The following is a 288,358-nucleotide window of genomic DNA, read 5'->3' as shown; positions in this document are numbered from 1 at the left end:
AGACCACTCACTAAATGGTCACTGTGCAATATTTGAGTCTATTAAAGGTTCTATAACATAATAAACAAAGGGCAGTTGTGTGATGCCCTGGATAAAGCTGCTGCTTAGGACACCTGTGCCCATCCTGGAGGGCAGGTTTGAGAGCCAGTTACTAATGGTTTCCATTCAGCTTCCTGCATTGTGCTTTGGAAGCAGTAGATGAGTGTCTAGGACTTGGGTTTTGGTTGTCCATATGTGAGACCTGGATGGAATTCCTGTCTCTTCACTATAGCCTGGTTCAACCCTGGCTACTGCAGGCATTAGAGGAGTGAACCAGCAGATGGTCAATCTCTGTCCTTGTCACTCTAACTTTCAAATAAATTTAAAAAATCTTTTTAAAGATATCTCAGTGGCTTAGATGAAGCTAAATACTTCACAAAAGGGTGTTATTGGGCCCGGCACGGTAGCGCAAGTGGTTAAAGGTCCCCGCCTTGCACGCCCGGGATCCCATATGGGCGCCGGTTCTAATGGTTCTAATCCCGGCAGCCCTGCTTCCCTTCCAGCTCCCTGCCTGTGGCCCAGGAAGGCAGTCGAGGACGGCCCAAAGCTTTGGGACCCTGCACCCGCTTGGGAGACCCGGAAGAGGCTCCTGGCTTCGGATTGGCATAGTATTGGCCGTTGTGCTCACTTGGGGAGTGAATCATCGGACGGAAGATCTTCCTCTCTGTCTCTCCTCTCTGTATATCCACCTTTCCAATAAAAAAATAATAAAAATAAATCTTTAAAAAAACAAGGGTGTTATCACCCAAAGAACCAGCAAAGAAGAGAATGCTAGGTTAAGGTTAAAAAACACAACTCTCAGAGTCTCTGAGTTAATGATGGATTTTCAATTATACCTGCAGCCTCTAGGCTGAATGCATTGTTTAAAATGTGTTTATTTATGGGCCTGGCATGATGGCCCAGTGGCTAAATTCTCTCCTTGCAAGCAGCAGGATACCATATGGGCGCTTCTCATCAGCTCCCTGCTTGTGACCTGGCAAAGTGCTAGAGGATGGCAGTTTCGAGACCCTGCAACCCATGTAAGAGAACTGGAAGAAGCTCCTGACTTCAGATTGGAACCAACAGTGAACCAACAGACAGAAGATCGTTCTCTCTGTTACTCCTTCTATATGTAAACCTGTGCTTTCATTAACAATAAATACATCTTAAAAAAATAAAATGTATGTATTTATTTCATAGTGAGACATACAGAGAAAGTAGATAGATACAGAGCTATTCACCATGGGTTCCTTCCCCAAATGCCTGAAAGATCTGAGGCTGGGGCAAGCCAATGCCAGAAGCCATGAACTTAACCCAGGCATCCTACGTGGGTGGCAGAGAGCCATCTACCTTGCCTGCTGCCTCTCAAGGAGTACATTAGCAGGAAGCTGGAATCAGAAGTGGAGCTGGGATCAGAACTCAGCTATTTCAGTTTTGGATGTGGGTATCATAAGACCACACACTCACTCCTGGATGCCTTTTAAATTTGCACTGTAGTCCACCTCACTTGTTTCAGATGCCCTCTTGGTCTACTCTTTAAGGGGTAAGGAGAGGAGCAGGATGGCAGTTGCTAGAGTCTATTAGCGATGTTGTCCTTCCTTAACCTTGACCCTTTCAATCTTAAGTCCAACTTCTTCCACACCAAGTCAGTTGAATTCATGTCAAAGTGAATTCTGGGAGTCTGTTGTCTTAGACCTGGATATACTTCAGAGCCATGGTGAAAGAAATAATAGTGAGCACCAAATCATTAGCACTATTACGAGGCAAGGGAAGATTATCTTGTTGATTTTAGATGGCAAAATCTAAATACAAATCAGCCAGGACACCTGTTTGATGGGGCCAGGCTTTAAAATGGGGGCTGGAAATTAAAATGGATGCTTTATAACTAAAGCATGGGCTCTATCCCAAGGCTGTCAGGAGGCTTGAAGAGATTAAGATGAATTTTATCCTCCAAAGCTGTGACACTATCACCAAGGAGTAGTTACTTCTCACAGATTGGGATTTGGTTAAAGGAGAGGAGAGCCCTACTCAAAAATGGAGGCTGTTGGTGCTTTTTCACTGTAACTGGGCCCATTCCCTTGAAGAAGATGAACAACAGGATACTTAGCCTGGGCCCTGGTAACTTCCCAGTGCCACCTGGCCACCTGACCACCTGGCCACCTGGTGTAGAGTCATTACACAGGGCCCTATGCTTGGGAAGGCTCTGTGAACTGATCAAGATTTCACTGTCATGGTCTTGAAATCCTTCATAATTTTCTCTCATGGGTCAGTGTTGAGCCTAGCGGTTGAGACACTACTTGTGTTGGCAGCATCCCTGTTAGAGTGCCCAGATTCCAGTGTCAGCTCTGCTCCCAGATGCATTTCCGATGCTTCCTTCCTGCCAGTGCCTGCACACTCTGTGAGGCAGCAGGTGGGGGTTGAGTAGTTGAGTTGCTGCCATCCATCAGATGGCATTTGACTTGGTCCAGCCTCAGCTGGATGCAGACATTTGCGAAGTTTCCCTGCGGATGGGAAATCTCTCTCCATCGCTCTTGTCTCTGTCTCCCTACCTCTGAAGTAGATATGCTTTTAGAAAAAATAAAGTTGTCCTTGTGTTTTGTAAGTGAAGTCTGTGGGACAATGGAGAACGTGACATCACACAATATGTACACCCAGCATTCCTTACTGTTGTAATAGTATAGGCAGTACTCCATGAACACAGAATTCCAGTGGCAGGTCAATGAAACTCAGAGCAAGAAAAAATGTCAAGCACATAAGACTGAGTAAATGGGGGCACAAGCAGGTCGTGTTTCCTGTTTGAACCACTCTTCAAAGCAGAGAGAAGACAATGGGTATCTAAGTAAAGATCAAGGAAATTTCATATACGCTTTCTTACTCATGTTCCTTCCTGTATTGGCCTACCACTCACAAAAAGCTGAAGACGGTGACATAGAAGGAAAAGGGAAAGCAGAACAATGTCTACTCCTTTTTCTTGCAGTCTGTCCCTACTCAACAGCAAAGGAAGGGTTGAGATTGCCAGTACAAGGTGCTTATGTCATGGAGTGAAACAAAAACAAGTGGATTCATTTTGTTCAATGTTTCCATGCCTCTGGTAAGACTGAAACATCTATGACTTAGGAAACATGAACTGTGACGTTTTGGTGATTCTACAAATGTTTAAATGCACTTACATTTCAAATTGACATCGCATAATCTAATGATATGGGGGAGAATTCATACTAATAATTTAAAGAATTAATTTTTATTTAGCACCGATATTTTACAGCAAATCAAAACATCACAACAAGTCTAAGGACAGAAAAAGGAAAAAAAGATTAATAGTTTAGGATCCTTTCATTACACTTTATTCCTAGATTTGAACAAGCATGCTTATGCTTTTGTACTGGACCCCACAAATGATGTAGTCAGCCCTTCTCCTTCCCTTAGCTTCCTTTGGGAAATGGGGCAGAGTGGGGAGCACCAGAGTTCATTCATGGCGATGAAAAGTTGAAATTCCTTCTTCCTGTGACCGAACAGAGTAGACTTCCGCAGACAGGGAGTGTTCTCCAGCGTCGCGTGATGGGGCAGCTGACACTCCTGAATGAATATGAGGAAACCCAAGGCAAATCCAGGTTCACCACATACACTCAGGGACGTCAGGTCCACCCCTCAACCGGAAGTGTCCTCTCTTGATCGGTATCTTCGGACTTGATGGAAGAGCAAGAAGACCCGCTCCCTCATGTGTCGCTTGTGAGCTCAGGCAAAGAAACTACCCCAGGCACACATATATGTGTGTATTATGGTCTTTGCATACATCTATGCGTGTTTACTGCACAAACATGTCTGCATGTCACTGTGCTTAGGAACCCAGTAGAATGTGAAGGACATGGTCTTTGATGGATCTTAGGACGGGACTGGCTGGTGGACACAGGACACCTTCAATGTCCAAAGGGAGTAGGAAATGCGCTTCAGTCTGGTGTCCTTGGGAACCTGCTGCTCAGAGTACAGCAACTGGGCATAGCAAGAGATACTGATGGAAGATACAAGCCTGTATTTATAGGACCGGATTCTCTTTGTAAACCACTTTCCTCTCTTTTCATATTAGCAAATATTTGTTGACTTCAGTAAGGAACAGAAAGAATGCCCTTCAAAGAGAGTAACATGAGTGACTCTAATGCCTCCTCGGAAGTGAACAATCTCCCCTCTTCCTATACTGCTCAGAAAAGCATGGGGCAACTCCCTTACCTGGGGCTCTATAAGTGACATGGACTATGAGTATCAGGCACACCAACCTGGCTAGGTTTTGCTTCACACCAGCAGGTGCAAAAGGATGGAGTCCCCACCCAATCTTGCCTTCTTTAGCTAGTGTCAGACTGTGCGCCTGCCTCTCACCTCGCCTTTCCGTGTCCGTTCTATTGCCTTTTCGTTATGCTAGGTCTGGGGCTGGATTAGGACAGTGGCATTCTGATTCTTCCAAGCAGTCTCTCTAAATCTCCCTTTTCCAGCTGAAAGAGATTCCCTATTAATTGGGTGACCCAGGCATTCCCCTAGGAAAGAAATGCCACTTACTCACTCCTTTGGCATCATATGGCCTCCCAAGGTGGTCTTCTCTACCACCAGCCCACTCCAAGGAACTCTTGCCTTTTGCCTTCCTGGTATTTCCAGGTTCACTGTTCAGCATTCAAATGGTACCCCCGCATCTCTATTTAAAGCCCATGGTGGGTATATGCCTCCCCCTCCCCCTTCCTAAGAGACTGGTTTTCCACCTCCCAGGAGTGGCTGCTCTTCAGAGTAGAGGTGACTCAGCTTCCTAGAAGATCATTTGCAGGGAAAAAAAAATACAGTACTACAGCTGCGAGGGTTGCCTGCCTCCTAGATGTAAGACAAAAAATCCTGTAACACGGAATTCCCATTGACAAGGTTTGGCCAATACGAGGCGCTGATTTTTTCCTATTAAATAGAAAGCTCAGGGTACAAGGTGCAGGGATAAGGGTTGTTTTTCAGCCCCCCGGAGGATCTGAACTCTGGCCTCCAAGGTCAAATGGTTGCTGTTCAAAATCCCCCTCCTCGCTGTCTCCACCTGTCTTTCCCAAGCTGCTTCCCAACAGAGAATGACTCTGTGCTACACACAATAAAGCCCTGGTGGATTTATCCAGATTAGAAACCCCCTTGAAGTCCCTGTCAAAACTAATCTTCTCAGCAGAGACACTTGTTGATAACCACACCACTCTGTGCAGTAGCTGGGAAGCCCAGGGCGGACGGGAGAGCTCGCCTCCGACCTCCCCACCTCCCCTTCTGCATACAGCACCAGGCACCATCCAATCCCTGACCTCACAGAACGTCCACACACAGCTCTCTCTCTCTCTCTGCAAGCCCCTGCTTCTATTCAGCTCCTCCACCCTGGGTTCAGCCCATCTTAGCACCACCTCCCTCCTTAGTACCATCAAGCTGGGAGGCCAACTTAGCAGCCTACCAGGCTCAGAGAAAAACCCTGGCTGGGCTCTGGCCTCTCCCTCCTTCTCGGCTGCACTCCACACCCCCAGTCGGTGATTGAACCATTTGCCCTGTAGCTTTTCTTGTCTTCCTGCTGCAAAGTTTGCCAGGTGCCTCTTCAAGCAGTTTTCCTCCACACCACTGGTCCTAAGAAATCATGCATAAAGATTTCCCTCTACAGGTGGTTGGGAGCCGTAGCAGTTTTTGCTCTTGCAATGGAAACATTTTATTTCTTTCTTTAAAATTATATTTACCCACGAATACCGTCTTAAACAAAAAATTATTTTGCACATACCACTAGAGACTTAGAATCCTCCAGGCAGTGCCAAAGAGAAGGTTACAGTCTGTATTCAAGCAGTGTTACCACTGCCATCATCACTTCCATACCCCTTCTTTATCTCCTCTCCACGCTCCCCCCCCACCACCACTTTGTACTGAGTTCCTGAAGCCTTTTTGGAACTCAATTTCATGTGCAAAACAATGACAGAAATGAAGACACGTAGAGAACAAGAATCAATCCCAAACCAGGCAAAGTGGAGAAAGTAATTGCCCACTGCAGAATCCCCCTGCATCCTCCCACCCCCGCACCACAAAAATCCTGGGAGGTAGAGCCAACACAGCACCTCCTTCCCAGTGCAACAACACAGGATTGTCTTTCAACTTGCATGCCTCCTGCAAAAACCACACACGTGAGACCCCCAAATAGCCTGCCCAAGAAGTATAGGCAATTTGTACAAATGTAATTTTTCAATGAAAAAGACAGTAATCATGGCTAGTCACACAGATCCACTCCTGCAAACATCCACCAACGGACACCATAAACTTTGCAACAGCCAGACACAGACAGTGCATGGTATAACCTACCTTAGCGAGCTCCTTCACTTTTTGTGCAAATGTTTTCCCCTCCGCCTGCTTTACATAGATTTCTAGGGAAATTTGGAAGGACTGGTGAGGGGGTGGGAGAGGTAAAGGAACGAGGGTAATATAAATAAGGAAGCATTTTCAATGCACCACGCAAAGAGCTCGGGATTTCACGTTGTGTGTCTGCACTCTTCCCGGAGCAAAGCAAAACAGTTCGTGTTCAGTGCCAGACTTGGAGGGAGAGAGACGGAGAAGGAGGGGGAGAGTGAGAGCAGAGAGAGGGAGGGGAAAAAGAGGAGAGGGATGCTGAAGGAGGGAGGGAGATGAGAGCAAGAGAGATAGAGAATAGAAGGGTGGTGAGGGAAGACAGAGAGAGAGGGAGAGAGAGAGGGAGAGAGAGAGAGAGAGAGGGAGAGGAGGGGGAGAAGGGGGAGAGGCAGAGGGAAGGAGGAGAGAGAAGAAGCAGTCCCCACCCCCCTCCCACGCCCCCACCTCCACACATTCAGGCACCTCCTGAGTAACTGATCAGAGCAAAGAACTCATCACCCACATTCAAAAGCCCCGTTTGGGAACCAAGTCCTGATACACACACTCCCAGGTCTATTTATAGGCAGAGCCCAATGATATGCATTGCATTCTGAACGTAAATGTGTGTGTGTGCGTGCAAATTACATACGGTTCCTTTGACAGGTGTGATTTTTTTTTGCACTGCAGTGCGTCTGATTGTATCTGTTTGAATTTTCTCCCCCCTCTTTTTTTTTTTTGCCTGGGGAGAATATGCATCAATTTTGAAGGTGTTCCGGGGAAAAATGGTGGGGGTCTCAGGGCTTACAAAAAGCCTGGCTTTTCTTCCCCTTGCAAATGTGGGATATTTGCAGAGTTGGGGCTGTTTGAAAAGGCTCCAGCTCTGGCTCCGTGTAGCACGCCCAGTTCCAGCAATGTGTGCTATTGACCTGCATTGACGTCAGTGCGTCATTAGGTCTCCCTTAGAAACACTGACTTTCAAAAATAGTATCAAATTAATTCAGTTGGAGCCTGGTGAAGAAAGGCTACTAGCTGGAATCAGCCATAAAACTCCAGAATTTTCAGCCCTAGATCTCTTCTTTTTCTAGGATCCAAACAGAAATCAGATTGTATAGAAAATGTCATTGATGGGATTTTTTCCCTTAAGGAAAGGGACCAAATTAGATTGCAAAACCCAGACCTGCCTCCCATTCCCCCACCCCTTTCCCTTCTTTTTTTCTGATCTAAAAATAACTCCTGCTTGAGCTGACTGCGGTATCTTTTGTGTTGCAGCTCTGTTTTTAGCAGTGTGCTCCCAGTGAACGGAGGAACACAAGCACAGATATTGATCTATTGATATCTGCAAAAGTAGGAATTAATTTTAACAAAACAGATTGCCTTTTTGTGGTGGTGGGTGATTTTTAAAAGGAGGTGTTCTGTGGGGGGAAATTCATGCCATTCACATTTTCCAGTTTCATTTTTCCAATTCATGTTTTTAAAGACATAATTCCCACCCCATGGGTCTCACGTGGCCTCTGACCAGCACATGCAACCCCCATTCATACAAACACAAAGCAATGGTACATTCACACTTAGCGGAGACAGTACATTCATAAGAAAGGACTCGGGGATGTTCTTCCATGCATGGCTGCTTGCAGAAAAAGGCACAACAGCCCACCCAAACACGGTGCCATTTCATTGGAGGGGCTTAACTATGCAATCAGGTCATTAAATTGCATTAATAAAATCTGCACTGATTAAAAATCTGTTTTTTTTTTTAAAACAAGGAGGGCCAATTGTTCTCTTTATGGAGCTAACAATGCAGATTTTATTGATCTGTTTTACAACCAGACATTTAAACAAATATTTATGAATCACATTTGTGACTGCTGAGTCCCTCCATCATAGAAGCAAAGTGAGAGAACTCTGCAGCTTCCAAAGAATTTTTATGGGGGGGGGGGAGGCGGATAGGGAAGGGAATTTTAGGTTTTTATGTTTTCAGAAGAAGTAATTTACGATAATTTTGAAGTCTTCATTTCCCAAATTTCTGGCTTCTCGGTGCTCTCTGCCTGACTCATCCTCCTCAAACAGTGCACTGTGTCTCTGGACGATAAAGAATTGAGTTTGTCTTGCCTATTCAGTCTTCGGACTTTGTTGAGACTGCTAATGAGGGACTAATTGGGGCCACTTGTGCATGGGGTCCTCACAGAGGTCATCTGAGTGGCAACAGATGTGGGGGGCCTTGGGTGGAGGAGGAGAGGCCAAAATATGTTTACATCATATGAATTAAAGGTAGATTTGAACTTTTTTTTCAATACACACATGATGTCAGGTCTTCAATTGGCTACCACCAATTTTTGCTTACCACTATTTTCTTTTTCTTCAAGATTTATTTTATTTATTTAAAGATAGAGTTATAAGGATGGTGGCAGGCTAATCCTCAGCTCTGTGGCACTGCCATTCAATATGGGTACTAGTCTTTGTCCTGGCTGCTCCATATCATATCCAGCTATCTGCTTACAGCCTAGGAAAGCAATGAAGGATGGCCTGAGTCCCTGGGCCCCTTCACCCATGTGGGGAGACCCAGAAGACATTCTTGGCTCCTGGCTTCAGATTGGCTCAGCTCTAACTATTTGCAGCCATCTGGGGAGTGAACTAGTGGATGGAAAACCTTTCTCTTTATCTCTCCTTCTCTCTATAAAATCTGCCTTTCAAATAAAGTACATAAATCTGAAGAAAAGCAGAGTTACACAGGGAGAAAGAATAGAAGAGAGAGAGAGAGAGAGAGTTATCTTTCATCCTTGGGCTTGCTCCCCAAGTGGCCGTAATGGCTTGGGCAGAAGCCAGGAATTTCTTCTGGGTCTCCCAGGTACTGGGCCATCTTCCACTGCTTTCTCAGGTACCTTTGCAGGCAGCTGAAATGAAAGTGGAGCAGCCAAGACTTGAACTGGCACCCATATGGGATGCCAGCACTACAGGTAGTGGCTTAATCTACTGTGCCACAGCTCCAGCTGCTACCACTGTTGAAGAACAAGGTGCTCCTCCTCCTCTTCCTTCCTTCCTCTCTCTCTCTCATTCTTTTTTTCTACAAAGATCTTCTCGTCAGCTTATCAGTTTCCTGAAGTGTTGGAAGAGAGAAAGGGGTAAATTCTTGTGGACCTCAACATTTCTGAGAAGGCCAGAATATGTATAATTGTACCATGTCAGGTTAGTAGACCAAAGAAGTCGAGGTTACAGAACATTGTGGCCCAGCTCTTACCCATTTGCGCCTCGCTCAACCCTCCAAGGCAGTATGAACCACTTGTTCAGAAGGCTGCAGGGCTAGCTTCTCTGGACCAGCCTTCAACTGATGACAGACCAAACTTACATTTCTACTTTTCTTTTCAGCCTTTCTTCTCTGGAACTTTAAGAGCAAGGCAATTGCCAGGGGGTTATGTGGCTACCCTACAGCACCAGCAGCAGGAAGAGGGGAGAGGCTATGGGGAAACCCAGTATTCCCTTCCCTGTGCCGCAACCACAGACTTAGGAAAAGATACCAATCAGCGGATGCTTCCAGTAAGTACCTGTAAGCACCTGTAAGTCACTAACCCAGCTTGCAAGGGCTTCCACACACCCTTTACCACAAATGCATTCATTCACGGATAGTTACTGTCATCATGCACCTGCACACAACCACATTCATTCATATTTTAGCCACAACAGCAGCTACATTCATCTGCAAAAAAAAAAAAAAAAAATTTTGGTTTTTATTTGAAAGCCAAATTTACAGAGAGGAGAGACAGAAGTCTTGCTTATACCAGTTCACTCCCCAAATGGACACAATGGATAGAGTAGGGCAGGTCTGAATCCAGGAGCCTGGAACTGCCTCCATATCTCCCATGTGGGTATAAGGGCCGAGGGACTTAGGTCACCTTTTGCTTCTTTCCCAAACATACCAGAGGGAGTTGGATCAGAAGCAGAGCAGCTGGGACTTGAGCTGGTACCCACATGGGATCCTGGCACCACAGGCGGAGACCTAACCTACTACACCATGGCACCAGCACTGGATAAGGCTGCATTTTACTCTTTCCCTTACACATAGATTCCCTTGCATGTACACACGCACGCACACACCCCTCCTTTGTCACACTTCCTTCCCATCTGGGTTTCAGCATTGAAATTGCAAAAGTTTGATGGTCAAATTCCTAGGCTGTATAAAAACCATTGACCTGGGGCAGGGGTGGGGTCAGTGTTGTGACAAAGCAGATAAAATTGTTGCCTGCAGTGCTGTCATCCCAAATTAGTACTGGTTTGAGTTCTAGTTGCTCTGCTTCCCATCCTGCTTCTTGCTAATGTGCCTGGGAAAACAGCGTAAGATGACCAAAGTGTGTGGGCCGCTGCCACCCCCATAGCAGAACTGGGCTCAGCTCTGACCGCTGTGATCATCTGGGGAGCCAATCAGCAAATGAAAGATCTCTCTCTCTCTCTCTTTTTCTGTCTTTCCCCCACCTGTGCAACTCTGTCTTTTGCATAAATAAATAAATACATACATACTAAAAGAAAAAAAAAAGACACCACTTACCTTGTCCATCATTAGATCGTGGAAAAAATAATCATGGCTTGGGTGAGGGAGAGCAGGTTGCTTTTCCTCATTTAGTAGCCCTCTAAATAAGGAAGGCAAAGGGAAGGGCTTGCTGTGTGGCTGAAGACTACACAATACCCTGATTGGCTTGTTCTGAGTGTGCCCTTTGTGGGCAGGTGGGAGTTGCTGTGAGGAATGCTTGGCATTCTAGGGACTTGGGAATTCCTGTTTGTCTGTCCTGGTACTGAGCGTAAGCTGGAGATTCTCCACTTGTCCTTCCAAGTCCACTCTGCTGCCTCTTCATTCTGTTTGATGCCCACAGAGCTGACCTCTAGGAACCGCATTCACAGATGCTCTTGTTCTCTGAGTCAGCTAACAGGGAGTCCTGGAAGGGAAGTCCAAGACAAGAGAACACACAGAGGGAATTTGTTCCACCATCTCCCTTGTAGGCCCACTACAGATTGTTTTCCTACTAAAACTACAGGTTCTATCAGGTGGCTTTTTGGAGCATCCAGTTATAGGCTTCTCCATGGTGTGTGTGTGTGTGTGTGTGTGTACACATCTGGACTAATGAGTCTCATATTCCTAATATGACAGGAGCCCTCTCACCTCTTTGGCGGCTATTAGCTACTAGATTTCTTCAATCAAAATGCTCTCTGGGCCCCGGGTAATAGTCTAGTGGCTAAATCCTTGCCTTTTACACACTGAGATGCCACATGGGCTCTGATTCATGTCCTGATTGCTCCACTTCCTTTCCAGTTCCCTGTTTGTGGTCTGGGAGAGCAGTCGAGAACAGCCCAAAGCCTTGGGACATGCAACCATATGGAAGACCCAGAAGAAGCTCCTGGCTTCTGGCTTCGGATCGTCTCAGCCTCGGCTCTGGCTGTTGCGGCCACTTGGGGAGTGAACCAGCAGCAGGAAAATGTTTCGGTCTTTCTTTCCAATGAAAATAAGTAAATCTTCAAGAAAAGAATGCTGGGTAAGTAAAGTCATGTTGCGCACATGAAACAGTGAGCCGTGCTTTTCAGGAAGAGACATGAAATTAAAGAGTAGATGCTGCTGCAGACACTACAGAGGGGTTGGGAAAGCTCCGGAAGTGGGCCAGCAGTTTTATGATTATGAGCAAGTGACTTTCTCTGAAACTCTGTTTCCCCCCCGTAACAGCCCACCACTTCTAGAATTGTTCTGAAGACTGTGAAATCTTGACCTTAAAACAGTCCCACCCAGGGCCTGATACTAACCCACAGTAAATGCTAGCTGTCAGAGTCTTAACATGCATTTTACCATTGATCACCTCTAAGGCATCCAGAACTCCAAAGCATTTGGACTGTGGCCAACCATTATATACTTCTTTTCTAGCATCCCCTGAAGACACAGCGTTTAGCTTAGTGGTTCAGTTTCCTGTGTGCTGTCTTGGAATACCTGGATAGATAGCTGGCTCCCACTGTGGACTCCAGCTTACTGCTAAGGAGGCCCCTGGGAGGCAGTGGTGAAACTGAATAATCTGGTCTGTGCCACCTACTTGGGAGATCTGGATTGAATGACCAACTTCTGGCTTTGGTCTGGCCCAGACTGGTCATTTGGGGAGTTCACCAATGGATGAGAGATCTCTCTATCTCTCTTCCTTTCTCTCTTTCCATTGATCTCTCCAATAAATAAGAGTTATGTTTTCTTTAAGTGTGGGTCAGAAGTCTGAATGAATGAGATGAGATCCAAAATTGGAGGAGCAGTGATCTGGTAGATCGTCTAGACATCAATGGGAAATCTGGGTCAACTTTCGAGGTGACAGAATAAAGACCATTTCCTGATGTCTTCCATGGCAGTCTTTGTTCCCCTTTATTTGAATTTTTTCTTTCCTCCGTTTCAGTTAATTATGGTCTACTGCAGTGTAAAAACATTACATGGAAAATTCCACAAACAAAGAATTCCCAAATTTTAACTTACAAACTATCCTGAGTATCATGATGAAATCTTACTCTGTTCCACTCAGGATGTGAATCACCTCTTTGTCCAGTGTATCCATGCGGTATAGACCATCCACCCATCAGTCACTTAGTGGCTGTCTTCATTACTAGATCAACTATCACAGAACCACAGCATTTAGGCTCGATCGCAGGTTTACATCATTCACTTCACTTCATCTCATTATGTGGGCCTTGTTATTGTATCACCCATCACAAGATGCAGGGTGACTACATAAGATTTTGAGTGAGGGCCCAGTACAGTGGCCTACTGGCTAAATTCTTGCCTTGCATGCCCAGAGATCCCATGTGAATACTGGCTCATGTTCCAGCCATTTCCCCATCCAGCCCACTGCTGGTGGCCTGGGAAAGCAGTAGAGAAGATCCAAAGCCTTGGGACCTTGCAACCACGTGGGAATTCCAGGGGAAGCTCCTTGCTCTGGCTTTGGATCAGCTCAGCTCTGGTCATTGTGGCCACTTGGGGAGTGAATCAGCAGACAGAGGATCTTCTCTCCATCTCTCCTTCACTCTGACTTTCCAATAATAGAAGATTTTGAGTGAAATCAAATATGCCTAATTACAGTATATTGCTATAATTGTTCTATTTCATTTTGATGTTAGTCTACTTGCTTAATTTATGAATTAAACCTTATTATAGGTATTTACTTATAGGAAAGAATATTATACATACGGCTGCATACTGTCTATGGCTTCAGGCATAGATGACCTCGGATCCTGGGACACATTCCCAACATGAGGGGGAGATACAGTAGATACATGGATGAAAAACATTTCAGCTGGAGATCTCCCTGCAGAATCTGAAACTCACCCAACAAGCATTGGAACAGACTTAAGTATAAGAAGTTAGGAGTTGAGGAGGAGTGTTCCCACGTATAAAACAAAACTCATACCCTCCAAAAACTTACAGTTTTGGTAACAGGATTAATTCATGGGGCTGGTGCTGTGGCATAATGAATTAAGCTTCTTCCTGCAGTGCCAGCCTCCCACATGGATATTGTTTTGAATTCTGGCTACTCCACTTCTAAGCTAGCTCCTTGCTAATGACCTCAAAAAACAGCAGAGGTCAGATCTGGAAGAAGCTCTCGGCTCCTGGCTTCAGCCTAGCCCAGTCACAGCCATTGCACTCATTCGGGAGTGAACCAGTGGATGGAATATCTCTGTCTCCCCATCTCTCTCTCTCTCTAATTCTTCCTTTCAAATAAAAATAATTTTTTTAAAAAAAGGATTCATTCACTCATTCACTCAATAAATTGAGCACCTACTATGTGTAAGAAATAACTGATTCTATCTCAATGAGCAAGATATAAGTTCTGCTCTTAAACAAATATAAAATGGGTCAGACAGTGGTAGTGGCTCCAAATACAAAGCAAGCAGGTGAAGAGTGACTGGTGGGAGGGCCTCTCCTAGACAAGCTGGTCAGGAGAAGTTGCCAGAGAAGAGAATGGGCTGGAGCAGGAAACTGTGTCAGTTTCCAGAGAAGTGCACATCAGTGAGTTGTCAACCAGAGCAAAATTTCTGAGGCAGAACTGTGCTTGGAACATTCTAGAAACTATAAAAAATCAGGGAGTGGCCAAGAGCTGAATGAACAACACAGGAAGGTGGACATCTGAGAGGCAAGTATATGGGACTGGAGAACTGAGACCTTGATTATCCCATGAAGAACTGGCTAGCATCAATGAGATGCAACGCCACTGCAGGGTTGTTTAAAGATTTACTTCTTTATTTATGTTTTATTTGTATTTGTAAAGCAGAGTGACACAGACAGAAGGGAGAAACAGAATGAGATATTCTGTTCACTGGTTCACTCTCCAAATGCCCTCAACAAGCCAGGGTAAGTAAATCAAGGCCAAAGCCAATAGTCGGTAGCCCATCCAGATCTCCCCTAGGGGCAGCAAGGCAGCACTAGAGCCATCTTCTGCTGTTTGGCAGGTGCGTTAGCAGGAAGCTGGATCAGAAACTCAAAGGAGGGAGGACTCCAACGGGCACTCTGACCCAGGGTACAGGCACCCCAAGCTGTGGTTTAAGCCACTGCAACATATCGTCTGCCCTCATTGTACGGTTTTGAGAACACTGGAGTGATGTGTATGTTTTAAAAGGCTGACTCTTGCCATCCTGAGCACTGCCTGCACAGGTCAAAGGGGAAGCAATGGCAGTGGTCAGGAGCCTGTCACAACCATCCAGACACGGAGGATGGCGCAGGCTACCAGTGATGGAGGCAGGAAAAGTGGCTGCATTACTGGTACATCCTTAGGAGATGATGTATTTGCATATCCATAATACAGTGTAGATGGTGAGGTGCCAAGATAGAGTAACGCTGTTGTGGGAACTCAGATGAAAATTACATCTGGCTGGGGGAGGAGCTGGCACTGGAGCTGTGTTTTCAAGGATGAGTGGGCAGAAATGGTGAGGGAGGAGAGGACATTCCAGAGAACACGGCAAGCAGGCAAGGCAAGACACAGGAGGGGGAATCGGACAGCACCTCCAGGGCTCGGGAGTGACCCTGTGGACAAACTCTGGGCCTTGGAAGCTGAGCCGGGAGACCACTCTGATTGGGGGTCTGGGCTGCCACATAGAGCACCTCATAGAGCTGAGGTAACAGAGCCACTGCAGGTTTCTGAGGAGAGCTTTATGGGATCAGAGCCGAGATTCAAAAATGCACCCAGGGGCTGGTGCCCTGGTGTAGCCAGTGAAGCCACTGCCTGCCCACCAGCATCCTTTATGGACACTGGTTCAAGTCCAAGCTGCTCTATTCTGATCCAGCTCTCTACTTAAGGTCTGGAGAAAACAGCAGAGGGTGTCGTAAATCCTTGGGCCCCTGTATGCATGTGGGAGACCTGTAGAGGCTCCTGGCTTTGGATTGGCTCATTTCCAGCCTTTGCAGAGGGAACCAGCAGATGGAAGATCTGTCTCTCCTCCTTTCATGATCTCTGCCTTTTCAGTAACCATAGATAAATCTTGGGGGTAGGGGGGAAACACCAACTGAGGTGGGGTTCTGGACAAACCTGGAAGCCTCTACTTCCAGCTTCAGTAGACCCCTTCCTCAAACCTACCTTTGCCTTCCCTGAACCTCTCAGTCCTCTGTTGCGGCATTTGGGCAGTTTTCAGTACTCCCAGATCTGCTCCACTCTCCCCTGGCCCCGCGCCCTCTAAGGCCCCGAGCCTTCTGTCAGAGCCCTTGTCCGCTTCTCTCACGTTGGCTGCTAACCTCACATGCTCACCAGCCCTTCTTGAAGCAGCGTTTCAGGAACACACGCCTCCTGTTATTGCTATGAGAAGGCAATTCCTCTCCATCCAGGACCTTACCTGGCACTCTCTTGTCTTCTCCATGGCGACTGGCAATCAGTAGCTGTTCCATTACACTGACTACCCCCATACCTAATACAGATGAGTGGCCAGAGCCAAGTGGCTTCCTGGAAAGCTCAGGGTAGCAAGGCAGTTGTCCAAACACGCTGACATCCAGACAACCAGCCAAAGGGGCCGCTCCTCTCCTTGCCCGGGGATCCCACAAATAAACACACGTTTGCAAACTCTAAGGTTTAGCCAAGAACTGCACTGGGGGAATCAGCTTTGTCTGGGGTGGCAAACCACACTGTAGGAAACAACCCAAAGACATGCCTGTCCCTAAGGAGAAAGCGAGAGAGGTCTGGCTGGGAGAGGGCTGGAGCGTGGACTTCACCCCTGAGCTTGGCTCAGGGTGTCCCTGCTTCCTCAACCCCAGGCTCTGTCCCACACCATCTAGGGTTTTCCATGGAGGTTGTCCCTTATTTTGGGGGCTGCTCATCTTCCATGCTGGTCCCAAGCAGCACCGCCAGTTGAGCAGCCATTGGCAACAGCAGCCAGTGGAGACTCAGGCACCCCCAGGGGAGCAAGGCTGTAAGGAACTCTGCCGACTACCGGACACCTGGCAGGCAAATGGGTCACATCAGGACACAGAGCCCAGGCACAGGTAATGGGTCTGTTGCCGTGGACACTAAATTTGGTGCGTGGCCTGTCCTTGGCCTTTCTCATTGCCTCTCTGCAAACGCTTCTGCCATTGCCCAGACGGTCCTCGGTGCTCTGGCAGAGTGGGCAAAGCCACCGACCCAGGAAGGATGGATGAAGTTGCTGGGTCCTTGTTCACGTGTTGAGCTCTGTGTTGTGGACAACTGCCAACAATACAGAGCATGTGGCAAGGTCGGCCCAGGCCAGCGAGCCGGGTCATTGGAGGGCATCACAGACTGATGTGTTGTTGTGGAGGAAGGGGGGGTTCTCCAGCTCACACATTGAAACCTCTCCTTCCGCTGCCCTCCCCAAGGTTATGTTTACCTGTGCAACCCCCTTGGGCAAGTTCCCATACTCTGCTTGGACGAGGGGGGAGGCGAACAAAGATCTCCTTCCTCTAACTCTCACTCCCTTCTCGTCCCGCTCCCCAAATCCATCACGGGGCTCACTCAGCACACTTCACCCCCACCCCGCCAGGCCCATCCCTTGGGCGTGGGGTGGGGGGGCGTCCCACAGCCATGGCCGAAGGCCCGGCTGCAGAAGGCCGCCTCGCCCGCAGCCTCCTCCTCCTCAGGCCCGGCCGCCCCCGCGTGGAAGCCGCCGGTCGGCGGGGGCGGGCGGTCACGCGGGCGGCACGCGGCCCTGCGCCGCGGGCACGTGAGGAGGCGGCGCGGCGCCCAGGATCCCCTCTCGCGGCTGCTGACGTAGCAAGCCCGCGCCGCCCCGGCCCCGCGCCGCCGCCCCCGCGCCGCTCTCTGTGGAGAGGGAGGGAGCCCGCGGCGCGGGGGCGGGGAGCTGCGGGGCGCCCCCCGCCCCCCGTCCCTGGAAAGGCTCTGCGGGCTGCTCGGGAGGGGCTGTGGAGAGCTCGCGGGAGCGGGGGAGGGGTGCCCTTGGGCGGCGAGGCCCGGCCTCCCCGCCCCCATCGCCGCCCCCGCGCCCGCGCGCGCGTGTTCTCCCGGCGCCGCTGCTGTCCTGGCCGCTCGGCTGCGCGGGCCCCGCTCGTGACTCTGCTTCGTGCCGGCAGAATTCTGCAGCGTTCTCTGGGGGCGGGGATGCGGCCTTGGCGCCTGGCCTCGCCCTTAGAGCCTGTGCATCCTGGGGCCTGCCGGGCCACGCGCGCCCCCTCCACCGTGCTCTCCCTCTGCCCATGCCTGGTGTCCCCAAGGGCTGGTCAGGACTCGGTCGTGTACCTCCAGAAGCCTTAGAAACGTCTTTTCTGGGTCTCCTTGTCTCCCACATGGGTGCTGGCGGTACAGTGGCATGGGGGTGGGTGGGTGTGTGATGAGGCGACAGTGGACTGTGCAAAGGGCCCCTTCGAGGCACAGCACCCTGGAATAGAGCAGTGAAAAAACAAACAGGACCTGTCGGGGTACACAGAACCAAAGCCGCAGGCTATTTCCACCCCCTTCGTGTTGGGCACCCAGCACAGGGCCTCCGCTGGGGTAAATACTGTGGTTTGGCTCCTCACAGCACCCTGGGGACACACTAACTGTCCCTGGTACCTGGGCAGCAAGACCTGGCCTGGGGTGCGGGGCTGCTGACGCAGGGCCCAGGATAAGGCAGTGTATTTGTGATGAGCATATTAACAAAACTTGTTTGAAATGTTGTTTGTACAACCCATCTCTTTTCAAACGCGAGGTGTATGGAGTATTAGCTGATAGAATGTGATGTTAACCTGTGTGTGAGGTAAATGAAGCAATAATTAATATAATGCAAAATTAACATGCATGTAACTTCTCCGCTTTGGGGTAAGTTACAGTAGATCGTGACAATCAGGACTGGTTTGTGACATAGGGTTTGGCTGTGACCCATTTAGGAGTGTGTATAGGCCATGTTCACACCCCAGAGTCTGTGAGGAGATACCAGAGAGGGGGTGAAGCCCAAACACTCAGCAACAAGTGCTGGGGAGACTGAGCCCAGGAAAGGAGTGTGAAAGCGGATCCAATGGGACAATTGCTCTCAACCAGCTGCTAGAAGACTGGCTCGTGTATTCCAGAGCTGGAGCCAAAGAGAACCCAGCACCTTGGTAATGCCACACACTCTGGCCCCACCTCAGCAACAGCCACTTCTCTCTCCCCCTCTCTCCCTCCCTCTCTCTCTCCCCCCTCCCCCTCTTTCCCTCTCTCCCCCCTCTCTCCCCCTCTCCCCCTCTCCCTCCTTCTCTCCCCCTCCCTCTTTCTCTTTCCCTCTCTCCCTCCCTCTCCCTCCCCTACTCCATCTCCCAGTGATGGAGTCAGGGCGTCCTGAGACTGCAGGACGTACAAAGCCTTTGGGTAGAGCTTTGATTAAATCCTAAGAGATTTAGGATTTAATGTGTGTGAGTAAGAGTTTAATTGAAGTGAAGTTACCAAGTAGAATTTAAGCCAGTTTGTTGTGTGTGAAAGCATTGAGAGCCTTGACCGCGTAGTCTCTTAATTGTACTTGAAGGCCATAGAGCCCCTCGTAATAGTATTGGACATGCAGAGGAAGGGTGAGAAATGGTAGGAAAAGCAAGAGATGCTGTAGTCAAAAGTCAGGTTCTGTGCCTTCCCTGATGGTCACCTGCTGCCTCCCCTACGCCTTCCTGAGGTGGAGTTGAGATGTAGCCCTGGGGCCCTGCGTGGGCTGACATCTTTCCCAGCTGGAGAGCACATGAGCTGAGCTTGTAACTCCAGGGTCCTGCCATGTAGGTGAGCCTGGAGCTTGGCCCCAGAGGCAGTTAACTTCATTTTGCTTAATCCTTCCTTGTTGCATCCGCTGGGTGTTTCAATCTGGTGAGCTGTGGGTAGAAACCGGGGCATCCTTCAGAAACCCCCCACTGTCCGTGCTTGGACTTCGGGTTAGTAAACATAGCTGGGTCACACAGTTGAGCAACCACTTGGGTTTTGACTTCAGTTAATTTTATTATCCCTTCTGTTGTCACTTTGAAGACAAGGATTTGCCTGCCTTGGGCCTTGGGAGAGGACTGCCCTGTTGGGAGAGGAAAGGACAGAGTGAAGCTGGAAGATTCTGTGGGTATGCATTCATGCCTGTGTGTGCAGGCCTGCTGTGTTCTAGGCCTGTGCAAAGTGCTATGGGAACATAGTTCAAGTACGGTAGGGGCTGAGGGGGCAGACACAGTAAGTGCTTGTATTACAGTGTATGAGTAGATGACATGGCGGAGCATGACAGCATGAAGGCAGAAGCTGCTAATATCACCACAGAGAATGCAGCAGGCAGCCTGGCTGGCTGTAGTAACAACTGAGTCCAGCGTCTCCGGGACTCAACAGCAGCAAAGAGTTTATCTTTCTCTCACTGGTGTCCACCAGAGATCTGTGATTTTGCTTCATATCATCTTTTTAAAACATTTACGTACTATTATTGGAGTTACAGAGAAAGAGAGACCAAGAGAGAGCTTCTCTCTGCTGACTGATTGAATCCCCAAATGGTTGCCATGGACAGATCTGTGCTTGTCCAAATCTAGTAGCCAGGAGTTTCTTTCAAGTCTCCCGTGAAGGTGCAGGGGCCCAAGGACTTGAGTCAAACTCCACTGCCTTCCCAGGTGATTAGCAGGGAGCTGGATAGGAAGTAGAGCTGCTGGGACTTAAACCAGTGTGCATGCAGGGTGCTGGCACTACAGGAGGAGGCTTGGTGTACTCCACCATGGTGCCAGCCCCTGTTTTATGGTCTCTTAATCGGGAACCAAGGTGAATGAAGGTACAGTCCCTGCCAAGCAGATCTCAAACAGAAACCAGAGATGGTGGTTGACCCATATGATGGCTTCCTCTCCAAAGCCACGCATGGCAGAGAAATGAATATCTGCTTCCTCACAGCTTCCCAGGAGAGGTGATGCTTAGGCTGATGGCAAAAATGAGTTAGACCTAGAGCAGGTGGGCAGCCCAGACTGCCCATGGAGGATGTTCTGCAAGGAAACCTTGCTCTCCATGGTCTCGGAAGCATGGGACCAGCTGGTGCATCCAGGATGAGCCAGTTGTCTCCTGCTGAAGTCTCCCCCAAATCCACATGGTGTCAGGAAGTGTCTTTTATCCATCCTTTCCTGCATGCTTAGCTCCTTTTTGAAGGGCTCACTCTGTTTCAAAGGTCATCACCGGGAAGGAGGCGGCCGATTGGTTACTGTACATCTTCCCCAAAAAGATGGACTCAAGTGACCCCAAAAGACCCTAGTCCTTTATGAATTGGAATATGGTGAGCAAAAAACTGCTTTTTTATTTAAATATTTTTTATTTGAAAAACAGAGCTATAGAGAGAAGAGACAGAATTAGAGAGAGGTGTTTCATTCACTCATTCATTTCCCTAGCAGCCACAATGGCTGGAGCTGAGCCAATCCAAAGCCAGGAGCCAGGAACATCCTCCAGGTTTCCCAGTTGAGCACAGGATCCCAAGGACCTGAGCCATCCTCTGCTGCTTTACCAGGCCGTAAACAGAGAGCTAGATTGGAAGTGATGGAGCAGCTGGGACTTGAGATGGTGCCTGTGTGGGAGGCTGGTGCCACAGGCAGAAGTTCAGCCTATTATGCCAAGGTACAGGCCCTAAGAGGTGCTTTTAATTTATTTTTAAAGATTTATTTATTTTCATTGCAAAGTAAGATATGTATAAAGAGGAGGAGAGACAGAGAGGAAGATCTTCCATCTGATGATTCACTCCCCAAGTGACTGCAACAGCCAGAGCTGTGCTGATCTGAAGCCAGGAGCCAGGAGGTCTTCTGGGTCTCCCATATCAGTGCAGGGTCCAAAGGCTTTGAGCCATCCTTGACAGCTTTTCCAGGCCACAAGCAGGGAGCTGGATGGGAAGCGGGGCTGCTAGGATTAGAACCAGTGCCCACATGGGATCCTGGCATGTGCAAGGCGAGGACTTAAGCCGTTAGGCCACCACGTTGGGCCCAGCTGCTGCTTTTTAAAAAGTGCTTTTTTTTTCCTTTATTATTTTTATTTGAAAGCAGGTTTTACAGGGAGACAAGGAAGGATAGAGACAAGTCTTCCATTCTCTGGTTCGCTCCCCAAATAGCTGCAATGCCAGAGTTGAGCTGATCCAAAACTGGTAGCCAGGAACTTCTTCTAGGTCTCTCATAGGAGTGCAGGGTCCCAAGGCTTTGGGTCATCCTCCATTGCTTTCCCAGGCCACAAGCAGGGCGCTGGAAAGGAAGTAGCACAGCCTGGACAGAAACCCAATCCCATATGGGATGCTGGCACCACAGGGCATAGGGTGGAGAATTAGCATGCTATGTTGTGCCACCATGCTGGCTTCAAAAGAACCACTTTTAAAGATTTAAGAAAATTCCACAGCTTGTTATGATTTGTTAATCCTTGAAGTCTCAGAGACCAACCAGTGGTGGTTGTGGACAGCCCCGTGGGGCAAAGAGCTGCTTGAGTGACCCCTGCAGATGTTCCATCTTCTGAGAGTTCAGCCTTCCTTCATGCACTAGTTTTTCTTTTTCTTTTTTTTTAAAGATTTATTTTGTTTTCATTGGAAAGTGAGATATACCAAGAGAAAGAGAGACAGAGAGGCAAATCATCCATCCATTGATTCATTCCCCAGGTGGCTGCAATGGCCAGAGTTGAGCTGACCTGAAGCCTGGAGCCTAGAATCTCTTCTGGGTCTCCCATGCGGGTGCAGGATCCCAAGGCTTTGGGTCATCCTCCACTGCTTTCCCAGGCCACAAGCAGGGAACTCGAAGGGAAGTGGGTCTGCTGGGTTTAGAACTGGCACTCATCTGGGATGTGGTGTGTGCAAGGCAACGACTTAAACCACTAGGCTACCATGCCAGACCCTCTGCACTAGTGTAAGGAAGTATCTTCAGATGGTTCCTGGTGGCTGATGGGGTCTCAGAAACAAATGTTCTCTGTTTGGGTGTCCCAGGTTGAGAAAGGCTTCAGCCCCATGCTCATCTTCACTTTCTGTCTTGCTTTAGGTGTTATCTTTTGGACAAGGTGCTCCAGTGTCAGACTCCCTCTATTCGTGTTGTTGCCTACTGGACTACTTACTAGTCAAAGCCTCTGTAGTTGCTTGGTTTTTGCCTTTGTGGTTTGGTAGGGCCTGGTGTGGATTTTCTACCCCTGGTCTGCTGTGTAAAAATAACTATCCCAAGATTGATTTGCTAATGGGTGAGTTAGTTGGAAGACTACCATTCTGAGAGAGTCAGGAGTCTTTCCATTGCATGAGTCTCAGAATACAACCTACTTGGCTTAAGTTGTTTTTTAGTTCACACAACTGAAAACTCCTTAGGACAGACTGACCTTCAGGTGCAGTTTTGTGGATGTGATTTAAAGTAGACACTTTTTCTGTCTTTCTGCTTGGCCATTTCCATTCTCAGGCTCTTCTTGCATCTTGGATGGTGCCCAACTTCCCAACTCTTCTGGACTCAAGTTCGGCAAAAGGAGTGTCTGCCTCTCTGGAAATATCTGGCAAAACTGTCTCTGAGCATGGATGAGTCTCTAGAACCAGATATGGTCAGGGGACTGTGGTGCTCCCCATGGTAGGTCTGAGCCCCTGTCCCAAAGTACTTGCCTGGGAGGTGGAGAGGAGATAATTCCCAGAGGGATTCTAGGGGTGCCTGGAAGAGGGAAGGCGAATGGAAGCTGGGGGAACCAAGCCAGCAGGGGCTCCACTCCCTGACAATCATCTACATTAGGCAGCGCTCGCTATAATAATGCAGCAGCAGAATGACTCATACTAAGACTCAAGGGTTTAGAATAACAAGCAGGAATCATTTTTCACTCAGAGCTTTGTGAAATTGGCTGGGGTATTTCTGCTTCAAGCTGCAGATTCGGTAAGCTTAGTCCCAGTATGTGGGCTGGATCAGGAATGGCCCATTATTTTTTGTCCTTGGGGGCACAAACACCCTTTGGTGAGGGTCCAGAGTGCATGGGAGGGGGCAGAAGCACACCAGACCTCCCAGGTCCTGGGCTTGGAACTGTACAGAATTAGCTCCACCACGTTCCTCTGGCCAAACTGAGTCACAGGGTCAGGTCCAACGTCATGGGCGCTAACAAATACACTAAGACAATTCAGTGTACCATAATGTCAGAAAAGGTGAGGTCAGCAAAAGTAGGATTAGGATTTTTCCCAACTCCACGTGCCTGGGGCTTTGTGTATGCTTGTCTTGTGTTCCACCTGGACACACATAGAGCTTACATGCCAAGTGCATTCACCCTCTATGACCCTCCCTGGTTTCAACCTTTGGGCTTCTTCAAGATTCTTCTGCTCCAACTCTCTGTGATGCACTCCTCCTGTCTTGAAAGCTGCCAGAGCTGATCCAGGAGCTGCAGCAGGTGGGGGTGTTGTAATAGGTGAATGCCTGTTTGGGGTATTGTGGACAACATTCTCACTGTGCAGCAGGGTTGACTAAAACAAGATTTCTTCTAGGACTCCTTACCACTCTGAGATGTTTTGATTCTTGGTAGCCTATGCCTGCCTCCAACCACATGTAGTTTATTATAGGATGCAGGGTTTGGCTAGTGAGCCACTGGGGTCTTTGTTTCATTGACCTTCGTTTGGGATCCATGTCATGGTATGAGATCAGTGGAGGTTTTTGTATGCATGGAGAAGAATGCTTTTTGGTGTACTTCCTGAAGAACAGGAGTTGCACCAACTCAAATTTTATAGCTGCCTTCCCCCTCCCCCCAAAGATGCTTGCCTTTGTCTTATCAGGTGGATAGGGCATCCCTCTTTTTTTTTTTCAATTTTTCTTAAATGGATCTCCAAAGAAAGGAAGGAAGTTTTCCTTTGTGTCTGACTTGATTCTCCATGGCGACAGCTAAAGTCGTGATGCATATGGTGCCGTTTCTCTAAAAGATTGGTGTTGTGGAAACCTGCTCTGTCCCCAGAAGAGGGGAACCACGTTTTTATTGGAAAGGCAGATTTACAGAGATGAGAGTAAATCTGCTGGTTCACTTCCTATGTGACTGCAAAGACTGAAGGTGGGCTGATCCAAAGCCAGGAACCATGAGTCCTCTGGGTCTCCCACACAGATACAGGGTCCCAAAGGCTTTGGGACAACCTCTACTCTTTCCCAGACCACAAGCAGGGAGTTGGATGGAAGGTGGAGCAGCTGGGACACAGACTGGCACCCATGTGCGATGCTATTGCATGCAAGGCAAGGATTTAGCTGCTGAGCCATTGTACCAGGTCAGCCACATGAATTATTGCAGGAACATTAACCAGAGTGGTACCCGGCGCACAAGCATGTGCTCAGTCCATGTTGGTCGTTACTATCCTTGCTTTGAGATGACAGCCTTAGCTACTGTCCCCAGATCATGCAGACTCTAGAGAGGAAGATGGCACTGATCATATGGGGATTGTCTGAGATGACAAGGGGTAGGGGAGGTTATAGGAACAAACACAGAGAAACTCATAAGCACGTATATTGAAGATGCAAGCTTCCTAAAAATTGTTTTATTGGGCCTGATAACCTAGTGGCTAAATCCTTGCTTTGCATCTGTTGGGATCTCATGTGGGCATTGCTTAGTCCCGCTGCTCCAGTTCCCTTCCAGCTCACTGCTTGTGGCCTGGGAAAGCAGTCAAGGGTGGCCCAAAGCCTGGTGACCCCATATCCATATAGGAGATCTGAAGGAAGCTCCTGGTTCCTGGCTTTGGATTGGATCATTTCTGGCCTTTGCAGCCACTTGAGGAGTGAACCAGTGGGTGGAAGATGTTTCTCTCTATATCCTTCTCTCTACAAATCTGCCTTTCCAATAAATAAATAAATAATATATATGTATAATTTATATATATATATAAATATATATATAATTTGTGTTTGTGTATTTCAAAAGCTGAGGAGTGGTAATGAGCTCCTAGGCGTCTTCCACAGCGTCAGGTATTTATCCCTAGTGGGCTTCCACTTAGAATTAGATGAACAGAATTTGCAAATGGGTAAACCATGGGCTGAATCTCATCCTATTCATTTAGACTGTAATGTATTTAAAAAAACTTTCAATGAGTTGCCAACACATAGAGACTTCTGCTTAACCATCTAGATTTTGGGTTTTATTTTTAATTTAAGAGATTGAAAAACGAAGGGAGACAGAGCTGTGCCGTCTGCTGGTTCCCTTCTCAAATGCCCACAACAGCCAGAGCTACGTCAGACTCAAATGAAGCACTTCAGTAAGCGATGTGGGTGTCCCAGGCAGTGTCTTAACCATGTCAAGTCCCCAGTCCTAGATATTTGTCCATTTTATTATTTTATTTATGTTTTGCAGCCCTGTATATTGGGAAGTGCTATCGAGCTGGGGCTGCTCTGTTGAGATAAAACTCGGGGTGCACCCACGCACGGATCTCTTTTATGCTGTCTTGCCACCTCTTGGGTCTTTTGTGGGACTCGCCTGGCTCCTCTGTGTGCTCAGCACCTGTCATACAAGATTTAAGTAGGGGTGGGAGGCTCTAGCAGATGAGATCACCTCTAGGATGACTTCATTCAAGGTTAAGTCCCTCTTTATGCTGATATATGGTGTATGTGTGTTCTGGGACACAGGTCTGACCTCAGCATAGAACCACACGTTAAACAGGACCTGCAGAACTACCCCCTTTCTAAACCCAGTGATTCATGTCAGGAATGCTATGAAAGCATGCTGGATTTCACATGGTTAATCCCCCCACACCCATATAGTATATGTGATCAAATGGACATAGCATACATCTTATCATGGAAGTGTACTGTTCAGTGGTATCAACTACATTGACATGATTGTGCAGCCGTCATCACCATCTATTTCCAGAGCATTTCCATCCCAACCCAACTTCATACCCATTACCTGCTCTTCACTTCTCCCCACCTCAGCCCATTAAGCTCGAGTCCACTTTCTTTCTGTGACTTTGTCTGTCCTAGGAGACACCTGTAAGAGGGATAAGGCACTGTCTGTCCTCGCATGTCTGGCTTATTTCATTGGCATAATATTCATAAGGTTCATTCATGTTGTTGCATGTATCAGAATGCCGTTGCTTGGGCCCAGTGCACTGGCTCGGTGGCTAAATCCTCACCTTGCAAGCAATGGCATACCATATGGCTGTCAGTTTGTGTCCCAGCTGCTCCACTTTCCATCCAACTCCCTGCTTGTGGCCTGGGAAAACAGTGAGGATGGCCCAAAGCCTTGGAACCCTGTATCCGTGTGGGAGAACCAGAGGAAGCTTCTGGTTCCTGGCATTGAATCAGTTCAGTTATAGTTGTTTCGGCCACCTGGGGAGTGGATCAGCAGATAAAAGATCTTTGCCTCTCTTTCTTTCTGTGAATCTGCCTTTCCAATAATAGATAAATAAATCTTTTTTTAAAAAATGTCATTCATTTTCTGGCCAGATAGTATTGCAGTGTATGTGCATTTTGTCCAGCGTAATTTGTCCATTCATCTGTTGAGCTGTTTCTACTTGCCGACTGTTAGATGTAATGTTGCTGTGAACACAGGTGTGCAAGTGTCTATTAGAGTCCTGCTGTCAGTTCTTTTCGTGTATAGATTCTTGTTGCTATATTTTAATTTTAATCCAAATGAAGCAGTAGAACCCCTGCTTGCTTTTCTTAATTCTCTACAGATCAGGCTGGAGCACTTGGGACTTCCATTTCAGACACAGAAACTGGGCGGCAATCAGGGAAGGAAACCAGGGCTGGGCAGCAGCTCCTAGGCACAGGACATCTCACTCTGGGCTGTGATTTTCCCTAGGAGGAGAGCTGGGTCCATGGCTGTACCTTTGAGACACAGCACTGAATGTATAGCTGTCAGTATCTCTTGAAAGGATGAATGGATGTTTGTTGCCCTTGATATTTTAATGGAGCCTTTGGAACCTTTTAAGCAAACTCCTGGTATGTATAATTCTAACTCCTCCTGCTTTTCCAAATCTACTTTCTTGGCCATTAGATGCATCCAGCTGTCTGACTTGGGCAGGCAAGCCAGTCCTGATGTGCCTCAGAACTCTAGCCTTGGCTCGGCTGGGAGAGATTAGTCACTCTCCCAAGTGCTTCTGTCTGCACGTCTTTCCCCCCATGCAGTGTGTGGTTTAATCTTCACCCCAACAGTTGTAAGAGAAACCCTGGAGGGGTGCCTTCGGCATGGGAAGGGGTAGGATCATTCAAATGCTTTAAGTCAGATTTTGTCCAGCAATCCCAGTGTGCTGTTGAGTTGTAGCTCTCTCATCCTTCATGGCTCTGGGGGAAAGGGGTCAGGAGCCTTAGCCCAAATACCCTTTTGTTTAAAGCTTGAGGCAAGTGTAATTGTGATGAGGTGGTGACAGAGCTGCTCAGGATGCCTCAGTGTCTGGTCTAGAAAACTGGGAGCTCTAGAATTCCCTGCTCCCTTCTCTCAACCAGAACTTCCAGTTGGCTGGAGCTCTCATGGCATGTAAGGAGTGTGGCTGACATCCTTGGGGTCCTTTGTGCGCTCAACAGTCACAGCTGACTTCAGTGACACTGTGTGTGTCTCTCACGGTGAGAGTCTGTGCAAGGAAGGAGGCAAGTGGTGCTGGAAAACACACCCTAGGCATCCCTGTCGTGCTGTCCCCAGAGCAGTGTGCCTTATGGTTCAGCTTCACTAGGGAGGTTGCCCTGTCTGGTGTCAAAGCAGGCATTGAAGCAAAAGGTGTGAGAGTGGTGGGGTGGAGTGGAAGTGAGCTTGTGGGGCTTGAGCAGAAATAGAGAACTGAATTTTCATGTCTACTCTAGCCAGATCCAGAGGCAAACAGCCACTCCCTTTCTGTGAATGAGGGCAGGGCAGAGATGAGTGAGGGGAGAAGGGGGAGCAGAAGCAGTAGAGGGATGTGGCCACCCACAGGCAGCAGAGGGTTAACCCCTCCAGCGCCCAAGGACGTCAGAGTGAGTGTCCTTGGCTGTGGCTCAGATCTCTTGTTATTTTTCCTGGTGTCTTTGCTATTTATTGTGTTTGGATTTTGGGATTTGGCTTTTTTCCTTTTGTCATGGTTAAATATTTCAGAGGGGATTAAAGACAAAGTCACCCCAGTGAAAGGGTAGGAAATCAAGCAGGCCTAAAGGTGGGGTTCTGGCTTGAGGGCTCCCTGGTTCATTGGAAGGTCAGGACAGCCATCCTCCTGGAACCCTCAAACACTGGAGCTTCCTGCTTTGCACACTTGGCGGCTAAGGAGACAGCTGTGGTGAACAGGGACCATCTCTCAGACTCACCACCCTCCTGAACAGCAAGAGGAAGGTGTATGGGACTGGGCACCAAGGAGTTCCCCCAGTCCCTGAAGCCCTCTCTCTCTCTCCTCTGGTGTCCCAGTGGGGAAAGGGAATGAAGGAGAAGGTCTTGGAAGTGAGGGAAAGGAGAGGAAGCTGCCGCTGAGGAAGAGGGAGATGAGAGGAAGAGCAAGAGCTGTGTGAGTGACATAGAGCTTCTCAGCTGTTGAGAGGTATGTTTGGAAGAAAACATGGACAGAGTAGGCACCTTCTGCCTAGGATCATAAGGGCCAGAATTTTCTGCGACTTGGCTATCTCCATCTCAGAGTTGGCCGGTCTGAAGGAAAAGACACTGAATACCAGGCCAAGTGAGGGAAAGCTGGATGTGACGCTAAGGAGCTAGGCAGACCTTGGAGACAGAACCACAGAATCTCAAAGGTGCTAGAGATACAAGGGGCTGTGCAGTGGAGGAGCCTTTCTTGAGAGCAGGAACAAGAACAAGAAACAAGGGTTGGCCCATGGCTCTGAGATGTCTGAGATGCAAGCAGCCTTGCCTAACTAGGGAAGCAACTGGGGAATGTCTCATGTCTACTTCCTGGGTGAACTTGTAACTTGAAAGTCCTGGGAAGCAGCAGGAATTTCATGGGAGGAGTCAGACACAGTAGCTCTTACACCTCTTCTATTCTTGCAGACCACGGGACGTGAAAGTGGTAGCTCTGGTTAAAGATCAGGGCTGGATCTTTTGGATCTACACTACAGTCTTCCTGTCAAGGATTTTACTGTGGAACGAGATTGTGTCGACAGTGTTGGAGAAGATAATTTCCCACATACATGATCGGCATGACTTGAAATTGAGGAAGGAATTTTGAGAAGAAAAAACATTAGAAGAAGTCAAGATGCTATCAATTAGGTAACACAGTGGGGTTCCAGATTTGGGGCAAAGGGCTTCTCTTTCTCCTCCAGGCCCTTTCTGTACCTATTCAACCTTCTGCCCTGTGTCCTGGAGGCTGATTTTCACATATCCACCGATGGACTCTCAGGCCCTCTAGCTTCTGTGGGGTGCAGGGTCAACTAAGAAGAGCCACTGGCCTGAAACTGGAAGGCGTTATTTGCTTTCTGCCCACCTCCCAGCTGATTGCTTAGCCCTTTTCTAAAGACCACACTCTAGCCTGGTGATGTTCTGCTTCAGCTTCTGATTTCTGCTCCTCCTCTGGCCCCTTCAGGCTTTGGGGTGATAACAGGATCCTCATTGTTCTAGTTCCATCATTTGCTGGTCTCCCTTAGCCCTGCCCACACTATTTAACTAGTCCCTTTATGAAACTCTTCCCAAATAACCCTAGCTGAGAATACCATGTGCTTCCTGCTGGACCATGACCAACAGAATAATCTAATAAATGATGTAAAGTTGAAACTGTAACATGAGGTGAATGTGAGTGCAAAGTCATCACCAAGACTTGGTTGGACGCATAAGACATGGGTTCTGTTGTGATAAGAGTTCCCTCCATCCATATAAATTGGCCTTACTGAATGTGCCAAGGAGTAGAGCTCAGTATATCCGCTGATTTAAAAATATATATTTATTGGGCCTGGTGCGGTAGGTAGTCTAGTGGCTAAAGTCCTTGCCTTACATGTGCCGGGATTCTATATGGGTGCCAGTTTGTGGCAGGCTCGCTTCCCATCCAGCTCCCTGTCTGTGGCCTGGAAAAGCAGTGGAGGACGGCCCTAAGCCTTGGGACCCTGCTTGGGAGACCCGGCAGAAGCTCCTGCCTAGCTTTGAATTGGCTCAGCTCCGACCATTGTGGCCACTTGGGGAGTCAGCAGATGGTGTGAGTCAGCAGATGGAGGATCTTTCCCTCTGTCTCTCCTCCTCTCTATATATCTGACTTTCCAGTACAAATAAATAAATATATTTAAAAAAATGTATTGAGTAGACTATGTAGTGCATTTGGGCCTAGGGAGTCAGCAGTGGAGAAAACAAACACCAGAGCTGGTGGTGTTTTTCATCTGGTGACTGAGAACAATGTTAAGCACACAGTGCCAAGGAGAGGAATAGACTTAGAAACCCCAAGTTTTTGCTGTGATAACCACACGTTTTGCTAAGAGATCTAATGAGAGGTTAACACATGGAGGAAGGAGTGTCCAGGAATACTGAGCAACACTTGAGCTAGCCAGGCAGAGGACAAGGACAGCAAGCAAAGGGCATTCCAAGACAAGCAGGTTGGCAGGGCCTCACAGCCACCTGAGAATCTAGGAGAGTTCTCTGTAAGCTTAGGTTTTGTGTATGTGCGTGTTTGATTATTTTTTTTAATTGAAAGGCAGAGTTACAGAGAGAGGACATATATAGAGATCTTCCACCTATTGGTTCATTCCCCAAACAGCCACAAAATTACATAGTGGGGCTTGTCTGAAACCAGGAGCCAGGAACTTCTTCCGGGTCTCCCACATAGCTGCACGGTCCAATCACTTAGGCCATCTTCCACTGCTTTCCCAGGCTGTATCAGGGAGCTGGACTGGAAGTAAAGCAGCCAGGAATCCCAAATGGGATTCTGGTGCCATAGGTAGAAGTCCCAAGCTACATGACTGTGCTGACTCCAAACTTTGATGCTAAATGTGATGGGAAGGCATTACTCAGTTTTGAATAGGGGAATAGCATGGCTTAATGTCATCAAGAGTGGCAGTACTTACCAGAGGAATCCTGGCAGGGGTGAAAGGAGAAACAGCTGCTATGGCTAAGGCAGGACCTGGCTCTAGATGGGCTCAGAGGGTGCTATGGTTTAAATACGGTTTGTCCCTCCTCCAAAACCATGCAGAAATTCAATCCCCAAGGTGGATGTGAATGGTATTAAGGTAGAAAAGGCAGTGTTTAAGAACAGGACCCCCGGAAGGTGGCTAAGTTTACATAAGGGTATTAAGGTGAAGCCCTCATGAGTCTTAGTAACTTGTTTTGGTTTGGTTTGGTTTGGTTTTTAAGGCAGATTTACAGAGGGAAGGAGATAAAGAGATAAAGATCTTCCATTCACTGGTTTACTCCCCAAATGATGTCAATAGCCTGAGCTGAGCTGATCCACAGCCAGGAGCCAGGAGCTGGTTCTGGCTATGGCACATGGGTGCAGTATCACAAGGCTTTGAGCCATCCTCTACTACTTTCCCAGGTCATAAGCAAGGAGTTGGATGAGAAGTGGAGTAGCCTGGATGTGATTTGGCACACATATGAGATGCCAGCTCTTTCAGGTAGAGAGTTAGCCAGTTGAGCCATCATGCTGCCCCCAAGTCCTGGTGACTTTGAAGAAGAGGAACAGAGACCAGCCCCACAGACATGGTCTTCTGCTCTCTCTGACTTTCCATGGGATGTTCTGCTCTGCCTGCAAGAAGGACACTAGCAGATAAAACCATAATGCTGTGCACCTCTGGAATTGTAAGCTGAAATGAGCAGCTTTTTTTTTTTTTTTTTTTTACAAAGTAGCCTGTCTCAGTATTTTGTTATAGTAGTAAAAGGTAGTAAAAAGGAGTAAAAAGCTGTCTAATACAGCTTCTTTTCTTGTCCAGGAAACCCTGAATCTGGCTTCGAAGATGCCAGAGGCACAACCTTTAAGTATGCAGTTCTGTCATTAGCAACAAATTACATTTTTAGTCTGGTATGCCTTTCCAGAAAGAGAGATGCTGGAAAGCAAAGCTTGCAGATAACAAAAATAAGATAGTTAGGTGTTACTAGCTTCTTACTGGAGATTTTTTTTTAAAGTGACCTAACAACAACAACAACAAAAAGGCGGCCTAATACAGTCTGGTGTGGTAGTCTAGTGGCTAAAATCCTTACCTTGCATTGCTTTGGGATCCCACAGGGGCACTGTCTGCTCCACTCCTCATCCAACTCCGTGCCTGTGGCCTGGGAAAGCAATCAAGGACGGCCCAAAGCCTTGGGACTTTGTACCTGCGTGGGGGACCTAGAAGAAACTCCTGGCTCCTGGCTTCAGATAAGCTCAGCCCCAGCTGTTGCGGCCACCTGGGGAGTATGAATCAGTGGATGGAAGATCTCTCTGTTGCTCCTTTCTGTACCTCTGCTTTTCCAATAATGAATAAATAAGTAAATCTTTTAAAAAGTGGCCTAGCAGGCACAGGAAGTACTGCTCTATGATGCTGCTGATGATGTCATACAAAGTGTCACAAAGAATAGTGATTTATTGTCTGGTAGTTTTGGAAATTGAAAGTTCAGGGTCAAGGTTGTCAGGGTTGTTTCCTGGAGGCAAGATTTCTTGAAAGCCTTTCCCCTTCGTGTGGTTGTGGCTGTCTTTTCCACAGTACTTTGCACTATCTTTCCTCTGTGCATGTTTTGTGTCCTAATTCCCCCTATTAGCGCCCAGTCTAATGACTCCACTTTAGCGTGGTTCCTTCTGAAAAGAATAAGGTCACATTCTGAGTGAGGTCCTTGGAGTTAGGACTCCAGCATGCTGCTTTTAGGGGGCACTGTCTCACTCATAACAGATAGCTCTTGAAATCTAAATAGAACGCAAGTGCTGACTCAGCCACAGGTACATTGCTGAATGTGATTTTAGCTCCGAAGCAACATTTGGTCATACATGAAAAAAACATGTATTAGAGGTCCGTGGATAATCTGACAATACATTGATCTCTTTGGTATAATAACAGTTTAATGTAACATTAAAACTAAGCTCAGGATATGCAAAAGTGCAGTGATGGTTGAGTAAGGGTGATCAGCTATACTTGAGGCCTAGGAAAGGCTTCCTGGAGGAGATAACACAAACCGAGTCTCCAAGTATGACTCCAAGGGGTGGCCCAGCTAAAGAAGCAGGATGATGCTCCCCACATGTGAAGTCCATGGAGTGAATGAATGTGTCTGACTCAAATGGGTCAAGGTGGAGCTTTGGAGCCGTGAGGGAAGACAAGGTTAGAGAAGCCATACGTGTGTGTGTGTGTGTATGTGTGTGTGTGTGTATGTTTAGAACTCCTATCTGGTTTACAAATGGGGATGATCCCCTATTTGTCTTCTGTGTGGAGGCTGGAACCTAGGAATTGTTATGGAGATGGTGAGTGGGCAGACAAAGAGGAGAGAATACTTAGGGGACTGGACCAGAGCAGGGAGAGAAACCATGACACAGCATTAGTGGTCAGACCAAAATCAGTTAGTGCTGACTTAGTTGTGAGGGGGACACAATATAGGGGTACTTAGAATGATTCTAAGATATGATATCTGGTTTGAGTGTCTGAGTGGACCATGGAATCATTCATAGGAGGAGGACTTACGGAGAAAGAGTGGAGGATGGGAAAAGGTTAGTCTGTTTTGGACGTGTTGAGATTGATGTGTCTGTAGGACATTCAGGTGAAAATACATTTCAAAAGCTATTGGACATAGAACAGGAAGTCTTTGAATAAGTAGACAGCAAAAAAAAGAGTAAAAGTAGAAAGTCATTGTTCTTACTTTAGAAAGCAAGTGAAAGGTCTGGGTTACAAATATATGCCTGGGAGTTGTCAGTAGCTCAAGTCTGAACTTGGGTGAGGTTAACTAGGGTGAAAATGAGAGTGGAAAAAAAATGTAAGGCTCAGGGATAAAGCTTTAAGATGGACAAGGACCTCTGAAAGAGAAAAGAGAAAGACCAACACAGGATTGGAAAGTAAGTCTCAGTGACTGTGTTATCCTGATAGTCAGGGGGAGGGAGAGAGCTGTCAGACTCTTTGGCTTTGACCGTAAGATATTGTTATACTTCTGTGATAGCGATTGCAGCAGAGGAAGAGCAACCCAGGCTCCATTTCATGGAGAGAGGAGAAAGTAGAGGTGACCAGTGTGGACGAGTCTCTCAGGAAGTTTCCCTAAGTGACCTTAGCTAATGAGGGACAAGGTGTTGGAGTATTTTTTTTTAAAGATATGTTCATTTTTATTGGAAAGTCAGACACAGAGAGGAGGAGAGACAGAGAGGAAGATCTTGTATCTGCTGATTCGTTCCCCAAGTGGCTGCAATGGCTGGAGTTGAGCATATCTGAAGCCAGGAGCCCGGAGCCTCTTCCAAGTCTGCCATGTGGGTGCAGAGTCCCAAGGCTTTGGGCTGTCCTTGACTGCTTTTCCCAGGCCACAAGTAGGGAGCTGGAGAGAAAGTGGGGTGCCGGGACACAAACCAGTGTCCATGTGGGATGCCGGTGCTCAAGGTGAGGACTTTAGTCACTAGACTACTGCACCAGGCCCTGGAATAGTTGTCTTTAATAAAAAAAGTGTTAATGCCATTTCTATAATCAAAGGCCAAAGTAAAAAGAGGAAGGGATTCTAGATACAGTGAAAAAGAAAAGATTTGTTGAGATGGAAAGTGATGGACTTGAAGGTAAAGATGGGGACCCAGCGCAATAGCTCAGCGGTTAAATCCTCACCCTGCAGCTGCTGGGATCCCAAATGAGTACTGATGTGTGTGAGAAAGCCGAACAAGATGTCCCAAGGCCTTGAAACCTTGCATCTGCCTGGGAGACCTGCAAGAAGCTCCTAGCTCCTGGATTCAGATTTGTTCAGCTCTGGCTGTTGTGGTCACTTGAGGGGTGAATCAGCAGATGGAAGATCCTTTTTTTCTGTATATCCCTATAAATCTGTTTTTCCAATAAAAACAGATGAATATTTTTTTAAGTCAAGATGGATAGGTTATACTTGTAAGAAATAGTGGAGATGGTGTTGGTGGTGGCTTTAGGGACCTCAGGTGCATGGGCATTAAGTTGAAAAATTCTAAATAATGTTGTGTATTTTTCTCTCTAAAATGGAAGATGTGAATTTCTCTCTTGGAAGTGAGATGAGAGGTGGTTAGGGAGTAGGTGAAAAATTGGTGGGAGTAAGGAAAACTTTGAAGGGGGATGGAATAGCCGGAGTTCACTTGCAGATGGCCAGATCCATTAAAGTTACTTTATACAGAAAGTGATTTAAACAGTGAACCAGATGCCCCTAAAATCATTGGCAGGGTGGAAGGCTGAACTCTAAACTGAGATTCCAGGAACAAATCCAGAGTAACACCTCCCTGACCTACAGCCATCCCCACCTGTACCAATCAAGGAGTGTGGATGCTGCTGTTGTATTTTTCAAAGCTTTAGCTGTGACACAGGAACCTGGAGGCTGTGACTGCAACTTGTGAATACCCAAGGACCCAAATTCAACCCTCATCTAAAATTTCTCCCTGGTGAAACCGAAGTTGCAACCTAAACTAGCTGCAAAGGAGCCTGGAAAGTTTTTGGTTGCTTTTCAATCCCTGCGAAGGAAAGTGCATCTTTATTCCTTTATGTAAATTCTAATAAAATAGCAATAACATGAGCAACATGCTCCTACCTATTATCCCTTCATAGAAGCAACCTCTGCGCAGACATCCAAGGACCCATCCATGCCTCCACCCACCCATTCACCTACAGCGGACGTTGGAGACTGGATTGAGATGGTGAAGCAGACCAGTTCTGAGACAGCAGCTACAACTGAAAGCAAATCTGACTGACTGCTCCTCAATATTAGCCATCATTCTCCAAATCCAAGATAGACCTGCACACACCATACAATTAAGTTCAAAGAGAGTATGATGGGCATCACACATGGTTTGCGGGCAAACTGGCTGTCAGAAAAGGAAGGAAAAGTCCTGATTTGCATTGTTTGCCAATTTCAATGCTATGACTACTTCTGGCATCTCTGATTTTAAGCCACCACAGTGATTTCATTGAAGTTGTTAAGTAATGTTAAAAAAAATCCTCGTGACTATAATTCTCAGGAGTTCATGATAACAAGGTAACAGTCTTAGGAGTGGATAGGAGCTGTTTTCTGCAGAGCACTGGGCCGGTTGGGGGTTCCCCAAGGTGACATTGATCTCTGTGATTATCCATACTATGTGTGAGGAGGAGCCTTCACTGGGAGTTGATTTTTCCTACCATGATGGTACTTAATCCGTAGGAATCCAGTGTATCTACTACAAAGCATGGTTATTCCAAGAGCATGTTCAGGTCTCAGATTAAATATCCCCAGGGTAGACACCAGTCTCTGGCCCACAGTGCAATGGTTTAGGCTCTGACTTCTACTTCCGGGCTTCCCTCAGCTCCTACTCAACCCATGACTAGAGACTCACATGCGCTCAGAGTCAGCCATGAGCCCTGAGAAGTCTGCTATTTCCCTGTTCTCAGTGTAGTCATTCCATTAAGAGACCACAATTCCCTTGGGGGAAAGTTGGAAGGAAGATTTATAATATAAACTTGCAATGTCATATGCTACAGAGTACATTGTTTTCATTCGAATTAGATCTGAGAATTAGTGAACACTTATGATCCTCTGATGTCCTCAGACCATTAGGGCTCTGGAGCATATTTATTTCAACAGATGAAGTAATCTGTGCAAGAGATGTCCTATATTTTTTTAGTCTGTGGAATTCAGGGTCAGTTAACCACCACCCCAGACTCTGTTGGTGTCTATTCCGACTACCACTCTGATCTTCAACATCTCAACATCTCATTTGTTTGTGGTCTCTAGGTGTCTCTATAGAGCCAATGCTGGGTTCTCTCCATAGCTGGTAAAACCTAGAATCAAATTTCAACTGTAGTATCTTCCACCATCTCCCCCCTGCATATAGCATGTGATGTAACTTTGAAAGATGCTGTCATTCTCATCTTCAAAAGGATGTTTCTTTGTCTTGATAAAGGGAGAGTCCTCTGGTCTCTCTCAAGGGATATAATTAAAGCATGGTAAGCCAGGGACATATGATCAGATCACTTTAATGTACCCAGCTCCTTAAGCCCTTGAGTTTCTTACATTCTACCCAGGAGTGTTTCGAATCTCAATTACATTTGACTACTACTGAGTCCAGACTTTAGTTTCCCAACTGAATGAACAATGCAACTTTCATTAAATTCTTGAGCTTCAGTTTCAGAATATCTGGTGAGCACACCCACAGTGAAAAATTCAGCCCAGCTGAGAGCTTTGGGGGAGGTGCCAGTGTTCAGTTGCTGTTTGGGATACCACATGCCATGTGGAGTTCCTTGACTTGAGTCCTGGCCCTGTTTCTGTGAGTGTACGTGCAGGAGGCAGCAGGTGATGGCTCAAGAACTTGAGGCCATGCCACCCATAGGAGAAGAATGTGTTGAGTTCTGGACTCCCGGTTCTGGCCTGTCCCATTTCTGGCTGTTGTGAGTGTTTGAAGAGTGAACCAGCAAATGGAAGACCTCCCCCTTCCCCAGTCTGGACTCTGTGCCTTTCAAATAAATTAAATAATAAATAAAATTGTGTTCTGTTCCTACACCAGCATGGTTAGGCCTTTTCCTTCCCTCCCCGCTATTTTCCCTTCCTCTCCCTGCCCATTCTCTAGGTGTTCTCTGAAATATAAATTCGCACATTTTGGTATGTGAATATCTTCTGGGCATAAATTTATAATTGACTCCTTGGGCAAATGCAGAATGTCTTTGGCTATGGATCTGGACATCATATGAGGTGATGGAGCCAAGAACAGTCATGGCAAGTCTCTCAGACTAACAGGATCGGCTCTGTCAGTCAGGGTGGGAGGTCTGGTGAGAGAGGTTGATGGGATAGTGGAGGATCAAAGGGTTCTGATACAATGGAGTTCTGAATATCATTGTGCTAATTTTCTGGATGCTGATATTTCCTAATCACTGCCCTAACTTCCCTTTTAAGAATATTTATTAAACACACAAAGAGAGGGAGAGAGAATGAAAGAGAGAGAGTGTGTGTTTGTATACACAGGTCCACAGTCTAAATGGCCACAGCAGCCAGAGCTGGGCTGGATCAAGGTCAGAAGGCAGGAATTTCTTTCAAGTCTCTCACATGAGTGCAGGGCCCCAAGCACTTGGACCGTCTTCCACTGCTTTTTCAGGTACATCACCAGGAAGCTGGATTGGAAGGAGAGCAGCAGGGGCCATGCATATGGAATGTTTCGTTGCAGAGGACAGCTTGACCTAATATACCACAATGCCAGCCCCGCTGTAACTTTCACATCAGAAATGTGATCAGGCTGTGCATTGAATCTGTCTTGTAAGTCAGGAACTTATTGGTGAAGATATCTGATTTTGCTATGTAAGCTTTAGGCCTTTAAATTAAAGCAATGCCCTCAATTGGGCAACCATAAGATGATCTCTTAGAACAGTTAAAGGGAAGTCCCACCCTGTTTTTCTGAGTGTGTTTTGAGTCATGAAATTATAACCTTGTGCTTGTTACTACATTACTTTAAACTCTCCTGGGTGTTTGGAAGAACCAAGCTACCTCATTGTACTCACAATTCTTATGATTATTAAGCTCTTGTTGGGCTAAAGCCACCCCTCTAAGAAAGTGCTTTATTCTATTTGACCATCAGAGTGGATGAGAAAAGCTGAGATGGGAAATCAGGCGGTAAAGGGAACAGAGTTGAGAGAACATGATTTCCTGTAGGCTGAGAAGGTAGCCTCATGGGTTGGAAGGTGCTAGAAGTTGGCAGTTGATGTCAGGAGCAAGTTTTCATAGGGCGCTGGTTGTCTTCTGATAGGAAGAGTTGCACTGAATGTGTGTCCTGATGGGTGGTCCAAGGATAGGCAAGAAACTCCATGGACTAAGAGCTCAGATGGAGTGCATGGCTGGCTGATGCCTGGAGCCCGAGAACTCAGAGGCAGAATGATGCTGGAGAATGGGAAGGCGCAGGTCCACCCTCTCCTCTGGCTGTCTGGAGTGCAGCATACAGGAGGCTTCAGTTGGACATGGGGTGGCCTGAGAATTGAATGTTGGACATCTACGAAGATGTGAGCAGGGCAGCTGGCAGGTGGTCCAGTCCTCTGCATGAGATGACATGACTGTAGGATGACACCAGATGACACCCCTATGGGAGCACAGGGTGGTAACATCAGTGGTGGCCTGGTTCTATGAGAAAGCATGCCGGCAGAGATTCCTGGAAGGAGCAGAAGCCAACCAGTCCCATAATTTTTCTAATCTCCACTAGGACAAAAGATGACCTGTGCTAGTGAGCTTTGCAAGCAAGTAAGGGATCAAACAAGAGCACTCAGCACAATGCCAAGCATGTGGCCAGCACCGAATAAATGTCTGCTCTGATTGTCATTAACATAAAGGAGCCAAAGGAAGGGAAGATGAGCAGAGAGGTGGCAGATAAATGGCAATGCGAAACCCTGGCCCTGGTGTTTTCCATTGCACAGCTGAGATTTTCCTTCTCTCATATCAAGGAGTGATTTACATATAATGTCTCCATCACTCATTGAAAAGGTACAGTTCAAAGTCTTGAATATATTCACCATCGCTACAATCAATAAAAGAGCATTATTGTTACTAAAGCAACAACAACACCCACAAAAAACAAATATCCTCTACTTTTCAGTCATCACCCTGGCCCTAGGAGGCCGCTAACCTGCCTTCCATTTATTTGTCTCTTTTGGACACTCCTAAAAATGGAGTAGAAAGACAGTACACAAAGTGTTTCTTAAATTGTTTAAATTTTTTTTAATTGAAATCACACTTCAACACGAAGAAATGAAGACCTAATGGTGAATTTTGAGGCACCAGCAACTAATTCTGTGTGTGGTGGGGAGGGGAGGAGAAGGAGTTAAAGACTCAAATCTTCCTTCATCTGTGCATAGCGTGTGTATGCTTGTTTTATCCTCACAACGTGCCCGGAAGAGGAATTTCCAAAGCTGACCAACTACAGAGTCCAGAAGGCCCATGAGTAACTGTAGTGGCTGAGGCCCTGCTGACTATTGCACAAAGGCAAGATGGGGGTGGGGGCTCTCTGCCCTTGGAACCCCTATGAGAGGGTAGACCAGTTGATTGTGGGGAGGCATGGGAGGAGACTGCACAGTGTTGGCCTGGCGTTGACAGGTGCAGTCCACAGCTGATGACTGTAGGTAAAGCAGCCACACCGACAGGGGGACAGAGACACCTGTGTGGGCCCGTGCCCGGTCCCACCTGTTTCTCAGAGTCTGGACACTCAGAACAGCTCCCAGGATGATGTCGGTTGGTTCACGCATGCCAGCTCCCATGCACCATTGAATCACCAGTCATGGTCCCTCCCTTTCCAATTCTCTTTCAAGCCTCTCAAATCTGACACCTCCTTAATGCCTGCTAATTTCCCTTGTGGCCCAAGTGAGTTTCAGAATCAAGGTCCATCCTAGCATGGGAGCTCCCCCAGGGTTTCGCAACGTGGTTTTGTTTACCATGAATGCATTTCATTCCTGAAGCTGATCTTGTGAGATCTCAGTGATGCTTGAACTGAAAACGGCCCCTTCAGAGGGTGGTGGTAACGGAAGTCATTGATGGTGGGACTTGAAATGGGCTTGAAGACTCGGGGCCTCAGAGCATGAGAAAACCCTCGTGGGCAGCTTGATGGTCAGATGAAGGCATGATGCTGTAGGATGGCTGATCTAGTGCCTGGCTCATTCCCATGCTAGCTCTCACTACTTCACTCTACTGCCTGGGGCATTTGTCTGCTTCTGTCACCAGATAAGTTTCCCAGTGCCCAGCAGGGTGCCTGGCACATAGAAGTCCTGGGAACACAAAAGAAGAAGAGATGAATAGATGGATGGTTCTCTCAGGTGGTTACCCTAAGACCCTGAGTAGTCACACCATATGTGTCCATCTGTTTACTCACTTCTGTACTTATCAAGCAGCTATAATGCACAAGACACCCTGCCCTTACTTCCTTATAATGGCTTTATTTTTAGTCCTAATCAATCTCCTTATTGTGCACAGCAGTAGCTGAGATACTGTGAGTGGTGGGGAGCACGTCCTCTCTCCTGCACTTTAGCCCTGCGAAGGTGGACTGGGCCGACCCAGGACTGAATCCTGCCTCTGACACTCACGATCTGGAGCATCTTGGACCATTTCCTTTTCTGAGTAAGAGTTCCCCCACGTGTCAAGTGCTTTTAATCACATTTAGCTTGCAGTGTGGTCCTGAGTCACCTCCATGAATGCTGCTGAATGACTGAGAACATCAGCATGAATGAGTGAGGGAGTGAGTTAATGAGAGGATTGTTGCCTAGCTCAGGTGGGACAGAGCCTGGCTCCTCTCACCCGGCCAGGCACCTGCCTACTGGCTGAAATTTGAGGCCAGCTAAGAAGCATGTAAAAATACAAGCTGTGTTCAACTAGAGGAAAGATGGTGCCAATTGAGGGGAGTCAGGCCAGAGAGCCAGTGGGGGGTGGTGTTGGGGGGGGGGAAGGTGGCTGAGGTTTGCAGCTCTGCCTACAGCAGGGGTCCTTAAGCAGAGGACATCTGGGACGGACCAACTGCTCTCTGCACTGCTCAATGTCCCACTGCCCTGGGGCCTCCCCTCCCCCACAGGGATGTGGGCAGTGTGGTGTTGGCATGGTGACCAGTCAGCTTGTCTCCCCTCCTCTGCATTCTGAGGTGACAAAGCAGCCCTGGGGAGTAGAATGGGGGCCCTGCCAGCTCCACTGGCTCAAGAACAGCAGCGGGCGGCGAGGGGAGAGCCCTGTCCAGGAACTGAGGGGCCTGGTGCTGAAACACAGTGAGGAAACAATGGAGCTGTTGCCCTGGCAACCAAGCGAGGCCTCTCCCTGGGCCTCAAGGCTGAGTCTGGGAAGGAGGTGTCCTGGGAAAGGGAGGGGTGCAGTGGGGGGTTGGGGGAGCTGGGATGTTATTACAGGCCGCACCCCCAGCCTGGCCAGAGGGTGGCAAAGGACCTTCCCAAGCACCATCAGTGTCGTTGGGGAGAGGAAAGTCAGGAGTGGGGTGGCTGGCCCTTCACTGCAATATCTGAACATCTGTCCTTCTTAATGCCAAGTCCCCTCACCTGGGTCTCTTGAGGGCAGCTTAGGGACAGGAGCTGAGGACACAAGAGCTGTAACCTTGGCCTGTGCTGGAAGCTTTGCGATGTGAGTGAAAGCTGTAGGCACAGGTTGGGTGTATAGAGTGGGTAGGGGTGCCAGTTGGAGCTGCTGTGCTCTCTGAGGCAGGAAAAAGACCCTTGTCCTGAGAGGGCAGGAGGAGGAAAGTGAGGTTGGTGAGGGAGTCAGCCTCAGGAACAACTCCACCCTTGGCCTTGGCCCCTGCCTCCATCATTGACTGCGTAGCCCTGGGAAACTCATCTCACCTCTGAGAGCCTAGAGCCAGGAAAAATGCCAGCCATTGCATGGTGTGTGTGGAGGCAAGGATGTACCCCTAGAAACATGATGGGGTCACAGGCAACTGTGGCATCACCCTAGAGACATCTCTCTGGCTCTGCACAAACTGAGTTACCCCAGTGACACCCCCACACAACTCCATCCCTACTCCGAGGTGCCCCCAGGAGCATGGCCTGGGAAAGTCCTGGGCAGCACACCTCTAGCATGATGATGGCTGCTGCCTGAGAGGGGGGTTCTTTGTTTGGATTTTCTCATCTTCCTTTTTGTGCTTAGGGTTGCTTTTGCCATAAGAAAATGTTAAGAGGGGATGACACACCCTTGGAAAAAGACCTGACGGTTCAGAGGCCTGGGAGGGTAAGGGTGGGGGTGGGGGGGTGGGAGGGGGGTAGCTACTGCAGCATCAAGAGTGTCCCTGACCTTGTGCCTGTTGCACCTGCTAGAATAGAGCAGGAGCAGGTGACAGGGGGACAGCCTGTCTTAGCTGGCAGCCACCAGAGCTGTGCACCTCCATACCTTGCTGCCAACCTCCCCCCCTTCGCTAGTCAGCACCCAACATCACGATCCAGCAGCCTGCGTGGGCGTTGAGGGGATAAAGGCGGGAGACAGGATCACAGCCAGACTCCTGTCCTTCCAGAACAAACGGCTCCCTCTTGCGGCTGCAAGGTCTCATGGCTAGACTTTCCCATCCTTATGTCCTTGACTGCTGCTCAGAGCTAGCAGGCTGGGTCTCCAGGATTTGGAACTGGTCTGGGTTGGCCTTCCTGTGCTCAGAGGAAAGGTCACGGTTGGCTTAGCCCCCTGTGTCTGGAAAAGCAAAGCTCTCTCCTGAGCAAGAACCTTGTTGAGGCTGAAGTGCATCCATCCAAGCAGGTGCACTCCACACCCAGGGCACGGCTGACATGGGAGGCACGGCTGGCACAGGGATCACACCCACAGAGATAAAGAAGTCGTTCTTGTCCTGTTTCTGGAGAATCTGCCAAGTGGCAGCACTGGGCTGGGCTCACTGTGGCAGGTGTGGGCAGAAACAGAAAACCAAATCTGTGCCGCTTTCTGACACATGTCCCATGTTGGATTGCCAGCTTGAGTCCTGGCTCCACTGTTTCTGATCCAGCTCCCTGTTGTGTGTCTTAGGAAGCATCATGTGACAGACCAAGTCCTTGGGCCTCTGCCACCTGTGGGAGACACCCAGATGGAGATCCTGGTTCCTGGTTTCAGGCTGAATCAGCCCTAACTGTTGTGCACGTGAGAGGAGTGAGTCAATGGAAGGAGAATCTGTCTGCTTTTCAAATAAAGAAATGACCAGAGTGAATATGGGATTGGGGCCTGAGTTGTAGGGCAGGTTAAGCTACTGGTTAGGATGACCATATCCCACCAAAGTGCCACTTGGAGTCCTCTCACTGCTTCCCTTCTGATCCAGCTCCTTGCTGGAAAAGCATAAGGGGGTCCAAATCCTTGGGCCCCTGCCACCCATGTGGGAGACCCAGATGGAGTTCTGGGCTCCTGGCTTCAGCCTGGCATACATCCAGGGATGCCGCCACTTAGTGAATAACTGTGTGGGGACCAGATTGCAAACCTCTCTCTGTAACTCTGCCTTTCAAATAAGTGAAGGAAGTTAGGCTCTGAGCTTCTCTTCCAGTGGCTCCCGGGCCCTCCAGGACAGGCACTGTCAGAGGGCAGCAGGGCTCACAGACGTAGTCTTGGTTTCCACCTGCAGCACTGCAGGATTGTCCTCAGGGAAAACTTTAAAACTGTGAAAGAACCTCAAGCTTTTCTCTTCCTAACCACATGTCATGTTTGTCCCCAGAGTGACCCAGCTTGATCACGCACCTTAGTCACCAGTGTTGGATCCAAATGACTATTAGCTGTTTCCAAAAATTCCATCCTCTTTAACAAAGCAAAGATTTGTCACCCTCAGGGGTATTCAAATGAGTGTGACAGCATCCCTGCAGGAACTCCTGATTCTGCCATCAGAAGTCAGAGTGGCCCAAGTGTATAGAGCATTTTATTTATTTATTTATTTATTTTAAGGTAAACTTAGGATGAAAGAGAGAGAGCTTCCATTTGCTGGTTCACTCTCAAATGGCCAGAATACCTGGAGCTGGTCCAAGCTGAAGCCAGGAGCCAGAAACTCCATACGGGTCTCCAGCATGGGTGGCAGGGGCCCAGGTACTGGGGCCACCCTCTGCTGCTTTCCCAGACTCGTAAACATGGAGCTGGATTTGTAAGCACCAGTTTAACTTGCTGCACCACAATGCCAGTACCAAGGTGATTACTTCATTGGGTTTGGTGGCTCAAGCAAAAGTCAGCCACAATCCATTAGAACTGTGAGTTGTAAACATCACAGATGAAGTAACAACTACCCGGATATGAGAGAAGGGATCCAAAGAACATGTAGAGAAAGTCAGAGAATGGAGAGGCTGTGGTGTCCAAGGGCACAGTATACAAGAGAGGCCTTACTGATTTCTGCTCTGGGACCTCTATGAAGACTAACATGGAACACAGGAGACAAAAGCAGAGGAAGTGGTGGCCCCAAAGTTCACCCAAAGTGGCTGTAAGTTCATCCAAAGTGCCATATCTTGCCAGAGCTGTGGAGTGTCCAGAAAGCACAACATTCTGTTTGCCTGGTCCATGGACTCCAATGCTTGGAAGAAGGCTGGGTAAATAATATGATCTGAGCTCATAGTGTGCCTCTGTGGTGCCAGACAGCATGGGCAAGGTGGAAATCTTTGCCCTGGGTACTGGGGCTAATGGTCTGGTAACATAAGCAATCTCTTTAAAAAGTACTTGCTCAACTGAACTTGAATGACCCACTACAGCCTACCATTGGCATGCTCCCAGGAAGAGAATGAGATGGATGTGGAACTTACATTGCCCCAAATAAGGTGTTCAGCCAAGCCCAGCCTAGAGAACCCCAAACTAAACTACACAGGCAGATGTGACCTCCGCCAAAACCCATGACCCCCACTCAAGCCCAGCCTTGGTCAGCCTGCTCCCATGTCAACCCAAAGAAAGATAAGAGATAATAAGAAATGGATAGTATTTGAAGTCACTGAATATTGGGGTGGTTTGTTACACTGTAAGAGCTGCGACATAGCCTGTTTATCAGGCGTTTTCAGTACATTTTGTTTATCTGGATATCTGAAAGGTCAGACACTATCAAAGAAGTTCACTTATCATTTGGTTAATATTATATCACATCTGCTGTCTGTCAGGGTCTAGGTGCTTCTAAGAAGCTAAAGCTAGATGGTGGAGGAAAGGACGGCCACTCCCCATCACTGGGGCTTTCCCCAAACAGGACTTCACCAATTGGGCAGTCAGGATGGGATCCTCACTCCTCAGGAGGACCAGTCTCACTTTTGTGGACAAACTACTTCTTTTAGAAGCAGTGTAAGCCCAGGCAGCAACCTCTCCCTCCTGAACGTTAAGAAATGCGGCTGATGTCACCAGCTATGGAGAAAATACTCCTTCCATCATGATTCCACCCAAGAAAGCGTCATTGAGTACCAGGCTAGGCACCAGGGACCCAAAGATGGCTGGGATCCAGTCATGATCTCTGGAGACACTGGGAGCTGAAGGGGGACAGAGTAGATACTTGTTAGCACGTTACCATAGCAACATCCCAGGCACTGCAGCCAGCCTGAAAACAAGGCATTGTGGGAGCCCATAGGGAAGAAGGCTGCCTCCACATGGAGCAGGTGACTGGAGAGCCGAGGCCTGAGTCTTTATGGAGAAGACAAATGAGAAGATGTTTTCTTTCTCGTTCCCCTGACTCCTGGGCTTTGTGATTTCAATCAGCCCTGCAGGTGCAGGATGTCAGAATCTTCCTTCAGACCCCAGTCTTCTCTCGGGTCAGCTCTATGGGTGAGGGGAGGAGAGTGTGGGCTTGAACAGGGTGACCACAGCACCTCAGTCAGTCTTTCCAAAATACCATCAACTCCAACATCCATGTTTATTTTGGAAATCTTTTTTTTTTTTTTTCCTTGTTAGCAAATGGCTCTATCTCCTTCCCACTTGGGTGGCCAGAATTAGGAGGCTTATTCTGGGAGTTTTCCCCTCACTGCACAGTTAATGGGATCTCCAGTCCTCCTCCTTTTCCTCTTCTTCCCCCTTCTTCTTTCTCTTCTTCTTCTGTTTCCCTCTCCTTCTGCTTCAGATTCATTTGTTTTTATTGAAAAGGCAGATTAGATTTTACAGAGAGAAGGAGAGACAGAAAGATCTTCTATCTGCTCATTCACCCCTCAAGTGGCCATAACAACTGGAGCTGAGCCAATCCGAAGCCAGAAGCCAAGAGCTTCTTTTGGGTCTCCCACATGGGAGCAGGGTCCCAAGGCTTTGGGCCGTCCTTGACTGCTTTTCCAGACCACAGGCAGGGAGCTGGATGGGAAGCGAGTTCCCTAGGGGATGCCAGCACTTGCAAGGTGAGTACTTAGTCACTGAGCAATCCTGCTGGGCCCAGTCTCCAATTTTCTCGCCCTTCCTCCCTCCAACTCTCCTTCCTTGCCCCTCTCCCGCCCTCCTTCCTTTCTTCCTTTGTTCTTTCTTTTACTGTGGTTTTGTGTATGTGTTTCTGTGTGTGTGATAACACCTACCACCGTTATTGTTAACAGAGATTCCATTCAGGGGCATTTGTTGCCTTTACATGGTTGTGGAGCCATTATCATTCCACATCTTGAGAACTTTCCCGTCATTCCATGCTGAAGCTCTCATTCACACAGGTGGGAAACATCTGGGTCACAGGCCCTTTTAGTGCTGTGGAATCATTTGATTTGTTCCCTCCACGGCAGCCACAGGCAGGATTTGAAGCTTAAGAAGTGGGGATGGCGCAGTGGCTCAATTGGCTCATCCTCTGCCTGCAGTACCAGCACCCCATGTGGGTACTGGTTTGTGTGCCAGCTGCTCCACTTCCCATCCAGCTCTCTGCTTATGACCTAGGAAAGCAGTGCAGGATGAGCCAAGTCCTTGGGACTCTATCCATGTGGGCCCTGAAGAGTGTCCTTTCTCCTGGCTTTGGATGAACTCAGCTCCGGCTGTGAATCAGCAGATGGAAGATTTTTATTTTTGTCTCTCCTTCTCTCTATAAATCTGCTTTTCCAATAAAAAATAAATCTTACAAAAGAAAAATAAAAGGAAAGAAAGAAAAGAAAGAGCGAGAGAAAGAAATAAAGAAGAAAGAAAGAAAGAAAGAAAGAAAGAAAGAAAGAAAGAAAGAAAGAAAGAAAGAAAGAAAGAAAGGAAACGAAAAGAAAAAGAAAAGAAAAGAAAAGAAAGGAAAAAAGAAATTCAAGAAGCCCAGGCTAGTTTTTCAGCTGATGATTTTGTATGGTCCATGAACAAGGATGTAAGTGCTCAAATGGACCTTGGCAGTACATAGGTTCCTCCCTTGTCCGTCTTCCCCCAGCACCTGGTAAACTCTGTCCTTCTTGTCTGTGGAATTTGTGGTACCTGTCCCTTGGTTACTGGATTATTTCATTTAGAACAGTCCTTAAGGTTCATGTATGTGTTAGAATTTCATTCTTTTTGGACGTTGCATAGTATTTCATTATAGGTGTGTATCATACATTTTGTTTTCCATTCATCTCTGTAGTGTTTGCCTTCGGGCTGTTGTGCATATGAGGGTGTGAACATGAATATGTGAATACCTAACCAAGTCCCAGCTTTCAACCTTTTGGGAAACTTAATTCTGATAGCGGAGTTGCTGCATCAAATGGTCACTCCACACTTGAATCCTTCAGACCCTGCCACGCTGTTTGCTGTAGTGGCTGCCCCAGGTCACATCTTGATTTCTCCACCTTCTCACCAACATTTATTGTTTTTAAAGACTTATATTCATTTTTATTGAAAAGTCAGATATACAAAGAAAAGGAGAGACAGAGAAGATCTTCTGTCTGTTGATTCACACCCCAAGTGACTGCAATGACCTGAGCTGAGCCAATCTAAAGCCAGGAACCAGGAGCTTCTTCTGGGTCTCCCATATGTGTGCAGGGCCCCAAGGCTTTGGGCCATCCTTCACTGCTTTCCCAGGCCACAAGCAGGGAGCTGGATTGGAAGCAGGGTGGCTGGGATTAGAACAAGTGCCCATATGGGATGCTGGCATGTGCAAGGCGAGGACTTTAGCCACTAGGCCACCGCACAGGGCCCCATTTATTGTTTTTGTTATCATTTTCTAGTAGCCATGCTAATGGGTTTGAAGTGGTGTCTCACTGTGGTTTTGCTTTGCAGATCTCTGGTTAATTGATATTGAACACTTTTTTTCGCTTGCTCATTGGGTCATTGTCTATTTTGTCTAGGGCATGTCTATTCAAAGTCTTCATCCATTTCTGAATTGGATTGCAGTTGTTATTCTGACTAAGTGTTAATTCTGGATATTAATCCCTTATCATTTAAGTGATTTGGAGATATTTACTCTCATTTTGTTGGCTTCCTTCCTTTTTAAAAATACTACTAATGGTGTCCTTTGATCAACAGAATTAAAATTTTTTTTATTGAAATCTGATTTGTCTATTCTTTTGCTACTTGTGTCTTGATTTTTTGTTTTTAATTTTTGTATTTAAAAAATTATTTGAGAGGCAGGGGGAGACAGACTGCAGAGAGATCTTTGCTCTCCTGGTTACTTCCTAACTGCTCACAAGAGCCAGGGCTGCGTCAGGCTGAAGCCAGGGGTCTGAAACTAAGTCATGTGTGGTAGGGACACAGCTCCTTGAGCCGTCACCTGCTACAAGGGCATGTGTTGTAGAAAGCTAAATAAGGAATGGAGTGAAGAATTGAACCCAGGCACTCTAAAATGGAATGCAGATGTCCCAAGTGGTGGGTTACTATTATTTTTTTAAGACTTACCTATTTTTTGAAAGTCAGAGAAACAGAGAGAGAGGGAGAAACAGAGAAAGAGAAATCTATCCACTGGTTCAGGCTCCAAATGGCTGCAATGGCCATGGCAAAGCGTGGCAGAAGCCAGGAGGAGCCAGAAACTACGTCAGAGTGTCTCATGGGTGCAGGGGCCCAAACAGTTGGGCTATCTTCTGCTGCTTTCCTAGGCACGTTAGCAGGAAGCTGGATCAGAAGCAGAGCACTCGGGACTCAAATGTATGGGAGCTGGCGCTGCAGATGGCAGCTTTGCATGATATGCCACAATGCCAACTCCTCCCCCACCCCGACAAATATTGCCTTAACCACCAGGCCAGGCATCTACCCTCAGTGCTTTCTGATGAAACTCTGCTGTTTTGTCATTTTCAACTCACCTGTCTAGTCTTATCCCAGAAGCTCATCTCCAAACCCTGACATTTTTTCTCAATGAGTCACACTCACTTAAAATTTGGTCATTTAATACCTATGGTCATTTTTTTTTTCTTTTCAAGATTTATTTTATTGTGCTTGAAAGCCAGAATTTAGAGAAAGAGGGGGAGTGAGAGAGAGAGAGAGAGATCTTCCATCTGCTCATCCACACCCCCAAATGACTGCCAATGGCCAGAGCTGAGCTGATCTAAGGCTGGGATGTAGAGCTTCTTCTGGGTCCCCCAAGTTGGGGTACCAAGGCTTTAGGCCATTCTCTGTAGCTTTTCTAGGCTATTAACAGGGACCTGGATATGAAGTGGAACAGCTGGAACATAAATTGGTGCCCATATGGGATGCTGGCACTGCAGGTGGAGGATTAACTTGGTATGCCAATGTGTTGGTCCCAGCCTCCAGTCATTCTTCAAACACCAATTAAGAAACATTTGCCATGTCTGTGAGGCAGATACAGTTGTGAATAATATGGGACCCCAGCTCTCAAGAAATTACTATTCTGGAGTTAGAGAGCTTGCCAAGAAACAGGCAAATGTCATTGGGAGAACAGCTGTGATACACTTCTGGTGTGTTTTCCCACTCAATAACCTGCTATTTCCCTCTTCATTCCCGCTGCAGCTTTCCTGGCGCTTGAGTTTGGGCCAGGAAGCTCTGGGAAAGAAAGGAAATCCTTCCCAGAACCAAGACAGCAAGAAAGCAAGAAAGATGCAACAGAGGGAAGCTCCCTGCAGACAGGAAGAGGAAGAGGAGGGATAAAGAGATCAACTGGTCCAGGCAAGGGTGTTGGCAAAATGCACAGATGTCTGTGACATCAACATCTGGGGTGCTGGTTCGAGTTCTAGTGCTCTACTTCCAATCCCAGGTTAATGTGCCTGGGAAAGCAGCAGAGCATGGCCCAAGTCTTTGGCCTTTGCACTCCCCTGGAGTGAGATCAGGGAGATCAGGAAGAAGCTAGTGGCTCTTGGCATTGACCTGGTTCAGCCCTGGCTGCTGGGTCACCTGGGAAGTGAACCAATGGATCGAAGATCTCTCCTTCTCTCTTTTTCAAAGAAATACAAAGAAATCTTCAAAAAAGAACAAAGTCTAATGAAGAGATTGTTTATGGGACCTAAAGGTGCTTTTCCTGTTGCAGAACTGAGTTGAAATGAATGACTTTTGTTATCCGCTGCAGAGACAACAAGGATATTTTGTTACCAGTCACAGACAAGACTGGGCCAGGGAGGGTTCTTTGGGATTGCTGACACTTGGGCTGACCCCCAAAGGGTGGAGAGAAGTAAGTGAGCCACAGGCAAGGTGAAGTGTTAATACAAAGAAATGTGGTCCAGTTTGTATTGTTCCAAGAAGCAGGAAAGCTGTTCCAGGGGGTTAGGGGAACCAAACAGGTTGATGGAGAGAGCTTACCGGCAATGCAGGTGGTTATTGCCCATCACCTCACAATCTAGGATTCCCCCAGACATTTCACGATAAAGCTCAGATTCCTCAGTTCGAAGCCTAAGTGCTTTCTTTCCTGATTTGTCTGGCCTCGTCTTCGACCGCTGTACCCATCCTCGGACCTACCAGCAGTGCTCCCCAGCACAACTCCCGTTGTGCACCACTCGATCTCCACTGGTCCCAGGCATTGGCCTGGTTCCCTCTTCTCCACTTGCCTTTCCTGTCCTCTATGGCAAGCTCCTGTCAGCTCCTCCAAGAAGCTTGTCCTGAGAGTCCCAGGCTGAGAGCTCCACCCCTCCTCTGCAGTTCCATTTTGCCTCCTGCCAGCCCCCTCCCCACTGCTGTCGGTCCTTGTTCATCCTTGTCTTCATGGGACTCTCCATTGCTTGGAGGGCAGCAATGGGGTCTTAGCCATTTGTGTACTGCTGTGTTTACCTGGTAGATGCTCGTGTCTACACTGATGTCTTACAAACATATTGCGCTTACTGGTTCTCTATCAAGCCTTAGATCTGCACTCCAATATGTGCCCTAGATCTGTGTCATTAGCTGCAGGGCTACATCAGAAGAACTCAGCACCACTTCATACTGTCTGCAACAGACAACTGTATGCATCCCTTCCTAACTTCACTTGCAGTGCTCAGTGATGCACACTGCTCCCCTAAAACTGGCCACTGGGATTATTTATACCACAGGAACTGGCAAAGGCTGCCCATGATGGCTCCTCCCATGTTTGATACCCAGTTGTCAAACATACACCGAGACACTGCTACATGGAGGGCTACAGGATTTGTTCGGACCCAGCGTGTAAACCCAGTGTGCAAGCCCATCTACAGAGCTCCTGACTCAGTAGGGCCTGAGAATGTGCATTTATGAAAAGCTCCCAATGAGGCTATTGGTCTGGGCGTCTATGGGCACCTCACAAACACACCCAACACTAAGGTCACCTCTTTCCCTTAAATCCACTACTGTTTTGTCTAATTTTTATTTTCTATTATTTTATTTTAAAGGCCAAGAGATAGCAAAGACAGACAGATCTTCCACCTGATGGTTCACTCCCCAAATGCCTGCAAGAGCCAGAGATGGGCCAAGCTGGAAGTCAAGAACCAGACACTCCACCTGGGTCTCTCACCAGGGTGGCAGAGCTTCTCTCTTGTGTCTGAGTCATCATGTGTATGTTGCCTCCAGGGAGTGCACTAGCAGAAAGCTGGATCAGAAGTGGAGGAGCTGGGACTTGAACTATGCACGCCAATGTGGGATGCATGCGGTTTAAGCTGCTGTCCTAGATGCCCAACCCTGTCCTGTGTTTTCTGTTGTGGTGAAAGCAAGTACCATCCATCTACTTCCTGAACCAGAAGCCTGGGATGCAGCTTGAAGCCTGCTTTGGCCTCTGTGGTTAAGGTGAACACCAGATCCTGGCAAGGGTCTGATCAGCCTGCCTTGAACCTTTGATCTTTGGCCTGTCCCTGGGACCTGTTACTTCATACCTCAGCTTTTCTTATCTTGCACTAGCCTCCTGGGCAGGCACCGTGCTTTCCTGCTTGATCACCACTATCTATTCTTCACATCCCTATCAATTGAATCCTAGTATTTCTGGCCTGGAAGATCCCAGTGGTTTCCCATCCAACGTCTCCAGGAGAGCATCTCTTCAACTCCTACCCTCTTTCCCTCTGTCACTCAACTGCTTTAGACCCCTCTTCCTTTTTCTTATCCCAGGCTCTAGTGCTTCCTTTCTCAGGGCTCCTTCCACTCTGCCTTGTCGTCATGAGGCTGTTGACCCTGCAGGCCCTGAGTGTCTCTGTCCCTACCTTTCTCGCCCATTTAATGCAAGCTCATGGGAGAGGAACTGAGTATGTTTGCTTAGTTTCAAAAATATCCCTTCCTCTGTGCTCATCATTGTGCCTTGCATACAAGAGTTGACTTGGCTCTGATTATCCCAGAAGATTCTAAAAATTTAGGTAGAAGACAATTACTCAGGAAAAATCTGAAGAAACACCATATTAGGGGGAAGGTAGTAAGGAGGGAAGTGAACAAAGCCAATGAAGGAGATTCTGGCAGGCTAGTTGCCTTGGGGGTAGCTGGAGCCCAAGTCCTGTGGAGGGCAAGAAGGATGCATAGGGTACCCCTGTGGGTGACACAATCTACCAGGCCACTGCCCTCCGGCACACCCTCCATCGATGGCTGAGAGCTGCTGTTCCTGTGTTTATTTTCCAGTGCTGCGCACCTGCTCAAAATCTGTAGCCAGAAAGAAGCCCTCAGGTCAAGACTCCATCTGTACAGCTTGCAGCCTTGGCATGTGGAAGTGATGCCAAACGCCATGGGCAGGCACAGTGCTCACTGCTTGATAAGTGGGCACAAGGGAAAGGGCATCATGGGCACACTTACAGGTACTGCTTCCTGAAGGAAACTATGTGGCCTGGCACACCTCCAAGTGCCCTCATACCCGAAGGCACCAGGACCTGCTCCAGTCACATCTGGGGATAACTTGAGCCCTAAACCCCGGCTCCCATCTAGCCTAGAGGAGCACCTCCAATGGGAGGTGAGGAGAGTTCTGTTTCAGGGCCCCAGGCTTTGGCCTTCTGATGAGCGTTCTGTCACCATGAGTTCCACTTCAGGCCGTGAGGTGAGCACCTAGAAGTGGCAGTGCAACCCAGAGACCAGGTGGGCGCTACCCCAGGGCACTTTCTGAGCATGGAGTCTCTCCTGTCTGCACGGTCCAGGACAGAAGACAGTGGAGACTCTTAAAGGGGCTGAACTTTTTTTTTTATTTAAGATTTGTTTATTTATTCATTTTTATATTGGAACGTCAGATATATGGAGAGGAGGAGACACAGAGAAAAAGATCTTCCATCCACTGATTCATTCCCCAAGTGACCGCAACAGCTGGAGCTGAGCTGATCTGAAGCCAGGAGCCAGGAGCTTCTTCCGGGTCTTTCATGCAGGTGCAGGGTCCCAAGGATTTGGGCCGCCCTCGACTTCTTTCCCAGGCCACTAGCAGGGAGCTGGATGGGAAGCAGGGCCGCCAGGACAGGAAACAGTGCCATATAGGATCCTGGCACGTTCAAGGTGAGAACTTTAGCTGCTGGGCTAACGTGCCAGGCCCTAAGATTTATTTTTATTGGAAAGTCAGATTTACAGAAATGGAGAGACCGAGATCTTCCATCTGCTGGTTCACTACCCGAGTAGTTACAATGGCCAGAGTTGACCCGATCTGAAGTCAAGGGCCAGCAGCTTCTTCTGGATCTCTTAGGTGGGTGCAGGGTCCCAAGGCATTCCTTTCTCAGGCCACAGGCAGGGAGCTGGATGGGAAGTGGGGTGGCTGGGATTAGAACTGGCCCCCAAATGGTATCCTGGCCACTGCAAGGCAAGCTACTGCGCTGGGCCCAGGGACTGATTTTTAAATTGTGTTTGAGTTGTATTTCTTTCTTTCTTTCCTTTTTATTTTTTTTAAGTTCTATTTCATTTTAATGCATTTAAGCATGGAAGACAAGAGGCAGGTGTGGTTGGTGGTTACATACTGGACAGTGTAGGTGGGGGGCTCCTCCGTCTGCCTCTCTTTTTGCCGCCTCCCCGTCTGCACCCAGGTGCTGTGAGCCGCCCAAAGCCTACTGCCACGACTGCCACGGTGGCTGTGGGTCCTCCTGCTACGCTGTGTGTGGTGCTCAGCTCCTCAGCCTGTGTCCAGCTGCCACCTGCAGGATTTGCAAAGCAATGGGCAGAGGTATTGCTCTGTTTCCTGGAAGTGGAGTGGTGGCAGCTGGGCCTTCATTAGCCACCCTCCTTCTGGAAGCTGCTCCCCCTGCACCTGGCAGCAGAGAGTCCCTTGTGAGAAGGGCTCCAGACACATCCTCCAGATTCTTGGGGAAGAATTAGGCGAGAATTCCCTAGCTCTCAGCAGTCACTTTCGTAAGTAAGCACTTGGTAAAGGTCTTCACGGATCTTCACTTCAGCAGGGACTTGGGCCCATGGTAGTTACTTTTAAATGTCAATGTCACTGGGATATGAGGCGCTCGAGTATCCGGGGTAACATTATCTCTGGGTGTGTCTGGAGTGTGTCTGGACCTTTGCATGATGACTAAGCAAAGCAGGTGGCTTTTTTTTTTTTTTAAATCATGTCTAGTCTCTTATAGCACAAATTTCCCCTGAGCCTCATGAGTGTTCATTGCATGCATGGATTTCAACTGTTCTTGCACCAGAATATGTTTCCTGTCCATTCCAGTTTCCACCAATTTTCTCAATTCCCTCGTGTGTGAGCATGCATGTGTATGTAGCTATGTCTGTGTATCTCCTATTAGCTCTGGTTCTCTGAAGATCCCTTATACAGGGTTTGATTTCAACCATGAGCTGCCTCCCTAAAGCAGCTCGATAGTTTCAGAGGAGTGAGACTTTTTGGGGTAGACATCTGCAGAGATTTGGGGGGTGGCAGGCATGGCTTAACTCTGGAGGTGAACTCCGGACAGGAGAGTGCTGTTAAGCCAGAGCACCTGACACCAGTGCGTCTTCTTGTGCTTCAGCCTCCATGACATGTGTCATTCATGTCCATCAGTAGCAATGCTTCTCTCACACACATACGTGGGAGTGGGGTCGATGCAGAGAAAGAGAACCTTTTCCATGTGCTACAATAGCTGGGGCTAGGCCAGGCCAAAGCCAGGAGTCTGGAACTCCATGCACGTTTCCCAGATGAGTGGCAGAAGCTCAAGCATGTCTTCTGATGCCTTCCTAGGTACATTGGCAAGGATTTGGATTTGAAATGGAGCAGCCAGGACCTGTACCAGCACTCTGAGATGCTGGCATCGCAGGCAGTGGCCTAACAGGTGGCATCATAGCACCGACTCGTTTTTTTCTTTTTTCTTTTAGAGTATAATACCTTATTGTAAGTCACGTTGGGCAGATGAAAGACATAATTTGACTTATGCTTCAACAGTGTTTTTCTTTAGGTTTTGTTTGGACCTGTATAATCGGATATCAAAGAGAAGAATAGTGATCCAAAGGACGAGAACTCGGGGGCAGTTTTGGGTCTGACAGTCCACACCCAACAAACAAGAGAATTCATTTCTAATGATGTATAAACCAATTTGAAAATTTTAAATATTTAAAAGAAAAAGCTATGTCCATAAAACAAGGGGAACTGAAACAGGAGCAGGTAGGCATGATGAAAAAGAATCAGACAGAAATCCCACACAGGAAAAATGCTACTGAAATAAAAAATCTCAATAGAGGTATTAAACAGTGGAGTAGACACAGCTGAAGAGGGAGTTAGTGACCTGAATGGTGGAATGAATAAATTCACAAAAGTAAAAAGGATAAAGAAATTTCCCCACGTATTTCAATTAAGTGCCTTTTTAAGGCAAGTTCCCTTACTGTGAGGCCAGGAACCATTGTCCTAAGCATGTCAACTTTTGAACTGTGGTTCAAAAATGATACGAAACTCTTCACAGAAAAGGTAGTTTTTTAGAATGGGGAAAGATTTAGTAGCAGAGATAAAGGCCTCTGTTAATTAGAAGAAATAAGATGTACAGGTTACCTAGTGTGGTCCCTGTTCCATGACTCACGTAGGTTGGGGCTGTGGGTGGTCTAGAGCTGGGGCTGAGGCCAAGCAATACCTCAGCACACTGGAAGTGACTTCCCCACACATCTGCTGAAATTCCCCATGATCTAGTCTTCCTTGTTCCTTTCAGTAGCTCCTATTCCCAGTCTAGTTTCCCTGATGTTGTAACGGCTTCTCTATTGTTGGATCTGTTCACCACCAATACAATAAAAAGTTCAGTAACTTTTTTAAATCAAAGAACTTCTTGTAACAGCAAGAGAAAGAGAAATAGAGTTAAGCATCTGACTGGAGACTAGATACCTAATCAGTCCATGTATGTGCCGTAAGAGCACCCAGTGAACAATGTCTCAGAAAGCCAGTAAAATAAAGCAAGCTTAAAAAACAAATGTGGTGTAAGAGTGGAAGGATGTGGCATTCCAGGTGATGAAACAACAGCAGGATCATAGCATAGGAATGTGGAAGATTGACACGTTTGATTTCTGGAAGTACAGTCTGGTGAAAGGCTGCTCTTTTCACTCAAGACAAGGTCCAAGCTCCATAGCTCTACTAATATCATCTTTCATGATCTGGACCCAGTCTCATTTTTCAACCACCTGCTCACCCACCCTTTTCCTCCCATCATATTGAAATATCTGCACTGGTCAATAAAAGTGCCTGAAACCAGGCATTTAATACTCGTTTGTTAAATGAATGGCAGAAGAAAACCACGAGGAAGCAGACAGGGAGCTATGGAAGACTTTACCTAAGGTGTTCAAATCAAGGTATGTGTGCCTAGAAAAAAAATAACATTGTCCCAGAATATTGGACAGTGGATCCACTAGAGAATTTGTTTTGTGGATCTCTGAGATTCAGGCTTCTTCTGGAGTGGACTCAGATCTCAAGTCCATCACTTCCTGGCTGTGGTCTTGCCTCTATCTATGTTCCTTAACCCGGCCAGCTTCCCCTTTTCCCAGTCATAAAATCAGGATAACAGTACTTACACTACTGGACTGGCGTGTTTAAACAAGTTTTATCTTATGTAAAACTCTATCGGAATAATCTTTTAACGTAATGATAGCTCAATACATTTCAGATGCTTCTTTGAGACACAGTCTCTTGCCTGGCTGAGTGAGTTGAAGCTACTGGGGTTTCTAGAGATGTATAAGAGTGTTTTCTCGAGTATCAATAGAAAGAGGGCCAGAAGGGAGCAGAAATCAGAGAGGAAGAAAGAGGACCCATCTGTCAGGGCACGGACTAAGGAAAAGCTTTGGAAATCAAGACAGCAATGCCAGCCTATAACAGTAGTGCTAGGTGGTTTGCTTTTGCTTAGAATTAACTTTTAAAAAAATAAATGTGTGAGTATAATGCTGTTAAACAGTTAAATGTGCATCTGTTGCACAAAGTAAATTCAAAACAATCAATACTAACTTTCTAAACAAAATAACTAACTCAAGAATTCCTTAAATTACCTAGTTTCAACAACATGGTGTCAAGAACTACATGTTACTAGTATTTTATCATTTTTAGTTCTCATAGTAATTCTCTGGCAAGAGCAGCAGCTCCTGTCATTGCCAGGTATATTTTCAATGAGAAATTATTTTAAAGTTAAATGATCCGCTTAAGGCCTTACTAAGAAACAGAACCAAGATTGTTGGACCCATTCTGGGGTTCTCAGAAGCAGGGACAGCCCCACCAGAGAGAGATGCAGCAAGGGCAGGGGGACAGGCTGCTATGAGGCCAAGCTCTTGGGGTGGTGCTGCCATAGTTCTCCAGTCTGCGTGGGGATCATGACACTGCTGCCCCTTACACTGGAGAGATGGGTTGCAAGTTCCACTCCCAGCAAGCTGGCACCTGTGTCTTAGCCTAGCCTAAGTCATTCCTTTAATGCAACTAGTAAATAAACTCAGAACTCTGAGATGACAGCAACAGGGCAGGATGGAGCAGACATGGACTAGGCTTGCTGATTCCTATCTGCCTGCCTATGCCCAGCCCGGGGTCTCTTGTCACTGGTACTGGAGGAGGTATACACATGTGGTCAACAAGCTATGGAATATAGCTTTGCATGCTGATTTAAAGTGTCATCTGCAACAAGGCTGGGGACCACACTATGGAAGCTCTTCCCAGTCATTTCAAAGAAAAGCCAAGGTCTTCCCCACTCCTCTCAGAGAAGCAGATTCACACTTAGTGCCTTTGCCCACACTTTGTATGAAAGCTGACTCGAAGCTCCTTCATTCAGTGTTGGCTGACCTTTCCTGATTTCAAATGGTCCAGAGTAGCAAAACGGCTGCTGGATTATTGACACAAGAGACATGGAGATCCACGTGCACACAAAAGCCTCTATGCAAATGTTTATTGCAGCTTCATTTATAATCGCTGAAAGCTGGAAACACCATGCCCTCCAGCATGCGAGCAAATGATGAACTGCCACTGCTCAGCACTAAAAGAAAATGGATGGAGTCATACAATACCACACAGGTGTGTCCAAAGTGCTTTACACTCAACGCATGAAGCCAGACTCAAAATGCTGTATGGTACATAATATCATTTATTGACCCCATGGAAAAGAACACTAAAGGGATGGGAAAACAGATCAGTGTTTGTCAAGGGTTATCAGTGGGGAGGTCTGCCCACAAAGGGGCCACATAAAGGGGTCTTTTGGGGATGAAAGTTTGGCATCCTGGTTGTGGTGGTGCAAAACTCTATATAAGTGCCACAACAGAGGATTTCATTGTATATCTTTGTTTGTTTGTTTTAGAAAACTCAACTAGCAACTTCAGGGAGTTTTCAGGAAAAACTTGAAAGCCCCAATGGAGGAAGGATGGGGCATCAATGTACTCAGTACTTCAGATAGTAATTCATGAACATCCCCTGAGTAAATAAAGGTTCACTTTATTCAGTAACAAATGTGCTGACTGTTCTCAAAATACACCTGATACAACGCTTGGGGATTAGCTGGCCTCTAATCGCACAGAGGACAGCGAGTTCACAGGTAGCTCACTGGCTTACCTGCTTCCTGGAAGTGACACAGGCTGTGCCAGCACCAAATGCTCCAATTCAGCGAGCCAGTATTTGAGGTGATTGGCATCTGATTATGTTCCTGGAAGGTCTAAAGAAATGCTCTCTTCAGTGGAATCTGGCCACTCGGTACTGGCATGATGCCCTTCTATGAAGCTTTCCTGGATGAACTCGGGCATCAGGGCTCATCTGAGGGTACACGACTCTGGGGCTTATTCTTCCTTTTCTGAGAAGTTCAATCAGATCCCAGACACTGAACAGCTACTGACTTTTCTGGTCATATGCATCATGCCAGTAAGTTCACCAACCCCCAGTCTTGGTGATGGGTGGATTCTTCCCGCACTTCTCCGTGGCGGAAAGAAAGGCAGATCAAGACAGCATGAACCATATAATACACATACCTTCATAAATAAAGCTGTGCTTTGAGTTTAGATATTAAAAAAAAAAAGTAGCATGAACCTTGGGAAGATCAGATGGAGAACAGTCCAAATTAGCCTGCTTCTAGAGAGAAACCAAACACAGAGTGCCTATTTTGCTCATAAACAACTTTTATTTCTGTTCTCAGTATGTGCCCTTGAAAATCCCAGAACACTGGAGTTTCTGATCCTCCTAGGACCAAAGGTGAAAGCATGGATGGAGACGCCCAGCCTTGTCTCTTTGCCCTCTGCTGAGGAGCCATGACTGGAGGTCTGAGAGAGAGGGAGCTGACCCGCACACTTCCTTCCCCGATGGGTAACATGGCGAACAATTAGTAAGACAGACTGTCTGTAGAGGGCCTCAAATATACATATTCTATAATCTATATATAAACCTGTTATATAGGAATTCCACTTATTGGTTTCCTTGTGACTTATAATTGAAGTACATATGATGGAGATGTTGAATACGGCTCATTTCCCCTTCTCGGCCCCCCTCCCTCCCCAACATAAATAACATCACAAAGGTCATGTGATCCTAAGAGTTGTTTTGTTGTTGTTGTAAATATTTTGCTTTGAAAATCATTTCCCTCTTCCTCCCCTGCAAACTCCTTCTGAGTTTGGAACAGAGAGAGCAGCACGGAGCGGACGAGACGAAGGCAGCATGAGATCTGCTAGGGACAGGTGTGGAGCGCTGCTTCTCACCGACTGGCACAAGGTGGGCTTTTACTGACAGCAGAGGCTACACTGCAAGCAGAGGATGTGCAATGTGGCTCTGTCCCCAAAGAGGAGGCTGGCTGGCCCACTAAGACAAGCCCTAAAGGCATCGAGGTTTTGAGACAGAGCACAGCTCCCAATGTGTTTTGGCTCAGTATTTACATAATATCTTTAAGCTGCATTTTGTTTTTCTTAAAAAAAAAAAAAGAAGAAGAAGAAATGTGTGTTTCTTGAGGATACCCCTTCTGAGGCTGGCTGGGGGAAAGAGGAACTTATCAAAAACAAACTGATTCTCACATATGTCAAAGTCCTGTTGTAAGTCTAACGTGGTTATTTTTACACACATCATTAAGAGTAGATACTGACAATGACTTTCCTGCTTTTAAGAGCATGGATCAAGATGGAGAGAGAGAGAGAGGAGGGGTGTCCTACGGAGAGCGCCGGCCCTTCTTCAGCATCAAGTGACACTGGATGGTCTGGATGCGGTTCTTGGCGGGGACAAACTCAGGCTGCAGCTTCAGTGTGGATTCATACCACACCAGGGCTTTCTCAAACTCCTCCTGTGTGGGGGGCAAAGGGACAAAGGTGAGAGCCATGGCACCGTCAGACTAAACACATCCAGTGACCTCTCCCTTCTCCACAAGCACCTCTGGCCAGTGCCACCCTTGTGGCACTTTCTCAAGTTTTTGTGGAAGAACTCTGGAGGTGTGGGAGCAAACAGCAGCTGGCTCTAGCCCTGGGGTAGAACCAGACAAAGTCCCGGAACAACAGTGAAGTACTACATCACTGAGTCCTTGACTTGTACCTGGGGACCCGTGACATGTGTTCATTGAATCCTCACTGAAATCTCTAGAACCAGGCCTGGAGAATGCTAACTGTGTCTACCTAAGTTTTCTACATCAGCTGGAAAGAAGTGAAGTAAGAATAGGTCTCTCCAACAGACTCGTACATTTTGAAGAGTTGAGTCTAACATTCCAAAGGGCCAGCTGGTTTGGAAATGACCACTACCATCCTGAGGGCATTCATCTTTGGGTTGGAATAATAGTTTCAGAGAAGAGTCAATCAACAGGTGAAATGATTCTCTCTAGCCAAACAAGGGGGAGAATGCCTCACTCATAACAGCAAATCTCACATTTGCTGGGGACAAAAATGCATTCTTCAATTTTAAGAAGCAGGGAGGTAACTCTGCACACTCAGCAATCCCTACCTGGACCAATTCCACTTCCTGCCTCTCAAGCAAAGATGACACAGAAAGCTTACAGTGCAGGGATGCTCTGTTACCTCTTACTAAGGGCATCTTGAGACCTGCCCTGTATGTGATACCACATTTTAGATGAAAGTGGATGACATGAGTCTCACATTAAATCCTATTATGACACTAGGGTGGTGGGACCCTGGGATTTTAAGCTCTGAGATCACTCCTTGGTTTGGACCAGAAGGAGGGATCTGGATGATGGTTCTTGCATTCCCTTATTTTAAATGGTGTCCCACCAAACTGGTGGAACTTCGTAACTCCTGAAGTATTTGGTGAGTACTTAACTATGCACCGAACACTGGGAGATGCTGGGAATAGAAGAATCAAGAGATTCTTGTCCTTTAAGGAACCTGCATCCTACAAAACCAGGTGAAAATGTGGCCAGAGAAACAAGTATAGCATTCTTGAGGGCAGAGGTGTGGAGAAGTGGCTCAGATGCAAGTGGGGGAACCAAGTGTGTTTACACTCGCATGGAGTGTTAGGTGAAGCTTTCTGCAAAAGCTGGTGTCTCCAGAAAATTATAGACAAATCTGATTCTACTGTTAAACAGCTGCAAATAACTTTGACACATTTCATGTACTTTGAGGAAATTTTCAAACTCCTTATCCTTATCTCTGATGGCGCTAGTGATTTTAAACATGAAACCGATACACCGGGGCAGGTGTCTGGTGCGGCATGAAGGATGCTATTGCAACGCTGACATCCTTGTTGGAAGGCCCAGCTGTGAGTAGCATTTCTGCTCCCACTTGCAGCTTCCTGCAGATGTGTACCCTGGAGGGCAACAGGTGTAGCTCAACTGATGGAGTTTTTGTCAACATACAGAAGACTTGAATTGAGTTCCCGGCTCCTGATTTCAGCCCAGTTTAACTCTGCCGATTGCTAGTATTTGAGGAGTGAAATTGGATGTGAGCTGTCTAACAAGTAAACTGAAGAAAAAAAAAAAAACCAACCACAAAACCTCCCACAGAGTCGCACTCAATGGTGTGCGTATGTGGCTAGTGTGCTCTGTCCACAGCCCGGGCTCACCATCGCCACGTAGACGTTGCCCAGTGTGAAGTGGTTCACAGCGAAGTGTGGCGCGATTTCCACTGCCATGGTGGCTACGATGACGGCATCGTTCCAGAGCTTGGCATTGTGCAAGATGTTGGCCAGGCTGATGAGGGGCACATCCTGGCAGAAGGAAAAATGGTGAGAAGAAAATGGTGGGTTGTGAGTTTTCATTCTTCTGTGACCATAAAAAAGGGAGTTGATAGATGCTGAAAAACGAGTAATATAACTCACATGCTAGGCTGATGTTTGCTAATGGTCTATGAAATATAAGCAGTTTGCACCAAAATACAGATCAATTTGGTTTTTTTTTTATAATTTTATTTTTTATAATGATTATATGGTTGGTCAGGGTGGGAAGAATCAAGGTTTAAACAAGGAAAGCTTAGAACCAGACAGGAAACGGTCAGCGTGGATTCACATATACCTTACTAGGTGGGACACAAAGATTAGTTACTCCTCACTAAGGTATTGAAGATTTTTCTGCACACCCTAAAACTGTTCTGCACCTCAACTGTTGACATATGACTTGTTAGATTTATAAGCCAGTTTAGACTATCCTAAAATCTGCCATGTTCAGCAAAATTATGCTTCAACACTATAAACTCCTAAATACTAAAATGAAAATAGACACGAGACAGCTGAACAGTATCCTATAGCCATTTTAAGGTGTATAGCAGCCGGTTCTGTATATAAACTAAAATTGAAATGTCAATGAAGTAGTCACAGGATGTGGTTAAGAACTTGCATTTTTTAAAACATAGTGGTTACTCAATACCATGTCAATTAATTCGATAATATTGTAAATTGTTGTTGATGTTATGTTGGGGCTTTTAATTGATTGGGATGATATTTTGCCAGCTCTACCTTCAGACCAGAGAAGGTCTCCCCAAGAAACTGTTGAATTTATCTGGACAATAAGATGCTGGACTCTATGCTTGGTATATGTTTGCAAAGAAAGAATCTTGACTGAATTTGAACTGTAATACTGCAACGAGGTGGAGGAATCCTCCATGGGGGGAGGGCACGGGGAGGGGTTGGGGGAATCCCAGAGCCTATGAAACTGTGTCACATAATGCAATGCAATTAATAATAATTTTTTAAATGACAAAAAAAAAAAAAGAATCAAGGTTTAACCTGGAGAGTGCATGTTCCGGGAGTGGCAGTGACCCAGTAGGGAAATAGTGGGCTCCTCCCTCTTGGGTTATCACTCCCACTGGTGAGCATGAAAACCAGGACTGGGGCAGTGGTGGCTAGACAGAACAGCACCTACCAACATGTGTGTGGGCTGGACGGGGGGCTGGTTGGGTTGAACTAGGCTTCAATGCCCATTGACATGTATGAGAGCTGAATGGGATGTGGGACAGACTGGACCAGTCTGCCGTACATACTGGCAAGCATGGGGAACTGGGATGGGGATGGGCCTGGTGGGAGTTACTGTGGGTCGCTCCAACTAGGCTGCAGCTCCCACTGGTTTGTGTAAGGACCAAGTGTGTGCTGGGCAGAATCAGGCTGGACTTCAAAACCCATTGGTTCATGTGGAAGACAGGTCTAGAAAGAGAAATGACCCAGCAATTGCAACCACCAGCTGATTGGGGCGACAGACTGTGCTGGACCCTGTACTGGCAAGCACACACAAGAATCAGGTCTGGGATCACCTCAGAAGAAGTTTCTTTGGGGATCCCTCCAACTGAACTGCTAATATCAGAACCCCAACCATGAGAAGTGCAGGTTCTACAGTCTGACCATGGAGTGCAAGTGTCAAAGCTGAGCCTCCTCAGGCTCAGACAGAACAGTGGACAGCATATTCCGGTGCACATGGAGGATATGGCAGTCCACCAGAACCTGCAGAGGACACCTGGTACCACAACAGAGGATGGAGGACAGAACAAATCAACCACCCTAGCCAAGAGTTGGCAGAGAAAATCTGGGCAAAATGAGACTCTTAAGGTGGACTATGTCAACCAGTGGATTCTGCAGTGATTTCATCATGCTTGGAATGGTGAGACTGGCAGCAATTAATAACTGTTGAATTATCAAAACCACCTGAGCAGGACCCTTGTAGCCTGCCCCACATTGGGGACCCTGGGATGGGTGGGAGGCTGGGTGGGGCTTCTCTCTTTATTTCTCCCCTTACCCCAAATACAGGAAAAAAAAATAATAATAAAAATGTAGAAACAATGGTCTTACCCACTTTCCTATAGCCTTTGACCCTTGTGCCCTAACCAACTATGTAAAGATTATCAAAATAAAATAATTACAAAAACCAAGGTTTAGGGAAAATTGGGTGAACTCATTGTTTCCAATTTTGTTATTTCTTTGTGTTTTTTTCTGGGGGAAGGGGACACACAAAGGGGGAAGCTACACACGACTTTCCAAATGCCCCAGTACCCAGGGAGGAGGAACCGCCACCTCATATCAAGCCAGAGTCTCAATGTGTACATATGCAGAGGGTTCTGCCCAAGTGGTCTGAATAGTCCTGAAATGCCATCAGTTTCACTGATCCAAGGATGATGTCGCTCCCCAGTGTCCACTGGCCGACACAGTAAGCCTCAATTCGCTGAGATCTTTTGCTGTCATCGTTTGAATGCAGTAGTTGTTCAGTTTGTTCTGTTCTTCTTCTGCTATTGCTCCAAATGAGCTGCCAAAATTCTCCTTTTACAACAGGGTCTGTGTCCACTGCCCCACCTTTCTCACTAATTAGGACATGTTCTTGAAGGTGAGCCCAAGGACCTAGCCAGGCATCCCAAACCTCTCTGGATACCCCATTCCTGGGGTTTTCACAAGCTCAGCACCCACCTCTCAGGCAGGCCCCAGGACCCAGGTCAGGTGACTCAAGCCCTGCTGGCTTCCCTATCCCCTGGGCTCACGAACCCAGCACGTGCCTCACAGGCTGGCCCCAAGACCCAGGCTAGGCAACCCAAGTCCCTCCGGATTCCTCACCTCCAGGGCTCACGAACTCAGCACCCACCTAGTAGGTGGGCCCCACAACCCAGGCCAGGTGTGCCGAGCCTCACTGGCTCCCCCACCCTTGGGGCTCATGAACCCGACACCTACTTCACAGGTAGGCCCCAGGCTCCAGGCCCAAGCCCCAACAGATCCCCTGTCCCTAGGGCTCACAAACCTGGCTCCTACCAATGCAGGTGAGCCCCAGGACCTGAGCCAAGCTTTCTAAGCTCTGTAAAATACCCGGTCCTTGGGACTCATGGATCTGGCCCCCACTGACCTCACCACAATCTTTTTGCTTGGCCTGGCTTAAACTACCCTGCCCCTTGTTCCAGCTTCTGCTGGTGGGTGCTGCAGCCTATCTCAGCCCAGCCTGATTACTGTCCTGGCCCAAATGTGAACTGGCTGATATTGTGGCCTGATCTGGCCCCTCCTGCCCCCTGTCCAGGTTCTCAGATTTGCCAGTGGGTGTTATGAACTGGTCCAGACTGGTCTGCCCCATACTTTCCCCACATGTATGTGGTGGGTACTGTGACCTGGCATGGTCTGGTCTGGTCTGGGCTGTTCCTTGCCTTGCTTCTTGCGTTCTCCTGTAGAGACTGTACCAATGAAGGAGTTTCCTAAGTTCTTCTATCGAGTCTCCTCCCAGTGGCAGTTCTCATGCACACCAGTGAGTCCTTGGCCCAGGTTGACTTTGTCTACCTACTGTCCTGGCAAGAACAGTGGCTTTGTTCAACCACCCCTCACCCATTCTGATTCTTGCTGTTGGGTGTTGCAGCCCAGCGATACCTGGTCTGTGCCCAGACACAGCTCTTGAGTGGTTCAGTGGGAGTGAAGACCTAGCCCAGCCTGTTCGACAGCTAATATGGTTTTCATGAGTACCAGTGTGGGCTGGAGTCTAGCCTAAATCTGTCGCTCCCCAGACCCAGTGCACACCTGTGCTGGTGGAGGCTGCAGCCATGTCCAGCCCAGCTTGCTGTCCCCAATCCTGCTCTTGTCCTTACCAATGGGAACCGCAACCCAGCTGGGGCATCCCATAAACTCCCCAGCCAGGCCTGCCCCCACCCATAATTCTTAGGTGAACCAGCAGAGACTGCAGTTCTATAGGGTGAGCCCACACTTCCCCCACAGATTCTGCTATCAGAACCACTTCTCTCAATCTTGCTCTCCTCTCCACATCAATTTGGTGTCAGCTCCCTACTTACATACACATGTCATGGACTTATCTATGGAAGTCCCTCAGCTGTAATTCCTAGTCTGGATATAAAATCACGGTCATCACTTACTGCCACCTGTGAAATCCTATCATTGCCCTATAAATCAAGACCCCTCAAATTGCAAGGGTGCTTTGCCTGGCAGCCCAAAGGACTTCGCCTAGCGCCTTTGGCATCCATGCCACCTGGGCCCATCCAAGGGGAGCAATGCAGCCTGGCTACAGGCACCTGTGCGGGTCAAAAACCTTCCAGGATGGGGTGGTCCTGGAAGCCCCCTGAGTATCCCTTCCTCGAGGGAGCCAATGTGCTCAGCTGTGATTACCTGCGCCAGTCCCAATTAGTTCTTTCAATGCCAAAGTCTTGCCATAAAACAAATACCAAGCCAAAACAAAAAAAGTCGGTTGGCTAAAAGCTCCATGTCTAACTGCAGCTTACTAATAGAATGACTGTAGAGTTGGCTCCAATCCACAGCTCACATGTTGAGCTGTGCTGTGATTGTGCCAAAGTATTTTCTGCAAAGATACAGGACCACCTATAGCAGGGGCTGGAAAACTCTGGCCCACAGGTGACATACATCTTGCTTCTGTCAAGTTTCATCAGAAGACAGCCATCCTCATACCTTTATGTACTTCTACACACTACAGTGATAGAATCAAGTCATTGCCACAGAGGCTTGGCCTGCAGAACCCAAACATTTTACTGCCTGGTCCAATACAAAGTCACTGACCCCTGAGTAGAGGCATGGCCCTTCCCTCACTGTAATCAGCATAGGTGATGGACTGAGCAACAAGAAGACCATGGCAAGTATTTACTCTGTATGCGCTACCTGGGCGACTGCTGCCTACAATCCATCACACAGTATTTGGTTTGACAGCACACACACACACAGGAAGCATCCCTCCCCAACAACAACAAAAAAAAAAAGACACAATTGTCCATGTCTTTACTAGATATCCAGTGTATATCCTTAGTTGAGGTCATGGTAGTGCTGTAATTTGCCCAAGGTTACATAGCCAGTTAGAGACACAACTGAGTTTAGGACTCAGTAATGCCTACCATACAGCCCGTATCTCCTCTACTATTCCATATGACATTCTCAGCCATCTTAAGTGTAACAGGATTTTGCGAAGGCAAGACTGATGCTACACAGGTTAGTTCAAAGTTCTTTGTGTGTGTGTGTGTGTGTGTAAATAAGTTGGATAAAAACCAGTAACTGGCCAACTTGTGTGAAGGAGTGACCACTTGCTTCTGTCTCTATGGAAAGCAAGTTGCATAGGTCTCCTGGCCCCTGGAAATAAGCTCAATCCGAAATGAGACATGCTGGTGGTCTGCTGAGGGGCTCTGAATGCTACAGAAGGGGTAGTGAAGGATGCCAGGTTTTATGCAGATTTTGAAGACCTGTTGCCATGTTCCAACTTGCTGAGGAGGCATTTATGGGGCTACATCACAGGCTTGCTGCTGTACAAGCTGAGTCTTAGGCATCCCTGCTCCTGCCTTTCTTTGCCTCACTTCTTTACTGGCTGACCGGGAGGAAGCCTTGTTGCAAACTCCAGACTACATCATGGGGAATGGAAAGGCCCAAGCAACACAGCTTCCCACCTGCAGGGTCCAGCTCACCTTCATCTGGTGTGGCGCATAGTGGAGGGCCTGGCGCAGGCAGTCGATGGCCTTCTTCCCTTGGCCTTTCACTCGCCAGTAGAGGGCGGCCATGCTGGAGAGCACCCAGGAAGTCTGGTTCTGCAAAGAAACAGACAGCTGAAGCTGCTGCCTCTTCCCAAACATACAAATGCACTTACATTTAGCTATGTGTACTATGTTCCACCCTTTCACCATGCCCCCTCCACCAGGGACACGCATCCTAGTCTACAGGTCCTCTGGCATTCAGAAATGGTGCCAGGCATTCAGCTTTCTGGATCTTAGGGTTTTTGCTCAACACTGTGCTTCAGAGCTGCATCTGTGCTGTATATAGTTCCAGCTCTTTCCATTTCCTTGCTGGACAATTCCACGTCTGCTGAGTGAATCTGCTATAGGATTCTGGGTTTTTTACTGAGGGCTGTTTCTGGTTTTGATGTACCCTGGTGCACATAAACATGCAGTTTCTTTGGAGAGATACTTAGAATGCTGCATCACAGGATATGCAAATACTCAAAGGGAAAAAAACCCCACAAACCCACAAGCAAGAGAATGCCAAATTGTTTCCCAGAGGTGGTGTGCTTATCTGCAGTCTCACTGACATTGTTCCAAATCCTTTCCACTGTTGGTGTTAGCAGTGGGACAAAACGGGATCCTCCGGTGGTCTTGTGTTTCGTGGTGATTAGTGAACTTGAGAGTTGCTTCTTGTGTTAGTTCATCACAGACATATTCTGGTTTTGATGGCTAGTCCTTAATTCATGCAGGATGAACTATTTGAAAATAACCAGGCTATTGCCCCAGGACAGTTTCCTGAATAGCTCCCCTTTCATTCCAGTGTTACTTAATTTTTTTTTTTTTTTGCTTATTTTCATTTATTGATTTAAAGATTTATCTTTATTGCAAAGTCATATATATATATATATATATATATAGAGAGAGAGAGAGAGAGAGAGAGAGAGAGAGAGAGAAAGTGCGCAAGAGAGGAGAGACAGAGATCTTCCATCTGATGAGTCACTCCCCAAGTGGCCGCAATGGCTGAAGTTGCGCTGATCCAAAGCCAGGAGCTTCTTTTAGGTCTCCCATACTGATGCAGGATCCCAAGGCTTTGGGCCATTTTCAACTGCTTTCCCAGGCCACAAGCAGGGAGCTAGATGGGAAGTGGGGCTGCTGGGATTAGAACCAGTGCCCATATGGGATCCCAGTGCGTTCAAGGCGAGAACTTAAGCTGCTGAGCTACTGTGCCATGGCCTGTTTATTATTATTTTAAAGGCAGAGTTTGCGAGAGAGAAGGAGACACACAAAGAGAGATCTTCCATCCACTGGCTTGCTCCCCAAATGATGCAATGGCTGAAGTTGGGCTGGTCTGAAGCCAGGTGCCAGAAGCTTCTTCCGGATCTCCCACAAGAGTTTAGGGGCTCAAGGATTTGGGCCATTGCTGGGGTCCATGCAGTAGGTGTGGATGGCACGAAGGTGTGAAGAGAACAGCTCCCTGCTTGGCAGGGCCCGGGGAGCTTCCAGCTGTTTGGCAGGGCCCGGTGGATTTCTCTCAGACCACCTTGATGCTGTCTCACCCCCTGTTTGCATGGACACTCAAGCTCCCCACTAAGGATTCTGTAATCTATTGAGGCATTGTTGTTTGCCCCTGTGAGATGGCTTTGGCAACCAACGTGAGCTTGAGAGTAAATGTTATTGATAATGTCTTGGTGAGTGGGCCTTTAACTGCACACAGGAGTATAATTAACCCCATGCCATTTCTGGACACCTGATCGTGTGCCTACCCATTGCCCTGAAATCGGGCCCAGACATATAGCATGCCTTCTGCAAAATGGCTTAATAAGAATTTTACAAACTAATGGAAGTGATGGGAGTATGAGTGGAAACTGCTATGGCAAAAATATAGTTACTGTGACCCTAAAGGTTCGCCTGTCCTTGCAACTCTTTAAAGCATAGAAAATGTAGCTGTTTTAGCTGCTTTCATAATTTTTTAACTAGAGGAAATATAGGGTGATTTTATTAACATCATAGATCCATACTTTTGATTATTGTTTGTTTGTTTATGAGGTTGTAGAGCCTGCAGTTGTAGGGGGATTTAATGTTTGAAACTTTTTGTCTTAGATCCTTATGTTTTTTTCTCTTTTGATATATTTCTCCCATTAAGTGGTAGATAAGTTGTGAAAATAAAATGTAGTAGGAATGTTTTACTGATTAGTAGGTTACCATGTGTGCTTTGGTCTTGAAATTCTGGCTGTCACCTAACAGCCACTTCTGAAGAATGAATATCGGCTTGCTTTAAAGAAACTGGTTATAGTAACTTACAGAATTATCTGACCATGAAGTAAAAATTGTACATCTGTGCATGCTGTCTTAGTTCTAAAGTTAAAGATAAAAAAATCAAACGTTTGCGCAGAGGCTTGTGATGCGTCTAAGTAAATAAAAAGGACAGCTTCTCCTTGAGCTCCATGTGACAGTGTCTGTGTCTTTATCGCAGACTCCACGCACCCTTCTCGAGCTCCGAACTCAGCTGGAGCTGGACCCGGGCGGCCATCCTCTGCTGCCTGCTAAAGCCATTAGCAGGAAGGTGGATTGGAAGCAGAGCCACCTTGAGCCAACAATATAATTAAAATTTTTTTCATAAGATTAAGGCAATTCTCACAACTTTATGATTCTTTTTAAGAACAGGAGTTTTTTTTTTTTCCCCTGTATGCATCCGTATGAATTTAAAGATCTGCTTTTCAGGGCTGGTCGTGTGGCACCGTACAGTAAACTTCCACTGTGGTAGTTTGAGTTCTGGGTGCTCTACTTCTGATCCAGCTCCCTGCTTACAGCCTGAAAGGGCAGTGGAAGATGGTCCAAGTCCTTGGGTCCCTGCACCCATGTGGGAGAGCTGGAAGAAGCTTCTGGCTACTGGCTTCCACTGGATTAGTTCTAGCCACTGTGGCCATTTGTTGGATGGAAGATCTCTGTTTCTCCTCTCTGTAACTCTGCCTTTCAAACAACAAAAAAATAAACCTTAAAAAATAATTCTGCAGGCCCAGCGCAATAGCCTAGCAGCTAAAGTCCTCACCTTGAATGCACCAGGATCCCATATGGGCACCGGTTCTAATCCCAGCATGCCATCCACCTCCCTGCTTATGGCCCAGAAAAGTAGTCGAGGAGAGCCCAAAGCCATTTTGACCCTGTACCTGCATGGGAGACCCAGAGGGGGCTCCTGGCTCCTGGCTTCAGATTGGCTCAGCTCTGGGTGTTGTGGCTGCTTGGGGAGTGAATCAACTCCCCAATGGACAGAAGATCTTCCTCTCTGTCTCTCCTCCTCTCTGTATATCTGACTTTGCAATAAAAATAAATAAATCTTTAAAAAAATCTGCTTTCCAAGTGCCATAACTTTTTTTTTTTGGCATTTTCGTTATACTAACATTGATTTTATAGATCAAATCATGGAAAACTGACATGTTTATGATGTGTATCTAATTATCCATGAGCATCATATATCTGTTAACTCAGATGTATTTAAAATGCCTTCCAACAATGGTTTTTCCCTTCCTGCGGACAGTTCTTACCAATTTCGTAATGTTAGCAACTTCACAGTTTTGTAACATTTATAAAATCTGCTTCTGGGAATGGATGTTCGGCCTAAAAGTCTTATATCCCAATTCTGGGTATGGGGTTCAATTCCCGGCTATGTCTCCTGACTCTAACTTCCTGTCGATGCAGACGCCAATGGAGGCGCCGTGACTATGCAGGTAACTGGGTTCCTGATATGTGTGTGGGACTCGTGGATCATCCTGGCTCTGGTCCTGCCTCAGCCACAGCAGGCAAGGGAGCGGGGACCAGCAGGCGGGTGCTCCTGTTTTCTCCAAAACGAAGAAACTATATATATAACTATTTAACTATATATATATATGTATATATATATATGCACACACATATAAAGAATATATATATACACACACACAAAGAATATATACACACATATAAATACACACACGCATACATATATATGTATGTATATAGAGATTTTTTGTTTGTTTTTTGTTTGTTTTTGGTGGCTGCAGAGAAATGCACCTTGCTTTTTTTATGAACTTTACAGGAAACCACCTTGATTTGAAAAAAAAAAAGATCGCTTCTAAAAGTGTTTTTGGATTCTTTTAATATTAATTCTTTCAAATTTAAAATTTAATATTTTATTCCTCTGAATAAAGTAGTTTCCTAATGATTATACCATTTGTTTCCTTTTACTGATGTACCAGCCTTAGTAGGATTTTCAATACAAGGTTGAAAATAAGTGGCAACGGTCTATCCTGTTTCTAAATTTTTTTCCATAAATTCTTCCCTTGTATCTTCTGTTTCTAAGTTGATTGGACCTCTTTTCTAAGCATCCTCCCTAGCCTAGCCCACTGTTCCTGTTTTTTTTTTAAATGATTTTTATTATTTTTATTGGAAATTCAGATTTACAGAGAGGAGAGTCAAAGATCTTCCATCCCGGGTTCACTCCCCAAGCGGCCGCAACAGTCAGAGCAAACCCAGTCTGAAGCCAGCAGCCAGGGGCCTCGTCTAGATTTCCCACACAGGTACAGGGTTCCAAGGCTTTAGCCCATCCTTGACTGCTTTCCCAGGCCACAAGCAGGAAGCTGGATGGGAATTGGAGGAGTAGTCAGGATTAGAACCGGCACTCATTTGGGATACCAGTGCATGCAAGGCAAAGACGTTAGCCAATAGGCTACCACGCCGGGCCCTTGTTCCTACTTTCAAAGAGGAATTTTAATATTTCTTCCATTAAGAATCACAATTGAAGTAGATGTTGGTTCTGTCAAAATTCAACTTGGCCAAGGTTTTTTTTAAAGAAAGGATTCAGGAGAATCAAGATGGCGGAATAGGGTAAGGCCATGTTTAAACAGACAGAGAAATATTAGCCAGTGTGAAGCAGAGAGGGCACATTCCAGGAAATAGGAGAGGACAGAACAACAGCAGAGGGGTACCAGGAGAATTCAGACACAGGAAAGCAGCAAAAACAACGGTGTGGTGTTGCAGTGACTGATACCCCAGCGGCATTCAGTAGACCTGTGGGTGACAGAGCTTAGAAACCTGCCCCAAGGAGAAGACTCTGATAACCAGAAGCACAATGACCAAGAGCAAATGAAGAGACAGAGGCACAATGAATATTACTGAAGACTCCCTGCAAAGGAGCAAAAGCCTTTGCCAACCTCAGAGTTGACTGAGGAAGACATTGAGAGAATAGGGGATACAGAATTGTAAATACTTGTCATAAAACTTATCAACAACGAGAAGCATGTAAAGCAGGCATTCAAGGAATTTAAGGAATGTGTCACACTGGAAACAAATCAAATGAAAGCTGATATATCAGAAATGAAGAATGCAGTGGAGCAAATTACAAGTACAGTGAAGAGGCTCCAAAACAGAATGAAGCAAGCAGAAGAAAAAATCTCAGAATTAGAAGATATTTCCTGTCACCATGGGGAAACAAACAAAAAGCTGCAAGCAGAGCTGGATTAGGCCAAAAAAAAAGTATTCAGGAATTGAAAAACACCATTAAAGGCCAAATATAAGAGGTATGGGAGTTCCTGGGTTTACAAATGTATTTAATGAAATAATAAGGCAAAATTTCCCTAATCTAGAGAAAGAATTGAGCAACAAGATCCAGGAGGGGCACAGAACTCCCAACAGGCTTGATCAAAAGCGATCTTCACCAGGACACATGATCATCAAGCTCTCTTCAATCGAACATAAGGAAAAGATCCTTAATGTGCACATGAAAAATCAATTGACATATAAAGGAATGCCAATTAAACTCCCAGGAGATCTCTCACAGGAAACTACAGGCAAGAAGAGAATGGAGTGACATAGTCCGGACTCTAAAAGGAAAAAAAAAACTGTCGGCCTAGGATAACATGTCAAGCAAAGCTTTCCTTTGTCTTTGAAAATGAAATAAAATTCCTCCACAGTCAAGAAAAGATAACAGAATATGCCTCTTCCAAACCTGCCCTGCAAATAATACTCAAAGATGCCCTCTTGACAAAGAAAAGGAATAGCACCCACCAAAACCAAAGGCAAATGCAAAGAACATCCCAGTAAAAACAAAAACAAAACAAAAAAACAGAAGACTAAATCAATGAGAAACCCACATAAAATGGCAGGACCCATTCATATAACCCTGAATGTGAAGGGCTTAAACTTATCAAATATCATGGATTAGCAGACCGAATTAAAAAACAAAACCCATCTCTTTGTTGCCTACAGGAGACACATTTCACGAACAAAGATCAGCATGGATTTTGATTTTTTTTGTTAGTTTCCTCTCTTCAAAACACTTTCTTATGATTAAATTCTTCAGTCACTCATAGGTCACAGAGTAGCATCATTTTCTTCAAGAAGGTTCTCAATTAAAAAAAAAGGTTCTTGATTCTCTTTCATTTCTTCAGCAACATATTAGTCATTTAGTCGCATGTTGTTTAACTTCATGGTGTTGTTAATTTCTTTTTTCCTTCCTGTTGTTGATTTTGTTTTGTGGTTTTTCATTTAAGGGGATGTATAGTAACTATGCAATGGAGACTGTCATATCCAGATGTGAGGATACAGTGCAGTATGCATCTCTACTTCAGACGAAGATGCACTCCCAATGAAACTGTTTACTATATCTTAACAATAGGATGCTGGACTCTGTCATTGTCCATGCCCGCAATGAGGGACATATGACTTAGTATGGGGAACTGTACCATAGCAATGAGATAGGGGAACTCAGTGAGGGGGAGGGATTTGGGGAGAGGATAAGGTAAGTCCCAGGGCCTATGATACCGTATCATATAAATATAATAATAAAATGAAGTAAAATTTAAAAAAAAAGAAACAAAGGATTCAGGCTTGTAAAACATTTTGCTTATGAGGTGAGACCTACTACTATATCCATGAGTCATATTAACTATAATTTTAACATTACATATGAACATCATATACAAAATCTTTCCTTTTCATAATGTGTAGTTTTATTTTCAAGATGAAATTCGTCTCAAAGAATGTAATGGAAGGTTATTCCTTTATCATCTACAAGTCTGTTTATACTCAGTGAAGAGCTTCTCAAGTGTTTGGTGGGGTTCACCTGCAAAATCAATAAATCTTGTAGAATTCTCTTAAAAATGCATTTGAAAGCAGAGAAAGACACACACACACACACACACACACACACACACACACACACACACACACACACACACACACACAAAGGAAGAACAAGCCTATCTACTCCTAAAATGATCCCAATAGGCATGGTTGGGCTGGGGCCAGTACTGGAAACTTAACTCGGGCCCCCCACGTGTCAGGAACTCAGTGATCTGAAGCACACGGCTGCTTGCCAGGGTCCACACCAGCAGGAGGCTGCACTGAGGCATCAGAGCCAAGAAACAAACCCTGCACTTGACACAGAATGTGGGCATCCTAAGTGCCAGGCTAAATTCCTGCTGCCTTGTATTTTTGTGAGGAGAATAAAAAACAAAACATAAAACAAACAAACAAAAACACATCCTGCTGTTTTAATTTATTTGGGAGTTAAAAGACAAGCTCAGACAAATCCTATTTTCCCAGAAATTTATTTTCAAAAGCATAAAGTTGCAGTTTTATCTGTTCCTTATCTCCCTAACCTGCCGACTATAGTTATCTCTTCTCCCATGACATCGGTTATTGGTGTTTCTTTCTCTTGATTAATTTTGCCAGAAGTGTATTTTATTGGTTCTTTCAAAGAAACAGTTTTTGCCTTATCAATCTTCTCCATCACCTCTGCGTTTTGTATTTCATTAATATGTACATATAGTTCCCTCAGAACTCAGAAATACAAAAAGGAAAAAACAGAACTAAGGTAAGATACAAATTCATAATTATAGTTCAGCATCTCGGTATGCCTCTCAATGACTCACGGAAGCAGACAGATCACAAAGCCAGAGAAGATGTGATCAACCAAGTTAACAGACAGTTTAGCAACAACTACCAAGCAAAATGAGATGCTATTCCTGTCGAGTATTTACAAAACACTGCTCAGGAATGACCTCATTCAAGGCTATAAGATATATCGGAGTAAGTATAAAAGAATTCAAATATTACAGACATGTTCATCTACTGCAATAGAATTAAATTAAGTATCAATTAAAAATGCCTCGTAAGCTAGTTGGAAATCAACCACTATATTTCTAAATAACTCATATATCCAAGATCGATTAGAAGAAAAATTGTAAATCACTTCAAATAAAAGTGAAAATACAATAAATTAAACCTCTGAGTACTAAAAGTCTACACCAGACAAGCAGCGTTCAGGTGAACAATATAGGTTTTCCTATTAAGAAACTAGAAGAAAAGCAAAATAAATCTTAAGTCGGCAGAAGACAAGAAATTATAAATAGAAGAGCTCAATGAAAGAAAAAAACCAGAAAAATAGAAAAATCAATAGCAAGATTTCGTAACTGGCTCTTTTACACCAAAAAATTGATAAACCTCCAGTTAATCTGATTAGGAAAAAGAGACAGAAGAGAGAACAAACTACCAATATCAGATTAAGAGAGGGTACATTACTACAGATCCTACAGATATTAAAGAATATTGTGAAGAACTTTATACTAATAAACTCAAGAATTAAATTCAAACAAACTCCGGGCCCAGTGCTGTAGCCTTGCAGCTAAAGTCCTCGCTTGACATGCTGGGATCCCAGCTCTTTTAGTTGTCTCCCTTAGGCTTCAGCCCCCTTAATTTCCACTTTCCCTTAGGCTTTCAGTTTTCAGTTTTGCTTTTGAACTTAGTTCCACGCCCAAGTCTGTTCCCTGACAGCCCTAGCTACCAATCCTTTGTGGCCACGTATGCTTGGCCCCCACCTACTGCTGTAACCACCAATCCCTGCGACCCTGTTCTCCCAGTAACAGCCCCTAGACTATAAAACTAGGCTGCCTTCCTTCCTCCCTCGCTCTCCCAGCCTTTGGCTCCTGGGACTCTTGCCACTTGTGACTCTTGGCTCTCCCAGCTCTCCTCCCTTCCGGGTCTCGCTGCTGCTTGTCCGCACAGCCATCTCCCTCCGTGCAAATTAAGGTTCTGGGTCCTCGGCTGTAGCCTCTCGCTCTGTCTCCCTTGGAGCCCCCCTTCTGTTACTCCGGCAGGAAACCTCTCTCTGCTCGGTCAGTCCCACGGCCATGTTCCTCTGCCCGCTGCCTCTCACCTCCCCGTCGCCACTGCGACTGGTGTTTGGTTCCGTGACGTTATTTCTTAACGTCGTCGATGCTTCGGGCATGACTTTTGTGGTAACATATAGCTGCTTAAAACATTTCAACTTCGACGTAACTTTCATGTTTACATCCGTTGCACCTGTCCAGTTTCTTGAATGCTTTTAAATCCCTTCTTCATTGCCTTTTTTCTGATTTCTTGTAGTTGTGGCTGTCCCTTCCTTATTTCATTGTTTTAGCCTTTTGGGAGTTCTATATTATTTTAATGCTACTCTTAAATTTTTACTCGAAGTATTTAACTTAATAGTCTAAACGAGATAGTTAACTCACTTGTCTTAAATATACGAAAGGGGCTCTGATTACCTAAACTCTGATGACCCCATTTTCAGACACATATTATTTGGTTGTTTGGTCATTTTGCTAGAAATACCATAACCTGTGATTTTCCAGACAATGCTTGGTCGGGTTTTACATACCTATTTACCATTTAGTTAGTGAATCTTATATCTGCATCATTCTTCTGTGGCAACAATGCAGAGATACAGAGAATTCCTCTAGGATAGAGTTTTCAGCAGTAAAGCTTTTCTAGTTTTTAAAAATTCATCTTTAAGTGACTTTATTCTCCTCCTCATTTTGGACTATACAATATTAGCAGGTCTAGTATCCTTTCTAGATTGTCCCCTTAGGGCCAGGCTCGTGGTTAAGCCACTGTTAAGCCACTGCTGCTGATCCTCTTTGTAAGGCTTTGGCTGCAGTTCTGCAATCCCTCCCTCCCCTTCTAGCAGGTTTCCCGTTAGGTTTTGGGAACATATGCCGGGGGAGTCTGGAACAGGGAGCGGGGGCTTGTCTCCTGTGTGCACACTGCTCCTATCAGCGCCGCTCCGGCAGCAGCACTCAGCGCGGCTGTGGCCTCAGACCCGGCCTCACCGCGGCTCCTCAGCAGCCACACCGAGTCCCTTCTTCACAAGAGCTCCAGCTTCCCAGAACTTAAGAATCCTGAAAACTACAGTTGTGTGTCCTCTTCCTCATCCCTCGGGTGACAGCACCCCCCCCCCCCGCAGCCGTTACCTCGGTTTTACCTCCGCGTCCCTTTCCTCTTGCAGCCCTCCACAGCAATCTAATCCATTCTCTAAATTCGATTTGCCCTTCTGAAGTGTCTCGTGTCATTTCTGATTTCCTGACAGTACCCTGATTGAAACAGATGCTCAGAAGACAGCTTTGTCGTCACTGGCTTGCAGCTTTGCTGTACTGCAGAGAAGTCAGTGAGTGCGCCCCCGCGTGTTTTAACAGCAGCTTTAACATCCATCACTCTTGCTTCAATAGCCGTGCCCTCACCTATGTTCATCTGAAGCAAACCCTAGGCTGCACACACTTTCACCAGGAACTGCCTCAGTGTGCAATTCTGAAAGATAGAAACTCATGCCGAATGCCTTAGTGCAATGCCTACAATGCCTAAAACGCTGAGAATTATTTTTTGACATCAGATGTTTGGTTGGGACTCCTGTTTTCCTCAACTGTTTCATGACAGTTTTGCTTTTTCCAAATGGAATCATAACTTATAAAAACCCCAGAAACTGCAAAGAGTTGATATATAGGTACCTTCTCTTCTCTAAAAATTCACTTTTTTTTTCTACACAAACTAATTTTTTAAAAAAAAATAATTTATTTTTATTGAAAAGGCAGATATATATAGAGAGAGGAGGAGAGACAGAGAGGAAGATTTTCTGTCCACTGAATCATTCCCCAAGTGGCTGCAACGGCTGGAGCTGAGCCAGTCTGAAGCTAGGAGTCAGGAGCCTCTTCCAGGGCTCCCAAGTGGGTGCAGGGCCCCCAAGGCTTTGGGCCGTCCTCCACTGCTTTCCCAGGCTACAAGCAGGGAGTTGGATGGGAAGCGGGGCTCCCAGGATTAGAACTGGCACCTATATGGGATCCTGGTGCGTTCAAGGTAAGGACTTTGGTGCCTAGGCTATTGCGCTGGGCCCCACAAACTAATTTTTATAGAAGAAATAGGTTGTTTCTCTTACAGGGTTCCGCAGAGCGTACCCTCCTGGTGCTGTTTGACATGCTACCTTGCTCCCTAGCCTGCCCTGACCCTGGTACTCACAGACCTGATTCCGAGGTGACTTTTTGGAGGAAGAGTTGGGTGAAGACTACTCCGCAGGCAGTCATGGGAACTTCAGCCATACTTACTCAGTGCCTGGTGCCTCCGCATGTGACGTCAGCAGGGATGAAGACTGCCTTAACTCAAGGAGGCCGCAAGAACCTCACAGCCTTACATGACCCAGAACATTCCTACAAACACCTCCTCAGTTCAGTGTGACATGGTACGTCACTTTGGTTCCATTTACATTTTCCTGATATTTATTTATATGAAAGTCAGACTTAGAGATCTTCCATATATTAGTTCATTTCCCAGACGGACCAGACTAAAGCGAGGATTCAGGAGCCAGGAGCTTCTTCCAAGACTCCCAAGCAGGTGGCAGAGGCCCAAACACGTGGGTCCCCCTCTGCTGCTTTCTCGGGCCATTAGCAGGGAGCTGCACAGGAGCCAGGAGCAGCCAGGACTTGAACTGGTCCCCATATGGGATGCTGGAGTTATAGGAGGCAGCATCCCTGCCTTCATCATGTTGGTCCTCTGTGTATCATCTTGAAGAAATACCTATTCAAGTCTTGAACACATCACCGTACTTATTTAAGTGGGAAGGAGGGGCCCAGTGTAGTAGCTTAGTGGCTAAAATCCTTGCCTTGCAGGCGCTGGAATCTCATGTGGGCACCGGTTCATATCAGTTGCTCCACTTTCCTTCCAGCTCCCTCCTTGTGGCCTGGGAAAGCAGTAGAGGACAGCCCCAAAGCTTTGGAACCCTGCACCTGCTTCGGGGATGTGGAAGAAGCTGCTGCCTTAGGATCAGCTCAGAGCTTGTAGCCGTACTAATTACTTGTTTTAGCTAAAATGAGAAAATCTACTTGGACTGGACAAAGGTTTATTTCTTCTTTTAGGTATGTCAATTATGTATTTTAAAGCTGTTATTAACTAAATACATATATCTGAATAAGCGTATCTACCTTGTGCATTAAATCTGCATTAGCTTCCTGCAGTTATGGTGACAAATGAACAGAAACCTGGCGATTAGAAGCAACACAGATGTGTTCTTTCTTTCACAGTTCTTGAGGGAAGCAATCTACAGTCAGTATCGTTACGTCAACACCCAGTGTGTCAGCAGGGTGGGGATGCAGAGCAGACCCTCTCTTACCTTGTCCGGTTTCTGGTGGCTGCTTGCATCCCTTGGCTAGTGGCTGCATCCCTGTAGTCTCTGTGGTCACACTGCTCTCTCCTAGGCTTGTCCCCTCTCCCTCTTTACAAGGCTGCGCAGCACAGCACTTTAGGAGCCCTCCTCTCCCGGGATTATCCCGGGATAATCCCTGTCTCTGGGTCCTGACCCTCTCTGGGTTCACATGCTCCAGGGGCGGGACGCATTCAGCTGCCCATGGGGCTTCTTATCACGCAACGCACCATTTTAACCAGTAATTGTTTCTAACTCTATGGCTTATGAATTCTGATAAGTGAGGTTATATGAAATTTGTTTTGTCCACAGGATATGTTATCTTCCATCTTTGTACATTCATCCTTTTTATATTCTAACATTTAAAGTGCTTTTCTTCTAAGCAGCAGCTTGCTTTTAAAAGAAACTAACCCACACTTAATTTTTTAAATTATTCAGCCCTTCTGCAATTAACTACTGCTTTCCTTGGGTTGGTATTTACTGTTTGTGCTCTATATGTGACTTTACCATTCTTGTCTTCCCTCAGATTAATCAAATGCTTTATGATATTCTATTTTCCTTCCATTAAGTTAGACTTCAAAATGATTTTTAGTTGTAAGCCTGGAGCTTAAAACATGCAATCTTACTTATTAAAATCCAATGTAAATGAGTACTTTTGCTGCTTGGCAGATACCAATTAAACCCTGGGACTTTTAAATTCCCTTTTTACTTTCCTTTTATCATTGATGTCACTGTTACCATAAATTTCAGAAATATTTAAAACCGAAACTCCTCAGGGTGCTATCATTATTATTTAATAAAGCAGCAGCTCATTTATATAGCTTTCCCAGTGTTCTTCATGCCCCCTTACATGTCCGGTTCTAACCGGGATCATTTTCCTGAAGAATGACCTTTAGTTCTGTATGGGCCCACTGGCGCCAAATTCTTCCAGTGTTCGCTTGTTGAATTGTCTTTCCTTCTCTTCAGCTTTTGAAGGCTATGTTTACTGCTACAGGTTTCCCCTTCTGATATTTAACATATGTGGCTCTCCTGACCTCTGGTTTCCACCGGAAAGCGATTTCGCTGCTGTTTCTCTGTCACTACTAGCACATGGAGGACGCTTCCTCTCTGCTTAGTCGGACAGTTGGGGTATATGGAAATGGTACGGCTCCAGTTGTCACAAGCTCTGTGAGGCCCGGATCCTTTGGCTGTCCCCCTTGAGCCCTGAGCCATCAAGTAGGAAGGTCCAGCCATGCTGCTGGAGATTAGCACATGAAGCGAGCATCTGCGGCCCAGCTAGTGCAGCTCACTGGCTCAGGCAGCGGGCTGCTGCACAGTGCAGTCTTGGGTGACCAGCCCCAGGCGAGGCTCCGCATGAGTAAAGTCCAGGAAAGACTGCAGAATCTTGGAACAAAGAATGGTTTTAAGCTGGTGAATTCTGTGGTTTGTTAGCCAGCCAGATAGAACAGGAAAAATACTTGATATTAGAACAAAGTACTGCCATGCCAGAAACTTAAAGCTGGTGGGACTGTTTTTGAGACTGAGTTCTGAGTGTCTGCTGAAGGACCAGCAATGAGCTGTGCATGCCGAGGTGCTGGAACAACAGCTGCTGAGTGGAGAGGGAAGGCGGGGACCTGCTGCAGGAGCAACTGTGAGGCTGTAATCTGGAAGATGGAAAAAACCCCTTCCATAGTTGTGGGTCTGGCTAAGATTTCTGATAAGAATGCAGAAAGCTTCTAAAAAAGCATCTCTGAGGAGCTGGGGGCGGGGTACGGAGGGAGAGAAGAGCAAGAACTAAATGAGCGTTTGAGAAGAATTTAGGGGAGAAAGTTTGCAGTGTGAGAGTTGCCGCGCTGGAATCTTCCTCGGTTCCGACTGCTCTAGTCAGCACAAGGGTTCATGGGCAAGGGAAACAGAAAAGAGAAACTCAGGGCGCTACCAGTAAAATATGGGCTTTGGGGCTCCAGACAAAACCAAGGTCAGGACAGGACTGACTGTCACTACCGCCTTGCGAAAGATCCTGTCGGTCCCTACCAGGCCCCCTCAGTCAGTCAATCAGAAAGCACGTAAGAACGTCAAGGGCATTGTCTGTAACTCACTCCCAGGAAGACACGGATCATGTGGGGAGAATCTGTGAGTATGGCTTCTGTCTGATGCAATTTTTCTGTTTTTTTCTTCTTTTTTTTCTTTTAAGGAATTGTTGCACGGAAAGGGTCACAGGATCAGAAAGCAGGCTGAGAAAACTATTCAGGGAAAAACACAGGACATTTCTCACAGAAAAGGATAACTCAGGAAAAAAGTCAAGAGCTGAGAGAGGAACCGGCCTTCATCAATGAGTATTTGGTCCCATCTGCGTTGGGGAGGGAGTGGTTGAGGGCAGATGCGCGGGACTGGTGACCTAAGAACACGGATTTCAGAACTGCCCTAACGGGGCTGAAGGTGTGGCTTAGCACGATGAGCCTCTGGATGCTCGTGAGCTTTTACATTCTCCACGGTTTCAACATGATGTGCCCGGGTATAATTCTCCTGGTATTTGTCCTGCTTGGAATTCACTAAGCTTCTATTTCCTTAAATAGGTATTGAGAAACTCTTGCTCATTTCTTCTGTTACTTCTATCCCATTCTTTCCCTACTTCGGAGATTCAGATTACACACACACACACACACACACACACACACACACACACACACACACACACACACACACCACACACACGTGGGAATTTTGCCAGCATGCTTCATATGCTCTTACCCGCTTTTCCCCATTTTTCTTCTCTGGGGCTCTCTGCTTTCCCACTCACCGTGTCTTAGCTATGCTGGGTTCAACACGGCATGAAGCCCTTTTGATGGATTTTTGTGAAAAGTGTCTTTCCATTTGTTTTCCCCACCCTTTCCTCTACTTCCGTGACCACACTTCCTGTGCTTGTTTTAAGGTCCTCGTCTGCTAACCACGTGTCTGGATCATCCACGCATCTGCTCCTCCATCTGTGTTGTGCCTGGCTGTCCATCACGTGACCCTGCTTCTCTACACCGTGCTCGGTCCTTGGGAGCTGAGGCTCCAGAGGCCGGGACAGTCATCGTGGGCACACCTGGTGAGATGCATGCCTGGGTTCTGCTGCTGTGCATTCTATGGAGATCCAATGTGACTCGGCATCATGCCTGCCTCTCAGGGAATTCTCACTTGGGAATTCTAAGAACCTGCAGGGCGTCTTCTCACACTGAGAGGACTTTCTCTTAGAGTTTCCAACCCATTTCTGGCACCCACACATGCAGCATCAAGCTGAAAACTCTGGGCCTGGTGCCATGGCTTAGCAGCTAAAGTCCTCACCTTGAATGCACTGCCAGGATCCCATATAGGCGCAGGGTCTAATCCTGGCAGCCCCACTTCCCATCCAGCTCCCTGCTTGTGGCCTGGGAAAGCAGTCGAGGACGACCCAAAGCCTTGGGGACCCTGCACCCGCGTGGGGGACCTGGAGGAAGTTCCTGGCTCCTGGCTCTGGATCAGCGCAGCACCAGTTATTGCGCTCGCTTGGGGAGTGACTCATCGGACAGAAGATCATCTTCTCTATCTCTTCTCCTCTCTATAGATATGACTTTGTAATAAAAATAAATAAATCTTAAAAAAAAAAAAAGATGAGAACTCTGAGGACAGGGTCAGCCAGATGCTGAAGGCTGACTATCTCCCAGCATCCTTCTGTGGCTTCAGAATGTGTGAGAGCTACTTCACTCCATCTTGTTAAAGTTTTCAGCTGCATTCCCCAGACTGCTGTGTGGCTTGAGCTATGATTAAATGTTCCTTGGAAAGAAGAACTAGCCACGTGTTTGTTTGCTTTCCAACCTGTTCATCCCACCTTGAGTAGCTGCTTCAAGCTTCCCTGGTGTTTCCTCTGCCCAGCAGTGGCCTTCTCCCCGGCTGTGCCCCATCCCCAGGTGCAGGCCCAGAATCACTCAGCACTCCCAGTGTGGGAAACAGGGTAGTGAGCAAAGATTGCCAACTTGCCTTGGGAAAGTTCTTCTGTCACTAGTCACTAGTAACTTAGTTCCTTCATATTTTGTTGCTTCCGTAGCTCCCTGACATCTTTAAAAAACCGAATTTTTAACAAGTTTATCTGACACTATAAAAAGTTATGGCAATGCACTGACTTTCCTGGCCTATTATATCCTGACTGAAATACTAATTCCATATCAGTATTAATCTTTAATCAGTTATTTCACTAAATTCTCTTATTCTTTGATTCTTTTAGGATTTCCAGAATACAATCAGTAGGCAGTTTTGTTTTCTTGGGCCTGGCACAGTAACCTAGTGGCTAAAGTCCTTGCCTTGAACGCGCAGGGATCTTAGATGGGCACCAGTTCTAATGCTGGCAGCCCCACTTCCCATCCAGCTCCCTGTTTGGGGCTTGGGAAAGCAGTCAAAGACAGCCCAAGGCCTTGGGACCCTGCACCCATGAGGGAGACCTGGAAGAGGCTCTGGGCTCCTGGCTTCGCATTGGTGCAGCTCTGGCCATTGAGGCCGCTTGGGGATTGAATCAACAGATAGACGATCTTTCTCTGTCTCTCCTCCTCTCTGTATATCTGACTTTCCAATAAAAGCATTTACACAAAAACCCTTTGTTTTCTTTATATCAATACCTCTAAGTTCACTTTAAATAGTAACAGATATAATAGACAGTCTTGTCTTTTTTTTGGCCTTTGGTGGGAAAGCATCTAGAAAATATGTAGCACGGTCTTCTACTGAGATGAGAAAATCTATAGTTTTAATATGAAAAATTGTGCCGAACATATCCCATGGTTACTTCAGCATATGTGTCATTCTGACTGCCCGTTAGTCACGCTGCTGCACACGGCTCATTTGCAGGTTGAGAATCCTCCACTCGGCAGATCTGAAATCTCCAAAGTCGGAAAGGTCCGAGTGCTGACACAATACGTTCAGTAGAAAATTCCATTCCTGACTCGGCACGGTTGGTCACGGCCAGAACACTGAACACACTGCGTGCGATTACGCGCAGGATCATGATTTCAAAGTGAATACCAAATAGAAATGGATTCTGTGTTTAGATTTGGGCTCTGTAAGTTAGCACCTTTTATGTATGCAGACGTTCCAATACCTCAGAAAATCTTAAGTCTGAAACACTTATGGTTTCAAGAATTTGAGATAAGGGATATGCAAGCTGTATTTCTGATTTCTACATCCCGTTTTTATATTCTTTGCTAATCTGCTACTTTTTTTTATAGGATCTTTCTTTTTTTTAAAAAGATTTATTTTTATTATTTTTTTTATTGGAAAGGCGGATATACAGAGAGGAGAGACAGAGAGGAAGATCTTCCGTCCGATGATGCACTCCCCAAGTGAGCGCAATGGCCGATGCTATGCCAATCTGGAGCCAGGAGACTCTTCTGGGTCTCCCACGCAGGTGCAGGGTCCCAAAGCCTTGGGCCGTCCTCGACAGCTTTCCCGGGCCACAGGCAGGGAGCTGGAAGGGAAGTGGGGCTGCTGGGATAGAACCGGCGCCATATGGAATCCTGGGCATGCAAGGCAAGAACCTTAACCACTGCGCCACTGCGCCAGGCCGAGGATCTTTATTTATCAAAGCAATTGTTCGGTATGATTTTTAGATTCACAATGCAAAGTTCAGCTTCAACTACAATCAGTTCATGAGAACATTGTTCTGTGATGTGTTCCTCAGTGATGGGTTTGTGTCTTTATTACTTGGGACTGTTAGGTTCTCCGGACAAATTCCTTCAGGTAATGGACTTTTGCTGATGTGTTCTGAATTTGCTGTCCCGGCCTGGCTTTGGCAGAAGGAACGCATCCTGGTTCTGTGCTTGGAACAACCCCCTTCCTGGCTGCTGCAGGCTGTATTCACGCCGCGGCTTATTTACAAGTGGAGACTGCTGGTGGTTTTAACACGTGTGGTGCTCAGACGAGGAAGGAAGCTGTTATCTCACACTAATGCTGGAAATTCTCCTGAGCGCTATATCACCTCTCAAATATTATAACGAAGAAATCCTTAACCATAAAGCAAATGAATTAACAAAAAACCCTCTTTACACGTAAGTGTCATACAAAATAGATCAGTTTTAGAGATTTTCAACTCTATTTCTTGTAGGTTTCTTGAAAATGCAGTTTTGTTCATATTTTGCTTTATGGCTTCAACAGGAAGGATTTCAAAGTGAAGAAAAACATCACAGAAAACAAAAAGTCGAAAAGAACACCAATCAAGCGATGCCAAAGGGACTGAAACTTTTCAGTCGTCAAGTACCGTGTGACTGGTAGAAGAGGACAGAGTGGCTTAGGGACAAATAATTTGGGAAAGAGTCAGGAGGACAGCAAGAGTTTTCAGCTTCTCCATAGGCTGACTTACCTTTTCCAAAACTTTGGCTATTCGAGTGCCAATTTGTTCAAGTGACTGCTGTGGATATTGGTCTTTGCCAAGATTCTGCAGTACCTGGGACAAGGAGAAACGCAGTGGGTCAGAGGAAGGCCAGGTAAGACCTGCCAACACTGAGCTGAGCCTGTATCACAGGAGCACCCTGTTTCTGTGGGAGACTTGCTGCGCGCTGCCTGGCCAGGCTGGCTGTGGAAGATACATGCAGAGCTGTCCCTCAGCCCTTCCGTCTTCAGAGAGGCAGATGTGCAGAAAGTCCCATTCAACACAGCCATATTAGCAAAGAGAGTGAAGGAGAAAAGCTATTGGTAATTCTGTTGCCTGTATGTGCCCACTGTTCACACCTTATACATGCCTTTCAGATTTTTTTCCATGTAAGCATTCAAAAATTTCTCATAAAATAAAGTATCACATGGTACACTGTTATCTATGATTTTACATAATACATCCTGAATAATTCCTCATGCCAATGAAACTATTTGTATCACATCCTTCCCTACTGGTGTCATTGTACGCTATTTCACATCTATACCAAAACTTATTTAACCACTCCTTCTCAGGTGGCCATTTGTGACACATTTTTCCATGTCTTCTCTGAGAAATCTTGTTTGCTAGGGATGTGTGAGTTCTGCCCTCTTCCCCTTTAGAACATGAACAGCAGGATTAAATGTCCACACATCTTTCTCAAGAGCCTCTATGTGAGGGCAGGCAGGAGGCCGCTCAGTCAGAGTTAGCATTTCATAGCAGAAGCAAAACAAAACAAAATGACAAAAGTTAAGTTTAGTCCCAGGGCTTCAAATAAATTTGGCTTGACCTAAAGATACTCAGATAACAGTTAAATGAAAAAAGGCAAATAGAATAAGGCCTGGTCACTTGTACTTTGTGCTCCCAGCTGCATCCTAACAGGCTGGGAGCACAACAGGGGAGCCAGCGGAGCACTCACCTCTGTTAACTGACTCTCCCCCGTGTAGTGCAGGCTGGCTCGGTTCGAGACCCCATGCAGGTGATCCAGGGTGTGCATACTTGTGGGTAGGTTGCCATTACAAATGGGCTCCATTGCTGGCTGTTGTATCGGGGTGGCAAAGTCTATGTGTTCTGTGATGCTGAAATGGAGATAACCACATTATATGTAGAACATCTGAGTGGGTTGGGAAGAGACAGAGCCATTAGCAACCAGCTGACTGAACTCTGATACGCCATCCCTTTAGGGGCAAGTTTCCAGAGCAGGTAATTTTTCATCCAGGACTACTGCCACTGAGTCCTTTTTTTTTTTTTTTCTACTTTATGCATTGAAGCATCCTTCATCCTACAGAAATATTACTGAAAACTTAGAGGGTAAGTGAACAGAGACAGTTGGGCACCGTGTCAATATATAAAATGTGAGCATTCGGGATGGGTGCTTGGTGTAATGGTTGATTCACTGCATATTATTACTAAATATCAGAGTGCCTGGGTTCAAGTCCCAGCTCTGCTCCTGATTCCAGCTTCCTGTTAACATGCTCCCTGAGAGGCATCAGTGACAGCTCAAGTGCATTCCACAGGGGACTGAGATTTCCAGGCTCCTGGCTTTGACCTGACCAAGCCTCCACTGTTGGAGGTCTTTGGGCAATGAGCTAGCTGATGAGAGCCAACTGTTTGTCTTTTTGCCATTAAAAAAAATGCATTTCCTTTCATGTGAGTATTTCTCATCATGCACATGCTAAATGTTATATAGAGTACGATATGTACTCATTTTCACATTTTACTTGCTGCTATTTAGTAAGCTATGTATTATGCAAATGCTCATTGATTCACTCTCTTCACTTATTTACTCAGAGCCCATCACATGTCACATAACTAAAATAATCAACAGAGCTTACAGTCCCTGCTGTTAATGGTGTTCATTGTCTTGTGAGTGATATGCTTATTATAGATGAGGTAAGTTACAACAGATGGAAACCTGTTGACAATACACCACAGCTGGGTATATTTTTCTTCTCTACTTTGGAGAAGGGTGGTTAGTAAAGGCTTCCTTACGGAAGGTAAGATATAAGTTGAGGGTTTGGTGTTTGGCACAGCAGTAAAGATGCCACTTGGGGCACTGGTACTCCACCATGCAGCTTTGGTCCTGATTCCACTGGCAAGCAGCAAGTTATGGTTCAAGTAGTGGGGTCCCTGGCACCCACGTGGGAGAACTAAATCGAGGTTCCTGGCTCTGACTTAGCCACTGTTACTTGCAGGCATTTCGGAGGTGAACCAGCAGATGAGCTGTATGTCTCTTTTCTTGGCTTCTCAAGTTGGAAGAGGAGAAAAAGGAGAGGGGGGTGGCATTGTGGCACTGCAGAGTAAGGCATCACTTGTGATGTTGACATCCCACATTGGAGCACTGGCTTAAATCTCTTGCTCTCCATTTCTGATCCAGTTCATTACTATTGTGGCTGGGAAAGCAGTGGATGACGGTCCAACTGCGTGACCCCTGTCACTCATTTGGGAGACTAGGATGGAATTCTTGCTTCGTGGCCTTCATCTGGCCCTGCTCTGGCTAACTGTGGCTATCTGAGGAGTGAACCAGTGATGGAAGATCCTTCCCCGTCTCTCCTCTGAAATAATAATAATAAAAAAAAAAGGAGGTGGGGAGTGACTTAAGTTAACACCAAAAGAATGAGACAAACAACAGCCCAGGTAAACTGGCATGGTGTGTGAAAACCCCAACAGGAGAGAAGCTGAGCTGAAGATGCAAATACAGGCAGGGAACAGAGGATGAAGGACTCTGGGGGCCCCTGGAATAGCAATGCTAAGTCTCTGCGTGTGAGCAATGACTTGACTTATAACAATGAAGAGAGAGGAGACTGAAGACAGGCCAGAAGCGAGTCCAGCCGGGAGGTCCTCGGTGAACTTGGCTAGAGAGCGTGTTGTTCTAGCGCGAGGAGGCAGCAAGGGAGATGGAGAACAGTACAGGGAGCAGAAGCAGTGAGGACTGGACAAGGGAGTGGGATTCAAAGGATCTTGTCAGAGTTATGTACCAAGAACAATAAACTGACAAACACAACAAGTCATTTTCTGGATGGTGTATGGGCAGGAACACTTTGTATTTACTTTGCCAAGGCAGAGGTGCCTGAGAGAGATGTAGCTTACAGATCAGATGGATAGCTGGGTAAATGTGGGGAGGGCTTTGAAGAAAGCTCTGGTCTTAAGGTTCAAATCTGGGAGCTGTCAAGGCACTGAGGGCAACTGAGGTCCTGGAAGTACATCAGGCTGACTAGGAGTGACTGCAAAAAAGAGAAGGTGCAAGTGATAAATCCTGAAGAACTTAGCACTGAGAAGAGGATGAGTACCCAGGGAGGGAAATAGTACAGGAGCGAGTCTGCCCAGGTTGTATCTTGGCAGGTGTTTAGAAATCTCACTTTGCTGTTAAGACTTCCTGATAAGTTTGTGCTGTGAGGGACCACACATTTTGTGTTTTTTTAAACAGGGAAATCCAGTCTTTAACTCAAACTGAGCAAGTTAGGCATATCTCTGTGGTGAAGGCGATGGAACGGGGATACATCCCTCAGTCCCCACAGTGGGTGAGTCCACCCCGTGGGCTGTGGCCAGTAAGGGTCATAGTTTGAACCACTGATTCCAGGAAAGATAATTCCTATACACTGCTGACCAAGAGCTGGCATTCCTGAACTTAGCTGAGACCCAGTGGGCACACTGCTACTGATAGGCCATGAAGAAAGGAGAGGTTTTAATATACTCACTCGATGTTTTTTGAAGAAACTGCGAGCCAGGTACTCACGATGGCAGTGAGCTCCACCCAGCGGAGTTTGAGACATTCATCTGGGCTGGGCCATCCCAGACTCTGGTAGTCCCGTTTTTTCCCTAGAAGGAGAGTATGTCATGAATCTGCATCGTCACCAAGGAACAGAACCCACAGTGTCTTGGGCCCTGCTTTCTGCTTCACCCAGATTGTTGCGTTTGGTGATGCCGGTCTTTTTTCTAGTCTTCAGAGTGCTCATCCTCTAGAGGTCTAACTGACTTCTCACTTAGGGCAACAGGAATAAAAGACCATCTTACGGTATAGCCTTATTCTCAAAGGTAGAAGGTGAAGCAAAAATAAGTGAGTCCTTCAATGGGTTTGAGACCGATCAACATGAAATAAGGGTTAAGATACTCTTCAAAGTTAACATTCTTACCAATCTGAACTTTTACCCTTCTATATTTTGAGGTTATAAGGACGGCTCTTAGTAGAGACATTTCTGGCATTACTGACTTCCTGGGTTGTGTAGTTCTTTGTCATAGGCACCTGCTCTGCATCCTGAGGATATGTACAGCATCCCTGGCATCCACCCACTAGATGTCAGTAGTATCTTTCCCTGGCTGAACAAGGCCCCCCCCCCCCCCGACAAAATCACCCTACACAGAAAACAACTGCTGGGAAATAACAAAGACAGTGAAAAATTACCATTTATTTTATGAGCACTCATTGCGTGTTCACGTTCTGTGTTGCTTTACATTCACAGCCTTACAAGGTAGGTTTCAATTCTCATTTCTTAGATGAGAAAACAGGCTCAAAGAGATGAAATGACTTGCCCAAGATTACCTGGCTAGCAGGTGGCAGAGCTGGGATCCAGTTCCAGGTCTGTTTGGCTCTACTGTGCGTGCTCCCCATCACCACCCTATTTAGTTACATGGGGCTTCAGACTCTGCTTTCTGAGCTCCTTCTCAGGTACTACCTTTTGGGTCCAGGTCCTCTACACAGACCAAGTCCTCAAGAAAAGAACTAAATCTTGTCTGGGAAAGGATCTTGTGAAGGAATCACAACGGAATGGACAGAAAGAGAATGTTAACTCCGTATAGCACTTTTTATTCTGTAGGACTTTGCTAACAACAGAAAACTGTCTGAGGTACAGGCAGAGGTTTAAATTTAGATTTCAATAAAAAAAGAGAAAAATAGTTTGGAAGAGTTTCATATTAACTGTTTAAATTAATAAATATAAACCATAAGTTTCACAATAAAGCTTTTATGTTTGAGAAATTTGTTTGAAAAAAAATATTTATTGAGCACCTATTGTAAGGGGCTAGAAACCATAAGACACTAGGGATACAGACAGGAATAATCAGACGGCCTGCTCTTGAGCTCACAGTCTAGTGAGGAAGGTAAACATAACAAATCATTATCATACAACAGGGTAGGTGGTAGACTGGAGGCACAGAACAATTGCACAGAGGTAAGAGCAATTATTTTCTGCTTGAAGATATCAAGGATGACATGGCACTTGAGTTAGAAAGTTTTAGGATGAATGGTATTTTAGCACCGCAGAGGTGACATAGGGCATTCCAGACAGGGCAGCAGCATATGCAAAGGCACAAAGTTAAAACAAAAGCATGGTTGTTCAGAGAATGGTGCTCAGAGAGGCTGGGTTGTAAAGGGTCTTGTACTCCACACTAGGAAGTTTGGACTTTATCTTGCAGGCAATGGGAAACTTCGAGCCCACATCTCTCCATCTTGTTCACAAGGATATCAAAAGAGGCTCTGTTAAATGCCTTGCTGAAATCCAGTTACATAATGTCTATGGCACTTCCCTGGTCTTCCAGTCTAGTAGCCCTAACCAAAAAAGGAAATGAAATTAGTTAACCATTATCAGTACTTAGTAAATCTACAGTGGTTCTTAATGATCTCTACTTTTCCCCCAACAGACTCACAATTATCTGTTTAATAATTTGCTTTAGCAGTTTATAAGGATTTATCATGAAACTTATTAGTTGGTAATGAACAGAATTCATATTTATTTGAAAATCAAAATACTGGATCTTAAGTATTTTGCATCTCTTCCATGCCTTAGAACTTTTCACTGTAATGACTGTGAGAGGTTCATGATCTCATCTGAAAAAATATTCAAAATACTACTTTGGACCAACAACTTGAAACCATTTGAATTTGCTCAAGTATTCATATAATCTCAACAACAATGAATTTTAATTTTTGCTTTATAATTTTTAGATTTTTTTGCTCAAAAAGGGAATTTGGATTATTAAATAGAAAAGTCATACAGAAGAAAAAAAACACCCGTAACTCCATCAGCAACAACAGATAGCCATTCATGACATTTTTGTCCATTTCCTTCCAGACTTGCTTCTATGTGCTTACTTATTCTGCCATTTTCATCAATTCTAGAATGTCATCAACTGTAAGGTCCACATTATTTTATACAATTTAAGACAGAAAGAAAAAAAACTGGCAGTTACTCTGTAAGATACTATCAAATGTAACATGTATCTCAATTCCAGAGATACTGAAACAGAAAAAAAACTCAGTTGATGAAACAGAGTGTAATTACTACTTGTACTTAACAAAATTTTATTTTTCTAAGTATACTATTTTATACTCTGTCTTAGAAAGGTCTTCTCTCCTTGACAGCATCTAAATATTTAACTTTTCTTGCTTTGGAACTTTCATTTCCATGTAAGCTTGCACATTCTTTTCATTGATACGACCCAAGACAAACCTAACACAGGAAGTGTCACTTTCCTTGTGTAACTTGCTCACATATGCTAGCTTCCTTAAATAGAGCTAATTTAAGCTTTTACCCTCAGCGTGATGACATGTTCTTCTTGGTATCCTCAATATTTTTCACAACTAACAGTTCATTCTGAGATTTAGTCAAGCCAAGCTGAACCCATTCTTTTATATTTTATTATTTGTCCTCTACTTAAAGTAGAGCTCTGGTAAGTAAACAAGCTTCATTTTAATGCAGTTACCGTCAATTTGCAGTTTAATTCAAAATACCTTCATATTAAGTATTTTTTTAAAACATTCCTTGACTATCTTCTAAAGTCAGCTGAATGCACAGTAGCAACTCCTAGCCTGGATCCCAGAGACAGACTTTAGGGAACCATGAATGCCCCAAATATAAATGCTAAACTTTGACGTACATGATTTTTTTTTTTCTGGGCAACAGTTCCAAAGCATTTATTTAGAACTTAAAGAGAGATCTGAAACATAAAAAATATTACTAGATAGTTAATAACCACAGAGTCCTACATGTCAAAGGCACTTAAATCACTTTATATGCATAAAGCCAAATAATCTTCTCGACTACCTTGAAGAATATATATGACTCTTACCACCTTTCCACATGTAAGAAAACTAGGGCACAACGAGATAAATAGCAGAACTCATGCTTGAACTCAGGGAGACTGTCTCAAATCCACACTTTTACGTGTGCTATTGGGCTGCCAGGTAAGAATCCAGGATCTATTTAAGCTTAAGGTGGTAAGAATATAAGCCATGTGGACAGCAGTAAAAACTCACTCATGTCAAACTTTACTTTCTGTAATACCAATGAATGCTTTCTTGTTCATTTTTCCAGTTAATCTGCTCATCTGAACAATTTCAAGTAATGAGGACATACTTGAGAAATAAGACATGACAGTCTACAAGAAGCAAGCAGCAGATCAGACATTCAGATTTACCTTGTGGCCCAGGGGACGCCACCTTGGGGCCAGTGATCTCCAGGTTTGCTTGGTGTCTATGTCCATTTTCTGCCTGATTTGATTCTGTCTTTTTCCCAGGAGTTTTCTTATGATCTCCTTTGGGTTTCTTTACTCGTTTGACCTGGAACGTGATCTGAGAAGCACAAACAGGTCAAGGACAAATGGAGCCACTTAGTAAATCTGCCAAGGTCTGTGGACTTCAGGGCTTTAGGAGTGACATGGTCCCCTGGCCAGGGGGAAGTTCTTTCCAGTTTAATTCTTAGTGATCTAAATAAAAAATGGTTGGCAAAATGAGCAAAATAATCTAGGCTAGAAGAAGGTATAGAGGAAATTGAAAAGACAGATGTCTGAACTAGGTAGATGCCAGTCTGCAGGCTTTGAGTATGGCTTAACACCTGTCCCATTTTCCTTTGCTTCTAAGAGCTAGCAATGGGTAAGCAACATGAAATGTTTCCTGCAGCACAATTCCTATGTGTACAGTTTGGAGTTGAGCAGTGCCACATTCCCAGCAGAAAGTTCACACTTTGCAAACTAGAACCTCCTAAAACCCGCACTGTTATTTCATGATGATTGAGCTGGCAAGCTCTTACCCATTCTGTTGCTTCATCGTCTTCACTTCTGCAGTCTCCATAGCAAGAGCTTCTTGCCACTCCATCCTGCGGGCCTTTCTTCAGCACACGTATCCCCTGCAAGTCTAGACGCCGCCCCTTCATCTCCAGTGCTCCCCCAAGGCCTTCTAGAGGCCAAGCCTGTTGAAATTCATCCACCAAAGCCAGTATTTCTTCTGACATCTTTGTTTCATCTGAATTCTCCAACTCATCAGAACCATTGCTCTCCTCAACCACTGTACCTGAAATTCAACGGCATGCATGTTACTAAGATGCAGTACTCAAATACTTAAGACACTCCAACAGGGCCTTTAGGGAAAGTTTCAGCACTGTTTAGACACAGTTTAAACTCCATCTTTGTGAAAAGTACCACTCAGCATCTTCAAAATTGATAAAAACCTATCTTTGTCACCTGGCAATGCCCTGACAGTCAAGTTACATACTATCTCTCCCCCACAAGAAGACCCACTTAAAAGCTAAAATGAAGAGCTAGCCTTGTGGCACACTGGATTAGGCCACTGCTAGCAATGCCAGCACCCTGTAACTACTGCTGCTCTGTGTCTTGGATACTCAGCTTCCTGCTAATGTGCCAGAGAGTGCAGTGGAAGATGGTTCAAACACTTGGGTCCGTGGAACCCTTATGGAAGTCCAGGACTGAAACAGGCATTTGGGGAGTAAACTGGTGGATTGAAGATCTCTCCCTCTCTGCGGCTCTGCCTTTACTAAAAAGAATCTAAAAACTTGAGTCAGCAGGGCCACTCCCTGGTGATCTCTGTACTTCGCATTCCGACTTCCATTACAGGAGGAGAGTCTGGCTGTCTGGCTAAAAGTACTACTGAAAATGCCTCAAGAGTTATTCTTTCTTGAAAAATCTATGCTTCTTCCATTTCTTAACATAGGCCAGTAAGTCTTTTCAAGTAAAAGATAATTTTTAGGCTTTCTGAACAGTGATGTCTACTACCTTTACTAGGATTCTTATAATTTTTTTCATTGCGTTCTAAAACAAGGATATGGGTTTGCCAAAACAGAGTCAGAACCTTTCCATTTCTATCCTGCCTGCTACCGCATTCCTAATGCCCAGCACTGCCCTGACACACAGCCGTAGAGTGAAGACTGCACCTGGAACACCGTGGCTTGTGCGGTTCTTGAGAATCTGCTCTCCTTGCCTTTGCCCCGTCTTGCTGGCAACATAAGACTTTCTAAACTCTAAGGCTGACCTCATCACAGGTTAACATGTTACCAACTCAGCAAAACAAGCACCACCAAACTCAGGCACCACGTCTGCAGCGTTTTATTTGATTTTAAAGCTTTCAGTAGATAATCCCAGAAAAGCAGCTGGACAGGGTTGACACTGAGACCTCAAACAGCAACTAAAATCAAACTGCCTGATGTCTCTCTAAGTTTGCCTCGTCTTACTTTGGATTTCTTCTTCTTTCTTCTTGCATAGCTACTGTGGGATTCCTTGCACCCAGACCTGAGACAAGGAAGGGCTTTCAATGCTTAAAAGTGCCTTTTGGTCAAAAGGAGACCACAGGTAACTGTTTCCCCAGAGTAAAGCCACAGCTGCACAAGGATGCTGTGTTCAGTAAGCATAGCCAATCGGATTGTCAGCAAGGAAAGAGTTCAACAAACCAAGTTTCAAAGGTTACAGCTGCCCTGTTCCCTATACCTAATGATGATACACACACACACACACACACACACACACACACACACACACACACACACACCACGTCACTGCTGAAACATCCTTAATGGGAAATACTGTCATTAATGGAAGCCAAAATTCAAAGGAAGAGAGACTAGAGAACTGTCACAGGTCTTGGTAGCTGGTGGCCATCAGGCCTTCCCAAAGGCTGCTGGGTATGGGGTGAACACAACTCCCCAAAGACCACTGCTTAGTATCTATATGTATGTATATGTACACACACACACACATAGGTATATACATATATACACACACATACGTGTGTGTGTGTATTCTTGTATTTTCTTCTCAAAGGTGAGAAATGGACAGGTCACAAAGTACCTGAATTGGAAAAAACAATCCAATCTTCATTTATGTAGTGTATTTCATGCATAAGCTGTACAGAAAGCTGCATTGTGCAAGCACAAAGGATATGAGTAAGACTGATTTATACTCACATTTAAAGACAAAGCTATGCACATTAAATTAGATATCAAATGTTTTTTTCTAGAAAAAAAAATGTTTGAATGTAACTACAAAATACTGCTTAGAGGCAGGCGGAAGACATGAGGCCAGAGAACAGGGGAGTCACTTCTGTGGTAACATTTTAAACTAAGTATATACACACATACACATAGGGTAAAGGAGTCGTATGTGAGAGTACTTCCAACTTCAAGTTAATGAGAACACAGAATGGGCACTGGGCATGCTAGCCCAGGAGACACCTAAGGATGGGCACTGGGCATGCTAGCCCAGGAGACACCTAAGGAAGTTGGGAGACATTGAGAATGCCTCTCAGGATGACATTGTTAAGTGGAAGAATAACAAGAAGTTCCTATGCATTAGGAAAGTTAAAGGCTTGGAAGAGTGAATCAGTAAATCAGAGGCAGAGGACAGAAGACACAGAGACTAACTAGAAAGGTATTTACCAGGGGTCGGTTGTGTGGCATAGTGAGTTAAGCCACAGCCTGGGTGCTTGTTCAAGTTCTAGCTATTGCACCCGCAATCCAGCTCCGTGCTTATGTGCCTGAGAAGACAACAGAAGACGACCAAGGGCTTGGACCTTGTCGCACATGTGGGAGACCTGGATGGAGCCCCAGGCCCCTGGCTTCAACCTGGCCAGTCATCACTGGTCACTGTGACCATCCGGAGAGTAAGCCACCAGATGCGAGACCTCTACCTTCCTCCTTGTATTCTCTTAATCAAATAAATAAGTAAATAAACCTTCAAAAAATTTAAAAGATTATAAAACCAGAAAGATAGTTTACAATCTATGGAGTTATATAAGGTAAGTTAAAAAAAAATTGATGGAAAAGTTGAATTAAAAATTTGTACTATTTTTCAAGACTTTTTGATATATCCTCACTTAACATCAGCTGTCAGGGTGAAGACAAAGGGAATCTGAGAAAAGGAAGAGAACAAAGATACATGACAAAGTTGTAATGGAGAAAAATCAGTAACAGGGTAGGCTCAAAGATGATGTTAAGATTTTAAAGTCTCGGGCTCAGCACGGTAGCCTAGTGGCTGAAGTCCTCGCCCTGCATGTACCAGGATCCCATATGGATGCTGCTTTATGTCTTGGCTGCTCCACTTTCCTTGCAGCTTCCTGTTTGTGGCCTGGGAAAGCAGTGGAGGACTGCCCAAGGCCATGAGACCCTGCACCTGTGTGGGAGACCCAGAAGAGGCTCCTGGCTCCTGGCTTTGGATCAGCTCAGTTCTGGCCATTGTGGCCACTTAGGGAGTGAGCCAGTGGAAGGAAGATCTTTCTGTCTGACTCTTCTTCCCTCTGTAAATCTGACTTCCCAATAAAAGTAAATACATCTCAAAAAAAAAAAAAAAAAAACTGGAATGGAGGCCAGTGCTGATCTCAGATGCTGTCCTGTGCAGAGCACACTGTCCTGCGTGACCATGCTATGCAGCTGGAATACAGGTTTCTGGCTTGGTGAGTGATCAGGATTGTAAAGAATCTCACCAAGTTCTAAATTACAGAGTAAGAAGACTAAGTAAATGTTAAGCTTGCTGCATGTGGGACAGATGGCATGATGCAAATTGAAAATAGACTGGGACTTCTATTTTTTTAAAATCTCTTTTACCATGCATTATTTTCACAGTGGAAAAAAAAAAAGAATGAGTATTGTGAAGGTGAAGAGAATGTGAGAACCCACCATAAAGCTGATGAGCATTCACATCTGTCACAGGGACAAAGCCTAGTGGCACTGAGCAAAGTTACAGCTGAGGCTGACCCACGACAACAGACCCTGTCAGGAACAGCAGTGGCTAGCAGGTGTGCTGAGAGGTGGAGATGAGCATGTACATAGTACTAACGAACAAAGAGCATCTCAGCATAACTCAAATTATCTATCTATCTATCTATCTATCTATCTATCTATCTATCTATCTATCTATATCTGAAAGGCAGATTATTCAGAGACAGGAGAGACAGAGGTGGTTTTCTGTGTGCTGGTTCACTTGCAAATGGTCACAACAGCTGGAGCTGAGCCAATCGAAAGCCAGGAGCCAGCTCCTTCTCTGGGTCTCCTACGTAGGTGTAGGGTCCCAAGGCTTTGGGCTATCTTTCACTGCTTTTCCAAGTCATTAGCAGATAGGTGGGCTGCAAGAGATAAGCTGGGACATAAACCAGTGCCTATACATGGGACGTTAGTGCCACAGGGCAGAGGATTACATGTGGTGTCACCATGCCACCCCCCTCAGCATAATTTTCCAATGTTCTAAACACATTTGGAGGTTCATATATAAGTCTGGGGACCTCAGTTTAACAGATTTCCAAATGCACATTCATTGGTGACAGAACTCAGAACCGTGTTTAAAAAAAAAAAAAACCTGAGCAAACCAAAAGTAATGCAATGGTAGGAAAATAGATGATATACTGCACCAAAAATTAGGTCTGAAAAATATTTCATGAGAAACATCTGTGAAAATTTCCAGAGAGTACTTTAGGGATGGTTAAAGACTAGAGGCCATTTATAAGATGTTGCAAGCCGCATCTGTATGCACTGGCCACATGCCGTACCTAAAATGGCGCCGGCTGAAGAAGCCACACCTTCGTGCGTGGTGGAGAGTCACGTAGCTTTCGCAGTACTGCGCAGGCGCCTAGCGCATGCGCAGTGAGCTGCGGCATGGCCGGCACGTGAACACTGGGGACTGACGAATCTGGTCGCCCAGGACCCTGCGTGATCATGACGCCGACCTATCATCGGCGGAGGCGGGGCCGGTCAGCACATAAGAGCAGACAGCCTGCCGGGGTCGGAGCCCCCTCTTCCTCCTCATCTTGCTGTGCACAATAAATTTTACCGCAGAAGACTTCACTCGCGTCTGCGTCTTATTGCTGGGCGGTAAGACACGTGGGCGCGACAACTGGTGCCCGAAACCCGGGACTTGGAGGGGGCCTCCCGTTTTGAACGGGTGGAAGTCAGAACTGCGGCCAAAAAACAGGTAAGGAGCTCTGAGAGGGAGAACTTTCGGGTGACTAGGAGCATAAATCGGAGGTATATGAGCCACCGCTTCTGGTTATAGACATGGGCACACAGATCTCTCTGGTGAAATTTTTGCAGATGGTTTATGCCCTCCGTAAGGGAGCAGTCAGAGAGAGTGACAAAGCCCTTCAGTCTGCCCAGGATAGTCTCTCAGAAACAGAACGGGAGAGGAGAACCGGTTTGAAGCAAAAAATAAAGGTGAAACTGAAAGCAGGATCTTCCTCATCAAGTTCGGAGACGTCCGACGCGGAGGAAGGGTACAAGCGGGATAGGCGCTTAGTACGCAAACAACCCGCAGGAATCAGAGGAGGATCAGAAAAGGAGAAGAAAGAGAATGGCGGTGCTACTGCGCCGGCCACGCTCGGCCCATGGCCTCAGGGCTCTGGAGCCATTTCACTAATGGCTCCTCCTGCTGTGAAGCCATCTGCCCCGCCCATGAGTTGTGGTGCCGGCTCCTCCTTCATCGATCCAGCCACACTCCGGGAACTTCAAAATATGTTCCCCGTCTTACAAGAAGAAAGGGAAAGAGTTTACAGACAGGTAGATGCATCATTAGTGCGAGAATTGGCCATGTCTGTAAAGCAATATGGTCTTCATGCCAATTACACTTTGTCCCTGTTAGAACATATGGGGGGAATGAATATGACTCCCTCTGATTGGCAATTTGTGGTGAAGGCTGTTCTCCCTAATATGGGATCATATCTAAATTGGAAGGGCCTATGGCAGGAGCTTTTGGCTGAGACCGCCCGTGCAAATCAACAGCGCGGCGGTGAAGCTTTGTCATGGACTTATAATATGCTTTCCGGACAAGGCCAATACTCTGATGATCAAAATAGCTATCCATGGCCAGTGTATACCCAGATCTCTACTGCAGCTATAAAGGCATGGAAGGCCCTTTCACTTAAAGGGCAAGAGAAACTGGGCATTACACAGGTTAAGCAGGAGCCAGATGAGCCCTTTGGTGATTTTGTGGCACGTGTAATGCAAAAAATGAGTGTCAAATTAGTGACTGGCATCCCTTATAATCCACAAGGTCAGGGGATAATCGAACGTGCTCATCGCTCTATTAAGGAATTGTTACAAAAACAAAAAACCACCTGGGAATCGCTTGGCCTCGCCAGTCAGAGCCCTCGGGCCACTCTAGCCCTGGCTCTCTTCACCATCAATTTCTTACAGCTGGATGAGCAAGGCCTCAGTGCTGCAGATTGTCATTCCCTCAACACGGCGCAAGAGCAATCTTGGGTCAAGTGGAAGGATGTTCTGGAGTCCAAATGGAAGGGCCCAGACCCAGTTATTAGGCAGGCTCGAGGAGCCATTTGTGTGTTTCCACAGGACGCCCCAGTTCCGGTTTGGGTTCCAGCTCGATTGACTCATTCCTGTCCATCACCGCCTTCTGACGTTTCTGCAACCGCTGGAGTGCTTACACCAGGATCTGACTTGGGGAAGATTCATGCAACCCTGCAATCAGAAACTCCTCCTACAATCCCACAGGACAATGGTGCCCCGCCCAGTGCAAACACGGCTGATGGTGCAACTAATGGTCTGTATGGAGCTTGTGAAGACCGTGATTGCTGAGCCACGATGAGGAGTTTTGAGTGTTTTTCCATGACCCTTACTGGTCGCCCACTCAGCCCGAGTGTTTCCTCGATTTTTCTTCTTTGGATTTGCCTTTTCTCCCTCATGATGATATTAAGGAGAATGTGAGTAATTTTTTATTCCCCCTACAGGACACGCTTTGTATTCAAGCATTTCCTGAGAATTTTAGTGTCAAGATTTATGTGTTACTTCTATTCCTTTTCAAAATGTTTCAACGGCTGCTAATCTTTCTTGCCAGCTTTCTTCTTATCTTTTAGGAAATTGGACGAGAGAATTTGATATTCCACAGTCTGAGTTGTGAATTGCCATTGTCCAGATTAATTCTACATGGGTGGATCCTGTTGTTGCTGAAACCCTGGCCACTTGGATTTGGAACATCACTTCCCATATTAAGGAATGGGTGGGAGTGGTTGTGCTGATTCTGCTCTTGTGTGCAGGCTGTGCCTTATGCCTTTTTTGCCTGTGTCGTCTGAGACGCCGCGCTCAGCGAGATCGTGTGGCAATACATCAAGCCCTACTAGCCATGTAGTATGGTAACTCCCCCATGGTATGGTTGAGCATGCTTCAACAGGCTTAGTTAAGAGCATGGACATCATGGCTCCTGCACCTCAGGTCATTATGGCATTGCACTGAGTTCGAGCATGATGCACCCGACTAGCCCTTGCACCTCGCAGGACTTGTCCATTGCACGCAAGAGGGTAGTCACTCTTATAACTGCCTTGTCGAGACATTGCTCTTTACAACCACCGTGGTTGTAGCCCATGACGGGTAAGATAGACCCAGACAATTATCGGTCTAAGACAGGGACTACGTCAAGCTACGCAGCCTCCCTATGATGGATCATGCGCCTTGAGTCTACAACCTAAGACAGGCCCATACCAGCTTATTTTTTCTATTGTATAAGAAGGGGAGAGATGTTGCAAGCCGCATCTGTATGCACTGGCCACATGCCGTACCCAAAATGGCGCCGGCTGAAGAAGCCACACCTTCGTGCGTGGTGGAGAGTCACGTAGCTTTCGCAGTACTGCGCAGGCGCCTAGCGCATGCGCAGTGAGCTGCGGCATGGCCGGCACGTGAACACTGGGGACTGACGAATCTGGTCGCCCAGGACCCTGCGTGATCATGACGCCGACCTATCATCGGCGGAGGCGGGGCCGGTCAGCACATAAGAGCAGACAGCCTGCCGGGGTCGGAGCCCCCTCTTCCTCCTCATCTTGCTGTGCACAATAAATTTTACCGCAGAAGACTTCACTCGCGTCTGTGTCTTATTGCTGGGCAGTAAGACACGTGGGTGCGACAATAAGACTTATCCAGGAAATGAAGGCACTGAGTTGAAAGGAAGCCAAGATGTGACATGGAGTGGACAGGAACAACAGAAAAGGCAATGTGGTACTAAGGAGAAAAAAGACTCAACTTGCTAGTTTCCTAAGGCAAATTTTAAAATTTATCCAGGGAGGAACCAGACATGGTGGCCTAGTGGCTAAAGTTCTCACCTTGAACGTGCTGGCATCCCATATGGGCGCCGGCTCTAATCCTGGCAGCTCTACTTCCCATCAAGCTCCCTGCTTGTGGCCTGGGAAAGCAGTCGAGGGTGGCCTAAAGCCTTGTGACCCTGCACACATGTGGGAGACTTAGCGGAAGTTCCTGGCTCCTGGCTTCAGATCGGTGCAGCACTGGCCATTGCAGTCACTTGGGGAGTCAATCATTGGACAGAAAATCTGCTCTGTCTCTCCTCCTCTCTGTATATACAGCTTAGTAATAAACATGAATAAATCTTAAAAAAAATGTATCCAGGGAGATGATGAGGGAGGTCGCAATGCTGAGAATGGAGGCACAGTCAGTCACTGACTTGCTGGGGCCCCACGACGGGGGAGACCCCAGAAAGCTGCGTTTGGGGTTCCAAGAAGAGTTCTAGAGAGCAGAGCGTGGAAAGATGGGCACTAGCTTCCAAACACAGTACTGACCGTACACAGAGCTAAAGATCATGCATTCAGATCACACATTCCTGGCAAAGAAAAGGCCATTTTTCGAACTCTGAAAGTCTCCCAGAATTGTTTCTGAAGACAAACACGGTTCACAGTGTACCTTTAATAATGATGCCACAGAGGGGAGACAGCCTTACAACATTTACTCACAAAACAGAGAATCAGACAAACTGGGTTCCAAATTAGGACTCTGCAGTAATTAGAAAGCATGAAAGGCTGTGACAGCTGCTCTACAGGAGGTGTACAGGCAAGAACAGGCTAACACAGCCTGAGTGTCACCCCATGGACTCCAAGAAAAAAGCACTCCTGGAGTTAAGACACGGGCAAAGAAAAGTTAGAAACTGACAGCTAAGCTTGCAGAGCCATCATCATACTAGGAAACTCAGAGACAGTGTGTAGGCTGTTGGAGACATCTGGGAATCGTTTCGTTCCAGTCGGAACTACTACACCCTCTCCTGGGTGTGGGCTAGAATGGAACCACATGGGGAACGCTCACCTACAGAAACTTACACACTGTGCTATAAATCGGTCTCGCAATGAAGTGTTCATAAAAAGGGAGACAAAGAGCAAGATTTTGGCTTGTGTTTTATGCTGAACTGCCCCAGGATTTGTTAGTCACAAGGATCCTGGTAACTAGGGAGAAGTATTGTTTTGGAACAGGGGCTGTTTCTACAACTGGACTAACACATGCCTTAATGTTACTGTGCTTTGCCTCTGTTGGTTCTGAGCACACCAATTAAGCTCCCGAGGTTCATCTAGCCGTATGAAGAGGCTAATGCTAAGAAGACATTATGTTACCAGGAACCAGTGAACAAATGGACAAACTGGATGTCCAGTTTAACACAATTAATCTCCCTGGAGGAGGTAAACATGAATTTGTTTCCTTAAAGTTCAATCATTTGTGATGGAATGCATGAAACTAACTTTCTAAACCTACAGAGGTCAAGGTCACTAATTCCCCTTTGAGGTCTAGCTGGTCTTCTATAACTATCATACACAATAGCCTCAGAAGGAAAAGTAAGGTTTAAAGTTGCTAAATACATTAATGTAGTTTATGCAAAGGCAAATGTCACAGCTTATTAAGAAATATTTATTGTACAAAGGATAATGAGATTAGGCAAGATATGGGCTATTTGAGGCTTACATGGCCAAGACACCAACCATATATACAATTAAAGATGTATGAACTGTGCCTTGACAACAAGTGGGAACAAGACAGCAGCTGGATTACCAAAGTGCTCGGAGACCTTTGTGAACACCTGACAGAGGCAGGGCCTTCGACATGTTCTAAACTTTTGACTTGGACATGTTCAGGAGTTGCCCATGTAAAACCAGGAGTATCCAAGGGCCATGCTCAGTGAGAAGTCTGTCCTCTGGCTACATACAGTCCTAGCAGACAGTACAGGGAGAGGGACTGGGGGACTAGATGGCGTTATGACTCACACTAAGACATTTGCAATCCTTTTATAGAGTCACAGAAAAATTTAAATCTAGGCAACTTCCCTGAGCAGATTTTAGAAACAACTCTTGGAACACCTGAGGAGTCGCGTGGCAGTGACTGCGTCTACATTTTAAATTCTATATTGATTACATGTGCTCCCTCTCCAAACACAGGCTACTGCAAGAGTGCAGGTGGAAATGAAGGAACTCTGAACCCAGGCAGTGACAGTGGAAACAGATGGAGAGAAGACTGATTCAACAGGTAATAAGGCGGATTGGACAGAGGGTTGTCCATGTGAACTGTGCCATCAGACCAGAAACACAGGGATTAGAAACAGTTGAGAAAGTGGGATGAAAATGACAAGTTGGATTGGGAATATGTTGAATATGTTAACAAAGATGGAAACGATATCTAGAGTTGCAGAGAAATGTCTTAGTAACAAATATGGGTCTGGAATCATGGGAATACCCAAAGGTATATGAATCATCAAGAGATAATACATGGATAGAAGAGTTGGGAAAAAGATTAAAGTGAGGATCCTGGGTAACAAACAAATAAAGGGCAAAGTAAACAAATAAAAAGTGAAGAAAATGGGCACACAATAGTTTTAGGAGAGGGCAACTCTCTGCCCACTATTCTAAATGTTCTCTTTCTACTGGGTTGGTGTAAATACAACTTACCTTTCCCTTGCCATGACATGTTCAGTAAGGTAACATTTCAGAAGACAGACAGAAATAAACTGAATCTGTTTTGGCAAAAAGCGACACTGAAGTGGAGTAAAACAGAAGCATGGAGAGCACTTCGGCGTGTGGCGTGTGCTCTGCCACGTCAGCTGAAGACGACCCTCAGGACCCCGCAGACATCACGAAAAGAAGAAAACACTGAGCAGAGGAGAGAAGAAACGCAAACTCCCGAGAGCAGAGAGAACAGGCCAGTTAAAGTGTGAGGGTTCATTTCCCTCCCCATGCGGAAGTACGGCCCGGGTTGCATGAACTTACTTTCCAGTCGAAGGGCCTCCGAGTGCCTCCCTGAATTTGCAGCAGAGAGCGTGGGGTCCTCTGTTGCTCTGTCAGAGGGCTCCTCCTCAGCAGCAGCCAGTGACCGTGAGCTGTCAAAGTATTTCTGTTTGTTGTGACTGTTGTCCAGGGTTTTTTCATGACAATGACCTCAATGACAAGAGACAGAGAGCATATCAGAAACATCTCTTTTGTGTAGTTCCATTGTGCAAGGTCTTAACAGTGTTAAGAATGGCTAAAAGGTGACAATGCTAGGTTTTCTCTAGCAGGATACATAAAAATCAGTGAGCTGGAGCACTCAAAGACAGATCATTATTGTGATTCAGTATTTTGCACTTTAGTTCAAATAAAAATTAACTTCAAAAAAAGACTTATCTATTTTTTATTGGAAAAGCAGATCAGATCAGATTTTGAGAGAGAGAGAGAAAGAGAGAGAAGGGAAGAGACCTTCTATAAGCTGGTTCAAGCCCCTAATTGACATAATGGCTGGAAGTGAGCTGATCTGAAGCTGGGAGTCAGGAGTTTCTTCCAGGTCTCCCACTCAGGTGCAGGATCTCTAGGCTTTAAGTCATCCTCTACTGCTTTCCAGGCCCAAAGCAGGAAGCTAGATGGGAAGTGGAGCAGCCAGGACAGGAAATGGGATCCCAGCATTTGCAACCTGAGGATTTAGCCAATGGAGCCGTCACACTGGGCCTGAATTAAGGCTTCTTTTAATGGGAGTGAAGAGGACATAATAACAGAGACCAAGCCCCCAATATCACGTTCCAGTCACAATGGCGATAAAACTTTTCCTTGAAGTTAAAATATCATCAAAAAGTTTTCCTTCCATTTGTCTTTCAAAGCTGAGAAATGACACTAATATCTCAGTAAGTCCGAGATAAACGAATTATGGTGGAGTATACTATTCTTACAGCAAAGCTTCAAATGAGACATACCAAAAGGTTAGAGAATTATAAAATATTAAAATCAAGGTGATTAAAGGGGGGAGATGTCAGCGAGTTCAGCTTTAAGACTGCAACATAATAAAGGCACCTGTTTTGTTTTGGAAAACAAGTTCTAATCATGTGAATAAAAATACACCTAAGCATAAAACAGCATAGCTTGAAATTTTTTTTACCATGTACATGAGGGAAAAAAGTTTTCATTCTATTAGGGATAATGTACTCATATGGACAGAAATTCCCATTCTTTAGTTCCACCTAACGGTCGCTCTCTGGGTAAAGGTAAATGTTCTAAGCCTAACACGCTGGCTATAGCAGTGATCTGGCTGTAACACCCATCCCTTTGAGGACCAATGAAAAACGGCAGCTCATTTGGTCAGCTGAAGAGCTTCATTTTTTACTGTCATTCAAGATGCATATTCAGCTGAAGGCCGCAACTTTCATATTAGAGGACTTTGGTTTGGAACATATAAGTACTACCCTCCTTTACTCAGCATCCATTATGTTCTAATGTTTATTTTTTAGAGAATGTTTTCTCTAAGAGATAGATGTGCCCAACTGAGCTACATTAATGGAAGTATAAGTTTCTTTCTGGATCCAATGTTTGCTTTTTGGATTGCCCAGCTTATGGAAGTACTTCTCATGTCATTTCGCTTCCTGGACCAAAAAAGTGTAATAAACTCAGAATCTCTTTCAGTTTCAGTGAATTAGGGTAAGGAGGTTACCTGCTAAGGGAGATACTTTCCATTTTCTAGCTCTGAGGTGTTATTTATTTGAAGCTGTGACAGAAACTGGGACTTTTATTTCAGGGGAGTTTTAACAGTCAAAAAACTTACAAGCAAGTTGGGAAAACAGCAAATACAAGACAAGCAACAACACTGGAGTAGCAGACTGTCACACATGAACTTTAGCTTTGAGGGGGTAGAACTCGCAGGATTTACAAGAGAAGGAACTACAGGGAAGGAAGGCAGTGTTTGAGGGCTTTGTACTTTTGTCTCCCACATGACCTTTACAAACCTCTTGTTAAGTATTAGTAAACTTCATTTTACAGATTAGGAAACTTACTCTCAATGAAATTAAGTCACTTTCCTAGAACCAAGCAGTAAATAAGTCAACAGCATAGCTGGGATTGAAATCGGTTTACCTTACTACAAAGTTTCTAGGCTTTCCACTCGTCAGCGTCGCCTCTCCGGCAGGAAAGGCAGCGGAGGCAGCACTCTAGGTACAAAGAATGTGCGGGGCAAAATTAACAGGAACTGGAATTCTCACTTACATGTGAAAGGCAGGGAGAAGTGTAATTTGATAAAGACAGAGGGTGGTGAGTGTGTGAGTGAGTGAGTATGTGTGTGTGTGTGTGTGTGCAGGGAGGGCTAACGGGAAAGAAGTCATGAGCGACAGCAGCTGCTCCTGTCCTTTAGGTTCTCCTGACAGGACAGAGGCTGCTTGCTGATCCGCCTCCAATTCCGTTTGTCATCTGCTACGTAAAGTAGAGGGAAACTAAGTAAACAGCACTAAAGCAGAGCAATGATGATAAACTACGTGGCACATCCAACTGACCACTAGTTATTAGGAAGACCACTTCTCAGAGGAAACTTTTAATTGTGGTATATGTAAGCATAACTTAACAGTGGAGGGCACTGGTGATGACAATCATTACTTGATGATACTGATGGAAATGTTTTCCCTGGATAATAGATTGTGTAAAACTTAACATTACAAAAGCAAAGGACAAACCTTTAACATTGGAATCCAGTGAAATTCATTTTAAAGATTTTATTTTATTTTATTTATTGGAAAGGCAAATTTACAGAGAGGAGGAGACACAGAAAAATCTTCCATCTGCTGGCTCACTTCCTAAGTGGCTGCAATGGTCAGAGCTGAGCCGATCCGAAGCCAGAAGCCAGACGCCAGGAGCCCGAAGCCTCCTCTGGGTCTCCCAAGTGGGTGCAGGGTCCCAAGGCTTTGAGTCATCCTCCACTACTTTCCCGGGCCATAATCAGGGAGCTGGATGAGAAGCGGAGCATCCAGGACACAAACTGGGATCCCAGCACAGGCAAGGTGAGGATATACCTACTGAGCTACCACACCACACCCCAGTTAAATTCTATCTTCTATTTTTTTTCTCGTAACTTCTGTATTTGTTGTCCTCTCATAATTTCTCCACTATAAAAATAATTAATCTTTTTAAGTGTCTGCTCTACCTATAAAAATATCTGTGGATAATTTATCAAATATGATGTATGTAAGACGCTAAGGCTAAAATTAGCCTTCCTACATGATCTCATACCCAGATACCCCCTAAGAATAAGACTTGCGCATTCTAAGAATATCTTGCCCTCCAACTCAGCAAACTGAGGCCAGCATCAACAAGAATCAAGGAAGAGAATGAGAGGAATAAAAGGAAGGACAAGGCTATGGAAGGGGATTTCTCAAAAGCAGCACTAAAATGAAAAAATTAAAACAAAACATTTTAGGGTTAGGACTGATAATATTGACTTTTACAGTTAAAAATAAGCTGTTTTGTTAGAGTTTTGGTGTGACTGGCAAAAGTAGCTAAGGGAAGTTAAACTGCTTCCAATTGCCTAAAGGGAAAATAAAAAACTTTAAGAAGAACTTAAGTTTCCATTCTTTAGTCTACAATACAGGGCTGTGCCAGCTCAAAGAGAACCATGACAGTTGCCTACATGGAGAAATATTACTTCATTTCCCAGCACAGAAGATGTTCTTGTTAAAGAAACAAGAAAATATTAGAGAAGGAAAAAAATGGTAGGGCACTTGGAAAGTAGCAAGTCATCGTCCATACATACAATTATTTTTTTTCTGATGGCTTAGACTAACCTTGAGAGGTAGGACTTTTTTTTTTTTTTTCTTAAAGGAGTACATGATTTAAATGAAATGCTTTAGATAACAAGGTCCCAGGCGAAAATGGAAACGCTTTTTCTGGGCGGAGTGCTCTGTACTTGCAGAACATTCAGCAACTAATTCAAATCCTATTAGTTTAGCTTTTCTTAGAAGCAGAGATGAACAGGCAATACCAAGTACGTATAAAACTTGAAGCATAATTCTGCTTCTGGAACTGCCATGACAATTCAATACCCCCTTTTATGCTTAGAGGGCCTCCTGCACAAATTGAATTATTAATATTAATTAACTTGCACTAAAGGGTGTACAAGGATGGGAAACAACTAAATTTTTAATATACTTTGTCAGAGTATGTCCCCTAAGGAATAAAGGTACAATTCATATCCTGTGGCTAGTTTTTCAGAAAAAAACTAAGTTTTCCGAAACCTTTATCACTACCAAGGTTAGGAAAATGTTGTATCTTCTCATATTATTTCCGTCTACAATCGTCCTCAGAAAGTATTGTTCACTTCTTAACTAGAGCTACTACTTATTTTAAAAAGATTTGTTTCTTTGAAATGCAGAGTTACAGAGAAGGAGGAAGAAAAGGAGAAATTTTCTATCTGCCAGCTCACCCCCAAGATGGCCACAACAGCAGGGGCAGGGGCCAGGCTGAACCAGGGGCTTTATGGTCTCTGACATGGGTTCCGAGGCTGAAACATGTGGGCCATTTTCTGTTGCTTTCCTAGGTGCATTAGCAGGGAGCTGGATTGCAAGGGGAAGAGTGGGACTTGAACTGCTGCCAATTTGGGGTGCCAGCACTGCAGGCCATGGTTTAACCCATTTGACCACGATGCTGGCCTCACCGCCTACTTCTTTTTTTTTTTTTTTTTAAGATTTATTTTTATTATTTTTTTATTGGAAAGGCGGATATACAGAGAGGAAGATCTCCCGTCCGATGATTCACTCCCCAAGTGAGCACAACGGGCCGATACTATGCTGATCCAAAGCCAGGAGCCTCTTCCGGGTGCAGGGTCCCAAAGCTTTGGGCCGTCCTCGACTGCTTTCCCAGGCCACAGACAGGGAGCTGGAAGGGAAGTGGAACTGCCGGGATTAGAACCGGTGCCCAAATGGGATCCCGAGGCGTGCAAGGCAAGGACCTTAACCACTGCGCTACCACGCCGGGCCCCTCACCGCCTACTTCTTAAAAAGAACTCCTGTCTTTGGAACTTCTAAGTTAGTCAAAAAAATTTCCTGGTTTACTATCTTATGTTTCCAAAGGATTTTTTAAAGGTTTATTTTTTATTTTTATTGGAAAGTCACATATAGAGAGAAGAGAGAGAGAGAGAGAGAGAGGAAGCTCTTCTGTCTATTGATTCACTCCCCAAGCAGCCACAATGGTCGGAGCTATGCCAATCTGAAGCCAGCAGCCAGGAGCCTCTTACGGGTCTCCCACTCAGGTGCGGGTTCCCAAGCTTTGGGTCGTTCTTGACTGCTTTCCCAGGCCACAAGCAGGGAGCTGGACGGAAAGCGGGGCTGCTGGTGCATGCAAGGTGAGGACATCAGCCACTAGGTTACCACGCTGGGCCTGGTTCCTTAGGATTTTAACACAGAAATGCCAGAGGAATAGTGGGACATCAAAACCTCATTGAGAGCTAAGTACTTAGAGGCATCTCAAGAAGACCATGTGGTTCTTGTAGCAATACAGGGCAGATGGCTCAGACCAATGCCAGCCTACTTGAGTTCAAAGCGTCTCTACTATACTCAAGCTATGTAAACCAGAGTTGTCAAGTCTCTTTCTAGAAAAGTTCATATGCAAACTGAGCTTAATAATAATATCCACCTTTTTCACTTTTTGTGAATTAAACAGCTGCTCTGCGGTCTAGCACCTTGTAATATGTCATTATATCAGAGCTATTCTTTGTGAAATTTTGCAATGGAATTAGATGATAACAAGGCATTCAAGGTATTTTTTTAAAAAGGCCAAATCAGAAGCTCTAGTATGAGTAATTAGTTATTTAACGTTATTAGACTTTGTCTAATTTAAATTTTTATTTTTTGTGTGTGCGTGAGTGTAGGGAATGCTGGAGGCAAGACAAGATTTCATTTCTATTAGTCTTGTAAAAGAAAATGGCAAGTGATTCAGATTAAACTGCACAACATATCTAAGCCCTAAAGTATCATACTTTTAGAAGCCAGCCTTACATCTTCAGATGTTCGAAGGACATCTTAGCATGTACTCATTCCGAATGATATGAACGCAGACTGCAAAACCAGGTTAGGTTAAACCAACATCTATTTTTTGGATGCTAAGAAACTCCATCTAGGTTTCTGGTCTTGCTCCAGTTCTCTTCCATATCTCTCCTTCTAACATGCTTTTAAAGTTTTTTTAAAAATATACATTTATAAGAATAATGCTTCTATATTATCCTTTACTACTAGAACTTCAAAGAAATAAATAATAGATGAACTATTTTGTAATGGTAGCTAGAATTTGAACTTGGTTGCAAAGCTGCAGACATTAAAAAAATTGTGAGTAGTGGGCTATTAAGTTCTTCCAGCATCCCTGCTCTAATGAGCTTATACTACACCACAGTCTCCTTTCTCCTGAGCTAAGTGACTTCATGGAAGCCCTGCAATACATTTAATTAAATATAAGGGTATCTGCATGGAGGACACAGACTTTATCATACTCTGAACAGACACAACTGACTTTTTATGTTATATATCTTCCTCCCTATTTACCTGGTTGCACTTAAAATTATGCAGCTATGGGCCCGGCGTGATGGCGCAAGTGGTTAAAGGTCCTCGCCTTGCACGCCCGGGATCCCATATGGGCGCCGGTTCTAATCCCGGCAGACCTGCTTCCCTTCCAGCTCCCTGCCTGTGGCCTGGGAAAGCAGTCGAGGATGGCCCAAGGCTTTGGGAACCTGCACCCGCATGGGAGACCCGGAAGAGGCTCCTGGCTTCGGATCGGCATAGTATCGACCCGTTGTGCTCACTTGGGGAGTGAATCATCGGACAAAGATCTTCCTCTCTGTCTCTCCTCTCTCTGTATATCTGCCTTTCCAATGAAAAAATAATAAAAAAAAATAAATCTTTAAAATTATGCAGCTATAAGCCTGATTTTTGCTAAATAATAAATAGGTAACTTTGAAGCATGCAAGTGTTTGTTTTTATACATACTTTAAGCTACATCATAGTATCATTTCATGGAATTTATTTCCTTAGTGAAATATGAAATGTTTAGAAAAGGATGTAAAATAAATCACATTTTTTAAAAAAGCGCAGCTTTCAATTGTTTGTCACTAATATACAAAACGACTTCAAGATGTCACTTCCAGCACTCTACTACAGGTGGCTCGTGGGGTCTCAGTGTCACAAAAGAAAGGAGTACCTGAGGCAGAGACAAACCTTACTGGGAGCAGACACTGTCACAATTTCCACCTGCAGAGGCTGAGATAGAGGCCAGGAGACTTTAACCCACAAGAAAGTGTATGGATTCAAATTTAGCCTCAGCTGAAGCCTTAGCAAGTGAACTTGGGCAAATCAAGTTTCAAGTTTGCCCAGATTTGTGTGTCAGGCTCTTTTTCTGAAAAGGAAAGATAAACTACTGTCCTGCTACAAGGGGATTTGTGGGAAACACCATTAACACAAGCACAGCTAAAACAAGCATACAGAACTGGGGCGCTATTGCATAGTTGTGTAACCATTCCCCTGACAGAAAAAGAGGAGGGGCTCGCTCTCTTCGTCCTGTGCATCCCTTGTTACTCTGACACTTCCCAGTACCTGCTTGCTCTCTGGCTTCCCAAGGACAGACTAAGCACAGGTATCCCGAGCGTGACCCCTGTATGTCTGTATTCCTCACCCTCTGTTCACTGCTTGCGTGGGACAGCAAAGATAGCAAAGCAAGATGCTTTGTATTTCTAATGTGTTTACTTTCGAGAGTTCTAGAAGAGGTGAGACCTAGCAGTAATGAAATGTGGGCAGAGCAGCCAGGGAAAGGTGAATGTCTGCACCTTTATAAGTGTGTCCAGGTTATCTGCTGCATGTCTCTTAGGATAACTTACATTGTGGGGAAGCTGAGACATAGGTTTTCAGCTTAACGGGTGGACTTCAGGGTAATGACCATTTATCTTGGGGTTTTGATTGACTGGATTGCTATATGGACTTGTGATTTGCTATTTCTAGTGGGACTTGTTATCACCAAGCTTGGTTAATAAAGACTGCTTAATGAACCTTAGACTTGTTTGGCGAGATCTTGCTCGCCCCCCACAACAAAAAAGGCTTACACTGCCTTGAGGATGGCAAATTCTGAATGACATATTTAGGCTTGTTCTTATAAAAACTAACTAAATAAAGATGAATCCAGAGCTGAGTTCGTTTAACAGCTGTGGAATGTGATTTAAATTTTTCCTGCAACGCCAAGATCATGCCTATACAAATTTTGGAGGTTAAGGGAAAGCAACAGTTTCCTGAGATTTTCCTAAAAAGCACAGTAGCTTAGTAAGAATGTCATAGTAACCATAAACAATGAAAGGTATAGAAAAACAAACCAGGGCCCGGCGTGATGGCGCAGTGGTTAAGGTCCTCGCCTTGCACGCCCGGGATCCCATATGGGCACCGGTTCTAATCCTGGCAGCCTCGCTCCCCATCCAGCTCCCTGCCTGTGGCCCAGGAAAGCAGTCGAGGACGGCCCAAAGCTTTGGGACCCTGCACCCGCATGGGAGACCCGGAAGAGGCTCCTGGCTTTGGATTGGCTCAGCTCCAGCTGTTGCGGCCGCCTGGGGAGTGAATCATCAGAGGAAGATCTTCCTCTCTGTCTCTCCTCTCTCTGTATATCTGCCTTTCCAATAAAAATAAAATAAATCTTTAAAAAAAAAAAAAAGAAAGAAAAACAAACCAATATACACATGTACACATCCTTTGAAATGTACATGGTAATTACCTTTGCTCACAAGTATTTCATACCTCACCAAGGTTCTATTCCACAAGACCAGAGAACTAAGGAAATATCATCTAAGGCCTCAGTTTGTAAAAGGGTTTAAATTCTTAGTGATCCATGCATTACAAAAATATTCCACAGTTTGGGGAATGTGTCTCAACTGTCTCACAGCACACACCAAGAATCTTCTGAGGTGCAAATCAGTTAAAAACAACAACCACAAAAATAACAACAAACCCAGTCTGAAACAAGCACTTTCTACCAATGCAGAATATACCATGTCTGTGTGTGTTACATCCTAAATTAGATTATTTCTCAGTGGGAAGAATAACAAATGATTGCTTTATGAGATGGGAAAGCTGAAGATACATAACTGACATATCTCAAATAACATCTAGAATAATGATGAAAGACAGAAGATTCAAAACGGAAGATAGCATCCAATGAACCCCTCCAACTTGTTATACATAGAATGTATATGTCAATCCCTTAGCTCCTATCAGGAGGCTGAAGGACAACAGCACGTTGCTACAACTGTTACCGCATTAAAAAATATCTTGTCAGGGCCCGGCGCGGTGGCGCAAGTGGTTAAGTCCTCGCCTTGCACGCCCGGGATCCCATATGGGCGCCGGTTCTAATCCCGGCAGCCCCGCTTCCCTTCCAGCTCCCTGCCTGTGGCCTGGGAAAGCAGTTGAGGACGGCCCAAAGCTTTGGGACCCTGCACCCGCGTGGGAGACCCGGAGGAGGCTCCTGGCTTCGGATCGGCATAGTATCGGCCCGTTGCGGCTCACTTGGGGAGTGAATCATCGGACGGAAGATCTTCCTCTCTGTCTCTCCTCTCTGTATATCCGCCTTTCCAATAAAAAAAAAAAAAAAATATCTTGTCAGGGATTAAGGGTTGTTGACAAAGAGATGGATGCCATACCGCTTCCCCTATGTATTGGTTTTCTGGTGTGCAGAGTCATGAATTCAGGAAGTGACATGATACTTCTGATGCAGAAAGCACCTACACACAAACACATCTAAACACAACTTCCTAATTGTCTCAGTAGATGAGTGGCCATGAAATAAGATCAACAATGCCCTCCAGTGGGGGTCCCACTCTACATACAGAGCAGAAAGGAAGCAGAACTATGATGGAAACTTAATATGGTGCTTCAGAAATACAACTGACTTACTTCCACTCAAAAGCTTGAGTAATCCTAACACTGGCACACACCATTCCTACACCTCAGGAGTAAAGCTTTGTAATTCAGAAAGAGAAATTTATAATGTATTTGCATGCTAATGAACTTAGGTATTGCATAACCAAATGGAAGTTCTAGTGCCACCGCACCCTGAATGCAGGGAAAGGGGCGCTGTTCAAAGTGCTGGCTTAGTTGTTCCCCTTGGTCTCAGTACTCTAGGACTATCAGAGCCAAGGCTGCAGTGATCCAGTTCCAATGCCTTGATGAAACAGTCAAACCACCTGCTCCGTGTGTATCACACACCGAGCCTGAAGACGCCCTCCCGGTAAGAGGCCTATGTCTTCAATTACCCATTAATTTTTTTCCCTGTTATTTCAAACATGATTACTTTCTATATTTGTAACCTATTATTGTGTTTTCTGATAGCATCATTTCCCATTTCTTTTAAATTTATTTATTCTTAGTGACAGACTGAAATAATGAGTTATATTTTAGAAACTAAGCTAAGTGCTCTAACAGTAATTCAATTAGATGTAGAGTTCTCTTTTAACAGTTCCATTATTCTAGAACTTATTCATGCTGTTTTAATGTAGTTGTCTCCCATTCTGAAAACGCTTTTGATGCTTTTGATGAAATGAGGTTAACAACGATTTTCAAGACAGTGAAATCCAGAGCCATGTAATTCACATTCTGAAACTCTCTCCAGCCTTTCCCCTCTCAAATCTCTAGTAACCTCAGCTCCTGTTCATGTGCAACTGACACTTCTCTTATCTTGCGGAGAAGCAATGAGAATCCCCTTCATCAAGCCTTACCACCTATATGCTCTTACCTGTATACCGTCCCTGCTCCTAACAGCCCCACTTGCGTGTCTTAAGATCCCATCCTTCTTGTCTATTCAAGAACTTTGCTTCTAGAATGAACTATTTCTGGCATCATTCATTTTTCCCTTTATTGGACCATTCCCATACAAAAATGCTACAACAAAAACATACTCAATTCCCTTTCAACTACATCCTACTTTTCTGCTCCTCACTTTAACAAAAATCCATCAAAGAATTGCTTGTCAGGGTCACTACTGCGGTATAGCTAGTAATACCAGGCATGCAAAGGTGCGACACCACATGGGCCTTGGTTCACAACTATGAACAATGGAAGATGGCCCAAGTGTTTGGACTCTGCCAGTCATGTGGGAGACTCGAAGCAGGCATCTAGCTCCTGGATTCAGCCTGGCCCAGAGCTGGCCTGTGTGCTATCTGGGAGGTGAGCCAGTCTGTCTCCCTCAGTCTCTCTGTAAGTCTTTCAAAGTAGGTGTGTGTGCACACATGCATGTACACATGCATAGCACAGCAAACTAAGTCGCCACCCAGGGGATGGCTTCCCATATGGACGCTGGTTCCTGTCCCAGCTGTTCCACTTCTAATCCAACTCTGCTTCTGGTCTGGGAAAGCAGCAGAGGATGGCCCAAGTCCCTTGGGCCCCCTTACCCATTTACGAGACAACAGAAGAATCTGCTGGCTACTGATCGGCTCTGTTCTGGTTATCTGGGGAGTGAATAAGCAAGAGGAAGATTTCCCTTTCTTTCCTTTTCTCTCTGTAAATTTGCCTTTTCAAAAAATAATAATAAAACAAGTAATTTAAAAAAAATCTTTAAAGAGGACCCAGTGCGGTAGCCTAGTGACTAAAGTCCTCACCATGTATGAGTTAGCATTTTAGCGGTTCCGCTTCCCATCCGGACCCCTGCTTGTAGCCTGGGAAAGTAGTTGAAGACGGCCCAAAGTCTTGGGACCCTGCACCCGTGTGGGAGACCCAGAAGAGGCTCTGGGCTCCTGGCTTTGGATTGGCTCAGTTCCAGCTGTTGCGACCACTTAAGGTGTGAATCAGCGGATGGAGGATCTTTCCTCTCTGTCTCTCCTCTATGTATATCTGGCATTGCAATAAAAATAAATCTAAAAACAAAAAACGTTTAAAGAGCTGTTTATCCTTTCTTTTCCCTTACTTCCCTTAAAACCAATCGCACACAACCTTTTATGAATCCCATGTCATGAAATTGAAGGCTTTTTTTTTCTGTGCTTATCCAATTCTAGCTCTCCAGATATAACACAATAATAATGGCACACTTGATCCCACTCTGAAACACTTTTTTAACCTGGTTTATAAAAAATACTTAAGTTGACCTACTACCTTCCAGGCTACTCTTTATGACATTCCTTTAAATGTCAGCTAGAATGTCGCAGGAATTATTTGTGGACCAATTTTCCATTTTATATTAAGGTAATAGCCTCTGAATTTTTTACTTTAAGAAAGGCATTCTTGGGGGCTGACAGGGTGGCACAACACGCTTATCTTCTGCTCTGTAGCACTGGCATCCCATTGAGTGCCAGTTCATACCCCCACTGCTCCAGCTGCAATCCAGCTCTCTGTTTATGGCCTGGGAAAACAGCAGAGGATCACCCAAGTCCTTGGGACCTTGCATCCACATAGGAGACCCGGAAGAAGCTCCAGGCTCCTGGTTTTGGATCAGATCAGATCAGTTCTGCCCTTTGTAGCAATTCTAAGGAGTGAACCAACAGATGGAAGACCTTCTCTCTCTAAAATCTGCCTTTCAAATAAAAACAACTTTAAAAAAAAACTCTTTTGTAGGCCTGGTGGCGTGGTCTAGTAGCTTTGGACCATATTCTGCTGCTTTTCCAGGCGGGGAGCTGGACTGGAACTGGAGTAGCTGGGATTGTAACCAGCACCCATTCTGGATGCTGGTGCCACACTTGGCAGCTTAACCCACTATGCACAGTGCTGCCTCGCAGCCATAGTTTTAAGTGAATCTCAGTGAATAAAGAGAAGACCAGAGCCCAATGCCCTGGGTTTAATATTTTATTTTATGAGGTAAGCATCAAAGCTTTTGGTTGTGGTCTAATTATAAGCACTGCATGTAAATGAAGTCTAGCAAGTATACCCACCATCAGTGTTCTGTTTTCTAACATACGAAAAATAATAATGAACGAAGGATCTGCAGACAGAACAGCCCAAGTTATTTAAAGTAGCAGAAAAATACCTTTGTCAGACATTATATGTTTTTATTTATAAACTAGTAAAGTTAAAGGAGGAAAGTATTTTAAAAAGCTTGGATTAACAAATGCTTGCAAATCCCACCATACTGCCATATCGGTGTATTCCTGCATTCTTGTATAGAATCAATATTTATTCATTTGCTCATATTATAAAGTTATTTTCTAGTTTTTGGTGATTGAAGTTTATAACTGCTGTTGGTGGATGAAGTTTAGCTGTCTCTGACACTCATTTTTTTTCCAATATAAATACGCTGTGGCCGGGTGTTTGGCACAGCAGTGGAGTTGCCACCTGGGACGCCTGCATCCCCCACCGAAATGGGGAGATTCGAGTCTCAGCTGCTCAGTTTCTGATTTCATTTTCTTCCTAACATGTATTCTGGAAAGTAACAACTATTCAAGTACCTGGGCCTCTGTCCCGTGCATTGCACACCTGGCTGGAACTCAGGGACCCTGGCTTTGGCCTGGCCCGCCCCTGACTATTGCAGATATCTGGGGAGTAAACCGGTGATGGAAAGACATCAGTCAATTTTCTCTCTTAGCCCTAATGATAAACTTTATAAGAATTCCTTGTTTTAATGTTGAATACTCCTGAGAACGTGTTCATATTCAAAATCATTATACTTGAACAATTCCATTTTACTTCAAAATGGTATTAAAGCATTTGTTTAAAATGACCAATTCGGTTATCTTCATGTTAAATGAAATGGAAGCAGGTGTGTTGGGTATAGAAAACCAGCATGTACTTCAACACTGCCCAAATAAAATGCTTAGCTGAAACTGAGAGCACCTTCTTTCTTATAGTCAGTTCAAGAGCAGGCAGTTTAAAAATACATCTACTAAGTTTTCTTTTAAAACATACTTGAACTCATGATGACGTAAAATTTACAGAGAGAGGTGGAGAGACACAAAGCAGCTGGTATGAGAACACACGCACCAGACAGGCGGCAGCCATCATAGGGTGTTGGCTAGTAAACTCTGCTTGGAAAAAAATGTTAGATAATTCTGTACTAACTGAAAGAGTCACAGCTGTACAGTCTTTAAAACTGTGTGAAAAATCCCATGACCATATGTGAAAAGCAATACAAGGTCTGCAAATGTTGACATACTGCCTACAGTTTTATCATTAAATCCATACAATGCACAATACAATTACTATAAAATAACTACTAAATATTGGTCGTTAAAATAATTTGTGGGAGAGTAGCAATACTTATCAGAGAAATTCTTCTCAAAGTTCTTTCGGCTGAACGTTCATCTAAAGATGCTGATTAAGGCACACATCTCCCATGACACAGCACCTACACTCAAGGTCCAGCTCTGTCCCCTGACTAGTGCTTACTGCTAATGTGGTTCCTGGAAGGCACGGGTGATGGCCTAAGCAATTGTATTCCTGCCACTCTCAGAGGTGACCTGGACTAAGTTCACAGCTCCTAGTTCTGGCCAAATTAGCCCTTGTTATCACAGGCAATGTGGTGAGTGAACCAACAGATAAAAGCTCTTGCTCTCTCCTTGTCTCTCAAATAAACAAATACTTGTACGAACAGTTTTCCAAGAGTGTGTACCTATTTTAGATCTTGGAATACTTATTTGAAACACTTTTAAACTGACAGATCTTCAAATAGACTTTCAAAAGAGTTCTTCAGGGTGGGGAAAAAGGTGGATAAGAACTGCTGAAATTCTTACCTAACAAAGAACAAGTTATGCGAATTCTTTCATTATTACAAAGAAAAAGAATTAAACTTCGCCAATGTCTTGCAACTTCTGTGCTGTCCTAGTAATACTTTAGATAATAGGTCAACAAGACAATTTATGAAGCTTGTATAAAAGCACAAGTTACTTTACTGGGACTAGAATGTTGTGTGAGTCTAGTGTTAGCCACTCCACTCTACCGCCTTGCTGAAATAGTCTCAGAACTTCAGTACTCTCATAAGAACCAAAATTCAGATCGTGCTCACCAATGACCCACAGCCGATGTTTGTGGATATAACGCTGAGAGATACTTGGTTCTTTATTAAATACTGGGGCTCTAATGCATAAAAAGGCAAGAACTACTTACTGTGTTCTAATAATTAAAATCATATGATAGTCTGGCACAGCAAATTAGGAAAACCAGTTTCTGGTCCCAAGTTGACTCAGAATTATCAATGACTTTCACACAATTCAAAGCGTCAGGTTTATTTGTTTTAAATATTCCAAGTGAAGGGCATGACCGATAGTCCCCTACGTGAATACTACAGACGGATTTGAACATTTTCAGAGCACTCGTTGTATGCTCTACTTACTACTGGCTGGGTACTGAGGACCCAGAAATACCTATAAACCGCATCCACCAGAATTTAGGGCAGATTGCCAAACTCCTGGCTTTTTTCTCTTACAGTGAAATTTAAGCAAATAATATAACCTGGGGCTCTTAGGAGTCTGTCCTGAGGAGTCCGCAATGGGTTCGGATTTTGGTTCTGCCCGGCTGGCTATGCTCACGCACGTGCAAGCACCTATGGCTTGCTAGAGTTAAGAAGGGAACAGACGCCTCCAATGTCAGCTGACCTTTTAAAGATAAGAAAGGCCTGAATTCCGTCACTGAAAGGCAAGGAAGGGGGCTGTACCTACCTACGTATGTGGAATCACTTCAAATCTTATTGACTTCACAGGCAGAAAAACACATTCATTATCATGAATTATGGTATTATTATGGAATAATATATATAATAATATAATATATATTATATATTATATATATAATTATGGGTCATTATCAAAGAGATTCTGAGTTGAAGGAAAAACTTTGAGCTTATCTCTATCAGTTGAACAACTACGCTTTCATACTTTCTCAGTAAGGTTTTCCTAACAATGGCTGTGGGAGAGTTATGTCTTATACTTTAAGGTATATATAATGAGCAAGAAATGAACTTTTTCCTACATATCTAGAATTATACAAGTTTTCTTGGAGAAAATTATTTCCTGGGTCCCTTTTTTCATTTAATGAATTAACTTCAGGTCAAAGTGACAGAGAGAGCTTGCACCTGCTGGTTCACTCCTCAAAAGTTCCAACAGCCAGAACTGTGCCAGATCAAAGCCAAAGGAATTAAAGGAAGTCTCCCATGTAGGTGGCAGGAAACCAACTGTTTAAGCCATTAATTATTATCTCTGGTGGGGGCGGGAGGCGCATTAATAGAAAGCTAGAATTGGGAGAGAAGCCAGGACTCAAACCCAGGCACAAGCATCTTAACTGGCATCTTCCTGGTTGGGTCAAATGCCAACCCCTTGTTCTGTGTTCTGCTGGGCTCAAGATTTTGTCAACATTTAACAGCTGCTTACCACTGCAAACAGAAGAGGTGACATTGTACAGAAAAGGGTAAAACTGCATACAGCGGATCAACTTCAGGCTGTTTTCACACTCTGGGCATTTGGTAGTTAATTTCAAAGCTTGTCTAAAGGCTTCAAGTGCCCCACTGATATTCTTCAGAGCAAGGTAAGCATTTCCCAGGCTCAAAAAGGTCAGCGGCTGAAAACAAACAAACAAAATCAGCAAAATGTTAACTTTTTGAACCTCGTGTTTTATGTCTTCTGGCTTTTCTTAGGTTACCCCATAAAGGTTACTGCTAGCTGTTTTATGCACACTAGACAACTCTAAATTGTTTCACATATCCAAATGTTCTTTCTACCTAAGACTAAAAAGTATATACTGTGTAATGTACACTAACCTTAAGTGTGCAAGTCAATGAATTTTTACATATGCATAGGTTCCTATAATTGCCATTCAGCTAAAGACACACTGAGGGCATTTTCATGGCCCTGGGAGATTTCTTGAGCACTGATCCCCCACCCCAAGAAGCTGCCGGCACGTGATCCTGGGACATCTATTATCACAGACTCATTTTTCTTCTGCTTGAACGTAACTCATGTAAATGGAATCAAACACCATGTTCTCTTACACATGCATATACTAGTCCTTCACACCTTTCCCTCAATCTAGTCAATGAGCATTCACTGACTTTGTACTGTTAGTTGTTTAATTTCAGCTGTTTTAGTGAGCTGAAGTGGAATCTCACTGCAGTGTTAAATTGTGTTTCCCTGATAAGGAATAATACTGAACAGCTGGGACTCAAACTGGCACCTACACAGGATGCGGGAGCCGTATTATCAGCTATCCACAGCACCGCCTTCTGGGGATAGCTTAAATTTAAGCCATTGTGCACACCTCTTCTAAAGTTGTTCTTTATATACATAAATCACAAAAATATTTAGATACTTGGTACAAAGTCAATTTAACTGTAGGCTTGTTGTAACTGTTTCACCAAACCTAATATGAAAGCAATTGGAATATGCATTCTGATTTCAGAGACACTAAAATAATAAAACAAAAAGTGGTATTTTCAAACTATAAACTACAGTAAGTGCTCGCAAAGCAGAACTATAACTCTACAAACTACATGTGGGAAGTTCGGGGCATGAATATCAATTTACCTGTCCATCAATAAACCTTTAAACTGTGCTTTGGCTTGGGTGACACATACAAATTAAAGTTGTAAGCAAAAGTATTTAAGCAGACCAAATGTTTCCTACTGAAATATAAAATTAGCAGTTCATTACTATACCTGTTACTCTTAGTTCAATGTAGAATTCTAAAAAAAGTTTAATTGTAACTTACACACAATTAAAATGAACACAGCAACGTAAAACGAACTCTTTGTGTCCTCTTTTGACAAGGATAATTTGTACTCTGAAAAGTGTAAAACATGACGTTTTTATGCCTTCCTTGGAAAAACAAGTTGTACTCTGAATCTGAGTTAACCTGTACTGTATATAGAATTATAAAACAGCACAAAATCTCACCTCTGAGCTATTAATGGCCAAAGCTTGAAGCAGCAGCTTAGTGGCATCTAGATGAAGGCCATAGTGAATTAAAAGATTGGCCAAGTTGACAAGAGGAACATCTTGGTACTGAAGAGGAGCTAAGTTCAGCGCCCTCTGGAGGCAGGCGATGGCAAACGTGCTGTTTCCTACCGCTCTCCAGTAGAGCCCGGCTTCATTGAGGATGAGCCAGACTGGAGCATTTGGCTGAAAAATTCCAAAGTGTTCCAGTTAGTTCAAAAGTAAACTATTTATTCTAAGATCTTTAGTAAGTACAACTTTTAACTGATAGTACTAAACATCTAAGTTTCAGATGTACTAAGTCAAAGACTCACCTTATTAATAGCATGAAATAAGAAAGACCCAATTTCCTCTTCTGGGATAGTATAGTTATTAATACGGGAAAGCAAAATCTGAAAACAATAGGAACACTGACTCAATTGCAAATATTAGGAAAGAATTTCTGAAAAGAATTTCTATACATTAGGTTTTTACTTGAGCTTCTCAGAAATAGCTGGTTCAATCAGATATTTACAATCATGTATGTAAGATGAGGTCACTGACATACCAAGAGGTGCTGGCCTGCTCAAATGTATGTATTAGTTTCCATGAACTAAGACAAGTTAAAAGTCATATGCCCACACACATACATATTAAGGTCATCTTCCACAAGCAATTAAAGTCAACCGAAGTGTCAACCCTAACGAGGATATGATAAAAATCATCTTGCTGCATTTATCTGGAAGGGTAAAGCAGAGATTATGTATGGTCTGTTTTTTCTCTTTAAATAATTGAGACACTTATTGGAAAGACAGTTAAAATGAGAAGGGAGAGGAAGCGAGAGTCACCTGCTGAGCCACATGGCTCACCCCAGATTTTGGTCTGTTTATTTTTGTATTTCAGCACCTTGTGTCTGGCACACAATGTTAATTCTGCCTTCGTAAATGTCTGCTCAGTTTAAGTTGTAACTGCTTATACTTTTCAAACTAAGCTTTAAGAAAGTGGTTGTGATGGTCTGTTTTCTCTGCGAAAAGATTAGTTTTCATTTGTACTATGAAATGGCATCTAATGTAGAAATCTACATTTAGTAATAAAAATTTCATAGGTATGCACAAGTAATAGACATTAAATAAAATAGCACAAATAATTTATACATGTTTACTAAATGTTATCAAATTAATACAAATTCCTAAGGACCTCATTTAAGACCAAAATAGAACTTCTAAAGGCAGGAAAGAGAAACTTCCATCTTCCGTGCATGTTTCTGGAGGCGTGGAGAAGCGAAAGCTCAAGTGAAGAGGTCCAACCGGCTCCATTCGCTAAACCTCCGTTAGTCATCTCTGCACACCTTGGGTTAGCAGAATCAACAGAGCCCAGGTGGTCTATGAGAACAGCAGCCCCAGCAGACTAGCCTGGCATTCCTATCATAGCAGGACTGACTTCTCTTCCCCCTAATTCTCTATCCTTTGGTTCTAGAAATTTAAAGCTGCCTTCCATCAAATTATTGTTCCACCTAAGAGGCTTTTGAAGTCACCCAGAATGGACGGCAATAAACACCAGCCTAAGTGAGCCTTACTTTTCGTGCATGGTCATCTGGCATTTTGGCTTTCAGATCCATGCGGACCTCTAATTCTTTGACTAAGTAGGACAGGGTGTGGCTTTTTCTGAAGTCAGTTATGGAACAGTCAGGGGTTTGGGCCTCCTCTTCTGAAGAATAATCATCACTGGTCAGTTCGTGGATCCTGGCACAAGAAAAAGGAAGAAGATTCACATTTTCACAGTTTGGGTGACTTCAACGTAAGACTTAACCTTTCAAGTCCAAGGCTGGTGCTCTCAAAGAACCGCCAGATGACAATCATGCAGAATCAGGTGCTTTGCCAAATCCATCAGCACTTGCCTGAGTCCTTTGTTTTCTGGAGGCAGAAAGTATGTTGGCAGCTCCCCACCACCAGGGACTCGAGGGTAGCTTTCTGTACAGTCTGCTCTTTTAGGCCACAGAATATGCTGTTTATCCTAATAAAGAAGCAAAGTTTCCATAAATTTCTTTGGATTCAATATTTGAATGTGGTAAATAAACTTTTAAAAGAGTGTATATATACTACAGCAACTGAACAGAACTGTACTACTTTAAGGTAAATGCAGCTGTTGTCAACATATTCCATCTATTGCAGGTTATCAGCCTAGTAATTCCACTAAGTTCCATGAACTAATCTAGGAACTGCAGGCTCAATGAGGAACAATGACTCAATGACACACAAGCAGAGGTTTGCTTGAAGTCCTTTGTGGGGATAAACAAGTCTTAGTCTCTTATGCTACATATTAATAAAAAAGCAAGTTGTTCCAGTTGAGGCTTGCTGCCATCCTATGACAATGTGAATGAAGATTGGGGAAAATAAAACAGGTCATTGCTGATATCAATGGCCCACTAATTCAACCAAATCTAACTTTATCTTATCTCTGTATTGCCCATAAAAATAGGCAACTTTTCTTTTTGCTAAAGTGAAGATCCAATTTGTGACTTGTGCCTGAAAGCATATATGTCTTATTAATCTGGCTATAGAAAACCATTTTTCTCTGAATTATAACCTTCTTATTGCCAAGACGAAGTTCAAAATTAGCTTTTTATTTGCTTCTAAATACAAAAAACTGTCTCAGACGCTTATAAAAAATTTACATCCTGAAACTACCAAACTTTGGAGGAATTTGTATAACTAAAACTTAAGTGCATATATTTTTAATATTCAAATCTGAATACAAAACTATGAGGTCTCTGTGTACACTGGTAACTTTATTAACAGATGATTACTTCAAAACTAGGTTAGAAATGTCTATTTTTTATGTCATATAAATTGCAGAACAGCAAAGAGTTTTATTAAATTTCTAACAGCAACCTGGTATACAGTTGAAAGCTCAATAACAAAATGCTCATTAAGTGAAGCATTTGCAAACACATCTTAAGGTCAAGCTTAGAAAACTGCTGAAGTGATTAATTATACTCCCAGTCCAAGCCTTTGGATTCAAATGGCAGTGTCTATCTGCCTGAACTGACTGGGAACAACTCAAGGCAGACCCTTGGACTCACTCATTCATTTCAGAGCTTAAAGTTGAATAAATTTTGTTGAACTAAGCAGAACGGTGATCAGGGCCACATTAACAGAGCCTGTGGGCCACTGCCCTAGACAGTCTTGTCTGAGAAAACTTGTTCCTTATCCTCTGTTAACTTACCCTGTATGCATCAGAGTCCCTGCCCCAGATCCAGAGAACGGAATGTGCAACAGGAGAGGACTTAACAGAGTCAATGACATCACTCTGATTAGCCTGAACATCGAAATTCACAGACATCATACTGGAGGTTGATGAATCCTCACCAAACTAGAAAATGAAAAGTTCAATTGCAAATGGAAAAGAAATTATGGCCAAGACTTCATTAAAACAAACAAACGAAAATACCCAAAAAATAAAAACCAGTGATTATTCAAAATTAGCAGGAAATCAGAAAGTAGGGCAATAATAAAGCAATCCAACATTTTAACTTTAGGAACAATATGCCAAGAGCATTCTCTCATGGATAGCACACAGTTGGCAACCTGCAACCAACCTCACCACCTGACAATGAGGAAAGTGATGATTTGGACTGTTTGCCTGTGTTTTTTCTTTTTCAGTTTTCAATGATTTATTTTGTTTCAGGTTTAATGATTAACTAGTGTAGAGACTTTGTTCATTATTTTTTTCCCCTGTCTAGACTAAAATAACCTCTACTCCATAAACTGAAAGTGGTATGGTTAGAAATGAGAAATTGAAGAAAGTGTTAAGGGTTTAACTCAGCTATTGCTTAGCGATTATAGCCTAGTGCTCAACTGATTCTGAATAAAAGCTTTGCAAGTGAAAAGAAAAGTATGAAAAGAACACAAGCATATAGAGCTTTCCTCCAAACCAAGAGACCAATGTCTGACACACTCACAAGATACCATAGTTCTAGCACATTTCTGAAAACTGCAGGAAAACATGAGAAAAATGGAATTAATATGACTGATTTGTAGCTCTAGTCTTTTATGAATAGAAATGGATTCCTATATCATATGGTGTTGATAAAATTTTACGAATATAAACTTCTATTTTCACTTATATGAAAGGCAGAGAGACAGAAACAGAAACACAGAGGAGAGGAGAAGAGAGGAGAGAGAGAAGTGTTAATTATTCCATTCCAAACACCCACAGAGCCAGAGCTGCGTCAGGCTGATGCTGGGAGCCAGAACTCCAACTGGTCTCTCACATGGGTGACAGGATCTAAGCCTCTGAAGGATCACCTGCAGCCTCCCAGGATGCATCACCAGGCAGCTGGCTCAGAACAAGGGATCCAGGACACGAACCAATGCACTGCTGGAGGATGTGAACTTATCGGCAGGCAGTGTAGCCGACTGCACCCCCCCACAAGGCTTGTCACTGAACACACAATTTTGGAAGCTGCTCTAGTGCAAGGCAGGCTTCTAAATGGTCTACCTAGATGTTTACAAGGTAACTTCACTTCAGTCTCTTTCACCCCTAAACATATCCCCTTTTCCTTAAAATACTTAGATCTAGCTCTGGAGCGACACTCTAGGAGGGGGTGTGAGTCTGGTCTTTTCTCACTGCTTCTCTCGCAAAGCAAGCACTGCACATGCTGTCAGGAGCTGGGTGATAACACACACGTGAAGCTGTTCATCCACATTACTACTTCCCTCCTACTTGGCTTCTGAAGTTGTTTCTTACTGTGGCGTGGGTTTTTCAGATTACTTCCTAATTGTCCGCTTACACATGCCCTCTTAACCTCTATCTTAACTGCTTATCTCTGCACATTTTTGTATCAGGGACTGAAAGTGTTCTCTAGGATCAGAAATGCTGCTTCAGGTACCATCTCTTTCTTATGCTTCTTGTTATTCTGATTGGTTTGCTTAGTAACTTTATCACCTACTCAACAAGCTCCACACTGTTTGGCATTGTTATACTCATGTACCATTTCTTAGGTGTATGGGCTTGTTTTTGTGTGTCTGTGTCTGTGCAGAGACAAAAAGACTGAAAGCACCCAACCAGCAATAGTGTTTAGTCATTGCTTTCTGTTGATAATGATCATTTTGCTTTTTCAGTTGAGCCAACTTCACTGGACTGATAACTAGAGGAGAGAGACAGCCTGGTGGCTGGGTCTCAGATTTTTAGTTCACTTAAGAAGTTGAGAGGAGAGACCATGAGCCCAGCACAGTAGCCTAGCAGCTAAAGCCCTTGCCTTGAATATGCTGGGATCCCATAGTGCACTGGTTTTAACCCTGGCAGCCCCATTTCCCATCCAGCTCCCTGCTTGTGGCCTGGGAAAGCAATAGAGGACAGCCCAAAGTCTTGGGACCCTGCGCCTGTGTGGGAGACCTAAAAGAAGTTCCTGGCTCCTGGCTTCAGATCGGCTAAGCTCTGGCCACTGCAGTCACTTGGGGAGTCAATCAATAGACAGAAGATCTTCCTCTCTGTCTCCTCTATTCTCTGTATATCTAACTTCGCAATAAAAATAAATAAATCTTAAAAAAAAAAAAAAGAGGACAGACCATGGCTTTGAGTCAAATAGTAATCACAGCCTAATCCCATACCATGGTAAAGAAAAGAATCAAATTTATAAATAAGCATATAGCAAAGCAGGATGATATCAACAGAGGAAATAAATACTCCCAACAAAATCTCTTTATAAACATAACAGATACTCAAATTTCTACATACTTAAAAATGATGGTAAAAACTTATAGGGATCAAATAAGGAAGGAATCAAGGTGTGTGGGGGGATATGATATTACTCTCAGATATGCCAAAGTTTCTAAGAATTAGAAGAGACCAAGAAAATGACCTGAACATAGTCCACATTTTCAAAGATATCTCCACGGTGGTAGCGCACAGGCTGGTCCCACTGGCAATGTAAACTATGCTGCTGGTTAACCAGGCGGCAGATCTGATGGTTGCCTGCAACAATCAATGACAAGAAAGGTTAGCAGCATCAACAGGCTTTTCTTAGTTGAATTCATTTCTTTTCTCTCATAACCTTCAGTGAACCTAGCTGTTACTTACATTGAGACAATTAAATCGTTCAAAAGAAATCAAAGTTTCTACATGAAAAAAAAAATTGCCCCACTAGCCATTACATTCGATGAGTACAAAATTTACTGAACACATAAGAGATATTTCAGAGATTTTGACAGGCCCAGCACAATAGCTCCACTACCGAATCCTCTCCTTGCAAGCGCCAGGATCCCATATGAGCGCCAATTCATGTCCTGACTGCTCCGCTTTAACCCAGCTCCCTGCCTGCGTTCTGGGAAAGCAGCAGAGGATGGTCCAAAGCCTTGGGATCCTGCACCCGTGTGGGAGACCGGGAAGAAGCTCCTGGCTCCTGGCTTTGGATTGGCTCAGCTGTGGTCATTTGCAGAGCGGCTATTTGGAGAGTGAACATCTTCTTTCTCTCTGCCTCTCCTTTTTTGCATAAATCTGATCTGCTTTTACAATAAAAAATAAATTTAACAAAACAAAACAGACTGACCATCTCACTGGAGTTTTCTTTACATACTTTGAAAAGCTGTTTCTAATCTAAGAGACCTCTATTTGCATTTCAGTAGAGTTTCAACAATGGATAATACCAGGGACTTCATACTCTTTGCACTCAAAATAGCAAAGAAAACTTGTTAGGTGGATTCCAAAATGGACTATAAATGCTCAAAACCAAGGTTCAAATGTTATGAAGTTTTCCAGAACAAAATATTATATAAGGGAGAAATCTGTAATTATAAGGGACTCTATGAACATATTCTCTGCTGCCACGCTGTCAGATCTATCTTCTGGGGTTTAACAAGAAACGACATTCTGGATATAACCAACTCCAATGATCTCCTGGCAACCTCAGTTTCTCTAGATCAGTGGTTCTCTTTTGGTTCACACACTCTGAGATTTTAATGACACATATATACACTCTTCCCACCAAAACTGTACAAATGTACAATTCCTCATATCATTTTAAACAAAATTTCAGAACTCTCGGAAACTAGCTCATTGACTCAGGTTAAGAATTCCTGCTCTAGGCCTCGTAATGGCTCAGTGGCTAAATCCTTGCCTTGCATGTGCCAGGACTGCAATGGGCGCCGGTTTGTGTCCTGGCTGTTTCACTTTCCATCCAGCTTCTTGTGGCCTAGGAAAGCGGTCAAGGATGGCCCAAAGCCTTGGGACCCTGTACCTGTGTGGGAGACCCAGAAGGAGCTCCTGGCTTCAGACTGGGTTTGCTCTGGTCATTGTGGCCATTTGGGGCATGACTCACCAGACAGAAGATTTTTCTTTTTGTTTCTCCTTCCCTTTGTAATTCTGCGTTTCCAATAAAAATATATAAATCTTTTTTTTTTTTTTTTTTTAAGAATTCCTGCTCGGTGGGGCTGGAGGTGTAGTGAACCAGGTTATGCCACTGCTAGAATCCCATAAGGGTGTTGGTTAGAGTTACAGTGGAAGATGGCTCAAGTACTTGGGCCCTTGCACTCATGGTAGAGACCATGATGGAGTTTCAGGCTCCTGGTTACAGCCTGTCCACTCCCAGCCATTGTAACTACTGGGGAGTGAACCAGAGGATGAAAGATCAGTCTCTCTAAGCCCCGACCTGTCCCTCTCTGAAACTCAGCCTTTCAAATAAGGCTTTTTAAAATGACTGCTTAAGACAAATCTATGATTTTAGGAACATTTTTTATTATTTGAGACTAAACTTTTTTTTTTTTAAAACACAAGGGCAGGCTGTTTCTATCATGTCTGGCACGCACCTGCTTAGCGTTAGGCTTTCTTCTCCACAAAGCGGTTTTCAGACCAGCAGTGTGAGGAGCACCTGAGAGCTGTTTAGGAAGGCCGACCCTCAGGCTCCAATTCAGACCCACATGTCAGCACTTCGCTTCCCCCAGATCTCCAGGAGGCTCACGTACACACTGACGCTGGGGGAGCACTGCCACAGGACACAAAGGGCAACCTCCAGAGCCCACTCCTAGGATCTACAAGTCTTGCTTTTTATTGCAAATGTGAACTTGCAGAAGCAAAGGAAATCAAACCACCTCTGGAGGCCTTCTGATATACCTCTGCACTGAACCCTGAATTTAAGATCACAGAAGTCCTAAACACAATTTTGTATGACTTAAGGTTACACAGAAGTCACAAAAGTAAAGCATTGCAGAAGTGAAGCTGCTACCTTGTTTTCACTTGGAGTCACTACTTACCTAGTTGTGCCTCTTTTGCCATTTGAGTCTCGTGGATGATATTTCTCAGAATTTGTTCCTCCTGAATCAGTTTGTGCTTTTCCAGGATCTCCTGCTGTCTCAGGTAGTGGTCATGCTGCTTTTGATATTCTTTCAACTCATTTAGTGTTCTCTGCAGGGATCTTAGCATTTTTTAATATCAGGAAAAAGAGCTTTAAAACTATGAATTTTTTAAAAAGTCATTTTAAATGCATAGACTTTTCTTGTCCTAGTAATAATTTTTTAGATATCTCCTTTTTTCTTAACATCCAATCCCAGACTATATGTTTAAGAAAAACAGGGTTAAACAAATGGTATTCTTTTAGTGCAACTTGAGGGGGAAAAACATGAACACGAATTTCTTCCTGTCCTTGTGCACCATCCTGAGAGCAAATGGCACGCTGGGCTTTGCTGGCGCCATTTCCCTTTACCTACCGCACATCCCTCCACAGAACATGTGCTGTTTCCACAGACATGCAAAGCCTTTCTGGAGTCCTGTTCTCCTTCTCACTTTTTCCTTTGATTATGTTTAAAGACAAGGCTAAAACTTAGAGCCCTGTTCTCATCTAACTCATTTCATAAAAATGAGAAAAACCAAAGAAACTTGACGTAGGACTAGTTATCACCTGATTCTAAAAATCTAGTAGTCAGACAGTGTTAACACCTATTACCCAGGTGAGGATAAAGCATTCAGTTTATTTTATCAGCATCTACATTATAGCATGTGCAAATTTTAGGAGTTATCCAGATTGAGTTAACAGGGCGTTAGCTAAATTCTTTGAACATAACGTTGGGAGCTCAGCCAGGGAAAGTTCTCCTCAGGTACAACAAGAACTAACCATAAAGAAGCAAGCTGTCACTTTTTCTTTCTTACTTCATTATGCTTTACTAGGTCGGAAACAGACAAACATGAAAGTTTAATAAGTTCTAAATCTACATTTAATTCTAGAAAACAAAATAGACTCTAGTAGGCCAAGCTGGAGGTTTCATAAAGTTACTTAACTGAACCTATTATTTAAAGGTATATTATTAAGTATATTGCAAGATCAAGCACAACAAAATCCCATTATTCTATAATTAAACACACAAGCCTGATTAAAATGTGAGCCAAATTTATCAATGCCAACTAACATAAGGGCCAATCGCAGGAACCAAAGGCGAGAAACAGCAAGTGATTTTTACTCTGAAAATAATCAAGTGTCTCTCAACCTTCCAACCCTCATCCAGTTTCACAGAAGACATCAATGGTCAAAATCGCAAAGATGTAAAAGACAGCTTTTACCGCAAACATCCTACACATTGTGGAGTCCTTGCATTAAGGAGCTTTCTTTACATAACCCCTGCAGCTTGGTAAACCGTCTGAATTTGTAAAATAACAAAGGGATAGTTTCTTCTTAACTCTAATGATGGAATTAACACTGACACCACCCCTCACAGATACAACACAAGGTTTTAGGGTGCCAGCGCTTCAGAGAGGTTTTTTTTCTTCCAGTTACCTATGCTGAGCCTCCAATTTCTGCTCCAGTTTTTGCTGACATAGGACAGCGTGTTTTCTCTTTATAGCCTGTTCAAACCCAGGTTTGGCCTGCAGAGCATGGTCATAGCAAAGCACCGAGTGATTATACTCCCCAAGCATCTGAAGAGACAAAAACATACAGACAGGGGAAGAAATGTTAGCCATGGTTGACTGCACTGGCCTCAACCCCCTAGCGATTTATGAATCCACGCCTGCACCTCACAGTGAACACTGGACTGACAAAAGCCCCCCTGAAGGCATACAACGGGATGATTTAGCTGGAAGGTTCCGCTACTCTTAAGGGATGCATTCCATGCAAGTTAAAATTTCAATTTAATTATTTTTCTTTGTTGCCAAAGAGGCTATAACAATTATGACACATTTTGTGCTGCATTTTTCTTCCTTCCCCTGATTTCTTCATTTTCATGGTTTAGATCAAAAGAAGGGAGGGAGGAGGATAACATTCTACTAGTGGGGGAAAAAAGTAGCAACTGGCATGGCTCATGAAATAAAAAGTAGTATTTACTGCATATATATTCCCCAAAGTGTAATAGCTGGTGAAGAAGTCACTGTCATCCAGAGCTGCGTGGACCACAACAGCTGCGTCAGCAGAGAAGTGTGCTCTGTGTAGAACGTTTGCCAAGTTGACCAAGGCAATGTCCTTATTGTGCCTAAGAGGAGAAGAGATGTAACGAGATGTTAGGGGACAAGTGTGTGCTCCGTCTACGTGTAACTACCTGACAAGGAAAGATGACAAAATTACTGGGTTTAGGAAAACAACTGTGTATGTTTTTAGGTAGAGAAAAACAACCTTTCTTAATTACTCTTTGTTTAACAGTCCTTCAGTTAGGTGGAAAATCAAGAGGTCTAGGAGAACAATCTTACCTGGAAGAGAAGTGAAGTGCTCGCATGGCACATTCCACTACCTGATAAGGCTCATTCTTTATTCTCCAGTAAAAGGAAGCCATATTATACAGTACCCAAGAGGAAGAATTCTAGAGATTAAACAAATAAAATGATAGTCAAATACAGCAATGTTCAAAATGAGTGTCATTAATACTCTGGCTCTTCGGAAACTCGGGATAAAGAAGACCAAAACTAGTTATGATGACAAAACTCAAGAGACAACAGCAGACGGCCTACATCTGCCCAGGCGCCCCGACAGCAGCTGAGCAAGTGTGATGTGTGATGCTCACGGAGAGCGCACACCTCCAGGCTGTCATCCCAAGGCAGGAACCGAGCCGCAAAGCCCAGGGCAACGACCTGCAGACCTCCATCCCAGGATTCTGGATACTTAGAACTGTCTGACTGACTTAGACCTGCTGGGTGCTCTAAAATGACACTCCTAACATCAATACTATACAAAGTCTGATTCATGTAATATTTGAGTAAAGGTAACAAAGGGTTATACCCTTATTAAAATACACATTTTTGTCATTTTCACATATATGTTTAGAATCTAATTCGTTTCTTCAAGCTGATAAAAATCAGATCTTTAATATGTAGTAATTAAGTGTATTACTGAGTCAAACAGAAGTTCAGATAAACTTGCTTTTTCTGGGGTTCGGACTTTCTGTCTACTAACATTTACTTAATTGCAACTGTATGAAGGCCAATATACTATACTGAACCACGTCCAAAACCCAGTGCAATACAGGGAAATAATCTCAGTATATCGTATGTGCCTTTACTCCTGAATAACAGAATTCCCATAACTATTTTAATTTATAGTTTTACATTATGTTACTTTATTTTCTTCCTTTTCCTAGATGTGTAATGTCAGGATACATTTATGTAATTATTCATCATGTAATAACAAATAAGAGAGGATGGGAGGAAAGGGACCATGCCCTGTGCATGTAAATTCGTATCGAGGGGATAAAAAGCAGATACACTATATATTTAAAAAATAATAAAATACATAAATCATAAGAAAAAAAGTTCTCAATGCAAACAAACTAAAACTCAAATAGAACTTTAAACTTTTGCTAATAAAAAAAGTAAAAAAAAAAAAAACCCATACAGTTTAAGTTAAACTGGAGAAAATACTGGGAATATATGCAGTAGTCACAGCTCACCATCTGTATCTTTAACATATAAAGACTTTATTAAAAATCTAAAGCTCAACGTGAAAAATATTTTTTATGACAGAAAAAAGAGTGAAAGCCATGAGCAGGAATTCACAGATACAAAAAAAAGCATATGAACTGTACAACTTAACAAAAAAAGATAAACGGCTTTCATTTTACAAACTGACTATTAAAGTATTAATAATCTGTATTTGTTGACTCTACTATATGTTAACTTCAAAAATCAACTGTAGAAACACTAAGTTGCCATGGCACTTCCCGGGGGCAATCTGGCACCAGCTATATAAAACACTTTACGACTGATTATTGCTTAATTCACAATTCGAGCCACCTGATGGGCAAAATGAAGTTTTTACTGTAAAGATGTGTCAAAATAAAAATCAAAAAAAAATCTAAAACATTTTTAAGTTATAACTTTTATGTTCTTAGAGATTTTTATAAAGTCTGATTTTATAGCCAATTATTTTATTTTAAGGTAGCTAAATCTACTTAAAATGCCCTTTGTGTTGTAAATTACAATAAGAAACTCAGTTAAAAATCTGATATGAAAACTACAGTAAGTACAACACATATTACAATATAATGGAGATAAGAAGAGGAACATTGGGCCCAGCGCGGTAGCCCAGTGGCTAAAGTCCTTGTCCTGCATGAACCGATTCCATATGGGTGTCAGTTCTAATCCCAGTGGCCCCGCTTCCCTTCCAACAACCTGCTTGTGGCCTGGGAAAACCATTCAGGACTGCCCAAGACCTTGGTTCCCTGCACTTGTATGGGAGACCCAGAAGAAGCTCCTGGCTCTGGATCGGCTCAGCTCTGACCATTATGGCCACTTGGGGAGTGAATCAGCAGATGGAAAAATCTTCTTCTCTGTCTCTCCTCCTCTCGGTGTATCTGACTTTCCCATAATAAATACATGCATACATACATAAATCTTAAAAACAAGAGAAACATTTATATTTATTTTCATTTTTTTAATCAAAGGCTGGGAGACAGAGAAAGAAAATCTTGCATCTGCTGGCTCATTCCCCAAATTCCAGGAGTTGGGAACTCATCCCGCAACTCCTGTGCAGGCCGCCGGGGCCCTGGCACTTGGGCCATTGCTACTTGCTATCTCCCACGATGCGTATGAGCAGATAGCTGGAATCACAAACTGGGCTGGGGCTTAAACCCAGTTATGGGGGGGTGTACCCCAAGAGGAATCCTAACAGCTATGACAAATGCTAAACCCCCTAATACCTAAAGAAAAAAAAACCTTCCATGAAAATTCCCATAAAATCTCCTCCAGATCCGAACTGTTCAAAAGTTGGCTCTTGGGACACTGAACCAGCAGGACACTTTCTTCCCTGTCTGGGCGGTCCTTGTCCCTTCTGACAGGTGTACATCTACAGGAGCAAGACTGGCTTCTCAAACTTCACTCTCGTCCTCAGTGCTTTTTTCCTGTCCCATGGCTTCCGATCATTCCAAGCTACCAACCGTTCTCTACTCTGCACCCAAGCCTCAAGTTCCCTGTAATTCCCAGCTCATACAATTGGCATTTTAAACGAACAAAGGTCAAACAGAGCTCTCTCTACTCCTCACTTACCTAAACCCTGCTCCTCTTTCGAACCACTCAATGCTAAAGTTCAGGAGTTACCCTCCGATTCTTTGCTCTCACTCCCTACCTCTAACACATTGGTTTCTCACTTTGTAAACACATCCTGGAATAGCTCAAGTCCCTTCATTTCCAACTCCTCCAGTGATCACAGCGATCCTTCAACGTCAGTGATTGAGTTCCATCTCTCCTCGGCTCCACTTCTCGCTCTCCTGGGGCAGAACTTTAAGCCTTTATTCTGACTTGCAGAGCCCAGCAATGAGCTGGCTCTTGCCCATTTCCCTAGCTACACTCCTTACCAACTTGCCTCTTCCTCATCTGAATTCATTTACACTAGACGAATCTGATTATAAGCCTCCATTTATGGACTGAAGGTCGTTGTACTTCTAAATTCAAAATACACATGCTCCGGTGAGGAGGGAATAAAGGTGAGTGAATCAGTTACAAGGGTTGGGCCCAAATGGGGTAAGACGGTGGCAGTGGCAGCAGCGGTGGCAGTGAGATCTCTCCTCAATGTATGTCCAGGTAAGGCTAGAAGCAGGCAGCTGTCTATGGACATCAGCAAGGACTAAACCACGAGTGCCTAGGTTTTGGACTCGTCAGACTCTGTAACTTGTCCTAACAATGATGAAACCTGTGCAGGGGGTATGGGAACAGCTGTGACTTTATGGCTGGTGGGTCAGAAGTACAAGTGACCTTGGCCTTACTGGAAATGAGGCCGTTATGTGAGACTGAGTTCATGTCCAGTGTTTGAAGTGAACTGAATTATAGGGTACCTGCCCAGCTGGGGTATGGGAACCTGGAGACCTGGATGGTGTGAGGGGAAAAACACACCTAATGTCAGAAATGTTGTTACAGTAATATTTCGCTAACTACAGCCTGAAGGAGCCAAGATGTGACTTGAGCTCACTGAGACTAGAGGGCTTTCCTTGGCCCAGAGGAGGTTTGTCGAGTCCTTGTGATTTGGTTCTTCCTTGTTAATTCAGACATCAGGTTCAATTTCATCTTTCTAGAGAGGACAGCACCAGATGTGCAATCTAGAACAGCCATCCAGTAACACTGTATTTCCTACAGAAGAGTTACCACTCTCATCTGCTCTCAACCAATCATCCTCTGTAGGATACTGTAAAACCCGGAACAGTGTTCCCTTATCACTTCTCAAGTTCTGGGGATGCAAATGTTCTATATTACCACTGCAAACACAAGATGAAGATGATAACTTAGCTAAAAAAATCATTGTAAAATGTTTTCGAAAGTCAAACTATTTGCTTGCTTTTATCCAAGAATTCCTTTCTCTCAATTTACAGAGCTACATATATGAATAAACTTCATAAAAATGTTTTAATTAGACATTTTATTTAATATCACTATAATTGATGCTGTTTGGAAACTAACCTGCATTTTATGATATTCCTTATGCATACACAAGATCAAAAACCGTTTTCTAAATTCCCACGTTATTCTGAATGATATACTTAAATTCTTGGGTCCTGTTACAGAATTCCCTATTTCATCTTTTTAAAGTAGATGTTCCCTTAAAAGAAAATTATAGCAGGTTTTATTGCTACGGGTGATTTTCCTGGTTCAGAGGACAGTATATTTATGAATTAAGTGCAGGTATATCAAAGACACTAAATCATTAGCTTTACTTCCACATTCAGTACATATAATCTAAGCAATGGGCCCTGCTGCTTTCATTAATTTATACTTTATTTATTTTTCATTAATTAGTTTAAAAAAGAACCTTCCATAATCTCTTCTCGGTAAAGCTGGTTAGTCTGTGTTTCTCTTTAGTACTGGCTAACACGGCTTACCGCAATGCAATCACAGTTTTAAATCAGATTCTAGACAAAACAACTTAGGCAGACATTTTCAAGAGAAAATCCCTTGTGCGGAGAGCGTGCTGGTGTCTGAAGCACCGCTCACTCACCTTCTGTAACCCTTCATGAATGAGGTGACCGATGTCATCTATGCTCCTTCCCAATCGTTTAGATAAATAGGTGAAAACAGGATCGTCCTTAGGTAAGAGAGGTGCAGAAAGATTAACTCTTTCTTGTACACCCTAAAAGAAAGAAAAAAACTACTGAAAAAAAAAAGTAATAAAAGAACAATAATTTGGTGACTTAAAGCACTTTGAAAGCATTTTAAGAAATAGGAGCTGTCTATAACATTGTAAAGCCGTTTAGAAGGAGAGGGGAGGAATCATTTTTATAAGCAAGACATGAGATGGAAGAAAGAAGGAAAGAAATATCAAGCTCTCTACTCACTCGTAAGTGCTGAAAAGCATGTATGCTGTACGGAAGCTCGAGAATCCTGGTGCAGTCAGGCTGCTCGGGGTCCTGAGGGACAGGAGACTCTGTGTCTATATGATCTTCAGGGCTAAAGCCAGGAAGCAAGGAGCAATTACAAACGGACGCATGGTGAGTTTACATTAATAAATCCCCCATATTCTTGCAGCATTTCTACTTCATAGGCAGTATCAGTCAATATTTATATCTTCTCATGAGGCTGTAATGAGAAGTCAATGTTTTGGAAATTCAAACTAAAGGGGGGTGAGTCAAGAATTAAAGAAGAGCACGGTGGTAGTTTGGATTCTGGACTTTCAAAAGACTCACATGAGTGTAGCAAGACACTGGGAAATTCTTTCCAGAAATCCTAAATCAACTTACACTTCCATTAGCAACCTCTCTACATTACTACCTAGTAGTTAAGGGTTCCCCCCCCCCCAATTTGGCAGATGAAAAGTACACAAATGTTTTAATTTGTACTTGTTCAATCATCTTTGAAAAGCATTTTTCCCACAATCAACACACCTGGTTGAAGATTCCTCTTGCAGCTTCCCACTGACATGCGCAGCCCTTTACCTGATGTCTTTGCTCTCCAGCGTGATGTAAGTGCCATCGTACAGGTCCAGGTCCCCCAGGGGCACCTTGGCCTTGATGCAGTCCGGATCTTCTTTGTTATGTCTCTGTTCCAGTCCCGTGTCTCTGTCCTCATTCTCTTCTATGTGAATTTTTTGAGCAACTAATTGCTTCTGTTGAGAAGAAAATGAGAACAAAACGATCTTGTAATATTTCAGGCTAAGCATGAGTGAAATGACAGGAGAATTTTATGAATAATGAAAAAGTCACAGAATCTGCTTGGAAAGAACGGAAAAGATTCTAAAAACAGTCTTAAGGCTCTCCACAGAAGTGTTCACTCACAGAAAGTAACAGAACACAACATTTAGGATATTAGCACTCGGGACCAGACCTGTGGCTGGCAGGCTAGGCTTCTGCTTCTGGCACCGGCTTCCCATATGGGCACCAGTTTGAGTCCCAGTACTCGACTCTGATTCAGCACCCTGCCTATGGTCTGGGAAAGCAGTGTAAAACGGCTCAAGTTCCTGGGTTCCTATACCCTAGGAGAGACCTAAACGAAGCTCCTGGTGCCTAGTTTTGAAACATTGCAGCTCCAAGCCACTGAGGCCATTTGGGTACTGGACCAGCAGACATAGGATCGTTCTTCTCTCTCCCAGTCTCTCCTCTCTGTAAATCTGTCTTTTAAATAAAAACAAATCATAAAAAAAAATATACCAGCACAAAAGTACAATCATAGTAGGATTTCTGTCTACCTGCAAAGTTCATCTACATTAATTTTCCTGGCTCAAAATGGCCTCGCAATTGGAGGGGGTCTAAGATGCTGTGTGGGGTGCCCAGTGTCCCATCTCAGCCTGGAGCACTTCGTTTCAGCTGGTAGCATTCCCTATCCCAGTGGGCACTGTGGGAGTCAGTGTATAACGGCTCAAGTATCTGGGTGCTGAAATCCCAACTGGAGACCTGGGTTGAGTTCCTGGTACTCAGCTTCAGACTGGTCAGCACCCAGATGTAGACATTTGAGGAGTAAACCAACAGACACATTTATTTTTCTTCCAAAGCAACAAAATTTTGGAAACTATTTTTTAGGACCTGGGGTGACAGATCAGTGGCTAAATCCTCACATTGCAAACAATAGGAGCCCACATGGGTGCCGGTTCATGTCCTGGCTGCTTCACTTTCCATCCAGCTCCCTGCTTATGGCCTGGGAAAGAAGTAGAGAATGGTCCAAAGCTTCGGGGTCCTACACCTACATGGGAGATATAGAAGAAGCTCCTGGCTCCTGGCTTCAAATTAGATCAGCTCAGTTCCAACTGTTGCAACCATTTGGGGAGTGAACCAGCAGACAAGATTTTTTTGTCTCTCCTTCTCTCTGTAAACCTGCCTTTCCAATAAAATAAATATTTTTTAAAAAAAAAAAACTATCTTTAAAATGAAAATTGAAAACGTGGAATTGTCCTAATCCATCAGATTGCTTCAGTCCCTCAAGTTAAGGAGCAAGTTGCTACTCCCGCCTGGGTGTTTCGCGTGACTGGGTTACCTGTAAAATACAGAGGGGTAATAAAACCACTCATATTCCTACCACCTGCATCTACCATAGGTTACACTATTCCATACATGGTTCACATTGTTTTTTTCTCTAAAAGGACAAATACAAGAAACTGTGGCTCCTCTTTCCTGGCTTCTAAATTCTTTCTTTTCCAAAAGTCACCACTAACCTTAATCTGTTTGATGAATCACTGTCATGCATGCTTCCATAAAATGCCATTACAACATCTGAATCCCTTAAAACATTACTTCATTATAAACTTAAACATGTATCTAATATGATTATATAGCATTGCTTGACAAGGTTTAAAACTTTACATTAATGGTATACCACATACACCAGTTACAGTGCTCTAATTTTTAAATCTATATTCCTGAGATTCAGCTACATTGGTCAGTATATCTCTAAATCTTTTATATCAACAGCTGTATAAAAATGTATTTATTAGGATTGGTTGTGCGGCACAGTAGGTAAAACTACCTCTTGCAATGCTGGCATCCAATATGGGTACCTGTTCATGTCTTGGCTCCCCTCTTTCATTCCAGCTTCCTGCTAATGGCCTGAGAAAGTGGCAGGTGGTGGCTGAAGTAACTGGGCCCTTACAACCTGCTTGGGAGACCTGGATAAGGCTCCTGACTCCTGATGTCTGGCTTTAGCCTGGACCAGCCCTGGCTATTACAGCCTACTGTGGAGCAGAATGAGAAGAGGGGAGATGTCTCTGTCTCTCCCTCTCTCTGTAATTCTTTCTAGTAGAGATCTTCTGTCTGCTGGTTCACTCCCCAGAGGCTATAAGCAGCTCTGGATGGATGAGGCTAAAGCCAGGAGCTACGAGCCAGGAGCTTCATCAAGATTTTCCAAGCGGGTGCAGGAACCCGAGGACGTGGGCCATCCTCTACTGCTTCCTCAGGGACATTAGTAGGGAACTGAATGGGAAGAATTGCAGCTGGAACTTGAAACAGCATCCATAATGGGATGCCAACAGTGCAGGAAGCAGCTTAATGCTACAACAGCCGCACTGCTAGAACAATATATATTTTTTCAAGAGATTCATTTATGTTCTATTGGAAAGTCAGGGATACAAGAGACAAGGAGAGACGGAGAGGAAGATCTTCTGTCTGCTGACTTACTCCCCAGGTGGCTACAACGACAGAGCTAAGCTGATCTGAAGCCAGGAGTTTCTTCTGGGTCTCCCATGTGGATGCAGGGTCCCACGAACTTGGACCGACCTCTACTGCTTTCCCAGGCTACAAGCAGGGAGCTGGATGGGAAGTGGGGCCACCAGGACACGAACTGGTGTCCATGTGGGATCCTCGTGCATTCAAGGTAAGGACTTTAGCTGCTATGCTACTGTACCAGGCCCCCTACTTTTTTTTTTTTTTCCAGTACTGAAAACGCTTCCTCAACAGTCTGTTAATGGCTGCTTACACAGACGGCTGGAAGTTCTAGCAGAAGCAAAAAGAAAATACAGGGTTATATTTGATGCACATGTTCAGTTTTATTTTGACACTTTTAAGTTGCTTTTTCTAGTGCTTGTAATAATTAAAATTTACCCCAAGAATAATAATCCAGTTCCCACAATCTCATCAACATTTGGTTTTGTCAAACTTTCATTTAGGCCTCTAATGCATGCGATGTGTCACCTGTGGACACGTCTTCCTGCGACAGAATGTATCACTGTGATAGACTGCATTTACTGTTCCTGTTCATCACTGCCCTACTGTCTTTACAAGCTTATACATCACTGTTCTTGGGTAACATGACTTGCTTTTAGCAAACACCATGAGGGAAGTCGGAGGACAGCCTTGTGTGTTTTACGGTGAGTTTATGCTTCCCCAAGCTCTTTCTATTCCCCATCTAAAGCTGTAGATAACAGATGCTGTCAGCCAGCGATCTGGCTTATAGACCCGCCTGTCATGTAACAGAACCCTGACCGAGTCCTGGATGACCATTTAAACAGCCTTCTTATTTTAAGCCGTTAGAAATTTTGAAAATTACTCAAATTTTCAGTTGAATACTCAAGAACACAGATCCCATGATCTGTATCCCCACGCACCGCCCCCTCCTTCCCTTGTCCTGACAGCCTCAGGCCTGGCCTGTGACTTGCTCTGGTGAACGGCACATGAAGACAGAGGATGAATGCCATTTCTGGGAAGAAGTCTTAACCCAGCTGACAGTGCCTGTTCTTCCCTTGTGTCAGAGATTCACACCTAGAATTTGAAACTATTTGTTGCGAATGCAGCAGTCACTTAACAAACTGCAACAAATATAGACCAACTAATGCAATCCCTAATAGAACACAATATATTCTCCTATGTTTGCAAGATATTTTGTTGGGCCCAGCACAGTAGCCTAGTGGCTGAAGTCCTCACCTTATATGCACTGGGCACTGATTCATATCCTGGCTGTTGTATTTCCCTTATAGTTCCATGCTTGTGGCCTGGACAAGCAGTCAAGGATGGCCCAAAGCCTTGGTACCCTACACCTGCATGGGAGACCCAAAAGAAGCTCCTGGCTTCAGATTGGCTCAGCTCCGGCTATTGTCATCACTTGGTAAGTGAACCAGCTGATGGAAGATCTTTCTGGTTCTTATCCTGATGGCCCCGCTTCCCATCCAGCTCCGCTTGTGGCCTTGGGAAGCAGAACAGCATGGCCCAAGGCAATGGGACCCTGTACCCCTGTGAGAGACCCAGAAGAGGCTCCAGGCTCCTAGCTTTGGATTGGCACAGCTCTGGCTGTTGGGGCTATTTGGGGAGTGAATCAACAGATGGGAAGATCTTCCTCTCTGTCCTCCTCCCTGTATATTTGGCTTTGCAGGTAAAGACAAAATAAATCTTAAAAAAAAAAAAAAAAGAAATTTTTGGAAGGCTCAAGTCAAGTCTACTCATCTTTCCCCAGTTGGGTTTTCAAAAATTTGCAGGAATTCGTAAGGAGAATGATTCTGTGAACTCATCCTCTATCGATTATGTGTGTTGCAAGTATGTCCTTTCAGTTTGTAACTTATCTTTTTTATTTTAAGATTTACTTTATGTTTCTATTGGAAAGGCAGATGCACAGATTAGAGACACAGAAAGGTCTTCTGCCCGCCAGTTTGCTTCCCAAGTAGTCGCAATGGCCAGAGCTGAGCTGAACTGAAGCCAGGAGCCAGGAGCCTTCTCTGGGTGTCCCATATGGGTGCAGGGTACCCAGACCTCAGGCAATCTCTACCACCTTCTAAGGCCAGAGGCAGGGAGCTGGATGAGAGACAGAGCAGCCAGGATGGGAATCAGCACCCGAATGCGACCCCGCCGGATGCAAGGCAAGGATTAAGCCAATAGCTTATCGTGCTGGACTCTGAAACTTATCTTCTGATGTTGCTCATGGTGTCATGTGCTGAAGGGAAGTTTTAATTTTTTTCCTGCAGACATTCAAATTTATTTGCAAAAGGACCAGGTGACCAGGGAAAGAAGAGAGAAGGGGAAAGCACCTACCAAGAGAAAGCCAGGAGGCAGGGTACCTCTCAAAAGGAGAGATACCCAAAGCTTTACTTTTAAAGATGATTGATCAATAACCTTTATTACATTTCATCAAAAAATACTAGCGTATCTGGTTATGGCATTTGGGACCAGACCTATTCCAAGTACCATGCAGCATATCTGTGCCTATGACAGCTCCAAATTTAAAAAATAAAAATGGCATCCAACGCAGTAGCCTCACCTTTAGTTCTCACTGTGAATGTGCTGGGATCCCATATGTGCACCAGTTCTAATACTAGTGATCTCGCTTCCCACCCAGCTCCCTGCTTGTGGCCAGGGAAAGCAGTCAAGGACCGCCTAAGGCCTTGGAATTCTGCACCTGTGTGGGAGACCCAGAAAAGCTCCCGGCTCCTGGCTTCAGATCAGCGCAGCACCGGCCATTTAATATCAAACTCCGAAATCACTGGATGCAAGATCTTCTCTGTCTCTCTTCCTCTCTGTATATCTTACTTTCTCATAAAAACAAATAAATCTTTAAAAGCAAAAATTAAAACAAACTGTACTCCTAAACACACACAGTGTCAAAGATTTCAGATGAATGGTTGGGAGCTTGCATAAATACTGCTGTCATCAGCTTTCCCCTGTGTACCACGAGCACAGCAAATATTGTTTCCACCCATTTAATGTCTCCCTGGTTTTATGTTAGGTATGTCTATTATCTGTAATATATACCTGGCTCAAATAAGAAATATAATAAGATGATGTGAGTTTTAATTAGTGAGCTTAATCTGTTCATATTTCTTGTGATTGCTAATTTATTTGGATTTATTTCAGTCACTTTATTGTGTGTTTCACATGTGTCAAGTCTCTATTTTAATCTTTTATTTTGCATTTATACTCTCCATCTGTTATTAACAATTTTTGCATTCCCTCCCCTTCCTGCTGGTTTGTTTTTACTTGCAGTTTTATAAACTATAAAATGGCCTTTCTATAATGTTATTGCTTGTCCTTTAACCACTTGCGCCACCGCGCCGGGCCCTGTTATTGCTTGTCCTTACTATTTTTGGTTAAAATTTTATTAAGTATTTCAATTTTTTCTTTTTTTTTTTAATTTAGTTTTTTTAATTGGGAAGGCAGATTTACAGAGAGAAGCAGAGACAGAAAAGGATCTTCGATCCTCTGGTTCACTCCCCATGTGGCTGCAACGGACAGAGCTGAGCTGATCTGAAGCCAGGAGCTTCTTCCAGGTCTGCCCTGTACATGGTTCCAGGGTTTCAGAACATCCCCTATGGCTTTCCCAGGCCACAGGTAGGGAGCTGGATGGGAAGTGGAACATCTGAGATATGAACCAGCACCCATTTGGGATCCTGGTGAATACAAGGTGAGGATTTAGCCACTAGGCTACTGTGCCTGGCCCTTCCATATTGTTTTTTCAAAAGTATCTAAAATATAATACTAACATACAATTATCACCTGTAAGATATTAAGTATTTAATATCAAACTCTGAAATGCTTCCCTCTTTCCAAAATATTGTGTTTTACTGTATCAGAATTCATGAGGTCCACATACATTCCAATTGGTTATTTTGTTTTTAAAGTTTAATTCATTGGTTGTTCCTCTATTTCCTTTTTAGAAATCATCTTGCAATTTCCTTGTTAAACTGGGCTGTTTGTGCTATACAGCTTGTCACTGCAGGAATTTACTGGCTGTTCCTCCAAGTCCATTTAAATGCTGCCCTGTCCTATATGTTTTCTGAGCATTGACTGTAGGATGTGATGTAACGAGTTTTCTATATATCATGCACTCCGATGGTCTAATGGAAGACTATAGGCCCCTTCTCAGAAGGACCTGCAGAATGACAAAGGGAGCCAATTATATTGAAAAACATCATATTGTTGCTTGATTAATTTGTTTGTGGGAAAAAAAGGGGGAAATATTTTAACATTTTCTTTTGAAAAAAAAATAATGACTGACTTTTTGTGCTTTAGCTTTTTTTTTTTTAAAGATTTATTTTTATTATTTTTTTATTGGAAAGGCGGATATACTGAGAGGAGAAACAGAGAGGAAGATCTTCCGTCCGATGATTCACTCCCCAAGTGAGCACAACGGCCCAATCTATGCCGATCCGAAGCCAGGAGCCTCTCCGGGTCTCCCACGCGGGTGCAGGGTCCCAAAGCTTTGGGCCGTCCTCGACTGCTTTCCCGGGCCACAAGCAGGGAGCTGGAAGGGAAGCGGGGCTGCCAGGATTAGAACCGGCGCCCATATGGGATCCCAGGCGTGCTAGGTGAGGACCTTACCCACTGCGCCACAGCGCCGGGCCCTGTGCTTTCGCTTTTAAACTTTCAATAATATAATTAACCCCGTCAGGATAGTAAGGGGTATTTCCTAACACTTCTTATGTAAATTCAAATTTTAGGTTATTCTTTAGAGATAAAGAGGTCATTTACAAAGTTATTCCCAATATGGAAAAACACTGTCCATGCCTTTTTTTGGTTGCCAGTAAGTTTTCAACAGTTTTGCTGACAGTAATTTATTCAATTACTATTTTCTTGAACATGAAAAAATAATCTAACAAGCTTTACCTAATCACTAAATATGCCCTTGCCCTATTACATAGTGTTAATTTTAACTAGTAAATTTTACCTAATATTCTTTCAAAATACAATAAATTCATATTTTTCACTTTTAATGTTTTAAATCCCAATTATATATGTTATGAAATTCTCCAACTATATTTTTCTTCTTGCAGAAGTCTATCTTTAACTTTTGCAAGTGATAGTCTGGGTTTAGTAAAACTGTCTTAAAAGGTCACAAAACATCTCTACTTTTCAGTGTGTTTTTCCTGAAATGATCACAATTTTTAAAAAGATTTATTTATTTTTATTGCAAGTCAGATATACAGAGAGCAAGAGAGACAGAGAGGAAGATCTTCCATCAGCTGATTCACTCCCCATGCAGCCGCAATAGCTGGAGTTAAGCTAATCTGAAGCCAGGAGCCAGGCGCTTCTGGGTTTCCCACGTGGGTGCAGGGTCCCAAGGCTTTGGGCCGTCCAGGACTGCTTTCCCAGGCCACAAGCAGAGAGCTGGATGGGAAGCGGGGCTGCCGGGATTAGAACTGGTGCCCATATGAGATCAAGGCAAGAACTTTAGTCTTGAATGGCATTTTAAAAGAATGTAAATTTCAGTTTGATTTTCTCTTAGAACTTTGAGGCTACCCTCCATTGTCTTGAGCCATCTAAGCAGCCCTCCTGTTGTCATTACTTGGTACTAAAAGTTTATCTAGTCTATCTGTCAAAGACTTAACACATTTAGGACCACCTTTGAGTCAACAGTTGAAGAACAAACTCTCTACTTCCTCTCCATACTTGGATGTCTAAAGGGTATCTCAGATTTAACAGGACAGTCAAGCTCCTTTCCAGTGCTGCCTGCGCCTTTTCTCAGTCTTCATTACCACAGCTAGTATTAACTTCATCCGTGCTGGAGTATTCATTGGCCACTTGTCTCTGCACCTCCTTCCAATAACTCCAAGACTACCCCCTGTCTCTTTTGTGGATGTTTCTAAGTTGGATTCCATTCTACAGTCCAGAGTCAGATAGTAACACTTTTGTAGTTTTGGGTCCAGCATAATGGTTCAATTGGCTAAATCCTCACTTCGCAAATGCCAGGATCCCATATGGGCACAAGTTCATGCCCTGACTGTTGCACTTCCAGCCTGGAAAGCAGTGGAAGAAGACCCAAAAAGCCTGAGGATCTGTACCCATGTAAGAGACCCGGAAGAAGCTCCTGGAGCCTGGCTTTGGGTCAGCTTCAGCACTGGCTGTTGCGGCCAACTGGTGAGTCGGATGGAGGATTTTTCTGTCTCTTTTTCTCTCTGTAAAATATGATATGCTTTTCCAATAAGTCTTTAATTTTTCTTTGCAGTTTTAACATTCTTATCCACCCCAGAGTAATAGTCTACGCTGATGTAATACTTAGGAAATATAAGTGGCAATGATGGCAATGTTGGGTGATTCAGTTCCTTTCATTATGTGTAATATTTTGGCCAGAGTCCATGGCTCTAACTTTGTCTGTACTCAGTTAAGCCTGGATCTGCTCCCTCTTCCTGAATGAAAATGTCAGGCTCCTTAACCTCACAGGGCAGAACAATTAGATATCACTGATAGCTCCTGCCCTTGGAGATATCAGATCTTCAGCCATGTTCCCAATCTATTATTTTGCCATTTCCTGTTCATAAAGATTCTAAGATTGCCTTAACCTGGCTATGTTTTATTCCATTGTATCATATTTGTATTTCATTGCTGTATACGAGAAGTGGAAGAAGTAAATCAAAAATAAACACCTATGCTACCTTAACCAAAAATTGGATATATCAATTTTTTATTTGCATCTCCACTGATTAAATTACAGTCATTTCCAACTGCATGTCCTCCAATTTAAAGTTCCTCTCTACATATCAGTATCCTAACACAGAGATGCCGTAAACATACATAATGTATCTATGTATCTGTAAAGCAAGACTATTTTCTGGAACATGACATCTTCCTGAATACTGTTTAAATAAAAAGCAGATCATCCCCAGCTGTAGGCAATAAACTAGGCTGCCTTCCACCTAGGTAAGTGTTAACACTGCTAGGAAAAGAGCAGCCAACAGCTGGCAGCCACTCTGGGCCCGGTTAATGTTAACTCTGTGTTAGCTATACCAGTGTGCCAGCATAGCTGCCTATTTTATGATAAAGATGATGATGAGGACGATGACGATGACCAGTGAAGATATGCAGGGAAGGCAGAAGATGGCAAGTCTGAACAGGCAGCTCCAGCCCACAGCTTGCTGTGTGGCCACGCTGTGGGGTGTGGGCTGCGGGCTGCATATTGCCTGGAGAAGGGGCTCTGGGGACATGTTGGAGCAGGACCTTGTGAGGACATGTTTGATAGGGGAGGAGTTCTGGGCACTTCCACGGATCAGGCACTAGCAGGTAGGTGAGAGAACTGAGATAAGGTGGTTTATAGGAGGGAACTGGAGGGCATCCCTGGGTCAGGCCAAGGTACTTGCACATGTGGGATTCCTGGGCTGCACAAAATACAGCATTTCCTGCTACCCACCAGCACATGCAAAACATGAAGCTAGTGAGTAAGCCTGGCTGAGTGAGGCCACAATGTCATCCATGAATGTCAGAACAGGGGTTGGACCATGTCAGGCTGGACTACAATGCCCACTGGAACACAAGAGACCCAGATCGAGGGGCAGAGGATGTAAGGGACTTGTGGGCTTGCCTCTGTGGGACTGCAAAACCTGCTGTTTTGAGAGCTAGAGTGGCAATGGACTGAACCATGCTGTATTGCAGAACTCACCAATACTGGCAGGAGCTGTGGCTGGGAAGAGGCCAAACTGGGCCAATCTGCAGCACCTGCCAGCACATGCAAAGGCTGAGAGTTAGGGTAGATGATGCCAAGCAGAGCTGTAGTACCTGCCGGCATACATGAGATCTGGGCCTAGGAATGGAACTGCTAGGAGAACCTGGAGAATACCCCTGCTAAGCTATAGCTCCCATGGGTAGCAGAAGAGCCAAGGCTGGTGGCAGGCCAGGCCAGGCCAGGCAACACTGCAGTATTTGTCAGCATTTGTCTGGGCCAGGCTGGACCAGGCTGCAGCACTGGCAAGTGAAAGAGGCAGGACAGGGATGGGCTACACCAGGCTGGGCTAACTGTAACATCCACCAGTGAGTGCTGAGGCTGAGGACAGGCCATGCCAGGCTTGGAGCGGATTTGGTAGGGGAACTTTGGAGATTCTCATGCTAGGCTGCAGCTTCCTTTGGTAAGCACAAAACCAAGAATAGGTAGGGGTGGACCTTTGCCATGCATACAGGCTGGGTCTGGAGTAGACCAAACTGGGCTAGGGCCAGTACTTGCTTGCACAAGCGTGAGCCAGAATGATGTGAGAGAGGCTGGGCTAGGTTGTGGCACCCAACAAGTCACATGAGAGCTGGCTCTGGGGGGTGGGCCAGGCTGGGCGAGCACTCATCGGTTCATGAGAGACGCGAGGCTGGGGGCAGAACTGATCAGGCAGCTGCATCCACCAAGTATGTGTACTGTCTGATGCAGTTACAGACAGCACCTGACCCTGCACTGCCTGTGCACACAAGAGAGTCAAGTCTGAGGTCACCCAAGGTGAGGTTTCTTGGGGGACTCCCCAACTAGATGCACTCAGAGCCTGGCCAGAAGGAAAATCATAGAATGATTTGTCTGACCTTGGAGTACATGTATAGGGACTGGGCATCTTCAGCTGCTGATACCTGTGTGGTGGACAGCATGCCCAGCTGCACCTGGGGGGCATGACAGCCAGCTCATCTAGGCCAGCAAAGGACGTCGAGTGCTTCATCAGAGGACGGAAAGCAGAGCAGTGCGGACTACTCTTCTGGCCAACTTTTTAAAAAGTGTCTGGGTCTGGAGATGTAATTCAGTGGATTAGTCAGCTACTAGACCTTAAGAAGATTTTCTCAACCTTGGTACAATGAAGCCGACATTATCTTAGAACTATCAAAACCATCCAAGTAACATTCTTCAAACATTTTTTCCCCACATGGGTCTCTAATGCATCATCAGATGACCACCCCCGACCCCCAGGCTCTGATGTAGTATGACAGCAAGGAGCAGCCTCTTCCCTTTCCCCACTGCAGATCAGGAGGGAAAACAGAACCATACTGCAACTTCTGGGATCCTTATCAGAAGGCCAAATGTGTGTGCATCTCTCTCTCAACTATGTAAGCAATACTGAAGATTTAAAAGAACAACAAACAAAAGCAACAACAACGAAAAAAATCCAGATCATACTTCCAAGAACAAATACTAAAACTGGTTATTGCTTTATTTCTTTTATTAACAAAAATTGACTTCATTCTATTTGAGGGCAATAAAAACAGTAAAACCCAATACAGGGGCCAGTGCTCTAGCTCAATTGGCTAATTCTCCTCCTGCAAGCACTAACATCCCATATGAGTGGCAGCTCCTGTCCTGGCTGCTCCACTTCCCATGCAGCTCCCTGCTTTAACCTGAGAAAGCAGTGGAGGATGGCCCAAAGCCTTGGGACCCTGCACCCAAGTGGGAGATCCTAAGGCTCCTGGCTCCTAGCTTTAGATTGGCTCAGTTCTGGCTGTTGTGGCCATTTGGGGAGTGAACCAGTGGATGGAAGCTTTTTCTGTCTCCCCTCTCTGTGGTGCTGCCTTTCAAATACAAATACATAAAACTTTTTAAAAAAAGGTGAGAAACTATTTTGAAAATGCTAACTCATGGCTTCCCACTTAAGGAAATGTACAGTGGTGGAGTACTGGGGTCTATCATGTACAGATATGGGGTTATAATGGAACATGCATCCTTGCTTCCAGACAAAAGCTGGATTCCCAATGAAATTGTTGGACATGTGTAGACAATGGGATGCTGGACTGTCTGACATTGTCTGTACCAACAATGTCGGGGTACACTTAAATAAGAGACTGATAGAATTATGATTCCTTATGAAGGACTACATTATTGCAACAAAATGAGAAAAATCTGATGGGGGTGGGAGTTTTGGGGGGAATCCCAGTCTATATGAAACTGCACCACATAATTCCAAATTCAAGATAAAAATATATTTAAAAAAAGAAAAAAAAGAAAATGCAAAAGACATTTTAGCTCTACATCTATTCCAAAACTGCTATTACCTATTTGAAACTGGTTAACCTATCTAAAAGCTCCTCTTTCTGAACTGCAGGAATTTTGAAAATACATATTTATAACTACTTAATAGATGCACCAAATTTTTGAAACTGAAATTTGGACTTTCACATTACTAGGAAATTAATGTTAATCTAGTTTAACAGGCAGGCCAGCTTTCAAATCAATATACATGATTTCTGCTTCTGGGTTTTCTATTATCTTGCTTTTTCAACTAAGAAAATTCACTGTCTTCAGGTGTAATTTTTTTCTTGCTTCTAAACCCAAAATATAATTTATGATTCTTTCTAGTTTTCAAGCATACTGATTTTACTTTTATTACTCATTATTCCCAATAGTTTTCTAACTTTGTGCAATTTAGTTCTCTTTTTGTATAACTTACAGTTTCATTCAAATTTGGATTCAATAACCACTGTAACTTTTTTTTTTTATTTTTTAAGATTTGTTTATTTGACTTGAAAGTCAAGGTTAGAGAAAGGGGGAGACAGAGAGATCTTCCACTCAATGGTTCACTCTCCAAGTGACTACAGCACCTGGACCTGGGCTGGTCCCATGCCACAAACAGGGAGCTGAATTGGAGCAAAGAAGTCAGGAAGTGAACAGGCCCCGTTATGGCATTCTGGCATGTGCAAAGCGAGGACTTTAGCCACTAGGCTATCATACCAGACCCAATCAACACTGTAAATTTTTAGTAGAAATTTTATGAATAAAACAGTAGTTCTTCAAATGGTTAATTTGTTCATTGAACAAAATGTTCAAGCTTTTAAGATGCAAAGTGATGAACACTTCTTACTACAACCATAAAAATGGTTTTTACTCCTTGAAAATGACCAAAATTACATGTTTTAGACTACTAAAACACTTCTTCCTTTTCATACTTTACTCATACTCTTCTTCTATGAATATTCTGAGATTATATCTTCTTCCTACTTGATGGACAAACTGAAACACAGAAATTGTTCAAGGATAAGTGAGTCAATAGTGACAAAGTCATATTAGGACAGCCTGTTTCTCTTACGAATGCTCAAATTAAGACACAGGATATAGCTTTTCTTTGCACCCTCGTGTTGTGGTGAAAGCCACCGAGCTTCAGCCCCGCACGGCAAGCCGAGCTGTCTCACCTCCAATTCCTTGAGGTAGTTTACTGTGGCTTCTTGTCGCATCAATACGACTAAGTCATGGGGATGTTTCAGGTTCATTGGTGAATCTACCTGCAAGCAAGCAAACAATAAGTAATAAATACAGAAAATAAGGAGATTTCATCAGTGTTAGCATGCATTAATACTTTAATGTTTTAAATGACTGTTTACGTATCATTATAATGTGCTAAATATTCAATAAAACTCAAGAAGGGTATTTGAAAAGTTATCCCATGTAAACTTAAGCAAATTCAGTAGTTACCCCTTGAACTTCAAACTGAAGGAGTTTTGAAATCTACACTGAAAACCCAAATTTGACTGGTCATACAACAAATATTCAAGAAAGATATTTGCAATGAATTCAGAATTAACTTCCTTAAAAGGTATTTCATAACTGTAGTAATAAAAACAGGATTGTTTTGTTCTGATTGCATATGCCATACCGGAATAGCTTGTAAACATAAAAGAAAGATATGAAACACCTATTTTTGAAGGATCTTCATAGAAGCAAAACAAAGATAATACAAAAGATAATACAAAAAGATTTAGACAGCTCCTGTTGTCTAAATCAATAAATCAAGAAACTATATTGTTGCAGATGTAGGAAAAATGAACTGTCATATACCCACAACAGGTTTCTAAATGGGTTCTCATTGTTGGGGGTCAATTCACAAAATACACTGAAATGTTAAACAATATGTAATCCTTGATTGGGGAAATGAACTATAGAATATGATCCCACACACCTTCATAAACAAGTAGACAAGGTCAGACATACAAATGCTCACCACAACACTTCTGACTGCAGCAAAGATTAGAAGGAATCTAAGTCCACCAAGAAAAGAAGGGACTCACTGACTCACTCAATGTCTAATGAAGGAAAATGCAACAGCTACAGTCAGTGACCAGACTATAAAAGTTTTAATAGGGAAGCCAAAGAATTCCCAGGCCATGAGAGAAATAGAGTTGATACATGATTTGATTTGAAGTATTTAAATACTTTTTAATTTTACAAAAAATACTTTAATTTTAAATACTTTAAATCAAGTTTTTAGGAAAACCAAAAAATGGAGGAGAGGAGAAAAGAACGCAACCGTATGAATTTCCATTCCAAAACACCTAACTAATTTATTCACATGATATGTGGGAGAACTGCAATAAGCAAACAAAAAAATAGGACAGGAGATTTACATTACTGAAATAGCTCAAGTATAAGCTTAATTTTAGATTAAAACATTACTAGGTAACCAGGATTTTAACATTTTTGGATAATATGGGTCTGTCCAGCATTCAGCTATGAAGAGGTAAATTCCATTTCCCCGAAGCTTTTAGTTCAGTTAAAGACAAATTACAAATATAAATTAGCACAAAGGGAGCCTCCTAACAGCTGTGTTTCCCTTTCTGAAGTGACAGTAGTGGCAGGCTCGCTGCCAGAGAGCAGTGGGCTGCAGAAGATCTACAGCTTGACAAATATCCTGAATTATCTTCAAGTTCTTAAAATTTGAGAGTTTACAATCATTGTCACTGGTAAATGACAATTTGAATTTCCTTTTGAATATTTCTCCTACTTAAAAGATTATGAGAGAGGATTGTGAAAGATTTGATAACTGTAAACGTTAGAGAATGCATTTAAACAGTAAAGGTGCATGAAGTGTCTTAAAAAGCCAGGCCAATCTCGAGTTAACATGAGCCTATGCACTCCTATGATACAAACAATATTTAAAGGAATAGTAAGATGCCTTTAATCATTTAGCATTTAAAAGAGGTTGCCACAAACCCAGGGCAAAAATTAAAAGTATGGTTTTTTTTAAAGATTTATTTTTATTATTTTTTATTGGAAAGGTGGATATACAGAGAGGAGAGACAGAGAGGAAGATCTTCCGTCCGATGATTCATTCCCCAAGTGAGCGCAATGGCCGATGCTATGCCGATCCAAAGCCAGGAGACTCTTTCCAGTCTTCCACGCGGGTGCAGGGTCCCAAAGCTTTGGGCCGTCTTCGACTGCTCTCCCGGGTCACAGGCAGGGAGCTGGAAAGGAAGCGGGGCTGCTGGGATAGAACCTGCACCCATATGGGATCCCGGGCATGCAAGGCGACGACCTTTAACCACTTGCGGGCCCAAAAATTAAAAGTATGTTTAGCAAGACATAATGCAAGCCAGAGTTCTCAAAGTAATTTATGACTTTTTCATCAAACATTCCTATAAACTGCAATTGTTGCACAGCATAGTAAATGATATTCATAATGATATGAATCATAAAAAAGAATTATTTTCATTTGCTCTACTTAAGCAAAGAAATTTGAGATATATTTTGGAGCAAAATGTGTAATTCTTGGAAAAACTGACCAAGTGTTTAACTTCATGGCATTCTAAATTTCTATTTTTCTTCCTGTTGTTGATTTTGTTATGGCTTTTGGCTTGGGGTGAATTATAGTGATTGTGTAGTGGAGACCGACATGTCCAGATGTGAGGATACAGTACAGTGTGCATCTCTACTTCCAGATTGGGGATGGACGCTCAGTGATACTGTTAGATGTGTCTTGACAATGGGATGCTGGACTCTTGCCATTGTCCATGTCCACAATGATGGACTCATGATTGTTTATGGAGAACTATGTTGTTGTAATAATATGGGAGAATTCAGTGAGTGTATGTGTGGGGGGATGTGAGGAGGGGGTAAGGAAAATGTCAGGGCCTTTGGAACTTTGTCATAAAATGATAATAATAATAATAAAAGATTCATAAAAAAGAATGGCCACAGCACTTATCGCCAAGGAAGTACAATTCAAAACCACAATTTCATTCCAATTTGATGGCCATTATCGAAAAGACAAAAGACAAAAAGTGTTGATGAGAATGTGGAAGAAAGGGAACCTGTGCACACCAGTGGAGGAAATGAAAATTAGTACAACCATTTTGGAAAACAGTATGAAAGGTCCTGGAAAGAGTAAAAACAAAGCTATCCTTTTTTTTTTTACAATGCTACTCCTGGGCATATATCCAAGGAAAAGGAGGTCCATCTGACAAAGATATCTACACTCCCGTGTTCAGTGCAGAACTATTGTAAAAGCCAAGAAATGGAAAATACACTATGTGCTCACTCACTAATGAACAGAAAATGTGGTACTGAAACACAGTGGAATATCACCCAGCCACGAAAAAGCAAACATTTGCCATTTGGAACAACATGGCTGTAACTAGAGGTTATTATGCTAAGTGAAAAAGCCAATTCCAGACAGATGACTATCACACAATCTTACTCATATGTGGAGTCTGAAAAAAAAATATTTCATGGAAAAAATATAATGGTGGCGAGTATGCAGGTGATGGCTCAGTGTCCCTGCTACCCATGGGAGACATGGCTGGAGTTCCAAGCTTCTGGATCAATCTGGGCTGCTGTGGGCATTTGCAGAGTGAAGTAGCAGGTAAAATCTGTCTTGCTCTCTCCTTCTCCCATTTACACTTCTGTCTCTCGCTCCTCCTTTTGTCATTCTGCCTTTCCAATAAATAAGCGAATAGATAAGCAAAATTTAAACACATTACATTGGTGGTTACCAGAGGCTGAGGAAAGAAGAGAGAGATGCCAAATGGTTGATTAGTGGGTATTAGGTTAGAGTTAGAAAAAGTTTTGCAGTCGTAATACACAGTTGAGTAGCTACAGATGTTAATGTGCTTTACACTTCACTGTTTAAAAGAACAAACTAGAAAATACAAAATATTAAATTCTTGAAAGACTCCATTTACCCCGACTGGACACTAAACAATGTCTAAGTGTATCAATATACCACATGGCACTCTTTAATATACATAATTTTTATTTAAATTGTTTAAAATAAAAAATCTTTTTAAAAATTAATTTATTCACTTGAAAGGCAGTGTTAGAGGGAGACAGAGGAGGACAACAAGAGAGGGAGGGACACAGAAAGGGCAGGACAGGAGATGGGAGGGAGTCAGAGAAAGATCTTCCAGGCACAGTTTCACTCCCCCAGTGGCTGCAGTATCTGGAGCTTGACTGATCTGAAACCAGTAGTCAGGAACTTCTTCTCAACCTCTCATGTGAGTGCAAGGGCATTAGCATTTGGGTCATCCCCTGCTGATTTCTAAGGCACATTAGCAGGGAGCTGGATCGTAAGTGGAGCAGCTGGCTAGTCAATCAGAGCCAATACAGCATGCTGACATAGCAGGCAGTGGCTTTACCTGCTCAACACAGCACCAACCTTAAAAAAAAAAAAAAATCATTGTAAGATAGAAACTAAGGACAGGTATTTTAAATTTTCTGTTTAGAATTTTATAATATTTAATATTGTGTCAAACGATGGGAAACAAAACCTTCAAATCCACGAAGGTTTCACCCTATGTAAAGCCTGAAACAGCGTGCTTAGTGAATGAGTATTTATAGTTCTAACTTCCCAGTATCCATAATCCCCTTCTTGTGGAGAAAGTACCCCTCCTGCTTCCGTCCTCAAGTAGGAAGCCCTGGTCAGTGGAGTCTTCCTTCCCCTTGGTCATTGTGATCACCCCTGAGATTGAACATTAACCGAGCAAGGTAAGCCGAACCTCGAGAGAATGATGGAGAGTTTTTGTTTGAGCAACATGACACTAGTCTTTTAGTATTCATAGGTGACCTGAGAAAGGGGTAGAAACAGAACAACCAAGATAGACAAGAACCTGTCATTTTTATACAGTTTGAGTCCTGAATAAAACTGTATCTGTAACACTCAGAATCTGCCCAAATATTCCCCCCCAAAGCTATAATACAGAAGTATTGATACTATCTGGAAATTTTTGAATATTTTTCTCAAGGTCTTTTGCCCAAGCTTTTGAAAGCTTTTAAAAAAAATTTGTGTGGGCCTGGCGCAACATTTGAGTGGCTAAATCCTTCCCTTGCATGTGTCAGGGTTCCGTATGGGCACTAGTTTGTGTCCCAGCAGCCCCACTTCCCATCCAGCTCTCTGTCTGTGGCCTGGGAAAGCAGTGGAGGACGGCCCAAAGCCTTGGGACCCTGCACCTGCGTGGGAGGCCTGGAAGAAGCTCAGGGCTCCTAATTTTGGATAGGCTCAACTCTGCCCACTGCGGTTACTTGGGGAGTGAATCAGCAGATGGAAGACTGTTCTCTCTGTATATCTGCCTTTCCAATAAAAATAAATCTTTTAAAAATCTTGTATGTGTATTGAAATAATCCTAACATAAATATTATTGACTAACCAATATCTCTGAAATTGGGAGTTGAATTTTTATTGTACTTTTGATAGCATATAAATGATATTTTTATAAGAAAAAATGGTAGAGTTAGAGATAAGGAGAGGTCTTCAATCTGTTGGGTCACTTCCCAAACACAATGGCTAGAACTGAGTTGGTCAAGGCCTAGAGCCTAGAGCCTCCTCCAGGTTTCCAACATGGATGTAAGGTTCCAAGGACTTGAGCCATCCTCTGCTGCTTTCCCAGGCCATAGCAGGGAGCTGGACTGGAAGTGCAGCAGCCAGGATATGAACTGGCACCCATATTGTCGCTGGCACTACAGGTGGAGGATGAGCATGTATAACCTAGTGCCAGCTTTTATAGGAATACACTTAGCTTACAATTAGAAAGTAAAATTAACTGTTAGAATCAAGTGGCATGAGGACAGAGAGGACTAAATCTCCCAATGCTACAGTGAACAGCTTAACTGCTTGGAGGTAGCCACTGCAAACTGATACGCTAACAGTTTAAAAGCTTTTGTTTGCCACTTCACTTAGAACTATTTCCTTCCTGGGGTGAGTCAGCATTCATACAGAGAACTGAAAGACGGATCCTTTCATTCACCAGAATGTCAGCCTTCAGAAGTACCAACCCACCTGGGAAGCAATCCTTTCGTGACAGTGTGATAACTTCCATAAAGGTAGAATGTGAAAATGTAGGTTGGGCTGGAACAATGGCTCAACTGGCTAATTCTCCTCCTGCAAGTGCCAGCATCCCATATGGGCACCAGTTCCAGTCCCAGATGCTCCATTTCTCATCCAGTTCTCTGCTTTTGGCCTGGGAAAAAGCTTTGGGACACCACACCCACATGGGTGATCAGCTCAGCTCCAGCCATTGCAGCCATTTGGGGAAATAACCAGCAGTTAGAGAATATCTCTTTTCCTTTTGGTAAATCTGCCTTTCAAATAAAAACAAATAAATCTTTAACAATGACAACAAAAAGAGAAAAAACTATGGAGTTGGGAACTTCAGAAATGATTTTGTTGAGTACCCTTGGCTTATAAAGGAGAAAGCAGAAGCCTAGGACTAGTCACTCAACTAGTCCTAGCCCAGCTGACAACCTAATTGGTTTCTGATCGTTGGTAGCTTAGCTACTTCCCTCCCTTCCAGGTCTTCCGGAGGACTGATACTGTCTCAGGAGAATGAGGAGGAATATCTAACCGATGTGGCATCACAGTGATCATCTAGTTATCAGTAGCACATTAAGTGTCCGAGTGTACCTTACAACATGTTAAAGGGGAGAAATACAGAAACATTGTGGAAAACACATACTGTAATTAAACAATACAACAAACAATACAGAAATGTGCTACACAGTTCAAGAGAAGAATGGTTCCACCAAACAAACATAATCTGAGCCAAATCATTTGGCTGATGAGCAGTTTGAAGGAAAAGACTTAACATTGTAAGAGCCTGGAAACAGGGTGAGAATTAACTTGGTGCTTAAGAAGCTGATGGAGGGATGAGGCTGGAGTGTGCTCCACTTCCCACCCACCTCCCTACCTGTGGCCTGGGAAAGCAGTGGAGGACAGGAATTTAAATTGTGGTATTTAATTGTAGGTATGGACAATGGCAGCATCCTACTGTCAAGACAGATTTAACAGTTTCTTTGGGAGTTCATCTTTGGTTTGGAAGTAGAGAGGCATACTGCATTGCATCTTCACAACTGGTTATGACAGTTTCTATTGCAGTTACTATACTTCCCCTTAAATGAAAAGCCATAAACCAAAGTCAACAACAGGAACAGTAATAAAAGATTTACAACAAAGATAAAGTTAAATAACATGACCAATATGTTGCTGAAGAAATGAAAAAGAAAATAAAAAATCTTCTCAAATCCCATGATATAAAACGACATTTATAACATCTCTCCTCCATTTCCCTTGTGTTTTATAGTAAACTGGTCTATCAAGTGTTATTTGACTCCAACTTTCTGCTCTTTATGTGGGTCATGACACTGTTGGCGTAGGCAAAGATAGAAAGTTTAATATTCTGTTGTCTAGGTATATTTAGAAGTCTCATTGGGTATGTACTTTTTTTCAGTTGTAGAGATGCCTTCTGTCCATTTTCTTTGATTTCTGGTACTCTGGGATCCATTACAACTTTGTGAGATTATAAGTGTATGTTTGTTTAATTTAGTTCTTTTTTGCATTCTTGATGTAGACTGTCTTATATTAGAGCGAACATGTGATATTTATCCTTTTGGGATTGGCTCATTTCATTGAACATAATGGTCTCCAACCTGGACCATTTGGTTGCAAACGATATTATTTCATTTTAAATAGCTGAGTCATATTCCATAAAGTAGATGTACCACAGATTCTTTATCCATTCCTCCTTCAATGGACATCATGATTGTTTCCATGTTTCTGTTGATTGTTGATTGTGCTGCAATGAATATAATGGTTCAGGTTGCTTTCTCATGTGTATGTATCAGCTCTTTTGGATATATTCCCAGCAGTGGGATTGCTGGGTCATATGGTTAGGTGAACTTTCAGTTTCCTGAGTATTCTCCACACTGACTTCCAAAGTGGCTGACCAGTCTATAGTCCCACCAGCAGTGGAGTAGGATACTTTTACTCCACCTCCCTGCCAACAGGTTGTGTTGGTAATTTTCTGAGCGTGTGCCATTCTCACTGGTGTTGAATGGAACCACAGTGTGGTTTCCATTTGAAAATTCTTTATTGCTAGAGCTTGAGCAACCTTTTATATGTCTGTTAGCCATGTGGATTTGTTCCTCTGAAAAATGTTCATTTCCTCCTCCCATCTGCTAACTGGTTTGTTTGTTTTATTGTTACTGTGTTTCTGGAGTTCTTCGTATACTCTGGATGTTAGCCCCCTTATGTTGTGTAGTGTGCAGATTTTCTCCCAGTTTGTTAGTTGCTTCTTTACTTTGCTGATTGTTTCCTTTGCTGTGCAGAAGCTTCTTAGTTTAATGTAGATTCATTTGTTTATTTTGGTCTTGAGTGCCTGCACTTTTGATGATTTTTCCAGGAAGTCTGCCTACGCCTGTATCTTGTACAGCATTTTCTACATTTTCTTCTAATAGTCTGAAAAAAATGCATATTCAATGTCTATGGAATGGAAGGTTCTGTAAATATCAATTAAGCTCATTTGTTTTATTTTCTGTGTGAGATCTGTTGCTGCTTTGCTGAATTTGTCTCGTTGATCTGTCCATTGATGTTAACAGGGTATTAAGGTCCCCCACTATTATTGTACTGGCATTTATATTTACCCTTGGGTCTGCCAATACCTTTTTTCTTTCTTTTTTTTTTTTTTTTAAATTTTAGGTCTGTCAATAATTGTTTCATGTAGCTAGGCGCCCTTGTATTCAGTGTGTATATATTATTGCTATTTCTTCTAGCTGGATAGATCCCTTTATCATTAAGTAGTGTTCCTCTTCATCTCCTTCAGTGCTTTTCACATTGAAGTCTATCATCTGATGTCAGAAATGCTACACTGGCTCTTTTTCCTTTACGTTGCCATGAAATATTCTTTTCCATTGTTTCACTTTCAGTGTCTGTTTATCTTTGTTGATTAGATGTATCTCTTGTAGGCAACAGATTGATGGGTGATGCTTTTTGATGCATTCTGTTAATCTAGGTCATTTGATTGATGAGTTTAAGTCATTCATGTTCAAAGTTAATACTGATAGGTTGTGATTGGGTCCTGTCGCTCTTGTGTTGGGATCTCTGTTTAACTCCCATTTCTTTGGTGTACTTTGATAGGGAGGACTTCCATTCTGCTGTCATTGAATGTGACTAACTTCTTTCTCTCTTCAGCACATTTTTGAGCTGGCTGAGTGTTGGCTTAGGGCTGGCTTAGTATTAGCAAAGTATCTAGCTTCTTTTTGCCGTGGAAATATTTTATTTCATTTTCAAATATGAATGAGAGCTTTGCTGCATAAAATCTGGGTTGACAGCTTTTGTGTTTTAGGATCTGGAAAATGTCACTCCATTCTTTTCCTGCTTGAAGGGTCTCTTCTGAGAAGTCAATAGTGTGCCTAATTGATTTTCCTTTGTATGTTATCTGATCCTTTTTATGTGCTTGTTCCAGTACTCTTTACTTCAGCTGAGAGAACTTTGACAACGTTGTGTCTGGATGAAGATCTTTTTTTTTTTAAAGATTTATTTTATTTTTATTGGATATACAGAGAGGACAGAGACAGAGAGGAAGATCTCCCGTCCGATGATTCACTCCCCAAGTGAGCACAACGGCCAATGCTATGCCGATCCGAAGCCAGGAGCCTCTTCCGGGTCTCCCATGCGGGTGCAGGGTCTCAAAGCTTTGGGCCGTCCTCGACTGCTTTCCCGGGCCACAGGCAGGGAGCTGGATGGGAAGAGGGGCCTCCAGGATTAGAACCGGCATCCATAAGGGATCCCGTGCGTGCAAGGCGAGGACCTTAACCACTGCGCCATTGCGCCGGGCCCTGAAGATTTTTTTGAACCAAATCTGTTTAGGTTCTCTACCCTTCCTGTATTCTGGTTTCCCCTTATGTTTCCAGTGCTTGGGAAGTTCTCTTTTATAATTTCATTGAATACTCCTGCATTCCTGCCTCTCTTTCCACACCTTCAGGAATTCCTATAATTCTGATATCTCATATTCTAATAATTTGTTTTATCTCTAAATATTTCTATTTATTCTAAGTATTTCTAATTATTTGTTTTCTTAGCTTTATTCAGATTATCTTCCATATGTCTGATTAACTGCATGTCCTCAAATAGGTTATCTCCCAGTTTTGAAATTCTTTCTTCTGCCTCATTCACCCTAATGGAGAGGCTTTCTGTTGCCTTTTTATTTTGCTGCATTGTGTTCTTTAGTTCAAGGATTTCAGTTCAGATCTGTTTCATAGTTTGCACATCTGTTGTGACATATTGCTTAAATTCCTTGAATCCTTGCCTTTGTTTCTCACTGTCTCTGAAGAGTTTTATGATATTTTTGTATTACTTGTCTGAGAGATCCTCAATGTATTCATCTTATATTTCTAAGACTGAGATGGTCTTCTGGTCATTTTTGAGGGAAACACTGGTTTCCTCATTTACATTGCTTAGTTTTCTGTCTCCCTTTCTCATGACCTTTCAGATCTTTGGGCTTTCTTTTCAAGCCATTTTTTGTCTGTGTTGTGTTTATGGCTTCCAAATTTGTGGGTAGGGAAGCTTCAGCCTTAGCCTTTGCTGTCAGTGCTGCCCTGGATGTTTTTCTTATCCACTTGGGCGATGTTCCTCTCTGTCTAGTCCTGCCTGCAGTCTGTGGAACAAGTGAGTCTGCGGATTTATTGCTGATGTCTCTGCTGAGACTGCTGTTCTATTCATAAAGTTAGCTCTGCCAGTAGTTTCCCAGCTACAGAGCTACCATGGCCTGCTCAAGTGTGGGACCAGGTGGTTCCTGCTTCAAGTATGTGTGCCATGTGGATCTTCAAGGTCCCAGTATTGGGCCTTGACTGCTGGGTCTTGATGTTTGCCCAGCTGAATGAGTCTGAGCTTTTCTTATGTTTTACTCTGAGATTTGTACAATTGGTCCTGATCCCGTCTCTGCTCCCCAAGGACTCAGTGTCTCCCTCTCAGTTGGCTCTAGTATCTCTCCAAGGGGTTAAGCACTCTGGGTGCGGGATGGGTATTGTCTTCCTTCCCTGAGCCCCACCCTCTGCCAGATCTCCCTCCAGTAGCTCATTCTCCAAGGGCTGGCCACCCAGCAGCAGGTCTGCGACAATCTGGAGTTTTGTCCTATGGCATTTTGCCTCATACTCTCTTTGAGGTGGAGGGGTCCTGCCAGGAGTTCCCTTTTTGCTGGCTCCAAATTCACCAGTCCTTTGTTTGTGAGTTGGGTTGCCCTCCAGTAGCTCTTCTGGGCTCACCTTCCTCGTGGGCTGCTGGCTTTAACATCGTGCATTTTCAACACCTTTTCTTTGTGCAGATTTGCTTCTCTCCAGTGCTCTCCAGGAAGCTTCAGTCAACCAGTCTGGCGATTTTCTTTTTCCAGCTCTGCACTTCACTTGACTTTGTCTCATGGCTCTGTTTTCACTCTCAGCTACACCTTCTTACCCTGAGTGGCCATTCTTTATTCCTTTTGACAACTGTCAAAATCTTAATGTGCAGTACATACAAAGCTTTTACCGAAAACACTGAACTATATGAGATCAGCAAAACTAGTAATGTTCACAGCCTTACATCACGTCTTCCAGTTTTCTAAAGGTTTGTCCTCAATGCTTTGGCTCTCTCATTTCTCATGGTTCCTGAAAAACTTCTGTATATGTACACACTCAATTCAGTTGACTGAAGGATATCCTGCAGGAGTTTTTCATAGTGAAACATTCACAATGTTGCAACGAATTCTACCGGAACATTTACTTCAAGCACTGTCTTCCTAATGAATAAGCAAGTTAGCGACCATTTCCAACACAAACAACAAACGAGCATCTTATAAAAATTCAATCTGTATACATTTTCTAATTTAGGTTATCAGGAAATATACAAATAGCACAATGACTAAAACAGACAATCTGCAACTGACAAAGTAAAGTCATGGATAAGCACATAAGTGTGATATTCTTGCAAACATACAGAGAAAATGTAGCCGTGCAGCGAGAGCCCTGCTTTGCATGTGACTCGGAAGCGACTGAAGTTCTGGCAGCAAATATCTACTGTGCATAGTGGCAGGCAGAATAATGATGCAATAGAGATGCTCATTTTCTACTCGTTGGAATTAGCGATACATCATGTCACATGGCAAAAGGCAATTAAAACATCAATATGTGACTAAGGTCATATATATATCAGATCATCTTAACTGAGATAAAGCATAACTGGGATTAAAAAATGGGTGGGTTCAGTATAAGCAGAGTCCCCAAAAATGGACTAGCTAGGACCAAGTATGTGAGTAAAGAAGAAAGCTCAGAAGAATGCAACATTGCTGGTTTGGAAGATGAAATTAAACCTTGTCCAAGAGCTGTGTCACCTGCTAAAAATTGTAAAAGGTAAGGAAATGAACTCTACTGCTCTCTTTCTAGACTTTGGCCCCGAGAGGTAAGAGTTAGACTTCTAACCATTCTGTTGAGACACAATAAATGTGTATTGCTTTAAGCTACTAAGTTTGTTATATTTTTAACAACAGCAATAGTTTAAGTGCAACATAATCCCAGGCATTAAGGTGATGAATAAAACAGACGGAGTTTGAAGTCAGTTAGCCAAGTACTTAAAAATGGATGCTAAAGTCAGTGTCAACTAAACCTTAACAGCTTTATCAACACTCATGTGATAGCAAACTCAAAATCCAGGGAATGAGTTGTTATTTCATGTTGGAAATCCCTGCTCTAAAAAAAGAGTTAACAGATCCAGTTCAGCCTGATGACGCATTGAAACATAAGTGATATCAACTGTGGGACAAGAACTCATCACAATTCATTTCTTTTACTGTGATCCCACAAGGTGTAAGATAAACAAACACTAACCACAAAGATTTAATTTTTCTATAAAGAAAATCAGAGCAGTATCCTTTTGTTCCTACTTCAATCAAGGTCCACCCGGCAGCTCATCTAAGGGCAGGGGGTAATCAGTGCTTCAGTAGAGTCAGATTCTGAAAGAGTTTCCTAAAGACTGTGGGACATTTTCTTAAAGACCTATTTTTAGTGGAGAAGGAGATACAGAGAAAAAGATCTTCCATCCACCGGTCCACTCTCCAAGTGGCTGCAATAGACGAAGCTGAACTGATCCAAAGCCAGGAGACTTCTCCATGTCCCCCATACGGGTGCAGGGTCCCAAGGACATTGACCATCCTTTACTGCCTTTCCAGGCCAAAAACATGGAGCTGGAAGGGAAATGGAGCAGTTGGGATATGAACCAGTGCCCTTATGGGATCCCAGTGCATGAAAGGCTAGCATTTAGCCATTAAGCTATCATGCTGGGACCAACTGCAGAACATTTTCAGATACTATTCTTAACCAGCTACACCCCGGTGTTAACCCCTTCAAACACTCTTGACATAGTCCTTCAAGGAGGACAGTTTGGCAACATCTAAGTGAGCTAATGGAAGGTATTGTAATTCCATTTACAAATTTGCATTTAACATACTCAGAGAAACATTCAGTGATATAAACACCAACGTGTTCTCTCTCTTCTTTTTAAGATTTATTTTTATTTTTATTTTTACAGAGGAGGAGAGACAGAGAGAGAAACAGGGATCTTTCAATTTGTTCGTTTATTGCCTAAATGGCTGGAATGGCAGGAGCTGAGCTAATTCGAAGCCAGAAGCCACAAGCTTCTTCCAGGTCTCTCACATGGCTGCAGGAATCCAAAGTTTTGGGGCATCCTGCACTGCTTTTCCAAGTCGATAAACAGGGAGCTGGTTTGCAAGTGGAGCAGCTGGGACTAGAGCTGGTGCCCACATGAAATGCTGGCACTGTACACAGAAGATTAGCCTGCTAAGCCATTGTGCCAGCCCCACAGACATGTTGTCTTACAACAATGTTGTTTATGAAAGCAAAAATCTGGAAACAATCAAATGTCTGCCACTAGGAGACAAAATGAATGACGACTATTCATACAACAGAACTGTACTTGGTCCTAAAGAGGAAAAGGTAGCTTTTTATTTCTGATAACAGATGTCTATGTCATCTTATTTATGAGGTGATTAAAACATAGTCATGAAAGAAAACATTCCTGGTTGCATGTTTTAAAAAGTTTGTGATCACCCAGAAACTTTCGGGAAAAAGATGCAGAAAACAGTTCCTGGTGTTGTGTTCAGGAAAAGCTGTGGTAGTTACAAAACTTTCATGGCTTATTTTATGACAGGGTAAGTAGTTTTGATGAAAAAAAAAAAGCTCTCCAATAATCATTACCTATTTTACAGTTTTTAACTCAATTATAAATTTGTGCGTTAGGCTTTTGGTGTGGTCACTAAGATGCCACTTGAGATGCCTTCATCCCATATGGCAGCACCTGGGTTCAAGACCCAGCTTCACTCAAGCTTCTCCTAATGCACATCCAAGGAGATAGCAGGTGATTGTCCAGGTAGTCAGGTTCCTGCCAATCACACGGAAAACCTGAACTGAGCTGCAGACTTCTGCCTTTGGCCTGGTCCAGTCTTGGCAGCTGTGAACATGTGGAAAATAAAGCAGTAAATGGAAACTCTATAATCTCTTTCAAACAAAAAGAGATTATAGGGGCCAGCATGATAGCGTAGTGGCTAAAATCCTCGCCTTGTATGCACCAGGATCTCATATGGGCACCAGTTCTAATCCCAGCAGCCACACTTCCCAATCCAGCTCCCTGTTTATAGCCTAGAAAGCAGTGGAGGATGGCCCAAGGCCTTGGGACCCTGCACCCACGTGGGAGACCCAGATGAAGCTCCTGGCTCCAGGCTTTGAATCAGCTAAGTTACAGTCATTGCAGCAGCTTGGGGAGTGAATCATCAGATGGAAGGTTTTCCTCTCTATCTCTCCTCCTCTCTGTATATCTGACTTTGCAATAAAGATAAATAAATCTTAAAAAAAAAAAAACCCTGAGATTGTAGATGTCTACATAAAGAAAGGATGTGCTGATTTTGACCATGGGAAGATATCACCAATAGATTAAGTGTATTCCCAAAGGAGGGTTGCTGAGAAGTTCTACAGAAAGTCTGACTCTGGGGGGCAGTACAGCAATGTTAGCATGCAGAAGCAAACAGGAGCACCAGCAGCAACTCACGCAGCCGGGGGTTGGAAGAGACAATATCTTCTGGGATATGAGAGGAATATATGGCAGCCTGTGCCAGTAGTGATGTTGCCGGAGAGAGAACTCTGCAAACCTTACTAAGTTTGAATCCAGCCTACAGCGTCAGTACAGTGCAGGACACCCACCTATCCCAGGGAAGGGAGAACGCAATGCTTGCTTCCTAACTCCCTACAAGAACACCTGGCAGCTAGCAGGCAGAAAGTGCCACTTTAATCAGTAGAAGCTGCAGTGGCTTGCGCATGTGTCACGTGACCATGGGATTTTGTCAGAGGGATAATGACTTCATGATTCTGGCCTGGAGGACCAGCAAGGTGTGGAGCACCTACTTATGCCCATGAGGTGCTCCCCTCCCCTCAGTCTATCACGAGCACCCAGACTGAAAATGCCAAGGCAGAGCAATGACAGTAGCTGGCTGAGGATGAGTTGACTGTCCCCCGCTCCCTGTGACCACGGGAGCCCTGTATGCTATGACCATGAGGTTTCTGTGATTGTATGATACGTTGTGGGGGTGAGGCTGGGTCTCTAGAATGTCACTGTGCTCAGCGCTGGATGGTCAGGGTTCCCTCACTGCTTGGGGAGGTGATTGCAGAGGGCTCTGTATTCACACTGCGGACTGCACACATGTGGGTGTGGTTAACACACCTGCACGGGTGGAGGGTGTGCCCGCTGTGAGCTCACCTCAGCAGAGAGGAAGTGAGGTTGTGATCACCCCATTTGACGTGATCATGCCCTTCTCTCCAACAAAGGAGATCTAACTTACCTGATGTGGGTCGGTGCCACCCTGGACTCTTGCCCCACCTGTGAGCGTTGACCAGTGCTCCCTGGCCCCACCCAGCATACACCTTTGGCTAGTCACTGAAGCAGCACACAATCCACCAGGACACAGAGGCATAGTTCAAAGACAAAAGACCCAAGAAAACCAAATGTTTCCAAAAACACCTAAAAATACATACAGAAATACAAGAGCAAAAAATACATGAGCAAGAAAGACAATGACTTCCACAAAGGAACACAGCAACACTTTAATATCAAAATGTGAAGATGAAGACACTGATGAATTACAGATAAGAACATCCAAGTACAGGAAGCAAAAAGATCTCCTAATAAACATGATCAGAAAATGCTGGGGTCCATGTGGATGGCACAAAGGTGTGAAGAGAACAGCTCCCCTGCTTGGCAGGGCCTGGGGGAGCTTCCAGCTGTTTGGCAGGGCCCGGTGTATTTCTCTCTGACCACCCTGACGCTGTTTCACCCCCTGGCTGCATGGACACTCAAGCACCCCACTAAGAATTCTGTAAGCTATTCAGGCATTGTTTGCCACTGATGTGAGCTTGAAAGTTAATGTCACTGATAATGTCTTGGTGAGTGGGCCTTTGACAATTTACACACAGGAGCACAATTAAGCCCATGCCATTTTTGGACACCTTATTGGGTACTTAACCATTGTCTTGGAATTTGGCCCAGACATGTAGCACACCTTCTGGGAAGGGGCTTAAAAATATCCTATATATTAATGCATGTGATGGGAGTGAGAGCTGAAACTGCTATGGCAATAAATATAGTTATTGTTATCTCAAAGGCTAGCCTGCCTTTGCAATTTTTTGGAGCCTAGAAAATGTAATTGTTTTAGCTGCTTTTATAAATTTTAGTTAGAGGAATTAAGGATGTTTTATTTTAAAAAAAGCTTTTGATTATTGCTTTATTGTTTATGGGGTTGTAGGAGTCTATAGTTGTAGGGGGATTTAACATTTGAAGTTTCTGTTTTAAATTTTAGGTTTTTCCCTCATAACCTATTTTCCCATTAAGTAATGGGAAAATTGTCGAAGCAGAAATGTGGTGGGAAAGTACTACTAATTAGCAGGTGCCTTGGCCTTGGAGTCCTGACTGTTGCTCCATGGCTGCTGTTGAAGAATAAACAATAGCTTGCTTTGAAGAATATGAATACAATATTTTGCAAAATTATCTTTAGGAGCACCTGCCTAGCCTTGAAGTGCAAACGGAGTGACCAAATATCTGTACATGCCCCCTTAATTTTGAAAAGAAAAAAATAGAATAGTTGCTTGTGCAGAAGCTTAAGAAGGGTTTTGAGTAAATAAAAAGGACAGCTTTTTCCTGAGCTGTTGTGAGAACGCACCAAACATCTGTGTCTGTGTCTTTCTTTATCGCCGACTCCACGCACCCTTCCCGAGCTCCGAACTCGGCTGGAGCTGGACTCTGGCAAGAAAAGATCTCCAGCATGACATACTAGCATCAGGCTCTCAACAGCAAAACCTAAGATTCTAAAATACGCAGGAGAGATTGCCTTCAGAGGATCTCTAGACTGACAGCTGACTTCTCATGGGAAACCTACAGACTAGCACAGAATCGAGATACACTCCAAAGCCTAGGAGAAAAAAACTGTCAACACACAATACTGCACTCAATAAAGCTCTCATTTATAAGTGAATGTTGAAATAAAGACCTTCCAAGACAAAAATTTTAAACAATTTGAGAATGGAAGAAAAATTCCTCAACAGAATCAAAGCAATATATGACATACCATGGCCAACATCATATCAAATGAGGAAAGTTGAAAGCACCCCCACCAAGATCACAAACCAAAGGTGTCCACTTTCATCACTTTTATTCAATAGAGTCATGAAAGTTTTAGTCAGCACCATTAGCTAGGAAAAAAAAAAAAGCTCAAAGTGATACCAACTGGAAAAGAAGAAGTCAAATAACTCCTGCTTACAGATGACAGGATTCCACATGTAGGGGAATCAAAATACTAACAGTCCACTTGAATTTATAAAGCAGTTTGATAAAACTGGAGGATACAAAATCAACACAAAAACAATCAAAATTCTTTGTATACACAGACAATGCCATGGTTGGTAAAGAAATTGCAAGATCAGAGTCTGGCAAGGTGGACTAATAGTTAAAGTCCTCACCTTGAACGTGCCGGGATCTCATATCAGCGCTGGTTCTAATCCCAGCAGCCATACTTCCTATCCAGCTCCCTGCCTGTGACCTGAGAAAGCAGTGGAGGATAGCCCAAAGCCTTGGGATCCTGTGCCTGTTAGGAGAACCCGGAGGAGGCTCCTGGCTCCTGTCTTCAGCCAGGCTCCCTTCAGTTCCAGCCGTTGTGGTCACTTAGGGAGTGAACCATCAGAGGGAAGATTTCCTCTGTCTGTCCTCCTCTCTGAATACCTGACTTTCCAATGAAAAATAAATAAATTTTTAAAAACACAGTAACTACAAAAACTCTTAATAACTTGGAATAAGTTCAACCAAGGTCGTAAGGGATTTCTGTAAAGAAAATTACAAAACATTTAAGAAATAGAAAGTGACATTAAAAATGAAATAATCTTCCATGCTCACAAACTGGTAGAATCATTGTCATCAAAATGTCCATACTATCAAAAGCAATTTATAGATTCTATGTGATTCTGAACAAAATACCTATGATATTCTTCTCAGATCTAGATAAAGAAAAAGGTTTCAAAATTCATATGGAAACACAAGAAATCCTGAGTAGCTAAAGCAATCTTCAACAAATCTTAAACAATGTGGGAAGCATCACAATATCAGATTTCACAACACCCTACAGGACAGTTATAATCAAAACAGTCTAGCTGGTACTGGCAGAAAGAGAGACCTGTAGACCAGTGGAAAAGAACAGAAATCCAGAATTAATCTACAACCAACTGCTCTTTGATAAACAAGCTAAAGTCCTAGAGACAGGACAGTCTCTTCAGCAAATGGTGCTTGGAGAATTGGATGTACGCATGCAGAAGTACACAATGAGATCACTACCTTATATTTTATTCAAAAATCAACTTCAAATGGATCAAAGACCTAAATGCATGACATGATTACCATCAAATGACTAGAGAAAAACATTGGGGGAACTTTGCAAGATACTGGCTTACCTAAGGACTTCCAATAAACAATAACAACAATAAAAACCAGAAGCAAAGACAACAAAAACAGATAAATGAGTGTATTCAAGTTAAGAAGCCTCTGAATTGCAAAGGAAATAGAACAGAGTAAAAAGGCAACTGACAGAATGTGACAAAATATTTGTAAACCATGTAACTCATTTAAGGATTAATATCTGGATCTATAAAGATCTCAAGGAACTGGACATCAACAAAACAAAAACTATTCAGTTAAGAAATGGGCAAAGAAACGAAACAAGCATTTATAAAAAACATTTAATTATTTTTATACTAAAGGCAGATTTACAGAGAAAAGGAAAAACAAAGATTTCCCATTCACTGCTTCATGTGGCAAATGGCTGCAACAGCCACAGCTCAGCTCATTTGGAGCCAGGAGCCAGGAGCTTTTTTTAGGTCTTCCACGTGGATGAAGGGTTCCAAGGCTTTGGGTCATACTTTGCTGCTTTTCCAGGCCACAAGCAGGGAGCTGGATGAGAAGCGGAGAAGTTGGAAGACAAACTGGTGTCCACATGGGATCTCAGCACTTGCAAGGAAAAGATTAGCCAGGTTCAAAACATGCGTTTTTCAAAGGATGAACTACAATCACCCGACAGACATATGAAGAAATATTCAGATCACCAGCCTTCAAGAAAATGCGGATTAAAAACCATAATGAGGTTTCTTCACTCATGTTAGAATGACTACCATCCAAAAATCACAAAACAGTAAATGCTGGTAGTAATATGGAGGGAAAGGTATCCTAATGTACTGCTGATGGGATTGTAAACTAGTACAACCATTGTGAAAGACAATATGGACATCATTCAGTAATCTGAAAATAAATCTACCATATGAGCCAGCCATCTCACTCCTGGGAATTTACCCAATGGAAATGAAATGAGAATATGAAAGAGTTACTTGTACCCGACCCCCAAACACAAACACATTGGTTGCAGCTCATCTAGCAACACCTAACATAATCAATCTACATGTCCATCAATCGATAATCAGATAAAGGGAATGTAGTATATACACTCTATGGAATACTACTCCACCATAAAAAGGATGAAATTCTGTCTTTTGCAACAAAATGGATCTTTTGCAACTGGAAATCACATTTAATGAAATAAACCAGTTCCAAAACCACAAATATTATAGTTTTTTTCCCTGATGTGTGGTAGTTAATAAACAATGCCAAAAAAAAAAAAACGCACGGAAACAAAACAGACATCTTGAGATATGATCATTATAGTCCTGTGGAAATGTGGTCTTCCTACTCAACATTATGATCAGTGGTGAATTAAGCCTGTGACTGACTGTACACTGAACTGAAACTGTCTTTTCAAAAATTAAAGAAAAAAAGGGAGTATAGGATTGAGGTAGAGATTGGGGAGGGAGAGGGTTAGTTATCATATCAGAACTGTATCTATGAAATATATGAAATCTGTTCTCTGTAATAAAAATTCTAAAAATTGAAAAAATCTTTTATTTTGCTATTTCTTTTACAGCTGAAACTACAATTGCAGAAAAGGGAACGGGGTAGAATAATTAAATTTGAGCTTAAATTTAAACTTTGCCATTTCTTAGCAAGGAGTTTAACTGCACTCAATCTACTTTCTTTAATCAGTATCTACCAGGTTTACACTGAGACAAAATGAGAAAACAAAAGTGAAAACAATCATTATGATATTCAATGAAATCTATACACCAAGTATTTTGCAGTAAAGAATTAACTTCTCTCCCCTCCTTAAAATTTGTTTTTTCATATTTATCAAGACAGGTTTCTCTTAAGGGTGACACGGACTCAGCCACTAAAGCCATCATCTGCTGTCACCTAGGGGGACTATTAGAATGAAAACTGACCGGAAACAGGGTTAGAACGTGAACTCAGGGACTCAAGCAGGAGATGCAGGCATTCCACGTGCTGGGTTAACTGCAGCTAAGGCCAAATGCCTGCAACTACCTTGCTTTTAACACAATTCTCAACTGTTGATAACCTACATGAGAATCTTTCCCCAGTCTATGACTGCAAGAAATGCAAAATGTAAAACCTTGTGAGTTCTCTTCAAAAGTTACACTCAGAGAGTAGTTAGTACTAATTAAATTGAAAAGACTGTGGCAGTTACGAGACTTTCACTTTTCATTTTACAATAGCTTGAGTATTTTAGGAAAACCATGGCAGACAGGCAGGATATGATCTGTGCAGTATAGATTCTAACGCCAGATCTCAAAGCAAAAAGTACACTTGGGCTAATACAAAGTTTTGAGGATCAAACACTTTAAAAAATTATTTGTTTATTCATTTGAAAGCCAGAATTATTGGGACAGACACATAGAGACAAATCTTCCATTAGCTGGTTCCCTCTGTAAAAGGTCCTAAAGGCCAGAGTTAAGCTGGTGTGAGGCCAGAAACCAAGAGCTTTTTCTGGGCTCCCATGTGGGTGCAGAGGCCAAGGATTTGGGCTAACCTCTACTGTATTTCCAGTGCCAGTAGAGCACCTGGGACTTGAACCAGTGTCCAGATGGAATGCTGGCATTGTAGGCAAAGGCTTTACCCACTATGCCACAGCACCTGGCCCTAGATTTTTTTAAGACTTATTTATTTATTTAAAAGCAGAGCTGCAGAGGTAATACAGGAAGAAAGAGATCATCCATCTACCAAAGCATTCCCCAACAGCCACTGCAGACAGGTCTGACCAGAAGCCAGGAAAACCATTTGTGGCAAGGCACCAAGTACGAGTCATCTGCTGCTTTCCCAGTTGCATTGGAAGAGAGCTGGATAAGAAGTAAAGAAGCCATGATTCAAACTGGTCCTCTAAAAAGGGATGCTGGCATTCCAAGCTGTGGCTAAAACCCATTATTCTATAATGCTAACCCTGATCATATACATTTTTCAAAAAAATGTAATTGCTTTTTAGACCCAGCATGATGGCTCAACTCTCTAATTCTCTACCTCCAAGTGCAAGGATCCCATATGGGCGCTGGTTCGTGGCCCAGCTGCTCTACTTCCCGTCCATCTCCCTGCTTGTGGCCTGGGAAAACAGCAGAGAAGGTATAAAGTCTTGGGACCCTGCACCTATGTGGGAGATCCAGAAGAAGCTCCTGGTTCCTGGCTTTGGACTGGCTCATCTCTGGCCATTGCAGCCATCTGTGAAGTTAACCAGAGGATGGAACATATTTCTGTTTCACATCTCAGTAGATCTGCCTTCCCAATAAAAATAAACAAATCTTTTTTAAAAAAGTGTTTCTTTTGTGTGTGTGTATATTTATACATATATATGTATAAATATAAATTTAAATTTATTTCATATAAATTTCTTAATATGAAGTAACTTACTTAAATACACATGTATTCAGGTATTTTAAATGCCACAACCTCAATTACAATAAAATTCCTTGAGCATATCCTAAGAAGTATAATAGGTAATATGTACAAATATCCAACAAGAAAGGAAAACGTCCAAATATCCAATAAGAAAGGAAACTCTCTGAGGTACCACTTCACAATTCTGGTTCAAAGACATCATGCTTGTTCAGAAGATATAGACTGTATTAGATTTCTGTCTCAAAAAAGAATGAATGGACTGGCTGAAAGCCTTTGCAGTAAATGCTCTGGCACAGCTCTTTGGAGTGTGTCCCATAATGGAGTGCCTGGGCTCCCGACCTGCTGGGCTCTTCTCTGCTCTTCCCTGGGCTCCAGCTGCCTGCTGATACAGACCCTGGGAGGCAACGCTGATGGCTCCAGGCTCTGGGCTCCAGTCACCAGGCTGGGGGACCTGGGCCACCGGGAGCACTGTGGATATCTCAGGAGTATCCACGGACACTTGCGGTTTCTCAAATAAATGAAGAAATTATTTTTAAACGCTTAACAAACAAAGCAAATGCACTTCATTTTACCAGACTACTAAAATGATGCTGGTCTTCAGTAAGAGCTATTGTAGGTGGAGAGGACTGAGTGCGCGTCTCACTCATGCCCACATTCTCTCAGTATTTCCTAAGTACAGACTACACACCAGGTACTGTTTCAGACATCACAGTTACTTTACTCAATCAAGTTTTAAGTTCTAAATGTGATAAAAGAATGTGTCATCAAACAACAACCAAAAGGTTATTATGTTCAGAAATATACTCTTGTGAAAATGTGAGATCGAGACTGTGTATACACACACATACATACGTACACACATACACATACATAGTATGTATGATAATATCATGCACACACACACATATAAATATATAATATGACATGAGGGGGTCTTTGAAAGGCTCATGGAAATGCACACTACCTTTTAATTCTACTATTCATGAATTTGTATAAGTGCTCTTGTGCATATTACAGTGCCAGCTCCAGCTGCTGTGGCCATTTGGGGAGTGAACCACCAGATGTAAGATCCTTCTCTCTATCTCCTCTTCTCTCTGTAAATCTGCATTTCCAATAAAAATAGGTGTTTGGGGGGCCAAATATGAGAGCCTAGTGCATAAATCCTTGCCTTGAATTTGCTGGCATCAGATATGGGCACCAGTTCGTGTCCTGGTTTCTCTACTTCCCATCAGCTCCCTGCTTGTGGCCGGGAGAGTAGTAAAGGATGGCCCAAAGCCTTGGGACTCTGCTCTCAGGTGGGAGACCTGGAGGAAGCTCCTGGCTTCGGGTCAGCTCAGCTCCAGCTTTTATGGCCAATTCTGGGAGTGAACCAGGGGACGGAGGAGCTTTCTCTATCTCCTTCTCTCTGCATATCTGGCTTTCCAATAACAAACTAAAATTAATGTTTTTTTTTAAAAAAAGCATTTTTTAAAAAGAATATAGAATGATAGGGCCCGGTGCCGTGGCCCTAGCAGCTGAAGTTCTCACCTTGAACATGCCGGGATCCCATATGGTCACCAGTTCTAATCCCAGCTGCTCCATTTCCCATCCAGTTCCCTGCTTGTGGCCTGGGAAAGCAGTTGAGGGCGGCCCAAAGCTTTGGGACCAGGCACCCAAGTGGGAGATCCAGAAGAGGTTCCTGCCTCCTGGCTTTGGATTGGCATAGCACCGGCCGTTGCTATGCCGGAGTGAATCATTGGATGGAAGATCTTCCTCTCTGTTTCTCCTCCTCTCTGTATATCTGACTTTGTAATAAAAAATAAATAAATCTTAAAAAAAAAGAATATAGAATGATAAAAGGAGATGCTATTTTGGATACACTAGTCAGAAGAGGCAATGATGAGCAGAAACCTGAGAGAGGAGAGGAGCTGAGCCACGACAGGTGCAGAGGAAGAAGCGAGAACAAAGGTCCATAGGGAAGGACCAGCTGAGCAGTGTAAGGAATCTCCAAGGCTGGCACAGCTTCAGTACTCAGCCCAGCCCAAAACGAGAAGTGCCCAGGAGCCAGGTCCCAGATCCTGCAGGGCCTTGTAGCTCACAGTTAAAATTCCACAATTTAATCTTAAGTGTAACGCAAAACCTTGGAAGTAAAGTGAACCAATTACTGCTATATTATGTATGAGATGTGAGAACTAGAAAAAGCAAAGAAGATGTCAGAAGTTTGGATTTCATCAATTTACTGAGTAGGGTAAGAATAATTCAATTTGTGATAAAATGTCTTTTTAATGTCTATGAGACAGCGAAGAGGCCAGGTGGAGGCATCTAGCAGTCAGATATACATGAGATCTTCAAAAAGCATTAAAACATTAAGCCCTCAAGATTATTTTTGCACCAAGAGAAATTTATCCATTATTTTTATTTTTCCAACATTTTAAGTACTCTGACAAAGTACAGTTCCAAGAGTGGTTGGGACTGTAGGCAAGACTGTCGAGTCCTCAGACTACAGATGGTATTCTGTGCCATGAGATTGCCCAAGAGCATCTGGTGAGCGCCTATCACAAGAGAAGGAAGATAACACTGACAGCTCTTCAAGGACCATGGCGTTCAGCACGAGAGAGGGAGGCCACGGGCAGGGATGCAGGAGAAACCAAGCATGTATGCCCTGGCAACCATGCAACAGTTCGGTAAGATGTGAAGAAAATGCCAGATAGCTTAGAGGTGAGGATTAGTGAGAACTGAAACTGGCAACCAGTCAGGCCTTGGGTGTTCTGATAAGAGGCCTAGGAACGAAGGGCTAGAATTTTACAGTGGGAAGAGCGTCTGTGAGCACATGGATCTTTCTTGCCGTTTGGCTATGAAAGAGGCGCACTCACTGGGGAACTCCCGCTGGTGTTTGGTTTCCCTTTTGTCATCACAGAGCAGTGCAGGTACTGCTAACTCGCTGCTCCCTGCATTCTGGAGTGCAAAGCTGTTCTAATTTTTGACCCAAGCTGTTGGCAAGCTCTCTCATTCCTCACTGTCATGAGCACCTTCTGTTCACTTCACCAGTGCTGCTTCAAAACTCTAACAACTGCTGGGCCCCACAGCTGATGCTAATCCCTCCTCAACAGGCGCCTGCCATCGCTCAGCTACCTTGCCACTGCCTTTTCAGTTTATTTTTTTCCTTATCTCCTTTAACTTCCTCATAATGTTTGATGTCTCTTCAAAAAGTTGACTGTTCAGATGTATTATCGGCGGCAAAGAGGATGATTCCCCTTGCACAGCACAACATGGTCACAGTAGACTGGCAACTTGATCTCTCAAGTCACAGTTCTTCTCACATACTGTGCAACCTCTCTGAGGGCCTGAGCTAACTCGCTGACAGGTCACTCTAAGCTTTAATGACCTACTGATTGATCTGAAAGGCAGAAACACACACACACACACACACACACACACACACACACACACACACACACACACAAAATATCTTCCATGCACAGTTCACTCCCCCTATGGTTGTAAGCAACAGCCAGGGCTGGGTCAGGCCAAAGCTTGGAGCCACACATGCCATCCAAGTCTCCCACATGGACAGCAAGGGCCCAAGCCCTTGGCCCATCACCCACTGCCTTCCTAGGTGTATTAGCATGAAGGGAGACTGGAAGTGAAGTAGCCTCTGATATACAATGGTGGCACTGCATGTGGCAGCTTAAGTCACTGCACAACAACGCTGTCCCTACTCCAAGCTCTGAAGACCATCCAGAAGACTGAAGCTTCCTTTACACTAGTCTCCAGAAGGTTATCACACTAGTGAGTACTATAAAGCTTTGTTCAGACACTAGTGAATTCCTAAATAGTAGCAACAAATTTTCAAATGTCTTCATATCATCCAATCATGTTACACATGTTCCAGGCTATCTGCTTTGGCACTGAGATACTAAAGCTCAAGAAATGGATATAGCAACTACAAGGAAGATTGAGCAGTCCAGTAGAAAATTTCCTAATAGACACAGCATGGTGTAGCAAATGACGTCACAGGCACTCAGGATGCTGTGGAAGCACAAACCACAGCTCACTGGATTCTACACATCGTGGAAGCATCACTGGGGTAGTGTTGGGAGCTGTAAGAAGTGTGGGATATTAGGGGAAAGGACAACATGCGCAACAACTCAGAACATGGCAGATTTGGGTGTCACTCATCAAAGCTAAACATGGGCGGGGCTGTGTGTGTGTGTGTGACTCTGAAGGAAGGGTGGGCACTCAAGAAAGAAGCCTTGAGAGAAGCAAAGGTCAGGTCCTAAGACGCTCACAGAAGTTGGATCTTGTTACAGATTCCTTAGTAAGTTCCTAAGGGTTCCCACGTTAACAGCTTGGTCCCCAGTGTAGCAACATGAGAGTGGTAGAATCCAGAAGCAGTAGGGCCCCATGGGAGGGAATTAAACCACTGAGAGCAATGCCTTTAGAAGGATTAATGCAGCTCTCATAGGACCCAAGTTCCCAGGAGAGTGGGTTATTACAAAGCAAATAATGGTCCCTCCTAGTCCCTGGCTTCCTGACTTGGTGAAGGCCTCTCCCTCTCACATATGCTCACACCATGAGTCATCATCCCTGATCACACCCATCATGCCCTCACGGAGCCAGCAGAGCCTTCTCCAGAGGCTGAACAAACAAGGCTGTGCCCAGTGTGCCCAGTCTTGGACTCTGTCCCTAAAACCGTAAGCTAATTAAGCCTCTAACAGGATATATATATATATATATATATATATATATATATACACACATACATATATATAGTTAGTGACAGACACACGGGGGGAGCATTCTGATCACCTGGTTCAGTTCCCAGATGCCTACAATGACCAGCCCAAGCCATGAGCCAGGAATGCAATCCAGCTGTCCCACATGTAGAGACCCAAGAACTTCAGCTGTCATTGCTTCCTCCCAGGTTCTGTTTGGTAGGAAGGTGGAGACAAGAGCTGCAGCCAGGTACTCAGAACTGCTGGGCTAAAGACCGGCTGCCTTTTCTTTAGAAGACACACAGATTCAGACATTTCCCACAACAGGAAATCACTGCAGTAATACAGGCCATACCCAGGAATATATTCCCAAATGTAAAAAGTTTGCCCTGGGGAGTGAGAGTGGGCAGAGTTCTGGGGGGTGGTGAGGGGAAGGTGGAGGGAGAGACTTCACTTTATTACTTTAAATATTCCCTGTCACTCATCTATTTTTACAAATGTCATGCATTACAGGCCAGTGCATTGGCTCAATTGGCTAAGCCTCCACCTCCAGGTGTGGTATCCCATATGGGCACCTATTCCGTGTCCCGGCTGTTCCACTTCCCATCCAGCTCCCTGCTTGTGGCCTGGGAAAGCAGTTGAGGACGGCCCAAAGCCTTGGGACCCTGCATTCAAGTAGGAGACCCAAAGGAAGCTCCCGATTCCTGGCTTCTGATCAGCTCAGCTCTGGCCATTGCTGCTCCCTAGGGAGTGAATCTGCAGAAGAAGACTGTTCTGTTTCTTCTCTCTGTAGATCTACCTTTCCAATACAAATAAACAAATCTTTTTTAAAATGTCACGCATTACTTCTGCAATCTACATTCACCTATTTGAAAGGCAGAGTGATAGAGGGAGTGAAAAAAAGAGAAAGACCAATCCCCATGTGCTGGCCCATTCGCCTAATGGCTGCAGTGAGGCCAGGGGTTGGAAACTCCATGCAGATCCCCACTTTGGTGGCAGGAACCCGAGCACTTGGGCCATCTTCCACTGCTTTCCCGGATGTGTTAATCAGGGACCTGGAGAGGAAGTGGAACAGTGGGAATTTACAGGACGCTGACATCTCAGTGCCAACTACTCCGAATTTTTAACAGAAAGGAGGCGTTGGGGCCAGTGTGATTGTTCAACAAGCCAATCCCTACCTGCAAGTGCCAGAACCCCATATGGGCACCGGTTTATGTCCCGCTTTTTCTCCTCTGATCCAACTCTGTTTATGGTTTGGGAAAACAGCAAAGGATGGCCCAAGCCTTTGGAAACCTGCACCCACGTGAAAGACCCAGAAGAAAATCTTGGAGAGTGAACCAGTAGAAGGAAGATCTTTGTCTTTCCTTCTCTCTGTAAATCTGCCTTTCCAACAAAAATAAATAAATCTTTAAAAAAGACAAAAGAGAGAGGAGGTGTTAAAGATCACTCTAACTGCTCTGCGAAGAAGGGACTGAACGCAGGGAGAGTAGACCCAGGGAGACTAGCTCTTGAGAACAGCTGTGGTAATAACTAGGTGGCCTAACTCAGAGTAACAACTGTGGACATGGGAAAAATTCAGATATTATTAGCAGGTACAACAGAAAGATCCTGGTAAGCGGTAAAGAAGAGGGAGGGATTTAAGAAGACAACTAGACCTCAAATAGACAAATTTGTGGATGATAAATGTCGTTACATTTCGTTAAACCAGGGAAATGGGGCAGGATACAGGTTTAGAGACAAAACTAGTTTCATTCTTAACCTGAAGTACTCCCTTAAGAACTCATAGGGGACCTGGTGCGGTGGCCTAGTGGCTCAGGTTCTCACCTTGAACATGCCAGGATCCCATATGGGCACTGGTTCTAGTCCCGGCAGCTCCACTTTCCATCCAGCTCCCTGCTTGTGGCCTGGGAAAGTAGTCGAAGATGGCCCAAAGCCTTGGGACCCTGCACCTGCATGGGAGGCCAGGAGCAGGTTCCTGGCTCCTGGCTTCGGATCGGCACAGCACAAGCTGTTGCGGTCACTTGGGGAATGAATCAAAAGATGGAAGATCGTTCTCTGTCTCTCCTCCTCTCTGTATATCTGACTTTGCAATAACAATAAAAATAAATCTTATTAAAAAAAAACACCTCATATTAGAAGTCTTTAATCTAGGGGCCCAGCATGGAGTCCTAGTAGTGTAGGTCCTCGCCTTGAACATGTCAGGATCCCATATGGACACCAGTTCTAATCCTGGCGGCCCCATTTCCCATCCAGTTTCTTGCTTATGGCCTGGGAAAGCAATCAAGGATGATCAAAAGCCTTGTGACCCCACTTGGATGACCTGGAAGAAGCGCCTGGCTTCAGATCAGCTCAGCTCCAGTTGTTGCAGCCACTTGGGGAGCGAATCAGTGTTAGGGAGATCTTCTTCTCTGTATATCTGACTGTGCAGTAAAAATAAATAAATCTTGGAAAAAAAAAAAAAAGAAAGAAAAAAAAGGCTGCAAGATAAACCGGAGGAATGGCAATGTTTAAAACTGAATTTCTGGAAATGATCTATGTCCAGTTGTATCATCACGGGTTCATCTCACTCGCTGACCTAGGAACCTGCACTGGAAGCAAGCAGTCCAGACTATTGGTGGGCAGAGCAGGGCACTAACCTGGGGGACGGGCAGCGGACAGGGGAGGCCACTTTAGGATGGAGCTGTGACTGCCCCTAAAGGGAGAATCTCAAGTCATGACAGCCAACAGAAACGGGCATACCCCCAAAACACAGGGAGTGGCAAAAAGCAAGCAGTCAGGAAACATTTCTTCAGTAAGTGATTGGGAAAACTATTTGATTTTATCATCCATCTCTATATTTCCAAGTTCCTCTTACTACTTACTCTACAACATAAACAGAATTATTACCTGGGTAACTTATTAGAAGTAAAAACATCAGTGGACAACATTGGAAAAAGCTGGGCTGAATGAGAATTCCTTTAATGCCAAGGACAACTGGCAAGGTTTAGCAGGTGTCCATCCAGCAAGTTAGTGAAAAACTGGGAAGTTAAATCCCTGAAGTGTTCACACCCAGAAACAGAGCTCCAGGACAACAAAGCACTGAAACAAAGCCATCGATTTCTCGGTGTCCTATCAATGTTCTCCCGGGTTAATGACATAATTTAACACTGGACCAAAAGGAAACCTCGGGCTCACTTAGCAAGTTAAAGACCAGTCAACACAATCTGTTGAACTAAGTCTGACAGTACTCCTTTGGGTCATAACTGCTGAAGCAATCACTTAGCACCCAAATCTCTCCCAGGGCTTCCGAGAGTGAAGCTTGTTGGAAACCTTGTCCACTGGGGACACTTTACAGCGCCTGAACTCTGGAGATACGCCCCTGACCAGAAGCCACATGCTTAGCCACCAAACTGAATTCACACTTACAAGGGCCCTTGCCCATCCACTTACCCCTAATCTGACGTCAACACAAAACAGATAAAGTAAACTGGACAGGAAAAGACTCTAACATGATGATTTGCATCTTTACTTACATGTTTCTTCTGATACCATCACTTGGTGTTCTGAGAGGGAAAAATGCACTTTAGACTTCGTATAAAGTGATCATTTGCACGTTATTGCAGACTAATACTTTTTTTTAAAGACTTATTATTTATTTTTATTGGAACGTCAGATACACAGAGAGGAGGAGAGACAGAGAAAGATCTTCCAACTGGTGGTTCACTCCCCAAGCGGCCACAATGGCTGGAACTGAGCCAATCCAAAGCCAGGAGCCAGGAACTTCTTCCAGGTCTCCCACGCAGGTACAGGGTCCCAGAGCTTTGGGCTGTCCTCAACTACTTTCCCAGGTCACAGGCAGGGAGTTGGATGGGAAGCAGGTTGGCCGGTTCCCATATGGGGCTATCTGGGAAAGGATGGCTGGACTGAGGATCTCTCTCTCCTTCCCCTGCTCTTTCTCTGCACCTCTGTCTTTCAAATAAAAATAAAAGAATCTTTTTAAAAATTACCTTGAAGCTTATTCATCATGAAGTCAACCTAATGATGATCCACTGGCCTAAGTGCATCATACATCTTCCTTGGATGCAGATTATCCCAGTGAATCAAGTCTCTGGACCCAAAGATAAGAACCACTGCTTACATAAACTGAGTGGTTTCCAGGCACAGGGTCACAGGTAAGTGAAAAAACCAAGAGGACTGGAGAGCAAGCAGAGATGCAGAGGGGCCTTTTCTTAGCAGTCCTTTATCATGGTGGGAAAGAAATCAGTGAGTATAGGGTTCCGTCTTCATATCTAAGTGCCATGATTTCCTGGACCACACTCCTGGAATTCCATAAATCTCAGTAGGCACACAGCCTAAACACTGGGAAAGTAACTATTCCCAGTGAGGCAGGGATGGGTGATGAAACGATCCTGGGACTACTCAGCAAAGCCTGCTCAGTCAGTGAACAGGCTACCTGCAGAAAGGTGTGCTCCTTGCTCTGCCTGGAACCCACTCCAGCCCACCTCAGGATTTACGCTCCCAAGTCTGCAGTATGCCACCGGTAGGTGCCCACCTTTAGTATATGCTAAACAGAAAACAAAAGAAGGACCTAGAAGCTCCTAGAAGGACTACACACTGGTCTTTGGATAAAACTTTCATGGCAATGTTGGGAAATATCTTTAGTTAAATCTGTACTGTGGGCAATAAAGGTTTGTAATCCATGTTCCATGCTCCCTATGGGAAACAGTGAGCTATCTGTTCTATCTAAGTTAGACAGGTTTCAATAGCACAGTTTCAGAAGGTGTGTGCCACTCTGATTTTCTAAGATCTGCTTTTTCAGCTTGCCCTTAGCCCTCTCCCCGATAATAGGTCACTTTAAAATTGAAATCATACTCCACTCTCAAATTTTATAACCAAGAACAAATAACAATTCTTTGACAGGTCAGCTGGCACACAGTACAAATACATATTCCAAGCCTTTAATTAATTGCTTCTGAATGCATCCCCCAATGCTAGGATTTTTCCATCCCAAATGTGATGATTAATCACAATCTAAACAGAGCTTGGCTTCTCCCAGCAGGCAAGGACTGGCGGGGAAGAAGCATGAGGGGCACACCATCATCAACGTGCAACTCAGACCATGGCATTTGCCTCTGTTCTTTACTTCCATGCCAGCTCCTCCCTCTCAGATCAAATCCAGTCGCCCTACCCTGGCCTCTGACTGCTACACTGCAGGCACCAAGTCCGTCTGCTGGCGTAAAATGTTCTGGCCTCTCGGAAGTGAACAGTGCCAATGTTATGAATGACAAAGTACTGCAAAAGTCAATGAAAAGGATCATTACACAAGGCCTCCGGGAAAGAAAGCTTTCCTTTTTTTTTAGCTTCAAGAATAAGCACTTACTGCAGTGGGGACCTGGCAGAGAGCCACAAGATTTCAGCTTGGACCCTTCTGGGAGGCAAGCCATCAGTAACTACCTCTTCCCACTAAGACATAACACATACACACCCCATGTGCAACGGAAGGGATTTGGGAAAGAACAAGATCAAAATCAGCATCCCCTCACACATCGCCGGGTTTGGCCTATAAATAATACATTTCCAGCAGCTTTCACTTTTCAAATGGGCTACTTTCTCAGCTGAATGGCAGGACACCAAATGGGAAGGAGAAGTCAATGTCACAGAGTCTAAACAGCTGTGGCCAATAAGGATGCTGCACAAGAGCCAATGGGAGAAGGGCTCCCCAAACTGCAGCAGGAGTGACTTCACTCCACCTCTCCTTTTATGAGGACCCAGGAAAACCACCACTAGCGCACCAAAGAACTCAGGGAAGACTTCTACATGCCAAGTTCCCATATCATATTTCAAGAAGACGGATTTGCCATGTTTCCTAGGGATTCTGAAATACGTAGATTTTTAAGTCTCCGCAAGGGACATGTACAGGAAACCTTTTCTCACAAAGTCAGGTGTCGTGCAATTGCACCCAAAAGGATGACAGCTGATGCTGACTGCCGATCATAAACTCCAAGGCTCATTCTTAACACGCTCCTTATACTTGAGACAAAACCTGTTATCCCACGGCAAACTTCATCTTAAACAGAAGCCAGCTGTGCCATGAGCTAACTCAGGGCACACAACGCAGAGGGCCTCTGCTTTCCCAGGGCACTGATTTGAGACGCGTGGGCTTCCCTGCCAAGGACATACGCCTCACTTTCTAAATGTTTGTTGGACAGTTCAGGATGGCTTCCGAAGCGAACAGGAAATCACTGAGTTTACCAGGAATCTGTAGCAGAACACACAGGTACACTTTAGTAGGTTTCCGCAACACTTACAAAACGCAACCGATCCTAAAGTTACATAAGAAAAGCGGTATGTCCCCGGAGGAATGAGTTGAGGCATATCTAAAGCCAACAGAAGGAATATCTATCCTGCAGCGGGGCTAGGTTACTAGAATTAGCTTTAGAAACGGCGCAGAGTACCCTAGGAAAGGAGGGCTACGTCCGCAGAAAAGATGCGGGCGACGCCACCAGAGCAGCACCCTCGAGCACTCCTTGGGTAGGACCGTGTTCTCTAATGAGTCTCTGCTGACCTGGTTAACGGGACAGGCTGCCTACGCCACAGCCCCAGAAACGAATTCCACCAGGTGGGAGAGCAGCCGCGGTGGGGGAGCAGCAGGCACCGGTGCGCTGGGTGGCGAGGGTGCCGGAGCTGTCACCGCCCTGGGACCCGCGCACAGCCCGGCGCTGCCACCTGCTTTCCACTTCCACGGGGAACCGGCGCCAGAAAAAAGCATTTCTAACGCCCTGGTCGTTGCTAAACCCCGAGCACAAGCCATGGACCCCAAGGCCAGGCCGCCGATTGCCGGGGCACTCTCCCCCCACCGAGGACGAGGCTGCGAACTTCCACGCGGTGCAAGCGAGGACCGGGAGACAAGCGGACGGGGGCGGCGCCGGGTGTGAGGGCACCGAACGCAGGGAGGTCGCGGGCCCAGGCCCACGGGATGGTAACCTGGGAGGGGGGGACCGCGCAGAGCCCCAATGCACGGGGCCGGGACGGGGCACCCCCTTTCCCCCGGGCTAGGGCGGGTGCGGACGAGATGGAAAACCGGGGCCGCTACCTGCTGCTGGATCTTTCCATCCTCCGTGACGACCCAGTGCGTCGTGGCCCAGGCCCCTCGAGCAGCCACACTGAGCAAGGCTGAAAGCCTGAGGAGCCAGCCCGGGCCGGAGCAGGTGAGCAGCTTGCACCGGCCGCGGATCCCGACTGCCGCCGCCGCCATCTTGGCCCCCCCAACCCGGTCGCTCACACCGGAACCGGAAGCGACTCCGCGCTGCCCGCCATCTTGGGGAGGTCTGCGCGGGAGGAGGTGGACGAGGAGGAGGCGGAGCCTGGAAGGGCGGCTCGGGCGGCTGGTGCCGGTGACCGACCGCTCTTTGGGGTCTGTGTGGTGAAAGCAAAAGGCCTTTAAACTGAAATGTTAAGAGTCGGGTTTTTTGTTTTGTTTTGCTGAGAGAAGTTTTAATTTCTCACCATAGAGTAGATTACCTTTTTAAAAAACAAACATTGGACGTTTCCACGGGGGTGGGCGGCCAGGGTTGCTGCTCCTAGGTCCCTCAACAGCTCTATAATGCGGGCGCTTGTAGGAACTTAAAGACAGTGAATAAACTCTCTTTCCTCGCTTTATTGCACCTATTGTATGCAGAATAGAATCCGCTCTGAGATGTGTACATTGATGGGGTGTTGTAATTTAATTTAAACCAAACCTTGGAGATTGCTATTAGAGGGGCAACTGTGGGTGAGCTTTAGGATGACAGGGAGCTTGTCTGAAATCCCTTCTCAGCTCTTCTCCCTAATCCTCGAGTCCGCTGAATCGGATCACAGTTTAACTGGGCTGTGCATATATACTTATCAGGTGGTTCACTTTTCCTTGGAAACTCACAGCACGCCGGGACGAACCTGGATCCTACGTGTGGTTCTGTCATTAGCTTCTACCAGATAACTTTTTTTAATGTTTCAGAGCACCTCCCACTTTCTGTCATGTGATTTTTATTTATTTCAATTCTTCTACAGGAAGACAGGAATTTTCCATTCACTGGTTCACTCGCCACAAGCCCACAGTAGCTAGAGCTGAGCGAGGGAGAAGCCAGGAGCTCAGGACGGAATCAGGGTCTCTCTTGTGGGGGACAGCGACCCAAGCACTTAACCCGTTGTCTGTGGCCTCACAGGATATGCTGGGTGTGAAGCAGGGGCCAGGACTGGACCCAGAATCTCTGAAATAAGCCAGGCTTTTGCAAGAGGAGACTTGAGGGCCCGGCACGGAAGAGTAGTGGCTAAAGTCTTCACCTGGCATGCGCCAGGATCCCATATGGGCGCTGGTTCTAATCCTGGCTGCTCCATTTCCCATCCAGCTCCCTGCTTGTGACCTGGGAAAGCAGAAGAGGACAGCCTAAAGCCTTGGGACCCTGAACCTGCATGCGATATCCGGAAGAGGCTCCTGGCTTTAGATTGGCTCAGTTCTGGTTGCTCTTTACAGCCACATGAGGAGTGAAACGAAGATCTTTCTGTCTCTCCTCCTCTCTATATATTTGACTTTTCAATTAAAAATAAATAAATATTTTTAAAGATTTTTTAAAGAATTTTTTTCACATTTTATTATTATTGCAATCATTTTATGATACAGTTCAATATTCCCTTATCCCCTCCCCAATTCCCTCCCTCTCCGCCCTCCAGTTCCTCCATATCATCACTAACACATAGCTCTTCATACTCAGTCATATGTTCATCATTGCGGACATGGACAATAGAATTATTTATTTTTAATTGAAAAGTCAGATACACAGAGAGGAGGAGAGACAGAGAGGAAGATCTTCCTTCCTCTGATCCACTCCCCAAGTCAGCGCAACGGCCCATGCTATGCCAATCCAAAGCCAGGAGCCAGGAACTTTTTCCGGGTATCCCACACGGGTGCAGGATCCCAAGGCTTTGGGCCATCCTCAACTGCTTTCCCAGGCCACAAACAGGGAGCTGGATGGGAAGTGGAGCTGCTGAGATTAGAACTGGCGCCCATATGGGATCCCGGCCCGTTCAAGGTAAGGACTTGAGCCACTAAGCCACGCTGCCAGGCCCTAAAAATAAATAAATCTTAAAAAAAAAAAAAAAGGCAACTTGAGTCACTGCCCCCGAGGCTCCCACCCTGTATCATTTTTGTTGTAAGATCATCATGCTATGCCTTGGGTTTCCTGTGGGAGAGTGTTGACCACTGCAGGAAAACAAGTTAATCATGCCTTCATGCTGTAGAAACAAGGGCCACAGAATTCTTTTTCTCCTTTCAGAGAGCAGCTTAAAGTGCTGACATAGTGAAGACTGATTAAGTTTTAAAATAAAGCAGTGGCAAATAACCTATGGTATCAGGGTCTTATTTTTAGGTGTAGAAGTCCTACTCTCGAGTGGAAAGACGTTCAATGATGTCATTCTCATCTAACATTTCTTGAGTGTTTACTACACTCTAGGTCCTACACATGCATAGTTACTATTTTTTTTTTAAGATTTATTTAATTGAAAGGCAGAGTTAGACATTACAGAGAGTTTTCCACCTGTTGGTTCATTTTCCAAATGGCTACAATGGCTGGAGTTGGGTTGGTTCAAAGCTAGGAGCCAGGAGCTCACTCAGGGTCAAAGCATTTGGACCATCCATAGCTGTTTTCCCAGGTATATCAGCAGGATGCTGGATTTGTAGTGGAGCAACTGGGACTTGAACTGGCACGTGGATGGGCTGCTGGCACTACAGACAACTGCTTCATGCAGTAAGCCGTAGTGCCAAATCCATTACAGCTACTGTTAAGTTACCAGGGGTAGGCTACTGATGTAACCTGACCAACGTCATGTTGCTAGTAACTGGTGGCCTGGATTTGGACTTGGATCTGCCTGACTGTAGAGCCTGAGAATGAATGAAGTATAGTAAGGAGAAGCCCAACATGACACATTTTGCCTACCAGCTGTTCGATCCATTTATTTTTTTATCTTTTAAAATTATTATTTTAGATGATGTTTACATGGTTGATCATGGTGGGAAGGTTCTAGGGTTAAGGAGAAGTGAGTGTGATCATTGTTTCCAAGCTTTCTATTTCTTCTTCCCATTTTTGGGGGTAGGAGGGAGATACGGGGATAGGCCATACCCAGTCTTCCAACCATGCCAGTATCTGAGGATGGGGAAAGTATCAACCTAGAGTCACCACGAGGCACAGGCTCTGAAGGTTCTGCCCAGGTGGATGTGATAGTTCTAAAATGCTGTTCATCTCACCGATCTATGGATGAGGAACCCCTTCCATTGGCACACACAGTTGACCTTAGAGTTTCCATTCATCCAGATTTTTGCTGTCATCGTTTGGCTGGAGTAATTCTGTCCTCTGTTCTCTGCTATGGTACCAGATGTCCTCTGCAGGCCCCAATGGGATGCCATGTCCTCCATGTGCACCATGGTCTGTGCACCATGGCACTCCATCCCCTACACTGAGGAATACCAGTTCTCCTAGGTGGCTCATGGACCTGAACTAGGAGACCTGGGCCAAGCTGGACCCTCCCTGCCCCGGGGCTCATGAATCCAGTGCTCATCACACAGGCAGGCTCAGTGACATGGGCCAAGAGACCCAGGTCCCTCTGGGCCAACCCACCCTTTTGACCCATTTACCTTTAGAGGAGAAAAGAATCGTAGCTTCTGTATTGTACTACCTATTTCTACTTTTCCTTGTCTTTTCTGATCCTGTATTGGTCTTTCTATTGCTGTGACAAGCTTCTATAAACTTAGCAGCTTAACACAACTGCAGTTCAGGCGGCAAGTTTGGCATGCCGTGCCCTGGTTCTCTGCAGAATCTCACAAGCTCTCTGTAACCGCATCCAAAGCTGAGAATCCTGTTACTAGCTCATTCTCCAAGTTTCTACAAGAATTCAGGTATCTGCAGTTTGAAGACCAAGGTACCTCTTTTCTTGCTGGGCAGGAACATGAAGTGAAGATCACCCATGATTTACTATTGCATAGCCCTATCAACAATGGCAGCCATCCAAGGTAACAAGCAGAATATCTCTACTGTGAACTCTCAGACTTCCTCCATCTCTAGACTTAGATTTAAAACACTGATGAGAGGGTCTGGCATGGTAGCCTAGTGGCTAAAGTCTTTGCATGTTCCCAGGATCACATATGAGTGCCGGTTCGTATATTGGTGGCCCCACTTCCCATCCAGCTCCCTGCTTGTGGCCTGGGAAAGCAGTTGAGGATAGACCAAAGTCTTAGAATCCTGCACCCGCATGGGAGACCTGGAAGAGGCTCATGTCTCCTGGATTTGGATTGGCTCAACTTCAGCCATTGTGGCCATTAGGGGAGTAAATCAGGGGACAAAAAAATAAACCTTCAAAAGCAATAAAGAAAACACTGATAAGATTAGATAAAGTCCATCTGGCTGATCTCCCCCACTCCACCCTCACCCCTTTTTAAAAAAGATTTATTTTTATTGGAAAGTCAGATATACAGAGAGCAAAATCTTTCATCCACTGATGCATTCCACAAGTGGCCGCAACAGCCGGGGCAGAACTGAACTGAAGCCAGGAGCCTGGAGCTTCTTCCAGGTCTCCCACATGGATGCAGGGTCCCAGGGGCCACTGGGATTAGAACTGGCGCCCATATGGGATCCCAGCCCATTCAACGCAAGCTAGCTGCTAGGCTACTGCGCCAGGACTTGGATGATCTCTATTTTGATTAATTCCATGTGAATTGATTAGTAGCCTTAAGAACATCGTAAATTCCTTTGGCCATACAACATAATCACAGGAATGATATATTCATATGTTTGCCCCAGCATATCATTAACTGACATAAAAATTGTTTAGGGCCCGGCGCGGTGGCGCAAGTGGTTAAGGGTCCTCGCCTTGCACGCCCGGGATCCCATATGGGTGCCGGTTCTATCCCGGCAGCCCGGCTTCCCTTTCAGCTCCCTGCCTGTGGCCCGGGAAAGCAGTCGAGGACAACCCAAAGCTTTGGGACCCTGCACCCGCGCGGGAGACCCGCAAGAGGCTCCTGGCTTCGGACCGGCATAGCACCAGTCGTTGTGCTCACTTGGGGAGTGAATCATCGGATGGAAGATCTTCCTCTCTGTCTCTCCACTCTGTATATCCGCCTTTCCAATAAACAAAATAATAAAAAATAAATCTTTTAAAAAAATTATGTTTAAAATACAGAATGTAATCTTTTCTATATAAGGAATTTTTTTAAAGATTTATTTATTTTTATTGCAAAGTCAGAGGAGAGACAGAGAGGAAAATCTTCCGTCCGATGGTTCACTAAAGTGACCGCAATGGCTGGAGCTGAGCCAATCCAAAGCCAGGAACCAGGAGCTTCTGTGTCTCCCACACGAGTTGCAGGGTCCCAAGGCTTTGGGCCGTCCTCAACTACTTTCCGAGGCTACGAGCAGGGAGCCGGATGGGAAGCAGGTCGGTCGGGATTAGAACCAGCGCCCATATAGGATCCTGGCGCATTCAAGGTGAGGACTTTAACCACTACATTATTGTGCTGGGCCCTATATAAGGAATTTAATGATGGGAATCTTTGGGGACTATTTTAGAATTCTATCATAAATCCTGATTGCCCAGAAGCATATCTCTGTTTATTAAGCAGTTTTGAGTGTCACATACTGATGCTTAGAAACCTTTGCTCATTCTACTTCCTGCCAGAAATCTTTTCCTTGGGCTTCCTTATCACATCTGTTCTTTATTGTATCTCAGATTTCAGCCCATAGAAGGTCAGCTTCCATTTGCTTCCTCTGAATTCTGTAGTACTGATAAAACACCAGGTTGCCTTGTGCTACTGTATATCTTGAATGGCTAATTTTTGAGTAACTCTTGCAAAGGTTCCAGGACCCAGACCAGTGAGGCAGAACACTGCCACAGGCAAAGCAGACTTGTTACTCAGACAGGCAGCAGCGATGGACTACTAAGATCATGGTGACGGTCCCACCATGACTCAGGAAAGCTGCCCAGAGCAACTGGAATCTCACCTTTATGCCTCCTATTGCACCACAGGCTAAGGAGGACCCCAAATCCATAGAGAGACAGAAAGATCCTCCTTCCATTGGTTCAGCCCCAAATGGTTGCAAATGCTGGAGCTGAGGCAATCTGAAGCCAGGAGCCAGGAGCTTCTAGGTCTCCCATGCAAATGCAGGGTCCCAAGGCTTTGGGCGGTCCTCTGATGGATTCCTAGCCAAAAGCAGGGAGCTGGATGGGAAGTAGAGCACATGAACTGCTACTCATATGGGATGTCAATGCTTGAAGGTGCAGGATTAACCAACTGAGTCATTGCACCAAACCCAGTGGCTTATATTTGAAGACTTAGAACACGATTTGTTTGCTGGTTGAACAGTGGAGTGGTTTTTCTGCTCTCTTATTGTTGGCTCGGGTCACCTGTTCAGCTAGTGAAGTCCCAGTCACACTTCTGGGAGTGATATAAATGGTTAGGATTCTTCCTCAAGCACGGTGCTTACACACTCTTCTTACCAGATTAATCAAGGTGCTGAGTGAATGGAAGTGAAGGTTGCCAAGGTCCTTGAGAGGACAGAGCTAAGCATCCCTTCTCCATTCTATTGGTCAAAGCTCAAGATCATCCAAAAGTTCATAAAATGTGTAATATGAAAAAGCATTGCACCAATTATATTTTCTTTTGTACTACTTTTGATTCTGCTTTTGATAATTGATCTTTTGATTCTACTTTTCATAATTTTTTTTAAGTTCACTCAACATGGCTAATCCAGACTCAAGATGGAAAGAGACTCATTGTGACAGGATACATGGTATAAACAGTATTACCAAACAGGGATTACTAGCAGCCTTACTACATAAAGTCCTCAAGAACAACTATGAATTGGTGGGAGGTAAGACAGTGCATTGGAGGGAGGCTGAGCATGTCAGGAAGAGCTGCACCTCTATGAAGTTAATGTGTGTGAAAAATGGAAAGGATTTTCAAGGGGATGCAGAGGCTGCCCATATACAGTAATTTCATTTAGAAATGGTTAGTCAACCAGATGCATCTGAAGCACAGGGTTACTACAGATGAGACAGACCATGGATCTAATCAGTCTTGCATGCTCATCCATAGCGATACCAGGGGTCTTCTAAGAATGGTGTGGTAGTCATCCCCAGGACAATGTATCACATTTTGATGTAGTAGTCTCAGTATATCCAAATGCTTGCAGCTGTTAATACATGTGGGAAGGACAATGACAATGGAAGAGTTTTTATAAAATAGTTAAAGTTTCAATACTCTGATTTTATGATTAAACACAAGTTTATTCTATTTCATAGGTTTGTAGTTTCTAAAAAGTTTTATCTATCACTTACAGGATGTTACATAGTACTATCTCATAGACACACTATTCCCATATCCTTAATCTGTCCCCAATCCATTTCTATTTATGTATTTCTTGAGGAATACAAATTGGAACTGTAAGTCAGATTCTACTGTTACTTATAGTCTACTGTTACTTCATACTGTTATTTAATAGATGCATCAATTTTTACTGGATTTTTACAAAGATTTATCTTTATTGGAAAGGCAGATTTAGAAAGATCTTCCATCCATCCATTCACTCCCTAAATGGCTGCAATGGCTGGAGCTAAAGACAGGAAACTGGAGCTTCTTCTAGGTCTCCCACAATGGTTCAAGGTCAAGGTTTTGGGCCATCCTTTGTCTTGCTCTCAAATTATTCCTGAGATATCACGTCACTAAGCTATCTTAATTGTGTTTTATAAGTTAGCTGACACAAATGAATGCTTGTGTTTTCACAACATTCACCACTGACACTGGCCTAAGCTCACCAGGCTTTCTGTAATAGCATGTGGATGCCATGAGAATCTTCCTGCCATGTTCGGCATTATATCCCTAAGACTTAAAACAGTGCCTTTAATTTATATATTGAAAGATTAATATGCATTAAGCACTATTTTTAGATGCTTGGGATTATCTGTGAACAAAACGCAGAAACATGGTTTAGTGTTTTGCTAAAAAGGACCAAATCCTTGGAGGTGGCATTGTGGTGCAGCAGGTTAAGTTGCTACCTGAGACACCAGCATCCAACACTGGAGTGACAAATAAAAACAAATAAATATCAAAATTTAAAAAAAAGGATTGCATTCACTTATAAATTAATATATCTAAAACAGAGTTAATATAAAGGAAAATACTTCAAAGATCTCATGGAAAATGAAATTCAAAGGTAAATTTATTTTGGTGGAAAAAGTTCACGGAGTTTTTATAAAGGATAAAAAGTAACTTGCAAGATTCTATCAAGACTGAATTTCTTGAAGGCAGAGCAGTGTCTTGGCTATCTAGACATTTTCGTGGTCTAACACAATGCTTAGCATATGAGAAACAATAAATGATAATATTTAAGAATCTGGAGTTACCAAAGTTAGACCACATCAAGACACAAACCAAAATTACAAAAGGAAGTTTATTTCGAAAGCATAAAGGAACATTTACATTTGAACAAAGTGACAAACAGGTGTCTTGCAAAAATAAACCCATGGCATGAAATTTTCATTCCAATTTCGGGAGCAAAAATAACCCTAGTTTTACAACAAAGTGGGAAGGGAAAAAACAGGCAACTCAGTATCCAACTGCAAAAAGTAAAATCACTTCTGCTCAGCTTCGAGCTTACAAATATACTTTAAAAAGAGGAAAAATCACATGTTCAAATGTATATGATGGTAGTCCCAATGGTTTCTCTACTTGATGGCTTTAGGCCACTTGCTGCCCTATTTCTCAGGTCCAGGCAAGCTGGTCACAGCTTCAAATGACAATTCTTTGTTCCTATGTCTGTTCAGATTCCTAGAGAGCTCAGGGTCAGCTCAGAGTCATCTGGAATGTTGAGATTATTGCCACCACTCCACAGCCAGGCTGACCAGCTTCTTCTGCTCACTCTAGTATCACTCTAGTTTTTGAGAAGTATTTTCCCCATAAATATGTACAGTAAAGAGGCTTTGCTTTTTCCCCCATGTAGAATAACAGTAGTGGAGACACCTGTAATGGAATCACAAACTATTTCTCAAAAAATACATCCAACTCCTAGAAATGTCATTCAGGCATGTGACCTGAATAGCAAACTTGGGAAGAGTAACTGGAACAAATACATATGAAACATCCAAATGCAGAGCAAAGGATCTATGCTATCAAAAATGCCCATGACATTAAACACTCCACAAACCTCCCATCTGTTGTTTTAACCTAAGGATCTATTGGCTAACTTATACAATAATTTTGATTAATAACCTGAGAAGTTAAAATCTTGAAAGTGGCAAAAGCAAACTGAGAGAACATCCCTTACTTACTGGTACTATGTTATCAACTTGCTTTTCCTGGGTAGCCCTGGTTATTAAATCTCCAAATCCTAAGTTATACTACTATCTTTCTTAGCCTGTAGATACTCCTATGTACACCAGAGTCGACCTTTTGGCTATATTTCCACCAAGAATGATCTTCAAATTTGTCTTTGGAAATGCAGCCTTTGTTTATTTTCACTTTTAAATAACAATAATCATGTAAGTGCAACTGACTCACTATTGGGAATAAAATCCTAGGTGATAAGTCATTAATGAATTCAACCTCAAAAGGATAATCATTGTGTCAAAGACAACCCATTCCTGGAATTTTAAAAAATGATTTAGGTTGTATAGTCAAGTTTCACAGCATGCATATATATATATATGCATATATATATACACACACACATACTCACACATATATACCTACGTATGTATATTATACATACACATTCAAAGAGTAAGATCCCATATTCAAAAGTTTGTATCACAATATATGGAGAAAAGTTAGGTAAGCAGTGCAAAGCAACTTACTTCCTCCTAAAAATGTAAAGTCAGTTCCACATTTTAAGAAAGCTGGTAAGTATCTTGAATGCTGCACCACTGGATTGCAGCTTCTTAAAAAATAATGAAAATAAAATGTTAAGATTGACAGTTACTTTTCTCCATATGTTGAGCAAAAAACCAAGAGGGGAGAGGAAAATCATCAAAACTGAAGATCTTTACAAGACAGCAGAACTAGACTGAATCTCTTTACATTTTAGTCTTGAACAGCTTTTAATAACAAATTATCGAGACATTTAAAAGATTCACAATAGTGAAGTTTGAATAATGTATTGCAAAAACAATCCAAGATTGCAGACAAAGCATCCAAAAATATCGCTGTGGTTTTACCTTGGACACAACCATGGTCTATTACAAAAGTAGATCATACATACAAAGGTATAAAGAACAGTAAGTTTTTAGCTGAAGGCAGCAGTCCTTTAAAGGGACATCCCCGGCAATCCATAGAACAGTAGAATTTAGTATATTATGCTCATGACAATGCTGAAGAATGTGATGTCTTTCTCAGTAGAGTCTTCCCCGACTACGATTTCCTCGTGCTCCCCAACCTCGGCCACCTCTACTTCCCCTGAAGGCTCCTCTCTGCTCTACGAGAAAGCGAACAAGGGTTTAGGTCTTGCTCAGGACCTTTGTGATTCAGCAAACACAGAAGAAATGCTGCTTACAGCACTGAATGTAGCAGCAGGCTCAATCAAAGCAGAACTGGTACTGTGCTAGCTTGCCCACAAACTCATTCTGGAATAAAATCAGGGCAACATATATGTCGAAGTACACATGGCGATATACCAAAAACATTCATAGGGGGTGCTCAAGTTAATGTATCCTATAACAAAGCTGCAAGGCGACAATATACAGGAATTAACACTTTTTAAGTTCTTGAATATCTATGATACTAAATTAGCTATAGTGTTATGCATAAATCACTATGAAATTAACAAAGAACCATTAGCCTTTAAAAATATACCTTCTGAATGGAACAAACACAAAATTTCTTTGTATTCAAGTACCTGGACTTAACATAAATGAAGAATTAAATGCTGACAGTTATTTCCCTGCTGGAGTATCTGGAACATCCTGGCAGGCTCGCGTGCGCACACATACACACACACAAAAATGTGAGAAATCACATCACTTGTATTACACAGGACAAGTCTTTGATCCATTGGTCAGTCACTTTCATAGCCCCGAGAAATGATCCTTCAAGGGAGTCTTTCCATTGATGACTGAAGTTATCAGCAAGGCTGGACTGTCCATCACATGTCAATAAGAGCACACATCTTCACTGAAGTTTCAAACCTCTTGCTAGCAGCAATAAAGAGCTTTCATTCGCTGGCTTGGATCCACACTCTCAGTGGCTTGAAAAACTTTGCAATCCCCCTGCCCACTTTTCCCATTATTGCTTATTAAGTCATTAGAAAGACCACTTTAATAATACCTTAGTAATTATTCATATTATTCTAGGATTAAAAATAAAGAACATAAGTTATAAAATATAGAGCTAATTTTGTTGGAATCATTACCATGTTTGCAAAGCAAGAAGCAGAAACAGCGGTTAGTAAAGCAAGGTTAGTAAAGCAACGCAGATGGTACTGAGAACTGCTTTTTGACTGAATGGGTGAAACAGTTATAAAAAAGACAACAACAAATCCCGAAGCACCACCAAGAGCTTACATATGTAACATGCTAAAGCCCCAGTGCGAACTATGAGCAGCTGCATGTTCCTACGTCCCAACAAGCAGAATCAGAGTTCAGTTCGCTTTGCAGGCTATTGCGCCCGATTACACAAAGAGCTGAACCATGAGTCCTCAAATATTATCTGCAGTACACTGCTCATTTTCCCCCTTAAGTATGGTATGGTATAATGTGAGGCATGGCATTTTTCACATCTCTCTTCCATATGCAGTTTCACCAGATTCTCACTAGTAGGAAGGAGGCAGTGAGTTTTGAAGAACAAATTTCTCAAAGAAACGAAGAGTAACTGAAAAGTAATATGGTTCTCTTCTGTACAGCCATAACTCTTTCCTTACTTTCATTCAAGCCACATTCTCCCAGCCTCCGAGATAACCGCTTTTTAAAGACTGGCACTGTTACATACCACAATTAACCATGAGGACAATATTTTGTGCTATCAAGTAGCACATGATACTTTCTAGTTACAAAATACTCCCACAAATATTCTTACTTGAAGCTTGTGTGAGCCGTTATCCTCATTTTTCAGATTAAAAGCATGCAGAGATGAATATTTCCACACTGTTACACAAGTGAAAGTTCAGTGATACTTCCTGAACTCTTAAAACGAATGACTGGAGTGGAGAGGTTAATTTCTTAACCTGAAGTTAGCTCTCTCTAGTCTGTTTGCTCAAAGGAATACAGTCACTCTATAAGGAATTCACTTAATGTCACAATTATTTCACCTTGAAAGATGTACTAGGGAATTAACTGATTGCTTATTAGCCCAATCACAGGCATATTTCATTGCTCAACAGTATTAATACATTGTGTCTGCCTAGGCAATAAAAGGAATTGAATAGGTGTCACTTTTATTTGAGAGGTGGACGGTCAGAGTTCTCTTTGTCTATTCTCCAACTGCCTGCAAGGGCTGGGGCTGAGACCCGGAGCTGTGAACTCAGGAAGCCACTCACTGCTGTGCTTCAGCAGGATGATGGGATCCCGAGTCAGGTTGATGCAGGGATACGGGCATCCCCAGAAGTGTTCTAATGGCTACACCAAAAGCCCAAGTACATTTTTTCATCAATATATTTAGTAAATGCCTTAGAATTTATTATTTTAAATGAATTCGAATGGCAGACAAGACAGAGCTCCCATCTAATAGTTCATTCCTTAAATGCCTGCAGTGGGCAGCCAAGGGCGGGGGACTCAATCCAGATCTCCCATATGGGGGCCAGGGACCCACTCAGTCAAGCCATTATCTACTGTCTAAAGAAGTTGGGTTTGTAAATGGAGTTGAAACTGGAACTCAGGCACTGATATGACATGCAGGCCTCTTAACCAGTCTATTAAAGCTGCATCATATGACTGTTCCAAACTTTCTTTCAGATTCAAACGGCTCTACGGGAGGAAAGACTGGAAACTGGAAAGCTGTCCTGGCTTAAGTAAGTAGGAAGACAGGCTAATCCTATGTCTGTGGCATTGGCACACCATATGGCTGCCAGTTTGAGTCCCGGCTGCTCCACTTCTGATGGAGCATGTGGCCTGGGAAAGCAGTGGAGGCTGGTTCAAGTTCTTGGGCCCTTGCTCCATGTGGGAGATCCCAAGGAAACTCTTGACTCCTGGTTCAGCTCAGCTCAGCAACAGGCAATGCAGTCATTTGGGGAGTGAATCCAATCAGAATGGATGAAAGCTCGCTCACTCTCTCTCACAAATTAAAATAAATAAACCTTAAAAAAATGTGTGGGAAGTAATGATAGCAGGACTGCACATGGGCAGGAGGAGACACTGCAGTATATAACACACCTCCTCGCCAAAGAGCGCTTGATCGTTTGAATTCCCTCCTCTAACTTCTTCTGAACTAGCTGCAGAAGCTGGGAGATGAAGTCGCAGGCTGACAAGGTCCAAGAAAGATCATTAACATTAATCTGCCAGAAGCTATATGCATCCCCGAGGGAGAATGCACAAAGATAGAACTGAGAAAAAAAGCACAACTGAGATAGAACTGAGAAAAAAAGGAAAGGATGCTCCACACCAACATCATTTGTTTCTCTTAGTTTCTCAAAAACAAGCTGAATTCTTCTAAGTGCTTAGTGCCAAATGCCTGATTCAGTGGGTCCACAAGGATGAGTTCACAAGGAATGAATATTGTTTCCCCAAAAGCTTTAGTTCCCTAAGTCAACTTGAAAAAGCCATCTTGACAGAGCTATATTATATATATATATATATATATAAAACAATATTAAAATCAGGTCAATACAATTCTGCCTAATCTCTCGTATTGCTTCTACCCAAACGGAAACGCTCACCATAATTAAAATTGCTCAAATTGCTGCTGTATTTCCCACTGGGAGGATTATAGATCTGTCTGGCATCCCTTTTTGGTCCTGCTGCAGACTTCTTGGGTGGGGAACCTGAAGTTCTATCTTCAGTGGCTCTCTTCTGCCTATGAGAGAATTTTAAAAAGGAAAAAAGTTATCCTAGAAGATACCAAGACATTTGCAACACAGCACAAGAGCTATGAAAGACATCCTAAAAAGAACAGCCACACGAGAAAAACAGTGCTAAATATTCAAATAAGCATGAACTAATGTTTGCATAGACACTGCCATGAAGAATTCACAAGAGTTCAACAGCCTGAAATAGTTTCACAGGCTTACATGCAGCTCATTGGTTTTTTAAAACCTGTCACATAAGTCTAGTGAGGATATAACATACAAAAAACCCAGAAAGTTCCAGGGCTGTGTTCTTCTAGCTTATTTTACAAAGACTGAAATTAGACACTACAGTTTAAGTCATGCTTTGAATACTGTCAACACATTAAGTGTCACCTAACAAGTGCCCCTCTGTGCAGTGCATATAACTCCTCTTAGTATCCTTACCCAAGCTCAACCTTCTGTACCGGTTTCCAGGATAACGTCACTGTGCTCTTATAGGAAGGAGGAATATGGAAGAGATCCTGGAGACACAAAATCAGACGAGGTAAGTAATGTATCTGGTTATGACAGGGAATTAAACAGGGACACAAATTAACCAAACGTTAAGAGTGGAAGCTTTAAGTGCTTTAGATGTGTTGATAATTAAAGTAAGAATCCATATGAAACCGCAACAGAAAAACAGGCAATATTTTTAGAAACCCCATCCATAACCTAATTGAGATAATTTTATGAAAAACTGTTATACTGCAGCATTTTTAATAAACAACATTTCAAGTATCAGGATAAAATATCACTATTTATGAGCAAGCATTTTCTTTGGCAGAGACAATACCACTAGACTGCTTTAAGGAAAACACAATGGTGTAATCTGCATTTGTTTTTGTACAGTTTTAAGTGATTCAAACAATCAGAACAAGGCTGAAGGCTTGGGTAATTATTGCCCTTTCCTTAATATCTAAAACCTATCAAAAAGGGAAAAAAATACCAGTTATCAATATGGTAGAAATGCAAAGTTTTGCTAAATTTAAATGTCAATTTAAGTGAAATAATCTAACCTCATAATAACTTTAAAACACTGAACAGTTTACTAAATATATTTATTTTTAGTATTTCAACCAAGCACTACCTACTCGCTTTATCCTAATTTTTTATATTTAGATAAAAGCCTATTAAGGCTTTTCCCAGTATAGTAATGAGAATCACCTCCTACTACATAAAGTCCAGAATGCTGCCTGAATTCATTGAGTGGTCAGTATAACATGCTTTGAACAAAAAATGCCTGAGGTTTTCAGCTACAGTGACTTGGCATTTGAGATTAAAGTTGACTAACAAAAGACCACATGAAGAGAAAAGGGTAAGGCTTCAACTTAAAATAATTTTACAACTTTGGTGAGAACTAGAAAGCTGAAACCATTTGGAAATTTATTATAACAGAAATGAGGTTTTGGAATTAGATGAGTCTGTTAGTAGAAACCATAGAATCTCAAAACTGCCAAAGATGGACCAAAGCCTGTCAGTTTTAACTGTGCTTTCTCTAAAACATAAAAACTATGACCTCACACATTTTATGCAATTTAAAAACGACTTCAGGACCCAGTGCGGTAGCCTAGTGACTAAAGCCCTCGCCGTGCACGCGCCAGGATCCCATATGGGTGCTGGTTTGTACGCTGGTTGCTCCATCTCCCTTCCAGTTGCCTGCTTGTAGCCTGGGAAAGCAACTGAGGATGGCTGAAAGCCTTGGGACCTTGTACCCACATGGGAGACCCAAAGGAAGCTTCTGGTTCCCGGCTTCGGATTGGCTCAGCTCCAGCCATTGCGGCCGCCTGGGGACTTAACCAGTGGATGGAAGATCTTTCTCTGTGTCTCATCTCTGTATAAATCTGACCTTCCAAAAAAAATGAATAAATACTTAGAAAGAGACTTCAGGGCTTCTGGTAAGGTACTGTGCACATGGGTTAGTGGCCTCTCTTACCTTTCTCATCTTTATACCTTCCTGCTATAGCCATCCTTAGATCACTTAGTTTATTGAATAGGACACTTTTTTATTTATCTGTATTAGGTCATAATAGTGCTGCATTTAAAGTATTTTTTTTAAGGATTTATTTATTTTTGAAAGGGAGATTTAGAGAGAGCTGGGCCATTCTAAAGCCTGGAGCCTGAAGCATTTCTGGATCTCTCATATGGGTGAAGAGACCCAAGGACATGGGCCATCTTCTGCTGCTTTTCCAGGCACAGTAGTGGGAGCTGAGTCAGAAGTGAAGCAGTTGGGACTCGAACTGACGGCTATATGGGTTGGTGGCACTGCAGGCTGAGGCTTAATGCATTACGCCATGGTGCCTGCCCCCAAATATTCTTAACATCATAGCTTCAATTTAAGCTTACATTATCAAATAAAGTCAATTCTTAGATTTTAGCATATGGATTTACAGTGTACCAGCATTATCTCTATCATTTATAATGAAGAGTGACTAGCCTAAATTTTGTTAGGAGATGTGGGTTGGTATTCCTTCCTCTTCTGGTTTTAATGTCTTTTTCACTTTGTACTGATCCACGTTTCTCAGTGTCTAACATGCTGTCTCTGAACAACTCCTCTCCAGCTCATTTCCTGGCTTTCTTTTGACAGATTCACTCGAAGGACTCTAGTCCCAATCTGTTTCTGTCAGGCTTTGCCCTTCAACTGTTACAATTTCTTTCCTCACCTGTCACAATACTCTTAAGCTGCAGTGGAAAGTGACGACTACCTTGTGCTTTAATTTCTTCTCTCAGGTCACTGGTTGTTCACTTAGGCCAGTAGGTCCTCAGAAAGGGTACCAGAACTAAAGAGCAACCGTAGCTTGGTGGTAAAGTACACTCTGGCTTGAAGTGCAGAAAACTCAACTGATCACCAACAGGTTTACAGAAAAAAACCAAAGGAAAAGAGTTCCTGTTCCACCTGGCCATGTCTGGTTTCAGAGTAACTCAGTGTTTCGCTGACCACTGGGAGGGACTCCGAGTGTGAAGAGCACTAGAACTTTTCAGTCTGTATCTACTTCGGTGCTTTGGGTCAAGGAAATCTGCAAGCCTTCTGTTTGCAGTATTTTCTGCAAACTTTCAAATACATAAAATAATGTATGATTTTATGATAGCTGTAGAAATGCCATCTGGTATCATTAAACGTAAGCATTCAGAAGGCCAAATAATGAAACGGTGTCACCCCACCCCACCTGAAATGAAACCTCTCTAGGTAGCTGGGGTCAGAAAAAAAAGAAAAAAGTTTACCTTGATTAAAACATTAATATTGTTGGTTATTTTTAATGCCACGACTTTAATCTTGTTCTGCAAAATAAAAACAAGACTAAATGAGACCATCAATAATTTCTGTGTGCATATTCCATTGATACAGAGTTAGATTATCAAAATTTTTCTTTCAGATTTACTTCTAGTTAAGAGAATTCCTTGGTTGGAATTTACAGATACTGCTTATTCCCATCTCTTGTATCCATACAAGTCAAGGGAAAGCAAAGAAAGCAAATCATCTTTACCTTCCTAGGCAGGTTAGTAAATGTATTACAATATACTGGAAAAATGAATAAAGGATAGATTATATGCATAAAGAGGTTTAAAAGAAATAAGTTACGTAAGTTCAGTTTCAGGAGGATATAATGAAAATTTAAAGTATTTCACAATACTGGGACGAAGGCTGATTAAGTTAGTTGAGACCAGGAAAAGCTAGAATTCCAACACAAACCTCTAGAGCATGGCATGGAACAGACAACACAGGACATGGGTGCCACTTTTACCTCTTCTGTTTTTAAGGCGTCGCCTGTTTTTCCCTGGAGAGCCAGACGAAGCTGTCTGATGTAAACCTGCAGACCCCGTGCAAAGTACTGCAGCCTAGGGGAAGAAGCACTTAATTAGCAAATGATCACTTTAATTTTGCTTTTCAATTCAAATAACCTTCTATTGTAGCAAAATGGTTCTAGGTACAGTAAATGGCTACATAACTAATAATTTCCTTTTAAAATTAAGACATTTATTTTTATTGGAAAGGCAAATCAGATTTATGGAGAAGAGACAAATCTTCCATCCACTGATTCACTCCCCAAATGGCATCAACAGCTAGAGCTGAGCTGAGCTGAGCTGAGCTGAGCTGAACTGAGCTGAAGCCAACAGCTTCTTCTGAGACTTGCACACAGGTGCAGGATCCCAAGGACTTGGAGCAGGGAGCTGGATGGGAAACAGAGCCCATCTGGGATCCTAGTGCTTGCAAGGTGAGGATTTAGCCACAGAGCCATTGTGTCAGGCCTTAGTAATTTCCCAACTGTCTACTTTTGAAAGATTATTTTAATACACATCAAATCTTTGCCTCAGAGACAGCACAATGACACAGTGGCTCAAGCATTTTCGTTAAAGATTTAATTATTCATTTGAAACACAGATTAAGATACTAAGAAACTCTATCCAGTGGTTAGAGTCTATACCCTAAACGGTCAAAACAGCCGGGGCTTGGGTAGGCTGCAGCCAGGAACCGGAACTCTACCCACATCGCCAACATGGAAGGCACAAGTCCATTGGTGGCACTTAAGCCACCTTGTACCGCTTTGTCCAGCTAATTAGCAAGGGGTTGAATCAGAAGTAAAGAGCCCCCAGCTGCAGGGAACTGCCTAGATTTCCCCGTATCCAGGCAAGTAATACAATGCTGGGAAAAAAACAGCCAATAGCTGGTGGGCATTTCGTACTTGGTTACTGCCAATTCTGTGTTAACTGTACCACTGTGTCAGAATAGTTATCTTAAAAAAAAAAAACAAACAAAAAACACATTTGTGGGGCTGTGGGGAAGGCAGGGAATGTTAGGCCAGGGCATGGACTTCTGCACCTGGTTGGTGGGGGTATAGCTTTCTGGGTAAGAGGGTCTGGGGACACAATGGAGTGGGAATGACTGAGGGCATGCTTGACAGGGAATGAATGACTTCTGGGAGTCCACACACTTAGCCACTGCACTGACAGTGGGCAGGAAAGCTGAGATGGAGTGGTTTAAAAGGGGAAACTAGAAGGCAGCACCTCTCCATGTTGGAGACCTGGGCTGGGCTAAATAGCATCACTTGCTTCCCAATAGCACATGCAAAAACGGGGTTTGGGGAGCATGCCTGACTGGATTATTCCACAGTAACTGCCCACAGGTGTCAAGCAGGTGGTGGGCCATGTCAGGCTGGGTTGCAGCACCCACCAGAATGCAAGAAAACCAGACCTGGGGGCACAATCTTTAGGGGACTTCTGGGCTTGCCTCAGTGGCACTGCAGTATCTGCAGGTTTGCAGAGAGACTGGGATGTTGACAGGCCTAGCTAGGATGGAACCCTGAACTCACCTGACACTCCCAGGAGATCAGGGCTTGGAGGGGACCAGGCTGGTACAAGCTGCAGCACATACCAGCACATGTAAAGGTCAGGATTGAGGGCAGACCATGCCAAGCAGGATCAAGACATCCACGGGCATGAATAAGATTTGGGGTTGGGAGCAGTCTTGGAAGGGAAACTTAAGAGCTTTCCCTTATTGGGCTGCTATTTTCACTGATGAGCATGATAGCCAGGACTAGAGCTGGAAGTGACCAGGCTGCTCCATCCACCAGTATGTGCACTGGCTTATGCAGGTTACAGACAGCACCTGGGGGCAGCCAAGATGCCCATGGGGTACATGCCAATCAGCTCACTGAGGCCAGGAGGGGATGCTAACTGGCTCAAAGGATGAAAAACACAACAGGTTGGATACTCGGCACACTTTGCAGCGTGTTCCCGTGTGTGTGGATGCACTAAGGTGGATTTTAAATCAACACACCTTGGAAAGATCTCCTCAACTCTGGCACAAAGAAGCCAACAACGCCTGAGAACTATCAAAACCACTCAAGTAGCACCCTTGGAACACTCAGCCCCACATCAGTCTCTGGCGTCAAAGGACAGCCTCCTTCCTCCCCTTTCCACGCTGTGGGTACAGGACAGAGAAAAAAAGTTCAAGCATCTGTACTGCCCACCTCCTCCACACCTCGAGCTTCCCTACCCAACATGGAGAGCCATATGCGTGTGCATTCCTCTCAACGATGTAAGGAAGAAGAAAAACCCAAACCCCAAAACAAACAAAAAACCCACGATATTTTAATCGCCCACCCCAAATGAGGTGGAGCACTTGATGTTCATGTGTGATTCTCACATATGGCAAAGACACTGCCCTCATTTGCCTGTGTCTCTGTACCAGCCCCATGGCACAAGCATAACAAAATCCAGAAGTCGAGTTGTTAATAGAATGCTCCAACGCAAGTGTTTTTAGGAAAACTACTTATATTGATTTCTTCAGTGGTACCACTCTAACATTACAGGACATTCTCTACAATAGTACCTATGCAGGAGTGGCAAGGCTTTTTTCTGCACAGCCATTTCACACCTCACAGGCCAGACAAAATTATCTATTTGTATTATGCTAAATGCTTTATCTGTAGTTTCATTTATTGCCCACAGTTTTTGTTTGTTTGTTTGTTTGAAGTCAGATTTAGAGGAGAGACAGAAATGTCCTCCAACCACAGGTTCACTCCCCAGGTGGCTACAATGGCTCTAGCTAATCCGAAGCCAGGAGCCAGGAGCCAGGAGCCAGGAGCCAGGAGCTTCCCCGCTGGGTCTTGCACACAGGTGTAGGGTCCCAAGGTTTTAGGCCATCCTATACTGCTTTCTCAGGCCACAGGCAGGGAGCTAGATAGGAAGTGGAGCAGAATCCCCATGGGATTCTAGCACATGCAGGGTGAGGATTTAGCCACTGAGCCATCGTGCTGGGCCCCTTCCCCATAGTTCTCTGAGTAACAACCATCAACATTTAAATTTAACAGTTGAGGCATGTTTAGGCACACAGAAAGGTGAGGGAATCTGCCAGATCATTTTCTAAAAATTCACTTTCCCTCACGATCTGTTACCTTGTTTACACGTATGTTGCTTTCCACTGTGCTGGTGTATAGCAGGGCAGGGAGAATGCTCTTATGAAGCAAAATCAAACCCCAGGAGCTTCAGGACACCTATGACCTTTGCCAAGGATCGAAGCATGTCCATCATTACCTGATTTTGAAATCTTTGAGTTTTTCTGCATTCAGTTTAGCTGTTAGGAAATCTGGAAGTTTTCGGCCCAGTTGGTGGAAACTGTACAACAAGCACTCCACGTAACTAAACTGCAACTTAGGTTCTTCATTTCCAGCATTCTCCCCATTTTCAGCTTCTTCGGGAGGCAGAGGCATGTACTCCTAGGGATGAGAGCATATGGAGGTTTGCAACCTGCTCTAAGCACCACAGTTAGTATACACAGAGTCAAGTGAATTTTAAGGCATGCTTCAAGACATGAAACCCTAACAACTGAAAGTAAAAAATATATATATATTGGATCAATGCTGTATGCATGTCCACTGTTCCTATAAAGCTATTTTCTGTTTGCCAACAGTAACAATGACACCTATCACTGAAGTCCTAGGAGTTTAGATGAATTTTTCTAGGGTGGCAAACTCAGTAATTCAGAGTGAGGACTGAATCTAGGTTTGACTTCAAGAGTTGATGTTCTTACTGACTACACCTTCTTAACTTCAAAAATCTGCTGAACATTACTAGTTCATATTGTTCTAAGCATTGACACTCTTCACTTTAAAGTGTCAGCAATGAATTCAATTTCAGTGCTGAAACAAACCACTAGCTTTCCTGTCTGGATGAGCACCAGAGGCCAAAAGACTCCATTCATGCCAAGGGCCTACTGCCTGGCACTGTGTTGGTTACACACTGCTCACACTGAATACATTACTCAGTAACACAGCTGATGATTTTCTTCAGATGGCCTATTTTTTCCCCATAATTACAACTGCAATGACAGATTTTAACTTCCTGGTTGCCAAAGCTACCTGGCCTGAGGCAGTTACGCAGTCAGGAAGAGATGACCTTTTGCAATGCAAAACTCGTTTTCAGACTATCTGACACAGCCAGAACAATTCACAAAAATTTATTTTACAGACCAAAAAAACAGAGTAACACAAACATCTACCATCTAAACAGTGTTTTTGTATAAAGCATCAACAACAGAAGAAATGCTAACACAACTTTAAAAAACATTTGTACCAGCCCACATGTTAAGATTGCTTAATCTGAATTTCAAAAGCCAGTTCTCCACAATTCAGAAACCAATGCCAATTTAGACTCTAGGGCTCTATACTGACTACCATAAAGAGAGAAAAAAAACAAAGTTCTTACCAATAATTTATCAAAGAGTTTCCTTAAATTTGTTTCCAGCTTCTCCATGTCACCACAAAATGAACTCATCTCCGCCAACAATTTCAACACCTACAACAAACAAGTCTGTCACTGCTACTAGGTTGTTTTTTTTTTTTGTAACTAGCAGGGGCTATGAAGTGAGAATGATTCTCATGATAATATTTAAATTCCCTTATTTTTGAAGATACTTTTATAAAATCATAACATGATCAGAAAAAAAGCTTTCAAGGTACGGTCCTACATTTGACTGCTGGGTGAAGTGAAGGTTAGAGGTTATGCGATTCTGCAAAACCCCAATTTCCATCAGTTGCAGGGCACAGGCGAAAGCCCAGATCTCCTGACTCGTAACCTCTGTGGAAGGAAAAGGATGTTGACACTTTCTGCTATCCACCAGCAGTGACTGCGCTTATCACAAAGCAAAAACGGCGGTGACACTTCATTTGGACTGTAACAGACTTGGGCAGTTTGTTCTTGCTTTGGGCACTCTCTGTCTGATGTTCCCAGGCCTGCCGGGGACATGTGAGGTAAACTGTATCAGTGCACAGTGAGACTGTTCTCTGCCCGAGTCCTGCAAGGCAAATGGCAACCCACTGCCATATTTTGACCCAATAGTCATTATTAAATATTCTTCGGAATCATGCTGTGAATTCTGCACACCCAGAGAGGAATCTGATTCAATGTGGGAGACATAAGGGTACTTAAAGAAGCTCATGGCATAGAATTAAGACATATTTGGCTTCGTGTAAAAAAAAAAAATTTAATGCATGCAAATGAGGAAGCTATAAAAAGCCCATAGAAAGTATGAGATGAAAAAACTTCAATGATTTAAAATATTTTCGCCTCTTTGAGAGGCAGAGATACAAAGCGAGAGCTCCCATCACTAATTCACTCCCTAACTGTCCCCAGTGACTTGCGCTGGGCTAGGCTGAGGCTGAAGCCAATAGCCAGGAATTAAGCTGAGATGGCCTCTTAAGGGCAGGAACCAGCATCTGCATCAGCAGAAGACAGGCTAGAGTCAGGAACTGGAGCTGGGCACTCACAGGTGCTCTGATATGGGATAGAACAGGTATTTAAAGTAGGTTAAAGGTCAACGTCTGAACTCCTGTGTAAACTGCATTTTCCATGAGCTTTCTGAGGCGCCTTGGCATTTATAAATAAAGCTAAGGTGCATTTATCATCACAGATGTTGTGAAAAAAACATTTGAATAATGGAGATACAAAGCAAAAGAGCAGATAATTTCACTGGAAAAAAAGGAATAAAAGACATTTTGTGTTAATCTAATTTAAATTGGCTCTAAAAGTAATGGTTACAGATGAAAACTATCATGAATTAAACACCTTATTTAAAAAGAGCAAAGCTAAAATTGTAAAAATCGACTATAATGTACTAGAGCAAACTAGATGAATGCAGGGATCATTCCCATGCAATTAATCCCGGCCTGGGAGATTACAGGCTAGTCACTAGCAGACATTTAAATTATGCCTTTAGAAATCAGATCTAAGCCAGTAGCATGTATTTTTGTTAAAATGAGAGAATGCCTTCTTAGTTGCAAAAATAGAAATTTGCTCTTACCTCCAACTGTATATCAAGACCTTCCACTGGAGTAGTTAGGGTACTGAGGTTAGGAAGAACCTGCTCACAGAAATAAGTCACGAACCTTGTAGAGTGGACATTTTTCTGTTAAAACAAAGAACATCAAGTTGTCAAAAAACAAACACTTTTGAGTATTACAGAATGTTACTCAAAAATGCTGAGCACCTCAACACTAAACATCATGACTACAAACATGATGAAATGCTTATCCCAGGGCACCTGAGACATGACCTCAACAACCCACACCTTGCGGCAAGGCCAGGCGGAGCCCTGGGATGGCCACATCTGTGCACACTTCTAGCACAGTCAGGGCAGGTGATATCACAGGGCAGAGTCATTCAACTGTGCTTTTCAAGATATGTACATTCCAGGGCAAACACAAAACCACTGATTTTTAAGCTGTGATCCTCACAGCTTAAAAAATGTTTCTAAGCAAAACTTGAAATTTCTTGCTGCACTGGGTTCTCCCCTAACCCCCACTCCCACCTCCATAAAGCTGATTTTGTGTTAAGAATACTTTTATGGAAAGATGAGAAGAATGTTCAAATGAGCATCTATTAGAAATATCTATCACTAGTCACTGAAATGGCAACTACATAAACCAAAGAGCTCACCGAGAAGAGGGGCACTGCCTGCCGCGTGCACTGTAAGAGTCTGTCCACGCAGTCTGGGTCCGACGGGTTGAAGGTCTGCTCCAGGTCAGCCTGCTCAGCAACCAACTCCACAAGCTGCTGCCTGCCACTCACTGTCTGCAGGCTCTTTAACCCAGACAGTATCTTCATGAAGAGAACAAATTCTTCACCAGTTACATCTTCTAGGACCTAGGAGAAAATTCAGACCAACAGTAACTCTACTGCTTGAATAACAAAGAAAAACCAACAGTGGAATAAAGAAGCACACTTATTTCATATCTATGCAGGATTCAGAATAAACCATACATTCTCCAAGGATGTAAAAAATTTTGCTTTCTCATGCACACAGATACACACACACCTACACAGTTTATCCATTCTAAAGAGTTGCTAAGAATAACAAATGCTTAAAATGGATGATTTAAAAAAAGGCTGAGAAATTCTGTAGACCACGGAATCAGATCCACCCTCTGATATCTAAGTGCAGTCTCCTTCATAACTATGAGTTACTACACCCAAGTAAGAGACCATGCAAGTCTTATTTGAAGTCTTTAACATCAGTGCAGCTAAACACTCTGTCACTGGCCAATAGAAGCAAAACATCCTCTAACACACTACCAGTGCGTACAGGTAGAACATGCTGGTCCTCCTAGAAAAAGAACCACTGCCCTTTTCTAGGTGGAAAAAACAATACAAAACAAAAGATCATTTCTCTACTAACACAGAAAACACTGAATAATTTTGAGCATGCGTTAAGTAAATATTATTTGTATGCTATTGTGCTTTGAAGTAAGTGATTTTCGAGACCCCTGATAATCCTAGCATCTGAGATCTCTCTATGCTAGATGTGTTGGAGCACAGACAAGCAAGCACGGTCTCACATCCTTAAAAAGGTCAGAGTCCTTCAAAAAATTAAGGGGACTGGTGTTGAGGAGTAGTAGGAGAAGCAGTTACCTGCAGTGCTGGGATTCTATATTAGTATTGGTTCTACTCCGGGCTGCTCCATCTCTGATCCAGCTCCTCGCTAATGTGCCTGGAGTAGAGGTGGAGAAGAGCCCTAGTGCTTGGGCCCTTTGTGCCCACGTGAGGGACCTGAAGAAGCTCTTGGCTTCAGCTTGGTAAAATCCCAGTCATTCAGGCCACCTGGAGGGTAAACCCACAAATGGAATACCTCTTTCTCTCCTATCTCCACCTTTCGAATAAATTGTAAGGAAAAAAAAAAAAAAGCAAAACAAAAACAAACAAACCCACCCAAAACCAAAACCAGGTCATTTCAAGAGGACAATATGTCTTATTTTGAAATGATCCAGGATACTGTTAAGCAAACACCTTGAGGTTGGACAGCTGGGTAGGAGTTTCAGAAACTTTCCTGAATATCTATATTATCCTGAAAGATACACATTCTGAAATGATCACAAAGGACTAAAACCTGATTACATTAAATATATATTTTTGTTTGCTTTACTTTTTATTGGAAATCAAGATCTACAGAGTGGAGTGTTCGGCCGTGGAGTTGGGGCAAAAGGAGCACCCTGCAGTGTGGCAGCTGACGGTGCCCCAGCCAGGCTGGACCCAATGCTGGGGACTCAGGTCAAAGTCACCGTCACAAGGCGGTGACCACGTTCTAGGCTTTCTCCAGGCCAGAGAGATTTCGTCCCTCAGGGTAAGTACACCAGGAGGGAAACTTGGGAACTGGATTTAAGGCCCTGGCTCTGCCCTGCCGCTACCATCTTGCAGCAGGAAGTTTGGGCAGTGTTTGGTTGTGGCGTTGGGACAAAAGGAGCCCCTGCAGTTTGGCGGCTGTGCCCCAGCCAGGCCCGACCCACTGCTGGGGACTCGGGCCATGGTCACTGCTGCCAAGTGGTGACCAAGTCCTAGGCTTTGGGCAGCCTACTGGCTGCCCCGCAACAAGCTCTGGGGTTTTTAGGATACGTACTTGCTGCCTAGCAACATTCAGGGATAATGCCAGCGTGAGTGTAGGTGAGGAATGAATTCTGGGCAATTCCCAGCAACGGGGGTAACATAACTTTCTGGCAAGTGTGGGGACTGAGGCCTGGAGGTTTGGAAGGGAGAGTCCATAAGATCTATTTGGACCAGACTGATTCACCAGCTCACATCGGAATCCTGAGATGGCTGTTAGCGCAGAGTTATCACTGACTGCCACACACCAGCCCACACGAAAGCTATGGCCTGTCTGGCAGGACTAAGTACCCGCACCTCACTGGGTGGTGGAAGAGGGGATGAGTCACACTTGGCTAGGTCAAGACACTAACCAGCACGCGAGAAAACCAGGTCTGGGGGTAGATTCTGTGGGGGAAGTGTGAGCTCAACCCTGAGAAAATACAAGTCATGCCAGTTAGCTCGCAAGCTGGTGGTGGTGACCATGGCACCTGCCATCACTTACAGGCAAAGGAACCAACAACAGAATGGGCAGGTCAAGGCAGCAGCACTTGAAGGTGCCTCCTAAAACAGGATGTGGGGTGGGCCGAGCTGCAACTGGAAGGGGGCAGACTGGGCAGGGCTGAGCAAACCTTAACTCACAAAGAAAAACAGAAATAAGGATGGAGCACAGGTCATGCTGAACTAGGTTCTTATACCGACTGGTCTGCGTCAGCCAGGGATACTAGGCCACAGCAACAGTTTACCAAATCAGGTGAGTGGCTATGCCAACTGGGTCAGAGCAACTACTAGAACGCACATAATCTAGGGCTGGGAATAGGCTCAGTTGGGGAGCTTTGAGAGTACACACTTGCTGGGTTGGGGTTCCCATGGGAGAGTGTGGGGGCCAGAGTGGGGGCTGCGTTCTGGTCTGGATATGGCTGCAACTTTCCTTGGCACAAGTGTAAACTGGGCTGGGTACACCTAACCGGGCTAGATGCCAGCATCATCTGGTGCTCTGGAGAACCTGGGTAGATGTAGGACGGATTAGGCTAGGTCTCTGCCCCTTCTGAGCCATGTGTGAGCAGTATCTGGGTATGGACAAGCCATGGCAGGGCTGAAACATCCAACAGTAAGAACCAGAATGGACTGAAGGCCAGCAAGGAGGGCTGGCCTATGGACCCAGGTTCAGCTGCGACACAAACCAGTGCACATTACAGAATGCCAAGGTGAGGTGGGCCTTACCAGACTGGTCCGCAGCGCCCAAACAGCACGCGTGAGAACCAGGGAGGGAAGGGGAAAAGCCGGCAACCTACTGGACAACTACTCCCACTGGAGGACATGAGTTGGGACGGGGGCAGACCAGACCAGGCAGGTTACAACTCTTGTGGGCCTCATGTGACCTAGAACAGGGAAAAGCCAGGCTGGGTTGACTGTTCCAACTCATGCAAGCTGGGCTTTGCCACATCATCAGGTGGCAGAGGCTGGCACTGGGGGCTAAATCTGTCAAATTAAACTCGAGATTATGCACCTGGAGAGTGCATAATCTGGAAGTGGGAGTGGCATAGTAGGGAAATAGTGGAATCCTCCCTCTTGGGTTACCACTCCCACTGGGGAGCACCAAAACCAGGACAGGAGCAGGGGTGGCTAGACAGAAAGGCACCCACCAGTATGTGTGGGCTGGATAGTAAGGCTGGTTGGGGTGAACTAGGCTTCAATGCCCATTGACATGTATGAGAACTAAATGGGATGTGGGACAGACTGAACAAGTTTGCGGTACATACTAGCAAGCATGTGAATCAGGGTAGGGGGCAGGCATGGTGGGGGTTATGGGGAGTCGCCCCAACTAGGCTGCAGCATCCACTGGTTTGCGTGAGGGTCGAGTATGAAGTGGGCAGGAACGGGCTGGACTGTCACAACCACTGGTTTGCGTGGAAGATGGGGCTGGAAACAGAACTGATCCAGCAATTGCAATGACCAACGTGCATAAGCTGACTGGGGTGATGGATGGTGCCGGACCCTGTACTGGGAAGCACACACAAGAATCAGGTCTGGGATCAACTCAGACAAAATTTCTTTGGTGATCCCTCCAACTTAACCACTGATCTCAGAGCAGATTTCATTGTGCTTGGAACGGTGAGATCGGCAGCAATTCAAAACTGTAAAACTATCAAAACTGCTTGAGCAGGATCCTCGGAGCATGCCCCACATTGGGGACCTGGGATGGGTAGGTGGCTGGGTGGGGTTCCTCCCTGGGCCCCAGATACAGCGGGACAAAATGATATTAATGTAGAAACAACGGTATTACCCACTTTCCTGTAGCCCCTGACCCTTTGTACCCTAATCAACCATGTAAGATTTTAATAAATAAATAAATAAAATCAGAAAGAAAATTTTACAGAGTGAAGGAGAGACAGAGAGAAAGATCTTCCATGATCTGGTTGACTCTCCAGTTACCCGCAAAAGTTGGTGCTGAGCTGATCCGAACTCAGTAGCCAGGGGCTTCTTCCAGTTCTCCCAAATGGATGCAGGATTCCAAGGTTTTGGGCTATCCTCTACCATTTTCCCAGACCACAAGCAGAGGGCTGGATGGGAAGCGCGGCAGGAGGGATAAGAACTGACATCCATATGAAATCCAAGGTGTGCAAGGTGAGGACTTTAGCTACTAGGCCTTAGCGCCAGGCCCATGATTACATTATTTTAAACTGACCTATGCTCATTATGGATGGCTAAATTGCTCAGGACAATATTAAAAGAAGTTCAAGAAGCTCTACGGTGGTTCTTACTACCAGCCACACAGAGCACTGATACAAAACAATCGATTCAAATATCTCATTGTGCTTTAGAGAACTTCTGCTAAATAATGACTGAAACTTACCTTTTTGGATTCAGTTAGTACAAGCTCCTCTACCTCCTTTGTCAGGACTTCATCCGGTAAAGTCTTAAGTTTCGTTGAAAGGAACTTAATTGCTCGTTCTCTAACAATGTCTTCACCTTGAAGTATTTGGCTGAATAAACCACCTAACGTCCCTGCAAAACAAACAGTTACCTGAAGCAAGTCACTCAGGCAGTGTTCTCACGGCTTGCTATTCAACTTCACTTATAGCATTTCTTCTCAAAATAACAAACACACTGCACGCCACCAATGCTGGTTAGGGTTAGCCTGAGCATGACTTTTCTACCATTAACAGAAACTTAAGACATTCTGGAAAAATTGCTGTAAAGTGGCAAAGGAGTCTTCCACACTATTAGATTTATTAGATTTCTATTAGAAAATTTGATCTATTTTTGCAGTTATTTCTTCTGGGTTTTTCTAGTCATTAAGCTCTTGAGTGAGGGAGATTTTTAGAACACTTGAGCAAAGCGCAGGCCTTCTCCTTAGTGAATAACGCCAATCCTCTAGTTTTTAAGGGATGAAACATAATTCAGAGTAACAACAGGGCTTACCTTTGGCATCCATCTTAAATATGCTTAGCAGGGCATTATTCACTAAGTTAAATTCTGCAGAGTCATCTGGGTAGAGAAAAAGTGACACAATATAAAAGAAATGGAAAATATTGGTATTTTCAAACTTAAGAATCAACAGTTTTCAGATTATATTGGGGCAGTAATCTTGAAGCTACAGAATTCTCTTAAAAACCAAAGAAATGGCTTCCTAAGAGTCAGATCTGGCCTCCCCAACTAATTTTTAATTTCAAGGTGTTGCAATCCAGAACATTCAAGATATCAGGGATGGATCAATAGTATGCATCAAAATTCCCAAGAGACTGGAGTCATTACATCTTTGTAAGCAGGATGTGAAGAACCTTGATGTTTTCTGTTTTTGTGATTCTGCCTTAATGGCTTGGCTGGGGGCTGTGTGAAGTCCAGGCCTGACAGTCTATGTGACACCCGGCAGGGCACCTGGCAGGTCTACAGGCAGAGCACTCCTCAGGAAGGAGGTACCTGGTGTTTGATTCCCTGACCTATAGCTCATCAGTTTGTACTTTTTGAAAGTTGCTTGCTTCAAACCCACCAACAGAAGCCTGCTAAATCCTGACTGTGTAATTAATAGCCGGAAATGTACAAGAACCCTGTGCTGTTCAACCTGGGGGCTCTCTCCTTCTCTTTGCCCTCCCTGCTGATCCTGCAACAGCCTCGGCTCCAGCGGGCCCTCCTCCCCCATCCCTGCTGGGCTGCGGTGGGGAGTGGCTGGGAGGCCTAGGTTAACCTGAACAAACCACCTTTATGCCTTAGCACCAATTCAGACTCGATGATTTTTCTGGGGATATCAAAATCCAGCACAACAGATGGAAAACAAAACACTATCAGGAATTACACGGCCAGAACTTAGCCAACTCTGAATGGAAGCAATTTCAACTCTGTGAGAGGCAGGGTCTTTACCACTACCCTCCACCCCTCACCCTCAGAGCTTCAGAGTCTATTTACACACAAAGGCAATAACCAAATTGGTTACCTGTCTGCAAAAGTTGGGTCAGTATATCTGCCACCCGGGGAAGGTTCTCTCCAGTGGCAAACTGAGGCAGCTCTTTAATGGCCTGTCTTCGAATCTGGTCACAATTTTAAACAGAAAATTAATCAAAGACTAACAATAACTCACTCAGACTTTTAGGAATACACAAATCAAAATTACAAACAATGAGTCTGAAAATTATAAAATATTAGCATTCTATTAGTTTAAAAAGAACTTTAACTACATTTCAACACTCAAGTTTCACAGGTTAATAAAACAAAATGTACTGGGAAGGGACATTAAGTATAATATCTAACTAGAGTAGATATATTTTAGAGAAGTAATAAAAAAAGAAAGTTTTTCTACCAATTATATAAAAGTGCTACCCCTCAACATGTAATAAGAGTATTCCTCAGGAACAACTACTCTGTGGCAATGTCATATACACCTTATTTTAGAAGTTTTGGTACTATTTAACATTGTATGTGTAGATTACTCTGTGTGCTTAATTCCAAATACCGATCTAGGCTTACAGGTTTACATAAGAAGGAGTATTTCTTCTGACTCATACAATTATTACAAGGACCAATTATTTTTTCTGTCATGCCAAAGGCTGTCACAGGCTCTAGTTAGTGACAGAAATAACTAAGCAAGCACCGAAATGATTAAAAACAAACAACCTAACTTCACATGCATAATGAATAGAATCTGTGAAAAGGAACCATAACCCATTTTTAACAATGGATAACAGATAAGCAAAACAAAGCACTCTGTATTTTCTGTGTTTTGTCACCACTGAAAGGTGATGAAAGAGCTAACACTTTTTCTCAGATGCAGACTGAAGCCTGGGTGCTGTGTCAAGCCAGGCGCTCCTTCACTGAGTGCAGGTCTGAGTGCTCCTCCAGTGGCATTCACGCTCGCAGAAACACTGAGAGCTGGCTCAGAGGCTTCAGCCGTGACTTACGGAAACGTCTTCATCCTCACAGAGGTCTAACTGCGCATTGATAGCAGAGTCAGCCAATTCTGGAAAATGCTTGAAGAATTTTGGAATAAACTGAGCTGCTAATCGTTTCTCCTTGGTACCACCTTTCACACCATCCAATATCACTTGGTAAGCATCTTTATGCTGAAAGAAAAGAGTAAAGCAGAAAAGACACACAATTTTAAAGGCTAGGAAACTAAGTAGAAGAGTAACATTCTCAGGTCGGATTTCAATTTTTAGGCAGGCTAGGAAACGGTGCTTATTTGAGGAGTTTCATTGCTTAAACCAGACTTGCGTTTGCCCACCCTGTTTCTTCTTCATTCTCCCCTCCTTGTAAGAGCAGGAGGAGGACGACTAATTCCAAGGTGGTGGTGGTGGTGGTGGTGGTGGTGGTGGTAAGTTAATACTTTTGAAGCCCGGGATTGGCATAGCGTGTAAAGCCGCCATGATACCAGCATCCTACATGGCGCCCGTCTGAGTTCCAGCTGCTCCACATCTGACCAACTTTCTGCCAATGAGCCTGAGAAAAGTGGCAGAAGATGGCCAGGTCTGCCAGGAGGAAGACACATTAGAAGATCCTGGCCTAGAACCAGCTGATGAAGATTCCTCCCTCTGACTCATCCTTTTGGTCTCTGTTCTCTCGCTCTCTGTAACTATACCTTAAAAGCAAACAAACAAAAATCTAAAAAAAAAAAACCCCAAAACCAAAAATCTTAAAAAAAGTTGGGAAATACAGCTTCACAGTGTTTTGAAATGATAACACTTTATTTAAACAGCTAATATTGGGATACAACTTTTTTTTAAAAAAAAGATTTGCTTAAGTCAGAGTGACACAAGGAAAAACAGAAAGAAAAACAGGGAGAGAGAGAGAGGAAGGAGAGGAGGTCTTCCAGATGCCTGCAACAGCCAGGGGCTGGCCACACAGAAGCCAGCAGCTCTTCCAGGTCTCCCACGTGGGCCACATGGGCCATCTTCCACTCCTTTCCCAGGCATATCAGTAGGAAACTGGATCAGAAATGGTGTAGCCAAGGCTTAAATGGGTTAAATGGGTTAAATGGGTACCCAAATGGGATGCCCGTGGCTTAACTCTATATTTCAATGCTGGCTGCCCAAAGTCTGATACCACGCATTGCAAGAACTCATTCAAAGCCTGTGGTAGCTGTTCATCTTGAGAAACTCAAAAGGAAGCAGCAAGCTTTCCATCCTCCTTGCACACTTGCTTCCCTTTCGCACATGGCAAGCAGCAGTAATGTAGGAGGTATGCATACACACATCTTTTGTTGGGATACATGAACAAACCTTTTACAGCCCACCGCACCATATTTACCCTGAACATGGAATGTTCTAAGTATGTTATGCCATCAAGAGGGACTCACTAATTTGCATTTAATGTATCACAGAATCATAAGATTTCATGGACAATATATTAAGTGAAAAAAAAAATAAAAGAACGTCCAGTTATTGATATTCTGAACAGAATACTGATTTCTAAATACCACACTTCTCTAAGTTTAACTTCTTCATGGATGCAGACCCAGAATCAGTCCTTTAGGAGTTTGCACTTTGAGGTTTATTATACTTGAACATGTCTCAGTACAGTGAGTCCAAAAAAAATCACAGCTGATTTTTGCACCACCTTACATTCCTGTGGTTTGCCTAAGAACTTCTAGACCGGCTTTGCAAAACCAAAGATTTCTGACATGCTTAACTTTTTGTAAGATACCACAAATCTAATATCCTTTCATCTAAAGCTCTACAGATACGCGTAAGCCATCTGAAAAAAGCATACAAAACCTTCTTATATTAAACGTAAAGTTTCTGCCTGAAATGGAGTCTGGTGATCGAATAAAAAAGAATCATTAATTTCTGGAACTGATGATGTTTCGCAGACATGCCTCACCAGGTGCTCTTCAGATGAGAAAAGCCAAGGCTCACTGGCAATGCATTCGCTGTCCAGCCACACAGCACATCAACCAGCAGATGCACAACCAGAACACGATTCTGGTGTGCCTAACACCAAGCTTCATCAAGTAGAATCCTTCAAATTTGTTATGAAATCATAAAATAGGGAGAAAAAAAACCTAGAACTAGAACAGAACTAGAACGGAACTAGAACAGAACTAGAACGGCTGGACATAAAATTTAAGTTGTAAACAAAGCCTCCCGCCAGCAGTGATCCCCAAGCAGAGCAAGTCCCTGGCAGGTAAAGACATCGCCACACATGCAAGCTAGAAACCAGAGCGGCTACCAACGAGAGGCAATTTAGCAGCTCTTACTAAGAGATCACCCTTCAACTGAAAATCAAGTGCTATCCTTCCTTGGAGCGGAGATGTGGTACAGGATCTCTGAGCAGTCACTTTTCTGGCTTCTCAGTGGGGATCCCACAGAGGCGTTTATGTTCAGTGACCCCCGGGAGTGACAGCTTAGGACCCTTTACTACAACAAACACCCCAAGCAACACACAGCACTCATTATTTCCCTCCCCCCTAATTACAACTGTTACCTTTGTTAGATGCATGACTTTGTGATCCTGACAAGAAGTACTTAACTTGCAACATAGTTTAAAAATTTCCCTTTCCCTTCTTTCTTTCTGAGAGGGTCCCATCCACTGGTTATTTCCCCTAAATGCCTATAATGCCCACAGTTGAGGCCAAAACAGGGCTCCAGCAATTCTAATTGTATTCAGCTCTCCCACACGGGTGCCAGGAATCTGACCACATGAGCCACTGCTGCTTCCAGGGCTGCACCAGTGGGCAATGAGTCAGAATTACAGGCAGACGTTCAGCCTGGACACTTATGGGGACATGGGGACGTGGGGGTGTTTTAACTCTTACGACTCTATGCCTGCCCCCTGCGAATACTTCTACTGTACCCTAAATCTATGTACTCTGGTGTGCTTTTAGTACCTTAGAAAGTAGAACTCTAAAGAAGCCCCTGAGAGACTTTTAAGTGAGAAAATCAGGTACAGTTCAACCCACATCTATCACATACATTTCAAAACAAAGTATCCAAGTTAGAGATAGTCAAACAGTCAACAGTGAAAAGTGGTCAGTGAATTGTTCCATAAGGCCGTGTGTGGGTCCAGGTGTGGCGTCTCAGAAACAGGACATCATTTAGAAGACAGACACACCGTTCAGGTATAACTGAAAATGAAAATGGTCACGCTAAACTGCAGTTTTCTACCTCAGACTCAATAATTCTAATTTGCATTTGGTACAAAGGTTGTTAATATTTCACTTAATTTAACATCTGTCAGTTCAGCTTCATCATACAAAAGGGCGGTGTTTTGCAAGAATGGCAGGAAGAGGAAAGACAGGGAGAGAGATTCCACTGACGTTTTACTCTCTAAATGATGAACGACCAGTGCAGTCAATGACAGCACAAGAGGGCTTGGCACAATGCCTCAGTGGCCAAATCCTCACCTTGCACGCCCCGGGATCCCATATGGGCACCAGTTCATGTCCCGGCTCTTTCGCTTCCCATCCAGCTCCCTGCTTGTGGCCTGGGAAAGCAGTCGAAGACGGCCCAAAGCCTTGGGACCCTGCACCTGTGTGGGAGACCTGGAAGTGACTCCTGGCTTCAGACTGGCTCAGCTCTGACCGTTGTGGTCACTTGGGGAGTGAAGCAGCAGAAGGAAGATCTTTCTGTCTCTCCTTCCCTCTATAAGTCTTAAAAAAAAAAAAGTGAACTGATATCCTCTTTGTTGAGTTCTTGACATTATCAATTAACATTACAAGTAACAGCCTAGAACCTGCCATCTTTACTGACAAGCAGTTTCAGGCACCTTCCCTAAAAGGAAAGGAATGTTACTGAACTGAGCAGAGTTCATAGCTTTGATGGCTTATCCCAGAATGCACTGCGTTGAGCCCAAGCAAACCACTGTCCTTGAATACGAAGAGACGTTTCTGTTGTAAGCAGTTGTCTACGGGCAGTCATCGCCCCATGTCCAGGGAATCACGCCCAACTCTCGTGGCCAGACCTTGCCAGACGCACGGTGGGGTCTGGGCAGGAAGTGCCTGGTTAGAGTCCCAGATGCCCCACCATTTCTCCAACTCTTACAATGATGCACTTATTCAGTTGCAAGAGAGAGGGAGGGAAGAGGAGGGAATAAGGAAACCGATCCTCCAAGCAGGGTTTACTTGACAGATGACCTCAAGGGGCCCTACGGAGACAGGAGCCAGAGGCTTCCTGTGAGTCCCTCCATGGACGGCAGGAGCACAAACCCCTGGGCCTTCTCCCTCTGCTTTTCCCAGGCCATTAGCAGGGAGCTGGATCGAAAGTGGAACAGCCAGGACAGGAACCAGTGCTTCTAAGATAATCCCACACTACAGGTGGCAGCTTCACTGGCAATGCCACAGCACTGGCCCCTGGCTACTCCACTTCTGATCCAGCTTGCTGCACATTCACCTGGGAAGGCAGCAGGTGACAGAGCAAACACTTGGGACCCTGGCAACCACAAGAGAAGACCTGCGGAGCTCCTGGCTCCTGGTATGAGCCTGGTCTAGCCCTGGTGGACGCTGCCACTCAGTCAACCACAGAAGCAAACATTTCTCTGTCTTTTCTTCTGTCACTCTTTCCTTTTTCTTTTAAAGATTTACTTATTTTTATTGGAAAGGCAGATATACCGAGAGGAGGAAAGACAGAGAAGATCCTCTGTCCGATGATTCACTCCCCAAGTGAGCGCAACGGCCGGTACTGTGCCGAAGCCGGGAACCAGGAACCTCTTCCAGGTCTCCCCACACAGGTGCAGGGTCCCAAAGCCCCGGGGCCCTCCTCGACTGCTTTCCCAGGCCACAAGCAGGGAGCTGGATGGGAAATGGAGCTGCCAGGATTAGAACCGGTGCCCATATGGGATCCCAGTGCGTTCAAGGCGAGGACTTTAGCCGCTAGGCCACGCCGCCGGGCCCGCGTCACTCTTTCAAAGAAACAAATCTAAAAGCAAAAACTGACAAAGTCCCTAAAACTATACTGAATAAAACTGCTGGTCTAGATGAAAAGGTTCCTCTGGTTTTTCAGCAAACCTCTGTCCCCTGAACATTCTCCCTGAGACGAGAACAGACTTTTGCCTTGAGAGGGCCATTTTTTTTTTTTTTTATCGTTTGGGGGAAGAGCCCTTACAGGATGACCTCCCAGGAAAAGGGAGCCCACCGCCAGGATTCCCTGAGCCCCTTCAAACAGCAGCTCCCCCGCTGCCCACCTTTCCTCCAGAAAACACATCACGGAGGACCAGAATAACAGCAGCTGCGTGTCTCAGAGCCTCCGGGGGAGGCTGCTGATGCTCTAACTTCCAGATAGCACTCTCTCTCGCAACTGGTAATAAGTAACCACGTCGAAGGTACCTGGAACAATTGGCTACAATCTTTCCCAACTCAACGGCAAATGATTCATACAAGCATCCTGGGATGTGTTTACTAGCTCCCCCTGGGAATTACAACAGAAACCAAAACCATGGGGGGTGGGCTGACTCTACTCCCCCCATTTCTCCGTGTTAGCATCCGCCGCTTGGTAACGGAGATTTCCGAACCGGAATGGAAATCGGCAGGGCAGCAAAGCCACTTGCTACCTGACATCAGTACATCTAGACCAAGTTGCAGTAAGAACTCCCCTTTTTCTTCTTCTTCTTCTTCTCTCTCTCTCTTTTTTTTATCACAGCTCAGAAAGTTCTACTTGAGCCACACCCAGGGTCGGGAGATGTCCGGGGAGCTCAGTCATGTCACCGGACGCAGCAACTGCGGGCATGGGGGCATCGCACAGGGTCCCCCGGCCATGCAAACGACCTCCGGGAGGCCCCCGACCCGGAGACCCACGGGGACCCACGCCGAGAGCCGGCAGACGCTGCAAGCCGGCTGGGCTTGCGCTGAGCGCCAACTCCCGGCGCGCACAACGCACTCTGCCCTTCTCTCCGCCGCCGGGCCCAGGGGCTTTTGTTTTTGTCTTCCCCTTTGCAGCACTCATCACTGAAGCCAAGCAAGCCCCACACGCTCAGTGGCCATGCGAGCAAGAGCAGGGATCCTGGCGTCGGTAGCCGGGGAGCCCCGCAGGCGCTCCAAGCATCCCTCCCTTGGAAACACAGCGGAACCTAAGTCCGGAGGGAGGGGAGCAGGAGAACTGTCCCTGTTCGGCTTCTTAAAAACTCGTGTCTCTTGGGCACTTTGCTAAAGCCGCCGGGGCGGGGGAAAGGGGAGTGTTTTGGCTTTTTTTTTCTTTTTTTTTTTGGAGGGGGGACTTCTGGAGGAACGCGCTCGGACTGACCTTGGAAGGACTGTGAGCTCCCCACCCCACTCCACGGAAAGCAGAGACCCGCAGAGCAGCCCGCAGCGCGCACAGCCCGGGCTCGGCGAGCCCCAAAGCCCGCGCTCCCGGGGAGACGGGGCCTCACCCCGCCGCCAGGCCCCGCAGGCCGCCCGGGGCACCCACCTGGCCCACTTGCTCCGTGGCGTCGGCCAGGATGCCGTAGTTGCGGTAAAGCTCCTCCACCGTCGGCATGGTCGGTCACAAGCCCCCGGCCCGCTCCCGCGCTGCTCGCCGTCCCCTCGGAACTCCTCCAAGCCCGCGACCGGCACTCGGAAGCCGCCAGCTGCCGCCAGGGCCGCCGCCAGTCACCGCGCACACGGCCGCTCCGCCCCCAACGTCTACGTGAGGACGCGAGCGACGGGAGCGGCCGTGGTGGCACGCCCTGCGCCGCCCTCCGCTCGGTCGCCCTCTAAGGGTGGGAGGTGCGAAGAGCGGCCAGGGCGTTCCCCTCAGCTCGAGATCCTGTCTGGGAGCTTTGGAGGAAAGAAAAGATCCTTGCGCTTCTGCCCTTCAGAGGTCTTCAATTTGCCAGAAAAGTCTTATTATACAGAGGGAAGTGCAAGGGCAGGCGTGAGGGAAGATACAAGGGTGTTTTTTCTGGATTCGAGGAAAGCAGCATCGTGTTTGTGGCAATAGTGGGTCACGGGTCTCCGGGTTAACTAGAAGCATTTCCATTTCGTTTTTTAAAACAATCCAGTCCACCAAACTGAACAAAGTTGGAGTCAAGTTTGGCCTCTGGGAAGTGTATCTTGCTTGCTGCTTGTGTAGGTAACTCGGGTACTTCATTATTTGCAAAGTCGGAGAACCTAACAAGTTACACCTGTTGTTGCTGCCTGTTAGGAGTTTTTAAGATACAGACTTGGATGGGGGGTGGGGGAGTCACAAATTCCGAAATGGGTGTTAGGTGACTAAGTTTATAGAAAACAACCATGCAAGACAAAGTTATGTGTTGTATGTCTAAAGGGGTGTTAACATGAGAATTGCAAAACTGGACCATGGAACTGCACATAGATGATAAAGACACAAAAATGGTAATTTTTCAAAGATCTATCCATTTTCTTTGGAAAGGAGATATACACCGAGAAGGAGTGACAAAGAGCGAAAGATCCTCCATCTGCTGATTCACTCCCCAAGAGCCTGCGGCTGCCAGAGCTGAGCCAATCTGAAGCCAGGAACCAGGATCTTCCTCCAGGTCTCCCATGCGGGTGCAAGGTCCCAAGACTTTGGGCCGTCCTCGACTGCTTTCCCAGGCCACAAGCAGGGAGCTGGATGAGAAGTGGAGCAGCTGGGACACGAACTGGCACTTTCATGGTATCCCCACACATGCAAGGCAAGGACTCCAGCCAGTAGGCCACCGCACCAGGCCCAAGATGGCAAATTTTAAATCCACCTCTGTTTGTGCATAATAGACACAAATGTGATGGTTGCAAAGCAACTCTGGTGCAATTCTCATTAGATCAGAGACATATGGATTATGAAGCAGCATGGGAGGAACTGATGGGATTGTGTTTTGAGCAGATTGAGGCAATTACCACCTCCTTGCCACAGCCTGGAGAATGAGCCTGAAACGCAATCAGTGGAATTGGGTGACACAAGTGGGAGAAGATCGACTTGTCTGACAGCGGGGAGGGGATCACAGCTGTGTTACCATCTTGCCTTCTCGAGTTTTGCTGGAGCAAGGGAACCAGGCTGAGTTCCTGTGTACCACGCAGGAGTGACCAAAGACGGGTTGATGCAGCTGGCTTCTGCCAGAGCGTGAGAAAGCCCCCATGGCGATCGTTGTCTAGGGCTCCAAGAACAAAGTGGTGATTGTCAACAGCATGGTGGCCCTTCTTGGGAGGCACAGGTAGGGGTGGCCTCTGAAGACTGTCCCCTGTTTCAGATCTGGTTGACCACCAGCCCAGGGAATGCCTGAAGGGTACACAGTTACAATTCTTCCCTACCTTCTAGTGTCCGCTTGCTTCCTCTCTGTGCCAAGGGGAGGTCAGGAAGTGCCTACAAAATTGGCCCTTAGGAGGAAAAGAAGGCTGGCTGAAGGGCATCAATTGGAGAAGAAAACAACTTGTAAGCTGAATTTGAGACTATGTGCTGGAATGGACACTTTAATTTCATTTTTTTAAAAATATTTATTTGTTTTTATTGGAAAGGCAGATATATAGAGAGGAGGAGAGATAGAGAGGAAGATCTTCTGTCCAATGATTCACTCCCCAGGTGGCCACAATGGCTGGAGCTGAGCCAATCCAAAGCCAGGAGCCTCTCCCACGCAGGTCTAGGGTCCCAAGGTTTTTGGGCCGTCCTTGGCTGCTTTCCCAGGCCACAAGCAGGGAGCTGGATGGGAAGTGGAGCAACTGGGATTGGAGCCGGTGCCCATATGGGATCCTGCCGCGTGCAAGGTGAGGACTTTAGCCAGTAGGCCACCGTGCCAGACCTGACAGTTTAATTTCTAAAGCCGGAAATCCCTGCGTCTTCCAGGACTTCCATCCATCCAGGATGAGATACCCCACCAACTGTGGCATGAATGTGTCCCATCACAATTTGTAGGTCAAAACCTACTCCCAAGGTGATGATATTAAGAGGTCTGTGGAGGCTTGGGAGGGAGGGAGGTTGTGAGGGTTCCGCCTTCATAATGGGATTAGCAACCTGTACAATAGGGCGGAACGAGCCTGTTGGCCCTTTCCATCAAGAGAACCAGGAGACACCCATTTTGAAGAACACGCCCTCTCTCCAGACATCTCATTTGCTGGGGCCTTGAACTTGAACATGCCAGCTTATAGGACTGTGAATAATTTATTTCTGCTGTATATCTTACCCAGGATAAAGTGTTTTGTTAGAAGAGCCTTCCCACAGATAACCATGTCTAGCAATGTGGTTTCTATACTTACAGACTTAAAAAAATGTCTTTGTTATTATTGGAAAGGCAGATCTACAGAGAGGAGATAGAGAGAAAGATCTTCCATCTGCTGGTTCACTCCCAAGTAGCCGTAATGGTCAGAGCTGAGCTGAGCTGGAGCCAGGAGCCAGGAGCATTCCCCACGTCTCCCACGTGGGTGCAGGGTCACAAGGCTTTGGCTGTGCTCTACTGCTTTCCCAGGCCACAAGCAGGGAGCTGGATGGGAAGTGGAGCAGCTGGGACATGAATCACTGCCCATATGGGATCCCAGCGTGTGCAAGGCAATGGCTTAGCCACTAGGCTACATGCTGGGTCCTTGCAGACTTTTCTATACAGTGGAGTGGTGCATCAGTTCATGTTCTCAGAGAACATTCACATCTCAGCAGTGTTGTCAAGCAGCCCTTAGGGCGTGCACATACACAGCCCTGGTGTCATCGGGACGTCCCCTGTGCCAACAGACATGGCAAACAGAGGATGCATGAGGCTGTTGCCACTGTAACTCGGCGTGCTGTTGTACAGGAACAGGTTTGTGTAGGCCAAAGCAATATATTCTGCCATAACGATAAATAGTATAGTCTGTACATAAGGCAGGGGCAGTCATTTATTATCATGATCGAGTGTGGTAACTATACATAATTGCTTTTTTTTGCGATTGGCAGTGCAGAAGGTGCAGTTACACTGTCACCACATAGAAATGTGAATAATGCCTTGTGTTACAGTATTATGAGATTCTTACATCATTAGACAATAAGAGTTTCTCTGGAATGACTGTCGTATGTGCCCTGTCATTGAACAAAACGTTATTATGCAGCCAGTGAGTGAATGTATAAAGTTTTCAGTTATTTATTTATTTGAATTTTTGAAGATTTTTGAAAATTTATTTTTAGCTTTTATTGGAAAGGCAGATATAAAGAGAGAAGGAGATACAGAAAAATCTTTCATCCACTGTCCACCCCGCAAAGTGGCCACAATTGCTGGAGTTGAGCCAATCCAAAACTAGGGGACAGGAGTTTGGGCTTCTTCCGGGTCTCCCATACGGGTGCAGGGTCCCAAGGCTTTTAGCCATCCTCTATTGCTTTCTCAGACCACAATCAGGGAGCTGGAAGGGAAGGGAGACAGCTGGGCCATGAGTAAGTGCCGATAATGGATCCCGGTGGTTGCAAGGTGAGGATTTAGGTACTATGCTATTATGCCAGTCCCAAGTTTATTATTATTTTTTTTAATACAGATTTTATTTGTTTTAAAGGCAGAATAACAGAGAAAAAGAGAAGAGAGATTCTATTTGCCAGTTCATTCCTCAAGCCAGAGCTGAGCCCATCTGAAGTCAGGAGTCAGAAGCTTCATCTGGGTCTCCCACATGGACACAAGGACTGAAGTACTTGGGCCATTCTCCACTGCTTTGCCCAGTGCTTTAGCAGAGTTGTTGAAAATGGAGCAGCCGAGACTCAAGCTAGTACCTATATGGGATGCAGGTGTTGTAACTAGTGGCTTAATCATGCCAGCCTCCTGAGTGTATAAAGTACCTTTTTTTTTGGTTAAAATTGTGTTTTATTTTTATTGTAAATCAGATATACAGAGAGCAAGATCTTCTGTCCATTGATTCACACCCCAGACAACCACAACAGTCAGAGCTGAGCCGATCTGAAGCCAGGAGCCAGGAGTCACTTTCAGTTCTCCTGTGCAGGTGCAGGGTCCCAAAGCCATTTGGCTGTCCTTGAGTGCTTTCCCAGGCCACAAGCTGGATGGAAAGCGGGGCTGCTAGGATGGAAAGTGGGGCTGCCTGTATTGGAGCTGGCGCCTATATGGGATCCCAGCATGTGCAAATGAGGACTTTTGCCAATAGGCTACTGTCCCTGCCAGCTTTTTTTTTTTTAAGGCTTATTTAATTTTTATTCCAAAGGCAGATTTACAGATAGAGATAGAGAGAGAGATCCCCCATCCATTGGCTCATTCCCCAAATGGCCACAACAGCTGTAGCTAAGCCAATCTAAAGCCAAGAGACAGGAGCTTGGGTCTCCCATGAGGGTGTAGGATGCCAAGGCTTTGGGCTGTTCTTGACTGCTTTCCCAGGCCACAAGTAGGGAGCTGAATGGGAAGTAGAGCAGCTGGGACATGAACCAGCACCTCTATGGGATTCTGATACTTAAAAAGGGAGGATTGGGCCCGGCGCGGTGGCGCAAGTGGTTAAGGTCCTTGCCTTGCACGCCCGGGATCCCATATAGGCACCAGTTCTAATCCTGGCAGCCCCGCTTCCCTTCCAGCTCCCTGCCTGTGGCCTGGGAAAGCAGTCGAGGACGGCCCAAAGCTTTGGGACCCTGCACCCGCGTGGGAGACCCAGAAGAGGCTCCTGGCTTCGGATTGGCATAGTACCGGCCGTTGCGCTCACTTGGGGAGTGAATCATCGGACGGAAGATCTTCCTCTCTGTCTCTCCTCTCTGTATATCCGCCTTTCCAATAAAAAAATAATAAAAATAAATCTTTTTTTTAAAAAAAGGGAGGATTAGCCAATTGAGCCATTGTAATGCAACTCACTGCCCACCCCCCAAAGTACCATATTCCTACATATTGCTTTTGTTACTTCAGTGTATTTTGTAAATCTTCCCATGACTGTACTGCCTAGTAGTGATGTACTTTGGTTTATTTATCTATTTGTTTTTGAATATGTATATATTTTGTCTCTAATTTTTATTCCCCATTTTATTCTTTCGTGTATGGTCTAGGTTTTCTACAACGATTCATAATTTTATACTGACTCCTTCTGTTGGATATTGGATCCGTGAATTAGTTCAGAAGTCATTTCATCAAATTTTGTTATTCCAAAGATATATATTGATCGAGCGTTGGTCACGTGTGTTCTGGTCCAATCAGAAGGAGAGAAAGGTCACTGAATGTAAGCATGGCTGCTTGGGCTCTATGTAAAGAGGGAGGAGGAGGTTCAGGCAAGCTGAGCTCCATTTGCAGGAATTTAAATATTCATGTCCCTTCAGAAATTCATACTGTAGTCCAATCTTTTTGGCCTTTAGGAGGTGATTAGGTCCTGGATCAGGTCATGAGAATTTACAGTTCTTTGAATGAGATTACGGTCCTTTAAAAAAGAAGTGTAAAGAATGCTGGTGTTGTAGCATAGAAAGCTATTCGATTAGGGCATTGGCTTTGAGTCGTGGTAACACCACTTTGTTTTATTTTTGACACAGTTATGTATTGATAAGGATACGTGCCCATGAGGACAATTGGTTATGGTATGGAGGGTTGAGGTAAGGAGAAACCTAGGGAGGACAAATGTTTCCAATTTTCCTTTTCTTCCCTTTTCTCCTGTATCTAGCGGGGGGGTGGGAGGGTGGTGAGGGACCACTCCCAGATGCCGTACTACATCAATACTCAGGAATGGGGGATGTCCACTTGACATCATCTTAGAAACCCTGATGTGGAGAAGATACGTTCTGAGGGTATTGCTTGAGTAGTTTTGATAGTTCCAAGATGCTATTGGTTTCGTTGCTTCAAAGTTGAGAAAATCCTTCCAAGGTCCATTTGCTGACAGGGTCCACTCTAGTAAATCCACTCATCCAGATACTTGCTGCCAAATCTTGGCCAGGAGACTTGTCCAACCTACTCTGTTTTCCATCATCTGACATGACACTCACTGTCCTCAGCAGGCCAAAATGAGCTGGTTGTCTTGTCCCCCTTTGCACCCGGGCATGCTACCCACTGCATAAGCATCAGTCTAGGTGTTCCAGTTCAACATGTGCATTTGCTCTAAGGTTGGACTACAAATCCTATGATCTTCCTTGTGGCCAGAGTCTTCAGTCCAGTGTTCCAGGTGGAGAATACTCCAAGAAACCTCACCTGGGGTGACCCTAGACCTGACTCTTGCTTGTGCCAGCCAGTACAGGGTCTGGTTCATTCTGTCACCTGCATTAGCTTACACATGCATGGGTGATTGTAATGACTGGCCATTTCTGTCCCTAGCCCCATGTCCTGTGCAAACTGATGGGTGCTACAGCCTAGTCCCACTCAGCCTGACACAGACCTGGCCTTTTCGCATGCCAGTGGGAACTTCAGTGGCTGTGCCACTTCCAATCGAGCTCCCTGCTCATGTGCCCGGGAGAGCAGCAGAGGATGACTCATGTGCCTGGGTCCCTGCATGCACGTGAGAGACTCAGAAGTCACTCTTGGCGGCTCGCTTTGAACCAGCCCAGCTCTGGATGTTGTGGCCATTTGGGGAATGAACCAGTGGATAGAAGATCTCTCTCTCTCTCTCCTCTTCCTCCTCCTCTCTGTATCTCTGTTTTTTTAAAAAATAAACAAGTAAAAAATGTTTAAAGAAGTACCACATAATGTTTGGTTGTTTTTGCTCTTTTGTTCTGCTGCCAGGCAAGGTCAGTGTTTGTCCCTTGGGGTGGGTCATGGGGGCAGAACCTCAGGTGCCATCCTAAGCAGAGACAGTGGTACTCTCCCGACACGGAGCCTACCAGCCTGTGGATCCTGGACTTCTCAGCCCCACAGCTGTAGGAACTGGTGACTCAGTCTCAGGTGTTTTGTCATAGCGGCACAAATGCACTGAGCAGCCTCTGCCAGCGCGGATGGTGAGGGCCGTCTGGATTCCATGCTACCAAGCTGAGTCCTCAACCGGAGATTGTGTTTTTGTTTCATGTTTGGCAAGGATTGATTGGAGAGCTCCTGGGAGCCTGGCACTGCTTAGAATGTAAACAATTCAAGCAAGCATGAAGCTTACATCCCAGTAAGAGAGACAATAAAATATACGAGCAAAACATATTTGGCTTACGAAAGTAAAACAATAGTATCACTATATAGAAAGATGAACCGGAAGAAAGGCTTCAGGTGCCAACTCCGCAGTAGGTGACTGCTGGCAGTCTGGAGTTAGCCTGTCAGTGTCTTGAGGTGGTCTGGTTTGGAGTTTTTCTGGAAAATCCAGGCTGAACATCTCTTCCCTTTCACTGTCCCTTTCGGACACCGGCTTAGCCAGTGCTGCCGTTGTTGGAATGCATTTCTACAAGATGGTGACACTTGGTGATCAGGAACCACTGAATAGATATTCAATACATGTTAAGTAGGTCAAAGCAATCTAAAGAACAAGTCGATTAACTAACTCTTCTCATATGATTTAAAATGTGTACTGACACTGTAAAGTCTGGCAATCTTTTTAAAGATTTTTAAATTTTTATTACAAAGTCAGATTTACAGAGAGGAGGAAAGACAGAGTGAAAGATTTTCTGTCCACTGATTTATTCTCCCAGTGGCCGCCAACAGCTGGAGCTGAGGCAATACAAAGCCAGGAGCCAGGAGTCTTCCACGCGGGTGCAGAGTCCCAGGACTTCGGGCCCTCCTTGACTACTTTCCCAGGCCACAAGCAGGGAGCTGGATGGGACACGGGGCATCTGGGACATGAGCTGGCACGCATATGGGATCCCGGTGCATGAAAAGGTGAGGACTTAAACCACCAGACTACCGTGCTGGGTCCCAGACATGGGTTAATACATTATGATAAAGCTCCAATTGACTTACATAATTAGCTTATTTTCATTTTACTTGAAATGCAAAGAGAGAGAGAAAGGAAGAAAGAGAGAGAGAGAGAGAGAGAGAGAGAGAGAGAGAGAGAGATTACAGGTGCTGGGTCACTCCCCAACAGTTTCTGATAACTAGGCTGGGCCAGGCCAGGTCCAGGAGCTAGGAATTCCAGCTGGGTCTCCCACGTGGATGTAAGGGGACCCAAATAACTGACTCATGACCTGCTGTCTTTCAGAGGATATATTAGAAGGGAGCTGGAAGGGAAAAAGTAGAAGTCAAACTAGGCATTGTGAGGTGGGACGCAGGGATCTGGAGCAACAACTTAACCTGTAGTCAAATACCTGCCCTACTCGTACTGATTTTTTGCAGGGAGTTTTTTTTAAAGCTTGGCTTGTTGTTATTATTACTTTATTTTTAAGAAAATAACTCTCCTCTGTTTTTCACCTTCCCCCACCCCCCTGAGGAGCAGCGGCTTTTGCCCCGATAAATTGTGACATTTCAAGTGCTGTGACTGTCTTTGAATGCATTGAAGTTACAATTTTGAGATTAGGTTTAATTCTCTATTAAGTGTGGGTTGGGAGGTTTAAAGGCTGCCCCCTCCTGTCGTTACTCTACATGCTTCTATTTTGGATCAGCTGTTGGCCTGTTTTGAAAGCTTTATTGTAATCCAATTTCTGTCTTTCAAAGAGGTCTTTTAACTCTAGCAGAATGGAAGATCACTATTCTGTGGAAACAAAAAAACAACATAGAACTTTCCAAGCTAAACTCTAGCTGAGTCTTAATTGAACTAATGATGACAAGAACAGCAAAAATATCCACTGAGTGTTTATTGTGCTGTTAACAGCATGGTTGTTGCAGACATGGAGAAACCTTAGGGAGTGATGCGTTGTGCCAGGCTTCATTCTAAGCACTATGTACATTTTTAAAAGAAGATTTATTTATTTGTATTGCAATGTCACATATACAGAGAGGAAGAGAGACAGAGAGGAAGATCTTCTGTCTGATGATTCACTCCCCAAGTGACCCCAATGGCTAGTGTTGTGCCGATCCGAAGCCAGGAGCCAGGAACTTTTTCCGGGTCTCCCACGCGGGTTTCAGGGTCCCAAGGCTTTGGGCCATCTTTGACTACTTTCCCAGGCACAAGCAGGGAGCTGGATGGGAAGTGGAGCTGCTGGGATTAGAACCGGCACCCCTATGGGATCCTGGCACGTTCAGGGCGAGGACTTTAGCTGCTAGGCCACCATGCCGGGCCCGCTATGTACATTTAAATTCATAATATTCAACATGATTTTAGATACAATAGATACCACCATTATTTTCACTTTGTAGATGAAGATGTTAAGACACAGATTAAATATCTGCCCAGTGTCACACACCGGAGAGGAGGAATCCTGGGGTCATGTCCCGGCAGTCTGCTTCTCAGTGAAATGTGTTTGTCTTTTTAAAAATGAATTGTTTATTTGAAAGGCTGAGGGGAAAGAGAGACAGAGAGAAAGACAGAGAGAGAGAGAAACGTTTCCCTGCCCAACTGTCGTCAATAGCCGGGTCTGTACCAGGCTCAAAGTAGGAGGCAGGGACTCTGCATGGATGGCTTGGGCCAGCATCCTGAGCTGTTGTCTGCTGCTTCCCAGGGCTTGTTAGCTGGAGGCTGGATCACAGCCACAGTAGCCAGAGTTTACGCTGGCTCTCGGAAGCGGGATGTTGGTGTTACTTAACCTAGGTTTTGTCAATCTTGTTTTAGACACAAAGGAGGGAGAAAGAGAGTGTACTAGTGGTTAAAAGCAAGAATGGAGGAGGGATCAATCAAATGGTGCCCTCCTGATTCCGAGAAATTTTCCAGACTGTTCCAAACTCCAAGGGTTCCCATCTTCAAGTGGGGCTAAAAATAGCTGTGCCACATCACAGGACTGTAGTGAGGTTAAAGCGAGAGCTCGTTGCACAGAGCCTGGTGACTGCCAAGTAGTAAGACTAACCACATTTGGATGGCGTCTCTGTGTTGTTTCCACTCTCATACACAGACGAAACCAAAGGGGATCATAATAAGAACAGGAACAGCTAATGGCAGGAAGTTTTACTATTAACACTTTTGTTGGCTGACCACACACTTCCAGCCTTCTTTTCTTTTACCAGGGCACAAGAGCAATCCCTACATTATCCTATTGTGTGAAAAGCAATTTGAAGATGACCAACTCATTTTCTTGTAGGAAGATTTGGCTTATGTTTCAATTACAAACGGCTGACAGCACTTATGACATTTTTGGAAAAAACTTAGATTTGTGGAGCCACTTTGCAAAGTTCTTAAAGCTCTAAAACTTGGCTCTAGACTTCTTAGCTGACTAGGGAGTAAGTAAATCTCAGAAATAATTGAGAATTCCTCCCAAGTAAAAATAAAGGCTGCAATGTCTGATTTATGATGTCTTCTGGAATTGACTCCATATACAATAGAAGATGGTTTATAAATATTGCTCACTTTTGATCCTGAGATTATTTAATGGTTGGTGGCTTGATAAAGGGGCTGGGGTTACTCCTGCCACCTCTTTGCTTTATGGAGTACCTGGCCTTGGGCATTTTGTTACATTGCCTCAAAATGGACTTAGCCCGTTTGCTGGAAACTTATTTTCCTACTTCTACAAAAAAATAGCCAATTCTAGAGGGTGTGTGTTTGACACAGTGGTTCATTAGGTTATCTACCTTATATATCAAAGTTCCAGTTGGATTCTAGCTTTGCTTCTTAGTCTTTCTGCAGCAGGTGTGACTCAGTGGGTTGGGTCTCTGTCATCCATCCTGGATACCTGGTTTGAGTTCTAGGAACTTGGCTTTTGCTTGACCTTGCACCAGCTATTGGCAGTGGAGTGAACCAGTGAATAGAAAATCTCTATCAATCTGCCTTTCATATAAATTTTTTTTAAATACCAAATACAAAGTTTTAATTTATTTTAAATTTCTGTTATGGGCATATAATTTTATAATTTAATTTCATTGAAATCGGGAAAAAATCTGTTTCATTGAATGTTTATTATGGTTTTAAGATAGCTGCATTGTGGGACCCAGCGTGGTAACCTAGCGGCTAAAATCCTTGCCTTGAACGTGCCAGGATCCCATGTGGGCACTGGTTCTAATCCCAGCAGCTCCACTTGCCAATCAACTCCCTACACTCCCTACTTGTAGCCTGGGAAAGTAGTCAAAGATGGCCCAAAGCCTTGGAACCCTGAAACCCATGTGGGAGACCTGGAGGAAGTTCCTGGCTCCTGGCTTCGGATCAGCACAGCACCGGCCCCATTGTGGTCACTTGGGGAGTGAATCATTGGATGGATCTTCCTCTCTGTCTCTCCTCCTCTCTGTATATCTGACATTGCAATAAAAATAAATGAATCTTTTTAAAAGAAAAAAAAAGCTGTATTGCATCTCATTGCATTGTAAACTATTTAGTCATTCAACTACTAATGAGGCATTTATGTTTTTCCCATATGTCACTATTACAAGAAGTGCCAGATGGCACAAAAGTCTTATATTGCAACTTTGACTTTTTAATAATAGATTACTATGAGTGGACTATGAGTGGAACTATTTAGGGGAAGAGATACTTGTTTTTTTTTTTTTTCAAAGGATTTTTGCTCTTACTGCCCCAAAGTGCTCTTTAACAAGCTTTTCATTTCTGGTCTCACTAAAGAGTTGTTCCAACTGATGAAGCAGCTGCATCCTCTGGTCTCTGTGTTGGCCGCTGCAGGTGACAGACAGCACTTGGCCCTGCACTAGCTGGTGCACACATGAGTCAAGCCTGAGGTCACCCTAGGTGAGGTTTCTTGGGGGACTGTCCTATTAGGCCACTGGGCTCAGAGCCTGGCCTCAAGGAAAATCATAGGATGCTTTGTCTTGGAGTACATGTACAGGGACTGGGCATCTTCAGCTGCTGATGCCCGTGTGGTGGACAGCATGCCCAGCTGCGCATGGGGGCATGACAGCCAGCTCATCTAGGCCAGCAGAGGACGTCGAGTGCTTCATCAGAGGACGGAAAACGGAACATGTTGGACGAGTCTCCTGGTCAAGCTAGCTGCAAGTATCTGGCACAAAAGGTGAACTCTGTCAAATAATACACCTTGGGAAAAAACTACTCAACCCTGCGGCAACACATCAACTTCTCAGAACCATCAAAACCACTCAGTCACACCCTGGGACACTCGTCCCCACATCGGGGTCTCTAAGGCTTCTTCAAAGGACAGCCCTCACCCATGGATGCTGATGTAATTTGAAAGTAAGGAGTGCCCCCACCCCCAGCCCTGTGGACACAAGAGAAACAAAACAAAACAAACAAAATGAAAAAAAACTTTAACATTTGGCCCACCCACCTTCCTTAATACCTGAACCTCCTCACGTGAGCATGCTTCCCTCTCAACTATGTAAACAACAGTAAAAAGCAAATTAAAAATTTAAAAAAGTTGTTCCCAAAACATACATTTTTAAAAAGATTTATTTACTTTTGTTGGAAAGTCAGATATGCAGAGAGGAGAAGAGACAGAGAGGAAGATCTTCCGTCCGATGATTCAGTCCCCAAGTGACCACAATGGTTAATGCTGTGCCGATCCAAAGCCAGGAGTCAGGAGCTCTTCCAGGTCTCCCATGCGGGTGCAGGGTCCCAAGGCTTTTTGGCCCATCCTCAACTGCTTTCCCAGGCCACAAGTAGGAAGTTGATTGGCAAGTGGAGCTGCCGGGATTAGAACTGGCAACCATATGGGATCCCTGCGCGTGCCAGGCGAGGACTTCAACCACTACGCTATCGCGCCGGGCCCCAAATACGTACATTTTAAAAAAAGATTTATTTATTTTTGTTGCAAAGTCAGATAGATAGAGAGGAGGAGAGATAAAGATCTTTTGTCAGATGGTTCATTTCCAAAGTGGCCGCAATGTCCAGAGCTAAGCCAATCTGAAGCCAGAAGCCAGGAGCTTCTGGGTCTTCCACATTTAGTGCAGAGTCTCAAGCCTTTTGCCCATCCTCAACTGCTTTCCCAGGCCACAAGCAGGGTGCTGGATGGGAAGCGGGGCCTCTGGGATTAGAACCTGTGCCCATATGGGATCCCAGTGCCTGCAAGTTGAAGACTTTAGGCGCTAGGGCTATTGAGCTGGACCCACAAGAACATCCATTTAAAAACTTTACTTATTCACTTGAGAGGCAGAGAGGGAGAGATTGATCTTCACTCTGCTCATTGCGTACTATGAATGGCTGCAGTGGCCGGGGCTGGGCCAGGCCAAAGCCGGGAACCTGGACCTTTATCCAGGCATCTCATATGGGTGCAAAGTTCCGAGTACTTGACACATCTTCTGCTTTCCCAGGCCCATGATCTGGGGGTGATACCAGATGTGGAGCAGATAGGACTAAACTGGCACCCACATAGGATGTCAGTGCAGCAGGCTCCATCTTTTCCTGATGTGCCATAACATTGGTCCCTTTCCTGAGAGCTTTATCTAATTGAGCTACATATCTAGTCAACGTTTTTAGACATCTGTGCTCTACATAGCTGTTTCCTGCCTCTTTGGGAAGGGACACAGAGATGGTGGCCAAGGCCCTGTTGTCTTCCCAAGGAGCCTCCTTGGCCAATCCTGTTGGCTGCCTGGGACAGCCACTTTAGCATGTGGTGGGGTTTGTGGTAGTGTGTGCTAGTTCTTCATTTTCAACTGCTCTTACCGAGATGTGGGCATGTGACCCACCTTGGCTCATGACAGCAGAAGGGAATTCAGGTACTAGTCTGAGAAAGGTTTTCAATCCTAATCAAGACAACCTCCTGCTTCTCCTGCCCTTTGAATGTGTTTGGGTAGGGAAACAATCCATGGGGATGTGGGGCCACATTGTAATTATGAAGGGAAGACCTGGAGGCAAGACTGACTGTTGGTGAGCAAGCCCTGGAATCATACCTTGGAACTTTTTGTTATGTAAAAAAATAAAAAGTTATTGTTCTGTTTTTAAGCATTTTATTTGGATGTTTTAACATTTTATTTATTTTGGAATTTGAATGGAAATAAGAGCGAGCTTCCTTCTGCAGGGGCTGGGGCTTGGTTGCAGTTGCTACTGTAGCTGGATCCGAGACAGGAACTCAAACCAAGGTTCCCACGTAAGTGGCAGGAATCTGGCCACTTGAGCCATCACAGTTGCCTCCTAAGGTTTGTATTAACAACACATTGGAGTTAGAAGCAGAGCTGGAGCCTCCAGAACTTACTGCCTGGGATGTGGGTGTCTTGCTGCATCTTAACGAATTGGCTGAATGTCTGGCCTTTGGTGTCAGGTAGTTTGTTATGGGCAGTTGAAACAATTCGGATTTGCCTGTTACCCATGAACCACTGTTGAGCCTAGTTCCATTCTCCCTATCATGTTCATTCATTCATGCCTACCTGAGGCACCAAGTGGGATAGTGGGACAAAGCAGCTCACAGAGCTTAGGGAAGGAAATCAATACATACGTTAACACATAAAAACTTCGCACAGTCTGTGAGATGTAGATAATAAAATAATAGAAATGACAGAGAAAGACGAGGGTAGATAACAGCATCTAGAGAATGTCTTTGGAAAACAAAATGTTTCTGTTAAAACCTAAAGGACAAAAAGGAGTCAGCCCGTGGGAGAGCATCTGGAAGCAGGAGCTCTTTGTTTGAGCAAGTCATGTAACCTTCCCGATGCCTCACCTGTCAGGTGCACATAAAAATACCTAATTCAAGATCATGCTCCAAGCCTTTCACGAATCGATGGTATCAAGGGCTTGTGTCACAGCTTGGCGCGAGGTCAGCCCTGCACGAGGGGCAGCTGCTGTGGGACTGGCAGCAGAGAGGGTGAGTCCTCTGAGCACTTGGATTTTCACTGTGTGTGCCCTCCTGCCTTCAGCCTCGGTGTGCGGTGGCACCAACTCTATTTCTCTCTGTGTCTTGGAACCCAATCCTTTCATTGGCTTCTGCCCAAAGGAAAGAGAAAATAAACAGAATATGAGCTAACAAATGAACAATAAGCAAATACATATTAATAAGTAATAAAGACAATTCCCTTCTTCGTAAGCATTCACGAATGTTTGAAGTCCACCTTGCTGGAGCTCTGAAGAGATCATGAGTGTAAGAGTGGCAGACACCATCATCTTTCCACTGCCTCTGTCCTTCCTTTTCTGGGACAAAACAATTTCCTTCCTCATCTCACATATATATGTTTGCCTTAATTTTCTTCCTTGAACGTGTGATAAAATCTGGGATTTGTCACGACGCAGTAACAAACATCTCATAAATCTTAAGCAAGATTAAAATCCGACAGGTCTATTTCTTGCCTACATAAAGTTTCTTGTGGTTTGGGAGACTTTAGGGCAGCCGTTTCGCCTATCAGAGCTCAGTGCTTCACATTCACTTAGAAAATTTCTTTGTGAGCAGAGAGTGTGAGAGACAAAAGGAGAGAGAATGCTTCCACTGGCTGGTTCACTCTCCAGACGCCCAGGAGCCAGGGCCTCCATCTCTCACACCCACTTGAGCCATCACCTGTTGCCACCCAGGGAGTGCTCGGTGTATGTGGCTAGAATCACTGCAGTGGGGGAGGGTGAGAGCAGTGAGAATTCAATGATTCCGCTTGATGTGGCAGTCAATTTCCACCTAACTTCAAGGGGGCAGGGAAGTCCACGTGCTTGTGTCTCAAAGGAGAAGGCAGTGGAGGATATTTGCAATGGCATTAATACAAAGTCAACAGAAAACCATCCCCTCTTTACATGGACATAAAATGAGCTAGGATGAGATTCTAGAATTCTAGCATTTCAAGAGCAAATCCTTCTTGTGGAAGGCAACACTACCATAATGGAAGCTAATCTTAGCCTCTGAAGCAAGATGGAAATCAGTGTTACCCAGAGCATGTCTCTAGATACGGTTCTGTTTCATAAATCAGACCCATGAAGCACAATCATTTTGGGTTCCATTTTGGGAGAATATTCCATTTGTATTGAACTGAACAGCCTTAGAATGCAGAAAATGCTCACAAATTATCCGAAACATAAAGGCTCATTATAGCCACTACAAGAGAATCAACACAACTTTAGCTCTTGTGAAAACCATCATCAACTGACTTTCAGATGAGCTGTTGATTGGCTAAACAAATAAATCCTATTCATTCTCCAACTATGATTGTTTCACTTACATATTGAGCAAACAAATACTGAATGCCAGCGTAGAAAGCGGTTACCTTGGTGGCTCCCAATACATCAGAACTCCCTGCATCCTCACCTGTATAATGTCCTCCTCATTCATGTCATCCTGGCTTGTTCACCTTACACTGAATGCAATCACCTGTGTGAGCTCAGGAAAAACCAGTGAACAGGAAGCCCAGCCAAGTGACAGAACTGTGAACTAAAACAGTTTCTATAGCTCATAGGTCATCCAACTTTTTCTGTAATGATCAAATAGTAAATATTTTGGTCTTTATTGGTCACGCAGTTTCCACTGCAATTGCTCAGTTCTGCAATCACCATGTAAAAGCAACCACAGAGGATACACAAACATGAGTGTAACCGTCTTCCAGGAAAACTTTCTTCTCTCTCTCTTTTTTAAGATTTATTTATTTCTATTGGAAAGGCATGTTAAGAGAAGGACAGGAAGTTCTTCCATCTGCTGATCAAATGGCCATAATGGCTGGAACTGAGCCGATCTGAAACCAGGAGTCTCTTCCAGATCTCCCACATGGGAGCAGAGTTCTGGGGTTTTGGGCCATTCTCCTTTGCTTTTCCAGGCCACAGGCAGGGAACTGGATGGGAAGCGAAGCAGCCGGAACATGAACTGGTACCCGTATGTGATGCCAGTGCTTGCAAAGAGGGCTAGCCAATTGAGCCATTGCACTAGACCCGGAACTTTACTTTCAAAAATAGGAGGCAACTGATTTTGGCTTGTGGGCCATAGTTTATTGGTTTTGTTTTAGATACTAAGTTTTGGGAAAATTTGTTTTTACCATGATTGATAACAGACACACCTTGTTGTATTCCTTTCACTATTCGAGGTGTCGTCAGTCTTGAGAACATTCTTTTGCTATGACTTCATTTTTGATGATTTGCTTGTGTGGATTGACCTCATTTCTTAGACCTAGTCCTAGGAAAATGAGCAAATCAGCAGTGTGTGGTTTGAGTATCCTTGCTGAGGGGTTCTGGATGGTTTAGAAAGGAGATGACTCCTGATAGGTTAGTTCACTGGAAATAAAAGGTGCCCGTTCCCAGGACCCGAATGTTTGCTAGAGATATTCCTCCTGTCCCAGAGCCCCAAGGCTTCATGGCATTTGACATAGGGGACGTGGAGCTGGTGAAGAGGCAACTGAAGGCAGGGTAACAGGAGTCTCCTAGCCTGACAGTCCTGTGAAATGAGCAGGGAGAGTCAGCTGTTCCCGTAAAATGGTGATCTTTGATTCTACTAACTTACATGTTGCCCAGAGGCTTAGATTTGCTAGAATTACTCCTGGGATTCCTAGAAGTCTAAGTAATGGTTTTTAAATGTCAGAATTAATGAACAATGTAGGGCTAATCTTTTTTTGCAATGAATACTCAAGCATAATTTTAACACATTCATTTTGAGTTGAAGGGGGGAAGAAAGAGATTAATTAACTCCCCAATTGTTAGCTAAAGTTGGGTATGGGCCAAAGCTACAAGCCAGAAACTCCATGCAGGTCTCTCAACACGGCTGGCAGGGATCCAATTGCTTGAGGCATCACTTGTTGCCTTCCAAGGTATGCATTAACAGGAAGTTGGAATTGAAAGTGGCCCTGGGATTTGAACCAAGGCATTCTGAAATGGAATGTGGACATCCCAAATGGTACCTTTAGCCCACTCATGGCTAATCCTTAACAAAATAGTCCTGCCATTAGTATTTTAATGTTACTTACATAATTTCTAGATGCAGCCTTACTTCTACATCTCATTATCTGTATCAAAAATTGTCACTGTCCCGCAGCGATGGACTTGGTGCATGGAGTTGATAATAACACACATGGACCCTGACTGATGGTCAAAGCCGAAGTTTATTAGTGGCCGCAGACTTTATACACTGAGGGTCATGTGAGATAAGGGAGGAAGTATTGAGTTCATTAACACAACCCAGTAACAAGCCAGTTTCTAGGCTTTTGTTTGGAACTCCTTTTGTCCTGTATATTCCACCAAGGGCTCTCACACACATACTGTCCACTCAACCGTTCTTATACAAATGATATCCCATCAGGTATACAAAAGGTAGCCATTTGGTTGTTGTCATGCAAATACTGTCCAATGAACTGTAATCCTGTGCTCACTGACCTTCCAGGGTCACAATGTCTTCCTACAAATCCCCCTTCTGTGTTTTGTAAAATTAGGCCTGAAAGATGTAGCTAGGGCAAACATGCTCTTGGAAGAGCAGAAGAATGGGGAGAAACAATGTTATGTATTATACAAAGATGACTTCACCAGGAACCACACACCCTAACTGCCTATCATTCCATCTAACTCCTCAACATCCTTTTTTTACCTGGAGAATGACCATTGGCTGCATATCAGGCATAGGGGCAGGTGATCACTCTGGCTTCTTCAAGCTGAGAAAGGGGCATAGCGGGGGCCACAGCAGCCAGGTATTCTCCAGGGGATGCATCTACGGGTCCTTGGTAGAAGGTAGAAAAATAACAGCTATAATTTCTCCCGAGCTAACATGTTTTTGAATTTAACCTAAATCAGAGTTGCACAGGGACAGTGAACAGTTAACATCCATCATATGGAACAGCTCAGTGTAAACTTAACGTCATAGTTTCTATACAGTTACATCTTATGTAGCATTAACAGTTTTTAATTGATAAAAGCTTTTCAGGGAGATTCTTAACGCACAATTTAAACTTTGCAGTTTATAGTGATTAAGCATGATTTTTACAGAACTTTACATTTAACGATTGAAGAATAGAAAAGTTTTAGGCAGTTGAACAGGGAAATCCCCAACAACTTACTGAGTGAGGAAGAATTTAACTCTACATCCTAACCTAATAAAGTCCAGAAAAGGCAAATAGGGAGCCCGACCAGTAAGTACAGGCTGAGTGATTATAGGTTAATGGCCTTTGTTCTGACTGTTCCAATTGTTCTATATCTGTGTCTCTCTCTGTCTATCTGAAAGCCAAATAGGAGGCCTGATCAGTTAGGTACAAGTTGAGTGATTATCAGTTAGCTGACCTTTATTAGTCTCTATCTAAAATAATTTTGGGGCTCACAAGCAACCCCGATGGTCGGTGTAAGAGAGGGCTGGGAGCCAAGGCTGGAGCTAGGGTAAGAACTAGAGAAAGATCCTCCTCTGAGTCCAGTTGTCTCTGAGTGCCACCCGGGGTTCCTGGCTGAAGTTCTGATGTCACCAGAACCTATGACAAGGGTACTGGGCTGCTTCAATCCCGTGTGGGAAATTCAATAGGAAAGGACTGACCTCAGAGTTCTTGACCTCCAAGGGCACTCACCTTCCTTGTGATCTCCTTGGCAGTCGGGATATGGTTCTTGATGTCCTTGATGAGGCAGGTATCCACTGCTTCTGCAGTGAAAGCACGTGGGAGGCCTCCGGGGGTCTCCAGGACTAGGATAGAGAGCTCTTTTTATCCTCCTGCTCCGCCCTGAGATCCCCTCCTGCTCTGTACACACAACCTCCTTTAAGAGAGTGTCAAGGTTGTTCTTGGATCCCACTGCAAATTTCTATGACTTTTCTAATGTCTAAGGCAGTTAGGAATTTGTTATCTCTGAATAATAAGTTACACTTAAAGTCTTCCTCAAACATCCTAAGAAGGTGGAAAATTTCTCTGCACTCCTGACCTGTAGTGGAACAAGAGGAATATTAAACAAATTTAGTTTTCAGTTCTTAGAGGCAGTTTCACTGGGGCTTGCATCTTCTCCAGGGGCAGTGTTGCACTGAAGGGAGTTGCTGTACTTCCAAGGTCAGATGAGCCATAGGCAAACCACCGTTTGGAGGATCCATCAGGAAAATCTAGGGACAAGAGCATAACCTTTCCCATGGATTATTAGTGTTCCAGAATATCAATCATCCAGTTGTATTATCAAATACATCATGAGGTCAGGGACAGTTGTGCTTGATGCACCAATCTCTTAGAACCCCCCATGTCACCTGGTGTTGGGAGGGGTCTGTCCTTCTCCTCCTCCAATGTTTCCTTAATGGTGATGGATCTTTCAGGATGAGGTCGTGAAGCTGTCTTACTGCAGTGAATGGAGTCCTTTAGTGAATGGAGTCCAGGGCTTTACATTACGAGTAGGCATCCACACAGGCTGTGGCTCAGTTTTTGGGAAAACAAGCAAACCCTCTTCCCACGGTTAGCAAGGGGTCAGGACCTCTTCACTTGTGAGTGGCTGGGTCCCTCCATCGAACCAAAGGCATCTGTGTTGGGCCTGCAAAAGATCTCCAGTAACACAGAACTGGTGCTCACCAGAAGGCAAAATCTAAAGAAAATTTAAGGTGAATAAGACAAAATTGATGCACTCACAGGGGTAGCATATTCCCCCCCTCTGCTTTTAAAATATAACCTTATTATGTTGGTGTTTGCTTTTTAACTATGTCCCAATCTTGAGGATATTAGGGGAGGCCTTAGATCTGAGCTGTCATGTTACTTACCTTAGGAACAGTATAAAGTGAAAACTGCTAAATATTAGACTTACAAAACATTATCCCAAAGGCCTATTGCCTGCTATAAATGAGACAGGAGTACAGATTAACAATAAATTTAAATATAAATGTATCAATGATGTAACATTTTGAAAATAGCCTATTAGTAATTTAAATTACATAAATCAAAGAAATCTGTGTTAAGTAGTAGTATTGTTGGGCAAAGTAAATCAGATTTAGTAACAGTTTAAAATCATGTAGATACTTTTACAATTCTATCAGAAAGCTCTGGGGAGTGGCTGCAGGTTGCCAATAGTCCCAAGGCAACCTGCTCTTGTTGATAAACAAACAGCAATACATGATAACAATTTTAAACAACTTTTGCAAAAGACAAAATGTTAAGACACACATGTATGTGTGCGCACACACACAGACACACACACACTTTTGGAGACTTAAAAAATTCTTCTCAACCAAGCTTAGTAGTAGTGTTCACCAGAAACCTGTAAGTGAAAGGATATTAAATCAATAGTCTTGAACCAAGAAACTCAGTGAAAAACATTGATCACCGCTATGAGATCCCTCCATCAATCTAAAAATGCAAATTTCAGTCTTCCCAGTAATATAGCCATATTAGGAATACAGGGTTAACAACCAGATACAGTTTTAGAGCTAAATCATTAAAAGCATGCAAACTAAAACTTAAACCTTCACAATTCCATGGACACATCCAACATTTTGACACAATAAAATTTTACTCCATTTTGCATTTGGCAATAATCTTAATATAATCCAATAGCCTGGTCAACTGTCTTCACAAAACGGGAGATAGATCCGTTGGCATTCTTGAGGCCTCATAAGAATACCAAGGGAAGCCCTAGGATCTGAACCTTTTGAATACCTAAATGCTTTTTTTAAAGATAGCTGAAAATATCTGAAAGATTCGTTGTTGAAGTTAGCATAACACATTATACATTACAACAGGTTATTGATGTGAGCTCACCACTCAGACATCTATAAAACAAATACAAAACCTTGACCAATTAAAGGCAGTGAGAGACTTGATAACTAGCCAAAAACACAAGAATTACATTAATACATGCAAACACTTTGTAGACAATGAATATCACATTAATTTAACTTATACCTTGCAATAATCTAACAGTGTGTTAGAGTTCAATTCTATACCAAAAATATGATGAAATTTCATTTTATTTTTTTGAAGTCCCCCCCCAAACCCCTCAAGATTTACAAGAGCCTAGTATCTTCTTTGAATTCCAAGTTCCCAAAAGTTACAATGGATACGCAGATGAAATCAGTTAGCTAAACATTTATCACAGCAAAAGACCTTGAAATTGGTCATTATTGTGAAATCTAGCTGTTAAACTGAAGGCCTATATTCCAGCTTTCTTGTATTCCAGTTTCCTCAGCATTATAAAATATTCCAAAAGACATGCAGTTACAACCTGGGTACATTAATGCACAAAACAGCAAACTTTCACCTTATAATGCCGTCACCCAAATACTCCTTAAAGCAAGAACATCACTTTGTTAATTTTAAACAATAAGAACTTAATGAGACAGAGAACATAAAAATTAACTTAATATAAAAACTTGTACTTGGGCCCGGCGCGGTGGCGCAAGTGGTTAAAGTCCTCGCCTTGCACGCCCGGGATCCCATATGGGCGCCGGTTCTAATCCCGGCAGCCCCGCTTCCCTTCCAGCTCCCTGCCTGTGGCCCGGGAAAGCAGTTGAGGACGGCCCAAAGCTTTGGGAACCTGCACCCGTGTGGGAGACCCGGAAGAGGCTCCTGGCTTCGGATCGGCATAGTATCGGCCCGTTGCGCTCACTTGGGGAGTGAATCATTGGACGGAAGATCTTCCTCTCTGTCTCTCCTCTCTGTATATCCGCCTTTCCAATGAAAAAATAATAAAAAATAAATCTTTAAAAAAAAAAAAAAACTTGTACTTAAAAATTAGCATACATGATTAAGCAATGCTGTATAGAGAAAGTGCTATATGAATAACATGCACTCACCACAACAGATTGGAATTTCAGCCTCCAGGATTTACTTGCAGGGTGAAGAGCACAGGTGGGGCATTGAGACAGTGGCTGTTTTAAGTTTGAAGCTTCTCCTGTTTTTGTAAACCTTTGAATGTTTGGGACCTGGAGCTGGCCCCTCCAGGAGTCTTCTGGCCATAGGCATCTGCCATCAGGATCAAATTTAGATTTACTTTTCCAGTGCCGGCCTCTATGGCACTTAGGACATATTCCCGGGGAGTGATAGCAATGTGGCATTTTTGAGTTTTTTTTTTTTTAAATTTATTCATTTTTATTACAAAGTCAGATATACAGAGAGGAGGAGAGACAGAGAGGAAGATCTTTCATCTGATGGTGAGCCGCAACAGCTGGTGCTGCGCCGATCCGAAGCAGGGAACCTGGAACCTCTTCCTGGTCTCCCACGCGGGTGCAGGGTCCCAAAGCTTTGGGCCATCCTCAACTGCTTTTCCAGGCCACAAGCAGGGAGCTGCATGGGAAGCGGAGCTGCCAGGATTAGAACCGGCGCCCACATGGGATCCCTGGGCGTTCAGGGTGAGGACTTTAGCCACTAGGCCACGCCACAATCTGGCAATTTTTTCTAAGGTGTCCTGGCTTGCCATGGTCAAAACATTTAGCATTCATTTGCTTTTGAATGGCTCATGCTGAGCTGGATTTTCGTTTGCTAATGCAAAAAGCATCATCTTGATCTCATGGCTTACCAGTCATTTATTATCATCATTATTATTATTATTAAGATTTATTTTTATTTGAGAGGCAGATTTACAGAGAAGTAGAGACAGAGATCTTCCTGCAATGGGCAAAGCTGAACTGATCCGAAGCAGGAGTTTCTGCTGTGCGGGTGCAGGGACCCAAGGACTTGAGCCATCCTTCGCTGCTCTCTCCGGCCAGAAACAGGGACATGGATGGAAAGTGGAGCAGCTGAGCACAATTCAGCACCCCTGTTGTGTGCTGGCGCGTCCAGGTCAGGGGTTAGCATGTTAGATCCTGTGCCAGACTCTTCCAGTCAATTATTTTAACGCAGAAGAGAAAGTGAAAGTTCAGAAAAAGACAAGTTGGAACTGGGGCCTGGTAACCAGCTCTTTCTGATGCCGGAGCCAGGGATCTTCCCATTGGGCACCATGAACCCGTTACATGGTTACAGACAGGTTGCATGTTACAGATGAGGAACTGTAGGTCTAGTGGAGTGTGGTGGAGGGCAGAGTGGGGGCTTGGATTCAGGCATCATGCCTTGCTGGTTTGCACAAACGAGAAAGTTGTATCCTGGAAAGATAAGGAAGATTATGACCCAGCAGGCAAACAGCAGGCAGCTTAAGGTGAAGGTTTGGTCTCTGCTCACCTTGTCCCTGACGCTCTAGGCTTCAGGGTTTTTCATCGCTGCCGCTGGCTTTAATCATTTCACTAGGCCTGGCAGGAAAGGTTTAGGGAGTCACCTCTGTTTTGTTAATCGCTTCGCCCCCCTCTTCTCTCACACCCGCCTCTGGAGGCTGAGCACGACTTCAGGGCAAGGGTTAGAACATCTTCCAGGGGGCTATTAAGCCAAAAACCAAACCGGTGCTTGGCTGTGCCAGTCGCTGTGCCCGAGGGCCACCAGATGGCGCTCACCTCCTATTTCTCAGACTTAACACAGCCCATGTGCCAACCGGCTTCTCCGTGGCAGCAATGGTATTTAAGAACCGATACAGTGGTTAGGAGAAACTGGCTGCGTACCTAACGCTTTACATCATTTTTTTTTTTTTACCATGACTCTTTAAGTTAGGTTTTGTTGCCCTTAGTTTACAAATGGGAAAGGTCATAATTGAACCAGGGTTTCGGCTTGGTCAGATCTCTAGAGCTCTCAATTCCACCCTTGATGCTCTATAAGAATTACTGCTCTAGTCGAAGGTGTTCATCTTGTGTGCTGAAGACGTCATCCACAAAGACATTATTAATGGACCCTGAGAGGTGACACCGTTGGGAATGGAGTTTGTCCTGAGGGGACAGACTCATCTACACGCGGATTTGTGGGCTAAGGGGTTAGCAGGTTAGGTTGGGGAGTGGCTTGGTTGTGTAAGAGCACCCTCTCTCTGGCTGGCTTGCTCTGTCTCACCACGATCGCCCCTCTACCATGGCGTGCCATGGAGGGCTCCAGAACAGTGAGCTAAGTAAACCTCTATTCCTTTTTAAAAATATTTGTTTATTCATCATAAAGCCAGAGTTACAGAGAGAGAGGGGCGGAGACAGCTCTTTCATCTGCTGGTTCACTCTCCAAATGGACACAATGGCCGTAGCTAGGCCAGGTTGAGGTCAGGAGCCAGGCGCTCGCAGCCAAGTCTCCCTCAGGGGTGGCAGCGGCCCAGAGACTTTGGTCATTTCCACCTGCATCCCCAAGACTGCTAGCAGGGAGCGAGATTGGAGGTGGAAGAGCAGGGACATGTACCACGCCCGTCGGGGGTGCTGGCATTGCCGGCCACACCACAGCTCCGGCCCTTGGTTCTTTGCAAGTCCCGGAGTCTGTGCCATCTGTTACAGCAGTATTAAAAGAACCATGAGGACAACTGAGTGCCCGCCAGGGACGGGTGCTGTGTTAGGTGGGGTGTTAAGTCGGCTTCATTTCCAAACCGAGAGATCTTACGAGGCAGGTGCTACTATTCTTTCTCATTTTAAAACCAGAGATGGAGAGGCCAGGAAACCACCAAGTTACAGATAATAAGTAGAGGCTATGAATATGAATTCCTCCTTTCCTTAGCATCTTCACCTACTCACATCAGCCGAGGAGTGTGCCTATGAGTGCCAGTAGGCCCTGGAAGGTGGGACAGAGCTGGGAGGGTCGTTCCGCAGAGCCATCATACGACAGGGCCGCACCGGCTGTGTCTCACATTTCCAGCCTGGAAGACAATAATACATTTCTGTTGTTTTCTTCTTTCGTTAAAATATTTTTGTTAGCTTGTGATAAATTGTTGAACACCTTTCTAAAGCATTGTGAAAAACTTCAGCAGATGCGACCAGCCTACGTGGATCCAGTCAGGCTGCCAGAGCCTCCACTGCGACAGCCCTGTCTCTGTGTGTTGAGCCTCCCAGGACCTTTGCGCCAGTTCCATGTACATCACCCTGATCTGGAGTCGCCACTGCACTGGGTGACATCAGCACCCACCACTTCTTTCCTAGTTCCCACAATCCAGCCTCTCTCTCTCTCTCCTCTCTCCAGTAGTTACTATTCTGCATTCAGATAGGCTTTTATCCTTTTAAAAACTTCCGTGTATGCAAGGCAACAAGTGGTATTTGTCTTTCCTTGGCTTATTTCATCGAATGTGATGGCCTCTAGTCCCATCAGTGTTTTTTTTTTTTTTTTTTTGTTAAACATTCATGTATTTGGAAGGCAGAGTTATAGTGAGCGAGCAGGGATGGGTGACAGGTCAGTTTGTCACTCCCCACATAAGCACAACCTTGGAACAGGGGCGCACGCTACTCCAGTGAACCCTGGAGTGATGAGCCCTCTGTCACAGCTCTTTGTAAAGAGATCTCTGAGTGATCACACTACAGCAGGGCTGTGAGTTGGGAGAGGACATGGTTCAACCCTAGAACATGGGCGTTAGTGGTTTTGGAAGTGACCTCAGAAGTCCAGCTGCTGTTCCCACTCAGGTCCCATCCTGAAAAGCTGTATGAAACTTGTTAAACCTCAGTTTCCTGGTCTGGTCCGGCAGCATGGTGGCTAAAGTCCTTGCCTTGCAAGCTCAGGGATCCCATGTGGGCGCTGGTTCTAATTTCAGCGACTCCACTTCCCATCCAGTTCCTGCTTGTGGCCTAGGAAAGCAGTTGAGGATGGCCCAAAGCCTTGGGATCCTGCACCTGCATGGGAGACCCAGAAGGGGCTCCTGGCTCCTGGCTTCAGATTGGCATAGCTCTGGTCTTTGCAGCTTTATCTGATGGGAGATCTACCTCTCTATCTCTCCTCCTCTCTGTATATCTGCCTTTCTGATAAAAATAAAATAAGTTAAAAAAAAAACCCCTCAGTTTCCTTGCCCACAACAGGGGCATACTGAGTGGGCACCTTCTAAGGCTGTTATGAAGACATACAGAAGTAACTCTCAGAGCCTGGCAGTACCAGGTTAGTCGCTGTCGCCCAGTGGCCCAGGTTTTAGTCTTAGCTACGGTACTCACTACTTGTGTGGTCCTTGCTAAGTTATCCAGGGGGCTTGTTTATAATGGGCAGGTGATGATGATGACCGCACCTACCCAGGAGTGAGTGGTTATGAAACTGTAAAGACTTAAATTCTTGTTACCTTAGAATATCTGTCTCAGGGCCCAGTGGGAGGATTAGGGGATGCAATCGCTGGGTCTCAGTGTGTGCTCAGTAAATGCTGATTATTATTCATGGTTAATTTCTACTAGCTCATTGGAAGGAGAGATAGTCACCAAGAGAAATAGCTGTAGCTTAAGCCAGAGAGATTCTGAGGCAGGAAAACGGAAAAAGGGAGGATTCTCAATTCCCCGATTTGTTTACTGCTTTTTCAGTTACAGTGAGAGATCTTCCATCTGCTGACTCAGCCCTGAAATGGCTTCGAAGGAGTTTCTCCCAGGTCTCCCTCGGAGGCGGTAGGCATGCGATCGTCTGTGATGTTCTCTCTGCTGCTTTCCAGATTTGTTATTGTTATGATTTATTCTATTTTATTTAATTTTTTTTTATTTTTTCATGATACAGTTCCTTAAGCTCAGGCATTCCCCATCCCTCTGCCCCTGTTTTCTTCTCTATTATGATGATAGTATAGTCCGTCAAGAAAAGTCACAAGTCCATTTTTCTTCTACTTAAGTGTGTCACGACACTAGGTGTAGATGAAGGTAGAAAGTCCAGCATTCTATCGTCAAGAGTTTCATTAAGAGTCCATCTTTCATTCAGAAGTAGAGACGCAAATTGCCGTGTATCTTCATTTCATGATATACTTGCCTTCATTGTATAGTTCCTCTAGATAAACATATATATACATGTTTATCTCTATAGATATTGATATTGCCAAGACCGTTAGCAGGGAATTGGATCAGAAGTGGAACAGCCAGGATGTGAACGGGTGACCACATGGAATGCTGATGCGAGTGGTGGTGCTACCTGCTATGGCACAATGCTGGCCTCAATTCTCCAATTTTAACTTCAAAATAGGAAGCATGAAGGTACCTGGATTTAGGCCTAATTGAGTCTCCAGAGCATTGGCTCCCCAGGGCAGTATCTGATTCCCTTCTCTCCTATGCAAGTCAAGGACTGCACTGTCTTCCTGCTTCCTGCTGGTGGCCTGGGACCTCTCTCCCACAGGGCCCACTCTGTACAGCCCTTCCCTTCGTGGGGATCCTTGCCTCCAAGTCCACTTTTTATTCCTGTGTAGGGGGTTTGATTCATAGTTACTGCATAAGAACAGAACACGACAGACTGGGGAGTGATGAGTGTCCCTTGGCTGAGCACTCGGTCCCGAGTTTGTCAAGCTCCTCTCCTCTTTGTTAGACTGGCTCTCTCTGGTTCTAAACCTTCCTACATGTGCAGGCTTCCTGGTACTGGAGGAAGAAGACTCACAGGGATAATTCACACTCATTTATTCCAAACTTATTTATCTAGCACTTAAGGTGGGTGAGTTCACAACAGTAAACAATGAGCTGCCTAGGAATTTGCTGTTTAATATTTAGTTTCTCAGTTTCAACAACCACATTTCAATGGTAATGGGGGAACAGGCAAGGGGACCCCTGTTAGTTCCAGGACCTTTTGCTCACCACTGGGAGGCTGGAGGTCTGAGCCACGCTGTGCTTGACGTTAGAGTACTGCAAAGGTTCAGGCTTTGGATGCAATAGATTCAAGTTTCCACCCAGGCTCCTGTTTACTGTCTGGGTGACCTTAAACAAATTCTTTCAATGCTCTAAGGCTCAGTTTCCTCTGTTAGAAAAAATGGTGATAATAACTGTCTTTGACTCAAGAGTTTTATTGAGGCTAGCTCAAAACATGTTCTCGGACACATGCCTTACGACTTCAGGAACTGGAGAGAGGCAAGAGATGGCGTCAGGCCTCGCTGGTTTACGCTCCAGGGCTGACCCCCGCGAGCAGAGGGCTTCAGTGTATGAGCTCCAAGGTTCTTGGCACCTCTACAATCCACACCCCCTCTGTGGCACATCTAGATTTAAGAGCTGGAGTTGGTGAAATAGCAAACTATAGGTATACCCTTATTTCCCTCTATAATCCAGTAGGTGGCAATAGGTCTCCATCATTTTTTTTTTACAAAAGTAAAGGTTTTTTTTTCCCCATTTATATAAAATGAGTAGGTTTTACATTTTTATGGTACATAATTAGAAGCATGGGGTTCCTCCCTCTTTCTCTCTCTCTCTTCTTCCCTGTCTCCCCCTTATTATTTTTCATCCAAATTATTACGGTAGCAAATTCATTCCATGCTTCCAGGTCTGACTGTGTTGTGGGATGAGGCCCTTTGGAGTGACTGAAAACCATACAGAAGAGGGGCCTCTTTGGGGAAGCATCCACCTTAATCCCAGGGGCACGTCGCTTCTGGTGTCGTTTATCCCTAACACAGCAAGCTCACATTCAAAAGTTCCAACAAAGGCCCTCTCTTTTGTTGTTAAAGCAAGGATATATTATATGGCTATATCCCAGGGGGCCTTGCAGCCCTGTAGGCTAAGAGGCAAGCCCCCATCTCAACCATAAATCTTGTGCCATTTTCCCAGGTGTTTATATGTCTCTGTAAATTTTGGAACCCGGTTGTCAGCATCACCTGTGAGCTTCTTAGCAAAAATGGTAGGATGTTTCACCCCTTGTCACAGCTGCAGAATCAGTGTCTGCAGCTTAACCTGCTCCCCTGGTGACTGGCATACTCAAGAAAGTTCGAGAATGCCTGGTCTATAGGGTTTCATTAGGAAATATTTCCTTTTGCCAGCTCATGATTAATTCTCTTTAATTCAGAGCAAAACAATAAACTGGCATTGCCATTTGAGTTATATTTACAGTTTTGTTCCTCCTGAAGGATGTTTGTATATGTATTTGCTGCATTTCTGCAAAGGTGGTTCACCTTTGCAGCAACCCTTAGCCCATCCTGTTGATGGCAGAAGAAACCAGCCTCAGTGGGACACAGGTAGCCAAGAGTAGACTCAGCTGCTGAGTCCAGCAACTGGATTAAAGGGTAGTAACAGATGTTAACAACCAACACCTATTCTGTGCCTGCTATGTTCCAGACCCTGTGCTAAATGGTAGGTGGGTTATTTCATACAATTCTCTTGATGGATCTAGAAGATTGAAGAATGAAGAAGTCAACACAACTGCCTAAACTGCAAAGCTACTAAATAAATGAGGGATCCAAACTTACCTCCCAAGCCAAGAAAGCCCTACACTCAAAAGCATAAACCCCACAGCTTGAGGTGTCCCTGAACGCAGCATGAATTCCTTACATATAAGCCATTTGAAAACACTTGCCCGGGATTGTAATGTTCTTGTGAATAAATCATTGCTTTGAATCTTACATCAGGCTTGTTTGTTCCCCAGTGTTTAGGACCTTCTCTGAACATCTGAAGTAGTTTCCTAGGGCAGTCACAACAGAGGACCACAAGCCAGGTTGTTTCAAACAACAGAGGTGTGTTGTCTCTCAGTACTGAGGGCCAAAAGGCAACGATCAAGGCATCGGCAGGTGCACGGGCCCTCTGAAACCTGCAGGAGAGGATCCCTTCTTCCTTCTTCCCAGCTTCTAATGGTTGCTGGAAGTCCTGGCTGTTCTTAACTTGCAGTTACTTAACTCAAGCTTCTGTCTTCCCATGGCATGCTTCCCTCCTGAGTCTTTCTGTACATGAGCATGTTGGATTAAACACTGACCCTATTGCAGTTTAATCCTAAACCACATGATTATGACTTAAAAAAAAAAGTAAGACCACATCCCAAGGCATTGGGCTCAGCACTTCAGCATTTTCGGGGGTGGGTAGGATGAGGGTACAGACAGCTTAACCCATGATAGCATTTTGGAAGGCAGTAGCATGGCTCTGGTGCTGCCTGCATCACCAGCATGCCGGGGCGGGATCCTGGCTCTGTCAGTGAGTGATCTGGTTGGGTTCCTGGACTGCCTGAGTGTCACTGACCTCCTCTACAAGCCAGAGGGGAGCATCCTAGGACTGTCATGGTTTAATCCACATAAAGCACCTAGAAGAATCTGCTGGTGCCCTTTTCAGTTCCTTTCTTCGTTTCACACGCATTCCCAGCAGTGACTAATTGCTCCAAACAGTGACTTTCTATGGAGAAGTTGCCCTAGGCAAGTTCCCCATCCTGTGGGAGGCTGACCCTTTGCCAGAGGACATGGCCTGAGACCAGTCCTTGCTCAGAACTTTCCCCACGTTTCACTGCCTTACAGGTCTCTCCTGAGAGCACAGCCCAATAAATTATGTTTATCTGAATGCCTGCCTTAGGGCTCTGCTTCCAGGAGACCTGATCTGACACAAGTGCCCAGGGTAAAAGCATTAAATCGTTGTTATTACTCATGCTTATCAGGGAGCCAAGAATATGCCTCCCATGACTTGGAAGTGTAATTTTTTCCCCTGCCATTTATTCTGTAACTCTAAGAATAACAGTTCTCCCCATATTCCTGATCTGGTTCCTGGGCTGGGACTGTCCAGGCCACCCAGTGAATGCTTGCTTTCATCACTGCTGATTTTGGAGAGTGTGCATATGGGAGCATTTCTCTTTTCTCTCCCAACTTGAATTTTAAAATTTTTAACATTGTTTACATAGTTGAGAGGGATGCATGCCTATGTGGGTCTCTGATTAGCATGGGAAGGACTAGGTATGGAGGAAGGTGGGTGGGACGAGGACGAATGCTTTAGTTCTTTTTTTTCTTTTTCAATACCTAGGGGTGGAAGTTTGTCCTTTGATGACACCATAGAGATCCTGGTATGGAGAAGAGTGTTCCAACAGTGTTACTTGAATATTTTTGATAGTACTGCAGTCCAGCCTGACATGACACTCACCCAGTCCCGGAACCTGCTAGTTTGTGCTGTGTGAGCAGTGATCTGGACTCCAGCAATCCGGACTCCAGCAACAGCCAGAGATCCAGCAGCAGTCTCTGCAGGTGGGGGCTTGGGTTCATGTGGGGAGCTAGGGAGATGAATGCAGTCCAAGACCTGGCAATCTTGCGGAATAGTTTGGACCAGCCACAAGTGGAGAAAAAGCAGGGGACTCCAGGTGCCATCTTGTGTGGTGAAGCAGAGTTGATGGAATGGCCTGGAGGGGGCTCATTTTTGATTGATTGCACGGAACTGACCCAGCTTCACTCCCTGCAGGGTTTGTGTGGTCCCTGGAGTTGAAAGCCAGCAGCCCCAATTCTCCAGCAGTGCCCTGCCAGGTGCCATCTTATGTAGTGGGGCAGCTAGTGTGGATTTCAAGTGATGGCCCAGAGTGGGCTTGTTTCTAACAAAATGCATTGAGCTGAGCTCAGAGAAAGCAGCACCAGTCTTACATCATGCAGGGTTTGTATAGTTCCTGGAGCTGACGGACGTCAACCCCAGATCTCTGTTGGTGCCTCTACAGGCGCCATCTTGCACAGAGGCAAGGGCTCAGACTATTGGTAAACTGCAGGAGCAGTGCTAAACTGCATATGCTAAATCAGTAGTACTCAGATGCCAATGTCATGGGACCAGACATTGTTAGGCTGAAGGGAGGACAGCTGGGTTGCCCAAGCACTAAGCTGGGAACAAAATCACCTCCGTCTCAGAGCACTGCACAGGCTCCCCAGAAAAAAACAGTCCCATTGTGGCACCCTACCGACTCCACCCAAAATAACTGCAGGAGGCACTCAGACTTAATGGCCAGAAGGTGTCAATAAGACCAGTGCCACCAACAAAGCAGTTATTCAGGACAACTGACGTTTTCCAAATCCAGGGCTCTGATTGAACATGGTTTAATCCCCTACCAGGCCAGTTCTTAGCCCTAGATCTTGCACGTAATGCTGGAAACTTCAACCCAGCCAGGCATGGCTCACCCAGAGTCACAGCTCTTGCTTTGGTGGGTGTTGCAGCCTGGCCTGGCTGAGCGCAGCCCACACCTTGTCCTGGTTCTTATGCATGCAAATGGATGTTGCAGCCTGACTCAACCCCTCCCAACTCCAGTCCTGGCTATTGTGCTTCCCAGAGGGAGCTGTGACTTAGCAGAGGAGTTCCCCAAGTTCCTCTACCAAGCCCACTGCCAGCCCTGAATCTCACACATGCTGGTGACTTAGCAGATCCTGCTTGGCATGGTCTGCCCTCAGTTCTGGCCTTTGCATGCACTGGGGGGTGCTGCAGCCTGGCCCATCCTGATCACCGTCCAGCTCTGAATCCTGGGAATGTCGGTGAACTCAGTGGTCCATCCTGGCTCAGCCTGTCACCGCTCCCAGATCCCTGTGCAAATCTGCAGGTGCTGCAGTCCCACCGAGGCAAGCCCGCAAGTCCCCTAAAAATTCTGTCCCCAGATCTGGTTCTTTTGCATTCTAGTGGGTGCTGCAACCCAGCCTGACATGGCCCACACCCTGATCAACACTGCTGGTGGGTACTGCAAGTTAGTCCAGCCAGGCATGCCCCCCCAGCCACAGCTTTTATGTGCATCGCAGGCCACAGAAGATGCTATTTAGCCCAGCCCAGGTCTCCCACATGAGCAGATACCTTGGCCTGACCCAGATATGTCCTCTGGTTTCCCCACTTTAAGCCATTCCATTTCAGCATCCTTGCTTACCTGCTAGTACAGTGGCTTGGTCTGTGGAAGCCCCAGTTCTTCCTCTGATGTCAAGCATGTGCTTAGCTGCTGCTGTTCCAAAATGTCCCCAGAGCTCCTTCCCTGAGCAATTTCCAGCCTGTACCCCCAGTTCTCCCTGGGGGCTGAGGCAGTGTTTTCAGTCCCGGACTTCCCCACCTTTCCCATCTATCTTAAAACCAAACAAAAAACAATACAAAACAAAATGAAACAAAACAATTGAACAAGCAGTTATGCTGGTCTAGTGATGTACTTAGCACAGATTTGGCATTAACCAGGCCCAGAGTGCCCATCAGCTATTTGCTGCTACCTCTCAGCAGTGTGGCACTTGCCCAGGTACAAGGCAACCTAGGTAGTTGCCTAGAGCTTGTCAAAGCTATATTTTCAATGATCCGTCAAACCAAACCCTACTGATTTTCTCTAGGAAATAGCAGGTTGAATAGTTGGATGTCACAGGTTCTTCCCGGCAAGGCAAATTGAGTTCTAACTCCTTGAACCTTTCCTCTCCTCCACAGTCCAAGCTTCAGATTTTCTGAAAGCGTCAGACTTCTGCCAAACATCTGAAGCTTTCTTACTTGAAGCACCTCCACCACCATCCGCTTTCTCACTTCCCAGTCGTAGACAAGTTCATACACATGACTGTCTCATTGCTTTCTGTCTCAGGAATTTCAGCTCATTTGCCATTCACTCAAGTTTGTCACTCAAGTTCTAAATATCATAAAAATTTTATTTTTACACTTATGTTTTAATGAAGGCATGTGAGAGTTCTGTTTGTCATGGCTATTACGAATGGGGTGGTAGTTGTGTCATTTATCATACTTGGTCTGTAATGATGTTTGGGAAGTCTCTATTAATTAAGATCTCAAACAGAGCTTCCTTCTTTCTCCCTCACAGTAATCTGATCCTTCATTAGAATGAAATTGTTTTTGAAATCACCACTTGGTAGCAATCTGTGGCAGATACGTGAGTTACTCAGAAAGTCATGGGGGCCCCATGAAACTTTTAAGAATAGCTTTGCAACTGAAAATGTCCACTAATAGATTCATCACTTATACTAACAGTTCCCCAACAACATGTCCTTTCCCTGATCAGCCATGACTTGTATTCCCATCTGTCACCCAGTGTTTTCTTGTGAGTGGATGTCAGGGGTAGTTTACAAAGGGTGAATATTTAACCAATGCAATGCAAATTCAGCGTCAGTCAATTGCAAAGTACAACTGGAAATATTTCAAAAGGTGTAAGATTTCCTGAAATGAATGGAATTCATGTCACAGGACTGTCTGCATCACTGGCAAGATATGTTTGGGAGAATCTTTAAAAATGGAAGATACAAACATGAATGAGGATGCTTAAACGTGTTCAAGAGAGTGATTACACTATCAAATGCTTCAGGGAGTCTCGTGGGGGAAACAGAGGAAGCCTTTAAGCACGCTCCAAAAATGACTCTCATTTGCTGTTAGTGACAAGGTTCATATGAAATAAAGAATGCCCAGTTGTATAATTGTGCCATTTTGTGCACTATGCATGCCAAAGGAATCAAGACATGATTTATTATTTGTTCTGGAATAGCAATGGCCTAAAATTTGTAAAAAGCAACTAAAGTAAACAAAGGTTAATTTTTTTACATGCTTCTTTCACTATTTCCCATGGCATCTTGTTCTCCTTTAATTTTAAAAAAGATCTATTTGTTATTATTGGAAAGGTAGATCATATTTACCGAGAGGAGAAACAGAGAGAAATATTTTTCACTTGCTGCTTCACTCCCCAAGTGGTTACAATGGCTGGAGCTGAGCTGATCTGAAGCTGGGAGCCAGGAGCTTCTCCTGGGTCTCCTATGTGGATGCAGAGTTCCAAGGCTTTGGGTTATCCTTTGCTACTTTCTCAGGCCACAAACAGGGAGCTGGGTGGGAAATGGAGCAGTCAGGACACGATTTAGCGCCTGCTTTGGGATCCTGGCACTTGTAAGATAAGGATTTTGCAATTGAGCCATTGCACCAGACCCAATTTTGTTCTCCTTTTAAGCAGGTTCATTTGCAGGAGTCTATAACCTTGGAGATCAAGGGCCCTCTGCATAGGACAGAGCACCTGTCTCTTAACTTCTCAACAAACCAGGCTAAGACAGTGATGGTGGAGAGCATGCCCCTCTTCAGATGGTAACTCTGGCTAAACAGGGGAAGGAGGGGAGGGCGAAGGGAACCCGGAAACGCCCTCCTGTGCATTTCAGTGTCACAGCACCTGGTCAGCCTTTGCTTTCTTTGGTTCCCAAGGCAACTCTGCCTTCTGTATAAATCTCTGCTCCTCCTGCAGTCACTAACACACTGAGAAGCCTCTTTTGTTGGCTTCCCGAGGGAACTCTTGAAAAGCACATTGGGAATTCAGCAAAAAACAAAACAAAAAAACAAAACACACACACACAAAACCAAACCAAACCAACACCGGGCCTCTAACTGCTCCTGAATGAGACAGAATTAGAAAATGGCTTCAAATTGAAAACTTAATTTTCAATTAGCGTACATTCAGTAAGGAGTGGCAGGGATAAGAGGATGGCAGCTTGTTTGGTTAACACACTTTTAGAAGACACACTTGCAAGCAAGCTATTAGTTAGGTCCCGCCTTTCCTCCCCCTCCCACCATCCTAAGTGCTCCTGTTCTGTCATTTGGCAGCCTCTTGCTCGCAGGCCTGCTGTGCGCTCTATCCCCGACTGGCTCAGCTATGAATGGCAGCAGTGGCAGCTCCAGGAACTGGGATGCATCCTGTGGCCACTGAGACTGGCTGGTGTGTGTTCTTGCTCTGGAGCCTATGAGGCCAGAGGTGAGTTTGTCACCTTAACACACACATGCCCTTCTGGTAGCTTAAAATAAAGGATAAGACACTTCAGAGAATTTTTTTTTCTGTTTTGTCTCATTCTGTAATATATTTGATTACAGTGCAAGGTGCAGCGCTGGCAAGATTCCCTGTGGCTTTAAAACTTTAGAGTTGTGATGTGACAGTGTGGCTGGCAATGGGAGGGATGGAGGTGGCAGGATTGGGGTATAACGTTGGGTGGGGAGGTGGCAGAGGCTGTGGGTTGGGGACATGAATGACTTCGTTTGCCCTTTGATGCCTTCTTCTCCATTTCCTCTTTTCTCCTTTTCTTTATTCACCAAAGTGAGGGCATCGTCAGCTCAGAAAGTTAATAGAAAATGCCTACAATGGGAAAGCTACATGAGCATCTCATTGCTTTGGCACTACGATAAACTCATCCCTACTGAATCTTCCACAAATTTGTTGAAACACCCTCTACAGTGTTCACGCAACCTCAGCTTGTTCTCGCTGGTGATCTAGTTTTTTTTTTTTCCTGTGTTTTGTTATCTGTGATGTTTCATATCACCATGGAGTCTGTGTCTTCTAGGGTCTGCCTCTGTTACCACGTGCACACTTAGCAGTGGTGTATTTGCAAGCACTGAAACTGGAAATCATAAATTCATTCAGCAGTTCAGTGCCTTCACCAGGAACTGCCTTCTGCCAGTTGTAGGCATGAGAGAGCATGCTCCATCTCAGATGTGGCAGGCAAGGCTGCTATCTGCTTGGCAGGTGCTCTTCATGTTTTCATCTTCCTTCGAATGCTTCTCTGATAGAGCGGAGCAGGCTGGCGATTATGGAAGCCAGCACTTGGTTGTGTAACCCGCAGGGGGTCTGCTGATCTGTCACTAGGGTTTTCCTGACTTCTTTGACCTTGGCTCACATCCCAGCTCCAAGCTCCTGGTGACATCCGCTCCCCGCAGACTGGCTAGAAAACATTCTAAATGCCTTTACTTAAGGCTCACTTGGTGAACACAACACTAGGCTAATTTATGCAATCCCTTCTCAAAGGCACCAGTGTCTTCAGCTGCCACTGGTGAAATAACCCCCAAGGTTAAACTCCTCTTCCAAAAAGCTACCACCTCACACTGTTTCTTCATTAGTCTTATCATGCCAAAGAGCCACTTCTGTTAATCCCTTCTTTGCCAACCATGCTGTAGCCTTCCAGCCAGATTTCAAGAAGTGTTGGATTTAAATGAAGAAAGGATGAGAGAGGCTCAGACGCTGACATAAACTCCCAGACTGGGGGAAACAAGAAGACAGGGAAGGGGGGGTTTGATAAAAGAACTCTCACTAGACAAATATTTATGAATTCTGGTAGTGTGGAAGCATTTGATTTGAAAACTGAAATGGAAACTCAGAGTTTTGGGGGGGAAGGGAACTTACAGACCTTGTATTTCAATCCCTTCAGTTAGTACATCGGGAAATTGCATTAAAGAGGCTGAAAGGCCTGTTGGGTTGACTAACAAAGGGGTGTGAAGCCTGGCACTTGCCCAGTCTCCTGCTGGGTTTCCTGGGCACACAGTCCCCCCCTTTTCGTTATTTGTGTGAAAGCAGCTGAGAAGTTTTGTGATGATGGTGTCAGTGCCCACTTTCTTTTAATGTTTAAGAAAATCAATAGGGTTTTTTTCTCCCTCAAGGATTTAGAGGACATATCAATCAAAACTCTTGGTTGCAAGAGAGAAAATACAACTGATGTGAAAGGAAAATGTATGAGTCTCTGGGATGTAAGGGGAGTAGGCTAACTGATCATCAGGTGCAGAAAGAACTGGAATAGAGACTGAACTTGTGTGCATTTGGGATGCTTGCAATACATGCTGTACTTTAACCCACAAGGCCAGGCTTTTCTTAAATTATTATTATTTTTAAATCAGAGATTTGGTGTTAGGAAGACAGAATGGCGTGGTGCACTGTAAGAGGACAGTCCTTTATTGATCTGAACTAGCCAGTTATTTAGAGGAGAAAAGTTTATACCCTGGGATAATCTAATTTCTTCAATGCTTGAATTGCAAATTTTATTATACCCTTTGTTGTTGAGTTTGTTCATCATTTTTGGCCAAACCCTCTAGTTCTGGTCTGAGCCTTTCTGTCAGTGTATCCTAGGTGGCCTAAGATTTCAAAGTTGACATTAGCACTGGTAGGGTTTCGGAATGGCATTTCCCCTGTTCATACTGACTTAGAATACAACATTTATCATCAGATTATTGTTATGAAATTCTAAATCTTCCATTTCTTCTCCAAGGTTACATTTGTATCTTTCCTGATGCTAGGAAATATTCTTCTGGGCTAGAAATAATTTTTCTATCAGTGAAATTGCAATTAAATCACACATTGATAGAGTAATAGTGATGGCAATATCAACATTTGTTAACTCTTCACGTTTATGCCTGACACCGTTAGCTTTACCTGTTTTACTTAATCCTTTCAATAACTCCAGGGATTTAGTATGATTAATATCATGCCTCCTTTTAGGTGACCATAACCACATAGGTGGATAAAGTTATTCTCAAGGCACCATAGGCAGAAAGTGGCAGGGGTGGAATTTGGACCTGGGACAACAGGATCTGTGGAATGAACATTGGATCAACTTGCACACACACACACACACACACACAAACCCCACACAAATTACAATTACTTAACAATTTTCTAATTTACCCTATAGTCAAAGACTTAATGCTTCATAAATAGAGTTCCACACACAAAAAGCATAAAGACCACAGTTCAGCAGGAACACAGGCAAGGGCCGTAAGCAGCAACTGAATAAAAACATGTCAGCTTGTCACAGATCATCAAAACGACAGTAGGATGTAACTCCAAACAATTTGCTTGACACCGATCCAGAGCAAGGTGAGCCGCATCTATTATGGCTCTTAGATGGCTAAACTTTTGTTTTGTGTCTTAACTAGTCTTGGAGAAGCCTTTTTTTTTCTTTTCAAAGATTATTTATTAATTTGAATGGTAGAATAACAGAGAGTGAGAGAGAGTGAGTGAGAGAGATAAGGAGTAACTCTCTTGGCTTACTCCTTAAATGGCTATAATGGGTGGTGTTGGGCCAGGCTGAAGCTGGGATCCCAGAGCTTCTTCCAGGACTCCCATGTGCATGCAGAGGCCCAAGCACTTGGGCTGTAGGGAGCTGGATTGGAAGTGGAACAGTTGGGTCTTGAACCGGAGCCCATATGGGATGCTGGCATTGCAGGTGTTAACTTTACCTGCAATGCTAAAACACTGATTCTAGAAAAATCTTTCTAGTTCTTTTACTTACCTGTTGAATGACTTTAGAGATTAAGTTCAAAATCTCAGTTTTAATTTTTAAAATGGAAAATGATCCTGGTAATAAAGAAAGAGGGGGAAACGGAGGGAAGGGGGAAGTGAGAATCCCTGCTGATACGCCTGGGACAGAACAGATGATGACAAAAGTGCTTGAATTCCTGCCACCCATGTGGGAGTCCCAAATTGAGTTCAGGGCGCCTGGCTTTGTCCTATCCCAGCGCTGGCTTTGTCCTGGTCCAGCCCTGGTCATTGCAGCCATTTGGGGAGTAGACTGACATCTGGAATATCATTCTCTCTTTCTGTCACTCTACCTTTCACATAAACAAAATAAAGCTTTTGTCAATCCCCAAAGGGCAGATATCCTATGTTCCCTCTGATATAAGGCAACCTCCATGCAAAATACAAGATCAATAGCTCTTTCAATACTGTTTTTGTTGCATCTCACGGGTTTTGATATTTCTGTTTTTATTTTCATTTCTTTAAAATTGGTTATTTTCTCTTATTAAATCCTTCACTGACTCATAAGTCAGGCAGTAGCATCATTTTTTTCCAAGAAGGTTTTTGATTTTCTTTTCCATTTCTTCAGTGATATATTGGTCATTCAGTAGCTTGTTATTTAACTTCATGGCATTGTAATTTTTTAAACTTTCTTTCTGTTGTTGATTTTTAATGGCTTTTCATTTATGGAAATGTATAGCAACTGTTAAATAGAGATGATCATATCCAGGTATGAAGATACAATGTAGTATTCATCTCTACTTCCAAATCAAATCTGGATTCCCAATGAAACTGTTGGATATGTCTTGGCAATAGGATGCTGGACCTCTGCCATTGTTCCTACCCACAAAGTTAAAATATACTTCAATAGCAGAATTATGGACTTATGATTGCTGATAAAGGGCTATATTACTGTAATAACATCAGGGAAATCAGTGTGGGGGATGGAACTTGGGGAGGGGATAAAGGAAATCTCAGAGTCCATGGAATTGCATCACAAAATTAAAAAAAAAATTAAGAAAACAAAGCTTTTGAAAATTGCTTGTTTTAATTGCATCAAATGGGTGGTAGAATCTTGATGTTACAGATGAGGAAATAAAATACTGTCATTTGAGTATTTTTCTCCCTGAAAAAGTTTCTCCCTGAAAAATTCCCTGCAGGAATTTGATTTTTAAAGTCTTAAGTTAGTGGTGTTAGAAAGGTGATCTGAATCCAGTTGTAACGCTTGAAATGGGGCCATTGGGAAATGGTTAGATTAAATTAGTCATTATGACAGTTCTCCCAGGGTTGAATCATGGAGGGTTTGTAAGACAGGTCATAGACACAGACACAGGGGCACACACGTGTTCCTGACACGATGTGATTTAGCCCAGGGGGTCTCTCACAAGAGCTGGCACCATGCTGTTAGCATCTTGTACCTCCAGAATCATAAGGCAAAGGAAATCTCTTACCTTCATAAAATAACCTGTTGAATGCATTTTGTTGTAGTAACAGAAATCTGACCAATACATCGAGATTTAGTAAGGTTAGTTGTCACAGTGTTACCAAAAGTAGGTTTGCAAGCCGCAGAGTCTGACCCAGTCCTTTCTTTTCCTTATAGAGAGAAGGACAACAGAAAGATCTTCCATCTGCTGTTTCACTCCCCAAATGTCTGCAACAGCCGGAGCTGAGCCTAGAGCCAGGAATGTCGTTCTGGTCTCTCTTGTGGGTGTGGGGTCCCAAGACTTTGTCCTCTGCTGCTTTCCCAGGCCATAAGCAGGGATCTGGAAGGAAAGTGGAGCAGCCAGGACATGAACCAGTGCCCATATGGGATCCCAGCACTTGCAATGGGAGGATTAGTTAATTAAGTCATCGTGCTGGGCCTGAGAGAAGAAGTTTTAATTGAGTAAGAAACACAGAAGCACATGACACTGTGGTGTCTCTTACTTTAATGTTCTTTTTTATTTACAAAGGGGAGATTGTTGATGTTTCACTTTCAAGTTGTCCACAGTAGGCATGCTGAGACTCTGTTGAACCCAGGCTCTCCCATGTGTGTGGTAGTACCCAAGAGCTTGAGACACTCTTTTCTGCCTCCTGGGGAATGTCTGAGCAAAAGACTGGGTTGAAAGCAGGGTAGCTGGGACTTGAACCAGCACCCTGATATGGAATGTGTTTCGACTGATGATTCAATGACTGCCAAATGCCCATCCTGACATTATGTCCTTGGGGGATCAAAGTGTTATCTCTTGTAAGCCCTGAGGGGACTGGTGTGTGAAGAAAGATAGATATGATGGATTATAACAGAAAGTTCTGGTTCTCTCATTTGGCTGCTCAGAAAGAAAGGAAAAATTTACTCAGCTATCTTTTTTTTTTTTTTTTGGAAGACTCTGGTACGTAGGGTGTTAATATTCTATGTAGTCACAATTATCCTGTAACTACCAATTATGGGGAAACTCATCATTTTACTGTAATGTAATTACATTAAATAACACCAGTCATGTCGGTGCAAAGACTGGGGCAGCCTCTAATTATCCACTACACCCAGACACCTCAGCCTGGATCAGAAATAATTGGTGCAATGCAGCTTGCACGTCGGGCTGGGTTCCCATTTTCCTCAGGAAAGATTGTGTTGCTTTCTGATCCTGCCCTGTGCAGGTGATTCAGCTGTATTTGTGATCTGGAAGCAGATGAGATATTAACATCCCCCATCTAAACACGAATTGGTGTTTTCCTAAATAAGCTGGGAATTGAGAGGAAAGGCCACAGGTAGTGAGCCCTTTTGGAAACCAGGATTGTTGATTGGCCTCTTCTCTCTCCCTTCCTTTACAGGGGACAGAATAAGAGCCAACATAGACTCAGTGTCTCCTATATATTGGGACCATGCTAAGTCTTATTTATAGGGTTAAAAATTAGTTCTTAGAATGATTCTGCAAAGGAGTTATTAAAATACCAAGTAACATGAGAGAAAACACAGATGAGAGAGCTGAAGCCCAGAGCCACAGAACCTGTGAGTGGTAGAGCCAGAATCACTCTTTTTCCAAAGTCTGCTCTGACGCAGCTTCCCACTGCCTCCCAGCGAGAACCCAACACATAGAGATTCAATGGAGACAGAAGAGGGTGTAGGTATGTGCTTGGTCTGTTACTTGCTGGTATGTTTCATCAACTTCTTCAGAATTAAATCTCTGGTTTGGTTAATTTCGGAAATGTTGTTTTTCCTCCCTGCAAGGCAATTCAGATTCTATTCTTTTCAGAACTTGGAGCCCACCTTCAGGGATGCCCGTTTGTGTCAATCAATTATGAAGTTGAGCTGCACGAATATCCTTGAGGAAGACCAAGATCTTAGAAACAAAGATTGAGCTACAGAGAAGCAAAGAGGCCCAAAGGAATGGTGAAGCTAGACTTGATCTTATTTTCCCCTTTTCTTTGATGTTTGGATTTGGCAGTCATTTGATTTAAAAATTAAGGGGAGAGCACCAGATGGCATGATTTGCAGTCACATATAAAGTGCTTTACCCAAATGATTTGGAGGCCCTGGTGAATTTTTAAAGTTATAATAGCTGTGATTATCTGGTTCTATTCTATAGGTTTAGAATGTTTTGGTATTTCCTGATTGATTTCTTCTCCTTTACCCTAAAAGCAGCAGAGGCAAGAATAAGCACTCCCATTTAAAGAGATGAAGAAACTGGAACGGAGGAGATGATGGAAACAGATTTGCCCTGGGAGTTGTGGGCACAGCTTACTGCCTGTGGAGCTGAGACTGCGCAGCATCCCCAGAGCCCAGCCCGTGGAATTTAGTTCATCCTCAACAAGAACATGTGATTCCAGCAGAGGTCGGCAGCTGATGTTGCTAGCTGCAAAATTTGTAGCTGCCTGCAGACCAAGGGACTGCACCTTTCGAAGTGAATTTTCTGTGTTTATAGTAAGTATCATCACAGGGCTTTTGTTGCTCACTGTGGAGTTGTAGAAGTTAGACTTATTTCTTTGGTTTGCTTGTTTGAAACTTGGGATCATAAATGGATCTCCAACTGGGTTTCTTAATTAATATCTAGGAGAGAGTGCGGTGTGTTTGGAAATAGCCTCAGGCTGTGTCAAGAAGGGGGTGAATCAGGGCACACCGGGAGTGCCTAATTTTCCGTGAGAGGAGCTGAGGAAAATGGTGGCACTCTGGAACCCAAAGGTTCAAGTCTTTCAAGAACCTTGGAGATATCGAAGCAACCCCTGTGGGAACACTTTGGAAGATGCTGCCAGCCCTGCAATAACCAAGGGCCTATGTAGAGGTGTGATATATTCAGAATTCACATGAATTCCTGTACAATTTGGTCTTCATATCTGACAACCTAAAAGCAATCAAGCACTTATAAAATTTAAAAGTTTTAGAGGATTAAAACAAGATTTCCTTTTTGATTAACATATAATCATTGTATCTATTTTTGGGGCACTGTATGATATTTTAACTCATATATGTAACATATTCTCAAGTCAGGGTAATTAGCATGTCCGTTTCCTTTTTATTTATTTATATTTGCAGTCTTCAAGCTTGTCTTCTAGATTGTTTTAAAATAAAATACATAGGGTGTTATTGTGAAATCTAGTCACCTCACTATCCTGTCACTCACTCCTATCACCCCTTCATCATACCCTGTTGGGCTGACAATTGCAAATGGTTTCTGTGTTGTTCTCTGGAATAATTTTAGTTGAAAATGAACATCTGCCTCTGCATGTGAGTCTAAGTCACTTTCTTCATATATGTTTCCACAGTGAGCTTTGACTTTCATTTAGCATTCTTTGGCATTAATATATATAAAATTAATTACTAATTTAACTTGATCATTTGAAAAATCACAAATTATTACAGTGCATAGATGTATCATTATTCACTTGTACTCATCAGTAATGGATATTTGGGTCATGTTAGGGTTTTTATTTTCTCTTATTTGATCCTTTAAAAATTGATATTACATAGAATAGTATCCACCACTTTTTTTTTGTTTTAAAAATGCACTGGAGCTGGCATTGTGGTATAGTGGGCATAGCTGCTTGTTGTGATGCTGGCATCTCATGTCGGTGCAGGTTCCTACCCTGTCCTGGCTGCTCCACTAATGATCCAGTTCCCCTGTAGCACTCTAGGAAAAGCAGTGAAGGATGGCCCAGATGCTTGGGCACCTGCCACCCACATAGAAGATCTTGATGGAAGGGCTGGGATACTGGCCCAGCCCTTGCAGTTATGGTCATTTGGGAAGTGAACCACTGGATGGAAGATTTCATATTCTTTTTGTCATTCCTCTTTCTTTGTAACTTTCTATGTGTGTGCATAGATACACACACACATATATTTTAGTTAAAAAATGTAATCTTCATAATATTGTCTACATAGCTGAGAGGGATGCATGCCAGTGTGGGTCTCTGATTAGCCTGGGGAGGATTAGGTACTAAGGAAGGTGGGTGGGACAAATGTTTCAGTCTTTTTTTTTTTTTCCTCTCCTGTGTTCATGGGGGAGAGAGGAAGGAAGCGGCTTCTGGGATGGAAAATGGACCTTTGATGAAGCCTTACAGACCCTGATGTGGGGAAGAGTGCTCGGAGGGTGTGACTGAGTGGTTTTGATAGTTCTGAGAAATTGTTGGTTCCATTGTTCTAAGGTTGAGAAAGTCTTTCCAAGACTTTTGGTTGCCAAAGTCCACCTTAGTGCATCCACAGGTCTAGACATATGCTACAGAGGTTGGCCAGGAGAGTTATCCAGCCTGTTCTGCTTTCTATTCTCTGACAAGGTAGTGATGTTCTCTGCTAGCTAGGATGAGCTGCCTGTCATGTGCCTCATGTACATCTTGGCATGCTGTCCATAATATAGGCATCAGCGACTGAGGAGGCCCAGTGCCTATGCATGCACTACAAGGTTGGACAACACATCCTGTGGTTTTCCCTGAAATCACAGTGAGTCCAGTGATCTAGCTGGGGAGTCCCCCAAGAAATCTTACCAGGCCCGGCGACATGGTCTAGTGGCTAAAGTCCTCGCCTTGAACACGCTGGGATCCCTTATGGGCGCCGGTTCTAATCCCGGCAGCTCCACTTCCCATCCAGCTCCCTGCTTGTGGCCTGGGAAAGCAGTTGAGGACGGCCCAAGCTTTGGGACCCTGCACCCGTGTGGGAGACCTGGAAGAAGTTCCTAAATTCTGGCTTCGGACCAGCATAGCATTGGCTGTTGCGCTCACTTGGGGAGTGAATCATCAGGCAGAAGATCTTCCTGTCTCTCTCTCCTCCTCTCAGTATATCTGACTGTCCAATAAATAAATAAATCTTTTTTTTTTTTTAAAAAAAGAAATCTCACCTAGGGTGACCTCAGACTTGACTCTTGTGTACACTAACCAGTACAAAGTCAGATTTGATCTATCACCTGCACCAACCAACACAGGTGCCAGTGGATGCAGATGCCTAGTCAATTCTGCTCCAGACCTACTGCTTATGTAAACTGATTGGCCTTATGGCCCAGTTCAGCCTAGCCTACTACAGACCTGGTCCCTATACATGCCATGGTCTAGTTGTGGTGAACCCCAATAACTCCTACCAGGCTTGCTCCCAGCCTCATTTTTTGCATGTGCCAGCATATGCTGCAGCCTAGCAGTGTCCAGCCAGTATCTCACCTGGCTCTTGTGCACGTCCATGAGTACTTTGCTTAGCCAGGCCAACCTGTCTCTAGACCCTGACATCCCATGTGTCTTCAGGGGCCCCTGCCTTGTCTGGCCTGGCCCAGCCCCAGTCCTGCTTCTTGTGCTCACCAGCATTAGGTAGAGCCGGGCAGGGGAGTACCCGCCATTTCTCTGCCAGGCAGGTTCCCAGCCATGGATCTTATGCCTGCCAGGATGTACTGCAGTCCATTCTGACATGATTTGGATTCAGTTCAGCACTTGCCAGCTGGTGCTGTGGCCTAGCCTGCACTCATTCTGGCTCTTGTGTGCACCAGCTGGTACAGAATCTAGTCCAGCCTGGCTTGTCCCCAGACTGATCCACTCCCAGTCCCAGTTCTCATGCTCACCATTAAAAGCCATAGCCCAGCAAAGGAATCCCCAAAGTTCTCCTGCTGGGCCACTTCCTGCCCTGAGTCTTCAGTGTGCCAGTAGAAACTGTAGCCCATTCTGAGATGGCCTACCACCAATCTTGGCATTTGCCAGGATGTGCTATAGACTGGGTCAGCCAAGCCTACTCTCAGTCCTAGCTCTCACCATGGATGTGGCAGTTTAGTCCAGCCTGGCCTACCGCCAGCCCTCATAGGACTGGTGGGTGTTGCAGTCCAACCTGGTTTTGTTCTCATTCATGCCAGTGTATGCTGTGGACTGACCCTGTCTGGTCTGTCCCTCAACCTGGCTCACACATATGCCGATGGGTGCTGTAGCCCAACCTTTTTTAGCCTATTCCCATCCCACTATTGCACTCACCAGTGGGAGCTGTGGCCCAAGTTTCCCCACCAGGCTTGCATGTGCTGGCAGGTGCTACTACCCAGACTGACATGGCCAGTCCCTAGTTCTGGCACTCACTAGCAGATACTGAGGCCTAACTTGGCTAGCCTGCTTCCATTCCAGCTCTCACTGATGGGTACAGCAGCCTGGCCCAGCCTAGCTCACTTCTAGACCCAGCCTGCACACATTCTGACAGGTACTGCAGCCTTGCCCTGCCTGGTCTGTCCCCGGCTGCATCCCAGCTGGAAGTCTCCAGAGTTCCACTCCCAGGCTGATTTCCAGCCCAGTGTCTTGCACATGCTGTTGGGTGGATGACCCAGCCTGGCATGGCCTACAGACAATTTCAGCTCTCACTGGCAGGTATTGTAGCTTAGCCCAGCCAAGAGCAGCCCACAGCCTGTCCTGGCTCTCCTGCATGTCAATGGGTACTGAGGCTGGCTCAGCCTGTCCTGTCCCCAGACCCAACCTACAAAAAATAGTGCTGCAATTTTGCCTGGCATGTTCTGTCATGGCTCTTATACTCTCCAGTGGAAGCATGTTCCCCTACCAGGCCTGCTCCCAGCCCCAAATCTCATGTGTGTCAGAGGTGCAGAAGCCCTGATTGGCCATGGTCTGCCTTTGAATATGCTGGTAGGTGCTGCAGCCTGGCTTTGCCTGGACTCGTCCCAGCCCCAGATTCCGCAAGTGTGAGGTGGATTCCTATGAGATGAGTTCTGTGGTCACTACCCCATGCTCTCTACGTAAACAAAATCCCCACAGAATCTTCTGCTAGATCTGATTCTTTCACATTCTGGTGGGTGCTGTGGCCCAGACTGACATGACCTACTCTTTGCTCTGACACTTGCAGGTATGTACCATAGCCTAGTCCAGGCATGCCCTCCAGCCACAGCTTTTGTGTGCACCAGCAGGCCACAGAAGATGCTATTAGCCCAACCTAGGTCTTCCATGTAGGCAGGTACCTTGACTTGACCCAGACGTGCTTTCTGGTTTCCCCTCTTTAAACTATTCTATTTCAGCATCCTTGTTTAGTTGTGAGTGCAGTGGCCTGGTCTGTGGAAGACCACAGAAGTCATTGCTTCCCTGTCAAGCATGCCCTTAGCTGTTCCCATTCCTATATGTCCGCAGACCCCCTACCCCAGCCCCCCGCCTGAGGGCTGAGGTAGTGTGTCCTGTCCTGGAGTTTCCCCACCTTTCCCACTTATCTTTAAAAAAGTAAAATGAAAACAAAAATAAATCAATAAGCAACTAGGCTGGTATAGTGATACAATTAGCATAGATTTGGCATTAACCAGGCCCAGAGTGGCAACCAGTGATTGGCTGCTTTTCTCACAGCAGCGTGGCATTTGCCTAGGCATAAGGCAACTTAGGCAGTCATGTACAGCCAGGAAAAATGTAATTTAAAGTAAACTTCCAGGGTCTGACACCATGTTCTAGTGGCTAAAGTTCTCACCTTGAACGCGCCGAGTTCCCATATGGGCCAGTTCTAATCCCAGCAGCCCTGCTTTCCACCCAGCTCCCTGCTTGTGGCCTGGAAAAGCAGTCAAGGATGGCCCAAAGCCTTGGGACCCTTTACCCACGTGGGAGACCCAGAAGAAGCTCCTGGCTCTTGGCTTTGGATTGGTGTAGTACCGGCCATTGCGGTCACTTGGGGAGTGAATCATCGGACGGAAGCTAGCTTTCTCTGTCTCTCCTTTTTTCTGTATATATCTGACTTTGTAATTAAAAAAAAAAAAGAAAGGAAAGATGAACTTCTATTTTCAGGTAAGTTGTGTCTTGGAGCTACACATCCTTTGCTACTTGCTTCTCCTTGTACTTCTCTTCTCTCCTTGCTTCTCTACTCAGCTTCTGACAAATGTAGGTTCCCTTAGTAAACTGGCCTGCAGTCTCATCTTACACAGCACCAGTTCAGCCAAAGATTCTTCATCGCAGTATCATGAAAAGTTCTGCTTTTTGGGCATTGGCTCCTGTTTTTTAGTTTTTAATAATGATTTTAGAAACAAAAGCACATTCAAATAAAATGAGCTCAAAGTATTCTAAATACAAGAGTGGTAGGCCAGCAAGGTAGCATTCCAGCAGAGTACTCGCAAAGATTTATCTAATGGCCCCAATGTTTAGCAGAATATATGAGACCATTTGGCTTATACATCGTGTTTGGAAGCCACTTTCATTTTTTTTTTCATAGTTAATTTTTACATTTTAATATAATTTTAGATTTATACCAAAATTCAATGCAGGGTATGGAAATTCTTTTGTCCTCACACATACACAGCCTCTGTCATTACCAATAACCCTCCTGAACAGCTGCCTTTCTTACAGCCACTAACCTCCATTGGTGCATTGCTTTAACCCTAAGTCCATAGTTTGAGTTTTGCCTGATTCCTGCAATCATGTGTTTGGTATCTTTGGGCAAATTTATAAAGATGTGCATTGGACATTATAGTGTTACATGGACCAACTTTACTGCCCTGAAGTTCCTCTGTGTTCTCTCTCTTCATCCCTCCCTCCCCACAGCCCCTGGCAGCCACTGATCTTTAGACTGTACTCATCATTTTGCATTGAATGTCACACATCTGAAACACACAGTAAGCAACCTTTCCAGACGGGCTTTGCTCATTTAGTAACATGAATTTAAGTTTCTTCCACGTGTTTTTATGACTTAATCATTTGCTTCTTTTTAGCACCAAGTAATATGCCATTGTCGAATTTTACCACAGTTTATGCATAAACTGACATACTGAGAAGTTGGCTGTTTCCAAGGTTTTGCAGTTTGGAATAGCTGCTTGCATACCCCTTGGATGTGGGCATGCATCTTTTGAGTATATGAGAAATGAGTCACCCCAGAGGGAGAAAAAGGCAGGAACAACTGAGTATTTTGTTGAGTTAGATAAGAGCAGCGATTTCTTACATTGGGAAGTCCTCTTGTGCTTTAACTGCAGTTTACTCTAAATATATTATTCTGTGTTGTCAGTTTAAAAAGTGTAAATTGGTGAAGAAAATCCTGATTTAGAGAAAATGCATCTAGGCCAGAATGTGTTCCTCCTGACCCTTAAACCTGTGCTACCTTCTCTTCATCTACTGTGGCATGAAATAAACCTTGACTGCATATATCGTGAACGTTCCAAATGTATTTATTTAAAGTTACTGTTGGCTATGTGTAAAACTTATTTTTACTGCTCTACGGGTACATTATTCGCTATGTATAAACTCAGGGTACATCGTCATTTTTCTCCATTGAAGTAAACGAAAGCTTGTTTAACTTTATGGCTTTATATGTGGTAGCAGAATTTTCCGAAGTGAACTCTGTCCTTTTCACAAGGCAAAGGTGTTCTGGGTAAGCCTGTTGAGATTGGGGCCATGATTTGCATGTTTATATCTGACATCGAGTGGGAATCATACAACTGGCCTTCAGGTAAAGTTTGTGGAATGAATGAATAAATCTACTTGATAAGAGTAATGGGGGCTGCATTTTCAAATAGACACTGAAAAGATTGTGTAACAAAATCTTTCATCTTTCAAATGGATATCGATTTCAAAATGACCTTGTCTGATTATGTCAGAGGCAATCTCATTAAAATGAAGCATAGGGGTGCACATTCATGCTTTGTATTAGACCGGTGTTAACTTGCTGTATAATTCAACAAGGAGTCTTAGGGAGGGAATGAGAATTTCATATGTAGTTGGTTAGTGAGGAAAGTTCTAGAAGGAAGTACTAGTGTGATTGTAGAAAAAGTGGAGAGGCATGGGAAATTTGAGCATGGTCACTATGGGAAGTTTATAAAGGCTGTAGGAAAAAATGAAAAAAAAAAACCCCTAGGAATCTGGGGGTATAAGAAGAGGAGAACAGGCGTGGAAAAGTTGGTGTTGTCTTAGGGGAGAGAGAAGTCAGTTCGGAGAGGCTCTTAGGGATGGTGGAGAGAAAGCATTTACATGTAGAGATATTAGGGACCCAGGGAAAGCTGTCCCAAACATGTGGTAAAGGCTGGACTTTGCTTTTTAGTGAGAAGCAGCAGTGAAGAGATGAAAACAGAACCATCACTAGAAGACAGAGACACAAACAAGGACAGAAAGGATGAGAGACAAATAGACTGAGACAAAGAGAAAGAAAGAGACATAAGGAGTGGAGAGAAAAAGGACAGAGAAGGATGAAGGAAATAGAGAAAAGGGTGAAGGGAAGGAGCCTGGTAAGACAACGCATGCTTTTATCTCAACAAAGATTGTAACAAAGAGACACAGAAAGAATTGGAGTCTTCAATTATTCCAAAGAGAAAAGTATGATGGGCCCAGGAAATGAATTTTATTAGGAGCCTGGCAAAACACGATTCTCCAAGGACGAGTGCTATGGTGCTTCGGTCACACATTGGTCCTTGGGTCTGAGCACATTGTGGTTATAAATTCTCATTCTCTAACTGCGTGGTGTTCAGGCTAAGGAGATGGAAGCCAAATACAGGCACTTGAAAGAGGTAGTGACAAGAGAGGGCTGGGAACTAAGGGACCAAAGGGTTTGATCATAAGAGGGAAACTCAGAAGACAGCTAGTCAGCCAGAACACCTTTTTCCTGCTGAGAGAGGTGGTGGGAAGGCCACCCCTCTGAAAGCATCTCCGGAGCCCTGTGTAACACTTCCATGGGTCTTTTCTTTTTCATATCAAGACCTGTTATTAAAACAGGCAGAGTGGCTCCTTCTTTCTGAGTGTAGGTGGGAATGGGGATGTTCCTGTTAGACTTTTGAGAGTTCAAGTTCTTTCTTCTGCTTCATCTGCTATTCTGGCTGTATTCATTGCCACCCTCTAAAATGACAATCCAGAAATAATAGTATCGGGGAAATCCAGTGTTTTACTTCGTCAAAAAATGGCAGAGTAGCCAAGACTGAGACCAGCACACTGATGTATGATACTGGGGTTGCAAAATGTGGCTTCGCCCAGCAGACCAACATCTGTTTTGTCCTCATATCCATTTTCTTCTGATGGACAACTAAATTATTCGAACATGGTTGTTATTTTAAATAATACTTCATTGAATAGCTTTGTACCTAGAACTGCTGGGTGATGTCTATTTTTTATTGTCAGCTTTCCCAGTAGAAGCCAGATTGGGACCTCATTATCACCTCCACCATTGCAGGACAGAGTTCTGGTTTCTGCCTTAGTTTCCCCCTGCCTTGGCCCATTTTTGATACTGTCAGTCTTTCTAGATTTCTTAGTCTAAACAGGTAATCAAGACTCAATTGTTGCATCTCCTATTCACTACAGATCTTGCACATCTTTCCACATTTATTGATGAGTTGGATTTCTCCTTTTGGGATTTGCCTATTCTAATGCTTTGTTTACCTCTTTTGGCTTAACATTTTACTGATCTGTAGAAATTTTGTGACAATGAAGCTATTTATTGATTGTGAAAAAATCTAATAATGTATCTTGCATTTTAATATTTTTATGTCATTACATTGGAATCAGATACATCAGCTATTTCCATCTGCCCCCTCCCTGAAACAAACACACATGGTGGGGTCCAGTGTGGTGGGAGTCTGTGTCACAGCCAGGCTTGGTGATTGGCAAGGTGTCTACCACCACTTTCCTGCTGTGTGAGTCCATGTGACAGAATTCCCTCTTCTCTCCTGGCCGAGGAAAAGCGGTGCTGAGGCTGGTAATGGCAACATCAAACCATCAAACAAACCCCTCTCCAAATGTTTGTGAAGAAATGTGTTTTCCATTGATCCTCTTTTTAGAAAACAAAATTTTACCGGAAGCTGGAGTAATGGATTAACTGGCTAAATCCTCTGCCTGTATCCCCTACGGGTACTGATTTGTGTCCTGGCTGCTGCATTTCCCATCCAGCTCCCTGCTTGATGCCTGGGAAAGCAGTAGAGGATGTCCCAAAGGCTTGAGATCCTGTACCTCTGTGGGAGACCTGGGGGAATATCCTGGCTCCTGGCTTCAGATTGGCTCAGTTCCAGCCTTTTATGGCCACTTGGGGAGTGAGCCAACAGATGGAAAGTCTTTCTCTCTCCTCTGTGAATTGGCCTTTACAATAAAAGTAAATAAATTAAAAAAATAAGCAAAAATTTACCTTTTTCATTTATTTAAAATCTACATAAAGTGGAGAGAGAGGGAGAGAGAGGGAGAAAGACAGAGAGACCAAGACTTTTCCATCAGATGGTTTATTTCCCCAAAGCCCACCACATCTAGGGATGGACTAGGCCAAAACTAAAAACTAAAAGCCAGGAGCTCCATCTGAGCATCTCACAGAGGTGGCAGGGATCCAATTCAGAGCTCTCACCTGCTGATTGCAGGTGAACATCAGCAGGAAAATGGAATTGGGAGCAAAACTTGACTCAAATCCAGGTATTCTGAACATTATCTTGAACATTGTGCCAACTGCCTGCCCTGGTTCTTACATCAAGGAAGGAATGTGAATGTTTGTACAAGCAGGTCATTTATGGCTTTGTGAAGGGAAGCACCTCTGTTTGTGTTGTTTGTTACATTCTTGATAATAAGTGCCAGCTCTTTTGCTTAGGATTTTGTGACCAACAGACACTAAAGAACTATCTAACATGGATAAGCAAAGATAAAAACTTACATTTTTGTTTAAAAGTGGCGAAAGGCTATTTTTGTTTTCCATGGGCCAGAAATAAGCCAAAGAAAGAGGTCTTGTATCTACTCACATTTTTATATCTTCAATTTTCATTACCAATTAAAAGACAGTAAACTCTGATCCTGCCTAGAAGTCCAATTAGATCCAATAATGAAATCATCAAGTACTACTGAGGTGGAACTTGGCAGTAATTAGTTTTTTGATACATAAATACAATTTCCAAATGCAATTTGTCCCTAAACCCGGGCTGCTGTTCCAATTCGCTGTGTTTACTATTACAAAGGAATGTGCGATGAGGTGTGTTCGTATTCCTCAGGGCTGCGTCTCTCCGTGGAGGGTGAAATGAGCTGGCTAACATCTGAAATGACTAGTCAGACATGGAGAGAAAGTGTTCTGCCGCCCTCAGGGATCCGCAGTGGAGGGTGTGCCCTCAGGAGCTCAATGGCATGAGTCAGGAGGCAAGCTGTTCGTCTCTGCCTCTCTTTTTTCTATGGATTTGTCCCTCTTCTCTTTTCTCTTCCTGACACTTCCCCTCTACTCATTTATCTAGGTTAAAGTTTCATGGTGTGGATTTATCAGCTGAGAAAAACGCCCGCTTCCATATGAATGAGTATATTTACAAAGTGCTGGCAGAGAGTGATATTTCCCCTCTGCACCTTCCTAACTCAAAACCACCTAACAAAGTCCTCAGATCAATGCTTTATATTTTTTCCTCTGAAGTCTTGGGCCACGAAAGGCCTTAAAGCTAGCTTTGGATTCTTCCTACAAAATACCAGAGTGAAGTGTCTATTGACCTAGTTTTCTAAATGAATGGCACCTGTGCTCTCAGCTGCCCAAGTATCTTAGTTAAGTAAGGGGAAGCTGCTGCAACTGTAGAGAGATTTAAAGAGCAAAAGCAGCCTATTTATCTTCCACACAATATTCCTGTTGTGAACAATTACAGGCAAGGGCAAAAGTTCTGCTTCCCTTCATCATTCGGGAACCTAAATTGCTTCCAAGCTGTTACTCCTCTAGGCTATGGAGCATTGTCATCAGTTGTATAAATGATTCTGGATTTATGCTACTTTGAGATTTCATTTGGTGGGAAGGTGGAATGGAACCTACTACAAGACCTAACCGAGTCTCTTCAATGATACATGTCACTTCTGCTTACATTCCAAGGGTTGAAAACCTAGTCCATGATAAGATCACAGCCATCCATCCTTAAATCTAACTGTGAATGAAACTGTACATGGTGGGTTGCAGTTCTATTGCTATATAAGGAGGGACTATGGATTTCAGTGGGCAGCTAACGTTTTCCACCTCACACAGCATACTAGACTGATTGTAAAATGGCGCCAATTCTTCAAATCTTTTTGCATCTATGCTTTTTGCAATGTGACTTTGAGACTCCTACCATAAATAGTTGGGACCTCTTTTCCCACCCCTTGAATTTGGGCTTAGCTTTTGCCTTCCTTGAGCCATCAGGATGTGATAGAAGTAGAAATGTGCCAATCCAAGTCTTGGTCTTAAGAGAGCTTATGTTCTCTGCTAGAGTCCTGATACACCAGGTGAATAAACCCAGTTTGTTCTGCTGGAAGTGAGAGACCAAGGGGGAGAAGTGCCAGATTTTTCTGGCCAAGGTCATCCTAGAGTGGCTCCCTTAGATGGTTGACTTTTAAATATTTAAGAAAATCAAATCAAGATGCACAGCGTTGCCCATCTGCCATATGACCTGGGATGTGTCAGTCTGTCCAGATGACATCAGAAGAGATATTCTGCTCAACTGTAAATCCTTTAGCAGTGATTGAGGCTTGCTGTTTTAAGCCATTGGATTTTTGAATTTGGACGGTTTGTTGTTTTGGCAATAGATAATTTCATTTTTTCCATTTTTATTATATTTTTGGCAATATTTAATTAGGGTAAAAAGGTTCAAGGGCTACAGAAAAATGGGCAAGATCACCAGTTCCATATTGTTTCCTTCATATATCTGAGGCAAAGGGGGATTTTAAAGGAGAAGTCCCGCCCAGTTTCCCACCCGTCCCAGGTCCCGGATGTGGGGCATGCTCCAAGGGTCTTGCTCAAGTGGTTTTGATAGTTCAACAGTTCTGAATTGCTGTCAATCTTGCCACTCCAAGCACAATGAGGTCGCTGAAGAATCCACTGATTGACATAGTCCATCTTAGAGTCTCTATTTGCCCAGTTTTTCACTGCCAACATATAGCTGAGGTGGTTGATTGACTTGTTCTGTCTTCTGTCCTTTCATGGTTAGGGTTCTGAGTCTGGCAGTTCAATTGGGAGATCCCCAAAGAAACTTTGTCTGAGGTGTTCCCAGACCAGATTCTTGTATGTACTAGCAAGCACAGGGCCCAGCACAGTCCATCGCCCTGATCAGTTGATAATTGCAATTGCTGGGTTGGTTCTGTCTCCAGCCCTGTCTTCTAATGGAGCCAGTGGGTGCTGCAGTCCAGCCTGATTCTGCCCAGCACACACTCGGCCCTCACATAAACCAGTGGGAGCTTCAGCCTAGTTGGAGCGACAGACAGTAACCCCCACCAGGCCTGCCCCCTGCCCTGGTTTGCCAGTATGTGCAGCAGACTAGTCCAGTCTGTCCCACATCCCATTCGGCTCTCATACGTGTCAATGGGTATTAAAGCCTAGTTCCATCTAACCAGCCCAACTATCCAGCCCTCACGGATGTTGTTGGGTGTCTCTCTGTCTAGCCACCCCAGTCCTTATCCTAGTTTGCATGCCTTCCTGTGAGAGTGGTAACCAAAGAGGGAGGAGCCCACTATTTCCCTCCCAGGTCATTTCCACTCCCAGATTATGCACTCTCTAGGCGGTTCTGTGGTTTACCTTGACAGAATTAGCCCCCAGTGCCAGCTTCAGCCAGCTGATGCTGCAGCTAAGCCCAAACAACCCTCACCCACTAATTGTAGTTTGCACTAGTAGGAACAATCAGCCCAGCCTGGCTTTTCCTGGATCTAGTCCACATGAGGCCCACAGGTGTTGTAGCCCTGTCTAGTCTGGTTTGCCCCAATCCCAGCTAACGCACTCCAGTGGAAGTAGCTGTCCAGCAAGGGAACCCTCTCTTATTCCCCCTGTCAGCTCCGTCCCCTCCCTTCCTTGTTCTCATGCGTGCTGTTGGGTGCTGCGGTCCCTTCCAGTACAGGTAACCTCACCTTGGCATTCCGTAATGTGCACTGGTTTTTGTTGTGACCCATCTTGGCTTGACCCACACTCTGTTCCAGTGCTTGGATTTGCCAGTGGATGACATGAACTGATTCAGCCTTGTCTGCCCCCTACCCATGCCAAATGTATGCCAATGGGAAATTTTCCATGGCCTGTTCTGGGCTGTTTCCTATCATGTTTCTTGCACTTTTCTGACAGGTCTGTGTCCTGCCAGAGGAGTTGCCCAGGCTCCTCCCTCAGAACCCCTCCCAATGCCAGATTTCACACATACCAGTGGGTCCATGAGCCAGCACTACTTAGTTCACCTCCTGTCATAGCAGGAACAGTGACTTTTCCTGGCTGGCCTTCAACCCAATCTGGTTCTTACTGTTGGATGTTTCAGCCCAGCCATGGTTTGTCCATACCCACATATGGCTCACACATGGCTCAGTAGGGGCAGAGACCTAGCGTAGTCCGTCCCACATCTATCCTGGTCTTCCAGAGCTCCAGATTGTGTTGGAGTCTAGCCCAGCTAGGTGCATCCAGTCCCATTCCACACTGTGCTAAGTGAGACTACAACTATATCCTGATCAGAATGCAACCCCCATTCCAGCCCATGTACCCCTAGCTGGGAACATCAACCCAGTTAGGGTGTCCCCTTAGCTCCCCAACTGGACCTGTTCCCAGCTGTAGATCACGTGCATGTCAGTGGTTGCTCTGACTCAGCTTGGCACAGCCCCTCACCTGTCGTGACTCCTGCCTTAGACACTGTGGCTTAGCGTCCCTGGCTCACACAGACCCGTAGGTGCAAGAGTCTAGCTCGGCATGCACTGTGGTCCATCCTGGTTTCTAATTTTACTTATAGGCTAAGGTTTAGCAATAAATAATTTCTACAGCTCTTGTTGTTTTCTTACTTTTGGATTGGTCAGAAGCGGAAGGTAAAGGAGCTGTTACTAATATAAAAGGCTGCTAACTTAGAAGTTCATGTTGAGGCCAAGGGATAATGTAGCATTCAATTACCAAAATAAGTTGTGTTATAGACTGACTAGTAAGTAGTTTAAAGTAGAAGATCTAGGAATCATTTATACTTAGCTAGATAGAATTCCTACAAAGGTTTTGAATAGAGTAGTTTATGAATATTATTTCCTTGGAGCATGTTGTCTAAGGGAGAGGTCTCGGTGGATTACTTGCTTCAGACTCCATGTCTAGTGTAAAGGACTTTATAACTAAACCATTTGGAGAACTTGACACTTGGGCTGTGCAGTTGAAAGACACAGTTAACTGGGGTATTACTCAAGAAATTCAGAGCACAAGATAGTGAGTTCTTTGGCAGTATAGTAACCTGAAAACTTTATTATAGTTTTTGATTGGCATATACTCTTGAGGTATTTTGTAAGGACAAACATGGGAATGATTTTTTTTTTCTCCCAGAAAGCAGATTTTGGGAAACCACATGTAGGGATGCCAGTATAAGAATGGTCTTGGATCTACTTAAAAGGTGATTCCTGTAGGGTAACTATTGCACATCAATAGAGATGAAGTTGGAAGTGGGATGCTGGGTATGTGAGATAACTCAGTCAGTGACTAACTGGAATAGGTTTTATTTACTTACATCTGTGGTTTTCAACCAAGGGTAATTTAGCCTCCGATCCTCCACTCTTAACCTCTTAACCTCTCCTACTCACCCTGCTTCCACCCTTTACTCCCCAACCCTCCAGGACCACTGTAATAGAAACAGAACCACAATAGTCAAGAAGGGAAGATAGGAAGAAGGAAGTGTAGTGTGTAAAATGTGATAAGAAAGATCATTGCATTTTTTTTTCCATTAAAAGTTTCTTGTTTGGGCCTGGCACAGTGGCCTAGCAAAGTCTTTGCCTGGAACAAGCTGGGATCCTATATGGGTGCTGGTTTTAATCCAGGCAGCCCTGTTTCCTATCCAACTCCCTGCTCGTAGCCTGGAAAAGCAGTCAAGGATGGTCCCAAATCTTGGGACCCTGAACCCACGTGGGAGACCTTAAAGAGCGCCTGGCTTTATATCGGCGCAGCTCCAGTCATTGTGATAACTTTTGGAGTGAATCATTGAATGTAAGATCTTCTTTTTCATCTCTCCTCTTCTCTCTATAAATCTGACTTTGCAATAAAAAGAAATAAATGTTAAAAAAGTTTCTTGTTTGGCAGCTGGCTTTTGTCGATATTTTTGCAAACTTTGGTTTGGAATTTGGAATGTTCTTCAGTACTGCTCAATAAAATTAGTTGAGACCATATTTGGGGCTTAGTATAACCCTAGGATTCCCTGGAGTGGGCACAAACAACATGGAGTCTACTTGAAATTTTAGCCAGAATATGCTAAAGGTATTTTGAGGTAAAATATACAATAATGTTGATGATCTCATCCCATGGGTGCTGCTAATATTATATACTCATTACCTTGTCAGTTACAGAGTAAGTACTGTGAGAGCTGGGACCTTCATAAATATTATCTCATTTAATCATGAGAATTGAGGGAAGTGTAAATTTTCCTTTAGTGTGTGAAATGTCATGGTTTTCTTTCTTTATTAGAATGGAAATACAAAAAGAGGAGCTCACATCCAAGTTACAAACCTCAACAAATCTCATCGTAGCTTGTTATGTCAGGGTATCTATATGTGATCGCACATTGAGAAAGGATTAGATTGTGGAGCTTTTAGTGTAGAAGGTGGTCTCAGTAAAATGTCATATCAAATCACATTCATTTCCAGAATTCTTGAATTCTACAGAAAGATGTGTAGCAATAGATTACCTTTTTATGTCTTTGTGGTCATCCAAGACAGAGAAATTGTCTCAAAGTTTGCACATCAACTGGTTCCAAGAAATCATTGGAAACAGTATTTCCCAGGAATGGATCTGTGGTGTGTAAAGTTCAGAATCGAGTCCTATTCTTCAATGATCCAAATGAGTAGCCTGTTTACAATCGACTATGTAGGCTATCGGTATAACAGGGCATCATGAGTCTAGCCACCCCCTATGTTGTGTAATACTATGAACTTGCTGCTTTGCTCTAACTCTGATTTAATACCCATAATCCAAACACTATCCTCTACACAAGCCTCTAGTAATTATTACTCTGTGTTCAGATTGAGTTTTATTTATTTATTTAATTTTTTTTGGCTTCAATCTGTGAGGGAGAACATGCAATATTTGTCTTTCTGTGTCTGGCTTATCTTACTTAACATAATGTCTTCCAGTTCCATACATTTTGCTGTAAACGACATAGTGTCAACTTTTTATGGCTGAATAATATTCCATTGTGTGTGTATATACATATTAATATATATATATAAAAATTATTCACCTGTTAATGGCCACCTTGGTTGATTCCTTATGTTGGCTATTATGAATAATGGTGAAATAAATATATTGGGGGGGTTATCTTTTTTGATATAATTACCTCATGCCTTTTGAATATATATCAAGTAGGGGGATTACTGGATGAAAATTTCCAGAAGGCTTCATAATAAGTAAAACTATTTTAGTAAACCAGTATTTAATTAGGGAAAGTAATAAAATATAAATGGGGGAGTGAAATATTTCATATGATATGAAGTTGCCTTTGATTGATTTAAAATGGATGAGCATGCAGCAAGCATAATAGGAGTTTAGCTAAAACTTCTGATAATAGAGGGGT

At 44.4% G+C, this 288,358-nt stretch overlaps 2 protein-coding genes across 10 annotated transcripts; both read right to left on the bottom strand.

Moving 5' to 3' along the window:
• Positions 1-60,827: 60,827 nt before the first annotated feature.
• TTC17 (tetratricopeptide repeat domain 17) lies at positions 60,828-189,818 on the bottom strand. Of its 6 annotated transcripts, XM_040980130.1 has the most exons (25): positions 189,623-189,818; positions 155,649-155,738; positions 141,825-141,994; positions 141,228-141,339; positions 140,891-141,022; positions 136,165-136,274; positions 135,806-135,950; positions 135,260-135,399; positions 133,746-133,906; positions 131,360-131,472; positions 128,722-128,868; positions 127,394-127,509; positions 127,073-127,238; positions 125,832-125,909; positions 125,479-125,703; positions 123,961-124,147; positions 107,649-107,816; positions 96,430-96,689; positions 95,819-95,972; positions 92,104-92,224; positions 89,325-89,484; positions 88,358-88,441; positions 69,510-69,629; positions 63,712-63,855; positions 60,828-61,990 (listed from the first exon to the last, which is right to left on the bottom strand). In XM_040980130.1, the coding sequence occupies exons 1-25, from the start codon at positions 189,782-189,784 to the stop codon at positions 61,859-61,861; spliced, it is 3,597 nt and encodes a 1,198-aa protein (XP_040836064.1). In that variant the 5' UTR covers positions 189,785-189,818; the 3' UTR covers positions 60,828-61,858. The 6 variants fall into 6 exon arrangements, with proteins under 6 accessions (XP_040836064.1, XP_040836065.1, XP_040836066.1 ...); XM_040980131.1 differs by lacking the exon at positions 107,649-107,816; XM_040980132.1 differs by lacking the exons at positions 107,649-107,816; positions 155,649-155,738.
• Positions 189,819-199,109: 9,291 nt separating this feature from the next.
• Positions 199,110-227,945, bottom strand: API5 (apoptosis inhibitor 5). 4 transcript variants are annotated; one of them, XM_040980125.1, is made up of 14 exons: positions 227,753-227,945; positions 221,318-221,479; positions 220,357-220,450; positions 219,348-219,413; positions 218,779-218,930; positions 214,005-214,211; positions 213,370-213,474; positions 211,776-211,865; positions 210,606-210,787; positions 207,314-207,407; positions 206,793-206,849; positions 203,979-204,055; positions 203,406-203,542; positions 199,110-200,015 (listed from the first exon to the last, which is right to left on the bottom strand). In XM_040980125.1, the coding sequence occupies exons 1-14, from the start codon at positions 227,819-227,821 to the stop codon at positions 199,933-199,935; spliced, it is 1,575 nt and encodes a 524-aa protein (XP_040836059.1). In that variant the 5' UTR covers positions 227,822-227,945; the 3' UTR covers positions 199,110-199,932. The 4 variants fall into 4 exon arrangements, with proteins under 4 accessions (XP_040836059.1, XP_040836060.1, XP_040836061.1 ...); XM_040980126.1 differs by having other exon boundaries at positions 199,110-200,010; positions 227,753-227,916; XM_040980127.1 differs by lacking the exon at positions 221,318-221,479 and having other exon boundaries at positions 199,110-200,010; positions 227,753-227,936.
• Positions 227,946-288,358: the final 60,413 nt, after the last annotated feature.

The sequence above is a fragment of the Ochotona curzoniae genome, unplaced genomic scaffold (genome assembly GCF_017591425.1).
Source record: "Ochotona curzoniae isolate NIBS_2020 unplaced genomic scaffold, NIBS_Ocur_1.0 contig_3432, whole genome shotgun sequence".
In the NCBI taxonomy this organism is placed as follows: domain Eukaryota; kingdom Metazoa; phylum Chordata; class Mammalia; order Lagomorpha; family Ochotonidae; genus Ochotona; species Ochotona curzoniae.
This window is presented reverse-complemented; position numbering and strand designations above follow the sequence as displayed.

Excerpts from the sequence above, each read along its gene's own strand:
- TTC17 (XM_040980130.1), bottom strand. The coding sequence starts at position 189,784 with ATGGCGGCGGCGGCAGTCGGGATCCGCGGCCGGTGCAAGCTGCTCACC. Across the intron at positions 141,340-141,824 it reads CTGGAGAGCAAAGACATCAG|CCCTGAAGATCATATAGACA; the intron begins GTAAAGGGCTGC and ends TCCTGGCTTTAG. Across the intron at positions 135,400-135,805 it reads CTTTGGGGAATATATATGCA|ATGCTTGGGGAGTATAATCA; the intron begins GTAAATACTACT and ends TTGTCTCTTCAG.
- API5 (XM_040980125.1), bottom strand. The coding sequence starts at position 227,821 with ATGCCGACGGTGGAGGAGCTTTACCGCAACTACGGCATCCTGGCCGAC. Across the intron at positions 220,451-221,317 it reads GTGAGGATGAAGACGTTTCC|ATTCGAAGACAGGCCATTAA; the intron begins GTAAGTCACGGC and ends AATTGTGACCAG. Across the intron at positions 203,543-203,978 it reads GTACAGAAGGTTGAGCTTGG|GCAGAAGAGAGCCACTGAAG; the intron begins GTAAGGATACTA and ends ATTCTCTCATAG.